Raw genomic sequence first — 279,604 nt, forward strand, 5'->3', positions numbered from 1 at the left:
GCTCATGAGCTGGGGCCCCAGGGTCCGCCACTGAATTCTGAATTCGGAGTGAGGAGAGGACTGTGACGACCGTGCTGACTGGTGACAGTTGCTGAGACGGGAAGCACCAGGCAGGATCTGGCTAGGGCTGGCGGGCCCCGGGAACGCCCCTCACCAGACCTCAGCGCTCCGCCGGCCAGGAGCAAGGACACAGGAAGTGCCACTGATCCGGGGAGGCCTCCGCATCCTGCTTCCCCCCGCCTTGGCCTTTTCTCCTTCTGGTATCACTTGCCCACAAAGGCTGCCCTATGTGGCCCTTCAAGTGAGTTTTCATAAGTGGGGACGCCAAACAACTAAACCCACGGGCCAGCTGGCGGTGGCAGCGCCGCGTGCGACCGGGCAAGCACACGCCCCCCGCCACGCGGGCCTCGTGAGAGGCGCCATTGTGTTCTCGTTTCAGTGGGCGCAGCGGAGGGTGGGTCAGCCAGCCAGACCTGGCCAAACGTCATTGACAGTTTCTGAGCCTTTAAAAGAAGAGCTTCCCCGAGCCGGTCCCCATTCCAGACCTGCAGCGGCACCATGACCCCTCCAGTAACACTGCTGCCTCTGCTTTTCCTGGGGGCCCTGGCCCAGCAAGGTTCGGACTGGACGTACTCAGGTGAGCCCTCACTCGGGGGCCGCGGGTCCCCTTGTCAGCCTCACCGTGAGGAAGGGAGCACCCCCCCCTTCCCGAGGGCACGGCGAAGCCTGGCATTTCACGGGATGCGAGGCCAGCCACCCACGATGGTGCGTCATGCCCAGGCTGGGGTCTGCCCGTCGCGGGCTCCACGTCTTAGGGGGTTACAGAGGACATACCGGACTTAGGTTTTGAGTAAGGAAAGGAGGAGCTAGCTGTCCCCTCCGCGGGCCCCTGGCGCCCTTGTAGCTCTTTGCTTTAAAACCCTTTCCGCCCGCTCACCGCTCTGGCTGCGAGGCCACCGCTCTTGTGGCCCGTGACAGCGGGTCGCAGCTGCAGGCTCGCAGCGGCACGTGGGGCTGGCGAGCACTTTCGTCCGAGCCACATGCGATACCTGGTCTAAGCAGAACGTCTCGGCTTGCGCAGAACCCGGTGACCTTTACCTAGGCTCCGGGCTGCCATGGCATCGGGTGACTGCCACCGACCCGCTGACGCGCAGGTCCGCATGTCACTGAAACTCGACTTTTCGGATGTGAGATGGGCGTTAAGCGCACGTCACAGCCCACGTGCGAGCCGCAGGCAGGAAGGCCGCGTCGGAAGGCCACGTCTGGGGGGTTCGCACGCAAAGCAGCCCTTCCGTGTGGCAGCGGAGAGAGCTCCTGCCTGCGCCCCTCTTCACCGAGATGCACCGGGGGACGGGAACCGGGGGAACGGGGTCCGTGAGGGTGCTCGCGTCCGCTGGCCGACGCGGGAGCCAGGAGTGCTTGCGGTGTGGGGCCCCTTGGCACAGTCCGCCAGGCCTCGGCCACAGGGGAGGTGTACACTCAGGGTGGCCGTATGTCCTGTCCAGTCAAAGGCAACAGGTTTAGGGACGTCACAGGGAGGCTCAGAAAGTCGGGCTTCAGGGAGCAGGACGGCCGACTCGGGCCGACGGGACCCACACGCGGTGCTGCGGGCCAGACCTGGGCTTGTGCTCACACGCCCGCTGGCCCTGGTGTGAGGGGCAGGAGGAGAGGATGCGGCTGGGACCAGGAGGTGGGGCTCTGGAGCGCCGCAGGGTCCGGGAGAACTTGGGGCGTAGTAGCTACTGCAAGTGCCTTCCGGGGATCCTTCAGGAATCCCCCAAGGCTGGCAGGGGCCTGGCCAAAGCCTTTTGATCCATGAAAAACTGTGCTTGAGACCTTGGCCTTGGTCCTGGCCTCTGCCTCCAAGAAAGAACTGTTTAAGAATTGGTTTGTATATTAAACAGAGACGAGAAGGGCAGAGCTGACTTTCCTATTGGTTGCAAAGCTAAGTAGCTGCATGAGTCCCAGATACAAGCATCTCTCTTAAAACAAGCTGTGCCCCGGGGGAAGGAGAGCTTGGATTCCCTGTCACAGGCGGGAGAGACCAGCACCCACAGCCGTCTGGGGGCCGAGTCGCCCATTATAATGACTTGCTTTCATTAAAGTCGTTTTCGATTAGTAAGAAAGATAAATCTCTTTACTGTGATACACTTTTTTTTAACTTATCATTTGATAAGCTTCGAACCCGATGCTTCCTTTCTTGACCTGAATTTGTAGGTGTAGGTGCCCAGCTGGCCTTTACCATACTGGGAACCAGCTGGAAGGGGCCGGAGCAAGAACACAGGGGGGCGGTCCGGCCGCAGCGGGCGGGGGCTGTGTTACTGTTGGGGGCTGGGAAGGAAAGGAGCTAAACGCCCCTGAGGGCCACACCCAAGGAGCCCCCAGTACATTTGTCAGCTGACAGTCACCCAAAGGGAAAACTAAACCGATACATCAAAGACTTTTATTGCTTTCAGAGCACGTCGTGTTCCCAGAGCCAGCGGTTACGATGGTACAGGTCGGGGTGAGCACACAAGCCCAGACACCAGGGTCGGTGGCTTCGATTCAGATGCCCCTCCTGCCTCCTTCCGAGGCCCCACTTCCGCTTCCCAGACGGCAGACCTCTGGCCTTGAGCCTGGCATCCCGCCTGGCCCCGCTGGGCAGGCCTCCGTCCTGAGTGAGCTGCTCGCAGAGAGTGCTCCCCCGGGCACCCCCTCCAGCTGTGTCCCCTTGGCTCTCTCCTGTCACAGATGGGCCGCTGGATGAAGCGCACTGGTCCCAAGAGTACCCCGCCTGTGCGGGGAAGAGACAGTCGCCCATCAACCTGCAGGCGAGGAAGATACGGTACGTCCGCTTGCGGAAGGGCCTGCTCCTGACTGGCTACCAGGCCCAGGATCGCAAGTTCAACATGACCAACGTTGGCCACACAGGTAAGGGATGAGTCACGGGCTCTAACCAGAGGTGGCTGGGGGAGGAGCCAGAGTTCAGCCTGGGAGCCGGGAGGCCGCCAACGTGACCCTCGACAGGTGTGCGGCCCTGGAAACTCAGAAGCTCTTGCAAAGGTGCCGGTCTCTGTCTCCAGACTCGGTCCCTGACCGGTGCCTCGGTCCCCACCGCCTCTCCAAGCTCGCTCTGACCCTACGGGCGGCGGGAAAGTCTGCCGGCAGGGCCGCGGCGCCGAGAAGCCGCTTGGCCCTTCTGCCTGTTCTCCTCTCTGGCCCTGGTCCGACTTTCTGTTTTCTCTGTTGAGTGATGAGCCCCAAGTACCTGACCTATAGGCCCAGTATTTCCCGAAGGTCTGAAAGAAGCCCTTGTTTTCTGTTCTGTCCTAGAAAGGGGGTGAAAGTCAGACAAGAAAAGCTGGGTCTTGGGGAACCCCACATCAGAAGCCTGGACTGGAAAATGGAAAAATCCATGCTTTATGTTTGCAGAACTTCCTGGAGGTCGGAAGTCTATTGCTCTGGGGTCCCCGACCTGCCCCTCAGCATAGCAAACATATTAGAAAGCACTCACACTTCATGTTACCTTTTTTTTTTTTATTTTGGAAAAAAAATGTTTTTTGCATTTTATTTTATTTTATTATGCGAGTATACAGTACATTGGTTAGCCATTTGGGAAATTTTTTAAAATAAAAATTAGCTTTCGAGATTATTTGGGCACTCTTTACAATTGGCTGTATGTTTTCAGCAAACTCCAAGCACATTCAGGAATTTTACTAAAGAAAAAATAAATAATCTACACGTTTGTAAATCTAATGAAATTTGCATGAATACTAAGTTTAACAATAAGGCCGACATGATATAATTAAAATTAAACATTTATTACTTTCGATTTTGCAAGGTCCTTTTTCATATTTTAGAACCAAAGCTATAAATACATATTTACGTATTTCTGTTTTGTATTATTATACATATTAACAGATTTTATTTGTTTAGAGCAGTTTTGGGTTTGGAGCAAAATCGATTGGAAAGTACAGAAATCTCTCAAATGCCTCCTGCCCACTACACACACGAGTTAGCCCGTTAGGAACATCCCTCATCAGGACGGAACTTGGTTTTTTTATTTTTTTAACCAAGCATGAACCTACGTTGACGCAGTGTCGTCGCCCAGAGTCCATAGTTTCCTTTAGGATTCGCTCTCCTGTGGGTTGGACAAAGGCATGATGAGCCGTGCTCATCGCCGCCATGCAACGTACAGAGTTTTTACCGCCCTAATTGTCCTCCGTGCTCTCTGTGCCCAGCGCCTGGCAACCCCTGATCTTCTTACCGTGTCCATAGTTTCGCCCTTTCCGGAACGTCTCATTAAGCGGACTCAGTGTGCAGTGCGTAACCTTCTCAGAACGGCGACTCTCACTCAGTCATGTGCCTTTAAGATTCCGCCCTGTCTTTTCTTGGCTTCCTAGCTCATTTCTTTTTAGTGCTGGGTGGACCACAGTTTATTTGTCTGTCACCTACCGAAGGACATCTTGGCTGCTTCCAAGTTTTGACAATTATAAATAAGACTGCCGTAAACGTTCACATGCGGATTTTTGTGTGGACATAAATTTTCAACGTCATTGGGTCAAATACCAAGGATGTTGAATCGTGGAGTAAGAGTATGTTTAATTTTATAAGAAACTGTCAAACCATCTTCCAGCGTGGCCGCGCCATTCTGCATTCCCACCGGCAGTGTGTAAGAATTCCCGTTGCTCCACAGCTTCTCCAGCATTTGGTATTGTCCGTGTTCCTGATTTTGGCCATTTTAATCGGTGTGTAGTGGTGTCTCATTGTTGTTTTAGTTTGTATTTCCCTGATGACACATGATGTAGAGCATCTCCTCATACGTTTATTTGCCATCTGTGGATCTTCTTTGATGAGGTGCCCGTAAGGTCTCTGGCCCATTTTCAAATTGGGTTGTTTGTTCTCTGACTGTCGAATTTTAAGAGTGCATTGTATATTCCGGGTAACAGCCCTTTATCACATGTGTGGTTTGCAAATATTTTCTTTAAGTCTGTGGCTTGTCTTCTAATTCTTTCGATACCATCTTTTGCAGAACAGAGTTTTTAATTTTAACACAGTCTATTTTATCAATTGTTTCTTTCATGGATTGTGTCTTTAGTGTAACTAAAAAGGCGTCGCCATACCCAAGGCCATCCAGGTTTCCTCCTATGTCATCTGGTAGCAATTTTATAGTTTTGCACTTTACGCTTAGGCCCCTGTTCCATTTTGAGTTAATTTTGGTGAAGGCCGTATGGTCGGTATCTACATTTATTCTCTCGCATGTGGACGTCCAGTTGTGCCAGCGCCATTTGTGGAAGAGATTGCATTGTGTTGCCTTTGCTCCTTTGTTAGAGATCAGCTGAGTACATTTACAGGGATCTCTTTCTAGGCTCTCTATTCCGTCCCACTGATCTATTTACCAGCACCGCACTGTCTTGATGACTGTAGTTGGGTCGTATCAGGCCTCCGACTTTGTTCTTCTCCTTCAGTATTGTGTTAGCTATTCTGGATCTTTTGCCTCTTTAGAATTCTTTTGTTTGTGTCAACAAAATAACTTGCTGGGATTTTGATTGGGATTGCATTGACTCTACAGATCCAGTTGAGAAGGACCGATATCTTGACAATATTGAGTCTTGCTATCCAGGAACATGGAATGTCTCCATTTATTGAGCTATTTTTGATATCTTTCATCAGAGTTTTATAGTTTTCCTCATATGAATCTTGTGCATATTTTGTTTGGTTTATACCTATGTATTAATTTTTTGGTGGTGCTGATGTAAATGGTACTATGTTTTTAATTTCAAATTCTACTTTATATTTTTACGTGCCCCGTTTTTATTATTAGAGGAACACAAAATTACATTTTAATAAAAAGAAATTGAAAACATACTCAGGTATTGAAACAAGTGACCACAAACGTTTCTAAAGCTTATTCTCAGTTTCTCTATTTTATTGCAGACTAGTATCGGTTGGTGGACTGTTAGTACATGTATTTTTAATTCTCCCAAACATATAAGCTCCAGGAAAACATGAGGTGCCGGGCTTCTAGTGCTCAGTGAGAAACGCACTCCTGTTCTCTGGATAGGTGCCCTCGGCTCCCCTCACTGTGTTGGCTCCCTCGAGAGGAGGGGCCATCTCTCGTTCTGTCCCAGTACCTGGCCCAGAGCCTGGCGCAGGTGAGATGCATTCAAGGAGCCAAGACCCGCATTTGAAAGGATAGGTCCCCAGAGAGGCACTCGGGAGTGACGCAGTCCTGAGCAGGTTTGGATCTTTGACGGCAGCAGCAGCGGGGCTCGTTTCACGGTTTTGTTTTTTTTTTAAACTCTTATTTTGAAATAGTTTTAGACTAGAAAAATTGCAAAACTAGAACAGAGAGTTCCCATATACTTTTCTCCCACTTCCCCTAATATTAACATCTTTCCGCCCTATAACCATACTGCCCTGAAACGACACGATTCGCTATGCCACAGACCTCGTGCAGACTTCATTACTTTCTCATTGACGTTCTTTTTCTGGTCCAGGACCTAACCCGGGGTCCTGCATCACGCTTTCCTTCCTACTCCTCTGTCTCCTCCAGTCGGGGTCAGTTCCTTTCTTTCTTGGATGTTCACGACCTTGATTCCGAGTTGTCACAATCTAGGAGGCTACACGGGGTGAGGGTTTTCACCACACGTGAGGAAGATAGTGACCGCACCTTGGCCTTACAAACAGTGCTCACTCTGGGTGGTAAAAGTCATCACAATAGTCTCAAGAGGCCCTGCTTCCTGTCCTATACTGTGGGCAAATTCTAACGTGGCCAGAGGTGGAGACTGGAATTCTGGTTTCCACACCCATCGGCCGTATCTTCTCAGGTCCTTGACCTGCCCCTTTGTGGTCCTGCCCTTTATGTTCCGGGCGGGAAGGTGTGTGCTTTGGGAGAGGCACCTGCCCAGCCCAGCTTACTCAGTGCCCAGCCCCCATCGTACGCTGTGTGTCGGGTGCCTCTCCTCGTTGGTGATCTTGCTCAAGGCACTCGAAGCCAGTCTGCAGTGCCGGCCTGCTCGGGGGGTAGGCAGGTGCCTAACCGGGAGGCCTGATGGGTCCACGCCAACCTGCAGCATCTCCCGCCCCTCGTCTTCTCTTCTAGTGATGATCAGCCTGCCCTCCTCCATGCACATGGTGGTGCCCGATGGCACCAAGTACATAGCCAAGCAGATGCACTTCCACTGGGGCGGCGCGTCCTCCGAGATGAGCGGCTCTGAGCACACCATCGAAGGGATCAGATACGTGACCGAGGTACCTCGAGGACCCCGACCGGGTCCTCTGTCCTTCAGACCCTACGGTCCCTTTTCCTATTAAAACAACCGAAAAGACTTCGTGCAGTGGTGACAGGCAAGTCGCCATGAAGTCGAGTGTAATTTTCATACCTTTGCAGCTATTCATTGGTCACCGCTCTGTGCCAGGGGTTCAGGCAGGGTCCCCGTCCTCACAGAAGTCATAGCAAAGCAGGAGTTTACAGCTCACCTGATGGGGCAATGTGTCTTTAGTTTCAAGTGGATTTCTATGCGTTAGATTTTCTGGGTTTCCTCTCTTGCTTAGATTTGTCCTTCGGGTGGCCATGGGTTTACAGTGGCCTCCTGGGACAAAACGGCTCATGTCACCACAGAGACCTCAGGAGAGCCCACCAGCTTGTCTGCTTGGAGGGAGGTGGGGTCAGGGAAATGCCCTGGAGTTGCCATTGTCCCAGAGTCCCCCTCGTGCTCTTTCCAGTTGTTTGGAGAACTTTCTTCCAATTTGGAGACCTCACGGCTTAGATGGAGCGCGATGGAGGTGGGAGCTGTTTGTGCGGGACGGTCTGAGGCCTCGGAGGCGGCATCTTCGTTCTCCTCCTTTCCCGAAAACCCGAAGCATTCAAAGTCCACACGAACTGCCCTTGACTGCCCTTTTCTTGCCCCCACAGATGCACATCGTGCACTACAATTCTAAATACAACAGCTTCGATGAAGCCCAATATGCGCCGGATGGCCTGGCAGTGCTGGCGGCCCTCATCGAGGTAGGCCGAAACCACACGCGCAGGCTTGGAGATTGGCATCCACGCTAGGCATTAAACGTAGACGAGGGTCTTCCTTCCTGTCCCTCCTCATTCGTTCCCGAGGTCACAATTCCAGAGAAGGACTATGTAAGTTTCCCAAGAGGTGGAAAGTAAAAGGTGAGATCAACTTGAGAACTGGATGAACCTTAAATATACTCCTCAACCTTCGCCCAGACTCATCAGCAGAGGGTGCACATCTAAAGGGCTTCGGGGGTGGGAGCGTAACCTCTGCTAAAAGTATCGGCTGACCACAAAGCAATGCTGACCCTCGTTTTGGCCCCTAGGAAGCTGGGCTGAAAAATAAAAACAACACTTAAGAACTAAGCAGAGACAGATACACTTAGATGTAGAGAAAGAAAAGGCCATGCGATGATGGAGGCAGAGGTTAGAGCTGCGACCCACAGGACACCAAGGATCGCCGGCAACAGCCAGACGCTAGGAACAGGCAAAGAAAGAGCTTTTCCTGGAGCCTTCAGAGGGAGAATGGCCCTGACGACATCTTCAGTTCAGACTTCTAGCCCCCAGAATTCTGAAAGAAGAAATCTCTGTTGTTTTAAGACAAGCGACAGATAAATTAATAGAGCAGAGCAGAGACATCAGCTGGTACCTGCTGCTTCATCCTACAGATGAAGGGCTGGCAAATGACTAAACGGACAGACACACAGACACACCCAGGGCAAATCTAAAAAATCATAATTCAGGTTTGCTACCATATACTCCCTAAAATGTCCAGTTTTCAACAAAAAGTCGGGCATGCAAAGAAATAGGAAAGCGTGATCCATATTTAGGAGAATAAAAGCAGTCAATAGAAACGGACTCTGAGTGGACTCAGAGTGACTTAGCAGACAGTACTTTGAAACAACTATCATGACTATGGTCAAAGGATTGAAAGAAACTATCTTCAAAGAATTAAAGGAAAATATGATGACAATGATCCACAAAGGGAGCTTCCTTCCTGCCCCTCCTTACATTGAGAGAAATGGAAACTATAAGAATTGCACAGAATAGAAAGGCTAGAGCCGAAAAGTGTAACAAACAAAACGAAAAAATTCTGCTCAAAGCAGATTTGAGGCAACGTAAGAGAGAATCGGTGTATTTCAAGATATATCAAATAAATTATTCAATCTGCAAAACAAAGAAAAAAGACTGAACAAAAATGAACATAGCCTTAGAGACTCGTGGGGACAAGATCACATGACCCAACATATGTGTAATGGGAGTCCCGGAAGGAGAGGAGAGAGAGAAAGTGGCAGAAAAAATGTCGAAGAAACAATGGCCAAAAATTTTCCAAATTTGATGAAAAATGTTAATTTACTGGTTCCAGAAACTCAGCGAACTCCATGTTTGATAAACATCTAGACATATCGAAGTCGAATTGCTAACAGCATCAAGAGACAAAGAATTCATTTTATATACAAAGTGACAGTATGATTCATGGCTGACTTCTCATTAAAAAGTCATCAGAAGGTGGCGGAATGGCTGTCAACCCGGAAGCCTACGTCCAACTAAACCACCTTTCAAAAACGAGGCGAAATAAAGACGTTCCCAGATAGACAAAAACCGAGGAAATTGCTATCGAATCTTTCTTAAGAAATATTTAATGAAATCCTGGCTAAAAGGAGATGACGGCAGGGAGTAACTCAGATCCACAGAAAGAAATGAAGAGTGCCAGAACTGGTGGATAGATGGGTAAATACGAAAAATGGTATACATATTTTTTTTGTTTAAAAAAAATCCATAAGATTGCTTAAAACAATAATAATACCATTATTGAGTTTATACTATATGTAGATGTAATTATATGTCACAAAAATAGAAGAAAAGATAGGGAAGAAAATAGAGCTAGATTAGAGCAAAGTCGCCGATTTTACTAGGATTGAGTTAGTACCAACACAACATCCATTGCAATAGGCTGTATCTTACATCCACTAGAGCAACCACTAAGAAAATAACTAAATGTGGTTAAACAGTACACGACACGTATTTGTTTAACATAAAAGGCGGAACAGAGGAACCAAAGAAAGACTCGGCATGTTTAGAAAACGAATAGCGAATGGCAGTTATGCATCCGAGAAATCTGAGTTCAAACGCAACGGAAGAAGAATTGGATCCACGCCGCTGACTGAAAAGAACCATCGAGAATAGACCGTTTCCACCAAAAGCAACTTCTCTGACTTTCGAAAGGTCGACGAATAGATAAATAAATAGATAGATGGCCAAATAGATAGATAAATAAATTAGAAGTGCCCAGGCAGTGGGCGGAATCGGAGCAGTTTTGCTTTGGACGCCTGCTCTCCTCCTCCCGGCCAGGTCTTGACAGGGTCCCTGGGGATATTTCAACAGTGGCTTTTGGCCACTCCCTGAGTGTGTCACCGGTCACCAAGGAGCTGCCCAAATGCTTCAGATCGTGCCTGCCTGGAAGAGACTGGTGAGCCCAGGCGGCCGGTAGCAGAGAACAGCCAGATTGCCCTCTCGGCACATCTGGGGCATGGAGAGTGGCCTCCTTCTAGCCCCTTTGGCTCTGCCCAATCTCTCCGAACACCAGACAGATGGCTTCATGGGGACAGTGCCAGAGGTCTCGTCCCCAGTTGGCTTAACTGCTCGGTGTTTCTCCTGCAGGTCGACGATTATGCTGAAAACACTTATTTCAGCAACTTTATTTCTCACTTGGAAGACGTCAGGTATCCAGGTAAGGAGGGAAGGAGAATGAGTGTGAGCGTAAGGTGGGGGCAGAAGGTGGGCACGGGAGGGCAGGCGAGGGCGGCGCTGGTTGGGAGGGTGGCCGGTCAGCCCGCTGGGGGAGCGCACCCCTCTGTGCGAGGTGTCCTGTCCCAGCGGCTCCTGCTCTTGGCTCAGGCCTCGAACACCTCCGAGCAACCTGATCATAAACTCTACCTGTCGATTGCCACGATCGGAACTTCAGGATGGTCAGAGCCCCATTAATGAGGGATATCCTCACTTAAGTGACTGTCACCTTTGGCCCCAGCTGGCATGATGATCCTGGTCCCTGGAGAGAGAGATCCTCTTCAGCTTCAAGCTGAGGAGACTCTCAAGAGTGAAGCCCCCATCGTCACGCCTGGACACAAAGACACGGAGGGTCGGGGCCGGTCTCCCTGCCCTCTGCCGAGTTCCCGTCAGAGCGATCGTCCACTCCCATAGCCAGCCCTTGCCCTTGAGCAACACCCGTCTCAGCCTTGAGGCCTTGGCTTTGTGCATCCCACTTTGGCCTCATCGCCCAGACTCCAGCCCCCGACTTCTGTCTTTCCCCGCTTGCCCGTTCTCCTGGCCTCTAATGCATGGGCCTCCACGTTCTCTCCACTGGCCGGGCCTCGTGCCCTTCCTCTCTATTTACTTAGCTCAGGTTACACATGCCCAGCAGCCGTCGTTCTGACACGCCCAGACAAACATCCTCCACGGTCTCACCCCGCAAAGCCCCAAACCGTCTCCCACCTGCTCAGAGCCTGTAGCCAAATGGCTGGATGTGGCTAGACAGAAACACAGACGTCTAACTGGTATTTTTATCCATAGCTATGAATGTCGATAGTAGTAATGCTGCCTGGAAATCCTGAAATACTCCTCCGGGTGTCTGCTTTTCCCCTCTCCAAAATTATTCCTTAACATTTTCCCCTCTTTCCTGAGGCCCCTCTGCCCTGGCCTCAGCTTCTCCCTTGGAGGAAACGCCTTGCTTCCCACTTCATCGAGAAGGAACTCACTCAGCTTCTGAACATGCCTGTGCCTGGCCAAACTCCACGTCCCCTCCGCCGTCACGGTGGAGGAAAAGTCCTCCTCCCTGCGAGCGCCGACGCCGCCCCTTCTCGTCCTCCGGCCTTTTCTCCTGCATCGCTGATTCCTTACTCTTCATTGGATCATTCCGCTCAGCACACAATTCTGCTCTAATACCTCTCCCCTCAACACACAGACAAAAGTATCTCTTGGCCCCATCATTCCCCCTGCTTCCTCCATGTTGCTTTGATAGTCTCATGCTGAGCTCAGGGGCCCAGCAGCACTGATGTGAATGACAAAGCCCTCTGGGGGCAGCGGTGGGTGCAGGTGCTGCGGAGGCGTGGGGCACCCTGCGTCAGTCCCTCTCCAGCCCCCTACCCGTGGCCGAGCTGGGTGCCCAGAGGGCTGGGCAGGAAGAGCTTCGGACCGGATGCCTGAGCCTAGGCCCTCGCTTGGTTCCAATTCTGCCTTTCTCATCTCTGTACCCACTTCTGAATGAGCTCAAACCGAGGAACGCTGTTCTTTCTTTGAGGGCACTTACCCAGAAGCCAGCAGGAGTCATACTTAGTTTGTTTCACTTATCATAAGACGCATCCTCAGCATGACAGTGACAATGATGAGATGCCAGCCACGCGCACAAGTACTTTCCTGTGTGCTGGGTCAACGTATTTTACAAACCCGCCTTCCTGTACCCTCTCGGCAACCCTGCCGATTATGCCCATTTCGCAGATGAAGAAGGAGCCTCAGAGGAGAGAGTGTCTGGCCGGCCACTCAGTGGGAGGGCGCGGTACTCAAGCGGGTCTCTCCCCAAAGTCTTCACTCTCCACCCCTCCCGGGAGGTGGCCAACGGGGGAGATAGTTCCCCATAATCGGCATCCTGTTCTTCTGCTGCAGTCGGCAGAGCTGGATGCGGTGAGGTCCGGACCGAGCTGTTTTCTCGAGGGGCAGCAGCCGTTCCTAACACCTTTTACCTCTTGTTCCTTCCGTTAGGACAAACGACAGTTCTGAAAACCCTTGACCTGGAGGACATACTGCCCCCAAACCTTCACGACCACTACAGCTACAAGGGGTCAATGTCCTCTCCTCCCTGCACCGAGAACGTGTACTGGTTTGTGCTGGCAGAGTCCGTCAAGCTCTCCAAGGCACAGGTAATGCGCGCATGGTGTCGCTTCGCCGAAGTCCCCCCTCTTGACTTCCCGGTTGACGAGAGCACTCCCCCGACTCTCACCTCGCGCGACACCCGGGCTCCTGTGGCGTCTTCCACGTGCGCGGCTGCTGGGCCTCGCCTGTGCTGTCGCGGGCGATCTCACGGGCGCTGTGGCGGGGACGAGCAAACAGGCATCAGGGACCCGAGGAGCCACTGCCGATGTGGCAAAAGGACCGGAACTCCGGGCCGGAGGAGAAGAGTCGCACGGCGAAGTCACACGCCCGTGGAGCGCTGCCCTCGTTGTCCCTCGCGCAGCTCACATTCCGGCTGCACGAACGGACGTGCGCAAGGAGGACGGCTCCACGTTTCGCTCGCTACGTGCTAAAACACCTGTCGCCCCTTGAGGAGATGAGCGGTATCGACCATCTTTCGTCCTCCAGCATAGTATGGGTTCATAACACATTAGTATTTGTTGAGTTAGACAAAGCAGCGGTCCCCAACTCCCCGGCCGCGGACAGGCGTTGGCCTGAGACAGTGGGCGAGCGGCGGGCGAGTGAGCGAAGCTTCGTCTGTGTCTGCAGCCGCCCCCCCCCCCAGCTCCGCCTCAGGCCCTCAGGTCTTAGATTCTCATAGGCGCACCGGTCCCTGGCGCCAAGCAGGTGGGGGTCCACTGAGATAAATGACAAACGGAGTGAGGTTGCAAAGCAAAGCCGACATTTACTTCTGGGTGATATCCTTCTTCAGAAACAAATATTTCTTTTTCTTAAATGTTTCATTTTGCTACTCCAGGAAAAGGTGGAAAGCCCCCTAGTCAAGAACATATACATAGAGAAATGTTCGAACCAAGTTGGAAGTGCCTCCAGATACCTAGCAGAAGCGAATGTAAATTATTTCTGGAAAAATGCACCTTAAATCCAGATATTGAAGAATTTCCACAAGTAAAGTTATCTGAAATTAGCTCAATTTAAAAAAATTACAAAATATACAAGGGAAAAGACACTATGAGTAAACATCAATAGAATCAGACCTATGAAGATTTCAGATAGCGAAATGATCAATTAATATAAAATAAGAATGTTTAATATGTATAAAATGTATAATATGTTTAATTAAACATATTTAGTATATTTAATATGTATAAGAGCTTTACATATGAGAAAAGAATAAATAAAGTATAAAAATTACCAAGTAGACTTGGAAAAAGACCCATATAGAATTTCTAAAAATGAAAAGATAGTGACTGAAATTAACAACTCGGTAAATGAGTTTAATAGCATGTTAGATACAGTTCAAAAAAGAATTGGTAACCTGGAAAACAGAGCTGAGAAAATTATCTAAAATGCAGCACAAAGAGAAAAAGAGATGGAAATATAAAAAGGAAGCAAGGAGACATAGAGAATATAGTGGAAAGGCTCAACAAATGTCTAAGTGAAATTCTGGGGGAACAGAGGGAGCGTAGAGAAGAGGTACAATTTGAGAAATATTGGCTGACAATTTTCCAGAAGAGTTGAAAGATACCCGGTCATATATTCAGTAAGCCCAATGAGTCAATGTAAATTAAAGATAAAAATCCACAGTAAACACATCGCAGTGAAACCGCAAAACATCAAAGACAAAGAAAAGATTTAAAAATCAGCCAGAGGAGAGAAACGAATGATCATGAAAAGAGTACTATTAGACAGAGAGCGGATTCAACACAGCAACAATGAAAGTCAGAACGCAATGGAATCATATTTTCAAAGCACCAAGAGAAATGAATAGTTGATCTAGAATTGTGCACGCAGCAAAAATTTCTTTCAAGGATGTAGACAAAATACAAATATTTTCAGAAAAACGAAAATTGAGCTTGCTACTTGACATATCTCTGTTTACTTCTTTCTTTCCTTTCGGCTCATAGAAAAAGATTGAATGAGAGTTTTGGAAGAATAAATAGAAGAATGAGTGGATGAATAAATGCCTGCTATGAAATGTGCTGTGCCTGGCACATAGCACCCAGAACCCCCACAGCATTTGTGATCTCACAGCCAAATCCAAGATCTAGTTCAATTTCTAATGAAACCTTTGAAAACCACCCGGTGCCTCTCCCTCTCCGTAATTCACTTCATGTTGCCTGCAGGTTTTGAAGCTGGAGAACTCTCTGCTGGACGGCCGCAACAATACCCTCCAGGATAATTACCGCCACACGCAGCCCCTGAATGACAGGGTAGTGGAAGCCAACTTCAATAATCGCCCTAGTCGGCGCAGGTAAGATTGACTCCTATTTATTCTTCAGAATCTGTTGATTCCTGGTTTCTTCTTCTTTCTCTCGGTAAATCCATCTCTTCTGGCAATAGAAAGAGAGGGGAGTCATCTAGCTAGCAGGAGGCTCAGATGGACCAACCTGAACAGGGCTTGGGTGATGGGGATGACACATTTCCCCAGTCCTGGCAGCGATGTCAGTGAGTAGAACAGAGGGGCCGTCGGGGATGGCTGACTATATGATATATTACCTACCTGGTCTTGGCTAAAAATAATAGGAGAAACGAGATGTCGGCATTCGGGAAATAAAAGACGCTCCAATGCTCCTCCAAGAGTGCAGGCTAAAGTTAACCTTACTTAATCCAATTCAAATTAGTTCCTGTACATCTTCACCTTGGTCTGTACTACAATCCCACCTCCAACTCTGGTACATTCCCTCAAGGTGTAGTTAACCAGACCATATGTCCTTTACTACATTTTTGGGGGGATCGAGCTCAAACACCAGGGCACTGGAAGTGAGTATAAGCAGTCCAGCTTCCCCTGGAATTACGAACCCGTTGGGTCAGGTTCCAACTGTGTCCTTAGCTCACCTCATTTCCGTGGTTGCAAAGATGTAAATATTCTGTAATTTTCCCATCTTTATTTTTTGCCTGTTTCTTCGTCAAGTTGTAGTGAACCATAGATATTCCCTGAATTTGGTGTCTTTACAATGTATTTCTATTAACCATTCTTGACACCTGTCCATCCTCTAACACAATAGTATGGCTCATCAATCAATAGTACCCCATCTTTATATGTATTTTTCAAGATTTTTAAGTGTCTCTACATACTCCACCCCCCTCATAACAAGATGAAGGCCCATTGGTGCCTTCTCCCCATCTTTCCTGGTTCATTGATTGCTTTCTCTTGCATCATTTTCTCCTCCAATACAATAATACTAAGAGAGAAAAACGATAATGATCATTTCCCCATATACTATCTATGATATTAACAGTAACAATTTCTTTTTTTCAAAGGGCAAATTGATGATTAAAACAGCGGAAACTATCATCCATGAAAAGGAAGTAAGAAGAGATATGAGTTAGACACACTGATGGAAATCGATTGAAATAGAAATTTAAGGGCTAATTATCCTCCCATCCAATCATGCACGTCGATCTTTCTAAATAATAAACCAGCCTAAACTTCTCCGTAATGTTTAGATCCAATAAATTACTTTGGAAGCTCATCATTTAAGAATGTCTCTTTTCTATTCCTTTGAACCACTTCAAATAACCCTTTCTCGCCCTACCCCAAGGGACCCAGGTGGTGGGACAGAGATCGATCGAGGCGGGAGGTATTTTCAGGACCGAGATGAAGAAAAAAGCAGTATGAATCAGCTTCAAGCATGAGCGAGTACAGGAAGAGATGACCTTCCCCTGAGCCCACGCCCTGCCCTGTGTCTGGAAAATCTCGTGTGTCCAGCTGTGGTTTGATTAACTGAGACAAGGTTGAGACGTACCCAGCAGAAGGGCCATTATTTGTATTGGTCGGTTACATGTGCCCTTCATTGAGGCCCCATCCTTAATCCAGCCTTCACCTGCCTCCTCACCTGTGACGGAGCGCACCCTCATTCTGCTGAATTCCTGGATCGCCCGTCATTCCTACCTTTGCTCTTCCGTGTTGTTATTCAGCATGCACAAAGCACTTTTACATCTGACTTCATCCACCCCGCAAGGTGATTCTCAATGAAGCAGCATCATCCCCAGTTTACAGACAAAGAAACCGAGAGGCAGGAAGGCCAGCTGACTTGCCTGAGATCTCCCAGGCAGTAGACAATAAGGCCAGGGTTTGAATCCTGGTCTTCCGTATCCCAGTTCCGTGAACTACAAAGGCCTTCCTTTTCCCTTATTCAGCAAGCTTTGTAAAGCACCTGCTGCGTGCCAGACATGGGGCTAAGGACTGGGGTATAGAGATGGGTGTAGAGCTCAAGTCCAGCAAGCAGCACAGACATTTAAATAACCAATTGCCCTACCGTGGGGAGAACAACTGTTTAAAACCTCCACAGAGGGGCTGGCGCTTGGCCTGGGTTTGGAAGGCTGTGACGTTCACCTGGTGAGCCAGGTGCGGGAGGGGCGGGGTGCTGCAGGCCGATGGCACCTGTCGATGGGAAGTGAGAGTAGCTTGGAGGGGCAGAAGGCCGGGTTCGAGGCAGCTGGCAGGGGACAAGCGGGGAGAGTGGACGTGGTGGATGAGGCGTCACTGGCACCTTGTGCCACTAAAGGGAATTCCTCCTGTGGGTGACAGGTACCTACTGCAGGGTTCTTAGCTCGGGAATGACATGAAGACACGATAGGATTCACTCTTTTAAAAAGAAATGAGTGTCTATGAGGAACTGGAGATGAAACTGTGACTAATTCAGCTAAGGAGCTCAGCTTCCTGAGGGGTAAGAGATGCTACAAATAAGTAAACGACGATGTAAGCAAACAGGATTACATGTGCCTGCAGGTACTTGAAAACAAAGGAAAAAGAAACCAAAATCAATTATAATGGTTACCTAAAGTGGGCAGGCAGGGGAAAGAGGGAAGGATAGAGCTGGACGGTGGATTTTTCTGGATACACCTTGTTTGGTAGTTTTGGCTTTTGGACCTCGGGTTTTACACAGTTATAAAACAAAATTAAATTTAATAGATTATTTAAAAATCCCTAAACCTTAAGTTAACTTAAAGTATAAAACCGTAGTAAAGCAATTAAACAACTGTACATTGGCATAAACGCAGGAGAATTTTTCCAAGTTATTTTACACACAGTGTATTTATTTTCATACCTAGTGGGGTAGTACCCTAGGGACAAGAAGATCTGCAAAAAGTTCCTAAACAGTACACAGGAATCTTGTTGGGAAGAATACTGACACCGTTGTTACGAAGCTCTGTGTGTGTGTGTGTGTGTGTGCGCGGCGCGCGCATGCGTAATTGCTATATATGCACAAATGATTACGTACGTGTATGTCCTTAGTGGAAACCTGAAAAGGAGATCCAAATATAAAACCCAAACAGCTAAGTAAAAACCCCAGTAATCATAAATTCGAATAGGAAAAATCAGCATGCGTTTATAGCTTCTTTTGCCGCTTTCTAAGAAGCGTGAGTTTCCAGCTCGGTCCACCTGCCAGGTGGAGAGCCAGCAGTGACCCTGTAGCGACGAACCCCGCATGCTGAGACAGGGGTCTCGCGACACTGCTTCCCACTCTGAGGAACCGACGGTCCTTGGAGGAGGTGGCTAATACCGGATCTGGGGCGAGGACATACAAGATGAGCTTGGGATAGCTTTTTTAGGCCAGAAAATAAGAAATCTAGAGTCATGCCTAAAAGACACAGGGACGGTCCTGAAGCGGCTCATGGGACAACTGGAAGACTCACTGCAACAAATTGAAATATATCAAAGATATGGAAATACATGAATTCATAACAGTACTAAAAAAAAGAAAAGAAAACTCATTGGTCAATTTTGGGGCTTGCTAGGGACCTATAAATTGGCAAATTGAGAGAGAGAATCAAGTATTTGTCCTGCCTGTCCTGTTCAAATTGTATTTCAGAGGAATCTCATAGTCGGTTGTATTCATGTCTTGTGGCTGCTGTAGCAAATGACCAAAAACTCTGTGGCTTAGGAAAACAGAAAAGTATTTTTTTCACAGTTCTGGAAACTGTAAGCCTGAAATCAAGGTGTTTTCAGAGCCAAGCTCCCTCCAAAGCCTCTAGGAGAGAATCCTGTCTCGCTCCTTGCAGCTTCTGGTGGCTCCAGGGGTCCTCGGCTTGTGGCCGCATCGCCCCCATTTCGGCTTTCTCCTCTTCTCTCTGATTGTGCCCCTCTGTCTCTAATGTTTTTCCTTGAATTTAGGGCTCACTCAGATAAGCCAGGACAATCTCATCTCAAAATCCTTAAGCACATCTGCAAAGATCCTTTTTCTGCATAAGGTCACATTCACAGTTTCTGGGCAGGCACGCCTTTTGGGGAGGCTGCCATTCAACTCACCGTAGCTGGTGAATGAAAGTTCTCGGAGCAGTTCCAGCTAGTGAATTCGAAAGGGATCACTTGGCAGCCTAAGTGAAATCATGGGCTCAGGCGGTGGTCACTCTTGGTTTCTAACACCAGCGGACGGAAGGTTGATTTGTATGATGGGTGGATTAGGCGGATGACCTGAGGAAATACTGACTGGTTAATATCTCTCCATGTGGCACAAGCTGACATTTTGTGCCTCTCAGAGTACATAGCACAGCGACCGAAGACTAGTTGCGGAAGAAAAATTTGTTGGAACTCAAATCCAATTAAGCTTTTAGCTATAGCGAGAAGTTTTCAGGAAATCTGGGGGCTAGGAGAATGTATTCGCAAAGAAGATATAAGCTCCATGAGGAGTTTTTTTTTTTTCTTTCCACAATATACTCTGGGTGCCAAAGAAGAGTATCCAGCGTATAAAGGTTCTCAATGAAAATGTGCCAAATGAATCCAGGCCATAGAAAGAAATCCAAAAAATCAATATGAAAAGGACTAGCAACCCAAGAGAAAAATCATAAAAAGGAATGAACAGGAGAGGAAGCAGGAATGATAAAAAAAAAAAGATTCAGCCTTGCTAGTAATTGAGGTCATGAATATTAAAAACCACGAGATAACATTTCACGCCCCACATTGGCAACAACTTTAACGTCTGACACCGCCATGTACTGCTGAGGATGCGGCACAGTCTTCGACCACAGCGGGCAGGAGCGTCCGTCAACTCTGACAGCGGCGTGGTTAATGCCTCGGAAAACGGAGCATGCGCAGACCGCGGAACCCAGGACCCTGCACAGGTGCGCCAGAAACAAAAGCAGTCAAGTCGGCGTTACCTGCGATTGAAAAATATGGGACAAGCCTAAATGTCTGTCAACTGGATAATGTAAAATAACCAAACCAAGAAGTAGTAAAGACCTAATGAACTGGAACGGCACGTGTCGACCTGGTGGAAAGTCACGAGCTTGACGCTGAGCGGCAAAAGCTAGTCGCTGGAAAAACGCACAGAGTCATTTAATTTATAAAAAGTCGAACCATAACAATATTTACCTACGTATATAATTTTAAGGTGGCAGAGTGTGTATTAAGGGTGATTCGTAAGACAAAGACCAAATTCGGAATCGTGGTTGCACGCATCGTGAGCGAGGCCGGGAACACAGCCTTCCGCGGAGCCCGTGGTCGCTTACTGCTCGAAGTGGGTGGCAGATACGTGGGTGGCCATTGCTCTGCATTAACCGCCACTTATTCCTTTTAAAATACGAATCCGATCACATCAGTATCCTACGAAAACCCCTCCAATGGCTCCCCATTACGCCGTGAATAAAGTAGGAAGCCCTAGCTGTGGCCCGCATGGCTTGGCCCCGGGCTCCCTCCTGGACGCCGTGGTGCCGCGCTCGCTTCGGCTCACTCAGCGCGGACATACCGCAGGGCCTTTGCGCGTGCTGTTCTCACTGCGCCGCACATAGCACACAGCCCCCTGCTCTTTCTTGCTGTGCTTCCCTATCCGCATCACTGCAAAAGCCACCAGACCACCTTCCACTCTGCCCTAGCTATTGGCAGGGAGCTTGAGATGACCCTGGCTCCCCAGGTAATGCCGCGGTGGGCTGCTTCTTCACCGTTTTTGCCCTAAACTGGGATTCCAGGGCTGGGCCCATCACCCTAGGACTCTAATCAGGGAAGGCTCATGTGCGGATTGAGGGAAGACATCGCAGCATGGCTCGGGAAGGGTGTGCTGTGTAGCGGGGAGGGCCTGTCACCCCAGGCGGAATCACAGTGGTCTCCAGAATCCTCTCCAATGGATCCTAGGCTGGATGAGCCGCGTGCTCACTGCAGCCTCCCCCGGCTCCTGACAAGCAGCCGCCAGCCCAGGGCAGGGGCACGGCCCCGGGTGCAGAGGGTGAGGCTGGCGGGGGCTCTGGGATGAGCCAGGCGGGAATCAGGCTCAGCACTGCCCCGGCCTCCAGGGACATGTTAACTGCAAGGGTCGCTCACATTTACGTTGTGCTTCGAAGCTTACGGGAAGTTCCCACACGCCACATCTCATCTTGAGCCTCGCAGCACTGCCATGAAGTGGGGACTCTGATCCCCAGATTAGAAGTAGGGAAACTGAGGCCCAGAGTTCCTCGGGGATAGAACTGGTGTTTGAGCGCAGGGCCGGGACGCCAAGGGTCCCCACTGCCGTGCGATCCTCCCTTTGGGGTGGGCGGTGCTCCCACCAGTGTGACATAGGGGCTCTAATGGAGTCATTGCCTTAGCATTTACAAAACAGCGATGAGCAGAGAACACCTGAGTTTCTGCCTTGGACAAACCATTGTCCCCTGCACTTGTCACAGACCTGTGAGGACGCCTATTCCAGAACTCACGGCTCACAGCCTCCTTAGCACTAAGAGTGGCTCTCACGGAAGGTGAGGCTTAGGGGTGAGCCTGCGGGAGGCTGCTCTCTGTCGGGGTGCAGGGGACAGCCAGGAAGCCGCTGGTCTGACCAGAATCTTATTCATGCAGTGTCTCCTGAGGCTATAACTCAGCGAGCGCTGTGCCGGCCCGGCTCCCTGCTCCTGGAGGTCATGGTGTGGGTGGCGGAGGCAAGAGCACCTGCTTCCTCAGGTGAGCTGTGAGCGTGTGGGGGTCGGGGACCAGCGAGGGAAGGTGGGGAGGTCAGGGCAGGTGCAGTGGCAGAGCGAGTCAAGGGCCTGAAGCCGGGATTGTCTGTGTAGAGAGGTGTTTGCAGCTGCCCATTACTGGCCACCCTGCCCGCCAGCCCAGCTTGGAGATTTGGCCTGCGCCACTGTCCAGGGGTCCCTGGGGGAGCAGGGGACAGTCATCCTGCTGGAGACCCCTTGGGGACAGCAGAAAGGGAGAGGGAGAGAGTCCCCCTGCTGGGGGGACGAAGAAGACAGGCACCCAGGGAGGTGACCAAGAAGGTTATCGTCTGACCTGCAACACCTGAGGGTAAAAAAAGTTCTATTAAAGTTTTAAAACTCTTTAGTAAATATTAGCCCATTATGTTTGCTCGGCTTGAAGTAGCGAAGAGTCGTAAATTTTATAAATGTCTAACCGTGGAGAAATAGTTTGAAGATGAGGCTGGCATGAAATGTATGTGTGTGTTTGTGTGCGTAAGTGTGTACACCTGTATGTATGTGTGTGTGCATGTATACAAAGAGATCTGGATCATTCCACACTAAGGATTTAAATAATCGTTTTCTGAGTGGCTTAGATTATGACCTTTTCCTCCCTGATGAACAAGCATTGCTTTTGTAATAAGGAGGAAAAAAAATACAAAATGAATATAATCGAACAAAAGAATGAAGGAAAAAGATTTAGAATCTTCTAGCATTTCTAATTTTCGACTTCTTTTGTAGTCCATTGTATTAGTTCTGTTTTAATTTTATTGAAGAGTTGAAGACGACTTCTACAGAAGCTGCAAATACTACGATCGTGTTATTGCTTACTGTTAATTTATGATTCCAACTTTTCACTACTTTAAACAACACAGCCTAAGGCAGAAATCTGGCTAAATTTAGCTTAAAAATGATAAGAAAAAACAGGAACAGCCACAAGGAAACTGAGAAGACTCCAGGTGACATAAAGTTTGGGTCAAGGTTACTTCCCTCAGGTTGGCATTGTGGACACCTTTCTCACCAAATTCTTGAGTTAATTTTGTTTTCCAAAAGTTTTCTCCGATGAGCCTCAGAGGGCCGAGGGCCCAGCCTCTCCTGGTGAGGGCTGGAAGATTCTGCTCTTCAAACAGCCACAAAAACAACTTCATGCCATCAGCAGGAAGAAGGTCACCGGGCTTCCGCCCTCTAAGGGCAAGACCCGGCCTCTAGGGAGCAGAAACTGGGAAGATTCCCTCAGTTGGCCCTGGAACTTCCATGTTCCTATATTGGTTTCCGTGAGTCCATGGTGCTCGAGAAAAGGTTTGAGAAACAAAATACCCCTTAGAAACAGCCTGTTGGCTGTTCCGTGGTGCTCTTGGTAGGTGTTCTTTCACTAGGCCTTCTGTGTTGGTGCCATTTTGTGAAAAACCAAAGCGGAGAAGGTTTTGCAAAGGACAGATTAGAGGCCCGGCAGACGGTGGCGTTTGTCGGGAAGGTGCTGCCCTCCCGTGGTGACTTTGAGGATGGCAGGACCTGTGTCGTGGGACCTCAGATCTAGTCCACCTCTTCCTGCTTTCCATAGAGGTACATGAACGACCTATCAAGGTGCTGCGGTAAGGTACAGACATATCAGGGACAGACGTCACAGCGTGTGCCCCTGGACTGGCCTTTCTCACACAGTAGGGTGTGGGATTGCATCGGGCTGTCGTCCCTTTGCCTCTGTGTCCGCTAGTACACAGCCCTTCCTATCCACCCTCTTGCCACCAGGGGACGGAATCTGACACCCCTTCAGCTGAATGGACAGGCTGGTTATTCAGATGTCCTTCTGGAGCCAGCGGACATCTCGAATGCCAAGGTCACGCAGAGGTGGCCACCAGGACTGGCCCTGGCAACCCTGAACCTCACTCAAGTGGCCACTAGGGGAGCAGATGGCAAGTCCTTCCAGGGACAGCTGCTGTGCAGAGGGGAAGGAGCAGGTGCTGGTGAGAAGCAGAGACCTCTGGGCCTCAGGGGGGTGGGGTCGGCATGGCTGAGGGGGACCGGCGATGACAGCTGGACCAGGTTGTGCTTCCTGCCCTTGGCTTCCTCAGAAAGTCCCACTGGCCTGGGTCGAGTGGAGTTGGTGGCATTTTTGCTCTTCACAGATGCACGCCCCCCAAATAAGGCAGGACACACCTTATTCTTTGAGCCTCAGAGGCCACGGGAGGCTGGAGGGCCGGGTCTTACTAGCGCCGGCTGCAGCCCAGGGAGCCGGGCCACGGCGGGCGACACAGCCCCCGAGCGCGGCCGGACTTCGCCCCGTCCTGTGCTCCCACCACTTCCTCATCGGCCGCAGGGAAGCCTGGGCTGGCCTTAGGAACGGGTCAGCAAGAGACATTTTTCATGTGAATTTTTCGGGATGCAGCCAAGCAGCCTGAACTCCATCAAGGAAGACCCCTGGACTGAGTTTTAGGGGCCCCTGTATATCATCCAAGCGTGTGGCAAACGCCCCAGTGGCTTGCTCCGGATCCCCCCTTCGGCCCTGACCGTAAACGGGCTCCTGTGGGTGGGGGCTGAGTGACAGCCCCGCACCGCTCCAGGGTGGGCTGCGCCGGCTTTGGCCCCGCCTTCAGTGGGGACGTGAGAAAAACTTGCCGATGCATCATCCTCAGAGGCGGACCGAGGTGGGCAAACAGCCATCACTCAGCCCTACGTCCAAAAGGGGCCGCCAGCCCTTGTCAGGAGCAGGACCCGACATCCACGACGTCCACTGGGGGTGGGGGCCGAGGCAGTGCCCCGCCCCCCACACGCAAGAACGAGGGGGTCACGTGACCTGCTCACCCTGCTGCCTCCCTCTGCACCTGGCGCGCTCCGCCTCGCCCTTCAGGAGGCGGAACCCCACCCGTGAGGTGGGGGACACCCGATGCGCACGCAGGAATGAGGGACGGAGGCGCGGCGAGTTCCGCGGAGCCAGATCAGGAAGCCAGGTCCCCCGTTCGGGCCAGGGGTCCTCCCGCCACGTCCCCCCGGTCAGACACTGACCATCAGCGGTTAAAAATCCTTTATGGTCAACAAGCCTCTCTTTGAAAATGAAAACGCTACAGGGAAAGGCCATGTGATATAGTTATTGAAATCCTGGCGTGAATTAAATGGCACAAGCACGAGGGGCCCAATAAATATTTGCGGAGGATAGAGACCCCCGCCTGGAGTGGGCCCCTGGAGGGAACAGGGACACAGCCCCGCCAGGAGAGGGAGGCGGGGAGGAAGCCCGACCCCGCGGGCCGGAGGAAGGTGCGCCCGGGCTCAGAGCACCAGCGGGCCCTCCTCCAGACGGCCGGCTCCACTCACATTGGCTGCGAGTTACAAGAACATAAAAACAAAACAAACGAAACTAACCCTCCCCTCCCCAAAAGAAAGAAAGAAACAAACAAAAAACCACCTAACTAAAAATCCACTGGCACCTCCTGGTGCCCTAGAGGAGAAAACACGAAAGTATTTTGGGGGCGACTGTAGATATTTGAATGTGGCAGGAATATTAGATGATATTTAGGGATTATCTAAAGGTTCTGTATGTAAAACTAAGGTATTATGTAAGAACATGACTTTATTTTTAACATGTAAGCTATTTAGGGGTGAAATGCCATGATGTCTTTATTATTAAATATTTTGGCAAAGAAGGGGAAGAGAGGAAATAGGGGAGATTTTTAAGCTTTTCCTAAAGAACTATGACTGGGACATGTCTAAGAGTTTGAGGAGACTGGACTCTTTCCAGCCCCGAGAATGAGGACGGGACCACGACAGGCTGGAACGGGGACAAGAGGTGGAGCCTGGGCCCCTCAGAGTTGGTCACGTCCCGTCCCCTCTCAAGGAACTGAAAACCATCAGAGCGCTGTCCCCTCTTCATTCCTGTTTCCAGCCCGAGAGACCACAGCGCACGAACCTCGCCCCCCTGGGACCCCGGGGGAGGGCCGGGCGCCAGCGCCCACCAGGCCGCGCAGGTGCAGACTGCCTGCCGCACCCCAGGGAGAATGTTCGGCTCAATGCCTTTTCCACGAGGAGGTCCCGTCTGGACGATGGAATGAAGGCGAGGACGTCGCTGACCAGTGGGGCTCCCCTAGGCTCGTGCCGGGGACGGAAGGCGGCTGAGAGGGCAGCACCTCTCTGGACGTGAACAACACAGCTAGCCGAATGACAAAGAGGCACGTGATCCCTGAGCCTGTCCTGACAGAGGTGCCGAGGTGTCTGGGGCAAATGCAAAGAGGACCAAGGGCCAAGGCCCAAGGAGGAAGGTTTGGGACCACAACAGGAAGGACGTTTCACGGGACGCGGCTGCCCGCGGCAGCGATGGCCAGCACTGAGCGCGCGGCTCCTCCTGCGGCCGCCGTGCCAAGCGCTTTGCGAGGCGACTTCCTTTGGGTCCCAGGTCGCGGATCAGGGCAAGCAGTTCCTCGGGAAGTGGAAGGAACCCGTCTGGTCCTGGAGAAACGGGCCGGGGAGGAGAAAGGTGTGCTGAGAAGCCAGCCGCCGACAGGCACCTGTGGCTTTAATCCCAAAAGTTATCTATGGGAACGAGAACGACACAGACTGACCCCCCGCCAGCAGCGAGGGAGGCGGGGTGTCTACGCAGAGCCTCCATCAGCCCGGGAGCAGGTGGCCGCAGGGCGGTCACTCCCCACCCCTCTGGCCTGGGCTCTGGGATGCCTTCCGGTGGAGGGAGGGCGGGCGGACACGGAGCACGCGGGAGGGTGTCTGCCCACACGTGTGGACACGCTAATGCTCTCAGCAGTCCTACGAGGCCGACACGTGTACTGTTATCAGCCTCATTTACAGACTGGGAAATGAGACGGAGAAGCGGCTTACCGAAGTGCAGAGCCAGGACTCTAAGCCAGACATCCTGGCTCCAGGGTCCGTGCTAAAATGGGCAGTGATGAGTTGCTCGTCCGTGGAGGCATTCAAGTAGAAGCCTGTTCAAACGTTGAACAGGGACTCCTCCTGGGGACAGTGACTGAGAGACTGCCAAGTCCCTTTTTAGAGGAAATTCACCATCTTATGAAGAGGCGGTGGACGTCACTGAAACACTAGTCGGTCAGCCGACCTAAGAAACTGGTCCAGCCGATGGCGATGGCGGGGACAGGTGCTAAAAGAGCCCCTGCTGAGTGGGTGTCACCAGCCCTGAGGCCCCTCCCCTCCCCACGCCGCCCCCTCCCACTCAGCCTCAGGGACGCTCTGGGCTCCCAGGTCGCACAGGACGAGGCTGGCTCCTCCTGCACTCGCTCAGGGTCCCCGTCTGCGAGATGACAGAAGCAGTGAGACCCATCTCTAAGGTTCCTCCGCTGCCCAAGGTCTGTGACGGTGGGTCCGGGCAAGGCGGCCAGGCCGGGGCTTCTGGAACAGCCCGGTCATTCCTGGTAGAGTTCAGAACAGTACAGTCGGAATTACAAAAAGCCTGGATCATGGCACAATTCCAGCAAACGGAATGCTTTCTTCATCCAAGTGCGTGACATACGGCGAATGAATTGTTAATCAAGGATCTAGAAGAGGTTATCGGTCCTGCTATAATGAAGAACTAATTTTCAACTGCCAGTATCTTCTTCCACGTGTGAAAACTGGATTGCTACAGTTCTTTCAAAGTTAGTTTTCCACACACACCCACAAATTGCCAACCTTGGCACATCAAGTTCAAGTGTAACTGTGAATTGCAGAGGGTGGGGTGTGGCAGGATGGAATTCCCCGGTGCCCCGCCCAGGACCTGGGCTCACAACCTTCCAGCGAACCTTGACCCAGACATCCCTCCTTATCTGTGGAGTCGCGTCTTCGAGGCACCTGGGTTCAGGCATCAAGATTAGTGAGCTCCTGTAAGCCAAAGTACAGAGAGCTACTGTTTATTCTCAAAGAGGACACAAGACAGGGCCACATGGAGTGACTCAGTCTGAACCCTAAACCTCAGAACAACAACAATGATGTGGCCACGCAGTGACAGGCTGCAGCCGGCACGCCTTGGAGCCGCGGGTCACCTGACCACGGATGAAGCCCAATCGACAAGCGTTTATTGGACACCTGCTAGAAGTGCTGACAAGGCACTAAGCGAAGTGCCATCAAGAAATTTGATCAATTCTGAGGCAACTATAAGCACAGCATCTGTAGATTGCCTGGTGAATCTTAACAGGTAGCCCCAGAGGGGCACAGGCTCGGGCTAAATTTGGCCTGCAGCTGAACCCCTCTCAGGACTGTGCCACTAGACACCTACTTCACAAATCCACACTAACAAGACTGGGAGACTTAGGGGCTTTGCTTATTAGTACATAGAAATGGACACGGAAAGGCAGCCAAAATGGGAAGACAAAAAAGCAGAAACCATGAGAGAACAGAAGAGAAGTCCAGATATAATAGGGTCAAGTAATTTAACAGATTCAGAGTTCAAAACACTGGTTATAAAGATGCTTAATGAACTTTTGGGAAATGTAGATAAATTCAGTGAAAACTTCAAAAAGGAGATAAAAAACATAAAAATGGAAATGGAAATTATAAAAGGAAACCAGTCTGAAATGAAGAACACATTATCTGAGATGAGAAGTATATTAAATGAAATAATCAAAGGAATAAACAAAGTGAATAAAGAAAAGGATTAAATGACCCATCTAGAGGACGGGAAACCCAATGACGTGCAATCAGAATAGCAAGAAAAAAGATGCCAAGACTATAAAAATAATCTAAGGGGCATTTGAGACACTATTAAGGGTCTAAATATCCATCTGATCGGCGTACCTGAAGAAAATCAAGAAGTTGAACAGTTGTTTGAAGAAATAATGATGGAAAACTTTCCTAACCTGGTGAAGGAAATGGACACAAAACCCCAGGAAGCTCAGAGAATCTCAAAAAACAGGGATCCAAAGAGGCCCACACCAAGATGCATCATGATTCAAATGCCAAAGTTTAAATACAAAGAAAGAATATTAAAAGCAGCAAGAGAAAAGCAGATAGTTAACTATAAGGAAATACCCATAAGACTGGCAGCTGATTTCTCAAAAGAAACTGCAGGACAGAAGGGCTTGGCAAAAAATATTTGACAGGATGAAGACCCAGGATCTACAAGCAAGAATATTTTATCCAGCAAAGCTACCATTTAGAGTTAAAGGACAAATAAAGAGCTTCCCAGACTAAACTAAGCTGAAGGAATTGATCACCACCAAGCCAGTATTACAGGCTGGAGGGACTTCTTTAGGAGGAAAAAACATGTATCAAAAACAAGAATAAAGAATGGTAACAACTACCTTCCTACCAATAAGTACCACGAATGGAGAATTAAATGCTCCAACCAAAAGATAGAATGGCTGAATGAATAAGAAAACAAGACCCCTGCATATGCTTCCTACAAGAGACTCACTTCAAATTAAAAGACACACATGGACTAAAAGGAAGGGGATGGAAAAAGATATTGCCTTGATGGAACTAGAAGGTATTTAAGTCAAAGATAAACACTATATGATTTCACTTACATGCAGAATCTAAGGAATAAAAAGAACAAACTAGTCAAAAACAGACTCATAAATATAGTGCACAGTTTGGTGACCGACAGAGGGGAGGGGGGTTGGGGGGCTGGGAGAAAGGGTGAAGGGTTAAAGAAGCACAAATTAGTAGCTGATGGATGGTCATAGGGATGGGGAGCACGGCATAGGGAACACAGTTAGCATCGTGTTGCCTAGGTGGAGGCTCGGGGGAGGAAGAGAGCAATTGTGGGGATCATTTTATGAACTATATAGATGTCTAACCAATGTGCTGGTACTTGAAACTAATTAGAATAGATAAATGTAATAAAAAAACTTTGATCAAAGGGCGTACCACCTGCATGGAGTTGGTGATGGAGGGACTGCCATCCCTGTGCACGTGACAAGGGAAGAAATCCCAAGAAATCCAGGTACTTGCTTAAGGGCACAACGTCTATGGCAAAATGGGGACTAGACCTCAGGCCACCTGAGTTTCAAGGTCGCATCAACTCCCCACTACATGCATGACCGCCAAGAGACAGTGAATCTAGGTACTCTCCACCCCCATCCCGTGTCCTGATGTTCCTGAAAAGAATGACACCCCACGGAGAAACAACCCTAGTCATCCCCTGCTCACCAGAGGTGGGCATCCAGGGGACTACTTAGGGAGAACAGTGGCTTCTGGAAAGAAGGTGACTTCTGGAAGGAAGACGGGACGGGAACTTCCGGAAGGAAGATGGCAGCCCCCGCGGAGGAAAATGGCGGCAGTCTCCCAGTCCTCTTGTACCTACCTTGTGCGGCATGTTGACCACGGCGATGTTGTAGCCGTACTGGAATGCTGAGCCAAACGCTGCGCTCAGTGTCGCCAAAACCGGCGTGGGCTGGATCTTCTGTGGGAGATACGGTGTACGGTCAGGGTCCCTGGGTGCTGGAGCTTAAGTCCTCCGGAAGTGGGGCCGAGGCTAGGCCGGAAGTAAGGGACCCCAGGCCACGCCCAGAGACGGTGGAGGTGGTGGCTGGCTGGGGAGGCGGCTCAGAGCTGAGGGTAAGGCTCTCTCGGCTCTGAAACGTCTTGGGAGGGCAATGTAAGGAGCGTGATGGCATCGTTTCTTGCTCCTGCATTGCGTTCATTCCTTGAAGATATTATATCTGAGCATCTGAGCATGTGCCTGGCCCTGCATAAGGTAAGGAGGTGCTTTGGAAAAAAGGTCCGCCATCATGCTGCCCTTGTGGAGCTTACATTCTAATAAGAGGAGGCCAAAAAACAACAACCAGAAATGAGAATTCCAGATAACGATGATGCTTTGAGCACAAAAAAGCAGGGTAACGGGTTAGAAGGTTAGAAGTCAGTTAGAAAAGAGGAGTCATGTGTAGTAGGGTGGACAGAGAAGGCCTCTCTGAGGAGGCGCCTTGGAGCTGAGCCCTGCCTGAAATAGCCGGAGCAGCCTGGGAGCAGCCTGGGAGCATCTTGGGGTGGAATGTTCCAGGTGGAGGGAGCAGCAGAGGCCCTGAGCACACATGAAGCTTGTCTTTCACTCAGGACAAGCTCTCAGGAAAACCAAGGCAACTGCACTTCCATGGCTACCACAGCCCCCAAGACAGTTCAGGGGGAATGGCCCGGGAGCCAGTCTGAGGAGGGGATGGCAGAATTGGGGCAAGGTCTGTGGCTCCCGGGACTTCGAGAAACCAGCTGGTTCAGAGTCATGGCCCTGGACCAGCCCCCACTATTCTGCTTGCTTTTAACTGCACCCCTGACCCCCGCACCCACCACCAGCCACCCAACTGCCAACAACCCTCAGACCCCTTCATCAGTGAGCCAGCCTAATAGAGAAGGACAGATGTAGGTTTCAGGCACCTTCGGGGCTGGGGAACAGGACAGGGGTAGGGGTTGGAGGGAGGGTGACCTCTCCAATGTCATCCAGTCTCCCACACTTCATTGGAGCTAGACTCAGCCTCCTTCTTGCATGTCTGAGCTGTGATGCCTGAGAAGGCCGCTTGCCCTCCACTGATCTTCCAGGGCTGGCGACCCCCCAGTAAAGGCAGGGGCAGTTCTGTCCTCTCCTGGCTAGGAACATTTCAGGAGCCTTCCCCTCCCTCCACAGCTCCCCACTCCTGGTGGGAAAGAGACAGTGACAGTGACAATTTTGTAGATTCGGCGCTTACCCCATTCCTGGGTGGGGTGGGCATCTCCATCCTGTTCAGGTGAGAAGTGTGCTCTGCCTCCCAAGTGACACCGGGTCCTGCGTGGCGCTAATCACCTCCCCATAACCGGCTCTCTATCTCCTGGGTCTGTGTGGTCTGTTACTCTTTTGGCCTCTGGACCCTGTCGACTTTCCCCAGGAACACATTTTCCTTGGATGTGCTGATAAGATAAGTTTCCCACACAGCATGGATTTTGTCTTTGCCTCCGCCAAGCCCCAAACCAGAAGCTCCCCAATTGCACCAAGGAGAGGAAAAGACTGCCTGCCATTGGTCCCTAGAAACCCAGAGGGGAGACCCGGAAACCCAGTTGGGCCCGATTGCCTGGATCTAGGAGGCTCTTCCTGTGTTAGCTCTCTGTGCTTCATCTTACGAATTTGGAGTAATGTCCCTTTGGGAGGGAAGAGCAAATGAAATTCTGAATTATTTCTAATTATACTTACCGGTATTAAGTAAGTCAGTAAAATATTGAACAAAGCTACTCATTTCAGAAATATCATTATTGGCGAAAAATAAAGTAGGGAATGATTGAATAAATCATGATAAATCAACTGATTGGAGTGCCAGGCTGCCATTTCAAGGGATAATTATGAAAATTATAAAAGAATGGGGAAACATGTTATGGATATTATGTTAAGTGACCAAAGCAAAGTACGCTGGGGTGCCTGGGTGGAACGCATTGGCATGTGGACGGTAGCGTGGAGACGAGAGCGCTTGGGCCTCATGTCTCCTCCCAGTTTGCTTGTGGCGGTTTAGGTATTCTCTAAAATGCTATGTTTTCTCTGCCGTGCCCTTCACTCCCTCTGAGGCCCGGCTAGCAGAGTGGTTAGGTATTAGGAAAGGAAGACTCCTCGGACTCTGTAGCTCTGTAGCATAAGAATGGGCCCTGGGCTGGGACACTTCCCGACTGAGACAGAAAGAGCCCTCACGGCTCGCGCTGAACTGGTCACCTTGTGAGGGACTGTCTTTCCTTTTTTAGGCTCAGTGTGCTCCTGTGTTCTGATTAAACAGCATGGAGCAGTGACCTTTCGACACGCCCCCACTTTCCGTACTTCGCACCCCGTGAGGGAGGAGTTGGGGTACAGCCACACTGCCCTCCACAGCCGCAGAGTCGGGTGGAGGGGAAGACGTTGCGAGGGGCTGGATTTTGTGCACGTTCTTTCTCTTCTCTTGTTGTAGCGGAAGTAGGTGCTGCACTGCTTGATGCTGGTGTGCAAACTGTCTGTCCTCGGTGACCTTGACTCATGCATTGGTCTCTCCCCTAGGTGGCACTAACCTGCCTGTCAACCTTGGCTGCAGAGCCTGGCCACCCAGTGAACAGTGAAATATTAACATTCGTATTTCTACCAATGGTCTGTTCAAGGCCATCTAGGCTTTCTCTGCCATGCTCCTCAGAATTCTTCCAGCCTCTTCCCATTGCCCAATGCCAAAGCTTCTTCAATAATTTGAGGTGTTTGTCACTGCTCCCCCCAATTCCCAGAACCAAGGTCTGCATGAATTTCCTGTGACTGCTGTAACAAATTACCAAAAACTTAGTGGCTTAAAACAACACACGTTTATTACCTCGTAATTCTGGGGATCGTAAGTGCGACCCAGGTTTCACTGGGCTAACGTCAAGGTGTCAGCAAAGCCGCGTTCCTTTCCGGAGGCCCCAGGGGAGAATCTGTTTCCTTGCCTTTTCCGGCTTCCGGAAGCCACCTGCATGCCTTGCCCACGAGCCCTTCCATAACGAAAATGGCAAGAGTTGCTGCCCTCCTGTTCCTGAAGCCTCTCTCCTGTGGTTAAGTGACATCGGGGTGCAGGGCAATGTAGTGAGGTTTCCATAAAGAAAAATCTATTCAATTCAAAGGGCTGAAATTCTGTGATCGCATTCTTTGTGTATAGTAAAATGCCCTTTTAAAAACTCGCCTGTTTCTCACTATGATAGTAGTTGGGATTTATGTATGTATGTATGTATGTATGTATGTATGTAACGTGTGTATGTATGTTTTAGTGTCTTTGCTTGCGACATTAAAAGTAGGCAGCCCAATGTTAGATCACCCAGTTTTGGCTTGTGAAATCCAGAAATGTGGAAACCACTTGTGAAAGCTGCTTTCCAACCGCCTAATGGGGTTATGGATGTGTCATCCTGGGGGCTGGCAATGTCTCCCCAGTTTTGCTCGTCCCTACAGCAGCTCAGCCTCATGCTGTTCTGCCTTCGCCACTTCCAGTCCTCCCCGCCAAGGCTCATCCATTCAAACAAAACATTCCCCGAGCCTCCGCTGGATGCCAGCCACTGTTCATAGCACAGTGGATACAGCAGTGAACAAATATGGTCTGTAGCTTCTCCTCACCTCCAGCTCTCTCGCTTGCCAGCTGCCCCGACCTTGACTGGCCTTGATCAGCATCCAAGGTACCTCCCACACCCTGACATTTTCCAATTCTCCTGAAGCATCATTTCTCCTTTCTCTTCACTCATCTTTTTAGCCAGTGTGGCCCCTGATGGTCTCCAAACCTTTTCCATTGCATCTTGTATCAGTATTAAAAATTTGAACACAAACCTCCAGTAGATGCATTTGTATTGTTTGTGAGTTATATACATGTACATGTTATGTGACACATTCAAAATGGAACTGTGAAGGGGGGAAGGGGGGAAGGGAAACTAAATGTGGGTTCTAGTGTTTTTCCTCTGCCCTCACCCTAGCCGTCTCCCTCCCACCCTCATTTTCCTCAGACTTGCTCTCCTTGAGGCCGCTGAGTCGTCAAGCCTGATGGATACATCCTTTTCTAGTCCTAGAAAATGGCAGAGCTGGCGGCTCAGTCTTTTTTGGCGGCTCCAGTGTCCCTTGTTTGATAGAGTCCCACCTCCCACCTGTTATCTTCTCAATCTTAGCAAACCTGGGGCTTTAATCTGCTCAGAGATCTTTCGGAAAGGATCTGCTCTTCTCCAGGGCAGCTGGAATGGCTCTAAATGGCGGATCGGATTAGGACACTCTGGCGCTAGTCAGCCAGTGGCTTCCCACCCATTCAGAATAAAATCCCCAATCCCCCCAGGGACCTAGCACATCTCCTTCCTGCCCCCGTCCCTTCCTGCTGCGGCTCCACGGACCCCTCGTCATCCCCGGAACCTTGGCCTAGCCCCGTGTCACTTCATGACACTCGACCCTACTGTTCTGTTGGCCGGGCCCATCCTCCTGTAGATTGTCTCTGCCGCCCCGTTCCTCATTCAGGGGGGCCTTCTTCCGCCCCCCTAGGTGGAGGAGAGAGAGCAGCGCCCCACCTCATGCTGTTCCGTTTCTCTTTATCACACCTCTCACTCCACGACGTGGTTTTCCCCGGTGCCTGGAACACGCCTAGGTGCTCGGCAAATGTGCATAGTTCTCCTCAAATCTATATTCCCGCTCCCCGGGTTCCGGGGCCATGTGGCCAACTTCCGTCTAAGAGAGGAGGCATGTGAGGAATGCAAAGGAAGGGCCTTACAGAAATGACGGACTCGGCTGGTTATAGATTAACCACATCCTGTACATCTCTGAATGGCCTTCTGGAAACTTGTCACACCTACACTAGAAACGATCTGTAAATAGATAGGACTGGTGGTCCAGGAATTCCTTTCCCCTTGCAGCCCGCCCTCCCATCCTGAGTCAAGAGGTGCACATAGAACCTCAGACAAAGGAATCACGCACCCCTTGCATAGACATCACAGGGCTATACGAGCTGTAAGAAATCTAACCAAGGAGAGCTCGTGCTTTGGTGCACTTAAAGCCTCATGCACTCTGCCACATTAAATTCTTCCTCTGACAAAGTTGTCTGAGCATCCAGTTTCTTTCATCGGGTGTCACTTCCTGCAGCACTTCTGGACAACTTCTGTGTGTCCCATGAGCTCTTCCATGTCAACACATCCAAAATCTTTGTTCTCTTCTCCTCAGACCTGCCGCTCAGCTCCCCAAAGCATTCTCCGCTGGCCCCCAGCAGGGCTGCCGTAAGCTGCACCTGAGAGGATCTAACGGTCCCTCTGAATTCTCCCTTGTGGCTGGGCTCGACCACTGTTGGCTCTGCAGGGCCCTCGTTATTTCCTGTCGACTGGTCTCCCTACTCAAGTTCCAACTAGCTTTTCTTACTGCCGTGACACTCTCTGAAACCCAGTGATCACGAAAACTCATTTTGAGGAACAAAGTCAGACTCAGTTTGGCTCGGAAAGACCCACAGGTTATAAGTCGGCCTCCCACGCCTTTCCGGCTTCACCTTCAGACCAAACTATCTGGAGTTCCCCTGAACACCTCTGCGTCTCCGCGCCGACCTCTCACCTGGAACATCCGCCCTTCGCTTTCCTACTGCATCTTCTCCACCTGGAGAAACCCTTGCCGTCTTTCCTAATTGCGCATCTTCCTTCCGTGCAACCATAGCAGGCCCGTACTTTTCTCTTCTTGTCGAGTTTTACTAACCCATGTAAGTACCGGTATCTATAAATATTTCTATAGGTAGCCATCGGTGTCAGTAGTAAGCTGAACATGAGTTCATACCAGTAACTGTCATCTATTAGCGCATGGATCATTCTAGACTCCCTCTCTTGGCTTATCTGTAATTTCCTGCGGCAACAATGAAATGCTTCTCGCCATCTGCCATCCACTTACCTGACTGTTTGATCTCAGCGTACACGTATAGCACAGGTCTTCACTGTGTTTTGCCTGTGGGTTTATTTGTCCTTAAGATCAATGTTCATTCCAAAGCACTTAAAAATAACTAAGTACCTAATACACGCCAGGCATTGATGTAAACACTATAAACACATCATTTAATTCTCATAGCCAGCCATGCGAGACATTTGTGACTAGTGCCATTTTACAGGACAGGAAACTGAGGTCCAAAAAAGTCAAATTAAGTTGCCCAGTTGCGCAATTCCTCAGTGGCAGAGCCAAGGGCGACCTCAGGGAGTAAAGCCCCTGAGTCGTGAACTCCACAGCCTCCCTGTGTACAAGGCGCTGCAGGTAACAAGGGCTGAATTAATAACGCCGGTCTCTTGACTTCTAGACATTACTGCTCCCAGAGTTGAGAGCCTCCATCTTTGGCTGCGTTTGTGTGCCCCGCCCCCCCCCCCATGCACACACACACTGCAGATCCCTGCTGAAGGTCAGGGATGGTTCAACCCCGTCACTGTGCTATTCGTGTTGCGTGTGCCCTCACTGCTCCGAGTTATTTAATTCATCATTCGACTCCCACACGAGCTGCTCCCAGTCCCAACCCCGTCCTGCCTGGCCCCTGGCTTCTGCCCCGCTAGATCCCAGAAAATTTCATTTCTAGCCGGAGGCCTTTCAGGACGTGGTGCCTTCGCTTTCACACCCCGAAGTTTTCTCCACCTTTTTGTACACACCCTCTTCACACACACGGGCCTCTGAGGAAAGCCTCTGGCTCAGCTGTTAATGTGGGGTGCATTCCTCCCTCCCTCCCCATCCTGCCTTCGGGGCCCCTCGATGTTCACCATGTACCTGGAGACACGCAGGGGCTTCCCCAATCTTAAATTTTTAAAAATCACAACTTTGCAATGACCTCATCTCTCGCTTCTCCCCCTACTTTCAAAAAACATTGCCTGACACCGGAGCCCAGACGGCCTGCTAACGGAGCGGGGCATGCCTCCCCCGACCCTGACCTGCTCCCGGAAAAGCAGCGCACCTTGGTGAAAAGTGATCACAATCATTTTATTGAGTATACAGAGGCAATGCCATTGTCCTCTAACAATATAATTTAGGACTAATAATCTGACTCGGTTAAAGTTTCCACAGGGGACTGTTCCCCAGCTTCCTAGACCTCATTACTTATGATATCACACTTCTCAAGAGTGGTGATTCTGGAGGTGGATCTGAGAAGAGAAGAATTCCTCTCCAATCGTGTGCCAGTGGCCCCCAGAAGACCCGGGGGATTGGAGACGAGTTTGTTTCTCTGGCCAAATTTGATTCCTTTCATTTCGTCACCATAGTAATGATTTTTGTTATAAAAGCCGGTGTTACCAGAAGCCACACAATGGCCAACCCAGCATGGTAGAGGGACAGCTGCTCGCTGTGACTCCGGGTTGGTGACGGGTCAGTCTGGAGAAAGACAGCCTGGCTTTGTGAGCTGCACAGCAGCCCGTCAGGAAGTCCCAGCGGGGCCTGCATTCCACCTTGGACTTGTCCAAGTTCTGGATTGTTATAGACAACTATGAGGAAAAAGCCCGAGAGCTCCACACAGAGCTGCTGAACAGGCGCCTCCTCTCAAGTTACTGCTCCAGAGCGGAGGGCGGGAAGTCCGTTAGTTCCTCTTTCTCTGGGTGCACCTCTGACACCTTATTCATCCTGGCAAAAATATGATTGATCTCCATGAATGTCTTGGCCTTGGTCTCGGGGACAATCAGGAAGGTGTAGATGGTGGTGAGCAGACATATCACGGCGAAGATGATGAAGCTGTAAGGCCCGAGGCCCACCTGAGGGAAGGGGAGCCAGGTTCACTTTCTCGAAGAGGTTCTCGCCTTACCGCTTGAGGATTTTGTGACTCCAGGGCCCCCGCGGACACACTTACTTGAATGAAGGGGAAGACCAAGCCCACGGTGAAGTTGGAGAGCCAGTGGACGCTGCCCCCCACCATGAAGGCGGACGACCGGGAGGACTGCAGGAAGACCTCGGTGATGAACAGCGCGGGGATGGGACCTGGGGAGAGGGAGAGGCAGGGCTGTTTTCCCTGAGGGCGGAGCGAGGCCACCCGCGCTCTCTCCCGGAGCTCCTGCTGTGCGCAGGGTGCCCTGGGCCTGTGGCGCAGCAGGGGAGCGACAGCCGCCAGGACTCCTGGCCTTGCGGGGAAGCAGTGTGAGAAGGCCAATAGCAGGAGTTTAGCACAATAAGTGACATCCCGTGTCGTCCCTGAAAGGGGCCCGGGACCACCTGGAAGGCTCTCAGCGCCGGTCCCAGAGGGCGGCGTGTTCCGACCCACACAGGCCGCTTTACCATTTTTTTGCTCTAAGTACGCTCTGCCCAGACCCCGGTGAGAGAGGGAGCTGCGCCTCCCCGGGCCTCTCTGGGGAGCTCGAGCCGATGGTGCAGGACGGGGGGCAGCGCAGGCGCGGAAGCAGCTCCGGGTACATACTGGGCCCAAGGGCGTGTCCGATGACGTAGGAGATGACGCACGCGATGCTGAGGTAAGGCATCCACGATACTGAGTCCTGCGGGCAGAGAACAATCGAATGACGCCCCGCAGAGCGGAGGCGGCCTGGGCCAGGGGCCGTCGGGAACCTCGGTCCCCAGGGGCCAGCCGCTCTGCCGCGTTAGGGAGGGTGGCGCCTGGCTCCTCCTCCAACAGGCGATGCCGCCTGATGCCACTGGAAGATCGGCGGAAAGTGGGCAGTAGGCGAAGGGGGTGGGGGGCGCTCGCGGTCCTCCTCGGTCCCTCCCCGCCTCACCTGCAGAGCCAGAGCGGCTGTCAGCACGCAGCAGGCAGTGAAGCAGATGGAGAAGCCCAGGAGGATGAGCAACCGCCTGCCCAGGAGCTCCACCACGAACACCTGGCGGGAGGGCGAAGGAAGAGCAGCCGGGCTGAGGAGGCCCCGGCCTTGCCTGCGGCCGGCGGTCCAGCCCCGCCTGTGCCCGGAGCTGCCGTCTCGGGGAGCTCGCCGCCGGTCCCACAGGGCCGCTTCTGAAGGGGGCAGCTTGTGAGGACAGCCCGTGCGTCGTGCGCCCCCAGGGGTGTGCCCGCGAGTGGCCAGCGGGCCACGGCCCTGCTCAGTCCAGAGGCCCCACTTGCTCCTGTCACGCCGTGCACCTGGCACAGGGAGTGGCTTCCAGGGTGATGGAGAGCCACAGCACATGGCGGACGCTTTGGGACTGGGACAGGGTGCCAGGGGCCCTCCATCTTCACAGGGCCATCGACTGCCTCCCACAGGAGACAAGCTGCCGCCTGAGCAGTGCCCCGAGGTGACACGCGAAGGGACCGAGGGGTGTGTCGCCACCTTAGATCCAGGCTCCTTGCCTGGGGAGAACCCCCACCCTCAAGATGCCCTCCACCCTCGCCAGTCGACGGGGCTCAGCGCTCCAGGACACTCACGGCCAAGAAGGTCACCACCACGTTGATGGCGCCGGTGCCCACCGTCACGTACTGCACGTCGTGGGTGTTCACCCCCGCACTCACGTAGATCTGGTCTGCGTAGTAGTAGATCTGGAAGGCGACCCCGGAGGCTGGTGGGCTCGGCCAGGCCACAGCTGGGCCCCTGCCCGCGGCTGCCCCTGCCCGCAGCCGCCCCCGCCCGGGCCGCCCCTTACCGCATTCACTCCCGACAGCTGCTGGCCGCCCATGAGGATGATGACGGAGATGAGCTGCCAGCGCAGGGACCTCATCTGGAACAGCTTCACCACGGAGATGAAGCCCGCGGCCTTCTCGGCCTCGTCCTCCTGCCGGATCTCCTCCATCTCCCTGTCCACGTCCTCCCAGCCGCGCAGCCGCTGCAGCGCTGCGGGACGGGAGCAGACGGGCGTCCGAGGGTGGCCGCAGCGTCCCCAGAGCACGGGTGCGGCAGCCCTGTCCCCTTTGCTCCTCCCACAGCGGAGCCTCACCTTTCCTGGCAGATGCCGAGTCTTTCTTCTGAATCAGCAGGTACCTGGGGCTCTCGGGGAAGAAGGGCAGCAGCAGGAGCTGCGCCGCGGCCGGGATCCCAGTCACGCCCAGGAGAATCGTCCAGCCTGCAGGGATGCCCGCGGCTCACACGAGGGCTGGCTCCGGGCCGCCTCTCGGAGAGGCCCACCCCAGCCGAGAGTCCCGCCTCGCGCCCCCTCCGGCCCCCGCGGTGCCCAGCTGGCCACTCTGTCCCATTTCCCCGGCTGGTCGTCTCTGGAGCTGGAACACAGGCTCTGCGGGGACAGGGCCTTTGTCCTTCCCTGTGTCCTCAGCACCTAGGACGGTGCCTCATGAATAGCGCACAGGCAGCAAACACTTACCGAATGGGCGGTGATAAATAACCGCTGCCCGTCTACCAGGTGGACAAAGTGACAAATTGTGAAGCCACCAAGTGCTGATGGGAATGTGGGCAAACGGGAAATCTCCACACTCATCGTGTGGACTTGGGACATCTTTAGAGGACAGTGTGGCAGGAGCAGGTAATGCTGGACACCCTGCCACACTCCGACCCAGCAGTCCTGCCCAGGTATGTGCCCGGGCTGCCACGACACCCAAACTAGAATGGTCGGAGCAGCCCTGAGTCTAGAACGATCCCTGGAAGCAGCGCAAGTGTCCATGGTGATAGAACGAGTCATAAATCACAGCGGGTTCACAAACTGGAATTCTGTACTGCATTGGAAATAAAGCAAGACGTGGGAGGAGCCGATCTCACAAATACGACATCGGGTAAGATGATCTACACAGCTAGTTCCAGTGTACAGATTCTGGAAACGGAAAATCAACTATCTTTGCGGAAGGTGGAGGTGATCACAAGTATGGGCGCCATGGTCCTCGGGGGGCAGGAAAGCGCAAGGCGGCATCCGGGGGGCAGGTGCGGTTCTGGGTCGTGGTCACACAGGTGTTCGATTCCTGCTTGACTGAATGTACGTTTATGTCTCACGCGCTCTGACAAGGAAGTTCAGGCAGCGAATGAGCACTCGGGCTCTTTGAAAGAGCCGCCGATGCCCCGACTCGCCTCCCTTTCTCCTCGGGCTCGCCGTGGGCGAGGACCACGGGCACCCCATGCCAGGCGCGAGTCTAATGGCTGCTCACGTGTTGACTCACTTCTCTGTGACAGCAATGTCACGAGGCAGGTGCCAGGACCAACCCTGTTTCACACATGCGAACGCCGAGGCCTGGAGGCCGTAGGTCCCTGGCCCGGGATCAGTTATTTAGGACCAAAACTGGGATCGAAGCCAGGCACTTTGACCCCCGGCTCTTTGAACCACGTGTTACGTGGACTTCTAGTCAAACTTATTGAGATGAGCCCCTGACAACCAGTGACCTCCCACCGGTCTCTTTCGCCATAGATCCCAAGTACTGAAATGGAAGAGAAATGAACGCCTTCGTTTAGACACCATTGTTTTCCCCTCCGACCCTTCCCCTCGTCCCCTAGCCCCGTCGCTCAAGAAAGCGAGTGCCATGCAGCGTTAAGTTCAGGGGCCGCCCTGCCCGCCACTGCGCAGGCTGGACCATCATCCTCACGGCCTCCTGCTGCCCCTTGATCTGAACCCAGGGCCCGGCCGATCCTGGGTCCCGCTTCCTCACCCAGCGCAGCCCGCAGCACCGACCCTCCAGCCTGGGCCCCCGCCCTCGACCCTACACTGAACCCTCTCGGAGACCTTGAACTGCCAAATCCAGGTGCGGCCAAGTCCCAACCCCCCACTCTTTTGCAGTCTTTGCACTGTGACTGCCACTTCCTTCTAGAGGCTTCTCTGACGTTATTCTCCCTGCCTCCGTCCCTCCCTCGTTCTTCGAACAACTGTCACAGACTGGGAATCGTGCTGGAGAATCTCAGACGACTCAGACTGGGCCCCGCGGGAGGAAGGCTCTCGGTAGAGGGCGGGCGGGGAGAAATGACGTCTACCACGACGTGTGCAGTTCCCTGAACGCGCCTGTCCTCTCCTCCAGCCTCTGCCCACGTCCGGAACACCAGACCTGCCCCCCCCAAGTGCGGGCCGCCCCTGAGGTTCCCGCCCGCACGCCCCAGGCTGGAAGGTGGGAAGGAACGGTGGTTAAACACCGACCTCGGCCTGAGCTGCCTGGGTCTGTGTCCCAGTGAAACCTCGAACGTGTTACCCAATCGCTCTCTGCCTCGGGGTCCACATCTGTAACGTGGGTGTCCTAACGGCACGTGCGTCATAGGGTGGCTTGGAAGATTGAGTGGATTAACACACAAGACCAGGTGCCTGGCCTGCAGCAAGCAACTCTGTGCGTTCTGACTGGTGTTGCTACTGGCGATCTCCCTTCCGAGGTTCGAGACCCAAGACAAGCGAAAGGGAGGTCACGGAGAACAGTGACAGTGATGAGTTCCTGTGCACCTGCTATGTGCCAGACCCTGGGCTCTTCGGGAAGTGGATGAGGCTCTGGAGTCAGGATCTGGGTGACAGGTGTCACCCATAGGGGCCGGGTCGAATGACTCTTTCCTGGTCTGCGGAATGGGGTAACACAGAGCCCCTGTTGCTGGGAGACTCGAGTGAAGTGGTGCTGGGGAAGCTAAGTGCAAAGCCTGGCACACTGGTGGCCGTCACTCCTGTGCCTCAGGCACCTGTATGGACAGGCGCCGTCAGGCCAAGAGAAAGTCAGGCAACGGCACTTCCTGATCACTCAAAGCCACCTCATCCGTGTCGTCAGAAGGACTAGAAAATGTCAGCCAATCCCTCACCACCAACGTGGGGGCGGGGGGCGGTCAGGGCAGGTGGGGGCCTGTAAGGACAGCCAGCCACTTAGAGAGAAAAGACCAGAACACAGAAACGTCCAGCAGAGCAGAGGGAGGGCTGGGGGCCCGGAGGCGGCCCGCGCTTACCTTCCTCATTTGCAAGGAGATTCCGAAGGCCGAAGATCTGGGCCACGAGGATCCCGACGGTGATGAAGAGCTGGGGCACCACTCCCAGGGCCCCTCTCAGGTTCTTCGGGGCCAGCTCCCCTAAGTACATGGGGACGACGTTGGAAGACAGACCTGGGAGGAGGGGACATGGTCAGGAAATGCTCGTCTGGCGCGGACACGCTGTGTCTTCAAATACATCTATTTGAATCACATTAGTTGGGCTGAGACTTTCTCAAAACTGCAGGAGTATGCAAACACCTCTTTGAATTCTTAGTCCTTTAAGGAAAGAGAGAACAGTCTGACCAAAGAAGTTCATGGACAGGAGCCATTGCTTCTTGACTGGTGTCACCTGGGGACACAGGCCAGCCTGCCTTCAGGCCTTCCCTCCTAAGTGGCTTGATCTCAGGGAAGAAAAGCCCAGGTGTGGTCCACACACTCCCCTCCCTCGGTCCTTGCAGGGAATCTGTGAGTGAAAGGCCGAGGACCCCTGCCCACCACGTGACCTTCTGAAACGGCATATTATGTAATAACCCGATGCATAGATACCTTCAAAGACAGTGAAGCACAAGCTATATTTATCAATAAGCATCAAAAACAAGTATGTATCGTGGAATAATTGCTATCTGGGATTTATGTAACGCTTGGAGTACTTCTGAATCCCCGACACTTAAACTTGCAAGTTTTCCCATCTGACTGACAGACATCTGATCCCCTTAAGAAAAGGTGGACTTAATTTTACAGGCTCAGAACTTTTCGACTCCATTCAATCGTCCTCGAAGCCCGATGAGAGGCTGGGAATCTCGGAGGAAGGCGAGGGGCTGTTAGCGGGCCCAGTGTCACACGGCTACCCACGCATCAGGCTGAGGCTCGGGAAGACGGGCGGGGGGGCGGGATCTGAGCGCGAGGCCCCGGCCATAGAAAGACCCAGAGGAAGCAGAGGTGACCCGGAGGTGGGGTGAGTGGAGGTCAGAGCTGCTGGTACCGGGAGGGTATTTAATAACACTGAGACAGGCGGGAACGGAAGGCCACGTGTTCAAACTTCGCATTTCTGCCCAAGGATATCTCTGCTTGGTATTTAAAAGCACCGGGCCAGAGGAAGTGGTAGTGAACATCGCTGTTCGTTAATACAGATTCTTTCCGATGCTCAGAGCAGAAAGGCTCAGTCTTTAGGACAGCCCTTAGGAGCTGGGGGCGGGGCACCCCACAGGTCCAGGGCCCAAAAAGCTGGGGAGGAAGCGGAGCCCCTCGGGTACAGGCCCCACGGTCACCACGCAGGCCCTGGTGGCCGCATCTTATTGGCAAGGACGTCTGACTTTGGCTAAAACAACACTGAAGAGTAAAACATCAGGCGGTTTGTGAAGAGACGCGATTCCCCTCATGTTGGTTGGAAACCGGTCTCTACTCCGTTCTTAAAATAGCCGCAGCCGGCCTGTTCTGACAGCGGGGTCAGAGAAAATGGCTTTTTGAGTTAAAGTTCCTTCAGCAAAAGCGTTCGGCGTTCTCACCAAGAAGGTGACCGAGAGCCAGCCAGCAGAGTCCGAGTCGTATTTATCTCTCACCCCGTCCGTCGGAATCGTTTGTAAGACGTCCGAGGAGCTGGATTACACACTTTCCTGACACATTCAGATGTAGGCGAGAACTCACCGCCCGTGGGTTACGTTTGGGCTGGCGCTCTCCGTACATGACCTAGGGACCTGGGGAGTTTCCGACACCTTTTCGGGGGGGGGGGGTCTGTGAGATCAGAGCTATTTTCGGAGCGGTACCGAGATGTTATTTGCATTCTCATTCTCTCGTCAGCACACAGTGGGGTTTTCTGGAGGCCGCTCACGACCAGCAGAGCACAGAGGCACGTTCGAGAATCGGAGGTCCTCTGTGACGCCAGACACTAAAGAGATCTGCGAAAACGTAAAGCAACGCTGCCTCCTTCACTAAAGGTTTCGCTTTAGAAAATATAGTTATTTTTGTAAAGATATGTAATGGGCTTATTATTGCCGTTTTTAAATGCGTTAATACATTTCTTGGTTGCAATTTCTAATATGGTAAATCTGGATCGGTAGAACCCATATGAGCAACAGCTCTTTGGAGCCCTCAATCATTTTAAGAGCATAAGGCGTCCTGAGGCCCCAAAATTTGAGAACCGCTGACTTCAAATAATGCTTAAGAGCAAAGGTTGAGACTTTGAGCTGTGATCCGGTATCTACTGGACCCTAACGTTTCGCAGTCAGAACCAGCTCTGAATTGTTGGACGCTCGATAGAAAAGTGGCTGTCCCTTTTAGGAGTCATGATTTTGATAAAGCTGAGCGCCCTGCAGGGCAAGCGAAGGCTGGCACAGGGCCAGGGGCCCAGGGGCAGGGACCTGGCCAGGTGCTCTCAGGGAAAGGGACATGGAGGGGGTTTGCCAGGGGGCCCGCCGGTCACTCCCGAAATGGGCTCTGTCTCTCCTCTTCAGGAGTCTCGTTTTCCTCTTTGGTGACGGCCCTGCCGTCCCTCGCCATTCCTCCTAACGCTAGTCTCCCCGACGTCTCCCCCGCTGCCAGTTAACTTCAGCCAAGGGGTTTGCTGGCATGCAGGCAGAGAATCTGTTTGTCCCCGTGTTTGGAAGGAGAAACTGAGAGTGACTCGGCAACTCCAGGGCCCAGTGGGGCGGCCAGGAGAGGCACCTGGGGCGGCATTTCTGGGGGCCGTCGCCCTCGGTGCGCACCCCGCAGGTGGGCGCGTGACCCCAGGTCAGGGCGCCTCCTTACTCTGCGCCCGGCACCTTGCTTGCCCCTGAGCAGCCCCGGGAAATATTGCCTAAAATAAAGCCGACCTGACGGAAGGCCGCAGCAGGGCTCAACCCACGTCTCCAGGCCGAAGCAACTCTGGGGGAGTTTCCTATAAACGCTGGGGTACAAAGTTCAGCCTGAGCAGCGCGGCTTGGCGCGTTTGCAAAGCAGCTCCAGGGCTTACGAGAGCCGAGAGACCTCGGCGGGCCCTGGCCTCCTCCGCGGGTGGGTGTTGAAGGAATGAGTGAAGTGGAAACTGGCAAGGCCTTTGCCAACTGTAAGTTCCCCTATAAAAGTTGAGAGGTCGCTATCATCAACTCCTTCCCGGCAGGGGGGTCGTAAATTAGATTGCTTCTCAAGCCGTTTTGACCTTGACCCACGGTAAAAACCACAGCAATGTGCTTCACATCGCACCCGGCTCTCATGTACATACACAGATAAATAAATGAAACGAAAGTTTCAAAAGATAATCCTTATCTTTACTACGTGTGACCTCGTTTCTTTTGAAAAAGAATGCGAGACTAAACTGACGTCACCTCCCGCTAACTGGTCCCAATCCACAGTTTAGAAAACATGGGATAAAGGACTGGATCAGAAGGACCCTTCGAATCTCAGACTCTGTATTTCAGTTTTTCAAAGAACAGCTTTCTTCCCAGGAAACAAGACAGGGAAGATCTGCCCGTTGTCCGCACGTGACGCCAGCGTAGGGGCCCGAGCGTCATCCCTGGAGGCGGCAGAGGAACAGCTTGGATCTGTGCTGCGGGGCCCCAGGTGGCTTCGCATCCCGGCACCTGTCCTCCCTCCTCCCGGTTTTTCTAAGTCACGGAATGGCAGTGCAGTGTGGCACCGTTTACCTGCACATATTCCCACCAAAAGCCGGGACAGAATTATCATCTCAAACGACTTGGCGACTTCGCTGCATCCCATCAAGATGGCGGGCACGATGGAAAAGATGTTGTTCAGCAGCAAAGTCCCTTTTCTGTAGAGGACAAGATATCAGCTAGTTTGGTCTAAAGATTTGCTCGTTTGCTTGGCGAACATTCACCGCGTGTCTACTTGGGGACGGTGTACAGGAATACAGCAAAAGGTCTTTGCAATCATAAACTAACGAACTAACATGATTTTAGCATAGTCTTGAAACCCAAACCAGGTAAGGGAACTAGAAGAACAGTCTGGGCCAACCTCACTTAACTTAGATGCTAAAGTCCTAAGTGAAATCGTAGCCGATTGAATTCTATGGTGCATACAAAAAGCATTCAACGTTAAAAACACTGTGTTAAAGGTTACACTGGAGAAAAATAACTGGTCCCAATCTACAGTTTAGGAAACACAGGTCCTTCACTCAAGAAGCGTCCTACAGATCTGACCGTGACTCCACTGACGTCCTGCTCCCCGGAGGACCCACAGGGAAGACTAGGAGTTCAATGCTAAGCTCCCGAGAAGACCCGAGGCTCTCAGATGCAGACCAGAGGTTGTGTGTTTCTGTTCTCAGACTCTTTTTGAAAAACACTGGAGAGGAAACAAGATCTGGGTTCTGGCCTTACCTTGACTCCTGAGCTAACTAAATCTGTGGCTGAGAACGGGGACTCGACCCCTCCCGGACTCCCTGTGCTCCTTGGAGAAGGTTGAGAGAGGAACTCTTAGACGCTCCTTAGAACGAGGCTGTCTCTCGCGTCCCAGGAATTGACCTGGGGAGCGGGCTGTCTTAAGGATCTTCTTTAGAATTAAATACAGAATTCCCAACGCTCGTAGAGTTAGGAGCCAAGATAGAAGCTCTGCCCTTGGAATTCGCTATTCGACTCCCAGGAGAGTCGTCCTGGGACCACACGGTTTCACGTGGAAGTACCTGAGAATCTCTGTCATTTCAGAGGTTTATAGGAATTTAAATCGGGATAAATTTTGCATATTACTTGGTCTAGAGATAAAAGAACAAAAAAGGTAGTTTATGCTCGTTGAGGGAGCAGAGTTCAAGAACACTATTCTACGATCTACGATCTTCATAGGAGTCATCTGGTGCTTGACTCTTATAAAGGCAAACAACAACAACAACAATGCCTTTTTTTGGTAAACAAACAAACAAAAAAATGAAAACAAAACACAAAAACTTCAAGGCAAAATTGCTGAGACGGAGAGAGTGAGCCCTGATCTCTGAGGGGGCTCTGGTCTTCCCGTGTCCACTCCAGAGCCTTGGGACCTGCCACCCCCACTTCCGGCCCTAACATCTTGCCTAAATCCCCAGATACTTGGTCAATGTCTAGTGTCTTTAAAATCACATCAGAAAACAGAAATCATCACAGCGGTGATCGCCTACTTTTACGATGGGGGATTTCAGCGTTAGGCCTGATGGCGGTCTACGAGTTTCGCGGAGCTGAAAATTCACCTTCCCTTACCTGCCCAGTTTGTTCACCAAGACGCCGACCATGAGGGATCCGATGAAGCCTCCGAAGGGGAACATGGACACAGAAATAGACCACAGCAGCGTCAAGGAAAAGTCGCTCAGGTACGTGGTGGTTCTGTCGTAGTAGGTCTCATTATAGAACGCTTTCATGACCTGGAAGACAAAGCAGAACAGGACGCTGAAGCCGTGTGACCTGGTTTCGCAGAAGGAGCAACACAAGTTGTCGGGCCAACACGGGGGTCACCTGGGCACAGAGATGCCGACGTTATTGAGTGGGAGAATGGGAGTCAGGACAAGGCTGTATTCACAGCAGCTAGCAGGAGGCACACTGGGGAGGGCGGCGAGGCCGGGGACGGGCGAACCACCCAGATCTTTCTAACAGCGGGAGGAATGACTCCGCGCTCCCAGTCTGTTGGGTGATCCCTGCCCCTCCAGGCTCCTCCATAGATCGCGAGGCTGCAGAAGCTCAGAGGCCAGCCCACTGGGTGTCCAGCCAGGCCTGGGGACCTGGTTCATCCCCATGGCCCTGCACCTGCCAGTCCCCTTGGGCCTGCACTGTGTCTCAAAGGTGTTTCCCTGTCCCTTGGCTTGAGGGCCATCGCGTGCCCTCCTGTGTGCACAGTCCCACCCTGGCAGCCACACCCAGGCCCAGACTGCCCCAAACCCACCTTCCCGGCTTCCCGAGGGCTGCGGCTCACTCAGCACAGTGACTTACCTCAGCAGGGGAGTTAACCACAGCCACGTTGTACCCATACTGGAAGGAAGACCCGAAGGCGGCTATCAGCGTTGCCAGGGCGAGCACAAGTGTCAGCCTCTGCGGGGCGAGGGGTCACGGCTTAGCCAGGGAGCAGCCAGGGTCCCAAATTTACTCCAAAGTCTTGTAGCAAGAATTGGCTAGAACCTGAAGGTCCACAGTCTGTCTGCCACTCGCTGTCCTGAAACCCGCCCGCTTCCCCCGACCACAGCGCTTCGGGCCGGGTAACTCTCTGTGATGGGGGCTGTCCCATAGGCATCGTAGGGACAGACCTTCACCATCTGGGACAACCCAAATGTCTGCAGACATTGCTAAATGACTCCAGCGGTGGGTGGGGCATCGCCCCCAGCTGAGAACCACGTGGGGGGGGGGGACGGGGGACGGGGGGGGGGGGGCCGGTCCGAGAGGCTGTCAGTCACTCCGGCACTCCGCCTGTCGTCTGAATGGCCTTGTGACACGCAAGCAGCAAATGTGCTCAAGCATCGCCTTAAACACAAACTCCTCTAAAAATCAAAGAGGAAAAAAGGTGAAAATTTTTAATTATTTAGGGCCACGGATTAATTTCCGTTCGCCCCTCGACTTTTGCTGCGGCCGGCAGAAGGCACAGTGAGAAACTAATTAAGTGTAGATTTCCGAGGACTCAAAAACACACACATTTCTATGGTAACACCCCCTTTTGACGCATGAGGAAACCGAAAATTCATTTAAAACGATCTTTCACGACAAGAGAGAATTCATTAGCAAAGTAAGGAAAAGCGGGAGAAAAATAAAAGTACAAAGAGCTTTGCTCTGAGAATCTATAGATCCGGGTCTGGGTCCGCCCGCTGCCACTCTCTGGCTTAACTGCCATGATCTTCAGAGTTCCTGCAAGGACGGATTATAAAAGCGTCCAGCCGCGGAGGGAGCCCGCTCACCGGGGCGGGCCTGAGTGCGACTCTCCGACCCGCGGCTTGAGCACCTTCATTCGCGTCCGCCCTGCTGCAGGGGACACGTGCCCCCCCAGTGGCAAGCTGAGGTGCCCCTGTGTTCCTCTAGGCAGTGTCCCATCTCATCTAAAGAGAACCTCTCTAGAGACATAAGTGAGGAGCAGGACCGGTGGAGAAACAGCAGTCACGTGGCCGGGGGGGGGCCCCTGGGGGACAGAAGACTTGGCTAAACCCCGGAGAGCAGGAGCGGACCTGCAAGGAGGCCTGGCCAAGAGCAAAGCCACAGGCAAGACCGCACCTCCTGCTCCCTCCACGAAAGGAATCAACGGGTTAACTGGACAGCAGGTTTCTGGTAAGGAAGAGAAGAGCCTCGGGCAAGGCGGCCTATCTGGCAGCAGCAGGCTCCCAGTCCTCAGCAATCGCCATCCCCTGGGGCGGGCAGGGAACAAAGTGGGTGGGGGCGGGCAACGTGCCCAGGAGGGAGGGCGGGTTCCAAGGCTGCTGCCACATGGCCCTGTATTTTCTAAAGGCAGGGTGTGTGCAAGCAGGCACACACCCCACACCCTGCACCCCGCCTAAGATACAGGACGTGCAGACTTAGCTCACCTCCCCCCACCCGAAGTGCTCCCGATATCCATCCAGCCAGCCAGCCAGCCAGCCATCCAAAGTAGTGAGTTCCCACTGCAAGCCAGGCATTGTTCTAGGTCCTGGGCCCACAGTGCAGATCAAAAAACAAAGATCCCTCTCCTATAGCTGTTCTACTGCTTGATTCTGTGGAAGCAAGGAAGGAAAGAAGGGAGGGGGGAGGAAAAAAGAAAGTGTTGATAAAAATATCCTCTTTTCTATTTCTCTTCCCAGTAAATGATTAACTATAAATGCATCAGGCTTCATTCATACTGCCAGGTGCAACTCCTGACCACTCGTTCTCTGCTTTGATGGGTCCCAAGGTTTGAAGTCCTCGTTAAAGCTCAGCTGGAGAGCTGGCTGGCGCCCCAGGCGCTCGTAGCCCAGACTGGGGGGCGGGTACCTCCAGGCACCACGAACAGACAGAACAGACAGCTCCCTGGCCGCTTTTATGAGATCCCAGTGAAAACGATCAGCCGCACAGAGCACACAATTTGGTTCCTGTGTCTTGGTTTCCTCCTGGGCTCCACAAGCCACAGGCACATTCTGGGAACCCCCAGGAGCCAGGGCTAACCCTTTGTGGAAATAGCAAAGATATTCCGAGTAGGTTCTCACTGGCCTTGCTGGTCCGAACGCCTTCATTCATTAGGGAAATATTTATTGACAACTGACTGTGTTCTGGGGACCACATTAGTCTGGTGAGCAAAGACAGTTGCCCTTAAAAAGATTATGGTCCAAAGGGGAAGACAGGCATTCTAAAAATTACATAACAATTTGATAATTAAACTATAACTACAGTAAGTTCTACAAAGGAAAACCACAGAAGTGGTTAAAAAGGGAAGTCGGGAAAGTGACTGACAGAGAAATGGGGACTTAGGTGAGGGACATGGGTTTGTCAGGGGCAAGAATGCCAGCTTTGAGGACCGCTGAGGAGGTAAAATCAAAGGACTTGGTGCCCCATGAGGAAAATGCGAGTCGAAACTGCAGTGAGATACCACTTCTCACTACCAGCATGGTTAATATTAATAAGACACAAAGTAAGAAGTGTTGGCAAAGATGTAGAGAAAATCGGCACTTTCTTGCATTGCTGGTGAGAATGTAAAATGGGGCAGCCACTCTGGAGAGTCTGGTAGTTTCTCACCAAGTTAAACACGGAGTAACCACATGACCCAGCGATTCCGCTCCTAGCTTTATACCCAAGAGAAATGAAAACACATTCACACATTCCCGGCACTAGTCATAATAGCCAAAAAGTGAGAACAACCCAGATGTCCATCAACTGGTGAACGGAAACACAAAATATGCTCTATCCATACGATGGCATATTATTCACCCGTGAAAAGGAATGAAGCACTGATATGTGTCACAATGTGGACGAACCCCGAAAACGTGCTAAGTGAAAGAAGCCAATCGCAAAAGGCCACCTGTCGCCTGATTACATCCGCGTGAACTGTCCAGGACAGGCAAATCCACGGACACGCAAGATAAATGAGTGGCTGCCTAGGGCTGGGGGAAAAGAGGAGGAAGTGGGGGGAAATGTGGAGTGACTGGAAGTGGGTACAGTTTCTTTCGGGGGGCGATAAAAATGTTCTAAAGTTGACTGTGGTGGTGGTTGCACAATTCTGTGAATATACGTTGAACTACATACTTTAAATGAATCATATGTTATAGTCTCGATAAGTGCACTGAATAGGAAATGGCCTGTGAAAGAAAGCCAGGGCATGAGCTTTTTTCTTTTCTATTTTCCTTCCTTCCTTCCTTCCTTCCTTCCTTCCTTCCTTCCTTCCTTCCTTCCTTCCCTCCTTCCTTCCTTTCTTCCTTCCCTCCTTCCCTCCCTCTCCTTCCCTTCCCTTCCCTTCCTTTCTTCCTTTTTAATTTTTTTTTGATTTGGTACTGGGGGAGAGAAAGAGGCCAACGAGGACATCACAGTCTCCTCCTACCAACTTTAAGATGACAAGTGGCCCAGTGGCCTAGAGACATAAGTGGGAGGGGGCTCTCCTCAGAGGCCAAGGGCAGCTGTGATCCTGGGCTGTGCTTTTGGGAGAAAGAAGAAACCACATGCCTCATGCCCACGGCAAATTGGCTTCCTGTTTTTCATAACGCTGAAAACATTGAGACTTCAGTGAAATAACCATCTTCGGAGCTGGCAACCTGACAAGATGTGATTCAGGACACTGGGAAGGGAGCCCCACCCAAACCTTCTCCCTTAGGAATTCGTCTCCACATTCCATTTCCACCATGAGAGAGACACTCTCCTTGTAAGACTTTCCTTATGGGGAACATCCAGCCAGAAGGTAAATATCCCTGGAATGTGAGTTCTTATGAATTGCCAACACTTTAAGTCACTTTATCATACTACGGAACCCAGCCCCTGGGGTCTACGTGGAAGGGGAGAGAGGAGAGAGAAAGTCGTTAACATCTCAGAGCCCGAGGTGCTCTGTGTTATCGCAGGGGGTGGGGTGGGGGCGGGGCGCGCGCCCTGGCTCTCCAGCTACCGGCTGTGTGGCCTTGGGCCAATCACTGAACTTCTCTGTGTCTCGGTTCCCTCACCTGCGAAACGCAGACAATGACACTACCCTTTTCACAGGACCGAGGTGAAGAATAAACGAGTTCATATGTAAAAAACGCTTACAGCCAGGTTTGCTATCATTATCAATTATTAATGAAGACCCAGAGGGAAAGTTACCTGCTCAACGACACTGAACTAGCTGATGGCAGGGGCAGGCCAAAAACAGCATGTGTTTTCATTTTCCAAGGCTCTCTTTTTTCCTAATGCATTTTCTTTCTTTTCTTTCGGGCCGAGAGTCCTCTTTCCTGGCAGAAAGTCCTTGGTGCACATCAATCAGATTCTTTTCTCTTTACACATGAGGACTCCAAAGGCCAGCGAGGCCAGAGTCACACGGCCACCAGGGGACAGAGAGCCCGCGGGCCGCAGCAGCCCCTGGGAGCCCAGCCCCACTTCCTGCGGCCTTCACCAGCCCTTCCACTTCTCCTCGGCTCCCAAGTCCTCCCTCGGCTTCCATTAACGATTTGCAGACTCTTACAAGTAGTCTGCCAGCGGAATAGTTTTGTTTTGATGTCTCTCAGGACGCCCAGCACGCCCAGCACGTCCAGCACGTGCCTCAGGGGGCAGGGTTTGCCCTCAGGAAGCAGAAAGGGGAAGCCTGGCTCTCCCTGGGCACTGTAAGCTTCCTCTTCTGGAGAATCGAGGGGGCAGATAGCTGCGGTCAGCTGTGTGTAACCATTTTAATTATTTCCTTTCAAAATGTATTACTCATTTTCAGGCACCACCACATAGGGCACGTCCATGCTTCTGAAGCCACGCCTGGCGGGCACGGCTAGGCAGTGCGTTCCTTTTTGGAGAGGAGGCACAGACCAGATCAGAGCCTCCCCTGACCCCCCCAAAACCCCTAAGTTCCTGTTACCTCCTAGTCCCTCTTCTATAAAATAGAGGGAATAACACTTGACTTGTCTGACACTTCCTTAGTTGTGAAAGTCAAACAAGATAATCCAGGTGCAGGTACTTAGAAATCTCTAAACCAACGGTCCCCAACCTTTTCGACACCAGGGACCAGCTCTCCTATGAGAATCTAACGCCTGAGGATCCGAGGCGGGGCTGAGGGCGTGATGCTGGCGCTGGGGAGCGGCTGCAGAAAGAGAAGAGGCTTCCCTCACCCGCCGCTCACCTCCTGCTGTGCGGCCCGGTTCCTCACAGATCCTGGACCTGGTCCACTCTCCCGGGGGTTGGGGACCCCTGCTCTAACGCAGTGATCCTCCTTGGGGCCAGAGTACTACTGACAGCTAGTGAGGAGAGACCAGGAATGCTGCTAAACACCCCGCAGCACACAGCCTGGCCCCGCCACAGCCCTGCTCTAAAGAATGCTCAAGAAGCAAGAACATTTCCGAGGAATGTGCTAGTGCCAGGTGATTTACATGCGTCGTCTCATTTAACTGTTGCAGCAGCACCGGCAGATGGTGCGGTCATTACCCCCATGTCTCAGGCATCACACCAAAATGCAGGCACGGGGCAGTTACGTGATTTGCCCAAACTCACTCTGAATCTACGAGCGACAGAGCATGCTCCCAACCTGCCCACGACGAGGGTCTCACGCCCATAACTGAAGAAATAGTAATTCACACAAATATGTACCTCTTCCCTCATAAATATAAGCAGATGCTGTTGTGATGACTAGAACACAAATTTCTGGAAAGTGTTAATAAATTCATATCATCTTTCTGTCTTTACGCATTTTCCTCCATCAAGGGATTCTATTCTAAAAGGAGAATGGCGGGTTCGGAAAAATCTTGCGTCTCTTAAAAAAAGGGTGTCTCATCATCTAAAATATAGAGGATCTCTGTTACAGATTTAAATTATATTTGAATGCTGCACTATCTTTTCTGAGTCTAAGTACTTTTCATTCTAGCTTTGCTATGTTACTTGCTGAAAAGGTTAATTAAAATACTCTGAAACCAACATCAAAACAAATCAATAAACATCCCGCAAGCAACGTCTAAGGATTTTGTTGCTGGTTTTCGGAATCCCTTCACCTCAATCTCTTTCTTTCTTTTTTTGTTTTGTATGCCCACAGCACCTGGTCTTCCTAGGTGGTCTCCCATCCAAGCACTAACCAGGCCCGACCCTGCTTAGCTTCCGAGATCAGGCGGGATGGGGCCCGTTCAGAGTGGCATGGCCGTAGGCTCAATCCCTTTCAATGAAGGAAATTGGAACAATTTAAACCTTCGAGTCTCTTCGGTTTGGTAACAGGTATTTTTAAAGGCTAGTCCTGTAGAATGATTCCCAAAGAATCTCTAAATCTAAATCTCTCTCACTGTCTCCTCTCTCCAGTCCCCGTAAAAGCCCGGCTGCCGGGTGAACTCCGAGGGGCAGGTAACACAGCTCCTAAGAACTCCCCCTCCGCCCCCTCCACCCCCCCCCGCCCCCCGCCCTGCGCGGGCCCTGGCTGGGGGCCGCTCCATGCCCCCGCCCTGGGCAGCACTTACCCCTTCCCTCTTGACCGGACCTTCTTGCTCCATCTTTGCTCTGGGAAGATGTGCTGCTCACGTCCTTTCAGCCAAAATAACACATGCACTGGATGGAGAGAGAAGACATCCCCACTGCACTTTGGCCGTGCCAAGTAACAACCAATCGCATTTTTACAGCCAGTCTAAGGCAGAATAACCCTTTCGGGCACCCAGAGGCTTGTCATTCTTTCACTTCTTCTTTCAAATTAGATGTCTAGGGTTTAACTCCTAAGCGAGCACCTCCCTCGAGGCTGCAGGCACAGCGCCTTCCTGATGGGGACAGTGTGTGACATTTTCTTGTTGCGAAAGCTCCCCACTGGTCAGGCTTGTGGTGAGTGACAAGAAGGGTTATTTCTGTCACAAACACATGAAAAGCAACAGCTGCCACCGACCCTACATCATACCAGGCACCAGGGGGATAAGAGAGAGGGTCCCCAGAGGCTTCTAAGAAGTCGTCCTGGCCAGGAAACCTGGAGCCGAGTCTCCGCTGGAGAGTCAGCTCTTGCCCAAATGACCGCACACCACTTTCTTGGAGGGTTTCTTATCGTCCTTTTTAAGGAACTCAGAGTGGCCCGCGGGCGCTATTTTCCGTGTAATTACCACTACTGCAGAAACAATAAATACTTCAAATCTTTTTATCTGCAGGGCAAGGAGAGCGAGCCGTGCCTGGCTGCCGGCCTGGGTCCTCCATGCGTGGCCAGGGGGCTGCCAGACTCCCGTGCCAGGCACGTGCTCCCCTGCCACGGGGCGCGTGAGGTCAAGTGGCCAAAGTCCAGAACAAAGTCCCACAAGGTCTGCAGACTTTCATCCTCACAGGACACGGTCCTTGTCTTATTTGCTGAGACACGACTCCGGCAACTTCAGCCGTGTCTTCCCTCGCTTCGCCTTCAAGTAAACACATACCTGGGGAGGCGCTGGGTGGCGGGCGCTGTCCCTGGCCTCAGCCGCAAGCCCGGGGAGTGTGCCCAGGCTCCCCGTGTGGGAGGCTGTGAGGAGGGTGACGGGGAGCGGCCCGCGGGTGTGTGTGTTGGGGGCGTGACCCTGGGTGTGTGTGGGTGTGTGTTGGGGGCGTGGCCCCCGGGGTGTGTGTGTGGGTGTGTGTTGGGGGGCGTGGCCCCCGGGGGGGATGTGTGTGTGAGTTGGGGGGCGTCCCCGTGGCCCCATTCACAAGGGGAGACCGACTATTCCCTCTCACCGACTTTTTTCCTTCGGTGCCGCAGCCCCATTACCACGATTTCCAACTAAAGTTGGCAAGACCAGATGTCTCCAATTCTGTCAGAGTTATGAAAAATTCTCCGAAGAAAAGGCACTTTAGTTGGAAAGAAAAAAGTCAGCTACTGGGAAGGGAAGGATACACGTTGTGCAAAGGAAAGGAAATGTCAAAAGTTTGCAAAAGTCAGGCGCGGGGGAAGGTCAGAGGACCCACTTCGTCGCCTGCGTGCCTTCGGGCCAGCGGGGACCTGATGGCGGGTTCGCGACAGCAGGGGCGACCGCCCGCCCCTGCCTCGACGTCCCCGGCCGGAGCGGGGGGAGGGGACGCTGGCCCGGCCCGCCCGCGGCTGTCGGGGGCGGTGGGGGCCGCAGTACCTGGCTCCTGCCCTGCCCGTCCCAGGACATCGCAGGACAGCCGTGTCGTGCCGTGTCGCGCCGTGTCGTCACCAACGCCTGGGCCGCGGCGGGACCTCGGCGCGAGGAGGGGGCGGCGGGGACGCAGCCATGCCGCCCCCGCCCTTCCGCCCGGCCCCCCAGCCGCCCCCAGCCGCCGAGGCGAGCGTCCCGCCCGCTCGGGCCTGTCCGCGCTGCGTCCTCTTTCGGGCTCAGGACCCTCGACCCCGGGGGGGGGGGGTGCGGGGGGCAGGACGGAGCGGCCACCGGCCCCTCGCCAGGGGCCGCCGTGAGGCCTGGCCGAGCCCGGCGGGCTCCGGGGACCGGGGCTCAGGCTGGGGAACGGCTGGGGCAGCGGCCCGCGGGTCGGGCTGTCCCCATCCGGGGTCTTCCTGCGCGACCCCGGCTCTCCCACTGCGAGTGGTCCTCTTGCTTCTCTGAACTTTCATTTACTTACCGCCCGCGTGAGCTGGGGACTGGCGTCCTGCTGCCGGGCCGCGCCCTCCCCACCCTCCCCTGTCTCTGTACAGCGGGCTCCAGCAGGGAACCTGCCAACTGAAACCTATTTTTGCCTTAGGGTTTTAAATGACAATGATAAACAACGGCGATTGGCCCAGGAACTTTTTGTGTAATAGCACAGAGCAGGCGCCGGCATGTCACATGTTAAATATTTCCAAGAAACGTTTCTGTTTTGACAGGACTTCTGAGGAGAGGGACCATGAATCACTCTGAAAGTCGCAGGGCTACGTGGATGCTCGCGGGGCCACGTGGGTGCTCACACGGCCTTCCTGGCGCTGGCCTCTCCACCTTCCACACGGCTGGAGTCACCGCAGAGAGATCAGAGCAGGAGTTTACCATTGAGGGAGAAAAGGATCCGAAGCGAATTTTCCCCTTCCTCAGAGGGCCTTGCGTTAGACTCGCCGAGACTCCTTGCTGGCCAAGGATTCTGACATGAGCGTTTAGGTCCCAGACCTTCATCCGTAAATCATTATGACTATTTATTAATATTTATTACATTATAAAATGTAGGTACGTTAGCACACGTTTTCTGAGCCCTACTGCCGCACGACAAGGGGGTACAACAGAGAGCAAAAATGACCATTTTTGCCTTGGCCTCGTGCAGCTTAGTCCCTAGTCGAGGAAACAGAATTTAGTCAAATAAACACATCGTCGAATTTATAATGATAGGAGGGCTCTAAAGATGGGGGTTGGGAGCGTCCCTAAAAAAGTGAGCTTGATTCCAGACGGGAAGGAAGGATGAAAAGAGCTCGCCCAGGCAAAGAGGCACGGCGACGGGGCGGCGGGGAGCCTTCGGGACGGGGAGCTGGACACGCCAAGGCCCTGTGGCAGAGGGGGTGTCATCCCTTCAAGAGGTTGCAGGTCAGTGTGGCTCAGGAGCCCTGAACAGAGAGGGAGAGAGGAGGGGGAGGGAGGTGGGGAGGTGGGCAGGGCTGGGCCCGGATTAGGGCTCGTCGGCCATGTTAGTAAGGAGCTTGATTTTTGTCCTAGCAGCAGAGAGAAGGCACTAAGAGTTATGGAGAGTGATTGGATTTGTGTTTTAAAACGTTCGCTCTGCCTGGAGGGCACGCACGAGAGACCAGTGGATTAGGAGGAAAGGAAAGGGAGTAGGTATTTCTCTGCCACACAGCAGATGAAAGATGATGGTGATCTAGACCAGCATGTGAAGAGACTAGAGAAGTAAATACACTTGAGAGATATTTAGGTTGTAAAACTGACGAACCTGGTAATGGACAGGATGAGGAGAGGGGACAGAAGAGAATTTCTACATTACTGTTGGAATAAAACAAAAAAACTATGAACTTCTTGAAAGCGAAGCTTTTCAGAATTTAAAAAAAAAAAAAGTTTATGTAGGGAAATTTAACCAGGCCATAAAATATTGAATTAGCACACACAATGGGCTGCAAATCCCTGGCCTGTTCTAAAACAGACGGCGATACCAAACTCCAGGTTACTGCTGGTCTTACCTCTGCTAGGAATGTTTGGGGATTTTGAAGTTTTGCCATGGCCTCTGTCATAGACTTCTGTGGCTCTCCCGACCCATCCTCAGGTTCATTCACTCAGTCCCTCTTTATTGGGAGCAGAATTTGAGCAGGACCTACAACTGCCCGAAATAAAAACTACGCCTCCCCATTGCCCTTGAGTTGGCACAGACAAATGACACATTTCCGTCTCATGCAGCGTACGCAAAGGTGCCCTGTGAAAGCTTCCAGGAGCCTTGCTCTCTCCTTTGTCCCTTCTTCCATCCTGCTCCTTGGAATGTGGGTGCCACCAGCTCGGACCATGAGGTTGAGGCCACATGGGGCCAGGGCAACAAGATGGAAGGAGCTCGGGTCCGTCACCCTGTGGAATTCTGGCACCTGGCCACCTGCCTGGACTTCCATTTCATTCCCTGTCACTTGCAGTTGAACCTAATTCTCGCTGATACAACCATCGAAGTTTGCCCGAGAGTCTGTTAAGACAGAGAACAGGAAGGAACTCTAACCCTTGAAGAATCTGTGAACACGTTTTCATATACTACTATGGCTCACATCAGATTTTCAATTTTGAGGAAACGGCTCTCCACTGGAAGTGAACGGCCTAGACCCGTGTCTTAAAGGAGAAAGCGTGAATCCCTGAGCCGATGGGCAAGTATCAGTGGAGGTTTACCGGGGCTGCTGTTTTCAGCAGAAAGCATTTGCCTTTGTTTACATTCTAATTAAAACGTTGCACGGGATCGAAGTGGTCTGCCCCAACCTTACTTTTTCCTTAAGCTCTGTTATTTTTAAGTGCCACATGGTAGAAATACGGGGAGCTTTAGGAACACACGTATCGCATTAGAGCAGAAATGCCCGTGTGTACTTCGGAAGGCACAAAATGAAGCTGATAGCGAGGTGTGGGGTGTCTGTACCTTGCTGGATAGGAGGGAGGGAGGAAATGGAGCTCCGGGTCATCCTCATGCCAGGGTTAGATAAGGAAGCCGTGACTAACAGGTCCTGGCGGGGATCCACGTACAGCCCTCCCTGGGGAGGTGGCGGGTGTGTGTGGGGGTGGGGTCCAGCTGGTTACACGAGACTTCCCAAGTCCAATCCCAGTGCCCAGGCAGGCCTACCATACCCCACCAGGCCTGACACCTGACTGTCAGAACCCAAGTGTTCATGCCATGTGGGTAGAAGGAGGATGGAGAAAAAGTGACTGACCCCAGTTAACCTTCTTGCTTCATAGGCCAATTCTGTGCTCTGCCACTCCGGAATCCAGCCCAAGATCCTGTCACATGCCCCCGAAGCAGCAAGGCTGCTGAACACACTCTGACACACCTGGTGAGTAAACCTGAGAAACACTGCAAGATTCTTATGCTTTCTTAACAAGAATAGAATTTGACCTTGCTTATCAGAATGCATCTGCACAAAAGGGCACGACTCCCGGGAATCATGGACAAAGAGCATGAAAGCCAGGGCTTCGCGAGGCTCCTCAGGGACCCGAGTGGCTTCTCTTGGTTATACATTGCTCTGGGTGACAACTCTTTTCTTTTTCTAACTGTGGTAAAAAAAACCACACACACACATAACAAAATTGACCATTTTTAAGTGAACAGTTCAGCAGCATTAAGTATATTCACATCATGTGATCGATGCCCAGAACTTTCTCATCTTGCAGAACTAAGGCCCATTTCTCCCCTATCAACTGGCAACCTCCATTCTACTTTTTGTTTCTATGAATTTGACTAATCCAGGGAATGTAGTATCTGTCTTTTTATGACTGACATTTCACTTAGCATAATGTCCTCGAGTTTCATCCACGTTGTAGGCAAGGACATGGAGAGATTGGACGGAACCCTTGTGCTTTTCCGATGGCAACGCAGAATGGTGCGGCTGCCGTGGAAAGCGCGTTTGGTTCCTCAAAAAGTTAAACACGAAATCACTACATGACCCAGCAATTCTGTGCCGGGACGTACACCCCGAAGAATTAAAACAACCATTCAAACGAACACATGGGTGCGTATGTTCAGAGCAGCACTAGTCACAACAGCCAGAAGGTGGAAAGAGCCCACATGTCCCTCAGCGGATGAATGGATAAACGAATTGTGACATGTGCACACGATGGATTGTGCAGCTACAAAAAGGATAAAGCACTGATACCTGCTACACCATCCTCCAAAGCATTATGCTAAGGGAAAGAAGCGAGGCACACAAAGGTCACACCGTACGAGTCTATCTCTGCAAGAAACCCAGAAAGGAGACAGAAAGCGCATCGGTGGTTCACCAGCCAGGGCGGTGGGGGCGGGTGGCGGCCACTGGTGGGGCGGGGAGGGAGAGCGACTGCTCAACGGGTATAGGTTCTCCTTCGGTGGTGACACAAATGTTTTGGAACTAGATGGAGTCGGTGGTTCTACGACGTGGCGAATGTACTAAATGCCACTGGAACTGTGAACTTTGAAAAGGTAATGTTATCTATGTGACTCTCGCCTTAATAAAAGAAAGGAAATCGACACCAAAATACCCTGAAACGCCGCGCGGCTGCGTGTCTGCTTCCAACTCAGCGTTTCGTGACCTCGCGTTAATAGCATTAAAAGATTAAGTTTCCGAAACAGGTAAAAATGATACCTTCTGTACAAAAAAAAAAAAAAAAAAAAAAAAACAAAAACGAGCGTGTTAAAGATTTTATTTAACTCGTTATCGAGGGGTCCAAGGCAGATGTTATAACTGATTCAAAAGCCAGTCTGCAGAGCGGACATCTATAGCCCAGGGAGATTGACGTGAGTTTACAAACGGATCTGAACTGGGAGCGAAGTCAACTGAACCTCCCCAGATGAAATTCGCTTGCATGTCTATAGATAAACATTTTTGCATTAGCATCAGTCATCTGTAATTTACATAACTGGAAACTCAGAGGCAGTAGAGGGCAGAGGCCTGGACGAGCAGAACTGTGCTGCAGGCCACACGCGGTTTCCACGCCTTGCCCTACAGTCATTGGAAATTGGCCTCAGAGGGAGCATTGCAGATGTCAGCAAAGGCTGGAGCCCCAACGCCCCCTTCTTTCCTCCCCCTTCTGGCCCTCGTGGTACATTCCCCGCACCCCCACGGCACCTGGCACTCCCCGCCGCCCCTGGACAGGGTAGCGCACTGGGATTTCCAACTTGGGATCCCGAGGACCATGTTATGAAGATAACCTGCCCGGGGCTCCGCAGGGGCCGCCCAGACAGGAGCGCCAACCCACGCTCTTCAGGTCCCCGGGACTGGGGTTCCTCCAGGCCTCCGGTCTGTGGACCGGCAGCAGCCACATTGCCTGGGACCTCGTTGGAAATGCAGATTCTCAGGCCCCACCCCTGACCTGCTCTTTCGGAACCTGCATTTTAACCAGAAGCCCAAGTGCTTCCAGCTCTCCCGAAAAGTCTGAGCAGCACTGCTCTTTGCCTTTCCCGAATGCGGCATCAAGGACTCCTCCCAGGACACCCAGCAGAGCAGGCAGACTCACCCCCCCCCCGCCCCCACCCAGGCACGTCCCCAGGCCTCTCCTCCCAGCTCATGCGGCCAGGCACGTCCCCAGGCCTCTCCTCCCAGCTCATGCGGGAACTGGTTGGCTAACCTCAGGAAGCACTCAGCACTCGCCTCTCACCATCTGCTTCTCCCCTGGGGTGGTGGGGTGAGAGGCAGGCAGAAGACGAATGCCGGCTGCAGGGAGGTCTTCTCTGCTGGTGCGGGAGGAGCTCCCCCTGCAGCAGGGCCGGGCAAATCCAGGTATTCATTGTCTAGGAGAAGCAAAGCTCCAGGAAGGATTAGAGGGAGGGAGGGTCTGCTTCCTCATCTGGTATTCTGATCAGGAGACATTCCCAATATGCTTGCTAAACAGAGACTGCCCAACAAGAATTAAAGACCGTCTGCTGAGGCTGGGCCTGGGGCCACTGGAAACAGGGGAGGAACCAGCTCTGTGGGGCAGGGAGCTGAATCATCAGTGTCACTTAGATCAAGAAAGGCTAACCTAATACTGGCCGCTAGGGTTTACATAACTCCGAGTTGTACTAAGCACCTGGTCTCATATCAGTCTCGTTATCCCCATTTTAGATAAAACCAAGGCTAAGAGAGCTCACAATTATTTGCCCGGAGTGACATAATTCTAAATGGCGGAGCCTCATTACCCACAAACCTGGTTCTTGGGCTTATCTCTTTCTCCCGATATCTTTCCTCGGACGAGCCTGTCTGCCACACGTGGCTTGATGGAGTCGTGGCTGCCTCCAGCAACATGCCTTTGCTCTTCTCGGGAGATTCTGGCCCAGAAAGATACAAGTGTCAAGTAACTTTATTGTTCATGCTGAGAACGTCCTGGAAACACTTGTAAACCAAACTTAATTTCAAACTGTAGTAAAGAATGAAAAAAGCATTTATTTGAGCAAAAAGAGCTAGCTACAGCCCAGGAGACACGGACTCAGGTAGCATCTCGAACTGTGTTGCTCTGAGACAAAGGGGCGGCCATCTTTTACAGAGAAAGTTCCCACCCTAGTTCCCAAATTTATGGAAACGAGGCTTCCAAAGTGTGCAGTTCTGATTGGTCGACTAAGATGCAAATGAGGATATAACGCGGAGAGTTCCGATTGGATGAGGTGGGTCTCTCAGTCCATTGGTCAGAAGATTAAACCAGGGCTTCCTGCATCAGACGACTTAAGTGAGCAGGGCATGGTGTGGGAAGCCGAGAGTTCAGGCTGTGGTTCTTCCCGGTGCACAGAGTGCGTGAGAAGCCCCTTTAGCAAATGGCCACGAGACTCATTAATAAAATTTGGGCTCTTGGTTGACCATGGGGAGTCCATCTCAGCAGATAAATTCCTTCTCTGGGTTTGTACACTCAACAGCTCTTTACTAGAAAGCATCAAGTGACATTTCACACTCAAGACTCTGATCTGTGAAAAAAAAAAAAAAAAAACCCACAAAATTCAACAGAGTAAATGTGAAAATTGAATTAGCTTTATTAAGTGATTCATGAATCGGGCAGCATCTAGCAACTAGAAGGGCATTCCAAGGACTGCACAAAATGGAACTATTTTTACAGGAAGTAGAGTGGGGCGAGGGCACTGTTGATAAAAGTAAAGGATTATTTTGGGGGCCAGGACATCATGGCGGAAGGGAACAGGAAGGGTTTTTATCATGTAGGTTACCTCTTCTTTCTATGGGGTATGGAGAAGGCCCACGTGACATGACTTTACTGGAGCTGGACCAGAAAATTCTAGACGAGTTGATTAAGATTATGTTTCTGGGAGAGGCTGAAACTGCAATTAGATCAGTTTTAAGTTTACAGCAAAACTGAGGGCAAGGTACAGGGATTTCCCATGAACCCCCCACCCCGCCCCACACATGGCCTCTCCCATCATCAACATCCCCCATAAGGGTGGTACATTTGTCACGTAGGACGAAGCTACGCTGACACATCTGTTAAACAGAAACACTTCCACGGCTGAAAGCTTTTCTAAAAGAAAGGGTTTACTGAGCCATGGGCGAGCCAGAAAAAGACCTGGTCCTGGGGCACGCGATCCAACCTCCCAGCAGCAGGGCCGAAGAGCAAAGGCAGGTGTGTCCGCTGCCCTGGAGTTGGCAGGCTCTTCTCTACATTATGTTTTGGGGAAGAAAGATGTAAGCTGCTTTGAAAGAATTTACAGTGGCTACAAATAATGGGCGGGGGAGTGGAGTGGGGGCCAGTTCTATGATAGGTGCACAGTCTGGAAATCTGTAAGGAAGAAATATTTACTACTTTTGATTGGTTACAGAGAGTAGTCCTAAGAGTTCATGAATGTGCAGAATGCAGTGGTGTCGAGTGATTGGCTACCAGATGCCTGGAGGTTGACGCAAAACTTCAACATACATTCAGGAATGTGAGGGGGTCGGTCTTTCGCTGGCTGGCGCGCAGCCGTTAACCGGTCAACTACCCTTTATCTCTTTTGCCGCTATAACTTGGAACAGCGCAGGATTTTTCTGTTGTTAATCATCACCACCCAGAGTCCACGGTTTACATTAGGGTTCACCCTTAGTGCTAGATGCTCTCTGGGTTTGGACAAATGTGCTTTGACAAGTAGCCAGCGTTATAGTATCATAGAAAACGGTTTCGCTGCCCTAAAAATCCCCTATACTTTAACCCCTGGCAACCACTAATGTTTTTACTGCGTGCATAGTTTTGCCTTTTCCAGAACGTCAGGTAGTTGGAACCATAAAGCATACAGCATTTTCAGGTTAGCCTTCACTTAGTCACATGCATTTAAGGTTCCTCCATGTCTTTTCATGAGTTGATAGTTCATTTCCGTTGTCTGGATGGACCACAGTTTATTCATCCATTCATCTACTCAAGGACAACTTGACTGCTTCTAAGTTTTGGCAATTATGAATAAAGCTGCTACAAACATCCATGTGCAGGTTTTTGTGTGGACATAGTTTTCGAGTTTAGGTAAATATGAAGCAGTGTGTTCGCTGGATCGTAGAGTAAGAGCATACTTAGTTTTGTAAGAAACGGTCAGACCATCTTCCAAAGCGGCAGGACCACTGTGCATCCCTGCCAGCAAAGGGTGAATCCTGCTGCCCCGTGTCCTCGCCAGAATTCGGTGTCTCGCTGTTGCTTTAACTCGTAGAGCATTTTTCCCCCTATTTTATTGAGAAATAATTGATGTCTATCATTGTGTAAGTTTAAGGTGTGTAGTGTGATGGTTCGATTTACATATATTGTGAAGTAATCACCACAAAAGGTTTAGCTCATCTCACATAGATACACCGATGTGTCTTTTGTCAAAATTTTCTTCCAGTCTGTGGCTTGTCTTCTCCTTCTCTTGAAAATGTATTTTTGAACTTCAGAATATCCAGAAAGTGGAACAAATAAACAAGCAGTACTTTTGGGGAGCAAAGTTCCCAGGATGTAGCAGTTAAAGAAACAGCGCGGAGGCGGGGCCGCAGGGGCTTCGCACGAAGCCCGGCTCTATCCTTGCCCACTGGGAAGCCTGCGGCCCACATCGCGGTGGGTCACGGCGCTCTATGATAAGAGGATGCAGGAAGGACGACAGGGTCAAAGGCTGAGCGCTGAGTGCGTGAGTGTCGCGCTCGTGAGGGTTTAGCCCTGAGCTGTGGGTCCTGGGGACAGGACTAGGACCTGTTGATCCTCATACGGGACAGGGCTGGGAATCTGTATTCTAAAGCCCCCAATCGCCACACCTGTGATCCCATCAGGCAAACTCGGGAGAAGCTGTTCAGGCAGGGCGGCCACTTAACTAGACTACCTCTGCCCACAGAGAAGGCTCTGGAGAGGCCCCCACAGCACAGGATGGTCTCAGCCACCTCACCTCACCTCCCCGCATCACGGACGATCAAGTTATCAAACGTGCAAAAGGAAAAAGTTATTCTTTTATTTGATTTAAAATAGCAGGACTTTGGCCCTAACTTAGACGGTCAGGGTTTTCGTTACAATTTTGCACGTGCAGGAAACCCTCACGCGAAGTTATTGCGCCACCACGGGACCTTTGTGAAACCATTTTTTTCCCTAGTCATGGACATATGAGATGCTCTGTTTGCACCCTCGGCCAGAGCCAAATAATAATCTTTATTAAAAAACAAAACCAAACAAACAAGAACAATTCAGAAGCACAAAGAGGCAGAAAGTACCTGGTAAACCTGATTAAGACAGCAAGGGCCGGAGAGGGCTCTGAGCTGAGGACACGCTGTAATGAGCCCGTAGCACCTGTCCGGGCTGAGGTCACACTGAGGGATGAGGGCGGGCAGACATTAACGGCACGGACACGGGAGGACGTGTGAGAGGGACACGCCACCGCCTCGCTCTGATCAGAAGCAAGGGCCCCTCCTGGGCCTGCAGGATGTGACTTCATTCCCACCCAGCTCAGAACCCCACCCCAGCCCGCCAGATGGATCTAAGAGGCAAAGTTGCTGTTTTCTTTCCAGGCTGGGCCCTGGCCTTAGGCCCAGGCACTGGGACAAGCCCCTCTCCCGCCCACTCTCCTTCCCACAGGCTCTCTCGGCGTCCACCCCTGGCAATAACACATTCACCCAGCTGCAGAAGCGGGCTGGGCCACGAGATGAAAATCCCCGGGTGTGACCGTTGGGAGGTTCTTACCCAGCAGACAGATGGCACAGCACTGACTGGCCTCTAACAAGCGGAATGAGACTGAGGGAGCCCTGGGCACCCCTAGAGGCTGTCCTCTGAGCTCCCGGCGCCCTCTGCTGGCCTTTCCTGGCTCCGGCCCGTCTGTGCCAAGGACTCCAGGGCAGGCATTTTTCTAGCATCGTTCCTCCATGGCCCATATTCAACCTCAGCTGTGAATTGTTTGCTTTTTTGAAGCTTCCTGAATGTCTGCTCCACTCCAGAAGCTCACGTGAGGGTCTTGACCAGGTAAGTGCCTGTGACCTGCTGAACCATCTCTAGGGGAACCCAGAAGTCCCCTCACACAGGCCGCTTCTGATAGGAGGCTGCCGTGCTGACACGTGGTTTTCTGTAGGGCAGCCCAGAGCTTTCTTTGACCCCTAAGGGGATGTTCACCTCTCACTTTCATAAAGAAAACTTTTTTTTTTTTAAATAAAGGAAACCAAAAATGAGCATTTTAGACCTAGTTCTGTAGATGACTTCCGAATTCTCTTAAAACAGGACCTGCAGTCTGGTGTGGCCTCGGTTTAATCCAGAACCTTCCCACAGGCTCACGAAAGCATTTCAGGCTTGCAGAGTTCTCGTGGAGCCCGAGGCAGGGCCACCTGCTGGGTCCAGGTGTCCTTTCCCTCTCAGAGGCTCCCCGGGGACCTTCACACGTCCCACTCCCAGCCAATGGCTTCTGTGGCCTCACAGCGAAACTGCTTCCTGAGTAAGAGGCACAGGTCGGTGGGAGGGCCACAGAGGACAGGTGCAGATGCTCATTTGAAATCCTTTTTCTCTTAAATGCAAGGGATCACCCACTGACACCCAGTCCCCCGACCAACTGCCACACCTTCACCTTCAGAGAGGACTCAGTGCTTGGACCATTCGCGAAGCCTCTGGTCCCCTTTCCTATAAAAACTAAAGAGTGAGTAAGCTGGACCCGCTCCCAACTCAGCCCCGTTTCAGTCTTCATAGGAACGGACCCGAGACACCGGGGCATCCGTAGGGCGTCCCCACAGTGGCCTCCTCTCGTCCCTCTTCTAGCCCTAGTACTGAGGGAGCGAAGCTGGGTGTGGAGCGACTGAGGGAGACAGGAGTCTGCATTCGGGCCTGTGCTTGGAACCCAAACTCGATCTGCACCAAGGCCCGGCGACCCATGGCGAGGCCCGGGGAGGTCCCAGGAGGCCGGCCGCCCTGAGCAGCTGGGTTGGGCTGTGCTGCTGGCAGTCCCCACGAAACCCCGAGGCAACCTTCAACCTGGTTAAGGTAACTGCCTCTTCTGTTGCCCAGCAAAGGTCTCCGGGAAGAGCCAGGCGGTGTGGGGAACCTCATCGCCCCTACAAACCGGGAATCCGCTCCATGATATCTCGGTGGGGGTGCCTCTCTTGTACCGCCCCCCCCCATTTTATTTAGGATGGGTACACAGCAGACTTAGTCCTCATGATTTTCTCACAGGTGTGGGTCCCTCAAATTGTAAACAGTGCTGTGTGGTCAAGAAGCCAATGACCACTGGACCACAGGGCGACCTGGCAGTGATCGCGTACTGCCGGCCCTCACACGGACAGACACCCCGAGTGCAGCAGGACGCGGGGTGCAGACGTGCCGCGTGAGGGTCTAGGAGGTAGCCTAGCTGAGGGTGCGGCCGCCCCCGCCCTTGCCACCGGAGTCGAGAGCTTCAAGGGCAGAAGGCTTTCGGGGCTCGGACGTCCCTCCCACTCCCTGTGGCCACCTGTCCAAGGGAGGCTGTGCGCAGGCTCGGAACCAGGACAGGCAGCGCTCAGGTGCTCGGAAGTTCGCGGGGGGTCCAGCCAGGTCCCTGAGAGTCCCCCGTCGAGGAGGTCGTGGCAGGCCTGGGTGGCCAGCCGGCCCGGCTCTCCGCAGCGGGCTGGAGAGGGCGGCAGCAGCAGAGCGCGAGGAGCCGCGTGCGGACCACACGCGTGCAGAGCACGAACATGATGCAGTTGGCGCCTCCTTGAAACGTGTTCCCGATGCCCTGCCGCGGAGCAGAGAGACAGAGGACGCGTGAGCGTCGGGGCGCAAGGCGGCTCGGGAGCGCGGCAGGCCCCAGAAGCGCGTCCTCTGCCCCTCGGGGCTGGTCGGCGAGCACCCCGATGCGGGGGCCTTTGGCAGAGCTCTGGCAGGTCCTCACCTGCAGACCGGTCAGCTCCCCTGGGGCTGCTGCTCCCTCTCCAACGCTCCCTGCCTCGGGCAGGAAGGGAGATGCAAGGCGCCCAGGCCCCGGCCGCCTGGCGCTGGCCGGCGCATCGGGACAGGCCCGCGCTGCGGGGGGAGCGTCTGGGGGCGTGGGGGGGGGCTACTCACGTGCAGAACGACCAGCACCGGTGCCTGCACCGCCGGTGAGCCGCAGAGCGTCAGGACAAACCGCACGGTGCTCCAGACGCGGAGGCAAATGAAGATGAGCGGGATGAGGACCAGCTTCTTATCCACCATGGAGCTGTGGTGCTGGAGCCGGTGCGCCTCGGAGAGGATGGGCCGGTACTCGGAGAGCGCCTCGTGCTGCGCAGGACCAGAGCAGACTGAGTGGGCGTGGCCGCCCCCCCAACGCCCACGGGCCGCCCGCCCCTCCCCCTCCACCCGCAGGGCCGCCCGCCCCACCCCCACCCAACGCCCATGCCCCCCGCGGGCCGCCTGCCTTCCCAGGGACCCAGCCTCCCCGAGCAGAGAAGCAGGGAGGCGTGCGCTGCCTCCCGCCGGCTGCCACCTCCAGCCCGGGGCCTTCCCCGGAACTTCCATCCGCTGCCCGTGCCACACCGCCACACGGGTGTCCAAGCCACAGCTGAACACGCAACGCCCGATCGCCGCCCCCAAGCCCACTGCGCGCTCCCCGCCGCAGCTGACGGACATCTGGGAGTGGTCTTCAAGTCCTCTTTTTGCCACAGCTGACAGCCCATCCAGAGGCAAGTGCTGTGGACTCTGCCTTCAAGGGACCCAGAATCTGGATGTTCCGTTCCCCGCCACCGCCGCCAGCGTGGTCCAAGCGCCATCCCAGCTTCCCCTGACTGGTCTCCCCGTCGCCCTTACCATGCAATACCCTTCCCACCACTGTTATCCTCAGCACGGTCACCCGAACACCTGTCAGATCGAGCCAGTCTTCCACCCAAAGCCCGTGGTGGCGCCCCATCTCACACCTTCCTTACACTGTCCCCCACCCCGAGCTAGCTCTGGCCTCATCCCTACTGCTTCTAGCCACACGGGTCTTCCTACTTTCCCCCAGATGTGCCAGGCACACCCCACCGACGGGCTTCGCGCGAGCCGTTCCCTCCTGCAGAATGCGTCTCCCCACCCACGGACATGGCCCGCCCCCTCACCTCCTCCCGTCTGTGCCCCAGCGTGCCTTCCGGACAAGGCCCGCCCTGACCACCCCGCCCAGCTGCGAAGGCATCCCCTCCCCATGCCGTCCCCAGAGCCAGCTCTGTGCCTCGTCTGTTTTCACAGCCCTCGTCATCCTCCTTCCCAGACATCATCCCCCCTTGTTTATCAGGCGCATTGTTTATGATCACCCGCCCCCTCCGCCCCCTCTGGGCTCCACCCGCAGGAGGGGCTCACAAGAGGGGATCCACCCCAATCCCCTGCCCCCCAAGAAAGAAGTGAGGGCAGCACCAGCTCTGGCTTCCCTGTCCCCAAGGAATGCCTTCAGTGAGAGGAAGGGGGAGGTTCCACTTCCAGATCGAGACTGAATTTGTAAAAACAGCCAAAACTGCTCCTAACAAAAATGCATTTTTGAGCCCGGTCCTGTGTTGGGGACGTGGAAGGCCCATGTGAGGGGAGGAGACGCACACTCTGGCATCTCCGGCACCTGCACCGACTGGCTGTGACTCACCTGCTCAGGGCACCTGGCTCCTCCCCTGGGGCCTTCAGCAGCCCCTTCCTTCTAGAACGGGGCGCAGCTGCGAACCAGCCAGGGCCGCTGGTCTGAACCTCTCCAGAGCAAAGCTTGCTCTGACGCCTTTCTTTTTAGCTCTCCTCCCCGCTAGAGGCAGGGAGTGACTCGCACTCCACCGCCTCCCGCCCGCTGTTCTCCCATTTTTCTGGAAACGCTTTGGGAGCGGAGGACCCTTTCTCACACACCCAGCCAGGCCCCGCCTGCTCAAGACAGAGGCAGCCGGGCAGCCCCAGGGAGGGGTCCCGGGCAGAGCTGGTGGAGCTCTGGGAGTCCTCACTGGGGGGCCTGGACTCCTCCTCGGACAGTGCAAATGAAGAGGGGGTGAGAAGGGCACCCCCACCCAGGCAGGACACCAACTCGAAGGCCCCAGGAAGACAAAGAGGATTCCAGAGCAGCTGGTAGGGCCGGCGGCATCTCTCCAGCTGAGCCAGAAGGGGTGGCAGGGAGGGCGAGAGTCAGTTCAGTTTCCGAGTAAGGAGAGAACCAGAACTCTTGACTCAGATGGGAGTACAGGGTGGGGGTCAGGTGTCACCAACAGCCACAAGGAACATCCCACGAACTCGGAACTGGCTGCTGAGCCAACTGTCTGCCTGGGAAGATGGGGACGTGCCGTGCTGCGATTTCAGCCTTGCAAGCTCCGGGCGCTGCCCCAGCGACCCTGCAGGGCGAGCGCGGAAGTCCGTGTCTGGGGTTTCTTGTGACCCTGTCTTGCCACTCTGGCTGGCTGCTTGCCACGTTTATCTTTAATCTCGGCCACTTGCACTTCCGCCTCTCGAGGGAGGGCAGGACCGCGTCTGAGTTCTCATTAGCAACGCCCACTGCCAACAGCGCTTTTGCATATAGTAGATGCTCAGGAAAAACGTGCTGAGTGAACGGCCGAGCGGACCACCAGACGGGTTGATCCGAGGCTTTTTGGGGCAGCGGTTTGCCTGTGGCTAGGAGGACGCCCACACTTTACACCTGCAGAACCAATAGTTAAAGACAAGGGACAACTGGGCCAGGTTGTCAGAGAAAAACTATCCTTTTCTAGAATTTCCAGCCAGCCCAAGTGGTCAGAAGTCTCCGAGACTCCTGGCCACCTGGCCCAGCCATTGATTTATGCAAAGTCTACCATTTAGGCCCTGATTCTAACCGAGAAGGACGGTGAGGTGAGTTCTTCGCATCACTGACGAGAGACACCATGGCCGCCCCTCCCTGTCCCACTTTTACTTGGAAACTGCTCACCTTTCACCCAGATTCCCCTGGAGGCCGGGCCACCACCGCGGCCTGTCCAGGAGGGGGCAGTAGAGGGCTGTGGCCGAGCACACAGGCTGGGTGCTGGGCGAGCCTGGGGAAGCCCCCACGTCCTCACCCACAAACGTGGGGTCACAGGACGAGGCTGGGCAGTCAGCCGGGCAGACAACCCACGGTGCATGCAGCTCAGTGCAGAGCGAACCCTCCGCCCCTCCGGCCTCTCTGTCCCCTAAGGTGGCCAACCCCAACGCCAGGACGCGGGCGAGCGTGCGTCACGCACCACGGCCACGCAGGCGCTCTGAGCGGGGGCGGGGATGGGGGAGGTGGGGGAGGATGGGGGAGTTGGGGGGGATGGGGGAGGGGGTGGTGGGGGATGGGGGAGGTGGTGGGGGGAGGGGGTGGTAGGGGGGTGGGGAGTGCTTCTCGAGGGCCAGCGCCGGCACCTACCGCCCTGTTTATGTGCTTCCTGATGAGGAGGTAGAGCACCGGCAGCGTGACGTAGGCCAGCAGCTCCCACAGCTTCCCGGTCAGCAGCATCCACAGCACGCGGTCCTCGGCCGCCAGGTCGATCCAGCACCAGCCCACGGACACGTCCGAGGCGTCGTAGCCGATCTTCTTCAGGGTGACCGCTGCCACAGTGATGGCCAGCGGAACCCCCCAGCTGAAGGACGAGGCATAAGCGCCGCCGAGGTCAGGCCCCGCCCAGCCAGCAAGGGCGAAGCGACAGAGGCTCTTCCTTTAGGAGAACCACACTGCCGCCAGCGCCCTGGAGAACAGGGGGCAGGAGACTCTAACCCCCACCCCAGCCTGCTCTGCCGGAGCCCCGCCAAGCCCACCCCGATGCCGCACAGCCAGCCCCCCAGTCGGCCCGGGTGCACGTGCAGGTGGCTTGGGGTTGCCGGGGCAGGGAGTTCCCGGGTCCTGGGTACCTGCAGCAGGATCTGGAAGGGGGCTGCGGCTTTGGGCCTCCTTGCTCTCTGGGGGCATAAAGCCCAGGGCCAAGCCGTTCCTGGGGCAGTGAGGCGCTCAAGATGATTCTAGAGCTTAATTACTAGCCCCCGGGCCCTGAGGCCCCCTCCAGTGTCCCTGCAAAGCATCTTAGATGGGTCAGGGGGTCGCACAGATGCCACCCGGCAGCACAGCAGGGCAGCGGAGGGCTGAGTGCCATGCCATGGGCGGGGTCCACGCCTCGGATTTGCCCCCACCTGGCCTCAGTGCATCAGGTCCGCAAAGCCGGGCTGACAGCAAGGCCTACAGCGCAGTAGTATCAGAGTAAGTCAGTATGGAAATCAATTAGCATGTTAACTAGCATAGTAAGTCCCGTGCGCAGGACAGGGTGTCAGTGCTTACGACCCCCTGCAGTGCGGGCGACAGGAATGAGTGAGGCCCGCGGCTTTCTGCCCCCAGGAACTGGACACCTGGGTCCGTACCCCGGGTCAGTCACCGGGACAACGGGCAATCTCGAAACAGGGCATCGCCATCAGTAAATGTTTGGTTCAGAAGCCGGTTATGTTTCGAGAGCCTCGTGTGAGGAATATCGGCCCTTTCTGGACGTTGAAGAACAAAGACGAGATCAGCCGCTCGTTGCCAGAACGAAGCGAGGAGAAGGGCTGTGTGTCCACAAGTTTCGAAATGCCCCAGGGCAGCGGAGGACGCAGGGAGGGGACGGCGTGACCTGGCGAACGTCACTCCCTGCCTGGGCAGGACTCGCAGTGCAGGACAGCCTCAGAACAGCCTGCCCCTCTCCCCCCTCGCCGGCCTCTGCCACGAGGGGTGTCACCTGCGTCCGCTCCGTGGGCCGTGGGGAGGCAGGAAGTAGCATGTCCTCCCAGAAGTCATGGAGCTGCACGGAAGGGGCAAAACCCCACAAAACTTAAAGGGCTATGAGAAAGGTACCCAGTTATACCCAGTAGGTTGTCCATGTTAAATATTTCTTCTAAGCAAAGTTATTTATCTGATAAGTTCGTGCAGATTAGTGTAAAACTGTTTTGTCGTAAGAAAGGGGTGACCGCTTTAGAACTCATGCCACCCTGAGACTTTAGGACCACACGTCAGAGCTGTGAGATCATGAGGGTGAGGGCCGTGTTGGTTCACTATTCTGTCATCAGGTAGGGGCAAAACTAGGGCTTGCTGAATGGATGGATGGATGGATGAATGAATGAATGAATGAACGAACGAATGAACGAACGAACGAACGAACTTTGAGCCAAGTGACTGAGGCAGCTTTCCCCAACTCACTCCTTCAATATTCACTGCAAGCACGTTATTATTGAAAAGGAAGTAAAAGGCTTTAAAAATGCTCAGACTGCAACCCCGACATTATGTGTCTTGTTTCTCATCACGTTATGGTCTACAGAGCTCCTCCACGGGACTCTGGGAAGGGAAAAGCAGTGTGTGCCGGGACGGTCGCTGCTCCTGTCCCCTTGCTCAGCACCCTGACGGCCCTTCCAGGAGACCTGGGGACCCCACGGTGACGGACTACACTCTGTGACTCTCGGTGTGTGCTCCTAACGCTATGAAGTGATGCATTTCCTCGGTGTTACTGGGAATACTCAGCCCAAGGCTGAGTCCAAAGAGGCAGAGGGCTGCGGAAGGGTTAAGAATGTGGGCTGATCCATTAGAGTCGCTGTTTGAACTTGAGCCCAGGTGGAAGCTACATTGGGGCCAGAAGCCTTTCTGGGAGGTATTTAGGTGGGAGGTGATGAGAAACAGTGAAATCAGGGAGCGGTAAGAATGGAGTGGGAGGGACTGCCCATCATCCAGCAAAGCAGGTGTGACCAGACTCACAGCATGGTCCCAGGTGGCCCTGGTGTGCTGCTAACAGCTAACGACTGGCTCTCTAGAAAAATGTACTCGTATCCACATACAAATTTATTATAAATTTTACTGAAAAGGTGTGAAGCACAATTTACAAGGAATAACACACAAACGTCTTCACTGTAAACTCCTTGTGGCCGACTGAATATCACAGGACATTTTTGTTAATTTTCACTGAACCCCAGTGCCGGCAGCCAGTGTACGGCTGCAACTAGCAAAGGGAGGTAGTTCTGAGACGTGAATGAAATTGGTTGACATTTTCATTTTCCTTAACGAGTGAGAGGAAAGTGAAATAAGGAAGCCGTAAGGGACAAGACGAATGCCCCCGACTTCACTGGTTTGACAGTGACGTGAGCAACTTCTTTGTGGGATCGGGTAATAGTGGAAGAGTGGAGGAGTGTTTCCTCTTTTTTTCCTGCTCCGTGACCCTGCCTCCTCCCGTCACCTCCCCCTGAAACACCAGCTTCCTGCCTGCCCCAGCGTGGCTGCCATCTCCGCTTACATTCAGAGACAAGTGAGACTTTTAAGTTTAATTCTTACTCATTAACATAGTCGCCATCATTTTTTAAAGTCCAGATCAGCGACCTAGCAAACTATGGTCCTCAGGCCACATCCAGCCCAAGGTCTGTTTTTTTTTTTTTTAAATAAAGTTTTATTGCAACACAGCCACACTCATCTGTTTACATACTACCCGTGGTAGGGGTCGGATATTGCAATTGAGATCACACAGCCTGTGAAGCTGAAAAGCCTGCTCACCTCTCCTGTACGCAACCCTGACAGATAATGCTTGACAGTTTCCACGGCGTGAACATCCCCACCACAGGCGTTTCAAGCCTCCGGCCCCGTGGTTGGGAACAGAGCACGGCGGCAGCCTCAGGCGCACGAGCAGAGAAAAACGCAGGAAAACAATTAGCAACGTACTGAGTTTTGAGTATTTGTATGACTTTTGTTTTTTTAAATATGATTTACTTACTTGTAAGTTTGTATAATCTAATTTTTCAAAACGGTTGTATTTAACGATCAGCTCACAAAATGCCCTAAAGTTTAACGATCGGGTCTGGCCACCTGGTTGCACGACATCGGCTGGACAGAGTATGCAAAGGACAAGGAGCTTCAGACGCCCCAGGTTCTGGACCTACAGAGCGAGGAGAAAGCCCGGATTTCTGACAACCTCAGATAAGCCCAGCCATTCCCGGTGTGAACCTGGAAGGCACTCCTTAAAGACGCGTGTGACATAATTCCTGCTGTGCAGAAACGCACACTTCTAGTTTCTGACGGGTACCACCTAGCAGTTTTTAATCCCTCCGCAAAAAGAACTCATCAACCAAAACATGAACAAAACCAAACGGGCGCTGTAGCTTCACAAGAGCACGTGAGAAAAAGACCAAGGGCTTGCGTTGATTTTGACCTAGAAACTTGCGTGGTCAGAGAGGTCACTCTGTGCCCAGATGTGGGCGGTTCAGAACGGCCAGTGAACTGTCCTGACTCCGTGCGGACACCTGCAACCCACATTCTAAACCTGTGAAGTTGGCACCAGAGCCAGGCACGTAAGGAGAAGCTCGGACTTGAGCTGTCTTCAGATGTTTAAAGACACTTGACAAGTTCCTGTCAGTGGAGAAGGGGCCAGAGAATAGGCAGGTGTCCCGCCCAGTCCTAAACCCAATGGAAGCCACAGGGCCACACGCAGGGGAGACTCTAAGGCTGAAGAAAAGCAGGGCTGGGGGTCACCTGGGATGGAGGGAGCCCGAAGACCGCTCTCTGAGCAGAGCCCCCCACTTGGAGGGCCACCTGCAGCTGCTCCCAGTCGGGCCCAGGCCCCAGGTCTCACTGATGTTTGCCTGGAAACTGAGGTCACAGTCTGCGTCAGCTTCCTCTCCCTCAGAGGCTGTCGTGGGCTGAGTCGTGTCCCTCCAACCTCGGTCCACATGCTGGCGTCCTAAGCCCCAGTGCCTGAGGGGTAACTGTATTTGTAGTCAGGGTCTTTAAAGAGGCGATTAAGGTAAAGTGAGGTCACTAGGAGGGATCTAATCCAGTATGACCAGTGTCCTTAAGAGGAGAGGAGGACGCAGACACACCCAGAGGGACTATGGCGTGAGGACACAGGGTCTCGACGGCCATCTACGGCCAAGGAGAGCGGCTCCAGAGGAAACCAGCCCTGCTGACACCCGATCTCATGCTTCCAGCCCCCAAGACTGTGGGAGAACCAATTTCTGTTGTCTAAGCCGCCTTGTGTTTGGCGCTTCGTTAGCAAAGCTCCGGACGCCAACGTGGAGGCCCCTACAAACACCGGGGGACACAGGCTGCGGCAGTGGTCATATCCCAGCCCCTGGGGACCCTACCCCCAGAGATGAAGGGCCGAGCTGGGCGGGGGCCCCTCGGCGAGCTGAGGGGAGGGCAGGCCGAGCAGAGGCACTGGACCCATCACGAGGCGCTCGGCGCGGCTGGGAACCGGCGTCCTTTCTGTTTTCAAGCCTCCCCTAGCGAAGAGGAATGAGAAGAACCACAGGACGAGCCGGGGGGCGAGGGAGCCTCCCCGAGCCCCTGCCATGGGTCAGATGACCGCAGCAGGCATCTGTTCCCAGAAGAACAGCGCTCTGGGCTTCACCCAGCTCCTCCCCAAACCCGCGGTGGGGAACACCCGCGGTGACAGGGAGACGCTTCCCCTTGACGCGCAAATGGGAACACCCTCCCGCAGGCAGGGAGCAAGCCCGCAGCGATGGGCTCCTGCGCGTTTCCATCACTCCAAACCTCACCCTTCCTACAGATCTTTGGGGGGAGGAGGTCGGCTAAGAAGGAAACAAAGGGGTCTTCTCCCCATTCTGTGGGCGGACGGCAGAGCATGGTCTCTGTGACGTGGGGGCTGTGGAAAGCTCTGAATGCTAATGTAACTCAAAAAACCTTTGAAGAGCAAACCGACAGGGCCACAGTGCACCGATTAAGAAGGTTCTGGGGAGCGGGACAGAGCAGGCCCCGGGCAACACCAGTGACAGGGATCACAAGGCCCGCGGCTGCCTGTGGGTTTCTTTCTGGAACAATGGGCACTTGTTAAGTGTGTGGCAGAAAGGAAGGATGTGGGAGAAGCTCAGGGAGTCAGCCGCTGGCCAGTCCACCAGGAGGTCACTCTGCAGCGCTGGCTGCAGGGCGGGGGGAGGGGCGTTCAAAGAAACTTTTAAACTCACCCCCTGGACGACCTTCTGCAGCCCAGGTTCTGCTGGGCACTGCAGAGCCGTCCTGCTCTGTTCAGAGATGCTTCCTGCCCACCTGGGTCCCAGCCCAGGTAAGGACCGGCAGGTCGGACCGGGCCCTAGCGGAAGGGGCAGGGGCAGCCTCTGCTCCCACGGCCCCTGAAGCCGCTGCCCATGGACACACAGACAGTGGGGAGGACCACCACACAGCAGCGCCCTCGGGAAATTTTTTTTGGGGGGGCAACAAACAAAGCCAGTTCAACTCTTGTTATTTTGGGGAGCACAGACCGATGTGGGGTGTTGTCCATGCAGCCACTGCATCCATCCCTCACTGCCTGCTTGGGTTCCTGTCACTGGGCCCCCAACAGCGAGCTAGTTTCCAATTACAGAGCTTAGCGGGCCTTCCCTTTCAGGCCCATGGGTCCCCTTTTCTCTGCATTAGAACTTCCTGCTCCTCAGCAGGGGTGTTCATGGTGAACTTGGGGTGTCATAGACCACTTCCTCTTCCAGAACCCCCAAGCAAACTCAAGAGGGTGGGTGAGCATGTGGGCCAGGGGCATAGGACCTGTCCCTGCCAGAGGTCATGCCCTCACCCACTCCCACCTCAGTGGAGCAGGAAGAGATCTGAGCCTGCTTGAGGCGACCAGCTTGGCCAGGATGCCTGCTTTTGACCTGGCGAGGTGAGGCACCCCCAGCCAGATGGACCTTCCCCCCAGCTCACAGGACTGTGAGCTTGGGCACAGCCGCGGCCCGAGGGTGTGCAGGTAGAGGGACGCTCACTGACCCTGCTCAGGCTTTGCTCAGAAAGAGCCCACCACTTTGGGGGGAGGTACAAACAACAGCTTTTGAAAGACAGGTCACCTTTTGCAGGGGCACAGGGATGGCTTCGGGCCAGCTCGGCTTATCTTATGGGAAGGGAACTGACCCCATCCACAGCAGCTCTAGGCCTGAGCTTCTAGCACTTTCTCAGGTGAGTACTGCAAGCTGATGGCCACAGAGGCATATCCACCTGATTGTAAAATGCGGGCATCCATAGCACGCTTCCTCAACAGCTACGACACAGCAGAGGGACTTCTAATACACCGAAAATTCTCGTGCAACCTTAAAAACGCAACCACCACCAGGAAATTCACTCCAGAAAACTGTCGGACCCAACTGATGCTCAAGTCTTGGGCAAAAGTCTGAGGAGTAACAGGACATTTACCTCAACACGATCTTTATCAATTACAAAAGGAAAAACAGTAAGCGCAGTGGAGAATGGGCAGAGAACACCCAAGTCGAGAGCTCCGAGCTAACGCCCCCAGGGACGGGACCGCTCGAAGCTGCCAGGGAGGAAGCAATGAGAAGAACAGGCTCGTGGGAGCTTCCTGCCCACAGCACAGAATCCGGTCCCCGTGTGAGGAAGCGCCAGGCAGCTCAAGCAGAGGGACATGCTGAAAAATAACGGCCGGTCCGCTTCAAAACCGTTAACGCCATGAAACGCCTAGAGAGATGGGAGAACTCTAGATGGAAGGAGAAGAGCCTGAAGACCAAGCCAACACACCGAGCCCATTTCCCTTTGCCGTTGGGGACGTTATTACCAGACTGACAAATCTCAAAGAAGTCCACGATCAGATAACAGCACTGCTCCCTGATCATTTCCTATTTCTGGAAGGTCTATGTGGTTCCTTAAGATACTGCCCTGGTCTCGTGGAAATACACACTAGTGGATTCAGGGGCTCAGGGCATCTGGTCTGAAACTTACTCTTAAATGGTTCTGGAAAAAATAACTGGAGAGGATAAAGGTAACATGGTAAAATGTTAATAATCGGGAAAATCTGGAAAGTTAAGAACATTGTCAAATTATATCTCAGTTTTCAAAATTATTGTCAAGGCCAAGAGACGAGATGGAGCCATAGAAGGAAGACTGACCTTGGAGTTCTAACCCTGAGCCTCCAGCTGTGTGGCCTGGGGAGGGTCTCACCGACTATGATGGGAGGGACATCAGATTTCCCCCACTGGTGACCAGCGAGCTAAGGTATGGGGCAGCACTTGGCAAGCGCTCAGGAGCCAGACATGGCTCGCGATGGAGCACAGTTTCCCTAAGGGCGGAATCTACGCCGCCCTCGGAGCAGGCGCTTCCGGCAGCCTGAGCGTGGGCAGGCGCCTCTCCCGGTGCCTGCTGCACGGCTGTCCACGGCTGCGTTGTTTTATAGACGGCTTTTGTTACTTCACCTTGTATCATACCATTAAAAAAAAGATGACATGTAGAGTTGACAGCCAGTATTTAATGGCTGCGTAACACTTTCGGTGGGGCCGTCGTCTATAACTGACTGTTCCTCTATTTTGTGGACATTGCGGTGGCTTTCAAACTCGCACAGTGATAAGAGTGCCTCTCAAACTCCTTTGCACACACAGCTTTGCATGCATTTTGGATAATCTCCTTAGACTAGGTCTCTATGAATAGGATTACAGGATCAAGGGGTATGAACCAAATACTTCCCACATGTATATTTTCATTTACATTGCCAATAATAATACAGAAAAATACCAGTTTGACTGGTACTTATTATGTTCGTATTCTGCCTATTTTTGTTTCTTAATGAGGAAATGATACCTTAATGTTATAACTTGTATTGTTTTGAGTATTAATGGGGCTAAACTTTTCCCCATATATGTTTACCAACTGTTTTTACTATTTTGTACGAATGAGGCCTTTGTCCACTTATCAAGATATTTGTATTTAAAAAAAATTCATAAAAACTCTTAACAGAATAGAGATATCAGCCTTTGGTGCTGTCATATTTTAAAATACTTTCCAAGACTAGAAGGTTTGAAGAAGTGGACTGATTTTCAGCTGTCTGAAATGGTTAACAAGTGGATGGGCATCTAGCCTACCTGCGAAGATGAGAGTTCTCACACCAGCAGGTGCTTCAGCAACACTAAACTGCTTCTCCAAAGAAAGATGGTGAGAACTCCTTAGTAAGGTCATTAGCTACACAGCCTGAGAGGACCTAGGTCGATAAATGAACCCGTTGGACAGGTTTTGCCAATTCTCTTAGTCTAGCAATGCATGAGTTAACTTCTGAAAGGGAATAAACTGTCAAAGTCCCTTTCTAGCTTGGACACAGGTATTTTCTTTTCTTCTTTTCTTTTAAGAAGCAGGTGGATCACATTCAACAGACAAGATGAACAATTCACATCTTTTTTAATGGCCAGAAGGGGACACACAGACTTTCGTAGGCCTTCCCTGAACATCACAGAGCCACGCCCCCCCACCCCCCAGAAGTGAACAGAAAGAACTCCCAACTCAGATTTCTCAGGAAAGTCATCTGTTCTATAGGAGCTGTACCAGGTTTACCTTTATCACTTAAAAAAATATATTGTATTCAATATTTTTTAAAAGGAGAGTAAGGGAAGAGATTTTTGCAAAGAAAGTCTTGGGCTCTTCCTCAAGTACGCATGAACTCTGGTGTACACGCTGCCCACACCTACCAGTCTGCCAAGGACTGGGACTCTGAAGGGACACAAAGGTCAGGTGGGAAGCTGGGAGGGGAGGCAGGGGCCACCACGCCTTCTGTGGGTCTCTGCTGCATCCCAGGCTCCATTTGAATGGCTCCCTGCGAATATGACTTGAAGAGCTGAGAAGCAGGCTACTTAGTTTCCCAGGGACCAGGGGGCCTCCATCCAACAGCTCTGGGAAGAGGTCAAGTGACTCCTGCAGGCTCGTGACACCCAGGTGACCTGTCTCTACCAAAGTGCTGACTGTCCTCAGCCTTTGGAAAGCAGCCTTTAACAGACAGGACCTATAATTAGGGCAGCATTTGGTGCCCTTATCTGAGGAGAAAGAGGAAATGTGCCCTATAAGACTCCTGCCTCTGGTTCAACACAGGAAAGCACCAGATGTTTGAATATTGAAATTACATCAGGAAGGGGCCAACTTTTCTCTACAACTGAGGGTTACTCGATTCAATGCTTCAACGCCAGGCCAGGGCAAGGCTTTGGTTTCCCCTTTTCTCAGGGACTCCAGGCAGCTGGTGGCCCTCTTCCAGCCCAGCCTCTGCCACTGACCTCGACCTCAGAGTTGCTCAACTCTGTAAAACCAAGATCATCTAGAACAGAGATAACAAGAGAGAGAGAGACTTGAGGTCTAGAGATGAACAAGGAAAGTCAAGAAGACAGTCTTTTGTAAATTTTACAGCTGAGGCGCTGCCTTTGGCAGAGGGCTGGATGGACTGGCAGGCTGAGTGTGGTTGAATGCACCTACCGTGGTGTGGATGCCGGTGGTGGCACAGGATTGGGAGCTGCCTGGCTCTCCAGCCTGGGACAGCCACCTAACTCACCTCCCAGCCTAGGCAACAGGCACTTCTTGCCAGGTGCAGCAGAGATGCCAGAACACGGTGGAGCAGGAGGTGAAGGGCCCAGAATGCCCTCACCAGCTCTCTGAGAGCCCGTAAGTCCCCAGGGTCAGGAGCTAAGGGCGAGCTCTGGACCTCCACCCTCCACGGGCCTGAGCTGAGGCTCCCACCTCGCTGAGGCTCCAGCCGAGGGCGAGCGCAAAGGGGCGTCCTCTGCGGTGATGCCCAGGACAGGTCCGCCTCTTGGGCAAGCCTGACATCGTCCAGCTGGTTCAGGACTGCCCTGAGGCGTGAGCAGACACTGTCCTCCCGGACGTCCAGCCATGGGTCTGACCAAAAAGTGGGCGCCAGAGAGACACAAGGGCCAAGGGAACAGCAGGCAGGGACCAGGTGGGAGTTGGGGCTGGGGGAGGGCGGGGAGTCAAAGGAAAGCAGCTCTGCGGCCACCCACCTGACGACGTGGAAGGTCCAGAGCAGGTGGCCGGCCCGGGGTCCGCGCGTGGCACGGACGATGCTGAGGTACAAGTAGAGGGCGATGGCCACGGTCCAGAAGAAGGAGCTGGTATTGGCGAAGGTTGAGAGAGCGCCCTGCAGCACGCAGTCCCACGAGGGGCCCGTGAAGTCCTGCAGCACCCCATAGAAGTAGGAGGCGGCCGAGAGCAGGTCCGCCAGCGACAGGAAGAGCAGCAGGCGCCGCGCTCGGCTGCGCAGGTCGGGCCACAGGGCGTGCGTGGCCACCAGCAGCCCCGAGCCGAGCGCGGAGAGCACGCACGACAGCAGCACCACCGCGCGTTCCGACGGCACCAGCTCGGTGGGCGGTGCGGGCGGCGGCATGGCCGGGCGGGGACCGGGCCGGGGCCGGAGCGCGGGCGCCGCGAGGACACAGGTCGAGCCGCCAGCGCGGCCGCCGCTGCCGCCGGTGACTGGGCACCGACGCGCCCGCGACTCTCGTCCCTGACCCTCCCGGCCACCGCGGGACTCCGGCCCGCACCCCGCCCCTGCCTCTCGGGCCGGCTCCATGCCCCGCCCACGCCCTGACACCCCGCCCTGCGCCCTCCGCGCCCCACCCCGTGGCCCCGTCCGGGCCTCGGCTCCGGGCCACGCCCCGGCCGTGGCCCCGCCCCGGCCCCGCCCCCTGCCCCGCCCCCGAGCCTCGCGTTGGCCCGCCCGTCACGCCCTGTGCCCTCCGCTTCATGCCCGTGGCCCCGTCCCGGCCTCGGCTCCGGGCCCCGCCCCGGCCGTGACCCCGCCCCGGCCCCGCCCCCGGCCCCGCCCCTGAGCCTCGCGTTGGCCCGCCTGTCATGCCGCGTACCCTCCGCTTCGCTTCATGACCGTGGCCCCCGCTTCCCGGCCTCGGCTCCGGGCCCCACCCATGCGCCCCACTCCTGCGACCCACACCTCGGCCCCGTGGCCCACACGTCAAGTCCGCGGTCCTTGTCCGGGATCCTGACGCCCTCCCCCACCAAGGGCTTCATCTGCTCTTGCCAGACGGCTAGGACATCTTGTCCGGAGAGCAAAGGGCTTGCATTTGGGGGACTAGTATTATCTTCCTTCCAGCTAGCGTGTGTGCGTGTGCGTGTGCGTGTGTGTGTGTGTGTGTGTGTGTGTGCGTGCGTGTGGGGGGTATGTGTGTACGCGCGCGCGCGTGCGTGTGGGGTGTGAGGAATGAAGGCATTCTTTCCAATGGTAACAAAGCCAACTCTAGATCTGTGATCCTCTTCAAGCAGTGGTACAGAACTGTTCACAGGGCGGTGGCAGTTACTTTGGGAACGGAGTGCTTACAATTTTTCTTTCAGTGAGCACACTATTTTTTTAAATTAGGCTTATTAGGTGTAATTTTTTAAAAAACAGTTCCAATTAAGTGGATTTTTTCTTTTTTCATAATTTCACATTTTAAATTGAGACATAATTTACATACCATAAAATTGGCCCTTTTAAGTGTACAACTCAGTGTTTTTTAGTATATGCACAAGTTTGCATAACCCTTATCATTATCTAATTACACAACTTTTCCATCACCCCCAAAAAGAAACCCAGTTGGGTCATTATCCATTTCTCCCTTCCTGCAACTCTGGGCCACCACTAGTCTATCTTCTGTGTCCATGGATTTGCCTGTTGCCGACAGCTCACCAGGACACAATCAGATAATAGGTGGTCTCTTGTGACTGGCTTCTTTCTTTTTTATTTTCACAATTCTTCTATCGGTAGCATGTATCAGAACTTCATTTCTTTTCAGGGGCAAATAATATTCCATTGTATGGATGTACCACCTCTGCTTTTACATTCATCAGTTGATGGACATTTGGGTTGTTCCCACTTTTTGGCTATTATGAATAACGCTACTATGAGCATTCATTAACAAATTTTCGTGGGGACATATGTTTTCAATTCTCTTGGGCATAAACCTAGGCATGGAATTGCTGGGTCATAAGGTGACGCTATGTTTAATTTTGTGTGAAACTGCCACGCTGTTTTCCAAGGTGGCTCTAGCATTTTATATTACTACAGCAATGTCTGAAGGTTCCAATTTCTCCACATTCTCCTAACACTTGATTATCCACGTTTTTGACTCTAGCCATCCCAGTGGTGTCTCACTGTGGTTTTGATTTTTTTTTTTAATTTTTTGTGTGGTTTGGATTTGCATTTCTTTAATAATGATATGGAACATCTTTTCATGTGCTTATTGGCTATTTGCATATCCTCTAGAGAAATGTCCATTCAATTCCTTTGCCTGTTTTTTATTCTTTAATTGAGTTTGTCATTTTGTTGTTGAAGCGTAAGAGTTCTTTATATGTTCTTGTACTAGAATCTTATCAGATATATAATTTACAGAAGTTTTCTCCCATTCTGTGGGTCGTCTTTTTACTTTTTGGATAATGTACTTTAAAGCATCAAGGTTTTCATCTTGATGTCCAGATCACCTACCTTTTCCCTGTCCTTGCTGTGCTTTGGGCATCACATCTTAGAAACCTTTTGCCTAATCCAAGCTCGTGATCTACACCTGTTCTTTTTCTCGCCAGTACCACGCTGTTTTAATTACTGTAGCATTATAGTAAGTTTTGAAATCAGGAAATCTGAGTCTTCCAACTTTAGTTTTTTTCTCTCTCAATATTGTTTTGGCTGTTTGGAGCCATTTGCAATTCCATACCAATTTGAGGATCAGCTTTTCAATTTCTGCAAAAAAAAAAAAAAAAAGCTCACTGGAATTTTTTCCCTCCTCTTTGATTCCTCCTACCACTTCCAGCCCTGACCTGGGATGTTGCCCTCTCCCCTGAAGAACTGGATCTCTGAAGGTGGGGCATCTCCTCCCACACACCCCCGGGGGCCTGGGGCACCCAGAGCCTGGCACACCCGAGGTATGGTCCATGCCTCCACCTGGGGGTGCAAACCCAGGACCTTCTGCGTGTAAAGCAGACGTGCTAACCACTACACTATGGAGCCACCCTGTCTGCTGGCATTTTTGATAGAGATTGTGCTGTATCTGTATGTAAATTGGGGAAATAATATCTTAATAATATTAAATCTTCTTATCCACGTATATGAGATATTTCCATTTATTTAGGTTGTCCTTAATTTTTCAATGGTGTTTCATAGTTTTCAATTTGCATTAGATTTGATTTTGCATTTGAGTCATAAAAGGCAAAGATTATCATAGGTATAGATTATCTTTTTTAATCTAACTTTAAAAATCATTGCATTATGAAATATACATACTGCAAAATGCCTAAAATACAAATGTATAATTTAATAAATAATTAGAAGGCAAAGACCCATGCAGAGCAATAAATATAACATTACTGGCACACCAGAAGCCTCTCCTCAAACCTCTTTCTTCCTCCTCATTCTCTTGCTTTTTTTAACCATTCATGAGCATCTCTAAAAAAAAAAAAATAGTACTGTTTGCCTGTCACTGAACTGTATATCAATGGAACCGTACTCTACGTTCCCTTTTATGTCTTCTGTTTTTTGCTCAACATTATTTTTGTGGGATTCATCCACATTCTTGCATGAAGTTGCCATTCATTCATTTTCTTTGCTACATAGTATTCCATTGTACAAATAACATGTTCGTCTATTCTACTGTTTTTGGATATTTGGGTTGTTTCCAGGTCTGGGCTATTACACTCCATGCTGAAATGAGCACACATTCTTTCTTAATCAGGAAAATAGTTACTAAAAACAATTCTGCGAGGTTTGAGCAAGCACGTTCGTGGACTTTGCCCTGTGGAGAGCTAATGAGCAGCTGCTTCCCTTCTCAGTCACCTCAGAAGCCACTTGCCTCTTCCTGAGAGGACCCCAGACCATAAACAGACCCCGGCTGAGAGCGCTGTCAGTGAGGACTCTCAGCTTTTTACTGGCGTGAATAGTTTCAAGCTTGGGTTGTGCAACGAGTACTGGGCTTTGGCACGTGGCTGGGCAAGAGCCTGGAATGAACTTTCTCCTCTGGGATCACAGTCATTGAATCTTTAGGGTGTTTGGGAGAAAAGGAGAGACAGGAGAGCTCTCTGACAAGCTCCTCTGTTAGCCAATCAAGCCTCACTCTATCTTTTCTGCTTTATTGTGATGAAAACACATTGTCCGCCTTCCCAGGTGAGTGGCTGGCTATTTTATAGGCAAGTTTGGTCAGGAGATGGTTTGGTTTTCTTTGCACTGGAAAGTGACGGTCAAAGAACTTAGCACACTTTCCACTACTAGGGGAAAATGGGAAAGACACGCAATGATATAGCTTCGCATTGCTCAGGATGAGCTTGAAGCTAACTCTCCACAGTCCTAGTGCACTGATGTTGCTCAATGGGTCCCAGCATTAAGCAGGGGGTAAGAATCCCGACTGCTCAGTTGCCAGGTGATCTTAAGCCACCAAAGGCAGCCAATGACATTTGACTCCCAGGCTGTCAACAGGGTTCCTGTGCTCTGCGTCTCCTGTCCCAAGAGCTGCTAGTCCTTCAGGGGGACATGACCAAGAATAGCAGACGCAGAGAATCCCCCGGCTCCGAGCTGCCGCTGACAGCGCCCATCCCGTATGGAATGCAATGTCCTATCAGCCGCATCTTTTATTTCTGGTCTCTTTGTACCCCCTCACCCTCCTTCTCCTTGGGTGGATTGGTGAAAAAACTCAGATGGATTCTTGTGACCCTGAGTTGTTTCTCTGGCGTCCACGCCAAGCCAGCCGGCAGTTGTCTGCTGCTCCATGTCCAACGTCCAAAGAGGCCACATCCAAGGTCGAGTCGCATTGTTACAGCCTCCTGTGCACCCCACTTATCTGGCCGTAGATCTAGGGCTCAGGCCCAGAGAGGCCCCACAGGCGTAGCCGGTGGCCTGGGAGCAGATCACTCGGGTTTGCTTTTTCCTCTTTCTCTCCCGACCCTGGAAACGGGCACAAGATTCTCCTCCTCTGACAATAGCAAAAGGGGTGACAGTTTGGAGCCTCTAAATCGAAGGCATCCTGAATGATTTTCTGAGCTCAATTCTAACCTGCGTAACAAGCCACATACGTGATTCTTAACCAGAACAGGAGAGGGACTTTCCTCAGGAGGTTGTAGCAGTGTGGGTGGGCCCCTGTCTCATTTCCCGTTTGGAGGTGGGTACAGCGTGTCTTGCCCTTTCCTACCCCGGTATCATGACAAGCAAAGGCCGTGGAAGAGGAACCCCACTTCGTCCTCCCCCACCTCCAGGATCCCCAGAGGAGGCCGCGCAGCCCCTGAGCATGCTCAGGTGATCCTCAGGACGCACAGATGAAAGACCAGGACAAGCCTGGCCGGCCATGTTTCTGAAGTCAGGGGCCTCCTGTTCACGGGGCTCTGTCTGGTGGGCGTCACTTCCTACAGGATAAGCCCTCGGGTCTCAGTGGGATGTATTTAAACTCTTTTCCATCACCTCGAGCCTTTCCCTGCGCCACCCCGAACTCTGAAGGCTTTGCCCCCGGCTTGCTGTGCACAAACCCCAAAGATGCTGGCTCTGACGGGCTCTTACACGGCACTGGCTCCTGGGCTGGCATGGCCCTGCCACTCCCAGCTGCCTGGGTCAATTAAAGAAAAGCTACACCACTGAAGGGAAAGACTATTGTCCTCTGTACCTCCGCTCAGGGACTCACTTTGCAGGTAGGACTGGCTTAAAGGCAGCTGCTGGCACCAGGAAGAGGCCTTATGGAACAGTGGAAGAGCCAGGTTCTGGTCCCGCGCCTCTGTCCCGACCACATGTGGCACCAGAATTCTGAAGGGCCCCCCACTCAAGATCCCTGTCCCCTCGATGTTTAATCGACACTAATCTAGGTGCTGCAGCGAGGGGATTTTTGAAGATGTGATTAAAGGCCTGTTACGGGCCGAATGTTTGTGTCATTCCCCACTCCCTCCCCGCCTCACCCAATCTATATGTGTCGAAGCCCTTCCCTTCACTGTGAAGGCTTAGGAGGCGGGGCCTTTGGAAAGTCTTGGGGTTAGATGAGGTCATGAGGATGAGGCCCTTATGATGGGACTGATGCCTTCACAAGAAGAAGAAGAGACACCAGAGCTCCCTCTCTCGCTGCCATGTGAGGACACAGTGAGAAGGTGGCTGTCTATAAGCCAGGAAACAGGATCTTTCCGGGAACCTTGACTTTGGATTTCCAGCCTCTAGAGCCGTGAGAAATCAATGTCTGCCCTGGACGCTGGCCAGTCTACAGTATTTTGGTATAGCAGGCAAAGTTGACTAAGTCAGGGCCCTGTCGGTGGACGTTAAGAAACAATGATTAGCCCGGTTGGCCTGGCCCAATCAGGAGAACCCTCTAAAAGCAGAAAGCGTCCTTTGGCCAGCAGTAGAAGAGGAAGTCAGAGAGAACTGAAGAGCAAGGGCGATTCTGTGCTAGGGGGTTTGGCATGAGGACCTGGCCTCTTGTTGCAATAATGTGGGGGCCTGTGAACGTAGGAAGAATATGAGGGTGGCCGGCAGGAGGTGAGAATGACGTGAATCCTTCCAGCCACCTGAAGGAGTGTGGGACCCTGAGCTGAAGGTCCAGATGAGCATGACAGGCTTCTGGGGACTGTGAGATTATAACTGGATGTCGTTTCGTAAGCCGCCGAGTGTGTGAAATAAGCTACACAGCGATAGGAGACTACCACATTCCACTTCGTGGCCTAAAAGGGGCCACTTAACCTTTCCAGGCCTCTAGCGCCTCATCCAGAATATGAGGACAGACGATGCACAAGGTCGCTGTGAATGAAGGGCTTGTCGGGCCGGGCCTTGGACTCTTTCTGGCCAGAAGACCGAAAATCGCTAAGTATGTCACCTTGAGCAAGTTACTTCTCTTAGTCTCGGTTTCCTCATCTCTAAAACGGAGCCGACAGCAGTTATTTCCTTGATAGTCGAGTAGTAGCTGGGCACGTGGCCACCCAGCCATAGACTGCATTTCCCAGAGCCTCTTGTGGCTAAGTATGGCCATGCGCCTAAGGCCTCACTGAGGAAACGTGAGTGAGGTACATGGGCTGCCTCCAGGGCCTTACGCATGCCCTCCAGCTCCTGCCCCTTCCAGTGCCTGGAAGACTGAAGCCACACGGCTTCAACGTCCTGACAAGGAACACGACCCGTGGGATGGTGGAGAAAGAAGACAGAAAGGCCCCAGGCCCCTGAATGGCGGGTCACGCTGAATCACCCACTAACATGGCATGCTTGCCTTTGGGGGTGGACATGGAGAACATTCTGAGATGTCCTAAATTATATTACAGCAGGCCAGAAGGGAGAAGGACAAGAAGGGTTAGTCAGTTAAAAACTGCTGACAGCTAACAAGATCGCTCACATTCCTGAGTGCACCTTGGAATGTTTAATTAACTTCCAGGTGATTATTTCCATGATTATCTGAAAGAGAATAGCCAGGCGCCATCGAAGCCCAGAAGCCTCCCCTCCTTGTTTACACATGAATTTTCGGGACTGTGCCTACCACGGATCCGAAGAAGCAAACACTCCTTTTCATGGGCTCTGCACCTGTCCCCGAACTAACCCCGCTCCAGCTTCTCCCACCCCGTTTATCTGAATCCAGTGTAAATTCTTCGAAACAACTCGCGCCGTTCTCTCCCAACCTGATGTGTAAAAACGCCTGCCGACTTCAGGATGTGGGACATGCTGCTTTTTCTACCTGGCGCTGCTACCGGTGGCTTCAACGTCGTGCCCCAGGGCCTGGTCCCTTTTTTCTTGCTTGCGATGGCCCAATAAACCCTTTCTATTAAAAAGACGTTCAGCCATGGAGGTTAAAATTTTCTTTAATGCAGTCGTGTGAGGGACAAATACACATCTGTTTCCTTGGTGCCATTGGATATCGGGGCTCTTTGTTACAGCCACCTGGTCTCCACCTTAACCAGCATAAGCGCCTAAATTGGTCTGAGGGTCCCTGCGAAGACTTGGAGGTGCCACGTAAGCAGCAGCCCGGGGGTCGCTTTTCGCCCAGGGTTTCCATTTGTAAAATGGAGCTATTCTTCAATTGTCAAGTGGTTTGTTAGCGCTTATAAACAAACGCAGTCACGAGCCCCACAGTGATGTTACGGGGAACGATGGGACCGCACATGCAATGGCGGTCCCATAGGATGATAATGGAGCTGAGACATTCCCGGGGACCAGTGAGTCACGGCTGACGCACAAGGCGTCGTCCACACGTCTGCCTTGCAGCCGGTCGTGCAAGAGCATAGCATATGCAATTACATGCAGTCCATAACGCTCGGCGGTGACAATAAACGACTATGCTACTGAGGCATGTGTTTGCTACACTGCGTCTTTAGTCATTATTTTAGAGGGCGCTCTTCCTACTTATTAAAAAAAAAAGTGTGCCGTCAGGCGCTACGCCATGTTAGACGGCAGCAGCCTCGCGCATCTTGTGTTTACTGTCTGTCTGGATTGCATCATTTCTCCTGGGCTTGATTTAATCTCGTGTTTTATATGTTTAGCGTAGCCTAAGTGTACACCGTTTGTAAAGTGGCCTGTAATCGTGGCCAGTCACATCCCAGGCCTGCAGAGTCACTCCCCACTCACTCGCTCACCCAGAGCAACTTCTGGTCCTGGCAGCTCCATTCATGGTGGGTGCCCTCCTCAATGTGCCATTTTAAATCTTTTATGCCATATTTTTACTTTTCTATGTTTAGATGTGATTAGATACACACGCACCATTATGTTACAGTTGCCGCAGTGACGAGGGGTTTGGGGCATGAGTCACTGTGACCACAGAGGTGTCTTTAAGCAATGGCTCTTTTATTTTTTCTTGTGGTAAAATATATATATATATAACATGAGAAATTCCATTTTGACTGTTCTTCAGAATATGATTCAGTGGTATTCACAAGATTGCGTAACTATCACCACTATTTCCAAAAATTTTCATCACTCCCAACAGAAACTCTGTACGCTAAGCCGTAACGTCCATTGCCTCCTCTCCGGCCCCTGCGACCACTGCTCCACCTCTGTCTCTGTGGACTTGCCTGTTCTGGACGTCCGACATTGCCGGGACCAGACAATGGGTAGCCTTTTGTGTCTGGCTCAGTTCACTTACCATAATGTCTTCAGCATGAACAGCACCTCATTTCCTGTTATGGCCAACTAACATTCCACTGTATGGATATTTTGCTCATCCATTCATCTGCTGATAGACACCTGTGTCGTCTCCACCTTGTGGCTACTGTGACTAAGCGGTGACTCCTAACAGAGGCTGGGAGAGGAAGTAAAAGGCATGGGCACCCTCTTTCCCAGAAGCCATTAGAATCTTGCAGAGGATGTAAAATTTCTTCTGCATTATAAAAACGGACCCAGGGCTAAACTAGGTTGACAATGCTAGCTTTAAAGCAACTGAAATTAAAAGAAAACTTTCAGCGAGAAGAATTATATGTCAATTACGCAGGAACCATTGTTATATATCACATAACATATTTGATAGGAACATGTGACCGAAATTCTGAGTGTGCAGCATTTATTCTCTGTGTCGTTTATCATCGGTTTCTCTGTAGAACTCACTCTTGGTAAAGACGGGGACCCGGTCTGCACGGCGCACGGTGCCTGTCACACAGCAGGCCTTTGACCAATGTTTGTGAGACGAAGGATGGGCGTAAGGAGCAGCCAGACGACAGCCCCCGGAGCCCCTCTGCGGGCAGCACAGTGGGCCCCGGCTGCCCCCTAAGGCAGGGCTCTTACCTGCGGGCCAGTTACCCAGAGGGCAACCAGGTGTATCTATCTGTTCCCGCCAACTTCCCACGGGAATCTAGCAGTTCCTTTCCTTACGACGGTGAGCGACAAGTCCTGGAGTTCTTTTTGGCGGCACCTGCGACTCTGTCAACGACAGTCACCGCAGACACCTGCCTGTCACGTTGCAGGCTCCTCACGGTGTCACCCACGCTCAGCACTGCGTTCACACGCGGGCGTTGTTACGCCGGCTGCTGCTGGGACCTATTTAACGTGTCAGTAAGGAGCACACGGACTACTCTAGAACAAACTGGGTTTTACCCCGTTTCGGTAATTACGGTAGACGGTAATGTTCTGCTTGGTCAATTCCCCTTTATCCGTGGGATCCACAGTCTTCGCCAGACTGGCAGAGGGGTCCGTGGCATAACCGAGGTTAAGGACCTGCTCCCAGGGCTTGCCTTGCTTTCCCCTCCGCAGGCATTCCTGCCACGCACCCTGTCCGGATCTCAGATTCACACCCCGACTCCCCGGAGGTCACGACCCGCGCGTGCGCAGTGCCACCCGCTCACCACCAGGAGGCGCTGCTCCCCCCAGGTCAGAGGAAGCTGGGGGCCAGCTCAGGGCTTCCTACCCCCCACGTCTTCCTCCTGGCATCAGAACCTCCTGGGAGCTTTCTCCTCTTCTATCTCTCTTTCCTTTCAAACTTTGTTACAGAAAAAAAGAAAAAGAAAAAGAAAGAAAGCGCATGAACCTCCAGGTAGCCAGCGGCCAGCTTCGGTGATGACGGCCCCCCACCGGTCGCGTTTTATCTGCGCCCTGCCTGGGGACCCTTCTAAGCGCCCAGATGCCTGGGCGCCACCCCAGCCCGGGGAATCGGAGTCTTGCGGCTCGCAGAGCTCGCAGACCTTTGGGAACCGCCACGATGAACCTGGCACTGCCTCTGGCCCCCGTCGGGTGACCCAGCACTCGTCTCCAGACATCACTCCCGGCTCTCAGGACCCTGACCTCTGACCCCTGCCTGCCTGAAGGTCTTTTCCCGTCGCTGACCCAAACCGGCCTGCTCACTCACTTCCTCTTGCTCAGGCCGTCGGGACTTGGGGAGCAGCCGGCTCCCGCCCTCCGGACAGTCACGCTTCCTGTGTCTCTCCAAAGCTGGCGTGAAGCAGCCCCGCCTCGCGCCCTTGGGCAACCACCCGCAGCCCGAGCTTCACGGGGCCTCTTCCTCCGCCGGGCCGCAAACCCCGGAGTAGGCCATTTCTCGGCTTTTCAGACTGGGAAGACGTGGTCAAGCTAGCAACACTTGAAGTGTCCAGAAAACTCCCTGCGGTGGGCTGAATTGTGACCCCCCCCCCCCCCCGCAAAAACAAAATAGAAAAATTCATATGTTGACATCCTGACCCCCAGTACCTCAAAAGGTGACTGTATTTGGAGACAGGGTCTGTCAAGAAGTAATGAAGTTAAAACGAGGTCACTAGGCTGGGCCCTGTTCCAACCTGACTGGGGTCCCTGTAGACGGGGGAAACTTGGACATAGACAAGTAGAGAGATGACTAAGTGAGGACCCAGGGCGAAGGTGGCCGCCCCCACGCCAAGGAGAGAGAGCCTCGGACGGCACCTCGATCTCCGACTTTCGGCCTCGAGCACTGTGAGGACACAAGTTTGTGCGGTCTGCCCCCCAATGCACACAGCGCCCAACGCCAGCAGAACCCCTTCCTGAATTCTGATGAACCACAATCTCCGAGGACCGCCAGAGGCAGCCGCGCAGGGGAGAGCCGGTTCTCCGCGCGGGTCCCCTGGCAGCCCTGGGCTGGGCCGGAGGGACGAGTCTGGCCCCACTCACCCCGACCTTCCGGGTTAGTTGGCTGCCATCTTTTTGCAGGAGGCAGACACACCCTGATCCCATACCAGGTCACCAGTTTTGGTGGTGACCTGCAGCCCAAAGGCCTATCTACCGGAGGCTGCTAGGCAGAAGCAGCTGCACGAGTCACAGGGCCCCAGGTGCCGGGCCCTCGATCAAAAACCATCACACATTCCAGCTGGGCAGCAGCCCCAGCGCAAGCTCCGCTAGGCACAGAACCCCGCTAAGCGCCGAAGGGGCTGCATGCCCCGTGCAGCCGGCCCTGCTGTGAGGGAGCAGCGGGGGAGGGGCCACACGGCCAGGGTCCGAGGCACGGTCACTTCGCCGGAAGCCACAGACTTATAACGGGGCCTTGAATCGGCCCCCTGCCCCCTCCGAGCGGAGTCTCGTGGAAGCTTCCAGACCGTGACATGGGGGAGTCGGTTTCTGTGCCGTTCCCACATTGCGAACACTTGCATCTCTTCCTTCTTTCTCATCTGGATTTTATGTTTCAGGAGTGACTCTTGATAAGAAAAAGACAACCCTGCAAAGTTACTTGTTTAGAGACAGGATGGTCTGCGATGTCTGTGTGTATGAAAATCAGACGAAGGCATGATGTTTTGCTGTGGAATCGATACCACAGGAGGGATCCTGGGGGCAGGGGGTGTGGTTCCAGGCCGAACGACCGCGACAGAAACACCTTGGCTGCAGAGCGCTAAGGGAAAAGGGGCCGCAGAGAGCCCATGTTCTCCCCCTCCATGGGAGGTGCTTGTGAGGTTGGAGCAGATGGACGCTGGTGAACTCAACCGAAAAGACACCTGTGGGAGAATAAGGCAGCTGCTAGGATGGCGGGGACACCGAGGCGAGGACGGGAACCCCGAGCACGGGGGACCCAGGTGGCCAGAGCGACGGGATCCCAATCTGAAGGCATGCAGTGGGACCAGTGAACGTCAAGCAGCTTCACGAACTGCGCCCCAGGTCACGGTGAGTCACGCTGGCCAGAGGAGGGCAGCGCCTTGTTGGAAGCCCTCATACAGCATCTGGGGGGTGAGTGCGGCCCCCACGGACCTGGCAGGTGCTGCTAGGAGGCACCTAAGACACCCACCCGATGCCCACTAGTCCTTGGGCACCATGGTAGCAATGCACAAATGTCTGCAAGGCACGGACCGCGTGCTGAATGAGTACTTTTGTTTTACCAACTTTAACTGCTGGTCCTGAGGAGAGCCCCAGAAGCATGTCAAAGGCCACTTCCTTTTTTTCTTTTTTTTTCCCTTAAACACGTAACAGCTACAATTTATGATTATTTTGTACATTTGCAAGCACAAGCTTTGAAAACAGAAAAGTAAGAATTGGGGTTTAACTATTCCAGGGAATCACAATCTAATTGCCTCAGTTCTCATCTGTGTCTCAGTTTCTGATCTGGAAAATGGGACTGTTATTACAATGAGCTCTCCCTCATGTAAGATTTGGAGAAGGGGGAATTCAGGGCTCCTAAGTTTTAAGAGTTCTGTAGGGTTCCCTCTGCCATCCAGCCGAACACGGGGGCAAAATGATCCAGAGCCTGTTTGTCAAGAGACCTTAATTACTGACCCGCCTCAGAGGCATGGTGTGATGCTTCATCTAAAGAAAGTGCATTTTTTAAGGGCATTGGGTGCCTGGATGTGTTCAAATATAAAGACACACACACACTTGTTTTTAATAACCTTTTTATTTTGGAATGATTTCCGTTTCTTTTGATGTTAACATCTTACATAGCCAAAGACACATTTGTCAAAACTAACAAATTAACGTTGATACATTACTTTTAACTAAACTAAAGATCTTTTTGGGTTTTACCAGTTTTTCTACTCATGTCTTTTTTCTGTTCCAGGATCCAATCTTGGATACCACACAGCATTTAGTCAAATATAAATAAATACATGTTTTAACTTTTTACTTTAAAATATAGATTTACAGGAAATTGCAAAAAAAAAAAAAAAAAAAGGGAAAGAAAAAGAAAGAAGTAGAGAGAGAGCCCGTGCACCTTGCACTCAGTTTCCCCCGTGCTAACATCTTGTGTAACTACAGAATAATACCGAAACCGGAAACCGACAGTATAATCTGCAGAGCTTGTTAAATATACATGCAAATATATATACATACATATATATATATATATTTTTTTTTTTTTTAGGCGAGGCAACCCTTGGTTGACTTCACAGATTGAAAGGACCTTGTCAGTTTACAATCTCTTATTTTTTATCTTTTACGCTTACAGCACCTTGTCTTCCTAGGTGGTCTCCCACCCAAGTACTAACCAGGCCCAACCCTGCTTAGCTTCCGAGATCAGATGGGATCGGGCTTGTTCAGGATGGCATGGCCGCAGACCATATATAAATTTTAATCAAATATTTTAAAACCCCACTTTGCCTCTCAGTCAAGAAGATTAAATACTTTCCCCCAGAACATAAAATTTGCATCTAGCTCCATCTGCCTTCAAACTCAAATCCAACCCTGAAGTTCTTGATCCCTCTCTTTAACCCATCGGCTACTGACTAACATGCCCAAACATCCCTTAAAAGCAGAACTGCACTCTGCCAAGGGTCTGGATAGCCTCAAAGTACTGGACCTTGAACTTCCCCAATTCATGGCCGTGTGTGTGTGTGTGTGTGTGTGTGTGTGTGTGTGTGTGTGGTGGGGAGGAGCCCCACTTTGTCTCAGTTCAATCTCTAACCTCATTCCCATGGACCCAACACTGCTTTTTTCCTGTCTCCTAGGAGTTCTAGAAAGATAAAGAGCTACATATGTATCCAAGTACATTTCTTCTACTCCCGTCAGATCTAAAGATGACAGAATGTATCCTATATATCTGCTCCAACGATGACAGAAGTAAATTAAATTGCCACAAAGACATCGGTTTCATCAAAGACCGGAACTGAAGCAGACCGGAACTGTTCCTGTCGTCTTGTTATCCAGGATGGTCTACAGGTGAACTCTACCTGAGAAGGGCCATCTTCTTGTTTCTATGGCATCATGAGAAGCAAAGAGAAACAGGAAAAGAGATTACTTGCAATTGATTTTACCTGAACTCAAAGTAATAGTTCATTTAGATCATAATCCTAGAGTGTGGTCCCTTTAATTTAAAAGTTCAGGACCCTGAATCAACTGGTGGTTGGGAGTAGGCAGACATTCTGCTGTCTGAAACTGGGAAAAATGTAAAGACTTCGGCTCAGAAGTCATCCCAAATGCTGCCTGGGTCAAAGCTCCCGTGAGGGATGGGGAGGGTTGGTCAGCCACTGCCATGGGCATTCCAGGCATTCCTCGGCCCCACTTCGGCCCACACCCGGCTCCAGGCCTGGGCGTGGTCACTCCAATGTGCATTGCTAAGGGACCCTCTCTGCCCTGGAGCTTTAAGAAGAAATAGAACAATTCCCACAGGAATCCCATTTGCACAAGAGGGCCTGCCGGCCTGCTTTGCTCCCCAGCCGTGACTAGCTTAGCCTGCAGGAGGGCCTCACAGTTGGAGTGTGCCAAGGCCAAGGTCAGACTCCGAATCCCCGAAAACTGCTCCCAGGGCCCTTCTGACTTTCACAGCGTGGTCGAAATGGAAACAGGCTCCTGTCCCCTCTGTGGCTGGGACTCACTGAGATGGAAAAGACAGAGCAAAGGACGGGGTCCGGCAGGTAGGCAGGAACACAGGAGGTGCCCTGGTCAGTGGCTGGATGGGGGCAGCGGGGGCGTGCAGAGGCTGGGGGGAGGGCCGTCACAGCAGGTGCCGTCCTTGGCCTTCATCACGGTATTGGAGGCCCCTTCACCTCACCAACGCTGGAGGCTTGATTTAGTCGGCGGGGTCAGAGAAGGAAGCCAGAGCACTAAACTGTGGCCTCGCCTCCTGGAGTCAGATGAATTTCCGTAAGCGCTGGACAGGACCACGGGGCCCGAGAACCGGAGTGCACGTGGCTCAGGGCCAGCGGCACTGGGTGCCGGCAGGACAAAGGCGAGGACCGAGGCAGGCTCGGGGAGCTCTGCCGCAGCTCAGGGCCTGCTAATGGGTGTGCCTGGTGGTCCAAGACCTGGAGAAGCCACCACTCTCTGCCTTAGCGGTCCATCCTCTGGTTGCCATGGCAATCCAGGGGGCCTCACAGTTCACGGGACCGAAGCTGGCATCTGCAGGTGGAGCTGGTGGGACGCAGAGAACTGACCTCTTGTCGTCCGCGATCCCTGGGAGGAACCATCCTCATGCTTGGAGGAGCCAAAACCACCATCATCTTCTGGTTCCCGGCACCTCCGGGGCCCAGCTTCAGCTGAAAGGAAGGAAACACTCTCCCCAAGGCAGACACATCGCCCCGTGCGCACACGAGCGCCTCCTTCTCATGCAATGACTGCGTCTGGAGTTCATCTTAAGGGGAGAAGGGGAATGGAGGAGAGTTGGCTTTCAAGTCACTCTGCAAAGCAGGTCCACAGGGCAGCGACGGCACCTGGGCCCACGTCCCAGGGCACGAGCCAGTGGCCCGAGTACCCACTCTCCGCCCAGACCGCTCTGCGTGGGTTCGAACCGTGTCCCCCTCCCCCTGAAGCGCGCCCTTAGCTGCCTTCGCTCACCGTGCTTGTTTTGCGAGACGGGAATTACGGACTCTCGCTCACGAGAGAAGGCTTAGAACAGGGCTTCTCACGTGGTCACTGCTCCATAAGCGCGGGCTACTGTCACCTCTCCGTGCACACCCCGCCCCGCCGTAAGCCGCCCAGGCTGCCTTTTTCCTCCGACACCCGTGGGCGGTGCTCCAGGGCCCCACGCTCGCTCCCGCAGCGGCTCCGCGGTCCAACCCGGCGGAGTGGCGGCATCCGGGGCCTCGCGCCGGCTCCTCCCCTCGGGCCCCACAACGTGCAGCACTTCTAGGGCAGTATACTTGCTGATTGCTTCCTTCACTATTGCTCACAACAACCAGCTAAGACACTGCCAAAGAAACACTCACAGCTGGCCCTGGAGGCGTCTCGGGGGGCAGGCCTGTCCCGCCTCTCCTGGGACCTGTGGGTAAGAAGGAAATCTGGGGAGGAAGAGAGGATGGAGGAGAGACCGGCAGCGGGTCCCCACCGGGTTGGCCCACCCTGGGCTGACAAGGAGGAGAAAACAAGTCAGCACGTCCCTGGAAGAGAAGAAGTGAGAAGGTGACAGTCATTTAAACGTCCACGTGTCTACGTGGAAAGGAAGCAATAGAATAAAGAGCCCCGACTGCTCCCCTATCCCGGGCACCCTCAGAGAGTGCACCGGTCAGAGTCCTGCCAGAGAAACAGAACCGGAAGGAGACAGAGATTCATTCACGGCAACGGCTCGTGACTTGGGGCTGCGAGGTCAGCCGGGCAGGCTGGAAACTCAGGCAGGAGCTGACGCTGCGGGGCACAGGTGGCTCTCCTTCTTCCCCAGGGCGACCCCAGCTTTGCCTTCAAGGCCTTCAACTGATTGGACGAGGCCCACCCACGTGGCGGAGCATCATCTTTATACTTGAAGTGCAATATCTGCAAACCGCCTTCACAGTGGCACCTAGATTTGTGTTTGGCTGAACACTAGGCACCTCAGCCTGGCCAAGTGGACACCGCAAACTGACCCCCACAGAGGCTACTTGTGGATCTAGAGACTGACTGCTTCGGAGGCTGACCACTGATGGGAAATTCCCTCTCCCAGGCAGGGCTGTTTTCGGGAGGGTCAGTGTGGTCTCTGCCTCAGCACAGGAGGTCCCAGACCCTGAGTTCCAGGCAGCGTGGTCTGAGCCAGCGGCTCGAGAGGCCTTCCGTCACTCAGCAGGACTCAGGATAGCAGAGCACCTTTATCAAGCCAGAACGCTGGTTCTCAGCCTCGCGGTGCTACAAATCACCTGGCAGCTTAGAAAATGCAGACCCCTCCCCACCCCCAGTTCCATGCCGGGGCCTCTGACCCCGCAGGTCTACAGTGGGGCTTCCGCAGGCGCTTTCTGCGGTGGCCCTGTCCTCAAGCGCAGGGACAAGCAGAAAGGGGCCCGACCCGAGGCCGGGCTGGCCCAGGGGGAGAACCCGCGAACACGGAACACCGAGCAGACGAGCCCAGGCAGAGACAGGCGCGCGGGAACGAGGCAGCAGCGACGTGTGCTCACGGCTGCGTCCCCCGCAGTGGCGCCGCCGCCGCACACGCAGAAGGGTCTGTGCATTCCCCAGGGATGGGGCGCATCCTGCACCCCCGCCGAGGTCTCGCGCAAGCACCAGCAGGGTGTGGGAAGGACGAAGACCAGGGACATGGCGGGTCCTCGATCCAGCCCGCCCTCCACTCAGAAACAGTTCCGAAGGAAAAGACGGCTCAGAAAAGCAAGGCCGGATGCACCTTCTGCCGCCAAGCAGAACACAGGTGAAGGTGGCCGCAGGTGAAGGCTGTCCCCCAAACAGAGACAACACTCCCTGAGGCCAGAGAGGCGAGGCCCCGACCTCACGCAAAGACAAATGACCACTCAGCACGTGACATCTGACCATGTTCCCTGAAACACGAAACGCGCCAAGTCAGGCTGCCCTGGAAAGTCCAACCTGCGTCAGAGCGGGGAGGTTTCGATCTGAACGTCTGCTCGTTTCTGTGAGGCGGGCGACTTCTGCGGCCACGCGGAGGCGTGAGGGCCCGGAGCTGGGATCAGAGCCCCCCACTTCTCACAGGGCCCAGGAGCCCCAGGCCCGACGCGTCCTGCTGCAGAGCCGACGCTGCTGGTCCCGGGAACCGGGGAGGAGGACGCGAGAGGAGCAGAAGTCACTGTCGCTGGGGGAGCCCAAAGTTCCTAGCGCTTAAGTGTTACACACTAACGAAAAGGCGGCTTCGGGTAACCAGGCTCTTAGACGCTGTGACTGCTGGGAAGGCAGGGGCCGCCTCCAGCCGGGAGATGCGCAGGGCGCTCGGGAAGCCCCACGTCCCGCCTTCGGAAAGCACGAATGTTCCCTGCGTGCACCACTGCCTACCGACCGAACGCCTACGATGTGCCGACACCAAGCTGGGTGCTGAGGACCCGACGGGGAGGACGGCAGACATCCTGGGCCTTGGGGGATCCAGAGAGAGAGAGAGAGAGAGATGGGCAGGAACTCACGGACATGCGGAATCATGGCTGTGAGCCGCGCTGACCCATGAGACGCGGCGGCTCCGAAGTGCACGGCCCGACGGAAGGAGCCCGGCAGCTGCCGAGAACCAGTCCCGGTTTTGCATCGCAGACGCCCCGCCAGGCATCACAGCAGCCCGTGGGTGCTGAACGCCGGCCGCAGAAGTCCTCTCGCATTTCACCATGACCGTCGAAAGCTGGAAGGACTTACTCTGCCCTGGCATCAATCTCATCCGGAAAACCTGGCCCCAGGATGGTGACGGTGGCTCAGAGGAGCTTCTGAGACCCGTCCAGATCTGTAGGTAACTTCCGTCCAGGTTGGTACCACGGCAGACAGAAACCTGCCTTCGGAATGGAGGTCCCAAGGATGGCGCCCAAAAAGACTTGGCTTGGGTGTTTTCAGCCTCGAAAATTACATCAGGTCCATGTCTGCTGAAATCAGCGTCCCCTGAGCCGCAGCCACCACTCACACACCCCGCAAGTTTCAGGGGCCACCTGTGCCAACCTGAAGAAAAGAAAAAACTCCAGCGAGTTCTCGGTAGGCGAGGTTGGTGCATGCCTGTCCCTCTGCTGATCCCACAGTGTCCCTGGGCAAATGGCAGCCACGCTTGCTGGCTCTTGGGCACTGCCAGCCAGAGCCTGTTGCCTCGGGCGTTTGCGGAGTTGGAAAACTTGTTCATCTAACGCTTCTCAACATTTAGAGCTCTTATGCTTTCTTTTTCTAATTCTTAGGGATGGAGCCTTGAGCAGCCAACTCTGGGAGGCAGCAGGTTCATTAAGAGGGAGAAACCCCACCAGCCTGGGTGCTTAAGAAAGCCTCCCGGGGCTCAGAGGCAATACCGTGACCGTCTGAAATGGCCCTTGCCTTAAGAGGGGTGTGTGTGTGTGTGTACACACACAAAGAACAGACAACATGAGAACAGGAAAATAAAAAAATAAAAAGAATTTTAAAATTAAAGAATTGAGTATTATAAGAGAGTTATTGTATCACCCGTAAGTCAGTTATAAATATGAATGTTTCAATTTTCTGGTGCAGCAGATGCTGTTGGCTGCCTACCCCAAATCCATGTACCTCTCCTCCACTCACAGGCCCCGAAGTGGTTCAGGTAGAGCACCCCCTCTCCGCGGTCACGGGCCTCGTGGGTTCCACTTCGGTAACCCCGTCCCTCCCGGCGATCGGCTGGGGCTGGCCGCAGGGCATGATTCTGGCCAATGAGATGTGTGGGAAAGTCAGCAGGGGCTGGGGAAAGGTTCCCTCACTCACGGTGAGAGACCCCAGGAGGAGCTGGGCGGGGGGCTCGCGGCGACGAAGCCAGCAGGCAGAGGACACAGAGCAGGAACGTGGAGAGGAGGTAACGCCTGGACGTGGCCGAGCCACTGGACGTAAACTGTCACAGCGTTTATGCTCTGATTATTTAAGTCGTTTTGAGTGGAGATCCCTTCTACTTGCAGAGAAAAGAATCCTAACTGATATATCACGTAATCTAAGCAACTTGGGCACCACCAATTACCTTGAAACTTTCTTTAAAAAGCAAACCATTTAACAGAAAACAAGGTCTCTGTCACGGCAGAAACAGCTCCCCTGTCCTCTCCCTGCAAAGCGCACTGTGCAAGGGGACTTCCAGGCCGCGGTGGCACCTGCCGGCGGCCTTTCACTTCCGGGTCGGCATCCGGTGATGGCAGCAGACAGGAGAGCACAGGCTGCCGACAGCATCGCAGACGCTTTCGACAAGGTCAGAGGGGCCAGGACCAGTCCTCGTGTCGGGCGAAGGGGTCCTGGGTCGGTTCTTCGGCCTTGCACCCCGTCCCTTCCCGTTCTCAGGCCGGAAATGCCCGGGACGACGGGTCAGGGAGTCCTCGCGGGCGAAGGATCGGGAGTGGAGACGCTGGAGCCCGGCTTTCGCAAGTCGCGTCTTCTCAACAGGAAAGGCGATTTCAGAACCTCAAACAGTTTCACAACGAAGCCCGGCCCGAGGGGCTGTAACGTCGATCTGTGTTTTGGAAGAAGCCCGGCAACCCCATGCGTCTCTGAGTAGGGACCGAGGGTGCTGCCTGCTCAGGGAGAAGGCGAACAGCGCCCCGACCACGGCAAAGCCTTCCACGGGCTCGCCATGTTCAGTTACCAAAAAAAAAAAAAAAAAGCCTCACTCTCTGGACCTCGCCTTCCCAATTAGCCATTAGGCATCTAGGCCCTGTAGGAAACTTGCTTTTCAGAACCAAAGACCAGACAACCAGAAAGGGTTCTCTAACGTCAAGGCCAAGTTTCCTACACAAAACACCACAAGTTCTCCAGAAAAACTCATTATTTCCCGAAGGCCTGCTTCTCCAGTTCTAAGTGCCGTGCCCCGAAGTCCATGGCCAAAGAAACCGGCAGAAAAAATGAAAAGGTGAGTTACCTGCTCCGTGGGGTGAGGGAGGGCAAGGCGTGGACCCCAGCCGTGGTCTTGCGGCTGGCTCCACCTGTCCGACCTGTCGGCCTTGCTGCCACCTCCGGGCCTGGCATGGCTGCGGGGACAGGGCTCGCTGCCAGGCCCACTCACCTATGGACAGGTGCCAGCTCACAGGTCCCTTCCCCTCTCTTCCCACCCCGTGACCGGCCCGCCCCGCCCTTCCCAGCCCCAGAGAACCAGACCCTGGAACTTCGCTCCTGAGTCATGTGGACTCTACACTTTCAGCTGGTGGAGAGAGAGGCCAAAAGGGAGGAAGCGGGCGGGAGCGGGGGAGGGAAAACCCGGCCCCCGGCCCCACCAACGGTCCCCTCGGCGATGGTCGGGAGGTGTGGCCGGGGAGGACCGGGAGCAGAGGCGAGGCCGGCAGGGTGACATCCGGGTCCCATCCAGGGCTGCTCTCTCCCTGGGTGGCTGTCTGGGAGGCAGCTCTGCTCCAGCAGTCAGCCGACTGGCCCTGCGGACACTGGGATCCGGAAGGCTCAGAGCCTGGCCAGGTGCCGGCGTCGGCGCAGGTAAAAGCAGGGAGAACAGCCACAGGGAGTAAAGGGGAGTCCCCGGGGCCCCCGAAGCTGCTCTGAGCACGGAGACACCCCCCCATCCTCTTGTCCTTGGCCCTTCGATAAGATCGCTGAGCACCTGGGGTCCTGTCTGTCGTGTGAGCCGAGGTCCTGTCTGGATGCTGACGGGCACAGCTCGTGGGGCTGGTGGCAGTGGGCCCAGCAGCACCGCCGCCTTCTCCTGCCAGCCAGGACCCACAGTCCTCAGCAGCCACATCCAGCTCGTCTTCCCTTTTCGCTCTCCAGCCCCGATGCCCGTCGAGCAGTAGGTTGTGAGCCTGGGAGCTCATAGCTGTCTGAGGGCAAGGTCACTGACGGGCCTGGCGGGTGGCCGGGCAGGCTGGGCCCTCCCACCCTCTGTGCAGGTTCGATCCTCTGCTTCGGAGGTGGCCCATTAAGCTGAGCCACTGGGAGCCACTGGGAGCCACTGCAGAACAGAAAGAGCGACCCTGGAGGGGAGCCATGGGCACCCCGAGATCTTTTGATACCTGGGGTTTCTGCGTGCGAGGCAGATGCTGAGACCTACACTCCCTACGAGAAAACCAGAGCCCGCTTCCCGAAGGAGACAGTGAAGCATGGGCGGCGGTTCCGACCACCCCACCCTCTGCCTCCGGTTACAGCCTCGCTCACGTAGGTGCTCACCTAGGCGGGAAGAAGGCCGCCTGGGACAGGCGTGGCCTCTGACCTCAGGGTTGAGTCAGTCGCTTTGTGAAGCCCCATCTCCAGGCCAGCGGCTCTCTCTGTGTGACCCCGGAGGGGCCGGCAAACAGCCTGGGTATCGCTCGGGGAGCCCGAAGCACAGCAGCGGGGGTATGACCGACCTCGGGAGGGTCCACCCTGCGCCCTGACTCCTCCTCCCGGCCCCCAAACAGCCAGTCTGCTGCCCTCCTCCCCCGCCAGTCCCAGGTCAGAGGCCAGTCCCCAAGCCCCGGCCGACTCCAGCCGGCCCCGGCCCTTAGATCACCAGCTGGTCACCAGGCTAAGACCGAAACTAAGGGGAGAAAAACGCTGGGCGCTTCCAGAAAACTGAACTGCACAGGCCTCACGACAAAGTCGTCAGCAGGGGCTCTGCCCGCCCTTTAAATTAATTACTGAGGGATGCGTTCGCCAGGCGGAGCCAAAAGAGAAGTGGAGGGCTCCTGCCTCCGGTTTAGTGGGCAAGAATCCTTTGAATTTCCGTACGAAGTCCCATGATAAGTCATCTGGGATCCCCCAAAGTGGGGAGGCGGCTTGTGGTCAGAGCTGGGTGAGTCAAACAAACAAATGAGCCGATGAGGTCAGCTTGCTGGCGACAGAACAAAGGAAACCACCCGGGGCTCGCGATGTGGAAGCGGCGGCCCCTGAAAACCCGCTTCTGAACCCCGAATCCAGGTGCTTCTCAGTAAGGGGTGATCTCGTCCCTCAGGGGACACTCGGCAATGTCCGGAGACATTTCTGGTTGTCACGGCTGGGGCTGGCGGGATGGGGTGCTACTGGCACCCAGTGGGTAGAGGCCAGGGGTGCTGCCGAACATCTCACCATGCACAGGTCAGCCCCCTGCCGCGGACGACCACTCCGCCCCAATGTCAACGCTGCCACTGAGGAACGGTCATAATACAATGAAAAAATATTTTCTGATCTTTAAAAGTCCTGGGCTAATGGTCACCTTTAGTCACGGGACATGCCCCTCAGTCCAGAGGGACACTGGTGGGGACATCTCTTTCTTACCTGCGGTGAGGCCAGGTGAGAACGGGGTCGGTAGCTTTGGAGGGGCCTCTGGGAACAGACCCCCGCCGCTTGGGGGAGCTGCCCGGGGTTCACGTCCTCAGAACTTAGCCCCCCGCTGTCAGCTTTGAAGACAGTGATGGCGCCCTCACCCTCGCGGCAGGCACCTCACCTGCAGCAGGTGCTTCCAGGCGGCAGTGACCTTTCACATACTTTGTCTCGCCTGAATAAATGAAAGCCTCGCCCATAAAAGCGGTCCTTCTGCGTTCCTGACCTGCCAGACCAGTGGAACACAGAGGTGTCACGTCCAAGTGCGCGGGGCGGGGGGGGGGGGAGGTGATGGGGAAGGGAGAGCACATGTCCGCCTACACGTCACACGCAGGCCAGGAGGCTGAGAGGTGACCCAGCCCCCCAACACCCCGACTGCCAGAGACACGCTGAGCGTAGGGGCCACCCGAGGAGCAGGCCTCCTGGCGCCCGAGGCCCTGGAAACATAAGGGCACCTTCCACTCCTGAGCTTTCCCTGGCCTGCCACGAGGCTCAGCAAACAGTCCACAGAGACCAGGGCGGGCTGGCTGGAGGGGAAGGAAACGTGCCCGGGGCCCGCAGTGGCCGCCGCCGCCGGGCTGTCAGGGACGGCGGGGTGGGGGGTGGGTGGGATGGGGGGGTGGGCCCCGCCCGGGGGTGGGCCCTGCCCGCCAGCTTCATCCACCTCTGGGTTGTTCGGGTGTTGTTACTAATTTTATAATTTTAAAAGGACGTTTAAAAAAAAGCAGGAATGAGGACAGAATATGTCGTACCCACACGCACTGTCCTGGGAACACAGCTCACCTGCCCAGGAAACTCACGGTGCAGTCCGGCACGGGCTGCGGATCAGGGTTCCCAGACCCCCACGACTGCCCCAGCGAGACTCTGCAGAGGCCGGAGAGAAAGGGCGGAGGCGGTGGGACAGAGAGCCCCCCTCTCCAGCTAACCCCGGGGAACCAGAGAGACCAGCCCCGCACCAGGCCAGGCGCCCACGCGGGAGAGAGGCCGCGGGCACGACATCCCCTTGTCTCCTGCCCACAGCCTCGAGCAGGCGAGGGTCCCCTCAGACCGTGACAAGGTGAACCCGAAGTTCACGATAAGGAAGAAAGTCGTGTGCGGCTAAAATGCACCCCACCACTCCTGCCCAGCCTGCAATCAGAACGAGGCACAGCCTCCCAGAGCTGCCGTGCCGGCCACCGCTGCGCCCCACTTCCCAACCCTCAGAACCCCCGATCCGGTTTGCCAAGCCTGATGCTCGGGGCTGTCGCTGCTACTAAAAACTTACTTCTCTCCCCGATGAGAGCTCCAGGCTCCCCTCCGCTGGCTCTGCTGCCCATGGCCTGCCGAAACACTCACACGGAAGTGTCCCCAAGACCTTCCGCCTCCCCACGTTCCCCTGTCCTACCAGAGGAGCCCAGACACTCAGAGACAGGGCTGCAGCTGGCTGGACAGGGGCTGACCTGGAGCCGAGCTGGGACACCTCACATGCTCTGACATTGTCACGGCATCTGCTGTCACTAACCTCAACTGCGAGAGTAGAAATGCCACGTTTGGCTATAACAACATTGCAACGTTTGGCCATAATAATGTTACATTTTAACGATACAGTGCATACTGTAAACCGCTGTAAAGAAAAAACGGTTAAGCTGGTAAAATGACAATCACCTCTGTGCGGCAGAGGGGCTGCCCCACGCAACAGGGCAGCGGCTGCCGGCAGCCCAGCCTGGGGGCCTGGCATCCGAGAAGGCTGCCAGCTCTGGGGGTGGCGAACCGGTGATCTGGGTCACAGGATGGAAGAGAGTGAAAGAGGCAGAGAAGCCAAGCAGGCTGAGCACAGGAGACTGCACTGGGCGGCGCCCTGATGGGGGGCCTCCTTCCTGCCCTCCCGAGGGAAGGGCCCGAGGAAGCACATGGGGACCCACTGCCCGAACGTGGTCGGTCAGCTCCAGCCTGGCCCGAGAGAAATTACAAAGGAAGAACGAATGTCTGTGGACCCTCAAGTGCTGTCCCTTCTGCTCCTGCCCCCACGTCCTCTCCACCGACACAGTCAAGTATGCGACACCTTTAGACTTTGCCCGACTCTGGTTCACGGAGCAAACCTGCCCTCAGAAACACGCCAGCCACCCGGACACGCACACTGGTCGGCTGAGCGGGAGCCTCGTCCTGTTCGGGGGATTTTTGCATTTGCGGGTAGAGTCGATTTGCTGTCTGGCTTAAGCCAAAAGAATGAAGCTCTAATTTTTAATTTTCAGCCACAAACCAGCTCGTTGAAGGAGACAGGGTAGGCGTGGCCGTGGGAGATTTTTCTGGGATCACAGACCAGGGCCTTCTGCCCACTCAGATGCTGGCGCTCCTGCTTCTGGGCCTTGGGCATCCTCCGGGCCATGGTCAGACCTCCCTTCCTGGGAGAAGCACGCTACACCCCGGCTGTGGGCTCCCAGCGCCCACCTCGAGCACCGCCCATCAGCCCGTCACTTGTCCCTCACCTCACCAGACACAGGGCGAGCTTCCTGTCTGTATGCTCAGCACCTGGCACAGGAGCAGCACATGGCGGATGAAGGTCTGTTGAAGGAGAAAAGATGGATGGAAGGCAGAAGGGAGGCAGGCAGGGCCGCCGGCTAGCTCGCCTTCAGAGTCGGAACTCCAGGCTCACACCCGCCGATAGTCTAGTCGCCTGGCTCAGTGGCGGGGGTACCGTCTGTGCGAAAGGATGTACAGCGCAGGTGAGGCCGCAGGTGGGAAAGGGTTTAAAAAACTGCAAATGTAAGAATCTACGCTTGTAGTTTAGACTGTCTCTGAGCACACCTCACTTCTAAGTTAACAGTGATCGGGGCTTTTCACAAGTTCGTTTGTAAGCTGGGTGCGTGGAACAGGGCATACCACACCCCAACGTAACCGTAAGGTCCCCTGCCCGTGCTCAGAGCAGACCTGAGACACCCGGAAACACCTCGCTTCATCCTGCATCTTGGCACCCCGCGCGGTGGTGGGCCGGGGGTGGGGGTACCCGGACACGTGGTCAATGAGTGAAAGGATGAATACGGCGGTGCAGCAGCAATACCAGGCGGCCCCACTATGCGCCAGGCACTGTTCTAAAGCCTTTAGCTGCATCACTGAAAAACAACCCCTCCCCCAAAGGCTATCGGCGTCAAACCCCCAAAACCTACGAATGTGACCGTACTTGGAAAAACGTGTTTTTGCAGATGTGATTAAGACTCTTGAGCTGAGATTATCCTGGACCATGTGGGTGTGCCCCGAATCCAGCGACAAGTGTCCCTCAGGAGATCCGAGAGACAGAAGAGACAGACGCAGAGAAGGTGACGTGAGGACGGGGCAGAGACCGGCGCGAGGCAGCCCTGAGCCCGGGGGCGTCGGGGGGTGCCGGGGCGGCCACGAGCGGCCAGCGGAGGCCGGGAAGGGTGCTCCCCCCAGCCACCCGGTTTGTGGTGATATGTTATAGCAGCCGCAGGAAACTAATAAACTCCTGGAGTCACCAATTTACTCAAACGACTGCCACAAGAAGGGAGAGTGGGGTTTGGGGGGGGCGGTCCTTGAGGAGGGGAGAAGTAAGAATGAGGCCTGTGCGCAGCCTGACTCCCTCGTTCCTGTCCTTCCTCAGGACGTACCGTGACCCCCAATATCGTATTCTGAGAATATTCTCATATTCTGCTCATCCCGACTCTCCTCGGATAAACACATCACCCCAACTTCATAGTTAGCTGTAATTCGCAGCAAATGACATGACTAATAACGAAAAGCAACAAATCAAAGCAATGCTGTGTTTTCGAATGACACCTTTTCTGTGACACCGGGTGGGGCAGGCTCGCCCGTGAGATCACTGATTGATCGACTCGTCCCTGACACACAGTGCTAACCTGACATCGGGCTGGGGGGTCTCTGACCCTACAGTAATTGAGAAGCAGCAACTCAAAAGGCAGGAAGAGGTTTGCTGACATCAGATTCACTGACGGAACCAAGGCGAGACCGGGAAGGGGGGGCACGAGGGAAGGACCGGCTGTGCTGTCAGACACACCCCCGACACTGCGAGGCCCCGCGCTCTGAGGCCCGGGCCTTCGGGCCCCCGTTCCTCACCACCCGGCACAGCCCCGAACAGCCATGAGCGGTCGGAGTGATCACATGACTCAGCAGGGACCGGTAAATCGTGTTCGGTCTTTTTCAGGCCGCATACTGTTTCCATGTGTGCCGGGCCCCTCAGTGAACTCCAGGGTGGTCCCCCTCCCAGGGGAACGAAGCCGCCCGTGTCCCAAGCCGAGGGCGTCCCACCCGCTCATCTCTGTTTACTCTGCCCTGATGCGGTAGGGGGTGTGGCCACCTCTGTGTCAGCGCAGGGCTCGAAACACAGAAGGAGCGGACCTCGCGTGCCCGACGTGGGCACGACCGGGTAAAGGAATAGATTAAAAAGATGGACGAATGTGAGAGTTCTGATCAAACGTGTGAAGTCCTCACTGGGCTCTCCCTCCTCTCTCTGCCGACTCCGCCTCGAGCTTCTCTTCCATAAGCTGCTAGGACCGTTTAACCATGGAAACAGCCATGACAGCATCAGCGCCCCGGAGGGCAGGTCCTTGCAATCCAGGGGATCAGGACAAAAATGTAAGAAATGCTGTGTCCTTCATTTTTTTTTTTTTTAAGTTTAAACCGTTGACATGACAAGACACTACAAAGATAAAAGGGCCGCAAACAGAATTAGAAACTGCGGTGGGCGGACCCTACAGTGGCCCAGATGGTGGTGGCCTCCCAGAGTGCACGCCCTCCTGTAGTCCCCTCCCCTCGAGAGTGGGCGGGACCTGTCTTGCTCTAACCCACAGGATACGGTGACGAAGGCTGATGTCACTCGCGCTACAGCAGTTCTCCAAGTGCCTTCGCACCGTTCCGGTCCCCGTGTGGCACCCTGCAGTCCTCCTCCATCACGGCTGTGGCAGACTGACGCGGAGTCACACTACGCACCTTTGAGCCCTGGCTCTGCCACGGCCACACTTGTGGCTGGCCATGTGACCCCCTGGGCCTCAGTTTCCTCACATATAATATGGACAGGGCGGTAGCTTCCTCGCAGCGCTGTTACAAGGATTAAATAAGGTAACAGCCCTATCCCACGGTGACCGCTCGGTCAATGTTTGCTATTTACGTGTTATTCATTTACCTTCTGTCGGCCTAGCTGGACCGTTGAAGCCGTGTGGGCAGCGACGGTCTGTCTCGCCACCCTGTTCCGCAGCCTTGACCCTGACAAGGATGGAGAAGTATTTGTCAACAGATGACCTGTCTCATGAGATTCCCCTAGCAACTCTGTGGGGTAGGGAGCACAGGAATTATTTATTCCGAGATAAGAAAACGGGTCGAGATATGTTAAATTCTTGCCCAGGAAGTGAGGGGTAAACAAGGACCATCTCACTCACAGTGTTCTTTAGACTTCTCCACTGCCTTAAATAACAACTTCTACCAAAGTCATTTTGGCATATATTTAAGGATAAACGTAAGAGTTAGCCTCCAGTACAGTAAGTAATTAGGTGTCAAAGGCAACGACTCACGTAAATGAGCAGAATTAGTACACAGTCAAAGCTCCTGTTTCTGGAAGCATTAGGGAGAAGGTACGATTCTCTGGGAATGAGAGGCGGGGAAGTGTTTGCTCTCTTTTTTTTAATTCGGTGTGGAATGCTGTGGTTTATGAGTGGCTCCAAGGGAATGAAAGTTTTGAAGTAGTTTGGGGTTAAATGGCTTTCGAGGGGACAGGACAATCCTCGGCGGGTGCCAAAGTGGGGGTTCTGGAGCGCCGTTGGTCCCCGCTGCAGACTCAGTCTGGAATATAACTTTGGGCCTGTCCCGCCTCCTCTGCTGCCTCAAGGCTCTGCCCAGATCGGGGAGGTGGGCAGTCGGGGCAGAGAGCTGGCTGGGTGGTGCCCAGAAAATCTAAATTCAACACAGCCCCGCCCCCCGCTCCCCCCACCCCCCCACCATCCAAGCTGTTCCTCACAAGGTTATCAAGAATGCTTGCCTGTCTCTGAGGCTGGAGGTGAGGGTTTTGAGCTTGGGTTTGGACGGATAACTCCGAGAACCAGCCCCTGGAGGAGGAGCTGTACTGCTCAGTGGCGGACCACAGGGTCCAGGATTTTAAGCTTGCTTCCCCCGCTCGCTGGCGGTGGGCTTCAGAATAAAGGGGGTTATAGTGGCAGCGGTCATGTCCACTTTCAAGCCCACTTTAATTCATTCTGGTGTGAGATGATGTGACAGCCTCAGCACATGTTTGACGTCAGGGTAAGGAATCGATATGGCTCAAGTCAGCTAACACCCGTCCCCCCATAGGGACACCTCTGCCCATGAGGCCTGGAGGAGGGGGAGGGCGGGGCGGAGGTTCCATGACTAGATTGGTAGACAGGGGCTCCATGCGTGGGAGCCCTGCCCCCCACCATGCACTGGGGTCAGTTGCCAGCTGCCCATGGGGGCATAGGGGACAGGGTGACCCTCTTTTGCATCAGCCCAAGGCATTTCACTACATTTACATATCTGCAATATTAGTTAACAACAAGGACACAAAAAGAAAGCAACAGTTTTTAGGAAGTGAAAGGGAGGGATGTTTGCAATGCAAACATCGGACAAACAAAAAGCTCCAGAAGCCTCACCAGATCATACCAGCGGGGGAGGGGAAGGCTCTCCGGAGTTAAAGCATTAAACACCTGTGAAAGCCAGGCTTTCTCCCCGACGATGCCTGGGAGCTGCCGCCGCAGCCTGCTCCACACTTTATGTGCATTTTCTAATTTATTTTATACGCTGACTCTATGAAGTGGGTCCTAACGCGAGCCCAGTTTTACAGATGACGACCCAAACCCGGGAAGGTGAGTCACAGCTGCAGAGTCATGCAGCTTGTGACAGAGACGGATCCTTGACTCGATGCCAAGTGCTCAGTGGATGCCGAGGGCCCCAGTGGGGAACTGAGGTGCCTTTGAATGGAGAAAAAAAGGTCCCCGCTCACCGATGGGCCCTGGCAGCTAGCAGCCTATCGCCTACAGCCAGGCCCAAATGGGAGGGGACAGCCCACCGGCCTTCGACCTTTGTTCCTAAGGACTCTTCAGTCACTCAAGGTGAGATTTACAGGGGCCCCTGCCAGCCCTCCCTGACTGACCACACACGAGGGGCCCCGCATCACACACCCTAAAAGAAAAAGATGCCATTTCTGTCGGTGCTGGAGCCAGTCCTCTCTTCCTCACAGTGTGATGGGAACAGGTGTTCCTGCCCGCCGCATCCTAACACGACAGATGCTGCGACCCCTCGGGGGAGGGGTCAAACCCGGCAAGCACCGCTGGGGAGCTGGGGTGCCACTGCGCCTGCGTCGCCCCCTAAGGAGGCGAGTCCCCGGCCGCCCGGCCCCACAGAGAACGTACCGCCACGAGCCACCCCGGGGCTGCTTAACTCTCCAGGGTGGCTGGCAGGGGTGGGCCTGGTTTGCTTGGGGTCACCCAATATCTGAGAGGGTGAAGGGCAGGGAATGGACATGGGGCCTCCAGGGCAGCCTCTCTCACTGTCTCCCCACTGTCCCTGCCCTCTGGCCCCTAGCGGGGCTCGGCCATTCCCCTCTGCCAACTCCCCCTTCACAAAAACCCTCCACCAGGCTGACTCCACCCGGAACGGACTGCTAAACAGGCCTCGCACGTTCCACATTTCGCTCATAATGCCATTCCCTTCGATGCAGCTTCCCTTCCTCTCCGGCGGTGCCAGAGTCCTGGCTGCCCTCCCAGGCTCAGAGCAAATCCCACTTCCCACGAAATGTCCTGCCTCTCCCCAGCACCGGGAGCCCCTGAGATCCAGGACACTTACTATATTGTTACATCCCCCAGTTGGCCATTAGACACTCAGCACTGCCCAGCAGTCCTGCATTTCATGCACGCATGCATCCGCCCATGCATCCGCCCATGCATCCGCCCATCCATCCATCCGGCCATCCATCCATCCACCCGACCAATATTGAGCAGGCACCTGCCATGTGCCAGGCGCTGTTCTGTCACGTCCCTTGTCCATTCTCTCTCCCATTCTCCAAGATGACTATTTCCCACCTTCTGCTCCACCACCCACCCCCTCGGCAATCTCACCAGGTCCGGCGGAATCAGACACCATCTTAGGCACAGGGACCCCCTGCCCTGGCCTCTCTCCTACACTCCGAGTTCCAACACCCAATACCATCTCCACTGGGGAGTCTACCAGGCAATGTGTTAGCCGGATCGGAACTCCAGCTCCCCCATAAAACGATGCAGCCTGCTCCTCCCAGCTCTCCCCCTCTCAGTACATGATTCACCCATCTATGCAAGCCACAGGCTCTGCAGGCATCTTTGTCTCTCTCTCTCTCTCTCTTTTTTTTTTTTTTGCCCCCTCCCCCAAGTCCATCCAGCAGCAAACTGTTGGCTCAACCTCCAAAGCCTACCGCCTGTATCGTCTCCACGCTGCAGTTCCAGTCCAGGCCGCTGTGGCTTCTAGCTGGACCGAGAAACAGCCTCCAGAGGGTCCCCCTGCCGCCCCTCTGAGCTCTGGGCATTCTCCACGCGCCAACCACGGCGATCATTCTAAAACCTAAGATCACGAGAGGTGCAGCTCGAAACCCTGCAAAGGCCACCGCACACTGAGCGGAACTTTCGATGCTAAGTTCTCAGGGCCGACAAAGTGCCCTGGCCCCTGCCTGACTCCCTGCTGCCCGGCACCCTCAGCAAACCTCTCATGTGCACCAAACGCAGGTATGCGTTTGCTGGTCTTTCTGCCTGAAAGTCCTCCCCTCCCCTTAGTGAGATAGCCCGCCCCCCCCATCAAAATAACCCTCCCTCCCTGGCACGCCTCCCCCTCTTACCCCTTTACAGCACTTCCCACAACCTAACATTGTCTGACGTATTATTTTGTTCATTTATCACCTATTTTCTCCACCAGAAGACCAGCTTCACAAAAGCAAGGAGGTGCCTGTTTGGTTCACTGGTGTATTCTCAACGCTGAAACCACGCCGGCACAGTAAGGATCCAATACATATTTGTCAAATGATTGAATGAATGAGTCCTATCTAGTTATTTTCTTATTAGATATGATCTGATCGCCTCGAACCCGAGGCTGAGCAGCCCGTAACCAGAGGCAGCATCCTGTTCATTCTGTCATCTTCTCACCCCTCCTAGTCCAGGGGCCGGTTACAAGGGCAGGTTCAGGGCTGCGAAGGGCAGTCAGGTGACTCGATCAATGGGAAGTGCTGCCTGGCCCGCACTGATGGGAAGGACCTGGAGGCAGGTCTAGGTTTAGCATTATCGATTTGCAACGTGTGCCAAGGGCATGGGGTGAGGAGTAAAAGTACAGCCCAGGGACCCTTGAGGCCAGAGAGAAAGCTGACTGGCAGGGCAGAGCAGGCCAGTCCTGACCGGTTTTCAGGTTTGGGAATCTCAGGAGATAGGTCACTAACCCATAGGGCAGCCAGGGGCCCTGCCGATGCTGCCCCATCAGCTCTCAGTCCCCGTGGACAGCTTCTCAAAGGGAGTGCTGGCAAGTACGGGAGCCTCCCTGCCTGCTCAGCCCACCAGCTGGGCCACTGTGCACAGGGCTTGTGGCTCATGCAGGACACAGGTTCAGAAGAACAGCCATTTTTTCCCAGAGCTCTCAGACCTGGGGGCAGAAGTGGGACTGGCCCCACGTCACTTACAGCAGCCATCCTGCTCTCTTGACGTGACTCTCAGCATCTGCTGAGAGCCCCACAGGCACTTTTCCAGGAAGCCCAGCTACTCCTTGCTGCGGGAGGCCAGCGCGGAGGCGCCAGGAGGGCCCGGGCGCTGGGCTTTCCGGGCGGCCATGCGGGCGCCTTGCTCGCTGCACCCCACCAGGCACAGAAACAGTGGACGCACCAGAGCGCGTGCTCCATACCTGCTCCCTGGCCACATCCGCCTCACTTGAAGGAGGGGGTCTTCGCCACTGCCGCCTGCTCATGCCGGCCACGAGCCTGGACGAGGAGCAGCGCCCTCCCTCGGTCTCCACCCTGACCTGCAGCTCCCAGGCGGGACAGTGCTCCAGCCAGCGGAAGTGGGGAGGGGCGGGTCGCTCTCCTGTTCACCTTGGGGACAGGAAAACTGAAACCCCTTCCTGTGCCTCTTTAAAAGACAAGTTGGCGGACTTGCAATCTTCAAGCACCCCACTTTAGTGACCCAAGCACTGTGCACATTCCCTGTGATTTTTCGCAGCCGCTTTGGGGAGCTGCTCTCAAGGCCCCCATTCTCGGGAGGTCTAGGTGTTTGCTCCGGTCCCACATGGGTGAGCAGCGGCAGTAAAACCAGGGCCCCATCCCCGCTCCTAGACCAGTGGGCTCTCCTCACCCAACGACGGAGAGTGAGGAAGAAAGAAATATCCAGCCCCGCAAAACCCAGGAAAGGAATCCTTTCCGGAGACTAGAAAATCAAAGAGCATTTTGTTGCCTCTTGGAAATTCTTCCCTTTACGATTCGGAGGCCACACACTCCAACGGGGTTTCCATTATTATTATTATATTATTATTATTATTAATTATTATTATTAAAGTCCTCGCTCTAGCTCCGGCCTCCTCCTCCAGGAACTTCCGCGCCGACCAAGCACACAAGCGTTTACCTGCGCTCGCCCTTGGACGCGGCGAGCGGGTCGCGCGGGCCTCCAGCCGCCTGCTCCCCGGGGCTCCGCGGCGAGGCTCCCGCGATGCCCGGCCCTGCGCGGTCGCCGAGGGACGAGCCCGGCTCTGAACAAGCCCAGGCAAGCCCAGGCGGAGCCCGCTGCTGGGTCCTCCCTCCTGCGCGCGCCGCCCGGCCCCGGGGCGGGAGACTCGTCCCTGCTGCCCGAGCTCTCGGGAGTGGGTGCGCCGCACACGGACCGGGCGCCGACACCGCCTCCACCTGGAAAGGGACGGGGCCCGGGCGGGGGACGGGGGACGGGGAACGGCGGCGCGAGCCCGGGCGGGGGCGGGGCGGGGGGCGCTGCGGGCGCCGGGTCCCGTCGGGGGATGGGGCGCGCGCTCGGCCTGGGGGCAGGCGCCCCGCGCGCGGGCCAGCCCCGGGCCCCTCGGCTGCGCTCCCCTGGCCTCCGCCCGCTGCGGGGTCCGCGGACAGGCCTCCCGGGGCCGATGTCGCGGGCTCCGCAGACATCGCGACCCTTCCGGGGGTCACTCGCCGGGTGAGGGAGGCGTCCCGGGTCTGGACCTGTCGTCCCTGCGACATGGCAAGTCCGGGGAGCTGGAACGTCCCACGCAGCCCCGGACTCCAAGAGCCGGGAAAGGACTTCTAGGGCTAGGAACTGGTGCCCCGCCCCTACGCACCGCGCCCCCAAGTTCCGGCGCTGTGGGCCACTGGGGTGACAAGACTCGGCGCGTCCCGGGGCGCAGGAGGCGGCGGGGGCCACGGGAGGGGATCGGCTCGTCTGGGTGCCGGGCGCAGCCCCCAACCCACCATCCGTAAAGGTTCCCCGAGACACGAACGCGGACGCAGGCCCCGAGTTCCAGCGCCGCGGGGAGGCGCCGGGGCGGACCGCGCGGTGCGCGCCCCTGATTTCTCGCGTTCCCACACGGCCCTGCGCGTGGGCCGGACGCCCTCGGGGTCGGAGGAATGGCCATGAAGAGCCCCTCCGCTGTGGGGAAGGGGCTCCCCGGCCCCTGGCCAGCATGGATCCCACCCGGTAAGACAAGGTCCCGACCTCAGGGCCCTTGCTGGGACAAGCTGCCCCAGGGCCCGCCACGCCCAGGTTGAAGGGGACGGGAGTCCCCCGGGCCTCCCTCTGCCCTGGAGGTTGTTGCAGGACAGAAATCGCTTCCCCCGAAGCAAACCCTCCTGATAGACTCACTCTCTGCCAAAATTGCTTCTCTCCGCGGGGTGCAGCCTCGCGCAGAGACACACTGAAGGGCGCCGGTGTCCTTGGCCTCAGGAGGCGGCGGCTCCCCGAAGCAAGCGCGGGAGGCCCATGGGGACTCCTGGTCCCGCACCGGGAGAAAATAGCCCTGTTGTGGGGCAGGGAGGGGACCTGCTGGGTGTGTGGCACGTTTGGGCACCCTGGAGGGAGCAGGTGGAGGCCAGGCGTGAGCCACCCCATTGAGGGCTGAGGATCGGAGGCTCACAGGGCTGAGTCTGAGTGGGGTCTGTGTCTCCCAGGCTTTTCCAGGGATTCTAGGACAGAAAAGGAGAGAGCCCAGGAGCCAGCGAGAAGGCAGGGGTGCTGGCGGATGGCTGCAGGTTGGCCTACCTTTCCCGGTACCAGCAGTGCAGGGCAAGGCCCCACATATCCTCCAAGACTCCAGGGTTAAAGGAGGCAGCGCACGGTGATGGAAGGGAAAGGGGGTTCTAACCCTGACACGCCGTGTGACCTCGGCGATAATAGTAACGGCTAACTTACTCTGTGTGCCCAGTGTGCCAGGGGTCATCCTGCACGCCCCCCGCCCCCAAGCTAATCTCATCCATTCTCAAAACAGTTCTGAGAGACAGGGACTAGCACCGACCCATTTACACGCGAGGAAGCCGAGGACCAGGAAGGGACAATCTGAAAGGAGAGCGGGGTGGAACCAGGACCCAAGTCCATCCCTTCTGGACCCCGAGCTTTGCTCCTTAAGCCCCTGCCATCCTGCCTTAATTTAGCAAATAGCATAGCCTCAGCAAGCCTTGGTGTGTACCCACGGTATCGATTCAATGAATGTTGTGGAATGAATGAATGAATGAATGAATGAGCGAGCGAAATCCCGCCCCTCTGGGCAAGGGGAAGGACTGTGCACGTGCATCCCGCGGCTCATCCGAAGGACCTCTGGAGGCCCCTCCGGAGGCCCCGAGGAGCGTTATTCGTTGCCTGCTGCATGCATGCGACACCTGCCCAAACGCGTCCCCATCGGGGAGCCTCTGCCCTCGCCGGCCCATTCGTGTTTTCCTCCTTTCAGAGCCACCAGAATGCCTTGACCTGGGCAGCAAACGAATGAACGAAGACGCTTCGCAGGCACCCGTCCCCGGCAACCAGGGAAGCGAAGTAACCAGATTCCTACCCGCTTTCCTATCCGCAGAGGCCAAAACACAGCCAGGCCTCTTTTTTTTTTTTTGCCAAGGCCTCTTTTTCTATACACCAAAATCCGTCTCACTTCTCTCCAGCCCCGCCCCCCCCAGACACAAGGACACTAAGTCCATCTGCATTTCCTCTAGGACCCATCGAGCACCTGGATATATACACGCAGCCCTAACTTGCAAGCAAAGGGGGGCTATGGAGAAAGGGGGGCTATGCAAGTAGTATCAGTGAACTTCACCTTGCACCCCACACACCTGTCCCCGGACGCAGCTGAAAAACAGGGCTCGCCAAGTCCTGCAGTCTTGCTCCCCAGTCAGCCTGGGGATTAATCTTGTCCAAAAATGTGAGTTAAAAAAGGATAATGAAGTCCTGGGATCAGATCATGGTGAATATACTAAAACTCACTAAATCGTACCCTTTTTAAGTGGTGAAATTATGGTGTGGAAGGTATATCCCGGCAGGAAAAAAAGGAGCCACCATTCTTGCTCACTGACTAAAGGGATGTGGCATGAACCCAGCAGGTCCCCAAAAGCCTAATCTGGTGGTAGGTAAAGGAGGGTCGAGCATCCTTTTGGTGGCGGCCAGGTTTCCCCTAACTGTGGCCGCCACAAGGGCAGCCTCTTATTAAGCCGGGAGACAGGACGACAGGGACACAGGGCCCCAGACTGGAGCCTAAAGAAGAAGAGAGGGGTCCATGGGGAGGGGCTTTCTTCATCGTAATATCAGAGGATCACTTGATGGGGTGATGGTGGGCCAGGTGTGTGCGTGTGTGTGTGTGTGTGTGTGTGTGTGTAGCATGTGGCAGTGCTCGGGGAAGCCCACCTGGCACTTACAAAGCACTGTGTCACCAAGCACAATTTTCAAGGCCCCATCTCTGAATAAGGAAGCACAGCTTGACTTGCCGGGTTGGTGAAGAAATCACCCCCAGATTAAAAATAACATGAATGTAAGAAGTCAGAACGCTATACAAAGGGAAGGATTGCTTTGAACTGCCTACTCATCGCTGTGCTGACTGGGCGTTTTAGCTAAACATAGCTTTATGGTTCTGTTTATTTTCCCGAAGTCGCTCTTTGGCTTACGCATCAAATCAACCTTTTCCCTAATTGAGGACAGAGAGGATCAACTTATTCCTAGGAGATGTTTATCTACGGATCGACTGATTGATGGATAGATATTCAGTATGTACACATAGCATATATAATTTAGCTACCATTTATCAAGCCTATATTATATACATTATGTACTGTTACATGTTCTGCAGACTTGATCTCATTTGATGATCCTCCATGAACCTTCTGGTATGATGCCCATTTAGCAGGCGATAAATAGTCTCAAAGAGGCTTCAGTCTACGTCCTCGTCTAAAGCCGCAGAGCTTATAAGTGACAGACCTGGGATTTGGGCCTCTGCAGAATCCCAAAGGCAGGGCAGTTAGCCTCAGAACACAGAGGGGAACCCCTCCACCCTTATTGGAATGAAAACTCCCCAACCGTGAGTCCAGAGAGATGAGACTTGCCCAGATCTGTTTGCTGCCTGCAGCTTTTGTAAATACATGTAACTAGTACCTCCCATTTCTCAGCTCAAAGAGGAAAATAGGACCAGTTTCCTTTTAATATCCAAACTGACAATGGCCCCAGCTCATATCCTAAAGATCGTGGGCGGCAGCAGCTCAACCCCAAGGCTCCTGTCCTGGGTACCGCCCCCACTGCCCCTTCAGAGGACACCTGAGGTGGTCAGGTGGCTGGCTGGTCTGCTGTTTTCCCAGGTGCAGTTGGGAAACCCATGACCCTTGATGGCACAGCTGTTTCCTCATAGGACGCTTGCCGACCCACACATTGGATCATTCGACGAACACATTAGGGGGTCTCTCTTGGCCAGGCTTGGGCCCCAGTGCTGTGCTTTGTTTAAGCCTCATAATAACCTTAAGCTTTTATTGCCCCATCTTACAGATGAAGAAACTGAAGCAGACAGGTTAGGTAACTTGTCCAAGGTCATGCTGCTAGTGAGTAGCAGAGCTGGGATATGAGCCTGGGTGGTCTGTCTCCAGAGTCTGCTGTCAGCCTCCATGGATGCTACGGCGGCCCCCTGGGTATGGGGGCGCTCAGGTCACCTCCTTCTCTAGGAGTTCCTAGTCCCTGGGGTTGGCTTCAGATGACTCGATCCTCAGACACCTCGTCCTTCCTGTCAGCTGACCTCACTGGGGCCACCCCAGTTCATTCCAGATAGTTCAAAGGTCTGCGATGCCACTCTGTCCCCAAGGCTTATCGGCCCCATTGCAAGTTTCCAAATACCTTCTCGACAATCTTCACGCTCCACTGTGGGGGGTGGGGGGCACAGCTCTACCTGGCCACGGCCCTTCCTCAGTCTTGCCCTGTCCCCAGAACCCAGCGTCAAAGGGACCCTTGAGTGATTCTTCCCAGGGTCAAGAAGGACTACTTCGAGACTGCGTTATGACCCCATTGCCGGAAACAGAGGCGGGCCACGACTTTTCTCTCGTTAAATAAAAAGTTACGTTCTGCCTCACTAGGGGTACCCCACATAAAATACATGATAATGCGTATATTATATAATCTACATGATGCATGTCATATTATGCATTATATATACTTCATTTTACATATATAATCTATTGCTCCGGATTGATGGTTCTTAACCTCTTTTGGGTCACATAATCCTGGGAGAATCTGATGCCAGCTATTAACCCTTTCCAAGAAACCTCCAACAACTCACATCACACAAAATTTTACTCACAATTTGACTGCCTCTTCCCTCGCCCCCACTCCCAACAAATTTAAAAGGTTAAAATCAGCAGCGCTAATGGTGGGAAAGTCCAGTGTCTTTGCTGTCCCTTACGGTAACCACTGGCCACATGTGATCACTGGAATTTATTAGTTAAATAAAATGTAGGAGTCAGTTCCTTCTTCGTTGTGGTAATGCGTGTGGCTAGTGGCTACCGTACCGGACAACGCAGCTCCAAAGTCTATCCCGAGTGAGGCCAGAGCAGGCCTCACACGCCGCCTCGCTGTCACTGAGGGGCCTTATGAGAAAGAACCCTAGGACGCGGCTCCCCGCACACTGTGCTCACTCTAAGACAGAAGTCCTCAACCCCGGACTATGGATGGGTACCAGTCCTCGGCCTGTTAGGAACCAGGCCGCACAGCAGGAGGTGAGCAGCGGGCAAGTGAGCGAAGCTTCATCTGTATCTGCAGCCGCTCCCCAGCGCCAGCATCACCGCCTCAGCTCCGCCTCAGATCCTCAGGCCTTAGATTCTCATAGGCGCACCAGTCGCTGGTGCCAAAAAGGTGGGGGACCGGTGGGCTAAGACACTGTTCAGTACATGAAGCATAACAGGTATGGATAGGGGAGCCTCCACGACAATCCACTTTTGGTGCCCTGGATCCCCAAATGCAACACAGTAAAGAGACTCCTCTTTGGTCACCAAATTGTGCTTTAAATTAGTTGAGGACCGAAGGTCTTTCGATGTCAAGCTAGCCAGTGCGCTTTGACTATAATGCCGTAGCCTGACTATGTGCACACGGATGGTATTTGAAAGGGAGTAGTGTGACTGAGTTTGGGCGAAATATTTTGAAAGGTCGGATGGGTCACTTGTCCTGGGCAGCCCGGTGCTGAATGCCTGGCTGCTCTCAGTAGGATCAGAACTAGATGGGTGGGTCCCTTTGACTCGTGGCCTGGAGGCCGTCTCTCCGCAATCACTGGAGACAAGAGGACAGACAGGCCCACTGGTCCTGCAGCTGCCCTGGCTGGGGCCCATGGCAGAAGGGGTGGGCCTCTCTGAGTCCCCACCCACACAGTCCAGCGAGCCTGAGTCTGACAGATCTCCCTTTCCCACCCCCTAGGTCTAGGGAGGCAGCCGCAGAAGCTTGCTTTTGTTGTCCTCCTTCCTCGTCAGGGTCACCGATGACCTCCCTGCCGCTAAACCCAATGGTCAGTTCCAAGTCCCCGTTTTGCTTGACCCATCAGCATCACTAGACACAGCTGGTCTCTCCCTGATATCTGAAACGCTTCTCCCTCCCCTTTGGAGTGTTGGGTACCACTCTTCCTTGGTTCTCGCCTGTTTCGCCGACCACGCTCTCTTGGTCTCTGCTGGTTCCTCCTCCAGCCCCCACTGTCTTTGTGTTGACCCCCAGGGGTCGGTCCGCCTACACCCCCTGAGTGATTTCATCTCGCCTCATGGCTTGATGACTCCAACGTTAATATCTGTGGCCACAATCTCTCAGCCAACCTCCAGACGCTGAGAGCCAATTGCCAATTCGAAGCTTCACAGATGTGTAACAGGAATCTGAACACGTGATATATCCCCAACTAAAGTCCTGATTGCACCCCACTCCCCGACTGCTCCTCCGAAGTCTCCCCTTCTCCAGACACAGCAACCCCTTCCTTCTGGTGCTCTGGCCAAAACCCTCGCAGTCCCTCCTTGACCTCTGTCTCTCTTCCCCGACATCCAGTCCATCAGCATAGCCTGCTGGCTCCACCTTCGAAACGCAGCTGGAATCTAGACCCTTCCCAGAGTCTTCTCATCGCATCCATGGCTTCCGCGCTTGTCCAAGCCACTACCACTCTCTGACCTTGTCGAAGCCTAACGGGGTTCACTTGGTCCCCAAAGTCAGTCCTCAACATGGCATCAAAGAGCAATCTATTTAGAATGAGGTCTGATCACATCGCTCCTCTGCTCGAAACCCTCCAGTGGCCCCTCACCTCACTCAGAGTCGAAGCCAAAGTCTCTTCTGCGGCCCGAAGGGCTCAAACGAACCAGCCCCCCGCTGGCTCGCACCCTCATTTCTCTCCACTCTCCCCTGCTGACTCTGTTCCCGCCGCTTCAGCCTGGCCGCTCTTGGAATGCACCGAGAAGTCCTCTCCCCATCCCTGAGAACCAGACTAGGGCACAGGGGGACAGCATTCACTGTCTTTCATCTCCACCACCACCATTACCACCAGGCAGTGAGAACCAGGGGCTGTAACAACGAAGCCCGGTTCCATCCTGGGCCCCCGGGGAGACGTTGGAGGGAATGGTACTAAGGGAGATCTTAGGCCCAGGATTACAATACCCGTTTCTAACAGCCAAAGAAACAACAATTCTCTCCTAATTCGGCAAATATTAACAGAAGCACATTATTTCTGATAACCACGGATAACCACGTTATTCTATTGATCAATCAGAAAGAACGAAAAGGAAAAGTAACCCCGCGTCGGCAGGAAGTGTGAATGGTTCTGCAGGAGAGAGGATCTTCCGCTGAAGGGCGGGTCGAAGACAATTCCACGTGTGGGCCTTGAGGTCGCAGGGCGGGCAGAGCCGTGGAAGTGCTGAGGGCAGGTGGGACCCTTGTGAAACAGGGCGGGTGTTGAAGAGACATGGTCCCGGGGGGAACGGCCGCCTGCCCATAGCGTCCCCTCTAAAGGACGGCCAAGGTCAACAGAGAACGCCAGAAAGAGAGGCACCCGGATCCCAGACACAGAAATGTTCCAGGGACGCAGACCGCAGGGACGACTCTCGCGAATGACACCAGCCACCATCCTCAGCGGAACCCCTGTTCTCTACCCGGCCACGCCAACACTCATCTTCAGCCTTTTGGGCAGATACTACCAAGCTATATATTTGTAGACTTCGCCCCTTTCACTGTCGTTAGCCACGGACCGGCATCGCCCACGTATTTCTATACGTAGGAAGAACGCTTAGCACAGCCCTCAGAAAACCGAGCAAGCACCCATCGGGTTCCCGCCCAGAAGAGGTAAAGGGCACTCACAGGACTCCTCGGCTGGAGCCGTGTCTGTCCTACGTGCCTGGAAGGGTCGCCTTGGGAGAGCAGCCGCTTTTGGCCTCCAGAGACCTAGAGAAGCAAAGAGGCAAAGCAGTTATGCAAACCAAACCTATTCCAGGGCCAGGTGAGCAGGGAGGTGACCTACAGGTACCTGGCAGTCTGCTCAGGTATCCTTCCCAGCCTTCTCCCCGCACGGCGATTTTGCCGTTAGGAACCTGTCCTTTGAGTTAAGGCATTGCATTCCCCCAGGAGATGCCAGACAGAGCTTGTCCCTTTGTACACAGGGTATCCCCAACAGAGTGTGCAAACTCCCAAGGTAGGAGGGTCAGGTCGGACACAACGCAAACATGGCGTCGGGCCGCCGGGCTGAGCGGAAGTGCTGTATGTACAGGCTCCTCGGTGACCTGGGGTCCCTGTGGGGAAGCTCGGGAGGTCGGTGGTTGAAGGCAGCGGGCGAGCATCAAAGACAAGCTGGGCTCAGTGCACAGTTTTATCACGAGCCTGCCCTACCTCTCCCCTCCTGTTGTGAAGAAAACCCAAATTTGTACTTTTGGAATAAAACCACTTATGCCTGGTCCTCTGTTGTGAAACGAGCACATTTATGACACAGAAGGTCTCCCAGACCTTGAACGGACGCTTTTTGACATTCAGGCCACAAGGCAAGGTGACATTCAGGCCACAAGGCAAGGTGACCTTCAGACCACAAGGGGCGTTGCCTTGCACGTGGCAGGACCTTTCAGAGGACGAGAGACACCCGAACCAATGCCACATCTTAGGGGACCTGGGGATTTACAAAATGAGGACATGTCAGAACAGGGTTAGAGACAGGCACATTTGCGCTTTTAAAACAGAATTCTTTCAGCATGTGTGCCCACGCACAAACCCAAATACGAGAGAATTGGGCTACTTACGAGAAACGACATTAAAAAACCTGAAGGCCTTTTGTGCACGCAAAGCTCAGGCCGAAAGCCTCACCCCCGGCAGATGGGCATCTTGAGAAAGCGAGTGACAGGCCCTGCAGTATGAGCCTGAGGACCAAGACTGGACAGGTCAAGTAGCCGGGCTTCTGAGCTCAAGTGTTCTAGCGCACTGGCAAACGTCTGCGCGTCCACACTTGGCCAGGTTCCAGGAGGGAGGAGGGAAAGACAGAACTGGAACTGTCGTCTCTGTCGCTGAGGGGTGACCTCTGTCCCTTGGCGCTTTAATACCCTGTTGTCACACAGTGAAATGCTGTTGAGTTTAAAGGCAGGGCCCTACCTTAGACTATTTGACCCGGTTCTGATGTCACTGGGTGCCCAATTAATATTCGTTGGGTTGAACCAAATGATCAGGAAGGTGCTATCAAGAATTCTTTGGGAGATATAATAATTTTTCAGTGCCAGAGAGTCAAAAAGCTATGTGTGGCCTATTGGTCCCATTTGAGGAGGCCCTAGTCATATCTCTCAGTTAACTTTATCCACCCCTGTCAGGTCGACCTAAACACCACCTACATCTTAACAAGGGGTCTGGCAGGTCTCCTGCTCTGTGGCAATGACTCCCACAAGCGCGTGCTGTGTACACATGAACACGACACGGCCTAACCTGGAGAATTCAGAAATTAGCACCTGGGTATGCTAACATCTAACCTATAAGCCATATTTTACCGTAGAGAAGAGAGGCAATCTCTTCATGACGTAGGCACATGGGCTGTCTTTTAGATAATCACAGTAATCTGTCTCCAAGGAGCCGAAGGTCGGGAGCAGGCGGCATGTTAGGTTCTGGGGTATTGAGACTGGTTTTACCCGTAACACCGAATTGGTGAAAGAGAGAACTCAGTGGGCACAAAAGCGAGTTGAGACTCTGACTAGAAACCCCCAAACAAGGACAAAAACAGAGCATCAAGGGAGAGGCTGATGGGGAAAGAACGAGACCAAACTCTGCGGCCGACCCCCACGAACTGCCGTCTGGGTTTGCTGCTGTTGTCCTGCTACGTTTCCCCAGCCAGGAGTGGGCACGAGACCCAAGCCGAAACCCGCGGGCAGCCCGGAGACCTTGCAAATGCACCAGGGCGCTCAGTCAGTGTAGCGTTGCCGGTGGGCTGTTTCATCTGCCCTTTGCCACCCATCGAAGATGGCCAGCCTTCCTGGGAATGCTGCTAAGTGTCGTAAGACGACAGATGTGCAGGCGACTACCCCCGCCAGTTCTAAGAAACGATAACGGCAAAAGCCACGGCACCCCTTTCGGCATGTTCCGCCAGCGCTTTGTGAGAGTCCCAGATGACGTGTGGGATGACCTGGGGCGGAGAGGCTTCTAAGGGGAATTTCTGTGTTTATTAGTCAAAACAGAATCCCGATAAGCTCTTCCTGCCTGAATGCATGGGATCATACAAAACTGAACACCCGCTTCCAAACCCACCTTGCCCTGCAGTGACCAGCTGGGTCTCCTTCCCACGTCCTCGGAAGCCCTCTGCTGGAAGAAGCCTGAATTACAACGCTACCGTCCTGACGGAGCCACCAGGCTCAAGCGGCACAATCTCCCAGAATCGAAAGGGAGGGACTGTAAGAGAAGCCTCCTGCTCCCTGCCGCCTGGGAACCGTAAAGGGCAGGCGCTCAGTTCCCAGAGCAGCGCGGCCGGGGTCCTGTAAGTTCTGTCCACAGTTCTCAGGACCCCGGGTCTGTGTCACCTCTTGGTCCCCAATTTCCTTACCTTGTCCTATTTCACCCGAGTCAGGGTGCCTGATGGGTCCAGCACTGACGGCTTCCTCCTCGTCCCACGTGCCAGGTCGGTCCACGGCCCAGGGACTCCCAGGTCTGCCCTGAGCTGCCCAGGTCCTTGGGCAAACTGGTGTCGTCTTCGGACCTCACTGTCCTTCTCTCTGAGCGCGAGGCTGGAGCCCGATGATTCCTCAGCTTCTGTCCTTCGTGGGTCCGAAGTTCACGTGCAGGAGAGGGGAGACGGGCTCTGCTCCTTCGTCAGAGCTGCAGAGGATGCGAACGGCTGGGACGCTGCTGACTCTGCCCCGGGGCGAAAAGGAACAGTGGTCGGCGGGCCAGTGCGTGGGTCGGGGTCTGGCCCTGGGGCCCTAGGGTGCCCGCGGCATGCGCACACCTTTGCCTGCTGTCCCTTCCCCGACCCCCCGAGGTCCTGGGACTCCTCGTCTTCGGGATTCTGGGCGCTGCGGCCTTACCAGGGGAGCAGCACCAGAGTCCCGTGACCCGCTGACGACCAGGCCCACCACTCGTTCTCCTGGCCCTCACGTCTTCCTTATACATTTGTCCCTGCAGGAGCTATGGGGCTGGCCAGCTGGCACTGCCCAGAGGGTCCAGGGCTGGAGAGCCGCCTATCCCCACGCCCTTGGACAGAAGACGGGCAGCCGCAGTGCTGTGTCTGTCCGGGCTCAGCGAAAGGGCTCCCGGTGCCAGTTCTGGGGCAGCCACAGGCCTGGGCAAGCCCAGGAGACTGATGACATCAGCTCTGAGCGGGGTCCCTGCCATCTCCACCCCTTCTCCCACTTCCGTGGCCATCCCAGGGCAGGCTCCGAGGGGAGGGAGCCTCCGAGGGGCAGACACTCCCGCGACTGGGGGCAAGAGGCAGCCACTCAGCCTCCCCTAGAAGTCCAGGGTCCCAGACAGCGGGAGGCGCAGGTCTCTAAGCTGTCACAGCCCTGAACAGCTCCAGGAGGGCAGGCTCACGTGCACAGCGTGAAATCACTTCCCATCCAGCCGGGAGACGAGGCTTTTGCCAGGAACAGGCCCCTGGGGACAAGTGGGACAGCATATTCCCGACACTGGCATAAAGGAAGACCTACTCCAAAGGCTGCTATTCTGGGCCGAAGGTGCGGTCTGGATGCCCTGGGACTGTCCTCTGCCCCCGGGCCCTGGCTCCTGCCACCTAAGGCCCTCACATCATTCAGGAGGGTCAGCAGCTACAGGACCCCTCACTCCCCACAACACACACACACACACACATTTGCTGACTCCGCATCCCTCTGCAGTGGGGCCCGACTCCCTCCATCCCTGACTCCATGACACCCGGAAAAGCTGTCTCCCTACCCTCCTTGACTCGTCTCCACGGGCTGTCTCAGCCATCCTCGGGGGAGAATTCTAGAACAATGTCCAAGGAGGTCCCTCCGCCCTACCCAGGGGGGTGCCCGAGACGCGAGCCCCTTCCTCACCCGCCAGCTGGAAAGGCGGCCTCGCGTTGCAAGCGGGCGGCCGTCCGGGTTGCGGAGTCGGAGGGCCGCAGCTCGGCCCCGGACGTGGCCCCCTCCACCCATCGCAAAGTCCGTGCCGCCTAAGCCAGGGGCTGGACGTCCGCTCTTCCACGGAGGTCTCCGCAGGTCACGCCGCACACCTGGGGGGCGCCGAAGCACCTGCGGGGACGACCGCCGCGGAGCGCAAGGCCCCGGCTGCCCGGCACTCCCGGGGGCGGGCCGCCTGCGGCCCGGGCGCTCGGCCCTGGCCGCGTCACCCAGGAAGGGTGGCGGAGATGAAAGCGGAGCCTCGCTCCCTGCACCAGTCGGGGGCTGGGTCGGGTCTCGTGCTGGCTGTGGCAGCCGCTGGGAGGGGCCGCTGGACAGGCCCAAGCGAGGGTGCGGGGGTACAGGGGTGTGAGGGTGTGGGGGTGCAGGGGTGCGGGGGTGTAGGGGTGTAGGGGTGTGGGGGTGCAGGGGTGTGGGGGTGCCGGGTGCGGGGGGTGTAGGGGTGCAGGGGTGCGGGGGTGCAGGGGTGCGGGGGTGCCGGGTGCGGGGGTGTAGGGGTGCGGGGGTGCGGGGGGGGTGCAGGGGTGCGGGGGTGCCGGGTGCGGGGGCGTGGGGGTGCCGGGTGCGGGGGTGCAGGGGTGCAGGGGTGCCGGGTGCGGGGGTGCAGGGGTGCAGGGGGTGCGGGGGGGGGTGCTGGGGTGCAGGGCCTCCGCACCATCAGACGCTGCGGCCCCGCAGCAGCCGGCGCTGCTGACTTGGCGGGGGCCCGGCCGGGGGGGGGGGGGGAGGGCGGGGGAAGGCCTGCAGCGGCCCAGGCCCCCACTCTCTGCGCAAGGAGACCCAGAGGCCCAGCAGCGAGGGCTGCACCGGCCACGGCCGGGGCAGCTGACCGGGTGGGAGAGGAGAGAGCTGGAGAAGCCCTGAGTCAGCATGGTGCATTGCGAGGAGTCCCTGGGCCAAGACACACAGGCCCTGGACCGGCCCCCTCCAGGCACAGCCCCCGCCCAACTCAGGGACCCGCTCCAGCCTCGTTTTCCCCCTCAGCAGTGACTGGACTATAACCCTCCCTGCCCTGAGTCCTCTGGGGGATGCAAAGGCAGAGAATTCTTCTTAAAGACCAGCCAGGGCCCACATCACCCCCTAAATGTTCCTGTGGGGTCACGTTCAGGCCGTGGGGATCTGACCCCCAGGGCTGGTAGGGGGAGAGTCTTGCCCTGACGCCCGCCCTCCCGCAGCCCCACAACTAATGAGTCCTACATGGGGCGCCTGGGCTTTGTGATGGTCATCACCAGTCACGCTGGATTCTCTCCCCGACGAAACCTGGGAAAGGCGGCACCTCACGGGCCGGGACCAGCTGCCCCCTCGCCAGCACCTCAGCAGCCGGCCTCCCTGTTTTGCCCCAGAGATGAGGGCACCCGGGGACCAGCAGGAGCTGAGCCCCTCCCCCGCTCGTCTGTCCCTGGGGGTCTGGCGTCACCCTGGCTGCTTTGACCCTGACTGCCTTGATGTGGTCACTTTGGCCCGGACAGTGCCACCTGGGGGAAGGAGGCCTCTCACAATGAAAGGCCTGCAGAGTCCCCCACTTAGCTCAGACCCGCAGCGCGTGTAGGTCATCGGTGAGCCCCAGCAGGGTCAGACCTCCCACAGGGGACCAGGCATTAGTGGGCCCAGGAGGCTAAGGGCCAACAGCAGCACTGGCTTTGTAGGCATTGACAAGAGGCTTATCTCTCGGCTGGTTCCAGATATAAAGGGATTAATTCCAGGTATAAAGGATGCTCTTTTGTCATCCAGGCTGGGCAGGGAGGCACCCGATGGGGGAGGAGTTAGCTTGGGCATCCTCTTGCTCCCCAGGGTGGAGAGGCCACTGACACCTCTATCCCATTGATGAGGAAAAACTCATCATTTGTCCAAAGGGCACATCCTAGCGGCTTCCGGGGGTGGGGTGGGGGGCAAGTTCTGACTGATGCACAAACGAGGCTCCATCTTCAGCCCCGCACAATGCCGACCTCAAAAGACCCCAGTGTGTAGGATCCCAGCGACTCATCTGGGTGCACTGGGCTCGAATGTTTCATATTTCAGGACGTTCGTCTAGAAATATAAGGTTGCTGCGTATCACTCAAGGGGTTCTGCAAACACACAGATGGCGAGCAGAGGCCAAAGATGGCTTTAAATATACAGGGAATGTGTAAGAAGTGAGTAGAGCCAGCCGGAGGACTATGAGGGACAGAATGGGGGTTTCAGAAGTAGAGACGTAGAAGGCGCTCCTGGTCTGGGGGAGGGGGGCTGCCCCCACCTGCAGAGTGCTTTTCCAGTCCACGTAATCATGTGATCTAAGGCCTGCACCAAGTCTGAGGGTGCGTTTCCCCAAAGACCTAGGGCTTGGTCTGGTCGGAGCACCTCTCGTGCCCCGGGGAGCTGCCTTGCTCGGGGGCAGGCGGGGTTTTCTGCGGATGAGCCTTCAAGCCTGGCTCCTGCCTACGGCGAGACCCTCAGCGCAAGGCAGGAGCCCTCGGACATCATGACACATTGCCAGCCTCGGTCCGCTTGCTGTTTCTGGGGCTTGCCTGGGTAATTTACACCTGAGCGATCAGAGATGATTTATTGTGAGACTTAAAGTTTAAAAAAAAAAAAAAATCCCCCAAAACCCCAAACTACCTTTTCACTTTAGGAGGAATTTCAAGGAGCTCAGCCCTTCCAGCACCTGAGACCACCTGGGCAGATGCCACTGCTGGTCCCACAGGACGTCGCCCCTGGGACAGACCCTGGTCCAGCACCGCAGGTCTGGGGATGCCACCCCAGCAGTGCCAGCCTCAGAGCTCCTCCCACCGGCCCCTACTGAAGCAGCAACTGGCTCCGTGCCTGTCCTTTGACTGGATGGGGAGGAATCTGGCCCCCAGAGACCAGAGCTCAGGAGCCTGGAGCTGCTCGTGCATGTCCCCAGAAAGAGCCGCTGCCGCGGTGTGCTCGCCGCGCCTTCTGTGCAGTCTCCAGCTAGATGAGTCTCTTACGGAGCCCCCCACAAGTGCCTGGCACCCCGCGCATCATCATTCACCGCCTCCTGCTAACACAGAAGGGAACTCAGCCCTTCTCAAAGGCTGCAGCCTCCTTCCCTGCGGTCGCAAGTCATTGTTTTGAGTTTCCCTCCAAAGCTCATCTCAGTAAACCCGAAAGACGAAAAAGCTCCACCCCCGATTAATAAGGCAGTGAAGGCTGCATCTGTGTCCCCAGGGTACCAGCCAGGCTGGCGAGATCACAGTAGAGATCCACCGGATTCTCCAGCCCGATTCCACACGGCTCCGAGAGCCAGTCAGCCAGACGCAAACGCACGCACCCAGGCAAGGACTCGGCTTGAACTCGTCCGTAAGTCTGTGGGGTCCCCGGCCCCAAGCTGGTGGGAGGGAAGCCAACCCAAAGTAAGGTCCTGATGGCGCTTTGAATTTTGCCGGGGGCTGAGTGCTCCCCAGTCCGAGGGACCCAACAGGCCGACCCACGGGGTGTCCCTTCCTCCTGCTCCCTCCTCCCGCCGCAAGTGCTGCTGCTGCTGCTGCTGCTGGTCTGCAGTCACTTGAAGGAGAAAGATTTCGCAGTACGGCATTCTTAAAGCTGCAGTGTCCAAATTCTCCTTCAAATCCCCGGTGTCACGGACGCCCGCTCACTTACCGGGGTCCTTCGCAGAGGGTGGGTGGGCAAGGAGATGGAGGACAAGGGGCTTGGAGAAGCCCGGCGGGTGGCTCAGGCTCCAGCAAGGGTGAAGAGCAGAGGCTGCCTGCAACGTGGTAGCCTCTGCGGCTAACCAGGTTGCTGGGACCGCAGCAGGACCGCAATGGAGGAGAACTATTTTTTATTTGTATTTTTTAAATCAGAAAACCCCCACTGAAAATTTCCTCCACAAACTTATACTCGTGTGGCTCAACTAAAAACACAAGGTGCAAGCCAACATGAGAAAGAAACCCATCTGAGGATAACAACAATCTGATCAGCATTTTAAAATTATTTTGGAAAAATTGTCTCCTGTGAGCAACTGACTCAGCTCTCCCCACACTGTGCGGCTGGAAAGCCAGGCGGGGAAGGACCTGGGTGAAGTTCACGGCGCCCCGAGTTCCTGCGAAGTGCAGGGAGCCGGCTGCGCCTTCCCCGCAGGGGAAGCTTCTTAAAACCCCAAGGAAAAGGGATCTTTCCGCCGGCTGCCCTGAGGAGTGCATAAAATGAACGGATCCAGCCTCCAGAAACCCAAACACCCATCCCTGAAAGTTACCTTTCTCCTCTGCTCAGCGGCGGTCCTGCCCGGATGCCGGCAAGTTGCAGACGACTGCTGGGGAGGGAGGACCCGAAATAAGAAGTGTCAGCTGGGGCCCTGCACCGAAATGATGCTGGGACTCGGCGCTGCAGGCGGGCGGCGGGGATGGTCTCTCCTCCCCGCCCCCCCCCCCCCCCCCCCCCCCCCCGCCGGCTCAACTTAAACCTCTGACACTGCAAGATGCCCGCTCCTACTGAGACACCGCTCCCAAGGACCTCCTCCTCCCTCCCCACACTTCCTCACTAGCAGGTCCACGGCTTTGCTCCACCCCCCGCATCGGTTCACCTAAGATGCTTTTCTTGCAAAAAAAAAAAAAAAAAAAAAAAAAGGAGACCTGGACTGCAGAATTCTTAATTCCTTCCTTTCTGAGACCACATTTTTGGAGAAGGTGCGACTTGTTCAGAAGTTTGAGAATGACAGCCTGATGATGCCCAGGAAGGGACAGAGGCGATGAGTGACCGTCAAGTCCACACCACACTTCAGAGGGAGAGGTAGACTCAGGGTGAAGAGGATAGGAAAATTCCTCTCCGTCTGCCGGCGAATTTGCGACAGCTGGGGAAATCTCCCTCTTTTTTTTTTTGCTTTCCTTCAAGAAAACCCCATTGACAAAATGCGCCCGCATACGAGACAGCCACAAAGTGTAAATTTTATCCCGACGTCGTCTATGAGTCTTAAAGTTTTCGTTCTGCCTCCGTACGAGTTAATATCGCTTGAGACCGAGACAGGAATTTCACTGGGGAAATTCCAGGAGACAGAAGCACTTTAAATGCAGATCCGGTTAAAATAGTGCATCCTAATATAATCACGAGAAATAATGCAGTATAGATAAACCGAGAAATAGAGGAGAGCAGTGGAGTAGTCCCAGATTTTGGATTTGATATGAACTGGGAGCCTGAGAAAAGACAAAAAAGGAGAGAGAGTGTGTGTGTGTGTGGGGGGGCCGGGGGGCAACGAAGACTCCTAAATAAATGGTTCGGAAGGAGCAATCGCATCAATTCCATGTACATCTCATTACCGAAGTGAGACTGCTATGTGACTTGTTTCCAGACAGACCGGGAGGAAGGGCTCTGCTGCCTGCGTCCTGTCTGGGACAGGCGCGGCCAGCTGCTGCAGTGCACCACGGCCAGCGCGGCCCCCGCGCTGCGCCCGCCGCCCGCGCCCGCCGGCCTCACGCGGGCGTTGGCAGACAGGTGAGGCCTGGCTGCACGGCCGTGCCCGCAGGCAGAGCCAAGGCCGGCTCCGGGCAGGCTGCCGGCGTTCCCTTCGTCCGCGCTGCACGATGCGGGGGGTGGCCACAGACCCGTGGAGTGTCACAGTGGAAGGGACCTCAGAGGGCGTGCGGCCCAATGCCTCCATTTCTCAGACAGGAAAACTGAGACCCCAGAAATGGCAGGGGCTGCACCTGGCCAGGGAGAAACAGCCAGATTTAGCATTTGGGTCTTCGGATTCTTTGTCCTGCGATCTCTCTGTACTTGTCATCGCCCCTGCTAGATGAGCCATCTGCCTCTGCCACGTCCTCACGTGACCTTGAGGATGACCTCTCTGCTCTGCCATTTAGTTTTTCGTCCATAGATGATACGCAGACTTAGGCTGAGAAATTTCAACTGTTTGAACACAGGAAAAATGCCAAGCAGGGTTCTCGTCGGCAGAGGCAAGAGCACACACGAGGCTCAGCCCCTCCAACGCGGGGACCCGGGCTCGCGCGCTGGCCGCTTTGAACAACAGAAGCTTTAGGGCCCACCCTAATCCGGCACGATCTCATCTCAAGATTCTTAGTTACATCTGCAAAGACCCTTTTTCCAAACAAGGTCACAGATTCCAGACGCACCTTTTGGGGTGGTGGGGTGGGGGTGAGGGGGCAACCCTTCCACCCACCGCATTGTCCAATGAAAGTTTTCAGTTGAAAGCCAGCAGCAATGGAATGCGATGGCCGCCCATCTCGGCTAAACCTCCGCGGGCTGTGACACGGCCCCTGTGGGTAGACGTTGCTAGCTGCGTCCTCCTTCTCAGTGCTTTGCTTGCGTTGGCTTCTTAAATTCTTACAACGACCCTTTGAGGCAGGTACTGCGTTATCGCCTCCGTTTTACAGTCAAGGAAGCTAAGGCACGGAGAGGTTTCGGTCCCACGGCCACTGAGGGGCAGCATGCAGGCCATCTGGCCCTGGGACTCGGGCTCTTCACCGTGCTTCCGCTCCACGGTGCTGGGCCAGCAGATTCTCCTCCCTCTCAGCTTGACAGCATTGATTTTTCTATCCAACCCACATCTCCGACTTGCTTGTCCTACAGATATTTCTTGGGCCCGTTTTTGACGTGTGCTCTGTGCTGACCTAACCGGTGTCGTCCTTTAAACACGCTGGAGGGAATCAGGAGAGTTAGTTGTGCAGATGAGGGCGCAAGGGCACCCCGAGAGTGAGGAGAGATCTCAGTGCACATCCAACTTTGTCGCCAGTGATGAACGAAACACCTGCTGGTCGATCGCGGGCACGAAGCCAGCACCCATTTTTAAATCAGTGAGAAAGCAGCAACTTAGGAACCACGATGGTCTTTTGCAACCGCTCCCGTTTGGGGCCCTTGCGTTTTAGCTGCTTTTCCCAGGCCATTTGAACAAATCTGGTGCTTCTTTCTCTTTTCTACGAAAACAAGTGCTCACACGTTAGATGTCTTCTTAGTCCTAAAAGCCTCGTAGCTTTGGCATACAAATGACCCTGGACTTAGACCTTGACACATCCTGCTGCAAGCCTAGCCCCTCCTGGCCTCACCTAGCCCCTCCTGGCCTCACCTCATGGATCCCCCCCCGACCCCCCGCCGCCCCACGCCAGGGCGGAAGGCAGATACCGTGCCAGTGTTTTTTTCACTGGTGGCCTTTCGTGGGGTTCATCCGCAATAATTGCACTGTCTCTTACATTCAGTAGCAGCTGTAGAAAACTAGGTTAGACCGAGGGAAAGTGTTCCGTCTGGAAGTTGTTCTCAAATATTACTCTCGAGTCGGGCTCAGGATCAGACAGAGATCCTCAGGGAAGGGCCAGGGGATAAGCTCTAGATGGCCATCTGACTCAGTCCCTGACCTTTAGACAGCAAAACATCTGGGTCGGGACGGAGAATGTTCACTACATCGTGGTGGCTTTTCTTTCCGGATGAGTAAATCCTCCTGTGATGAATTCCATGTGTTTGGCGTTTTCTCTACCAACACAAAACCGCCGTCGCCAGGGAGGGGTCCAAGGGGGCAGGCTTTCGTCCTCAACGGAAGTGAAAGGCTTGTCCTGCCTTGAATCTCCTGCATCATTTACGCGGATAACTGCATCGTGCTGAGTTCATCCTGCTTTGAGCAGTGCCGTGTGAGGGCACAGCGATGACAAAGCCAAATGCATTTTATAATTAGTAAGAACCTTTCCACCCAAAACAGTCACATTGTTTCTTGTTCCTGCTTTTTCATCCTTGGCTGCGGGATGGCAATCTCCTACCCTCTCAATCTGCCTTTCAGTATATTAAAACAGAACCATAAATACTCAGATATCAGATCTGCCAGCGTACACACGCACCCTGTGGGGTTTCTCCCTTGTTTGTTAAAAAAATGTTTATCGGCGCCTACTATGTGCAGAGCCCTGGAGAGATTCAAATTCCTTCCGCACTGGAATAGAGGTGAGCTTACACCCCATAGATCATTCTTGTGTCTCTGTAGAATGCTGGAGGTTCATGGGCTTAGGCTGAGATTCTTCCCGAGGGTGTCGGTCTGTGTTTAACAGGCGAACGAAGACACTAACTGCAAAGGGATGACAGAGGCACCTTCAGGTACCGGCTGCCAGGTGAAAAGTATTTTCAGCGCAAGGAAACCTGCCTGGGGTCCTTGAAATGGCCACCTTGGCTGGTGCCGCATCTCTGGGTCTGTGCCCCGATGCCCCCCTATCAGAACCCTTCCTGTCTTCAGAATGGCACCGCCTCCTCACTCTTTCGTTGGCTTGAGTTCTCTCCTGAGCAGGTATGTTAGCACCTGAGGTTGCATGCTTATCTGTTGGTTTGTTATTATTTGTCTCCCTGTGGTACGGCACAACTTCCCACAGAGCGGAGAAGTTGGCTGTTTTGTTCACTGCTGCATCCCCATGCCTGGCACCAGCACACAGTAGGGCTCCGTAAATATTTTAAAGTGAGTGAATGAATGAATGAATGAATGAACAAATGTATCTCCTTTTTTTTTTCTTTTGGCGCTCAGTGGAGTCCTTCCTCAACTGCAGGCAAACCTATGCCCTCCACCGCTTAGGGACCTTAATTTCCCCCCTAAGTGATGGCTGGCTTCCCACGGCCCACAGGACAGCTCCATAGATCTGTCTCTAAGTCGTGGAAGCCATACCTGCCGTTTCCGGCAGGTCAGGTAGGGGGAGGGGCTGGCTGAGCAGGCACCCTCTGCACTGTGCGCCCTTCAGAGACGCCCCGCACCTCAGAATGCAATGCAAACACCTTCCCAAGGCCCAGAGGGCCATGGGGTCCGGCCTTGCTCCCGCCCCACAGCTCTCTCCTGGCCACTCTTTGCTTCCTGCTCAGCCCCAGCAGCAGTGGCCTCCTTGGGGTCTTCGAAATGTCCCTTGCAGCTCCCTCTCCCTGTAAGGCCCTCCCCCCACCCCGCACCTCCGCCAAGAGCACCTTTTAGCTGGTCCCTGGAGCAGCTCTTGTCTCCTGGTCCCTCCCCCGTTTCCAGACAGTCCCCGGAGCCCGGCATTCGCGCCGCCTGCCACTCTGCGGTTCATCCACTTAGGTGTCTGTCTGCTCTCAGGAGGCTGGCAGCGTTGGTCACTGAACTCCCTGTGCCCGCACAAGGACCCCACCCACATCGACAAAGGCAACCACGGGGACACCTATCGTGGAAGGGGACGCGTGACCGCTGCCGGGCGCTCGGTGTCCGCGGCCTCTGTTTTCATACCCGTATGAATGCGCTCGGGTCACCGTCACAAAGGACCACAGATGAGGTGGCGCAAACAACAGGAATTTGTTTCCTCTTTCCTCGCAGTTCGGGGGCTGGAAGTCCGAGACCAAGGTGTCTCCAGGGCCGGGTTCTCCTGAGGCCTCTCCGCTTGTCTCCTCTGCCCCCTGCGACCCCACGCAGTCGCCCCTCTGCGTGCATCTGGTTCCTACCTCCTGTTCTCATAAGGACACCAGTCCTAGTGGATTAGGACCCCCCTAGTGACCTCGTTTTAACGTAATCACGTCTTTAAAGGCCCTGTCTCCAAATACGGTCACATTCTGAGGTCCTGGGGCTTAGGGTTTCAGCATATGAATTTAGGGGGACACCTGAGAACACCCGCGCCACCCCGGCAGTCCTCAGCCGACTTGCGTGCACCCTCCCGGTGGCCTCTGACTTCAGCCCCGCCCCTCGGCGCCCCGTGTGCTCACATTTTACTCATGGAGTTTTCCCCTTGGATCCTTGTCTCCCCAGCTGCATCGTCCCTTATGGCCCTCGCACGGCTCCGCCCTGCGTGCCGAGTGCTCGCTGAGGGGCCCGCGCAGCCCCCCAACCCTCCCCGCCCCCCCCCAGTTCCCACGCTGACGCTCACGCAGCCCACCAGGCAACTCAACTGCCTGTGTGTGGCTTAGGGGGGACTCCGAGCTCCAACATGGGACGAGTTGCTCGAGGTGGCAGAGCTGACGGGGGGCGGGAGGGGGGGTCCGATGTGACACCCAGACTTCCAGCCTCAGGACGCGCGCGCTAACACGGTGGTTGCCCACAGAATCCCAGGGCACGTCGCCCAGGGGGCGGGGACAGGCGCCCGGAGCAACGGGCAGCGCGACCGTAGGCTGACAGCCGAAGAAGAAACGTTCTGAAGAGCAGGGTAAGAGCAAGACGCACGGCTGCCGGAGTCCAGCTCACCTGCGGGCCAGAGCCGCGCCTACCTCAATCCCGCCCCCCACCCCCACCCCCACCCCCACATCTCTGTACACCTGGTCACACGTAACGGCAGGAAAAGAGGCCGTTCAGTTAGGACTAGAGGAGTTAGCAAAGAAAAATACAGGGCTCCCAGTCGAATTTGAATTTCAGATCAACGACAAATTACTTATTAGGATCGGTATGTCCCATGCAATATTCAATACATGCTTTTACTAAAAAATTAGTTGTTGCGTCTCTGAAATTCAAATTTCCTGGGTGTCCCATATTTTTTTTTCTAGCATCCCTGTGTTCATTACATGCTTGGTTTAAAAAGGCAAGAGAGTATGAGTGTATTCCAGAGGGATTGCCTTCTAAAAGGGGCAAAAATAAAGGCTTGGTGCTTAAGCGATGCTTTAAAACGGATGGAACAGGTGAGAACTATGTAAGTGCCATAAGCTATAAATAGACTCGAACAAAATAGACGTTTCTCTTTCACACAGAGAGAAAATTCCAGAGGCCGAAGGTCCCGGGACGCCCTGGCGGCTCCACAGTATCACCAGGGACCTGGGGCCCCTCTCGCTTTCTCTTCTGTCGTTCTTCGCATGCGCATTCCAGTCCCATAGCGGCCTCACGAACTAAGGGAGTTGCTGGAGCCCCAGCTGTCACGCCACCCTTCCAGGCAAGAAGCGAGGCGCGAACGAAGGAGGAATACGAGAAGCGCACGTGCCCACCATGCAGCCGCGTCTCATAAATTCCGGCAACTTTCGCTTACGTCTCATTGACCGGAACCTAGTCACGTGGCCATATGTTGCTGCGAGAGATGCTCGGAAACGTAGTGTTATAACTGTGTGCGCTGCCGCGTTGAATAAAATCGAGAGTCGGTTAACAGAAGGGGAAGCAAATAGACTCAGTAGAACGCTGCGCTGTCTTTCCCGGGGTGTTAGAACACCTGGCTTTTTCTACGGGAGGAGGTTAAGGGCTCACTTTTTACAATAGAGGCAATTTTAATGTGCCTCCTGTTTTGTTTTATAGATTTCACTTGTTGCAGTTCTAAGCCACCAAGGGCACAATTTAATATAATAGAAGAGTAATAAAATAAAGCAGCAGATTGATTTTTTTTTTACATCTAAGATCTAATTAAAAAGAACATTTTAAAGGAGAAGAGTAAACTCCTTGAAGAATAAATTCCTGGTCTCTGCGGGGCTCCCCACTTCCTCCTTAGATTGTCACTCAGTTCCAGCCCCGCCTACATCCTGTGTGCCAGGTGCGGTTCAGGACCAGGGGTGAAACGGCGGAGGGGTGGCCGCCAAGGGGTGCTCGCTCGTGGAGGTGACCGGTGTGTGTGGCATGGCCTGAGTTGGTGCCCGAGTCCCCTCCTGATCAGGATGGGTGAGGAGGAGACTGCATTACCAAGGATGGGAGGCACTGGAGAAACTCTTCAGATCCCTGACAAAACTCGGCTGACACAGGAGGATTCGGGGTCACTGACGCTCCCTCCGTGGGGCCACAAAGACCTTCACGAGCTGGCAAAGCGCTCACCAGTGACTCGTGTTTGGGGACAATTGTCTGGGCCTCCTGGAGTGACTCAGTGGTTCCCATGGGTCCCTTGAGTTCTGCTGAGAATATTTCTCCTTTTAGATGTAGTATCAAACTCTTAAAAGATGAAAAGAAAACCCTTCCTTCCTTCACCCTCGATCTTTTTTAAATGAGATGTTCAAATGGGGCGTGGACTCTGTCCGGTGTAAGCCTGTCTTTAGAGGCCACCATTCCCGATCTTAAGGTGCGGTGTGAACGACGGGACAAACAGGCCAAGGAAGGGTTAAGTGACCATTTCTCATCCACTAGCTCAGTAACTACTTGAGATGAAGGAAAGAATGTGGCCCAGGGTCAGTGTCTTGTGAGCCTCGTCCCAGTCCCACGTAGTAGAAGTGGCGGGGCTTGCTTCCCCTTACCTCCCTCTGACTGAAAGGACGTTTAAGGAGAGAATTCAGCAGGCAGGCACATGCCCCCCGGAGCCAGGGACACAATGGCCTGGGGTGCAGACCCCACCAGGGAAACCTAAAGGTCGGGAGGGGCCGGCTGGCTAAAGTGGCTCCTGGCAGTGACATTTGCTCCCTGATAGTCAGTCCCAGCTGGGAGCCTCTGGGGACCAGGTGTGGCTCTGGGAGAGTCTTAGATCTTCCCAGCAGACAGCCTGGAGGGGGAAGGACACCTGGACCAACTCATCTCCAGGGGCTAAGGGTGGAATTAAAAATAGCCAAGGACCAGCCAGAGAGGTGTTTTCACTCGAACGGAAAGAACAGCAGGTGTGGCCTCTTCCCTGCTGAAGGAGAGGCCAAAGTGTCTGTCCCTCCTGCGGTAAGCTTTAAGGAAGCGGAGCGGCCAGCCCAACGCCGCCCAGTCCAGGTACACCTCACCTGCGCCCTTCTTGTGTCTTCTTCCTGCCCCACCGCAATCCTGGAGACGGCTAGCAAGAGAGGGGTGCACCGGCAGAAAAGCCATGGGGCTGGGGCAGGGAGCAGCTCGCTGTAACGTTGGGGCTTTGACGATCACGCGGGACTAGACTTTTGAAATCCTGGCTGGAGAGAGAGGTCAGGGGAGTCAGATTCCACCCCAGGGTGGAGAGAGCACATTCCGGCAGGTCTGCACCAGCAGTGGGAAAAGGTGAAGCTGGTTTTTTCTGCACCCAGTGAGTCCCGTTCGTCCACCAGCCACACACACGAAAGCTTTAAAAATATGTCAGGGTTAATTTCTCAACTGCGGGGAGGCGCGATTGACACATGCCTTAATTAGGGTTCCATTTACGCTTCCCCTCTCACCTCTAAATACCTGTCTCTGTGCAGCTAGTTCTTAGGGCTGCACTCATTAGCGCTCTGTTTGTAATTCAGATTTCTTCAAGTCCCCCGGGAGCCTTGCTCTAACGTTACCCAACGTCCTGGAACTCAACACAGGTAGACTCATTTGGGGGCCTCATCTATGCGGTGCTTAATTCTAAAAGAGTCAGGGAGACATCATTGTCGCATTTCCCAGTTGCACGGATTCTGGGAACAGAGTGTTTCAGAGACCTCGGCCCGTGTTTATAGTCATACGCCTTTTATTTTGGAACAGGGACTCATGTTCTCACCATTCTCGTACACCGGACTGGTCCGCAAGGCAAGGAGTCTGACGTACGCTAACAAACACACGGCTAGTTACCCCTCACGATAGCCGGACGAGTGTGGTTGAGGCATCGAGATGGCTATGGGAGAAGTGGGGACAAGATCTGGACCTTCGCGGAGGTTTTTGCTGCCTGGACATTGGCTGCTGTCACAGCTCTGACAAGGCGTCAGCCTCGGGGGTAAGCCTCTGTACGTGCCCCCTCTCCATGCAAAGGTAAAGAACGACTGGCTCGTCCTAACCCCAGGGTGCAGGGGAGACAGGCAGCCATTCTGGGTCAGATGACACTACGTGAGCCACACTCCTCCCAGCTGCTCACCCACGGATGCTGCCCTGATGTGACTTCTCTTTCCTTTTTAGCGATTTTTTTTTTATTGTCATAAAGTACATATAATGTAAAATCTACCACTTTAATCATTTTTAAACGTTCAATGCTGAGTACCCATCACCGCGTCCATCTCCAGAACTTTGTCCATCTTTCCATCAGAAGCTCCGTCCCCACCGATCCCGATCTCCCTTTCCCCCTCCCCCTGCCCCGGCGCCCCCCATTCTACTTTCTGTCTCTCTGAATGTGCCCACCTTAGGTACCGTATCCCATGTAAACGGAATCATGTAACATTTGGCCTGTAGCGTCTGGCTTCTTAGCACAGTGCTTTCGAGGTTCGCCCGTGTGGTTGCATGCTTCAGAATTTCCTTTCCTTTCGATGGCTGAGTACTATTTCATTGTGCAGATAGACTACTTTTCGTTTATCTGTTGACTGATACTTGTTTTGTTTTGTTTTTCATCTTTTGACTGGGGCGAATAATGCTGCTGTGAAGGCTGGTATCTGAGCCCCAGCTTTCAGTTCTTTGGGGCATAAACCTAGAAATGGAATTGCTGGGTCACGTAGGAATTCTACATTTAACTTTTTGAAGAACTGCGAAACCATTTTCCACAGCAGCTACACTGTTTTATATTCCCGGCCAACACACGCCTTCTCTCTCTTTTTTTTTTTTTTGTTTGATTATAGCCCTCCCGGTGGGTGTGAAGTGGTGTGTCATTGTGGTTTTGATTTGCCTTTTCCTAATGCCTAACAATGTTGAGCATCTTTTCATGTGCTTATTAGCCATGTGTATAGCTTCTTTGGGAAAAAAAATTGTCTTATTCAAGTCCTTTGCCCATTTTCGAATTTCCTTGTTTGTGTTTTGTTGTCGTTGAGTTGTAGGAGTTCTTTATATATTATAGATATTAATCCTTTATCGAATATGTGGTTTTCAGATATTTTCTCCAGTTCCGTGGGTTGTCTTTTCACTCTCTTGGTCCTGTGATGCATAACCGAATATGACTTTTGCATATATAAATAAATAACTGACCTGACAAAAATATGTCAAGTGGCAACTACGCTATATTAATTAATTCACTCATTTAACCACCGGGCATGTATTATGGAGAGTCTTGTGCTGAGTACCAGGGAAGGGTTTATGTTCTCAAGATATAGTAGCCACCAGACAGCTCATCCTCAAAGCGTCTATATTCTAGTTGACAAGACACCCAAATCAGAGAGGCTGAATAACCATAACAATGGATGTTTGCAGGTGCCCTATGATCATTTCAAATGTGTGAATTCCAGTTGATGGGACCAGGATGCTCCAGCACCAGGGCTGGTGGGTCTGGGAAACTCACATACTTCCTTTGCCACCTGCCCCAAACCACACAGTCAAATTCCTCACGGGCAATAAATATTTCCATTCTCACGGTGGATGCCATGTGACATCTAAATTAGCAAGAACTCGAGAATATTAACTTTAGGTGCTATAACAACCACAGCTCACCTAGCCCCTTACCGGGTCAGGGTCGTGTTCTCGGGAGAGAGCGTCTTTGCAGTTTGGGGACAGTCTTTCCTTTCATGGAGGCTGCATCATCAAATCACAGAAAATGTTTTCACTGAGCAGTTATTTTATGCTATAGGTTCTGTTTTCTTGATCTTAATCTTACAGTAATAATAGTTAATAATAACAGTTATTTACTGTTCTATATAATTGAAGTTAATGAAATTAGATCTTACAAGACAAAAAAAGTTAAAAGGCAAGTATTTACGTGGTCAAGAGTCTTTATTTTTTAAAAGCTTCACCTTAAATGCCTGTGAAGAGATTTTCCTAACACGGATAAGATGGAGTTATAGAAGCGGCAGATTCCTGGGCCACGGCGGCAGAGGCCCTCCGCGCAGCAGCGTCCTGGGCCTTGGGCAGGTCAGAGCCAGTCGGAAATCGGGGTTCCTGAACTGAACGTGAGTCCACGGGGGGATCCTGATTTCCGAACGGTTAGTATGACTTGTGTATTACATGCTGCTCTTCAGAAACGTTTCTGTTATTTAAGGCAAGGTCTTTCATTTGCCAACTCTCCCTCCTTGAAGCTGGGCTCCCCCACGAGGGCGTGAGTTCCCCGAGGGTAGCCATGCCTCCTGGCCGCCCGAGACTTGCTTCGAGAGTGAGGGGACCCGCTCGCTCACTTAGCCACAAGCCTAGGCCGTGTCCTCGATTCTTCCCCCTCCCTCGTCGCCTACATCCAACCTGTGAGCAAACCCCCGTCGATTTCCGTCCCGAGCCTCTCCCTGCAGAGTGCAGGCGCCTCCTGTGCATTAACCATGTGTTCCTCCTGCTTGACACCTGGAGCCTGGCTGACCCTGCAGCACATGCTGCGCCCAGGGCCGGCCACTTCCTAGAGACAGTAAGTGATTGGCCCTGGGGTGCACATACAAGCCACCCCATCCAGAACCCACACACCAGCCAACCACCCCTTCTATGGGGTTCTCACACTCAGGGCCACTGTCCCCTGCCCTAATCTCCCAGGGCAGGGACCAGACAGTTAGGGGCAGCCCTGGGCCCCAGAGCTGAAGCCGTTCCAACCGGCCAGTCCCGAGCCCGCGCACCCTGCCTCGCCTGTCCCTTCCCGCGAAAACCACAACGAAGGCCCTCAGCGTGTCCCCAGCTCCTCCTACCCTCTGACCAGCCCTGCTGCTTCCTGTGTGGCCGTGTGGGTGGCGTGGCCTGCCACACCCCTTAGGGGCTGCCACAAACTGTGTCTGCGATGGCAGTCATCTCCCGGTCAGTCGCCCTGGCCATCCCTGGACGATAATGACATTTATATTGTCAAACACCCTGGAGTTGAGCCCCTTGCCTGTCTGGACCCTTCGAGAACCCCCCACCCACTCGGCATGCCTCTCCTCTCGGCCCTTAGCCCGGGAGCCCTGGCATATTTTCGAAATGAAAACTGATTGTGTGTCTCTCTTTCATTAATATTCCCCAGAGCCTTTGACTACACATCCCTCGCGACGTCCCCCAAGGCCCCGTGTGTCTGGCAGCTGCTACGACCCGTTCTTGGGCCACCTCTTGCTCCGTGCTCCAGCCACACGGGCACCCTTTCAACCCCTCAGAGACACCACGCTATTCCTGCCTCGGGGCCTTTGCACGTGCTGTTCCCTCTGCCGGAACACTCTTCCCCCAGCTTGGCATGATTGGCCTCCCTCCCCCGCTCCGGTCTCAGTCAAATGCCACCCCTTGGAGAGGCCTTCCTTAATCATACAGGCCAACATCCTATTCCTTGACCCTGTTTTATTGTCTTCGTCACACTTGTCACTCTGTAATCCTCTTTTGTCTGTTCACAGTCCATCTCCCCAGATGCACCTGCACTTGGAGTAGAATGGAAGCTCCTTGGAAACAAGGGCCCATTCGCAGCTACGTCGCCTATGTCTGCGGAGCCTGGCTTGCAGCACTGTGGGAGTGAACGCGGGGTCCCTTACCTGTGTTTCCAAGGCTGCAGCGGGGAGGAGTGGCAGGGCCTGGCGAGTGCAGAGCTGTCCCCCGCTGTGGCCCTGCAGCCATTGAGGGAGGAGCTGCTGGCTCCCCAGAGGCTCCCCAACTCCTGGCCCAGACCTGCAGCGTCAGGGCTGGGAGAGGCAGACAGGGACCGCTTCCTGGAGAAGCCAAGGGGAAGCCAGCTTGTGTCTCGTGAGGTCCTGCTGACCATCACATTTCTTCTGCAAGGGTGCCCTGTCCTTCCCCAGACCCCAGGCTCATCTGTCGCCTGCTCCAGAAGCTGGGCTGTCCCCAGGCTGCGTCTCCACTTGGCCCGAAGCTGCGATGCAGGTTTTGCTGGTGCAGAGACGGCTGGGGAGGCTGCCAGCACTTTCATCCTTCCATTTCATCTGCCAGCCAAGAGCTCCCCCCTGCTTTTGCCTCTTCAAGCTTCAGGCAAGAGACGTTGACCTTGAGAGCAGGTGCCTCTTGCTTCATTACCCAGGGTCCCCTGTCCTGGTTCGCATTCAGGTCAGCAGCTGCCCGGACTTCTCTCCTTTTCCGCGACCCCCGCCCTCAGGCAGCCTTGAAACAAAACCTGGGATCTTCCCCTCTGAGATCTGGCTCAGGCGGCGCCGGCGCTGCTACGTCTCCCCTTGTCCCCAAGGGCACCGATGCACCTCTTCAGACTGTGGCGAAGTGGCCACTTGGAGAAAACATTCCCAGAGTCACTCGCGGCCATGTGAGAGGGAACGGGACTGCAGCCCCTGACCGTGGTGGCCCCGGCTCCTCACCTTGCACCACGTCCATCTGACAAACATTTTTGAGGGTCTATTATTCGCCAGACATTGGTCAGCTGGGGTCTGTCTCATGGGATGGGGGGAGGACTTCGGTCACTTCAGCGTTGCAGAGCTATCCAGGCAGATGACTATGTGACAGTTCAACTAAGCATCCTGGGACAACTGGATATTTACATGTAAGAGAATGAAGTTGGACCCACTACCTCTCAAAGGTGAACTACAACTGCATCAAAAGTCTAAACGTAAGAGCGAAAACGACTGAACTCTCGGAAGAAAACACAAGCGTAAATTTTCGTGACATTGAATTAGGCAAAGCCTTTTTAGCTGGGACACCAAAAATACAAGCAACAGAAGAAAAAATAGATGAAATGGACATCGACAGAATCAAAAACTGTTATGCTTCGAAGGGCACCGTCAAGAAAGTGAAAAGACAGCCCACGGAATGGGAGAAAATTTTTGCCAACCGTATATCTGGGAAGAGACTTGCATCTAGAATACATAAGGAATTCTAACAAGTCAATAATAAAAGGATGAGCCAACTGATCAGGGATCTTAGTCCAAAATCGCCAGGAACCGAATTTTGCCAACACCCAACTGAGCAAGAAAAGGGCTCTCCAGAAAGGAACACAGCCCTGCAATTCTTCAGTTTTAGCCCAGTAAGGATTGTGGGAGACTTCTGACCTACAGGGCTGTAGGATAATGCAATTGTGTTATTTAAGTCAGGGGTCCCCAACCCCTGGGCTGTGGACTGGTACCGGTCCGTGGCCTGTTAGGAACCAGGCCGCACAGCAGGAGGTAAGCGCGAGCAAGTGAAGCGTCATCTGCATCTGCAGCCGCTCCCCAGCGTCAGCATCACCGCCTCGGCTCCCCTCGGACCATCAGGCATTAGATTCGCACTGGAGCACCGGTCCCCGGTGCCACAAAGGTCGAAGCCTGCTGGTTTAAGCCACAATTGTGACAGCAGCAATAGAAAACCAATGGAATAGCGACTTTATGTAGACTTTACGAAGCCAGTCTTAAACAGAGTGCTGAGCTTTCTCATGGCTGGAGAGGGAAAGATCTGCTCGCAGCTGAAAATCCGCGACACCTGCTCTCCCCCTCTCGGCTCCCTGCGAAAAGCAGACCGAAGAAGCCGAGCTGACATAGTGAGTGGCGCCCGAAAATAGAAACTGCAACGTGATTTTATTTCTAACGCCACAGACATGTCTTGTGAGTCATTCATCACTGTGGGTCTCACTTTCCATGTCTGTGAAGCAGGCTGCGTTGCCCCTGACTTCTGCCTACCCTGCAGTTTGGGAAGACGGAAAAAACGGCTCAGAGCGAGAGCTCCTGGTGGTCCTCGACAGACGCAGCGCAGGTCGCAGGACCCCCGGGGGGCAGAGCTCCTGACTCTGGCTTCCTTCAGAGGGTTTCGGGCACACCAGGTCCCTAGTGACAAGGCCTGTGGTATCTGCCGTTGGCTCAGAAATGAGAAAAGCTTCAGGCCAGCAACTGTGCCGAAGCCAAACGCCAGGCCCAAACGGACAAGGAAGGTCCTAGCGTTTTGTTTTTCGGGGGGCCAGACTCTCACACCTGGATGAGACCCAACTGTCTGTGTGATGGAAAGAAAGCAAAGCAATGGTCCAGATAAGACGAGAAGGCAGAGTCGGGAAGAGACTGAGGTGAGCATGAAGGCGAGAGAGGACAGAAAAAATGGAAACGCCTCAGTGACGTGTGGGAGAAGAAACAACATCGGGGGTGGGGGGAGCAGTCGTGACTCCCTGGGACCCTCCTCACACCCCAGCCCACCAACAGCTGAGTGAGCACAGACATTTTCTTGGTAAGCTGGTTACAACTGACCGGCTTTGGGATATTTTTAAAGATTGCCTTCAAGGTACCTGAAGATCACCCTTGTGGTGGCCTAGAGATCTGGGCAGCGTCCCCTCTGCTCACCTCAGCCTCGGGGCACCCGCTTTCTCCCACCTGTGCCTCCCTTGGCCACAGCTGACATGGTTGTGTGGGTGCGCGGTGCACCCAGGGTTACGGAACCTGGGACGGGCTCCCAGACAGGAGTCCTGGCATCACCCTGTCCGGTCGGGCTGGCCACTGCCCAGACCCGTCCTGCCCACTCGCAGTCGTGGGGGCCAGGCTGGTGGGCACCTGGCTCCTGGACCCTCTGCACAGGTCGCACATAGGACGGCTCGAATCCTCCTCAGTTCCGGTAGCCCACTATAGGCCCCCAGATGGCTCTGGCCTTGGCGACAGTGAGGCCCAGTCCCCTCGGGTCCCCAGCCTTCCCAGAACCCTCTTGCCCAACTTCCTGTGTGGCAATCACGCCTGCTACCACCACTCGGTCTTGCTGGCCACTGCCAAGTTCCCTCTGCTAGTTCCCGACCCTCTACTGTGCTGCAGCCTTCAAGAAACAAAGAGCTGCTGCAAGCTTTTTCCCTCGGGTTCAGAATCCCCTCTCTTGGCTGGCCCAGCGTTCTTCAGCGGAGATGGCCGTGCATTCTCCTGTATCTGGGGTGGGAGGAAGGCGGGTCTAGAGAAGGGCCTGAGTAGGGATGGGTGATGTACACCCAGCGAGTCGTCCTGGGTGGTCCGGCTGGCCAGCGCAGCACTTGTCTCTGCCGTGATTAAGCTGAGGTCACTTGGGGTCTGCTGAGGAGCAGGAAGGAGCTGCTGTGTCTCTAGCAGCTGGGGCCCCACTGGGGGCACTGACAGCACTGTAGGGCTGGGACAGAAGCCGCGTGAGGTCGCCATGGTGAGAGGCGGAGGCTGCATGATAAGAGTGAGTGGGGCAGAGGACCCACCCCCCATCCACTGAGTGCTGAGAGAGGCAGCTGACCGGGTCATGTCACTGATACGCCTCACTGTCACCCCACGGACAGGGCCGATTCCCACTTACTAGCTTGCTCATAAAGCCACTCGGGTGCCAGCTCCCATTTACCGAGTATGTGTCACAGGCCACATAACCCCTGAAGTGGGTACTCGCATTGTCCCCACGGAACAGATGAAGAAACCGAGTCTCAGGTCACTGTCTTCAAGGTCACACAGGTGGCAGCAGAGACTGGAAGCCATGTGGTGGCGGCATGGCCATCGCGTGCCCTCCAACACCTAAATCACTGCCTCTGGACACTGAAAATGCGAGGCACCAAGATGCTCTTTCTATGGACGGAGAAGAACGAGGCCTGGCGCGGTCAGGCGGCCTGTCCCAGGGCCCCTAGCTCGTGCTGGACCCTGGGGAGAAGCCAGCAACCAGGCCCAGACGTCCGGCACGGCATGACCACTTCCCTCGGACACTCCTGTGTCTCGGAAGGCAGTCCCTACGATGCACGACAGAACCCAGGGCAGGACAGCAGGGCTGCGGGTGGGAGGGGGGACAAGCCACTGGCCCGCCCATTTCGCTCCGAAGTCCCGCGGATCCACAGGACCCAAGGCATCTTTCGCGAGGCTCCGCCTCCTCCAGCACCCCGGACCCGCAGCCCCGAGCCAGGGGGCGTGGCCTGGCCCGCGCCTCCGCCTCCGCCGCGCGCCCCGGGCTCGGCCGCCCTGCGCGCGCGCTCCCCTCGCCGGGGGACCGTCCGTGCGCGCGCCGGGGCCGCCGCGCTCCTGGGCCGGGAGAGGGCGGCGAGCGGGGCTCGGCCTGGCGCCCTGCCCGCTCGCCAGCTACGCAGGCGACACCCGAGCGCGCGTCGGGCGCGGGCCCGCGTGACGCGCACCTGTCGGGGCGCGCCGCGCCCGCGGGAGAGGATGCGCGGGGCCCCGGCCCGAGCCGGGCCCGCAGCGCCGCGCTCCCCGCGCCGCCGCCGCCGCTTCCCGGAGAAGCCGCCGGCTCCGACGGGCCAGACGAAGTAAGCTGCCTTCCCCGCTTTCTCTTCGGCCCCTCCGGCCGCAGGCGTCCCTTACGCCCGGACGCCGGGTGCGCGCGCGCGCGCGCGGGCCCGAACCGCAGATCGGTGGGCCGCGCCGCCTGCCCGGGAGGCGGGACACGCGCGGCCGTGAGCTCCCAGGGCACGCTGTCGGGAAGAGTCACCCTTGCCACCATTCGCCCGCCTGCCGCCGCTCCGAACTGGGCGGGGCCAGAGCTTGCCCGAATTCCCCGCCCACTCTCCTTCGGCAAAATCAACTAGCTTGCTTGCTGTCCCTGTCCCCCGCGGCGGATTCCTGGGCGTAGGTTCTGTTCCGGGGCAGTTCGGCAAGAGGCAGCCAGGCCCCTGCGAGGCTGGTCTAGAGGGCCCAGCGGCGTCCCTTACCAGCCCTTGTACTCCAACGAGGGCAGGGACTCCGTGCTTTTTTTTTTTCTGCGATCCGCTTGACCTTTGCCATTAACCCTCAGGTTTCAATCAGCCTTCCCAGTACACCGATCCGATCAATAGTTTTCCAGAAGTAAAGCTACCCAGAGCTCTGAAAACCAGCTCGCTCAAACCTGAAAGGTTTGCCAGAAATAAGAACTTCCGGAAAAGTCAGAACTCTGGATAAGGCAGAATTCCTCCCCCCGCCGCCCCCTCCTCCCCAGGCCCATGGCTCATGAAAGGTAGCAGAAGAGAGAAAACTGGCGTGGAGTGGACATATTTTTAGTTATGTTCTGCGTTTTCTGCAGTGATAGATGGCTGATAGAATTTTTGACCTTATGAGGCTGATTTTTGGGTAAGTTTTGGGAGCACTTGAGATAAAAATGCTCAGAGCTCATTTTGCAGACAGCGTGTGTATGTGTGCGTGCGTGCGTGCGTGTGTGTGTGTGTGTGTGTGTGTGTGTGTGTGTAACTGTTTCTTTGAGGTACCTGACTGCTCAACAATTAACCACTCTAGGCAAATATTTAAGTCATGTGTATCCAAAGACTGGAGTTTACTACTTTCCTTTTACAGTCAGATGGTTTTAGGTTGTTTAAAAGGGAAACGGTTACATCTGTGGGCAAAGAGAGGAAAACCAAGAGGCACTCAGGACATCTGTGGCCCTGCCACTTCTCACTTTATTGATGGACTTTCAACAAGACAGATGTCATTGCTGGTTGCCACACTTCACCTACAGTCTGTCACCAGGCCCTCACTGGGGCGGAGCAGGAAGTCTGGTTTTGCTTTTTGCTACCCAGAGTTGGGAGCCAGGTGGCTGTTGGTCTAGGGGGGCCCTCACCGCCATCGCCTCCCAGAGTATTTTCACAGCCATGATCTGGATTTTCTCCACCAGGGATTAAAAGGATGTGGGCGATCCCTATTATACAGCTGGAGAAAAGGTCCTGAGCAGTTAACCAAAAGGCCTAGGGCTTCAGAGTTAGAGGCTTACTCTCCTGCGTCCTTTGGGCTAGATTATAAACCCCTCAAGGGCTGAGGTGGGGATTTTTTTTAGCCATCCCAGCATCATATCTCTTTGATTTTCCATCTCTTTGATTTTTCATCACTGTGGCAGGAAGGTCAGGAAGCTGCCGATGAGCTCGCTGGTCCTTGGCAATTCTTCTTCTGTTGTGGGGTGGTTAATTGGTTTTGCAGCAGTTCCAAGAAGCTAGCGAGAAAAGTCCCTTTACTCACGATGCTATTGGTTTCATAATGATTGAAGCTAACATTTCTTGGGTGCTTACTGTATGGCAAGCATCGTTCCAAATGCTGAGTATGGATTGTCTCATTTTGTGTGCTTCTTATCAACTTATTTCCCCACTCTGTGGTCGAGGTGCAGAGAGGTCAAACAATTTGTTTAAGGTCACACAGCTACCGTGCGGCAGAGCAAGGCTTGGCACCTAAAATTCACACACCTAACGAGTTCTCCAGAAACTGCCCACCCATCTCGGCCTTCCAGGCTTTAACAGAGCAACTCAGGCTTAAACAATGTTTTCGTGACGTCAGGAGGAAGGAGTGTGAATCACTGTTAGGCAAAGTGGACCGAGGCCCTGCATGGCAGTTAGTGTCGGGGCAAGGTGACCTCAGGGAGCGGCCTCGGCGGCTTCTGCGAGGGAAAGAGCCTGTTTGCTGGAACCACCGTGGCTCCATTCTGCTGGGGGAGCAGAACCCCTGTCCACGCGGAAGCAGCGTGATGCGTCTTGCCCTTCGGGGTTGCGGTCACACCTTTTACAGGTAGGAAGAAGGTGAGCGCTAGAGCCTGTCTACCTGTATTCAGATCCCGTCACCGTCAGTGAGTCGTTTTACCTCTCTTCGCCTTCGTTTCCTCTCTGCTCATTCTGATAAGGGGGACGGCACTAGTACCCGCCTTAGAGATTGCGTTATGGCGCACGTCAGGCTCTTAGCCTTGCCTTTGACATATACTTAAATACTCTAGAAATAGCTGTTTCATTAATACTATCGTTACAAGGGGCGAGCTGCTGCTAATGTGTGCTGTGTCACGGCGCTTGAAGTCACCGCGAGAGAGTTGTTTCTTTGTGCCATCATCCCAGCGCAGAGAGCTCAGACACAGGTGACAGCGGTCTTGTGCAAATGGGACTTACTTGTTCGTTCAGCAGATATTTATAGTGCATCGTCTGTGTGCCAGGCCCTATTTTGGGTTCCGCGGTGAACAGAACACAAAACCCCTCGTTGGCACTGGCATTCTTGAGGAGAGGGGCGACAGACAAGAAACAAAATAAATATCACATACAGTATGCTAGAAAGTCATACGTACTAAGGAGAGAAATAAAGCAGTGGACGAGACGCGGGTGAGGGGGTCACAGTCTTACGTGGTCGGCTGAGAAAGCCTCGCCGAGAAGGTGACATTTCAGCCAAGAATCGCAGTTAGTGAGAGGGTGAAGCATGTGGACATCCGCGGGGGACAGCGGGTCGGACAGCGCAAACAGCACGTACAAAGGCCCTGAGGCACGAGTGCCTGGAGCCTGTGGAGGGCAGAGACGGGGGAGAAGAGATCAAAGAGGCAACATGCGGGAGGCCAGCACGCGTCGGGCCCTGCAGGCCACCGGACAGAAGAACGACATGATCCGACCGCGGCTATAACAAGATCCCTGTGACTGCCGTGTTCAGGCAAAGAAAAGCGGGAGGCCCGTTGGGTGGTTCCATCAGGAACCCAGGCAGAGACCACGGCGGCCGGGACCGCGGCCGAGTGGCAGGCGGTGGTGAGAAGCGGGTGCACGCACGTAAATCTTGAAGGTGGAAACCGTGGGATGTGCTGGCAGGTCAGATGACCCCAAGATTTCTGGCCTGAGCACCTAGGAGAGTTTCCTTTCACTGGGAACGGAGGAATCTGCACTTGGAGCACGTTTGGAGATAAGTCAGATCAATTCTGAACAGGGAGTCTTGTGGGCATCCAGTTAATGGTGTCAGAGTGGGAGCTGAGTGAATGAGGAGTTTAAGTCCTTACTGGAAATTAAGACTCAGCCTGAAGGCAGTTGTGTGCTGGTAAATATTTAACAACTGACTCAACTGGGGGTATGGGGGTGGGGCTGGGGGTGGGGGAGCCTAGTTTGTAGCATTAGCTGTGTAAATACTCCAGTGCTGGCCAGTTTCAAACACACGCTTACAGAATATCTTCACCTCACAGACACAATAGATGTAAATAATGTCAAGAGCACAGATAATAGTAAAATGTAGTAAAATAACCAGGAAGTCATGAGTTTGGAGTATTTATTACCTTTGGTTTTTATATCAGTTATTAATGGTGATAAATTTGTATAATTCAGTTATTAATGGCTATGTTTAACAACCGGCTTGAAAAATTCCTGAAAAATTAGCAGCTGAATCTTGTGTGCAGGTACCAGGTGGTTCCAGGACACCATTGGGCTCATTGGGACCCAAGATCGGTACCTAAAGAGGTGAAGGGAATAGGATTCTCTGGGATTAGGGAGGAAAATGGGCCCCGGAGCTGATCTTGCTGCTCTTGTCCCCAGTCTAACCCTGAGGAGAGGCAAGGCAGATGGCAGGCCGTTGATGAGGGTTTGTCTTGCCCTGCACAGGTATGTGTGGCCCAGGTGGGCTCCAAGGTGCAGGGAAGACTACCGGAAAAACACTTGCCTCGGCATTCTAGGAGGGGCCGGCACGCCCCCTCGTACTTGAGCTGAAAACGATCTTTAGTTCGAATGCTCCTTTCACTCCCACACATTCTTTTAAAAATTCCGGACTCATGGGCTGTGATGTGAAGCACAGCTCCCTCCTCCCTGGAGCAGGGCGGCCACTGCCACTGACCTTTACCTCCAGCCGCTCTCCTGCCCTGGGGCTGCTGGGAACAGAGGCGGGGAGCTACTTCCTCCTGGGGTTTACCAGAAATCGCCCTGCCCCGCCCCCCGCCACCCCCGAGCACCAGCCGAGCCGGGTCCATGCTGGACGCGGGCAGGCACGGCTGCGTGAGTACCCTCACAGCTGCCTCTTGTCCTTGGGCAGCAAAGAAGACTGGAACCCCACTTCTGATCCAGACCCTCTGGCAGGCCAGTGTTCACAGTTCTGGGGATGTTAGCAGAGCTATACTTTAAAAGGTGAGTCCCCCAGGGTGCCTCGTAGGAACCCCTCAGTCTGGAGTTGGGGCAGTGAGGGGTGCCTGGACGGGGGGCCCGTGCCCATCAGCCCCGCTGCTGCGATGAGCCTGTCCGAAGGACGTCCATTGCACCTGCCTGGAGGATGCCCCTGCGGCACCACCACACTGCGTCGTGTAGCATGTTTTTGGCAAGTGTCTTGTGTAATAATTGTTAAATGAAATCGCATCCTCCACGCACTTGAGCTATAGCCCAACCTCTAAATGACACTCAGTTCTCAGCTCATTGCTTCCTATTTTAGTCCTGGGCTTCCCGGCCGTGCTGCATTGCTGTAAAGCTCTAAGCACTTCACTGTCCTTCCAGAAAGATGGCCGGCCTCCCTCCGATAATAGATGAGCATCTCCTGTCCTTGGACAACACAGGCCTTTGGGGCAGTGAAGTCTGGTGTTGATCCTTGAGCTCAGTCTCTTCATTTCGCAGATGAGGAAACTGAGGCCCGGCCAGGGTCAGTGGCTCGTTCGAGGTTACGTGGACGAGAATCACCACGCATTCCAATTCCCCGCCTAGGACCGTTCGTCTTGTCCCAGAGCTGCGCAAACTCGTCGCTAAGGGTTTTTTTTATTAATTACTTCAAAGCAGAAGAGAGCCCTGGCAGGACCGGCGGCTGGAGTGCCACGTGCACGCATTTGGGCTCACCCTCCGTCTGTCGTTTCGGAAGGTTTATTCCGCATCCCGTGGCTCTCAGAGCAGGCGAGGGGGCGGGAGGACGTGCTTCAGAGACAAGCAGAGCCTCGCCGCACGAGAGGGGCCCCGGCCCCAGGGGGTGCAGGGCAGCCATCTGGTTCCCCAGGTTTCAGATGAGGAAAAGTGGACGCAAACGGACCGGGTGACTCAATTAGGTCATGCGGCCGGGAGGGGGCCTTGAGCCCAGGTCGTCTGACCCAGATGCCACGTTCTGTTTGCACAGCGACCGAGGCTCAGGTTTCGTGACGTGACACTTGGCCTCGCCGGCAGCTCCCTCGTCTGTAAGGTGGGCGCCATTGCAGACCCTCCTTCAGGAGCCGGTTTTGAGGAAAGAGGGAGACAGCGCGTGTCAGTCTGCACACGTGCACCCCGCACCCCGTGGCGCGTCGGGCTCTCGGGAGTTAGCCGCCGGTTTGGGCAGGGGGATGGGCAGATCTACACCATTCGAGGCTGTTTCGAAATGCCCGCGTTTGGACCTGCTGAACAGAGAGTCCACGGCCTTGGCGGAGGCAGCAGGAGGCAGGCGCGTGTGTTTGGGCTCTGACGCCCCCTTCGACGAGAGCCGCAGCTCTGGCCTCAGTGCCCGGCGTTCCAGAGTCAGCCCCTCGGGCCCCTCCCCAGACCCTCTGCATCAGGATCTGTGCTTGGAAAAAGCTCTCCCGGAGATTCAGATGCACATTAAAGTTTGAGAAATACCGTTAAGGTTAGAAACGTGCTAGTAAGACACACACACACACACACGTACCAGATCCGGAACTACGGAGCAAGCCACCCTGCCGCAATGACTGATCTCTCTGATCTGTACTCGTTTAAAGGAGTGCTGGGAACGCAAGCAAGAGGGAAGGGAGGCTGACCCGGGAGCCGGGAGCAGGGCTGGTCAGCGGGGCCTGTGGCCGGGCCTCTGAGTCAGAGCAGGAGTAAACGGAGGGCTGGGGGTTGGTTCGGGCCAGGCAGCTGGGCGTGCGTGTGCGTGTGGCACGGCCTCCTGCAGTCCTCCGGGGTGGGGTGGCCCTCAGGGCTTTCTCGCCTGCCCATCCGGGCGGGCGCTCCGAGCTCCTGGAGCGCCTCTCCTCCTACCAGGCGCCCGGAGCCCCAGCCGGACACCCCGGCCGGGATCTCGGTTCTGCCGCGTGCCAGCTGGCGCCTCCTTACCCCCCCAGGCTGCTCCCTGGGCTTCAGATTTCTCACTGCCGCTGCCTGCACTGACCTTGCAGCGTTTCCTCTGCTCTAGACCCGGGCGGTTGAGAAAGAAACGCTTGAAGGGCCAGGGACAAGAACTGGGAGGCAGGCGGGGAAAGCAGGACGGGCGTGCGGTCACTGCGGAGTTGGGCCCGAGGGCACATGAAGGATGCGGGGGAGGGAACGGCCGGGAGGCCACGCACGGGGCCCCTCGGTCCTCCAGCGAAGGCTCCGTAAGGGCAATGCCCGGTGTCCCGTAGGTCCCGATACAAACACCGCTGTTGGGTCCTCTTCTTGGTTCGCCTACTAACTGGTGCCGCCTCGGGGTGGATCTCGAGAGAGAGGAGGATGAGACAAAGGGGGAAGCGGAGGACGGACGGGGCCTGACGCCAGAGCCAGGAGGCAGACCTGGTCCCTCTGCGTGGGGGATGTTGCAGGGCCGTGGGCATGTCAGCCGGCCAGGTCGGCGGGGCCTGTGTAAGTCCCTGCTGTTTCTCTAGACCTCAGCTCTCTCTGTGGAACCAGATTACTGCCGCATGTTGAGGGTTTTGTTAATCCTCTACCTGCCAATTAACAGGTGCTGCTCAGTGATCTCAGCGCCTTCACTGCTGCCCCAGGCCGGGCCCCATCCCCCCATCTCTTTCTGAGAGCCACATGGCTGGCCAGGGTTACTGTTCTCCTCTCTTCCTCCACCTTTCCCCCAAGCACTGGCCTTGCTGGGAAATTGGAGAACTGGGGAGAGCCGAGGAGTAAGAATCAAGCACATTAAGCCTTGCAGCCTCGGTCAGAACAGAAGGCCAGAGACAGCCGATTTGCAGGTGCGTTTGCGCAGGTGCGAAGCCTCTCGCCTTTCGGACACGTCAGCTGCGTCAGATCAGGCTGAAAACCAGCCCAGATGTTGGGTCCGCCTTGGGGAGGCCGCAGCATGCAAGTGCTGTGTGGTCAGCTCAGGAGCCAGGGAGCCTGGTGCCCGCCCCGCACCCCCGATTTCTCCCCCGGGACCTTCACCTCCCTGAGCCTCAGCTGTTTTGTGTGCAGTAGGGCCGCTGTACGAGTACCCTCGGGGTTCCGGTCCACCTTCGGTCGGAGCTAACACAGACACCCCATCAAGTTCAGTGTTCACGGCTCTGATTAACAGCCCGTGGTGACAGCTGCCACTCATTTGGTGCTTCGTAGGTGGTAGGCACCATCCTAAGCACATTGTAAACATCAACTCATCCTTATAATGGCCCTGTGCCGTAGACAGCAGCGTTACTCCCATTTCAGATGAGGAAACCGAGGTACAGAGGGCTGTTACAATTGTCCAAGCTACGGGGCTGAGCCGGGATCCGAACTCGGTCAGTCGGTGCCAGAGTCTGTGTCTTCAATAACGGTGCTGTAGCAATCGCGAGCTGTCATTTTGTGCTTGGGGCCCAGCGGACCCGGGAGAAGCAAGGAGAGACGTGAGGGGAGGTGAGCGTACCCTCTCACAGTGCCGGCGCCATTCCTGAGCCGCCCCGACGGCCCGGGCCGCCTGTGCTCAGGCGCGACGCCGGCCTGGGCTGTGCAGCGGACGGCCCCAACCCCGCGGCAAGCCCCGTGGGCCTCCCTTGTGGCTTGTGCCGCCTTCCCGCGCTCCTGCAGCAAAATGGGCCACCTCCCCGGGCATAGTCCTTGTTTACAAAGCAGGCTCCCTGCCCCCCGCCACCCCCCCGGCTTCTTGGCACAGAAGCAAGCTGCCGAGGAGGGCGGGGGAGCTGTGGGACTGTAATGTCTTCCTGAGAAACAGTGTGGTTGTTTCTTGCCAGGCAGGAAGTGTTTGATAGCCCAGAAGCGTGTTTACCCCCCACATCACAGCCAGCTGAACCATGCCCAATCCTTCCTTGTTCCTTGTCTGTCTTTCCCAGGCACCCCAGGCACCCGGGCTTCTGGAAGATGCTCGCCGTGGCAACGTGCGTGGCCCTTCTGGGCTGCCTGCAGGCCCAGGAGCTCCAGGGCCACGTCTCCATAATCCTGCTGGGAGCAACTGGGGACCTGGCCAGAAAATACTTATGGCAGGGACTGTTCCAGCTGTACCTGGACGAGGCGGGGAAGGGCCACAGTTTCAGCTTCCACGGGGCCGCTCTGACGACCACCAAGCAGGGCCAAGAGATCATGGCCAAGGTCCTGGAGTCCCTGTCCTGCCCCGAGGATGTGGCCCCCGGCCGCTGTGCTGAGCTGAAGGACCAGTTCCAGGGGCTGAGCCGGTACCGCCAGCTGAAGACGCCCGAGGACTACGCAGCTCTGAGCGAGGACGTCGAGGCCCTGGTGCGGCACGAGGGCCGCCGGGAGGCGGGCCGGCTCTTCTACTTCTCCGTGCCGCCCTTCGCCTACGCCGACATCGCCCGCAGCATCAACAGCAGCTGCCGCCCCGGCCCGGGCGCCTGGCTGCGGGTCGTCCTCGAGAAACCCTTCGGCCACGACCACCGCTCAGCCCAGCAGCTGGCCACGGAGCTGGGGAGTTTTTTCCAGGAGGAGGAGATGTACCGGGTGGACCATTACCTGGGCAAGCAGGTGAGCTTCAGCTCGGAGCCTGCCGGGATTGGCGTGAGCTGGGCCTAGGCAGACAGGTAGACCCCCGCTCGCTGTGGCGTCAGGCCTGAGGGCACGTGCAATCCGAGCTCCTGTGGCCGCTTCGAGGGCGGGCACGAGGCGCGAGGGAGGAGCACGGCCGTGAGATGTCGCGACAGGACCACGTGGCCCTTGTCCACCTGCCCAGCCGCTCGGGCCCTCGTGGGTCCCGTCCTTGTTTCCCAGCCTGGGTCTCTCCGCCTTGTCCTGCATCCCCTCCGGAGACGGCCGCAAGGCCCTCGGGTCTGGACCCGGCTTCCGTTTGGGTAGCCGTGGGAATCAGAATGAACCGCCCTGTTCCGCGTCCCTCTGCCTTTTCTTCTGTATCTTTTTCTGCCCGAGGTCTGCGTTGAGCCCGAAGGCTGGTAACGAGATCTTAACACCGAGCAGGGGCCCAGGCTCCGCACTGCGCAGCCAGGCCCTGGGTCAGAGCCATGGCTCTCTACCCGCCGTTTGGAGCCACAGTACTCCCAAAGAGCGGTCCTTAGACCAGAGCCTGTCCTGGTGAGGTTTTCACTGGTTCACGGGGAAAACGAAAAAAAAAAAAAAAATTGAATGTTTTTAATTTGAAGCTTTTCTTGCTTCGTTTTGGTGTTGTAATATCTTTTATTAAAAGTCAATGGTAATAGATGATAAATCAGCTTAGATATTTTCCTTCTTGACAAAAGAAAAAGCTGGTAACCCTGCAGGGTCCCTTAAAAGCTCTGAGTCCTTCCAGGGCTGCGAAGCCTTGCCGTCCGGGGGCCGTGGCCCCAGGGAACACCTTCTCTGGGCGTCTCCTCGGAGTGGGGCCCGTCTCGGGGTGGGGCCCGTCTCGGGGTGGGGCCTCCCCGTGAGGCCTGAGGGCCTGAGGAGAGCCCGCAGCACCGCCTGTCTCCTCCCTGCCAGGCCGTGGCTCAGATCCTGCCTTTCCGAGACCAGAACCGCAAGGCCTTGGACGGCCTCTGGAACCGGCACCACGTGGAGCGCGTGGAGATCATCATGAAAGAGACGGTGGATGCAGAAGGTGCGTGAGCTGAGTGGGCACCCTGCGCCCCCTCGCCTGGCCCGGGCGCCCCGCCTCGCCTCGCCCTCCCCCTGCCCTGAACCCCGCAAGGCCTGTGCAGGAGGGGCTGCAGGTCAGCCCAGCCCCCGGGGCTGCCCAGGGAGGGCTCTGCTGGTGTGGGGCCCCCCTCCCGGGCACGTGCTCAACCCCAGGTGCCTGCAGGCCAACCCGACCTCTCGGCTGCCCTCAGGGCCCCCCGCGGTCTAGTTCAGTAAACTTGGCTCAGGCGCCGAAACAGCCCGCACAGCGGGAACTGCTAGACCTTAGCCTGCGTGTCACGCGAGTGTGACGAGCGTGACGGAGACTGTGAGGCCGCGTGGGGTCCGTCAGACTTCCATGCTCGCACAGGGGCATCCTCTGCCCAGACGGCTTCTCCTCGCTTCCGATCACTCCCGTCCTCGGTCCTCGGCTCAGTGTCGCTTGCCTGGGGGGGCGCCTCTGCTGAGCCTCTTGACAAGGCCTCCTGCCCTTCGACCAGGGCGCCAGGGGTTCCCGTCTCGTACCTGTCCAGTCTGCCCCCAGCGGACGGTGGCGTCCAGGCTGTCTCTGCTCTGACCCCCAGCACACGCCTCAGAAGGGCTGAGTAGATGCCAGAGGAACAGTGTTGACCTGGGAGTCGAGAGGGCGTCTTAGGCCTGCTCCCGCCTTCCCCTGGGGCACCTCGGCACATCGCTCACGTATCTGCGAGATGAGCGCGTTGTGTAGATGATGGCAGCTGAGGCCCCTTTGAGCTCTGGCATCCGTGATTTCATCAGGTGTTTGTTTGTTCGTTTGTTTTTGAGCATCGACTGCATATGTTCAAAGCATCAGTTCTTACCCACATTAATTAAAGCTATTCTTGTTGTACCGGAATGGGGCGGGTGCCGACAGATGAGGTTGGCCGGCGTGCCCAGGGTCACACGGTGGGTCCTGGGGCAGGCGGTCTGGCTCCAGCACCAGGCTCTGCACCGGACATCCAGCTTGCCCTGCACCTGCTTCTGCAGCCAGGACCGGAGGGCCCCCCATGGTGTGTGCCAGAGGCGGAGGGGGACCCCAGCCCAGGCCCCTGGGGTCTGGGGACCGGGGATCCACCTCTCTCCCTTTTTCTTTTTCTTTCTCTTCCCCTCGGTTCCTCTCTTCCCCTTTCTCTCCCTTCATCTTTGGATGTATATTTGGCGCCAGAAGCTCTGTGCTGATGCCCAGAGGCATGAGACGCAGCCTCTGTCCCCTGATACCTCGCAGCTTCACTGGGGCAGAGGGTACATGGGGACAGACCTGAAGCGAAGGATGCAGGCAGGCGGCGCCCTGGGAGGCAGGCGGGGCGGGAGGCGGGCTGGGGGTGCTGCCGTCCTTGAGAGGAGCTGGGTCCTCCAGTCTGGAACCCTGTCAGAAGAGTCCTATCCCCACACCGGGGCTGGGCCTTCGAGGGTCTCGGGAGCCTCCCCGGCCCTCCCAGATTTCCCCTGAGTCCTTAGCAAGGGCTCAGGCCATGAGTCCCTCCTGTGCCTGAGTGCGGCCGCATGAGAGTGGCCCTCGCCTTTGCTTCAGGCCTGGCACCGAGAGCGTGAGGCAGAGCAGACGGTGCCGCTGCCACACCTGCTGTGGGGGCGGGCACCTCGCTCCACCGGACACGGCCCGTCACCGGCAGGGCTGGCCCGGGACGCCTCCCTCCCCACCCCGTCCCTCTCCCCGTTTCCGGCAGCTCCTTCGTCTGTCCACCCTGGGTTGGAAAGAGCCGTGATATCTGTGGGTACCAGCTGGCCCCATCGCCTTGTTTCTTCCGGCCCTCTGCACCCCGTTTCCTCTGGTATCTGGTGCCGTTGTGGGCTCCTTCACAGCATCCCTGTGCAGCCTGGGGCTAGGTGAAGTGCAGCAAAGGGACTTTTAGATTTTGGAGAAAGGCAATCAGAAGGCAGGATGGAGAGGCAGCGGCCTGGGCAGGTCTTCATCCTGGGGCAGGGGCTGGGGGTGGGGCGGGGGTGTCTCAGAAGTCCCAGGGGAGGGCACTGTGGGACCAAAGCACAGGCCCAGCTGTCTGTGGGGTGCGGTTCTGAGGGGCGGGTCTCAATGCTGCTCGCTCAGGTGTGCACTGTGCCTTCAGCCCAGAGGCAGAGAGAGACGCAGGGCAGGCCAGGCGGCCGGGGACCCCCTGGCCCCAAGGGGCTCGCAGCCAGTAAGGGTGCAGCCGGGGGGCTGGCTCAGCCTACTGCCCCGTCGGGGGTGACCAGCAGGACTGCAGCTGTCCTGGGGTCGGGTCTCCCTGGCCAGCCTGCTTACTTGCCCGTTGCGTATTCAGGCCCAGAGCAGTGTGTAACTGGATGACTTCCCGCTTATCCCCACAGCATGTGGGGCCTTGGACGTGGGTGTGCACTTCCCCCCATCCCCCCAACCAGAAGGACAAGGCTTCGTCACTTCCCAAGGAAGGGGCCCAAGCAGTGACCCCTGCTGTCCCGTCCGTGTTCGGCTTTGGAGCCCGTCCCTCGGGGGGCACTGCTGTGGACTCCAGTTCCGGCTGGAGAGAGAGGACAGGAGCTGTGGACCCTGCAGCCACCCCCCCCCCCACCGTGGCCAGCTGGCCCTGTGCCCAGCACCTCAGGGCCCCGCTTGCCTTCTCCCCGGTTGGGGTGGGAAGCAGGCAGGACTGGCCTCCTGCTAGAGGTCGCTGTGCCCGCTGCAGTGGCACCGAGGTGGCCAGGAAGGTCCCGAGGCAAGATGCAGAGCCCAGCATTCCGACTGTTCAGCCCAAGGGCCACAGCCGGCCTCCCCCGCCAGCCAGCCCCTCCCCCGGGCCGGCAGGTGCTGCCCCCAGCAGTCCCCTCTGATTCTTTCACAGGGAGGCACTAGGGTGACCTGGTCCCTGGCAGCAGCCAGGCCCGCCACCCCGAGTGCTGGAAGGGGCAGGGGCTGCAAGCCGGGCACAGGAAACGGAGCTTTCCTGGTCCCAGCTACCGCAGGCTCTGAGAAGGGGCCCTGGGAGCTGCAAGGTCGTTAGCATGTCCCCCACGGCACTCAGCCGTCCCAGTGGGCGGAGGCCGCTTCCCCAGCCCCCTCCCTCCACGGCTGTGTGAGTGCTGGTTTGCTCCGTTTCTGCCGCAGCCTCTGGCCCAGAGGAGTTTGCTGCAGAGTCAAGGCTGCTGCATAGACAGGAGCAAGAGACAGGGACATGGGAGGAGGAAAGGAAGAGGCAGTCCTTCCTCCGGCCCGGCCCCAGCTCCCCCTCAGTCTCGTCTGGACGTCCCCTGGGGAGTCCCCACCCAGTGAGCCCCTGAGAGTCACAGGAACCGGGGCGCCCAGGCTGGGGTCTCCCGAAATGGCACCACGGGCCGTACAAAGAGTGACCTTGGCTGGGCCACTTAGCTCCTGGGAGATGACCCCTGCTGGCCCTGGTCGTGGCCGCTGGGAAAAGTTCTCTCGAAAGGAGGGCCGAGTGACCAACAGACTGAAGTTCGGCTTGGAGGGCCCCTGCGCCAACATGGGGGGAGGGGCATGATGCAGGCTCACTTCTGCGGGCCGGAGGGACCGGCCAGTGCCTCTCTCCAAGGGGGTCCTCCCAGGTGCACACCAGCTGTCCTGCCCTCAGCAGGTGTGCCAGCAGGGCTGGGAGCTCGCTCAGCAAGGCGGCCCCCTCGCTGCCCGCAGGGCAGGGCTGTGGCAAGGTGAGCTCAGGGCCCAGGGCAGCTGCCAGGCTCCCTGACCAGAGCCAGCCAGCCCGCAGCACCCCCCCCCTTCTCCTTTTTATTTTTAGTGGTCCCGGAAGGTATCGGTAGGCACCACAGCTGGCTTTTTTTTTCTTTTTCTTTTTTTTTTAAATCTGTGTTTTTGCTGGAGGCAAGTGAGGGGGGCGTTTGGTCCCAGTTCTGTAGGCTGCGGTTTCCGGTACCATCTCTATTACATGAAGACAGTAACCCCGGTCACTCACTCAGGGTTGTTTTGAGGATTAAATCGGATAATGTACACGGAAATCCTCCACACATGGAAACGCTGTTCCCTTCCGAGATGCCAAGGACAGGAAGCGGCTGTGGGCTCCGCCACCCTGGGCTCCACGGACACCTGCGGCCTGTGCTGGGTTATATAGAACCCCGCAGCTGGTCCGCGATGGTCTTTTGTGACCATTTGTCACCAAACATCACCTGTCTCTTTCTCTCTCACTCGTAGATGTAAATTTTCATGTATTGATGATCCGCACAACATATACCTTGCAGTAACGCTATAGCGCTGTATTTCTGTTCAGTTCTGTTGGCAGCACTAAATATGAATTGTTCTATTATTAGGCATTTTGGTCGCTTCCAGTTTTTGCTATTTTAAATAGTACTTTGTGAGCTTTCTTAAAAAGCACGATACAATTCACAGGCCCCTTTGAAGTGTACAGTTCAGGAGTTTTTGATACAGTCACACATTTGTGCAACCACTATCTAATTCTGGAACCTTTACAAGTATTAAAATGTGTTTTTCCTTTCAGCGGTACTTCTGAAATGGAATTACCAGGCCAGAGGGCAAAGGCCACGCGACAGCCGTTACTGCATCTCGCTGGGCCTCTTTTGCCTCCGTGGCACGATCCCCATGAGGTTTCGCGGGGCAGCGCGACTGAGCGGGTCTCCCCTGCTTGCGATCGCCGACGAGCTCGGGACCAAGACCGGCTGCAGGCCAAGTGAACGCAGGAGGCCTTTCTTCCAGTCGTTCCTCCTGATGGTGCTTTTTGTCTCTATCCTTGTTCAGACGTTGATGGCGTTTGACCCTCAGCTTTCAGCCTAGGAGAGAATGCTAAGCGTCAGTATAGATCATTTACAAACAAACAAACAAACAAACAGTCCACAATAACTGGTAATAACTAGGAAAACAAAAACAAAAACAAAGTTCTCATTGGGTATCATCAGGAGGGCTAGCCCCTGCCCTGAGCTTGGCTACATGGCCTCCTGCCGGGAGGTGCCTGGCTCAGTTCTGGTCACTGCACTTAAGCTCTGAAAAGTAGCAGAGGGAGGATCAAAGTCCACAAATCTGTGGGCTGAGCTAAACACGGTGCACCCCCTGAAGCTTGAAATTAAGGAATAAAGGAAGCTCTCTTTTACACAGCGGGCAGTAAACCTAAGAAATGCATTCTCCCCACGGACTGAGTGCGGATAAAAATAGGAAAAGAGCCTCTTTGGGATTCGCTAAACTAATGAATAGTAAAGCAGATAACAGGGCTTTTAAGGACTCCGCTTTGTCCTCACCATCGAAACTTTACCTGTTCTCAAGGCTCTAGCTATGCTCTTTATGCTCTGATGTCCGCTGTGATTCATTGATTCCGAGACGCAGTGTTCTCATATTTGAACCGCTCCGAAGCCGGGCTTCCCATTGATGGGGCGACACAGTCGAACGGGCAGGCGGTTTCTTCCTCAGTGGTTATAGAACAGCGATGCGTTTACCACTGATTCGATGAAGCCCAGTACAGCTCCAGCCTTCATCGCCTCTCCAAGCCCCACCTCACCCCTCCCGCTACCTTTTCGATATTATCATCGGATGTCACATCTCCACTTCACGTGCCGAAGATTTAGAACTGAAATCGTAAGCGCATTGCTCTCGCGAAATGCCAGCTCCTGTTTCTGACTTCTTTATTTCTAGATGAGTTGCCCACCTGGCAGTCCCTGTAACAACAAAAATTCTAGCCAGTGTTTGTCAGGGCTGCCCGTGTGCCAGGCACTGTTCCAAGCCCCGTATGTGTGTTAACTCATTAATCCTCACAGCAGCCCTACAAGGAGGTACTGTGACAATTCCCCTGTTATACATGTGATAGAGTCACTCACTCACCTGGGGTCTCAGGGCTAAGGGATGGCAGGCAGAGCAGGTACCCAGGCAGCCTGGCTCCGGAAACCACACCCCAGATCACGACTGGGAACTGCCTTTCTCCCGCCCAGCCCCCCACCACGCAGTTTTCACCCACCCACTGAATGCGGTCTCTGCATTTCACGGTTGCTTCGATCTGGCCCTCGTCACTTCCTTTGACTCTAGCAAATGGCACATGCTGCCTGGTTGGTCCCGTGATGCAGCCCCTCCCAGAGGCAGCGTAATCTTCCCTCAGCACCTCTTTCACGTCTCCGAATTCCCTGCTCTCACACCTTAAAAAAAGGGGGGGGGGTTATTGAGACACAATCACATATCATCACACAATTAATTCACCCATGTAAAGAATACAATTCTGCGAGTTGTGTATCCATCACCACAACTGATTTTAAAATATTTGCATCATCCCCAAAAGGGGCCCTGTGCCCCTTAGCGGCAGCCTCTAATTCCGCCCTCCCCCAAGCCGTTCATCTACTTCCTGTCTCTATGGATGTGCCTCTTCTGGACGTTTTATGTAAATGGAACCATATGATTGGTGGCCTTTTGCGTTCGGCTTATTTCATTTAGCCTGATGTTCTCAAGGTTCATCCAGTTATAGTGTCAGGGATATATCCCTTTTCATGGCCGAGTACTATTCCATTCCAGAGACAGACCGCATTTTATCCATCGGTTGATGCACATCTGGTTGGTTGCTCTCTTTTGGCCACTGTGAATCACGTGGCTCTGAGTGGCCGTGTTTTCGTTTCTCTCTGGTGCACGGGGGAGTGGAACCGCCGTCAACGCTGCTGAACTGATCGAGGTCACGAACTTTTAAGAGCCCCTCGGACTCCTCCGTCTAGTTTCCAAGGCTCTTTTCCATCTGTTCTGGATTTCTGCCCTTCAGAATCCAGGCCTCCTGTCCGCCCCCTCCCAGAGCCTGAGCAGCCAAGCTCGGTCCGGCTTTAGGGTTTTCGCTCTCAGGATGCTCTCGCCCTTGCTGTGTGTAGGGCTGGCTCTTCCGGTCTGAGAGGGGCCTTCCCGTGACTCTTTGTGACACTCTGGGTCTATCGTTTCTCGGTTGACTTACTTTGTTCTCCTTCCCATCTACTCTCCCTGTGAGCGGAGGGCAGGGACCTGTCTGAGGCCTCAGTACCGGCACATTGCGTGGCATGTGGGTGGCAGCCGTCAGCCCTGTTGAATGGCGGGACGCAGAAACAGAGACTGGGAAGTCCCAGCTCAGTCGGTGGCCCGCAGGCCCCAGAGCCCCAGCCCTCCTGCAGTGCTGCTGCGTGCTCAGCGCCGCCCCTGCCGGCTGGAGCGCAGGCCGGACCCTCTGCTGGGACCGGAGCCCCCTCGCCCTTGGGAGGCCCCTGGGGGGCGGGGGGCTCAGAGCCGCCCTCCCTCCTGCTGTTGCCTCCCCCCCCCCACCTTGCTCCTCCTAAATCATTTGTGTCGGCCAGCCGTCTGCACTGGGGAATGAGGATGCAGACAGGCTGCGCGGGGTGGGGGGCTCCGTGCACCCCCGGGGAAGCTGGACGTGGTGCCCGCCCTTCACGCCGCCCTCCCCTCCCCCTCCTCCCGCTCAGGTCGCACCAGCTTCTACGAGGAGTACGGCGTCATCCGCGACGTGCTGCAGAACCACCTGACGGAGGTGCTCACCCTGGTGGCCATGGAGCTGCCCTACAACGCGAGCAGCGCGGAGGCCGTGCTGCAGCACAAGCTCCAGGCCTTCCGGGCGCTGCGGGGCCTCCGGAGCGCCAGCGCCGTGCTGGGCCAGTACCGGGCTTACGGCGCGCAGGTGCGCAGAGAGCTGCACAAGCCCGACAGCTTCCACAGCCTGACGCCGACCTTCGCAGGTGGGCGCCCCGCCGGGCCTGGGCTGCGGCTGCCCCGCCCCCGCCCCCGCCCGGGCGAGACGCTCGCCTGCCTCTCCGGCCCTCCACCAGCTTAGAGCAGCAGGTCGCCCACTGGCGCTCTCTAGGTGACAGACACACACCCTCGGGCGGTCTCAGGCCAGCCCACGGCGGCAGGTCCTTCCGGACTCGCCAGGAGGCTCAGGCCCGGCTCCCACCCTCGTGGAGATTATGTCCAGCTCCCCGGTGAGGCTCCAAGCCTGCCGGGCCATAGCCCGAGGCACCTCCAGCTGGCAAGCACCACGCGGTCAGGCAGGTGCCCCCCAGAGCATCCTCTGGACCGCTCCGCAGGCTCAGAGCTTCCTGGGAGAGGGCTGGCTCCCGGAGACTGCAGATTGTAACCGCACGGCGAGAGCAGCAGCTGTCCATCGGGCACCTCCTTCGTGCCCGGCGCTTGACATCTGTCATCTCATTTAGCCCTCATGCACACACCCACGGGGCAGGTATGGCGATCACCCCCTTTTACAGGGGCGGACGCGTGAGGCTCAGTGACATTGCAGAAACTTGCCCAGGTTGGGCAGAGATGGTTCATGGGAGACCAGGCTAGGAACTCGAGTCAGGAGAGCACTCTGCGTCTGGCCCTTCCCCCATCTCCCATCCCCCACACCAGCGGGCTCCTGGCCTGCGCACCACTGCCGGTCTGGCCCAGCTGCAGGCACGTCCTGGGGCCCCCCACAGCAACCAGGCTCTCCCCGCCTCACCCCCCACCGTGACACTTCCCTTAGAGGCTCCGGGCGGGAGACTCACAGCCCGGCTCTCCTTGGGGGGGGGGGGGAACTGTCACTCTAAGAGAGGGGGGTGTCCGAGATGGCCCCAGGGCTCCTTTTCCAGCACTGCTGGGAGAGAAGGTGATGGAAGGGCTGAAGGGTGGGGTGCGGATAGCAAGGCCGGGGCGTTCCGAGGCCGCGGGGCGCCCAGAGGATGGGCTCAGAGAGGAGGGCTGACCGGCAGGGAGGTAGGAAGGGGGAGGAAGACACGGGCCGGGAGGGCCCCGGGGCCTGCGCTGGGGGGTCACCTCTGCTGTCCCCCTGTCGTCCCAGGCATCCTCGTTCACGTGGACAACCTTCGCTGGGAGGGCGTCCCCTTCATCCTGATGTCCGGCAAGGCCTTGGATGAGAGAGTGGGCTACGTTCGGATCCTGTTCAAGAACCGGGCGTTTTGTGCCCAGAGCCAGAAGGACTGGGTCACGGCCCGGAGCCCGTGCCTGCCTCAGCAGGTCATCTTCTACATCGGCCACGGCGAGCTGGGCGCCCCCGCCGTGCTGGTCAGCCGGAGCCTGTTCAAGCCCACCCTGCCCTCCAAGAGCTGGAAGGAGGTGGGGGGCCGGCCAGGGCTCCGCCTCTTCGGCCGCCCTCTGTCCGATTACTACGCCTACAGCCCCGTGAGGGAGCAGGACGCCTACGCCACCCTCATATCGCACATCTTCCACGGCCGAAAGGGCTCCTTCGTCACCACGGAGACCCTGCTGGCCTCCTGGGCCTTCTGGACGCCCTTGCTGGACAGCCTGTCCCGTGAGGTCCCCCGCGTCTACCCAGGAGGGGCCGAGAACGGACACCTGTTGGACTTCGAGTTCACAGGCAGCCAGCTGGCCTTCTGCCAGCAGCAGGTGGCGCAGCTGGTGCGGGGCCCAGGTTCGGCTCCGATGCCCAGGGACTTCCAGGTTCTCAGGGCCACGTACCGAGAGAGCCCGCTGGTGGCTGCCTGGCCCGAGGAGCTGATTGCCAAGCTGGCCAGCGACATTGAGGCCGCAGCGGTGCAGGCGGTACGGCGCTTCGGCCAGTTCCACCTGGCGCTCTCGGGCGGCTCGAGCCCCATAGTCCTGTTCCAGCAGCTGGCCACGGGGCACTACGGCTTCCCCTGGGCCCGCACGCACCTGTGGCTGGTGGACGAGCGCTGCGTCCCGCTCTGGGATCCCGAGTCCAACTTCCAGGGCCTGCAGACCCACCTGCTGCAGCACGTCAGGGTCCCCCACTACAACGTCCACCCCATGCCCGTGCACCTGCACCAGCGGCTGTGCGCCGAGCAGGACCAGGGCGCCCAGGCCTACGCCGAGCAGATCTCAGCCCTGGTGACCAACGGCAGCTTCGACCTGGTGCTGCTGGGGATGGGCCCCGACGGGCACACGGCCTCGCTCTTCCCGCAGTCGCCTGCGGGCCTGGACGGCGAGCAGCTGGTGGTGCTGACCGAGAGCCCCTCCAAGCCACACCATCGCATGAGCCTCAGCCTGCCCCTCATCAACCGGGCCAGGAAGGTGGCGGTCCTGGTCATGGGCAGGTTGAAGCGCGAGATCACCATGCTGGTGAGCCGCGTGGGCCACGAGCCCAAGAAGTGGCCCATCTCCGGGGTCCTGCCTGGTTCCGGCCAGCTGGTTTGGTACATGGACTATGAGGCGTTTCTGGGCTGATGGTGCCTCTGTCCTCTGCTCACTCCGATGCCGTCCCTCACCTGTCCTCGCCCCTCTCCTCCCACTCCTGCCCGAGTGCCCTGGCTCTCTGGAATCTGACGCTTGGAGAGGCCCCGTCCCACTCCCTTTGACAGTCCCCGCCCAGTTGTGGTGGACAGACGCAGAAACAAGGAAGAAATGGAGTCTCTGCTCGTGAACGCTTCAAATCCAAGTCGGGAGAGAGACATCCACCTAAAAAAAAAGGACCCACAGCAGTTACACATTAATATCAACCAGCACAAAACAAGGCAGCATGAAAGCCCCCAACTTGAGAAGGAGGAATGAAATGGCATGAGCTAATCAGGGGAGACATCCTGGAGGAGGCGGTCCTTGAACCGGTTCCTGTGGAGAAGAGCACGGGCGGTAGAGAGAAGGGAGCACCGGCCTTTGAGCAGGTGCAGGGCCCGTGGGAAGCAGGGCGCTGGGGGCTGTCCAGGTGCTCGGGCCTCTGGAGCCCCTCCTTCCTGTCTGCCTCCTTTTCCTGAGCCTCCGAGGTCAGCCTGCTGACCTGTCCTCTGCGTCGCTGCCTCCACCTGGTCTGTGCTCTGGTTCCTTTCGCCTAGGTCCCTGCTGTGGAGGGGTCTTCCCATCCCTTCTCTGTTCCTTGGCCGGCTGTCCTTCGGACTCTCCATTCATAGGCAGACAGAGGATGAGGACAGTAACGCGCCAGCAAGTGCGAGGATGTTACCGTCACGGTTCCGGAAATCTCGCGACTGCTGTTTGGAGCGCCTGTCCTCAGTGGATGAGCTCGGCATAGGGAGGCACTGGTTCCCAGCCCCTCAGGGAAGACCCCTCCCCACGCCTTCACCAGCCAGCCTCTCCGTGAGACGCACTGGACATAATCGGGCTTTTCCAGCGACCCCCTGTTTAAGGGGATCCCTTACACTCAGGGGACTTCCCGGTGGGTGTTTCCACGCTCAGCGTCCCCTCTTGTTTTGCCAGGAAAGATCCAGTCAAATCTTTTCTCTGACGGTGACAGCTCATTTGGGAGGCGCGGTATGATGTCCAGCGATCTAGACCACCCGGATGCTCCGACCTGACCAGAGCAAAGCCAGGCCTCCTTGCGGGGGCGGCCTCAGCTCACAGGCCGCAGGGGCTGCGCAGGACCTCCTGGGGGACTCGGCAGATCCACAGCACCCGGGGACGGGGGGCAGGCTGTGACCCGGCCGCCTGTCCCGTACTCCCTCTGGGCAGCACCTCTCACTTCGCCACCAACGCACTGCCGAAGACCTGGGGCGGCAATCAGTAGCTTCTCCTTAAGAACGGGCGGGATGCGCCACTGGTGAGAAGCGTGAGCCAGCACTGCCTGTTCTTCTGAAACCCCCAAGGTCGGGGTGTGAGGGAGGGAGGGTGCTCTGAAATGCTTTTTAAAAAACCAGAAATCTCAGGACAGATTTCTCATTTCAGTTTCCCACATAGCCACGCCCACCAGCTCTGACCCTAAAGGAATAAGATGGATTTTTCCGCGTCACTTCACGGGGGGCAGATCCATGCCCGACGTCGGGCAGATCCGAAGTGTCAGGCCCCGCACGGGGCTTCCCGACGTCGCTGTCTCTGCCGCCTGCCGCTCGTTTACACTTCCTTCAAGGCCGCGGACCGAACGGAACTCTTTGCTTTCATGTGAAATGGCTGCCCGAGCCAGGGGCTCTCCCTGCGAAAAGGCACTCTGGTGACAATCCTGCTTCCCCCGGCCTCCAACGACCTGGTCCAGGGAAGACATCTCTCTCTGCGCAGAGAGGGCCAGGCCTGGCAGGACAGAACCACCGCGCCGGGTGCGGAAGTCGCCTCCCTTTCTGGGGGATCCGCGTTTTAACTTGCTCGCGAGTGGACGGTCGCAGGTGGCTGCAGTTCCGATGCCGCCTCTGGCCACGGGGGGGCGCTCTCGCACCACCCCTGCCTTGGGACCCCACCGTGTTGCCTTTGCCTGTGGGAGCCGCCTCCCCCGGGGCCTTGGCCTGAGCGCCCCACCAGCTGTTCTCCGCGAACTTCTTCCTCTGCGGTTGCAACATCGGATCGAAGGGGACCTCCACAGGCCCGGGTCTCGTTCCAGGACAGAGGGTGAGCTAGCCGGCTCCTGATGTCACTATTTCTGAATAATAGTGAGTCACTGCGGGCCTGAGCCTGGAATGTCCTGTTCTTAGAGGAGTGCCTTGCACCAGAACGCGCCCCTTCTCTGTGGAGAGTGTGCACATGGGGGTAGGGGAGGGGGCAAAAAATACCAAAGGCTTCCCTTCCAGGAGCAAGTGCTGTCTTAAAGTCACGGCGGAAAGGCCAGCGGGAGACGGCGCCCGCAGGCCCGCTCACGCCCACACCCCTTCCCCTTTTCCCCACTGCCCGGTGCCAGGAAGGAGAGATTCTCAGGGGCCGGCCACCGAGGCTGGGGCTTTCCAAGTGTTCTGGACCGTAATCCACAGCGAGAAACACATTTCCCATCACGAGACATGCAGAGACCTGTCTCAGGCACAAGTGTCCTGAAGGAATGTCTCCCCTGAGAACGTGGGGTACCTTCTAGTTTCTAGTTTTCATTTTTAAAAAAACGTGGCTTTTAATCTGCTGAATCGAGGTGGATACATAGGTTTTAAAAATGCCGCTGGGATCCAGCTTTACCCTGTTCCATCAGCCGAGGACCCCGAGTCTTGAGAGGGAGCGCGGGTGCCCGGCTCCCACAGGGACGCCAGTGAGCACGTTGGGACCGGAACCTTGGCTTTCCGATCCCGCAGCCCTGCACTAACAGCTCCACCAGCACAGGGAGCCTGCCGGGGCCCAGCGTGCTGCTTTGCCCGCCCCCGGGATGGGATGCTCCTCGCACGGTGAGGCCTTCTCCGTTGCAGGGGGCGGGGGGGGGGGAGGGCAGAGGAGGCTGAAGAAGCTCTGATCGGAAGCCGGAGCTGCGGGAGCAGTTTCGATGTCGGGATCGATAAGGACCCGGCCGGACACTGCGCACTTCACACGAGGTGGCCTTGATTCTCAGCAACGCTGTGGGGCAGGTGGAGGGATCCTCGCTCACTGATGATTTTGGAACTGAACCTGAAGTTGTCCACTGACAACAGGCCAGGCATGGGACCCGGGTCTTCGGGAGTCCAGATGGGTGTCCCCAGCCCCCCTTCCCCCACCATGGTGCCACCTCCTTCCCAGGAGCCCCTGGGTGCTCAGTGCAAGGAGGGGGGGGGTTACTCTCAGTCCTGTAGAAGGCAGGAGGGCCCCTCCTTCGGGAGGCTTTGTCAACTTCTTCGCATTTCCAGACTGAGCATTATCACCATCAGCTGTCGGGAAGGACCGGGGTGAGGGGGGCGGGGACTTTCCAGGCTGTTGTAAGCTGGATTCCGATTTCGATCTGGGAGCGTGTTTTCTGCTAACCACAAGTTAAAACAGTCTCGTCTTGTTGATCCCCCTGCTCCCTGCTCCTCCGCAGACAGTGCTCCCTCTCCCCCCTCACCCTGGGGTCCCCAGTGTAGCAGCATAGCCACAGCCTTCTGCCAGCGGACTGGTCCTCCAGAGCACTCCCTCGAGGGGTGTCATTCCAGAAAGCACAGGCTGGGAGCTCCCTCCTCTCCCAGGAAGAGAGCCCGGGAAGGGAGCCTGGGACAGTGTGACAGAGAAAGGGGAGAGCGTCCAGAAAATCTTAAGGGACAGTTTTCTACAAGTTGGTTTTCATAAAAAAAAAATAAAAAAATAATTTTTTTTCTTTCAACGAAAACACATGCAGCCTCAGGGAAGCAGCCTCTGCCTCAGCCTTGCCCGGCTCATTTTCATCGCAAGCACACAGGGCCTTGCGGACCTCAGCTCACCAGCACGGAGGATGCCTGGCAGTGGTCGGTGTCAGAAAATGCATGAGTCACGGCAAAGGCCGGTGGCGACATGGCGAGGTGGGCATGGCGGCAGGCCAGCGCAGTTGGCACCCACCCGCCCCACAAAGGACAGGCCGCAGAGGGGCGGGGGCTTTGAGAGGGCTTCTGCCTCCCAACGTCCCCGGGCCACGTGGCCCAGGAGGGCCGCCTGCCTGCCCTGCCGCTGCTCTGCGGGGGCCACAGACCTCAGGCCGCAGCCGTGCAGGGGGCGCCAGAGGTGCTGCTGGCTTTGCTCAGGTGACGTTTCCGTGAGGAACGGGGCCCTTCAGCCTAATCAGCGTCTGGCAGCTGACCAGAGCCCGAGAGCCAGGACAGCACTGGCTAGGAGCTGCCCTGTCGGCCCACCGGGCCCTCGGGGTCTCAGCCCGGACGCTGGAGCTGAGTGCGGGTCCATTCCCCAGCGTCCTGCCCTGCGGGCCGGTGCTGCCCGGTGCCATCTGTGCCGTGTCCGCCGCCCACCTTCGTTGCTGGCCGGGAGGGTGGGAGTTGCTGCGGGTGTGGTTTCCTGCCGCGTCTACCTGTGGGGTCCCTGTGGGAAGTGCAGAGCCCGTGTCCCGTGTCGATCGGCCTCCCCACCCAGCGCGTCTTCCACGGAGGAGCTGCCGGTGGAAGCCCCCATCGGCGGGCGACCTGGGGAGATGTGCAGATGTCAGCAGGTGACCTGGGAAGATGTGCGACGTCTTCCGGAAACACCCGGGGACCCTTCTCCAAGGGCGCCCGGCTGCGCCTCTGTCCGCAGGTGGAGCTGGGGCGTGAGTGAGGGTTCCTGCACCCTCAGCTGAGCAAGGTCCCTACGCTAGGGGCTGCGCGAGAAAGCAGCAGGTGGCAGAGGCATTTCAGAAATTGGGGGGCGGGGGCAGCGACCCTGTCAACGAAGCCCCCTTTCCAGGCTCTTCGGGGAGTGCATCTGTCTGCGGGATGGCTGAAACCCTTGCCTTGCTCTGGGTGCCTTAAAGGAAGTCTCTGCATCTTCCCCGTCATTTTTCACCTGCTTCACGGAGTAGATCCGAATGGGAGTGGAGGTGGAGGTGGTAGGAACAGAACGACATAAACTCGTCGGCGCGGGTCCTTAGGGGCGGCACCCCACGGAGGTGTAGAAGGGCAGATCGCGAGACGTCCTGCGGCGCGTTAGAGGAAGGGGCGCTGGGCCGCCTGGTACCCACGGGCCCGGTCTGCGTCCACGTCGCCGTGCGACCTGGTCCGTCCACTCCTCCCGGCCCTGCACTGAGCCGCGGGAGGAGAGCGGCCGCCAGCGGGGCCTCCGCCGGCCCGAGGGCTGTCACGGCCGTGCCTTGTCTCCAGCTGGGAGGGCCCCGTGGAGCACCGCGCCTAGAGGCCGTTGCCGCAGGAGAGCGTGCGGTTCCATCACATCGCATCCGGTGCCCTCTGTCCCGTGCGTGGAAGCTCGGCGCTGGCCTTCCGTCGGGAGAAGAGAGGTGGAGAAACTCCCTTCTCGGGGACCGAGGGCATGCACACCCCCTCCGCCCCGCGGCAGGGATGTGCCGCGGAAACTGCCCCTGGTTTTCATGGAAGTGCTAAGCGCTCAAAGACGCCGCAGACAGCGAGACACAGTCGGAGTTTCTAAAATGACTGTTTGTATGTCGAATGCAACTTTTTTTAAACAATAAAGTTATTTCGCCAAGATCGGCGCCTTCGTCCCCTCTCTGGGAGATGGGGTGTGGCGGGCTGCGGATGGCGTCATCGTGCTGCGTGATCTCGGGCGAGGGGCCGGTAGAGCGAGTCCCGGGAAGAGGACCTCGTCACGTACCCACTGCGGGTCCGGCTCGTCTGGGCAGACCGGCCGCCTGCCATCGCGTGAGGGTCCACGGGCCTCCTGGGAGACACAGCGGCGGGCGCGATGACCCACCTCAGAGATCCCCAGCAGCCTGAGAACAGGTGGCCCCCGACCTTCCTGGCAGCCCCGGGGATGGGGAGGATGTCGCCCGAAGGGCGTGCCCTGCGGCGTCCGAGAGGGAGACACCCCGGGGAGTGTCCGGCAGCAGCGGTGCCAGGGGCCGCGGTCGGTCTTCTCATGGCCTGTGCCTGCTTCTCACCTCCGGCCGGTGCCGTGTCCCCAGGAATATGAGGGCTGCGGGGCAGTCGAGCAGAATCGCAGAGCCCCTGGGGGTCCAGGGGCCAGAGCACCATGCATATCCAGAGGTAGCGGGAGCCCCAGGGACCAGGAGGCACAGGTGACAGATGCGCGGCCAGGCCCGTGGCCACTGGCGGCTGCGGGCCCCGTCCTTGATCGTGCCTCGGCCTGGGAAGCACTCGGGGAGTGTCCCTCATAGGAGAGGTCGCCGGGGGGCTGGGGCGAATCGGTGCTGGTTTATCTGTGGCGATGGCCAATGGCCGTGCCGTCCTGGTAGAAGCGTAGCTAGGGGGCCCACTGCCTCCCAAGACTGGACACTGTGAGGGCCACCTGATGACCGTGCAGGCTGCGCCGGAGGGTCACTCATACCTGTTCCCCCTTCGGGGAGCCTCCCTGTACTTTGTGTGTGTGTGTGTGGGAAGGTGTCCTGGTCAGTTAGGACATCCAGTACCCACAGCTGCAGTAATTGGTTTGGGGGGCCTGCGGCCCAAGCCAGTCAGAGCAGAGTGGATCCGAGGTTATGGGCGGAGGCGACTCCATTCCTCTGGTCTCAAACCCGAGGGCCTGTCAACCTGGAGCCACCAGCAGCAATTTCAGCCCCACCGGGAGCCTGAAACGAGGCCACGTGCAGAGACCAGAGCCCAAGGATAGCGCGGGCTGGAGCCTGGAGCCATCCCCGGGCCCAGGTTCTGCCTGCCGACCGTGCAGGCGCTGGAACTGGTTAAAACCGAGCCGTGGTTCGGGACAGAACACTCAGGAGGTGCTGGAGCCGGGGGCGAGGCTGGGCGTGTCGGAAGCCCCGCACTGACCCCCCTCAGAAGCACGCATCTCTCGGCTGGGGCCGGGGTGTCCCGAGTCTCATGTGGTGACTCCAGCGCTGGTCCAGCACCGCACGGCTCCGGCTGCGTCCTTACTGCGTCATTTGCTCCATTTTCCCGATTGATCGGAGTTTTGAAAATCAGGGACAGATACAAAGGGGGGGGGGTCGTGAAAATAATAAAAGGAGTCCTTGGCGGGCAGGCTTGGGGACCGCCGGCCTAAACGTCTTCTCCAGTGTCCGCCACCAGGTCTGCAGGCACACAGCCAGAGCCCTGGACGGGGCGGGCTTGCCTCCCCAGCTGCCAGCGGAAGGGGGCAGGCGGGGACAGTGTGCCGTGTGCTGCTGGATGCCCTCTGTTCTCCCCGACGCCCTCGCCTGCGCGGCCGGGGACGGAGACGCAGAGACTCTCCACATGCCTTACTCAGGTTTGTGTTTCTGGGCCTGAGCGCCGTGCCCTGCGGAAAACGTGTGAGAGAATGACCGAAGGGCAGTAATGACAGCGAGGCAAGCACAGTCTGCCCTGGGGATCGTCCGGTGACATCGGCCACAGGTCACCTGGACACCTGCCGTGCCCCCTCCTCCCGAAGGAGGCTCTGAGCAGGGCCGTTAACTGGGCAACGCAGGGAGGCCACCCCAGCAGGGACCGGGGTGGGGGCGAGTCACAGAGAGAGGCTCTGGGGGGTCTGCTAGCCGCACCCGAGGAGGTGGCCGCACAGGGCCCCAGCCCCAGTCCCTGGGCGAGGGGGAGACGCCGGGAGCCTGGAGCGCGAGGCTTCCGCGGGTGCGGTCAGCTGAGCTGCTCTGAGCCGGGGCGGATGGGACAGGCCGCTCGGGCGGAGGACCAGGCGGCCGCGGAGCCCGGCCTTGGTCATCGTCTCTGGGGGAGGCCGCACCTCCTGCGTGCGCAGCGGGCCAGGCGGGGGGCTGGCCCAGCCACGTCGGGGGCCAGCACTCTGGTCACTAGCGGGACAGGGGTCCCGACAGAGGAAGGCAAGGGCTGAAGCCCACGCCCGGCTGCTTTCCTGCTCGCTGTGGGTGGAGAGCAAGGCCAGCTCAGGGCTGCCTGCAGGCCGCCAGCAGGTGTGGGCAGCCGGAGGGCAGCCCGTGCTGACCGGCCCCGCCTCCCTCGCCTGCTGCCCTGACGTTTCCTCGGCCCCTTCCTGTCTCCCGTCCCAAGCCCCCAGCTTGTGGAAACCGTTATCATATTTTTTGTCTGAAGAAGCATCATTAGAAATAAAAATCGTAAAGCTCATGCTACCAGTTGGGCCCTCCCTGCTGTGCCATAAGCTCTTAAATAATTATTGTATCGCGGTATAATCGACATGCATTGTTTTCAGGTATGCGGCGTAATGATTAGATATTGGCGTGCACTGTGACACGATCACCACACGAGGTCGAGTCGCCATCCATCACCTTGCACCGTTGTGAAACTTCTTTTCCTTTTTTTTCTCGCGAATGAGCACATTTAAGATTTACTCTTAGCAACTCACAAACATGCAGCACAGAATCACTCGCTAGCCACCTGTATCTTCATAATGCGGCGTATCATTCCCTGTGACTTATTTTGTTTTATAGCTGGAACTTTGCACCTTTTAACCCTCCAAGCCTGCCTGTCGTCCCCTTTGGCGACCGCCGATCTGTTCTCTGTATCTACGAGCTTGTCTTTTTGCTCTTTAGATTCCGCACGCACAGCCCACCTTCCTTCGCTCAGCATGACGCCCGCGAGCCCCCTCCCCACCCTCCAAGGGCAGGGTTTCCTTTTCGATGGCCGAATAGTGTTCTGTCGCGGATATGCACGCACCGGCGCTCCCCCTTCTCTGCGGGCCAACCCCGGTCTGAAAATATTAAATGGAAAATTCCAGAAAGAAACGCTTCGTAAGTCTTAAGCGGGGCGCCGTGCTGAGTGACGTGACGAACTCCCCCGCCGGCCTTGCCGCCTCCCTCGTGGGGCGCGAGTCATTGCTTTGTCCACACCGTGCCACATCCACGCTGCGGACGCCACCGTCCCCTCGATCACAGTGCTTGGCTTCAGGTCACCCCTCTTTTGCTTGATAACGAAAGCTCAAGGCAGTGATGGTGGCCGTCCGGAGACGCCAGAGAAGCCGAACGATGCTTCCGACACGGCGCCCATACGTTTCGGTGCTTCCGTGGTCTCGGGCATCCACTGGAGGACTTTGGATGAGGGGGGGCGGCGGTACCACCGCTTCTTTATCCATTCGCCTGTCGACGGAGACCCAGGTTGCCTCCGTATCTTGGCTGTTGGTCAGTACTGCTACGTCGAACACGGGGGCGCATGGGTCTCTTTGAATTAGTATTTTCGTTTTCTTCGGATACATACCCAGAGGTGGAGTTGCTGGATCATATGATAGCTCCATTTTCTTTCTTTCTTTCTTTCTTTCTTTCTTTCTTTCTTTCTTTCTTTCTTTCTTTCTTTTCTTTCTTTCTTTCTTTCTTCTTTCTTTCTTTCTTTCTTTCTTTCTTCTTTCTAGTGGCTGCACCAATTCACATTCCCACCAACAGTGCACAAGTGTTCCCTTTTCTCCCGCATCCTCACCGACCCTTGTGACTTCCCGTCTCGGCCATGGCCCTTCTGACAGATGCGAGGCGACGTCTCGCTGCGGTTTTAACGTGCGTGTTCCAGGCGATCGGTGACGCTGAGCATCTTTTCATGCGCCTGTTGGCCGTCTTCGGGTCTTCTTTGGGGAAAACGTCTGTTCAGGTCCTCGGCCCGTTTTTTAACTGGATTCTTTTTACTGTTAAGTTGCGTGAATTCTCTCTATAGTTTGGACATTAACCGCTTGTCCGATACGCGACTTGCAAATGCGTTATCCCGTTCGGTGGGTGGTTGCCTCTCCGTTCCGTGGATGGTTTCCTTTGCTGCGCGGAAGCTTCTTAAACGGATTTAATCCCACTTATTTATTTTTGCCGTTGTTGGCTTTGCGTTTGGCGTCAGACCCAAGAAATCGTTGCCGAAATCAATGTCATGAACCTGTTTCCCCCCGGGAGATTTTATGGTTTCAAGTCTCCGTTCTGAGTTCATTTTAGTGTGTGGGATAAAATAGGAGACCAGTTTTATTCTTTTGCATGCGGCTGTTCAGTTTACTGTGCTATCCCCATTGTGTTAGTCTTGCCCTTTTCGTCATAAATTAATCGACCATACATGTTTGCTTCTTGGGCCCCTATTTTGTTCCATTGATCTATGGGCCTGTTTTTATGCCACTGTCACACCAAACTGATCGCTGCGGCTTCGTACTACGGGTTGGAATCAGGGACCGTGATACCCCCGGCTTCGTTATTCTTTCCTGCGAATGCTTTTATTTTTTTAACTGAAAAAAAAAGAGAGAGAAAAATATGGGAAGCCACAAAGACAGAAATACTAATCTGTGCCAATTAATCACTTTAAGATCTTTTAATATTACGTTTTTAAGAAAAAAATGGTTTTGTAAAAATAATGCATTCTTGTTATAAGTGAATTCAAAAAAAGTACCAAAAAGCACACGAATTAGGTGAACATCTTTCAAGATATAGATACAAATAGAAGAGAGAGAGAGAGATTTTTTAAAAATGGATCCTTCTCTTGAAGCTCATTTTAATTTTAATAGTGCATTAATAATTTTATTTGCACCTGAAGGAATTGCTGAACTTTAAATAACAATTTGTCATACAAATAATATTTCCCGAAAGATCTCTTTAATGTTAGAAATGTATACAGACATCAGGAGGCTAGAGTCCTTAGTGTTTTTTTGTTTTTTTTTTTAAACACGATTTTTGTGAAAACCAAGTGGGAATATTGACTTTGGCAGGTGTAGGTGTCGGCTCCCACCTGGCTTCCCTCCACCTGCCCCCAACTCTGAGTTTGGGGAGGTGTTACTTTTGTCTTGTTATCGTTCAGGGTCTACGCTGGCTTCTCTCCTGTCGGCTCTCTGCCCGTTCGATTTTGCCTCCTGTGGGCTCCTCGCCGGGCTGCCTCCCACTTCCCCCGATGCCCACACACGCCTTCTCCTGGGGGGGAAGATGGAGAGTCAACTGCCACCTCTCTGTCTCTCGCGTGCGCATGCTGCCTCTCGGTGCCTCTCGCGTCGAGGCCGGGGCTCCGCTGGGTGCTGGAGGCTTCCGTCCGTCCACCTGCACTGGGGGTGGGCAGGCGGACCATACAGCCCTGCACAGCCCAGCCTCAGGGGGCCAGGCCTGGATCCTGAACAGGCGCTGGTTCAGGGTCATCTCTGTTCCAGTCCAGGAGACCCACAGGGGTCCTCATGGAGCTCCTACCCCTTGTTCCCTTGAATCCTCCATCTCTCCTTGATCTGGGGTTTATCCATTTACCTCCGAGAAGTCTCTCATCCCAAAGGGAGAGTTTAGAAGACATAGGAGAAGCCCGGAAAAGCAATCGAACGGGAGAGGGAGGAGCGCAGCATGGGTCGGCCCGGGTCACAGGCTGTGTAGGAAGAACGCCACCCACTCACCGTGAAAAGCCGCCGTGGGCTGCGGGCCAGGGTGCCAGGCCCGGACATCCCCTCTCAAGACTTCCCGAGCTCCTGGTTCTGCACTTTGGATTTCCAAGCCCCTGGGTTTCCAAGCCGCGTGTCGCTTTGTCCCTGACTTTTGGCCGTCACTTGGTATTTTCACCGGGACGCCTTTGGTCGACGGAAACCCAACTCAAACCAGATCTGAAAGAAACAACCGGGGTGGGGGGGGGTGCGTCTGCAGCTCCGCCGGACTCGAGAGCGTCAGGCGGCGCCCCCAGGAAGCCGAGCTCCGCTCCCCTTTCAGAAGGGTTGTGAGATTTATCAAACCAATCCGCAGGGCACCCAGTTAAATCTGAGTCTCAGATAAAAAATCAAAACACGATTGAAGCGGAAGTCTGTCCCGCGCAACACTGAGGACCCTCTTACACGAAGGCATCATTGGTTGTTTATTTGAAATTCAGATTTACCTGAGCGTCCCGCGTCTAGTCTGGTGACCTTACTGTGTGTCGCTGGCCCCATTCCTGCCTCGTGCAGATAGCAAGGGAGTGTAGATGCCGCAGCCCACGGCCTGTGCATGGCCCAGGAAGCCGGATGAGGAGAGGGCGTCGGGCTCATGGCTCTGCCGGGGACACCTTGGGAGGACTCCGTTGGGTCCGGCGTGGGTCGCTGTGGTAGCAGCATCGGGAGGGGCCTGGAGAGCCCTCTTGCCGCCCATCCTCCCCAAGAGCCTCCCCTCCCCCTCCAATTCCTGGCTATGAACAGTTGAGATGTTCCCAGCCTTTGTCAAGAGTGGTGTCCACGCAGCTTCGAGACAAATGCTCCCTTTGCGAATTAGATTCCTACCGCGGAGCCCCTCCTCCTGGGGTTGGCGCGAGGGGCGGTTGTCTGTCCCTGGGGTATTGCACCAACTCAGTGGGTCTCTCCCCAAAGCAGAAGATGCTGGCTCCGGACCCGCGTGGGTCCACCACGCAAGTCAAACACACGTACTGAGAGCTTCGGCCTTTTCACGCAGTGCCTACCGGTCCTCAGAAAGCACGGCGGTCTCGTTAATAGAAATAACACGTTTAGCAGTTGTTATTCCATGTTCTGGAGAAGGGAACATCCTCCCAAAAGTTTTTCCAATCACCGAGTTATCCCAGAAGCAAGTCCTCCCCCAAGAATCCCAAGGCGAGAGTAGTGTTTACAACCAGCGTTTCGCAGGCCGTCTGCTCCGACGCCCACCCGGGTGAGCGAGCGAAGTTAGAGAGAGACGCGAGTGGACCCGCCCACGAAGTGACTTCGCGCTCTCAAAAATAAACCCGGACTGTAGTGCTTTCCTTGGCTCCCCCACAGCAAACTGCTAAAATTACTCTCAGCGCCTCAAAAAGAATCCAAGGCCTCCGCCGCCTCTCTGTCCTTAGCCACGTCTGAGTCCCTGCAAATATCCTGACTTAACGTGTGGCCCTGGAGGGCATTCGCGGTATCCTGAAGTGCCGTGTAAGGACCGGGCCGGTGCCCCCTGCCCAACTCTTGAATTTGAGCCACGTTCCGGGCCTGCTGGAGCAAGCCTGAGCAGCTGTGGCCGCTGCCCCCTCCCCTGGTCACCGGAAGCAGGAAGCCCCTTGGGCTGGGGCCTCAGGTGAGGCGGAAGCCGCCGTGGGCCGGGGTCTGGCTGCAGCCCCCTCTCTGAGGCCGTGTGTGCGCAGGCTGCCCCTGGACACCACTGTCCTCCGCCCTCACTTTGGGTGGCGTCTTGGTGGAGAGTTTCCTGAGAAAGACTGCTCCCGGGCCTCGCGGCTGGCTTTCTCATCCCCGGACAGGGCTCCGCTGTTGCCGTTCCCTCCGCCCTCTGTCCTCCCCGCGGCAGCCTCCTTCCCGCCCCCGCCACAGGCCCCGAATTCCCTGAGCAGCTCCCTTCAGGGATGTCCTCTGCCCAGCAGACCGGCCCCTGGGCCTCTCCCCGGGGGCCGCCTGTTCAGGACCCTGGGCCTGGAGGAGGGTGTTTGTGTGGCAGTGGGGAGTGTGGCACTTTGCTGCAGGAAGGAGCCCAACGTGTGTCCCCGAGGGTCCCCCAGGTCTAGAGCAGCTGAACGGCAGGTGCCCGGGGGGGGGGACCCCGGGGCCCGCCCGCTGCCTGGGAGGCGAGCGGACACATCCGTGCTCAGGTGACCTCGGTGCACCCGGCTTTACGATGACCTCAGCCGTCCATCCCAACACGTGCTCGTCCGTGTCTGAGCTGGAGGGGGAGGAGGCCCACCACAGGCCCCGAGCCCCGGGGCCCAGAGTCTGCTGTTGGGGGGGGGGGGGGGTGGGCGGCGACCGTGGCCTCGAACTTCCCGGTGCCCCCTTCCTCCCTCCCTGGTGACTGTGCCCAGCCCCGGCCGTGAGGAGGGCAGCTGTCATTGGGACCCCTCCCTGGACACGGAGAGCTCCGGCAGACAGAGTGACATGGCAGGGCTTGCTCCTCTCCCCACCCTGCCCCTGCCCCGCCCTGGGCCCCAGGAGGCTGGTCCGCGTGATGCTCCTGCAGCTGCCTGGGCCGGTCCATCCGTGGGACCAGATGAGGTGGGTCATTTACCACCCCGGGTGTGAAGGATCCGCCTGGGCCGGCCGCTCAGCCCTCTCCTCTGCCCGCGCTTTGTCCCTGCGCCCTGTCTCTGAGCACTTGCATGCCTGCCTCCCCCAGCCGGAGCCCCCCGAGGGGAGGCAGGCTCCATTCCGGACCTTTACTGTTGTTCCTGTGTTCTTCCCGGCTGCCCTGGGAGACAGAGGTGACCCCCCACACACACACGCGCGCGCACATGCACACACACAGACGCACACACGCTCACACGCGCGCGCGCGCGCACACACACACGCGCACGCGCACACATGCAGAACGGCCCGGAGCACCGGCCCTGCTGGGCGCAGAGACACAGGTTGACAGTCCTGCAGATGGCCCTGGCTTCAGGCATCTGCTGCAGAGTGTCTCCCAGATGCGACTTCCAGACAGAGCTCAACCCACTCCTGGTACGTGCCAGCTACCTGGGTGGTCTGGCATCAGAATGAAATGCAGAGGCCGGAAGGAGCCCGGGTTCAAACTGCCACCAATTTCCTGATCGTTCCTTCTGGAGCTCCAGGCAAACCCACTGGTTGAGTGGGGGAAAAAACAGACCCCTCGCTTAAAACCAGATGTCGGCATCTGTCCTGAGCCAGCCCAGGGAGACGAAAGCCCCTGCCCCCCACTCCTCCCCCGGTTACCCTGCAGACGGGGTCAGCCACCACCGTCCACACAGCCCACAAGGGAGAGCCTGGGCAGAGGAAGCAACGTCCTAGCTAAACTGGGTTTTGACTTTTTTTTTTGTTTTTTTGGGTTTTTGGTGTTTTTTTTTTTTTCTTTAAATAGAAAGGAAATTCAGCTCACTCCATCCTGGTCCTCCTCCTTCTGGGTTCCGAGTGGGCACCTTGGGGACCTCACCCAGGCTCAGCCTCCCAACACAGAGTGGCTGCAGCGCCCACGGGGATGGAGCAAGGACGGTGTGGGGGAGGGAGGGGGCGCTCCCTCCCTCCCGGGGGAGGCGGGGAGGGGCCGACTGGCATTTGGCCGACCCGGGATCGCAGAGCACCACTCGTCCAGGCACACCGGGCATCTCTGTGGCACGTGGAAAGCAGAAGACGAGGGTGACCAGACAACCCATTGAGTGAGAAGGGGGGCTTATGGCCTCGCCTTCCCCTACATCTTCCACTGGCCTGTGCCGACAGTGGGCAGCGGCTGGGGCAGGAGCTGTCCCTCTGGGTCGGGTGCCAGAGCTTTAAGCTCTGCCTGGGATGAGAGGCTACTGCGCCTGACGGCCCTGCTCCCACATCTTGGTGGCCGGCTTCCTGTGGATCTTCAGGCACATGGGGCGCAGCTCATCCAGGGTTCCTGCAACAGGGGACTAGCTTGGCCTGAGCCACCATCATGCAACAGAACCGGAGAGACACCCTGCGCCCTGACGGGAGCTGTCCCCAAGACAGATCGTTAAGGGGAGAGAAGCAAGAGAGGACCCCCCTGTGTGGCGTGTGGCATGTGGTGTGCGGCCCCGTGTCAGGGAGCACAGACCAGCTTTGGCAAGACACAGGAAGCTGGCCAGAGGGTTGCCTCTGCGGAGGACACTGGGGACCCTCTGGTACTGTCCGAAGCTCCTTTTCTTGATTTGATTTTTTTTTTTTTCATTTTGGACATCGCCTTAATATCTAACACCTGAGACGCAACACAGACTGATGGTTAAGGTGCTGACTTTAAACCAGATTCCCTGGCTTCGAGTCCAGGCTCTGCCTCTCACTAGTGGTACTGAACGCATTATTTATGACTCTTTCCCGTAAAAACCGTGATCCTACTCTCCTTCCCCCCTTCGCCTCTCCTCCCCGCATGACTGCCCGACGCCAGCAGATAGCCTTCTGACTCCCCGTAATACCCGACAGGAAGTTCCTCTACTTGGTGCAGATTTTTCACGATTTACTGATGGTTCTTATTTAAAAGGTGAAAATGGTAAACACTGTGCTGGTTACGCAATTGTAACTCCTTTTGAAGTCATCGAGTCAACACCCCTACCCCGGGTTACTTCTACGGAACAGGTTTGTACAGACCAGAGTTCGTTCTGTCTGTCTGTCTGTCTGTCTGTCTCTCTCTCTCTCTCTCTCTCAAACCAATAGTCACTAGGTTTCCAGTACTGCTTTTCCTTTTCTGGGATCAATCGTTGGGTACTTCCAGTCAATGTTTCAGGTTGTCATCTCGGGGAGCACTCTGTTGGACCATGACAGAGGTCGTTGGCTCCTCTGGGGGCAGCGTTTTTGATATAAACACCAGCGAGGCAAAAACGAAAACATTTACACAGAAAGCTGGTTTGCGTCTGGGGTCGCCCGGGACTTTGTGATGCTGTGGAAACAGTGAGATTTTCTTACCTCTAATGGGGAAACGATGTTAAATGGCTCTTGTATCCAAAATGCGTTAGACACCGTATTCTTGCCAGCCGCCTGAGCTATCATTACGATCCCTGGACACTCCAAACTTGACTCTCTAGGGGCCAAAGGAAACCACCTCACTGGTATCTCCATCAAAATAACTATTGGTTAGATTCAAGAGAGAGAGAGAGCTCTGATTTGGCCAAATAACAAACAAGACCTACCAGAGATTCTAGGATTCCCACGCCTTACCACTGTGCATGCATTAAACTGTTGGTCTACTGACAAATGATGGCTTTTATGAACCAATATTGGCGGGGAAATATTAACAAGGCGGGAAAAGTGCCCCACCTCGCTTATCCCACTTGCCCAAAACACAGCCCAGGGAGAGCTGTTCGCACTTTAATTTGCCTGATAAGCCCTCGGGATTTGGCAAACGGATGTCATACAGCTCCCCCCATCTCAGGGATGTAAATACGTTTTAGCCATGGTCTGTATGTGTTCTCACTGGACTGAAAAAGGAGGTGCCTGTGCGATGAGCCCACGTCCCCTGCGGCACATGGACGAAGGCCTCTGGAGAAGGAGAAACCCAGTCGCAAACAATTAGGGAACAAATGTGCTGGCGACAACCGTCTTCTGATCTGTACGGCTGGTTACCTTCAGTCCAGGCGTCTGGTTTAGAACCACCATACAGACTAAGCTTGTTGAGGTTTCTACTTTTGCCCTGTGTACATGTCGTTGAGCTCTGTGCCTGCTGCTTGTCGAATGTGGCCTCGAGCGGTTCCCGGTCTGGGCGCCTTCCCTTTGGGGTGGCACGCAACACCCAGGAAAGCTCTTTCCTGGCACTTTTGGAAAACCTTCCCCATCATAAAATACAACAATCCTAGTACCTACCTCGTAGGAGGGGTGTATGAGAGCATATATGGAAAACACAGAACACAGTGTACAGGAAGCATTCAATAAACGTTAGCTTTTACCGGAGGAGCCGGGGGTGAGGGGGAGATCGAAGAGGGTAAAGGGAATCAAATATATGGTGCTGGAAGGAGACCAGACTCTGGGCGGTGAGCACACCATGCAACATACAGAGGTCATATTATAGAAGTGTACACTTAAAACATATAATTTTATTAACCAATTTCAGACCAACAAATTGAATTAAAATATTGAAAAGTTTGCTTTAAAATTATATATTGTCTAAAATTATACACACATGTATATAATCATTCTATAGGTTTGGATGTGTTAATTTTTTGTTCTTCCAACCTGATCTGCCCTGGAGAGAAATATTCAGGACTTCCTAGAGGAGAAAAAAGCCCACCCAGAAGCGTCATCACGAATTCCCAGCCCGAATGTGCCGGGCTTTGTGCAAAAGGGTGGAAGGGCCGATACTGCGGGCTCTTGGAGATATTTTTCCAAGAGTGAGGCAGAGTGAGAGTTAATCCATCCTCACTCTCCATACTGACCCCTCGTGGGGTCAAGGCTAACTTTAGAAGTGCCCAGTACAGAATGTGGCATATGGCTGACTCCCAGGACATGCTTACTGAATTAAGGAGGCAGCTGACCTCCTGGCTGGGGAAATGGTGCATCCTGAAATGAAGACGAAGCAGAGAGGCTAGACCTGTGAGTTTGGACTCAGTTTCAAAGTATCTCTGTAGCAACAAAATATGGTGGGGTACAGGAAAGAGAAATGAGTCCCTAACTACTGGCGGTCTCTGATCCGTCATTTGACACACAAGGCTGACCTTTCTAGAATCTTTATATAGAAAGGGTCTTAAAGTTTGAACTGAGGCCACTAAATACAGGTCCCTGTCTAAAGAAAAATAGGCCATAGAGCCGATCTATATAAAATGATTCTTCCTTATCACTCGTTACTACTTGAAATGATCTCACTTACTATTTATTGCCCATCTCTTCCACTTAAATGGAAATTCTCTAAATTCAGGGGCCTGGCCCATTTCGTTTATTACTCACTCTGTAGCATGCAGATAGTGCTGTTCAATATTTATTCACTCAATTCCTCAACAGAAAATAAGTAGATAATAAATACTGAAGGACCAAATGAGTCGATACTTGGAGGAGTGCTTTGCTGTATTATTTTAGTGGCGTTTTACTATAATACTGAAGATGTCCCGTGGGGGCGGGGCGGGGAAAGACACTGAAAGACTTGAAAACGTCTGCCAAATAGCTAAGACAGGCATCGGGGTCACAGCCTGCTCGCTTTTATTTCCCTGGAAGTGTTTTTGAAGAACTTTGCAATAGTTATCGTCACAGCCCTAGGTCATCTCATTATTAATGTCCCCTCGAGGTTATGGTAACTTTCCTGAAGCCTGATTATCACCCAGTGTCTTATTTAAAGCCTCGGAAACTTTGCATTACCCCCTCTTGATTCTGGTAACAGTGTCTGATAGAGCTACACTGCAATATCACATTTTGCCAGCAGGTGTCACTGTCTAATATGTGATCTTGTGTGAAACAGAAGTTTACGGCCCAGAGTCTACGAAATGAATCAAATGTACTAATTCACGAATGCCATAAGGTCAAAGTTCTGTAAGATTAGGTCCAATCTGCTTCAGTTTCACACCATCAGATAAGTACATCGTATGTTTGGGATGCAAATGGGCGTAAGTTTTATGAATACGCTTCAGTGTTCTTTCCGTTTGGGTGGGTCCTGCCCCTCTTCTGTGGACCCCATGCTTTTCATGAAACCTCTTTTCATTATTGTCAGTAATAATGTCTAAAATATGTCTACCACCTCAAAATTCCTCCAAACCTTCTGATTTCATTCTAACACTCTCCCCTGCACACTTTATGCTCAATTAGTGTTCATTGAGTGATTGCCCCCACCCCAAATTCTGGGAAACTATTCTGCAGATGAAAAAGCTGAGTCTCAGAGAGGTTAAGTAACGTGCTTGAGGTCTCACAGCTGGTGAATGGCCGCGCTGGGGCGCGTAGCTTGTCTAGGACCCAGTCCCTTGCCTGTTCTCTCCAGTCAGCGAGGGACACAGAGAAGGTAGGGCCCTCATGCTTATGGGGCGGTTACATTCTAGGGGCCCAGAGGGCGTCCAGCATATCACTGCACAGACTTTTCATCATCAGGAAAAGCAGCCAATGCTCATTTGCTATCTAATAAGTTCTCCCTGTCACTTTCCCGAGACAGATTAGAGACATGAGCAAATTGTACTGACGCCAGTGATGAAATGTGTGTGTGGAGGTGGATGCGGGGGGGTGGTGGGGGGAGTTTGGGGGTGGAGGTTGTACCACCAGAAGCCCGGAGCCACCCACCTCCCTATTCACCCTTGGGGAACACAGATATTTGGTTTAATACTTGAGTCAGTCTTCAAATTCCTGGGTGGTGTTTATCAGCTGATGTCACGGTTTTGCAAGATGATGTATCTTTTTTAACAAACAATAGTATCAGCACTGATATGATGAGCATACACCCCTTTCACACAAGTTGGCCTCCACGACTGCTCGGCACTGCTCCAGGACGTAACCCGGTTTCTGCTCCATGACCAGCTTCCCAGCATCATCTGCCCCCTGGCTCTTGGAGGAGAGGAAGGCTCACTCCCCAGGATTTCTCTGGAAAATTTAGGTCAGCAGGATCTAATTACCTGAGTAGATCAGAGCTGAGATTTCAAGATTAATGCTGCAGGAAGGTGGGGCAGGAATGCTGACTTCTAATTAGGAACTGTGAGGGGCCTCCACATCAAAGGTGGGGCCCCTGCCCTCAAATGACCAGATCCTGCCACTTGAATTGCATGCATGCCATCTGCCCCGGTCTCCCCTGGAAAGTGTCCTCCAGGATAAAAGGCAAGGTCACCCTTCAAGAGGACAGCACCCGGCGAGGGATGCGTACTCTCTATGTGACGCGTCAACCAAGGCTACTCCTCCATGGGAGAGAAAGGAAGTACAGAGGTGGCTGTGCTTTCTCAGGACTACACTCTAGGGTATACCAGTAGCCCGGAAAGATCCTCTGTCACCTCCATGCTTTCACAGTTCTCCCCAGCACCGTAACATCTTGGAGCAAGGAACAGATCTCAGATTGCACGGTGGCCGAAAGGAGCCATGTACTCTTTGAAACTCCAAGCTCCCCTGGGTCGCTGGCAGGGGGGTCCGCCTGACTAGCCGCTTCGCCATTCCTAGACAGTCTGACCTGGGAGTGTCAAATGATTGGCCAGAATGGCCACTCAGGCCCACCCTGCCCATGGCAGCCTGTTGAGCCTGTGTTTTTAACATTCAAAACAAACCTAGAATGATTTTCAGCCCAGTGAAGGGAGGAGGCACTGAATTTTGGAAGCTATTAGAGTCCAGCTGGGCTCTAAGTTCTGCTAGGGCTGAGCCTCTGGGCACTTACCTCATCCTCAACTCTGCAATGAGTCTGGCCCTTACAGGTTCTGGCAAAGATGAAACCACATTATTTATAACAGCTTCTCCAATAATGCTAATTCCACATTCCCTTCGATGGACGCCGCACACAGTGAGCGGTGGAGGACTGTAAGCCTCTGTTCTTAAATCAGCTATCTCTTTCAAAGCTTCCCACTTCTATAGTGCCAGCGGCTGCTGTGTTGAGGGCAGGGGGAGAAGTCGTCAGAGGTGGGAATCTTCCAGGCCATCGTCCGATCATTCATTCATTCATTCAACAATCATCCGTGGAGTGCGGCCTGCTATACACCTGGAACCACCAGGCACTGGGATGCCGAGGTACCTGGGCCCTGCCTAGGGTCTGAGAGTCTTGCGACCTCGGTCCCTGTGGGTGCCGCAACGGAAACGCGCGCGTGCGTGGAGGGGGGCTCTAGCAGGGCGGGAGAGGCCCTGGACTCTCTGCCAGCCCAGGAACTCCTCTCCTGTGCCCTAGAATTACGGAACTTTAAGCTGCTGGGAATTTCAGATGAGGCAAGCAAGGCCTTGCTCCAAGGTTATTGCAATAACCCCCACCGTCCCCAGAGATCGTAAAAATTATTATTAGTAAGCCACCCTCCCCCGCGGGGGTCCTGGCACTGCCTCGGCCCTTCGGGTGTTGCAACGCCGGCCTCCGGCCCAGCGGAGGCCGCCCGGCGTTGCCCAAAGACGCCTCAGAATGAACCGGCGCTTGGGCGCCGCCCCGCACGCTCGCACGGACGCGGCCTCGCGCGCCCCGGCGGCCTCCGGGTGGGGCCGGGATAGGGCGGCTGCAGGGCGCGGCGGAGCGGGCGCTGGGCACGTGGGGCGCTGCCCCGCGCCCTGGCTGCCGGGCGCCAGGAGCGCGGGGCCCGCTGGCGTCGCGGCCGCACACAGCTGTCCATTGCACCGAGCCCGGGGGCGGGGCCAGGCAGGGGCGGGGCGGGGCGAGGCGGGGCCGGGAGGGGCGGGGCCAGGCCGGGAGGGGCGGGGCTTTAGGGGGCGGGGAGAGGGCGGGGCCCGGCCGAAGCCAGGGCGGGGGCGGGGCCATGCCGGGGCCGGGGCAGGGAGGGGCGGGGATAGGCTGGGCCGGCCCCGCCCCCGGCGCTTTTCTCGTTTTTCACTTTAAAGCCTTGGGTCGCTTTTCCTTCTTTCCCCAGAAGTCGCGCTCGGGCAGCCCGCGCGCTCGCAGCAGGAACCAGGCTCCAGGCGCTGGCGCCGGGGCCGCGGGGAGGAGGCGACTTCGCTCCCTGCGGCGGGCGCGGCCCGGGCGCCCTGCGCCTCTCGGCCCCGGAGAGCAGGCGGCGGCGGCGGCGGCCTCCCCGGCGCGGTAGGCAGGGCCGGGAGCGGGGACCGGGTGGCCGCGGGGGTCGCGGTACTTGGGGTCCGAGTGGGTGGGCGCGGGGCCGGGCGCCGGGGACCCTGTGGGCGTCCCGACTGGGGACCGCAGGGGACGCGGGGAGTGCAGCGCCCCCGCGGTGGCTCCGGGGAGCCCTCTTCGCGCCGCGGGTCCCGGGAGAAGGGGGCCGGGCGCCGCCCAGCGCCGCTGCCGGTGCTGCAGCTGCGGGCGCGGGCGGGTCGCCGCGGTCCTGCGTCCCACCTGCGGACGCGAGCCGGGGCGGGCGGCCGCCGCTGCTCCTGGGGTGCAGCCTCGGCGGCTGCAGACCCGGGGAAAGGGCCTGGGGTGCGCGGCGACGCACGCCAACTTCGAGGTGCCCGGGTGCCCCATAGCCCCCGCGACCGTCCCCGCGACCCAGGCGGGGGTGCCGACTTGCCCCCCTCCCCGCTCCGCGAAGTTAGTTTCGCTTTTCCCGCTGGTCGGGGCCAGCATCTTCGGGGCGGCCGGACTGGACCCCTCGGGGCTCCCGCGCCAGGCCCGCAGCGCTTCCCCGCGGGAGCCCGCGGGGCGACACCCTGGCGGCGCCACCCTCCCCGCCGCCCCGGAGCAGCTGCGGCTTCTCCCGGCAACCAGCGGAGAGTCGCGTGTTATGTCAGGAAATTGATTAACAGTGACCAACCAGGGCAGCCTGTGTCCGTCGGTGTAACTGTGGGATGGGTCACCCCGCTCCCAGGTGTGTGTGGGGACTTACTTACTTGGTAATTGTCCTGTTCAAGTTCAAGGCAATGGCTCCTCTGGATGCTAAGGCCTGCTTGGCCGGCGGCGGGAGAGTGCAAGGTGTGCGTGTGTGTGTGTGTGTGTGTGTGTGGTATGTTGTCTGTGTGACTGTGTCCGTCTGTGAGCCCACCTGTGTGGGCGTGCCTATGTGTGGATAAGTGTGTAAATGTGTGTATCTATGTGTGAGTGTATCTGAGCTGTGACTGTTTCTCTGTGTGCCTCTGTGAGTGCATGCTTGTCTCTGAGTGCATCTGTGTGTGTGTGTCTGTGAGTGTGTGTTTCAGAGTGAATCTTTGTGTGTCTCTGCATCTACGTGAGTGTGTCTGAGTGTTTTTAAAGTGCATCTGTGTGAGCGCACGCCTGTGTGGAGTGAACGTGTGTCTGTGAGTGAGTGCGTGTGCCGTCCGTGGCCACTTGGCAGGGGGGCCGCTGGCTCCTAACTTCAGTCTCTTGCTCCTCGAGTGGGCCGTGCTGGACCCCGTGCCCTGGATGTGGGGCGCCCTGCTGGTGCCAGCCGAGGACGGTGCTGGCGCTCTCCCTCCCTCCCTTTTTTTTCTGAGGATGAACTGTATGGTTTGGGGGTGAGTTGGCAGGGGCTGCTTCCTGAGTGAGTAATATTTAATTAAACACTCCAGCCGGTAGCATCAGAAACTGGTCATGAGCTGAGTTTTAACAGGTGTTGATGGTAAAAAAGCGCCATCCTGGTGACTAAGGTTTGGTGTCCCTGGAAGAATTCTCTCCTGTGGTAGGAGAGGGAAGGGAGCCCAGACCTCATCCCTGGTTGTTGGGTGTGAGAACAGTCGGCAAGGAAGGGGGCGGGCTGCCCCCCCCACCCCTCCCGTCCAGTCCCTTCCACGCTGGGTGGCAGGAAGTGCTGGATGAGGCATGAGGGGCATCGGGAGGCTTCTCCCCCTTGAGGAACGGAGCAGCGCGGGAAGCCCTGTCTCATTTACAGAATATCTATCTAGGCAGCTCTTCCTTTCCCAGCAGAGGCCCAGAGAGGGTGGCTGACTTGCCCAGATTGCACAGCCAGGGCCGTGGACCGAATGTGCAGAATCCTTGCTGTTGTCGTGGGTTCCTGTCCCCAGTGCTGAGGTCATGGGCCAGGCACTCCATGTCTCCCCAGCTGTAGAGTGATGGGCTGGATTAGATCATTTTAAGCACTTCCCTTGTTCTCATACTGCTTTTTCTTCTGCAGGGAGCATTTTACCCAGTAGATGGAGAGAGAGAGAGAGGAAGGGAGGGAGGGAGGGAGGGAGAGAGAGAAAGAGAGAGAGAGAGAGAGAGGACAGGAGGGACGGAGGGAAAGAGCATGCACATGGAAGGTGTGGAGCGGCCTAATGCACTAACTTTACACATCTTCATTTCTGTCCCAGGGCAGCACAGAGATGATAAGAGGGCGGCACATTGGCTGCAGGGGCTCTGACGGCCATGGGCAGGGACAGACCTGGCTTCAGGGAGCCTGAGGCTCTGAGGAGAATCCGTGTGTTCTGGGGTTCCATACTCTTAGGAAGGAGGGGTCCTACCGGGGGCTGCTGGTGATGTCACTTTGGAGCTGGGAGAGGCTGCGTTCCTTGGGCTTCTCCAGCAAGGCTGAGACCACCCTTCAGTGGGCTCCCCACAGCTGCCTTGTGAAACTCCAACGCCCCCTGGGGAATCAGCACAGATGTTTAATTTCTCCAGCAAAAAAAAGGTGGAGGCCAGCTGGTGGAGGCCAGCGCTGTCCCCTGCTCACCAAGGACGGTGCTGTGCTCCTCCTCCAGGGCAGGCAGAGACACCTGCTGATGGATTTTCACATTGAGCCAAACCTCCGATCCTTACAGTGTTCATGAGTCTACTCTAAGAATTTCACATCACTTCTTCCCAAGAAATAGGGTGTGGCTGCTGAGCGTGTATCAGTTTATCTTTTTGTTCCTGAAAATTTTGAGAATGAGCATCTTTACCAGACAAAAGCGCAGGGCAGGTATAGGTGTGCCTCAGCCTGCAGAGGGATACATAATCCTGTCCTTCCTCCTCACGCCTGACTGACAAAATCCAGACTTAAAGGGACTTTTTTTTGGACTTCCAGCTGAGTGCTCTCGCTTTCCCCAGTTATCCGATAGCATCCATTCTGATGTAAGCGTAGAAGTTCCACTCATAGGCAGGCGCCAGGCACTGTGCTGTTAAGCACTTCATGGATAAAGCCTTGTTGGAGGAGGAGAATGGTGATAATTCTGATGATGATGATGTTATAGTGTGTGCTGGTACCAGGCTCTGATCTGAGTCCTTGACGCATTAACCCTTGTCCTCTTCCCAAGAACCCTGGGCAGCAGGCAGCTTCTCCCGCCATCCAGCTTCTGCTGAGGCTGGAATGGCCACGTGACTTGGCCAAGGTCTCGCCACTACTGAGTGGCGGAGTAAAACTCTCACTCCGATTCTGCCACCCAAACTCTTAACCGGCGCCGTATACCCCCTCCATCGCCTTAGCCTTTTCTCCAGGGAGCATACAATTTTTTAAATGAAATTATTATTATGGAAAACTTCGAACATGTACCCAAGTTGAGAGAAGAGCACAAGGTCCCCTCACCAGCCTCAAGTGTCAGCACACATGTGCGTACACACCCGCACACGCACACACGTTCACACTGGATTATCCCACAGCCAACCTCAGAGGTGGGCCGTGACTCCCCTGGATGGCGAGGCAGGGTAAGCATACCCTTCCCGCCATGGAGCGGAGAGTAACTTCCTGGCCGTGACCAGGGAAAGGCAGCTCATTGGGGGTTTATCTTGTCCCTGACTCCTCACCTGAGAGCCTTTGAAAGCTTCTTACTTGTTTTGTTTTAAAAGTTCTGTTCGTTGCCCAATATGAGACATAACTGGGTCCACCAGTCACGAGACAAACCACGCCAACAGCAGGTTCAGGGCCCTGGGCCTCTCAGGAGGGAACTCTTTAAGGCACAACCCGGCTTTGTCCCCCAGGGAGGCCGGGCCTTGTGCAATGCAGACATGGGGATTTGAGTCAGGGCTGGACCGCAGGGGATGTGGAAACGGTTTGTCACAAGCTCTGGACCCGATCGACCTAAACCCAAGCTTAATCGTCCTGAATTCATGCGGGCTATGGGCGAAGAAGTGTGGGAGCCTCTGCCACCCCCAGGAGCATCTGCCGCCCACAGGCACCCCTGGGAAAATGCGGGATGCAGTGGGTGATCTGGGCCGCACCAGCTGTGGCAGACTGCTTGTGGCCACGCACCGCGGCCAGATCTGCTCTCGGGCGTCTGGTTGTTCAGAATGTTTCCTTGGGTCGCGTTGCATCTGTTTCCTGCCGGTCGGGACAGAGGCCGGCAGCGTCTTCGAGGTGGGATCCGCAGGTTTGGGAACCAGCTGGACGTGGGCGTGAAGAGGGGGGAAGGACCGCAGATGTCCGTGAGGTTCTCCGCTAGTTGGGGGTCATAGCGGATGATGACACCATAGTGAGGGGTCGGGACAGGGGGCCCGGAAGGGCCTTGAACCCGTCCCACGTGGAAATGGTTCATGCAGTGTGTCTAGATGGCAGCTAGACCTGGGGCTCGAGAGAGAGAGAGCTGGGCTGGAGGCAGACACTTTGGAGCCTTCATTCTAAGGAGCTCGAGGCCATCGACAGGAGAGTGCGTGGCAGGAGACGAGGCGTGCCCAGGGCATGTTGTCCTCACGAGTGCTCCTGCCAGGGCCCACCTGCTGCGGGAGACTACACGTATGGTGAGGCCGGCATGCCCCGGGGCCTCCCTGGGGGGCAGGAGGGTGCCCAAGAGCCATCTGGAAAGGCTCTCTGGTTCTGGGGTTTTATATTTCTCTCTCTCTTTTTTAAATCATGGTAAAATACACATAACATCAAATTTACCATCTTAACCATTTTTAAGTGTGATCACATGGTCGTGCAATCATCCGTCTCCGGAACTCTCTTCACCCCGAAAGACTGAAACTCTTAACACCCTTTCCCCTCTCTCTGGCCCCTGGCAAGCACCGTTCATTCTACTTGCTGTCTCTGTGAGTTGGACCGCTCGAGGTCCCTCAGATGAGTGGACTCCTCGGGATTGTCCTTCCGTGACTGGCTTGTCTCACTGAGCACAACGCCCTCAAGATTCGGCCATGTTGCCACGCTGCGGCACGGGTCAGTGTCCTTCCTTTTGAAGGCTGAGCGACAGTCCATTGTGTGGACCTGCCACATTTTGTTTCTCCATTCCTGCATCGGTGGACACTTGCTCTCTGGTTTTTTATTGCACTCCCTGAGTTACAGGCTCCAGGGAGAGGCCTCGTCATGTGCTTTTGGGGTGCTCATGGGCATGAAAGGGAACTTCTTGGGATCCTGCCCTGCCCAGCTTCACACTGTGATCACTGCTGCTCCGGCCGCTTGGAGATGAGCTGCGGCTGCTTGTGGGTCAGGGAAGCAGGGTCTCAGGGAAAGGAGCCGAGGACTGTGGCTTCACGTGGCCCCCGAGCCCCAGGGCTGCTGTCGGGGTGAGAAGAGAGGCCCCTCCAGCCACAGTCCAGCCTCATTGCCAGGTGAACACACCTGTTGTCCACGTCCTCACTTCCCCTGCACTTCTGGGTCTTTCCGGCAGCCCCCAGAGGTCACTGCCCTAGCCGTCTGCACTCAGCACTTTTTGGTCTGCACCCCCTCCTGCTTCTGCTGAGCCTCCACAGACCCTCCCCCAACCCCTCCACCCTTCCCCTCACCCCTCTCTGTCCACCCCCCTCTCACACAGGTGTCCCCCCTTTCAGCTCCTGTGGCAGAAGCCCTGCCCTCTACGTTTCATGCTGACAAGTCCAGCACCTTCCTCCCTGATGGGCTGCAAGCCCTCCTCAGCTTTTAAAAGCCGAGCTCCTCCCGTCTCCCCTCCTCCCAGACCTGCTTGCTCCTGTAGTGTTCTCTGCGCCAGAAGCCCGGCCTCCACCCCCACCCAGTGACCCAAGCCAGACACACGCTCACCCCCTCGAGGCGCCAGGGGCAGCTGGCTGTTGTCCCACAGGACTGTGGGCTCCAGGGAGCAGGACCGGGACACGTGGATCTTGTTCCTCACTGCGTGCCCTGTATGTGATGCACACAGCAGGTTCCTACCGGATACCCAATGGGCAAGCGAGTGCAGGCCGGGCCGGCGACTTGGTGGCTCTGAGCAGGGCTTGCAGACATCGAGACCTGGGCTCGGAGGCAGCGCTGGCACTTCCTGGCTGGGTGGCCTGGTTACAAGCCTCCCTTCCTAGCCTCGGCCCGCCCGACCTACCGCGCGGCCTGACCGTCCGCTCGCGGGCGGCTGCGAGGTTTCAGGGAGGTGATGTGCATCAGTGCCGGGCCAGTGGCCGGCCTACGGCAGGGCCGGCGGGTGTGGTGTCGGCCCTCAGACTCCCCCTTGCAGGGCCTGAGTGCCGGGTGTTCATTTCACAGACCAGAATCTCCCCCGTGACCCCATGCAAGGTCAGGAAGTCCAGCGTGAGCCTCCTCCTGTGAGCTGTTACTGGGCTACTTGTCATTCGCTCGTTCATTCAGACGTTTATGGAGCGCCTATTGTATGCATCCGATCTGCTGGGGCCGGGGATGCAGAAGATGGAGAGGGGGTCTCGCCCCCTCTCTGTCTAGCGGGAGAGATAGGCCTGTGTCCCGGGGTGGCGGTGCCCAGGGCGTTATGGGGGTGGTGATAGGGAGAAGGCAGGGGGAGCGAGGTGGGTGGGCGCTCCTGGTGGAGGGGTGGCATGTGGAAGGTGAGCACGGGCTAGTGTGTGGCTGGCGCGGGGCTGAGTGAGGCCACGGGCAAGAGGAGGCCAGTGGATGGGCCTACGGAGAGGGCAGGGGACATGGGGAGCGCCCCTGCGGGGTGAGCTCTGACCCGGACACCTCGGGGCAGTGGCTGAGGGCCTCTGGGGCGGCCACTCGTTCCCGCAGACTGTCTTCTCCTTCTGAGCCGTGGTCCCTGGGCCTTTCCCGTGGCGGAGGCTGCTTCCTGCAGCAGTCGCTCAATGCATCCTCACGATAAGAGCCAGGTTTAGACCCCGGAGAGCATGCTGGCCACAGCAGAGTCGGGGCGTGTGCGTGAGGGCGAACCCGTTCTCTGGCAGGATTTAGACGTTATGGGGCTGCGGAGAAACAGAAGTGGCCCCGGGTTTGTGGGGAAATGATGGCGCCCCAGCAGAAATGGGATCGGCGGCTCAGTGGAGACTCAGCTCCAGGAGGCCTCCTAACACTCCCAGTATGCCGACGTGCCCTGCGACACTGGCTAATGAGTGTGGTGTTCTTAACACTGGAGGTGAAGTCTGTAATGTAAAATGAACCATTTCAAGCGAGCGATTCAGAGGCGTTTAGTACCGTCAGGCTCCACGCCTGCGGATTCAACCAACCACGGACTGAAAAGATTGGAAAAACGGCTGTGTCGTTGCTGACGAGTCCTGCGTAGTCGGGCCGGCAGCGGTTCCGTCTGCCCTGACCACGCCCAGGCCTATTTTCCTCGTCATTATTCCCTGAGCAGTGCGGCATGGCAGCTAGTCACACGGCATTTACACGGTACGAGGCGTTGCACACAGTGCGGAGATGAGCTGGAGTGTGCGGGAGTGTGCAGGAGCGTGCGTGGGTCACGTGCCAGCACCGTGCGTGGATTTGGGAACCAGTCCCCTGCAGATACAGAGCGACAACTGAACATTCACAACCACCTGGTTCCAAAACGTTTTCATCACCCCGAGAGGGGACCCTGGAAGCCCCAGACACGCTCAGCAGCCACTCCGCTCGCTCCCTTCCCCGGCCCCGGGCAGCCACCAACCCGCTTTCCGTCTCGGTGGGTTTGCCTGCTCTGGGCATTTCTTACGAATGTCGCTGTGAGCTGCCGCGCGTGGCTTCTGGCTACTTGCGCTTGGCGTGACGGGTCGCAGTGTTTCCCGGGAGGATGCTGGATTTCCCTTCCTGCCCAGTGGGGGGCTGCTTGCACGTGGGAAGAGCTTGTCTGAAACACTCACCCGGGACTGCAGCCGCCTGCCTCTCTGTCCACCGCCACAGAAGACCCAGCCCTGTCCTCTTGCAGTCAGTGGTCTTTTCCGTTGTTTTTCATTTTTTCCAGCAATCTTTTAAAAATGCGCACATGGTATTGTCAGCTCCCTTTTTGAAGCCCATCAACAGTAACCATTGCTCTTAGGGTACATTTCCAAATCCGTGAGGTGGCCGTCAGGGCATGGCCTTGTCCCAGGCTTGCTTTGTGCGGGACCCTCCCACCCCATCTCTAGCAAGGATGCCACAGGCGTCCCCGCATGGACCAGCTCTGAGGTCGGGGGTCCGTACCTGGTGGAGCTGCATCTCCCCCGGGCCCTGCGGGAGTGAGGACTGTTTGCAGGATTATCTCTGACGGTCTTATTGGCCCGTCATGTTCTCTTCTCTTTTCCCCTCAGTATTTTCTGAGACCTGCCAGGCCCTGCAGTGGGGGGACCATCTCTGGCTCATTTGAGCGATGGCTGATGCTTCCTGCCGGTCTCTGGGGTGGTGTCACTGTGACCGGTGTTGAGCAGCAGTCATGCCATTTGCTCTCGTCCGCCCTCGCCTGGGTCCTGGCAGGGGAGTGCCCTGGAGCCATGGTGCCATGACTGCAGGCCGGGGGACAGTTGGTACGAAGGAGACTGGTGAGTTGTCCCAGGCGCGGGAGAAGACCTGAGCTGTCCCCACCTGAGGGGACATGGTCCCTGAGTCGTCGGAGCCCCCTGACAGCTCTTTCCTCCCTTTTCCTTTCCAGTCTCGGGCTAATGTTTAGCTTAGGGTGACGACTCCCTCTGCTCTGAGTGTGATTCTGCCAGGAACAGGCTTAACCGCTATTGAATGCCTACGGCGTGCCAGGCACTGTCCTCGCCGCTGACGGTGGGCCTCTGATCCTGCCGACTACCCTCGAGTCGGTCGTTGCCTCCCCATTGACGGAGGAGGAACGTGCGCTCCGGAGGCATTTTCTCAGTGGCCGGAGGTGACGCGAAGTTGGCCTGATCCCACAGCCTGTGTCCTTTCCACTGTGGCCGTCGAACACGCCAGCACCCTTCTGAGCGCTTGCTGTTTACCAGGCGTGGCACTGGAGGTGCGTGAAGCCGCCTAGGCCCTTGGGAATCTGCGATGGAGCAGATGCAGGCTACGGGTGTGTGCAGGAAGCAGCAGCTCACAGCCAGGTGTGCTGGGCGGGCACGGAGGGCCTCGTGTGACCCCAGGGAGCCTCATGGGACCCTGAGATTAAACGTGGGGTTCAGAGGATGGTGGTTTCTGTGTGGAGCAGGGACCTCGTGGCAGGTTCTTGGGGTGCCTAGGGGATTTCTAGGGGATGAGCCCCTGGATAGATCCGGAAGACCTGGGAATCACAGCCTTGCTCTGAGGGGTTACGCTTCTCCGAAGGTCGTCTCAGTTTGAGGATGTTTAAGGAGCTGTAATGAGAACGGTTGCCTGGTGTTTGTGGAAAAACCATCCTAAGCTGCCACGCAGGTGTGAAGTGTGTTCTAATTATGTATAAATTATGACCTGAAGATTATACATAAACGTCAGGATCCCTTTACAAAAACTTCCCGTCTTCGGAGAGATGGGATGTTCGAAAAGACGGGGTTTCCGCCTCTCCTTCCCGCTCCGTCCACTCGGGCCGACGGTGCACGGTTTTGTATGAACAACTCCCTTGCTGCCCCCGTCCGGCGCCCTCCAAGGGCCCCAGAAAGCCCGTCCTCCTCACCACCATGTCACACTGGGGGGTGTCTAGACAGCTCAGGGCAGAGGTTTTTGGCTTTTTTCTTTTTTTTTTTTTTAATTCCTTCATCGTTGTGCCAATACTCCGTGAATGCCCGCTCTGTCTGGGCCGTCACGGTGCCTGCGCTGAGACGCCCAGACAGCGGCGACCCAGGAGGCCACGTCTGAGCAGAGTCCTGGAGCACGGCTGGGCCCCCACCCCCACCCCAGGGGGTGTCTCGCCACCACGGAGGTTTTGCTTTGCTGTGGTGTTTACGTGTGTGTGTGTGTGTGTGTGTGTGTGTGCGTGTGTTTTAATGGAAAATTTTGAGCACATGCAAGAGCGGAGACGGGTGTGATGAGCCCCCCATCTTCGTCACCCCGCACGACGGGTACCACCCACCAGTCGTCTAGGTAATGCCTCCTTTCTGGAAAGATCAGGCTCAGGGATGACATCGAAGTCCCAGGATGGGTCTGTGGGGCTCTCGTGCTTTGGGGGTTTAAAACTGTAGTCTGGTCCCCTGGTCAGCTCCGACCAGGAGCGCCGAGCTTCCCGGGAATGGCGGCTTGCCAAGCTGGGCCGGGCGCCGTCCCAGTCCTTGGGAAAAACAGGCATGGAGCTGCTACGTCCCCTGGTCCCCACTTTCCCATGAGCCTCAGGGCTGTCACCCCAGAGTGACAGAGGAAAGCAGGCCATCCGAAGCCAAGCACTCCAACTTTGATTTTTTTTCTTTTTTAATTCGAGCAGGGGTAGGGTTCTGTACAAGGCTTAATTTCGAGGGAAAATCATTTAAACTGCTGAAAATAAGTTTGGGGACTCCTCTCCTAGAGGCAGACTGGGGGCTCATCTTCTCACATGCCCTCCTGCCTCTGCGCTCTCCCCAAAACACTTCGGTAACTGGCAGGAATCAAGGTCAAAACCAAGGCAAACTAGCAGCCCGGGGGTGGTTCTGCTGCAGCTTCGGAGATCCAGGTGTGACCCGGCTTTACCCACCAGGTTTAGGGGTTCGGGGTGTGATCTCTGTTTTCTTCCTGGCAAGGTGGGTTTGGAGCATCCATGGGGAATTTTCTGCTAGTGCCGATAAAATAGCTGTTTTTAGACAAAGTAGGGAAATGGACTCGTGTCCTCTCCTGAAGCCAGCGTGTCCGGAGGCACTGAGACAGGGCAGCTCTCTCGATGACGATGACTAGCGTCTGTGCTGGAGTAACCGCCTCCCCTGCATTGTTTACAAGACAAAGCAGGCAGCGCCCGACCCCCCTGGATGCTGGAGCAGGCGGAGGATGTCTCCTCAAGGCTCAGAGCGCACACAGCAGGAGCTGAGGCAGGTTCCTTTCCGGCAGTTTCGTCAAGGTGTGATTCACATGTCGCCCACTGCACATGGCCCCTTGGATGGTCTGTAGTAACTGTACCGGTCCGGCAGCCGGCATCGCCATCCTGGAATTCGTTTCTTCCGGGCACTTAAGCATCCTGTGCCGTGCGGCAGGTACCAGGGCCGGCCCAGCGGCTTCCCCCGTCCCGGAAGTGCTGGTAGCGACCCAGGCGAGTGGAGCTTCTTGGTGAGCAGCTCACGAGCTGCATCTCATGAGGACTGGACTGTCCTGTGCCTTGTCACCACACTGAAGCAGCATGGCTTGGGGAAGCACTTGTCAAGGCCGCCCAAGTGGAGGGTGTAAGGGTGAGGTGACCCGTGACAGCACGTGCCGATTGCCCAAAGCCCGGCCCGAGGCCGTTGGGCCCGCGGCATGGCCCGCCTCCTCCTCCTGGCCTCGACCCGTCGCTTAGCTCGCGGTGCGCCAGGCGCTTTCCACTCGTCGGCTTATCTGCCGCTCCCAGGAGCCCTGGCGAGTGGCGTTTATTATGCCTATTTTACGGGTGGGAAAACTAAAGCTCGAAGTGAAGGAACTGGTCCGGGATCGGACCGCCCGGAAGTCGAGCTGGGCGCAGACCCGGCCGGTGCTCCGAATCACTGCCCCCCGCACGGCCTCTGGCTGCGACGAGGCTCCCGACCCGGGGCGGCCCAGGCGTGGGTCTCTGGGACACTGCACGGTGTCGGTTCCGTGGCACAGGCCGGCCTCGGCGCTGCGGGCGTGTGACCCTCCTGTGTCTCGGTGGCCGGCCCCCAGCGGGCGCTCAGCGGAGGTCGACGGAACGAAGGAAGTGTCACCGGAGAGAAGCGGAGGGTCTGCGGCTTGCAGTTCTCCTTTCGGGCGTGACCAAGGCAACTCGAAAATGCCCACCGACGTCCACTTGACATTCCCAGCATCTCTGCTGGGCTGTGAGTAGTTCCGGCCACGTGCTTCCCCGGGTCCCCCCCCCCAATTAAGGAAAACAGCCAGCCGGGGGAGCTGGGGCTCCCCATTCTGTGAGCAGCCGGGACCCTCCCAAGGGGCCCGCCCGTCAGCATCGGGACTCTCACTTACACCTTCTGCGTGTCCGGCACGGGGGCCCAGAGAGGGAAGCCCTGTCCCCGTTCGTAAGGAAAGGGCGAGGAGGGGAAGCCGCAGGGCAGGACCCCGGCTCGCGCTGCTGCCCTCCGTCCCGTAAATCACGTGAAGAACGTCGGAACACTGCCGTCTCGCCGCGGCGTCTCCCGGCCTCGCCCCGGGCGAAGGGCTTCTCGCCTCGGCCTGTTTTCCTCCAAGAAAAAGCAGCGTTAAGCGTGGGACGTTCATTACCTTCCCAAGGGACACTTGCTGTGGGTCTTTCAAATGAAAAGTGCCTAATATCATGCTCCCGCATAAGAGCGGGGTTTTAAACTGGGCCGCAAGCTCAGATGCGCCCAGGGGCCGGGAAGGAGGTGCCAGTGGGCCGCTGGCGGGGAGCCACAGGGCAGGGGGAGGACTGCAGGGCAGGGGGAGGACTGCGGCAAAGCGGGCGTGCGTGTCCGCTGGCAGCGCGGGCCTCTCACCCCGGGGTGGGGTCCAGTGCTCCGTGGCGTCCATGTCCTGTTCCCCCTAGGAGAAGCCAGGAGTCCAGATTTTTTACAATGTTGACAAATAACTTAGTGGCTTCTTCGTTTGTTTGTTTTAAAAGAACCAGCACAGAATAAAATGTCTGTGCCTTCCCCGTACAGACGAGAAGGGCAAGGCCGAGGAGCCCACGGCGTCACATAGCTTGGGACTCGGCGCTAGGACTAGACCTGACCTGCTGGCGCCTGGCCTGGCCCACTGCCCACCTCGCCACGCTGTGTGCTGGGGACGGCAGCAGGGCTGGGCACCAACAGCCCATCCCTGGAGGGACAGAGCCGTAGCACGGTGTCACCCACCCGTCTCGGCTCCCCTGCGAAAGTCAGCATTATGGCTGCCCGTTGGGTGCCCGGCACCAAGCGCTTCGTGTAGGTGTCTCTGGCGATCCTGACGAGGCGTCCGGTAACCTCTGGTAACCCCGCCTCCTAGACGAGAAAGCCGAGACTCAGAGAGGTTCGGCCCGCTGCACGGGGCGGGATCTGAACGCGGGTGGAGATCCCTGAGGCAGGGCGAGTGTCCGTGGGGCGTCGTGATGGACATGCGCATTTCACCCTCGGCCTGGTGCGGGCGGGCCGGCCCTCGGGACGACCGGTGCCCTCCCGCCCTGACCCACGCCCAGGGGATCACCTGCAGCATGGCAGGGAGGCCGGGGCCACCCCGCTCTCCTCCTGGATGGGGCCCTCGAGAGCATGGCCGCTCCACCTGCAGAGACTCTGCTCCTCTGCTCACAGTTCGCTGACTAATTCTCTTTGCAAACGGTTCAGTTTCACTTGATTGAGTTTCCAGTAACTACGTGGGTGGATTTGTTTCATTTAAGGGGAAAACAAAACATGGAGGGGGTTTTCTTTCCCAAGACGAGGTCCCGCCAGTTACGGGCTTTGGTGCGTGCGGCTCCGGGCATCCCAGCCCCGCTCTGCAGGCAGCTGGCCTCTTAGCAGGCAGGCTCCGAGGTGGAAATCGCTTAGTCATTTACAGGCGGGGACCAGGTGCGGGAGGTCAGGGAGGTGCGGCAGCTCCCAGGTCCTGCAGTGGGCACCGTGGCCCTGAGCTCTTCCCTGCTCAGCCCTGCCTAGCTCGGTGGGGGAGGAGGAGCTCTGGGAAGAGGAAGGCGCCCTGCGAGACGGCCAGCCTCACCCTCCCTGGGCTCACTCACCTCCCAAGGGACCTGGTCTGGGACGGAGACACTTCCCCACTGGCTGGGCTGCCCGCTTCAGGTGAGTCGGAGACGGGGGTGGGGTGGGGGTGCTGATACATGTTAGACTCTGCTGGGGAGGGGATGAGAGGCAGCCGCAGGGGACGGGGAGGGGCGTGTGTGTGTGTGTGTGTGTGTGTGTGTGTGTGTGTGAGATCTCACACAGGCTCCACCAGGTCATGTCAGCATGCTGCTTTGGGTGGGTGCTGTCCGAGCAGGGCAGATTCTGATGTTGGCGCTGGGCAGGGTCCTGCAGCCGCCGTGAGGCATGACCACATTAGCGGCCAGACGGTTGTGGCAAAGGGGCTGACGGACAGAGGGGGCCCCCTAGGGGGCCAGGGGCAGTCTCCACCAACAGGCCTGGGAGTGTGTGGGTGTCTTGGAGCCTGCGTGCACCGCACTGCCTCAGAGCCCAGCTGGTGGTGTGTTTCGTGACTTCTCTGGAAGAGGCCACCCCGGAAGCCATGTTTAGTCTCGGCACGGCAGCTGGAGCGGTTATGGGCCTGGCTGGGGAGGTGGACGGAGGTGGCTGGGGTCTTGCTCTGATGCTCTCCATCCCTGTGACCTGGGCCTCGGTATCCCGTCTGCGAAATGGGGGTGGGTAAGACTACCTCACGCATGGAATGACTTGGCGTGTGAACTGCGGTCCCTCCCATAACTGGGACCCAAGGCTGAGACGGAGGCGGGGCCTCACCTCCCACGCGCCCGCCTGCTCCAAGGAGGGAGCATGCCTTAGAATTTATAGTCCTTAATCCTGGCCTTTGAGAGCTCATTTCCCATGCTTTCTGGAAGGGAAGAGGGCAACTATACAGTTAACTCCCAAACGACGTCATTTTAGGCCGAGGGGAGTAGAAGCAAGGAGAGACGATCGGAGTTCTGGAGGATTTCGATGAGGATCAGGGTTTACTCTCAGCAGGTGAATCCGGGAAGGCTTCCTGAAAGAAGTGACATTGAAGCTGGACCTCGGGATGCATAAGAACTGGAGGGGAGGGGGAGTAGGACAGAGATCTGTCACTGCAAAACTGCGTAGACGGTACCTGGTGTGTGGGAAGCACTTAGTAAAGATCATCATAAAAATCAGCGTGACTCCGGGATTATCAGTTTAGGTATCTGGCACTAGGGTGTGCGCGCGCATGTGTGTGTGTGTGTGTGTATGAGATTGAGAGAGAGAGAAAGAGAGAGAGAGAGATTTTGAGGCCGCCAGGTGGGAAAAGACTCTTTCAGTTGTATGCGGCTGGTCTCCTGCAGTGAGGGGACCTGTTTAGTTTTTTCCCACCCTGCAGTCCTGGGCGGTGCTTCTCATTCTTCTTTGACCTTCCATTTATTCCATGTGTTTGCAAGGGCCTCTGTGTGCCTCGCCGTGTCCTGCTCTGGTGGCCTCATGGGGCACGCAGACAGGAAATGAGGGCACAGGCGGGCGCCTAAGGGGAGTCCCAGCCCCCGTCACTGCTAGATTGGGTTTGTAAGCCTGTGCCCTCCTGGAACTTCCTGGTGCCCTGGCTGGGCACGAGAGTCCGAGCAGCGTCCCCCCGGGAGTCGGGGAAGTGGGGTGCACAGTCAGGCTCTGTGGCGGGCCGGGCGGGGACCACAGGAAGCAGCCGTGTCCACTCTCCCTTTCTGGGCAGGTTGGAGACACAAGGCATTTGTTCTGGGATGCTTCGGCCCGGGGGAGGGACGGCATTTCCTGTGGCCTGGCGAGGGAGGGGCCGTGGGGTCTGGGCTGACAGTGGCCGAGGGGCGAAGGTGGGCCTGGGCACCCAGAGACCTGGGACGCACGCCCGGCTCCTCGGCGGCCTGCGAGGAGCCACGGTGTAGCCGCCCGCATGCCGGTCTGTGCTGGCCCTGCTGTCCGTGCTCTGGCCTCTGCCTCTCTGCCCCCTCTCCCTGGTGGCATGGGCCCTGCCGGAGGCCCAGCGTCCCCAGGTGCTGGGGGCCTGGGTGGCAGGGAACGGGGGCCGCATCCCGTGCCCATGCTCGTCTTTGTCTCCAAGGCCACCCCTGCCTCCTCGCAGGCTTCGAGCGTTCCGGGAAGACCATGAGTTTTAATTTTGACCTGGATCCCAGACAATGACTTGGCGTCTTGGAGCCTCAGTTTCCTCATCTGTAAAGCTGGACGTGAGACGCGTCTTGCAGGGACAGGAGTTGAGGCTGGCGGAGGGATGAGGGCAGACCTGGGGGCCCGGCTGCTGCACCGCCTCCTCAGACCCGGGGCCACTGCCGTTCCCCTCCGACGTCGAGGCGAGGGGGGCTGTCTCGGGTCAGCGGCTTGGCGAGGCGTAGCTGACCTTGAGTGGGGGGAGGCTTTCCCATGCAACAGCCCCTGTGTCCACCCAGAGCGGGGAGTGGGGACCCAGAGGGGAAGTTGGATTGGGGTGGCAGGGGTGATGGATGGACTTCACGTGGCTTTGAAGTGGCTGGTGTGGTGTGGGTCGGGAAGGGGTGCCGTTGTTGGGGCCGCCCCGCAAAGGGTGCAGCTTCAAAGCACTCTCCGGGCCGGTGGTTGGAGACAGGGCGGCCCACTTCGAGTGAGCTCTTCAGTCCACATCCGCTGGTCTTTAGGTGGGAAGCTGCTTCCCCACCCTTCCTGTCCCCAAACAGCCAGCCCCAGACCTCCTGGGAGAACCGTGGACGTTCCTCAGAAGGGAGGAGGGGAATGTCCCTCCTTTCAAGCCCATAGGGTTCAGCGACTTCTTTTGTGGCAGCCAGACTTCCCTGCTCAGGACAGGGCCAGAGTCCCCTGCCTAGGACTGGAGACATCCAGGTCAGTGTCTGTTTTTCACTGTTTCTGGGTACCCCCTCCCCAGCTTTGGTTTCTCTTTGCCTCCCTCTGAAATTTGCATAGCAGAACTTCCTTCTGCAGATATTTGCTGAGCGCCCACTGTGTGCCAGCCTCGTTCTGAGCCAGGGGGTTGCAGCAGGAACTAGACAGGCCGGGGGTGACAATGAACCATTGTTGTCTTTTGGCAGGACTGCCCTCCGTGTGGCAGGTGTGTCTCCGTCTTTCTCCCTGCGACACCTCCTCTCTCCCTACGCCAGCCAGACGGCTTTAACCTCTCACCTCTCCCGTAACCGCTCACCTCTCCCTCCCCAGTCCGGGGCACATGCGGGGTGTCCCTGCCCCCGTTCGATTGGGAGGTCCTGGAGAGAGCCCTACTGCCGGGGTGTGTTACGCACAGTGGGTCTGCTCAGGGCTCCTAATGTGTTCCTTCCTACTCGGGGGAGGCGTGCACCCACCCCCATCTTTTGGCAAGTAGTTCAGGCCCCGGAGCAGGAGAGACGGACTCACCAGGGCACGTCGCTGCGGGGGGCTGGCGACGCGGAGCTGGGGCTGGTCCCCCTGCTCAGTGCCCAGCGTTGCAGGGGATCCAGGAGGCTCTGTGGGAGTCCAGGTGTGTGCGTGTGTGTATGTGAGAGAGGTGGCAGTCGCTGAAAGAGCCTCCAGGGCAGAGACCTTGGTGATTACCGTCAGGTCCTTGTGCCCGCCAAGCACAGTGTCTGGGACTCGCTCAGTGGGAACTGGTTGAATGAATGAATGAATGAACGAGTGAGTGAGTGAGGTAGCCAATCTCTTCATTGACAGTAGGAAAATTAGCATCTTTGATCCAATCCGCTCATACGCTGCGGTCCCCGAGCCTAGGACAGTGCCTGCCGCACAGTGGGACTGAGTCGGCCTGTTGATTTTCAGCCATCGCCTCATCCCGATTTTAGGCCTGACCGCACCGCCAGGCGGCTGCCCCCTACTCCGGCTGATCGGGACCTCCCTTTTGAAGGTGGCCTGGAGGTTGGGCTCCGTGTTCCCTGTTTCCTTGTGGGGGGGCTTTTTGTTGAAGTCACTGGTGCTTAAGAGGCCACACCTCCCGTTGTGGCCAGTTTTAATGAGCTGGGATTAGGAGAAAGGTTGGGGTGACCCAGAGGGGTCACCCCCAGGCTCCAGGGGAAGAATTTTCTGAACCCTTTTAAGATAAGCATCTTGGTTCTCCCTCGGCTCCAATCCCACCTCTGAACTCCTGAGTGTCCGACCCGCTCCCCAGGCCAAGGCAGTGGGACTGGCTGGCTGAAAAAGGCAACAGTGTAATCACCAGGTGCTGGAAATAGTCCTGTTTCCCTTTGAACCCTCTCCTCCTGTGGCTCCCTCCCCCGCGAGCTGACCAAAGCTCTTAAACCTTAGTTTAGTCTGCAGAGCCATCCCAGGCGGGGGGCCTTAAACATCTGCATTCCTTGGGCTCAGCCAGTTCTTTTGAGGGTTGAGTTTCTGGGTTAGTGTTGCGTGGAGGGCAAAGCCAGCACTCTTTACAAAGAAAGCGTGTGTTTGTGTGTGGTGGAACTCCAGATGTCCCCATGGCCCTGGGTGGCCTGCGAGCACCAGGGCTCGTTCTCGGGAGAGAGCAGACCCTGTGCCAGTGTGCCTGCACCTGCCCCGACCTGTTCGTCCTCACCTTGGTAGCTGCCAAAGAGGTGTTTGAGCAGCCCAGCTCTTCAGACCTTTAGTGAACACCTACTATTCAGCCAAACACGGGTAAGAAAGCCGTTCCAGAAGCTCGTGAACCAGCGACACGGGCAGCTCGTTAATCCCGTATCTCATCGCGTCTAAGACCCACGGAGAGGGAGGGTCACGGTTTTGTAACAAGCTGTCCCGTTTGTGGCTGTCACGTGCCGTTGACTCCGGGACCAGCCTGACTGCAAGGACATCACACGTTACAATGTGAATCTTGCTGAGTTATGGGAGGCGGGGCGGTTGGCATCGGACCGGCTGGGGCATTGCCGCGTGCGCGGGAGAGGTTTGTTCAGCTGCGGCAGGGTGTCTAGGGGGCAGTTAAGGGGCAGAGTGGGGCTGGGGAGCACAAGTTCAGTGCCAGCGGATGCCGCTGACCGAGTGCCCGCCGCAGGCAGCCCCCGTCTGGGCTCTGACTGTTCACGTGCCCACCATGGCCTCTCGCCCTGGGGCGGCAGCCGCGACATGTCTGTCTGTCATACAGACGGGCAGAGGCTGTCCCAGGTAACGCACTGCTGGGAACAGCACCAGACAGGGGTTTCAACACTCGCGCTTTCTAAGCTCCGATCCCGAAAGGGTCTCAACCGGCTGTTTATTAACGACTTCAGTCTCTGGGACTTAGTCAGCCCCGGGGGCCCGAGCTCCTTCTCCTCTGTCCCGAACCCATCTCTGTAGCTTCTCTTCAACAAGAGCTCGGTGTGTACCAAGCACTGGGATGTGTGCGCACTAGCCTCATCTCACACTCAAACTGTCCCTGCGGGACAGAGATTAGTGTCCTCGTTTTGCACATGGAGAAACTGAGACTCAGGAAGATCTCAGGTCATAGCCGGGGAAAGGTCAGAGCTGGAATTCGAACCCAGGGCCATCAGCTCCAAAGCCCTCACCTTGAGAATGGGTGCCTATGAATATGGCCCAGGGTGATGAGTGTTCCTCAGCCTTACAAGAGTCAGCGTAACTGCTGGGGACAGATGTGGTTACGGGTCCCATGCGGAAGACTGGGGAGGCCAGGGCCGCCTCTGGTTCCACCAAAGCTGGAAATTGGCAGAATTTTCTGGAGCATCAGCAGAACCGCTGCAAGGTAGCAGGTGGCAGTGCATGCCCGGTCCTGCTCCAGCCGCCCTGACGGTCCCCGGGAGGCTGAGGCGCAGTGTTGGGGGGGAGGCCGCCATGGGGGGAGCCCTGTGCTGGACCATCAGACACCTCAGCCTCCACCCCAGCCCCCCCTCCTTTGTTGTCTGGCTGTGTCAGACGTCTGGCCTTGCAGGGAGGTTCCTGAACGGGCCTTGGGAAGAGGTCACTCCCTTCCCGTGCCGCCGGCGCTGACCCACATGTGACCTTCCCTGTGGTGACAGTGTCTGGCCGTCACTCTTTGATGCTGGCTGTGGAGGGGCAGTGAGTGTCTGGGAGCGGAGTGGCCACCCTTCCCCTGCTCTGGCCTTCGAGGACCGGGCCTCCCTGGCAGCGCCTGCCCGGTGCTCCTGCTGGCTGCCCTTCCTCCCTTCTGCCATCTTAGAACCAGGGAAGCCACACTCTCGACCCTCCATCTGAGCATCTGACCTTTTCTGCTCCATGGGACACACTGATGCCTGCTGGGCCAGAGCCGAGGGGACTGGCGGCTGGACTTGGCCCCTCTCCGGCTCCCCAACCCCTCTGCGTGGGGCCCGTCTTCCACAGAGTCACTGGGGGTTTTCCATTCCTCCCCCTGTCTGGCTTAGGGAGCTGTCCCTCGGGTCTGTTGGCGGCAATCACAGAAGATGCTGTGGAGCCCAGATGCCAAGGCTGATCCTGAAGGTCCAGGCCGGGACACCGCGCGTGCCCAGAAGCCAGGGCTGGGGCACGTTGCGCCTCGCCCGGGCCGGAGCCCTGTCTGTGATGGAGGGCTGAATCAGGGCTCAATCTTTAGCCTTCATGGAATCCGGCCATGTACAAAGCAGAGTGGGAGAGTGCCAGACCCGTCCTCCGCCAAGGAGGTGGCTTCTTCCTCACGCCTGGCTGCCCGGTGTCTTCGGGTACAGGAGCCCATGCTGGGCAGGGTCTGGGGAAGTGGCCTTTGCAGACCCTTCAGGCCTCCTGGGCCTCAGGGAAACCACGCCGCGCCCACCCCCACCCCCCGACATCCCGCGGTGGGGCTTCCAGGACCCTGCGGGAGGTTTCTGCTGCGATGCTCACAGGCGGCAGGGGCCGTGCCGCACGTGGCCGTGGGACCTTGGGACCACGGGACCGTGGGCCTCTTCCCTCCCTCCCTCTCAGACCCTCCCTCTGGAGGCCTCTGGGAAGTTCGGGGGGACTTCTCCTAGAGGAGGGAGAACCAGGATACAGACCCCAAATTGGGGGTCGCATGCAGGCTGTGCACCAGCTCCCGTGGCCACCTGGAATCGAGCTTTGGTTCCTTTCTGGGGCATCCTGGTTCCTCCATCTGGTCACATTTCCTGTTTTTCTTTTTTTTTTGTCCCATTTCTTTTTTCTTAAATTTTTTAAGCCGTATCTTTTTCGCGTGCCAAAGTAGGGGACCAGATCCCTGATGAATGCGCACACGTTCCCTTGATGCGTGTGATGCTGCACGGGCTGGCGTGGGCTCCAGGCAGGCCGCACTTGGCCCTTCTTGCCCCCGCAGGCGGGCGCATAGTAGGGCTCACAACGTTCCGCTGCATCGGTGAATTGTGGCTTAACGTAGCTGTCATTACGTAGCTGTCATCACCTCCTCTACCGCAGGTTCCACTGTGATTCCATCACTTGACGTGTAGTAGGTCCTCTGCCTTCGGTGGGGAATGTGGGTTGCATTCGGTGCTGGGTGCATGTCCCCTGCTGTCCTCTGTGGCATCCCTTTGCATCCAGCCTCCGAAAGGCCAGCCGGAGAGGCATGGGTCCTAGACGCTGTGTACCCAACAAGGCCAGCCAGTGCGGATAGGGCAAAGTCAAGACAAAGGCCTGGTTGTGCCCTCGGAGAAACCCCAAACCTGGATTTCCCTGTGGCCGAACCTGCCAGCACCCAGCCCACCTCGTTTCCATAAAGGGAACTTTGTGTGTGGCTCCTGGCGGAAGCAGGAGGCACCCAGACTCTCCCTGGGAACGGGCCTGTCTGCCTCAGAGCCATAGCTCGCTGCAATGATAACTCCTGTGACTCCCGACCTCTCAGATAGAGCTGACACCAGGCCAGACGGTCGTGTTTGAGACAAGTCTGCTCTCCGTGTCTGGGGGCCGGCATTGTCCAATCCAAACCAGACACATTGTTTCTTGGAAAACCGAGTGGGTGGGGGCGGCAGGGGCAGGGCTGTTATGGGAGGCACCTCGTGATCGGGTCCGTGCCGGGCAGGCAGTGGGAGGGTGGCGGGAGCCCTGTCTGGAAGCACAGCCCCCCGCCAGCTGCCGCCCCCTGAATGGAGGGCTTGTGTGGACACTCCAAGCTGGGACCCAAGGGCTCAGCAAGGAGCGGCTGATGGAGCCGCCTCTGCCCCCACTGCTGACTCGGGGTTTTCCAGGAAAGAGCGGCCAGCACCGGCGGAGGGAAGGGCTGGCTCCCCCCGCTCTCTGGGTACTGGCCGGCCCCACACACTCGGGGCAGCTGGGGATGCGTGGGAGTATGCTCCCGCCACGCTTGAGGACTGAGTTTTCAAAAACGGGGGGCCTGGAGGGCAGAGCTGGGGCCGGGGAGGAGGGTTCCAGAGCAGGCGGGGGGCCAGCAGAGGGACGCCTGGGCACCATTCAGGAAGGCGGTGGGGGAGGCCAGGCCTGAGGCCCGGCTTCTAGGGGGCGAGCATTTCCGTGGAGGGTGGCGGTGTGGGAGGCGGCTTCATGGGGTGGAAAGAGCCCCTCACTTCTTCAGCAGGTGTTCATTGAGTACCTACTAGGTGCCAGACACTGTTCCAGGCCCCTCATGGAGCACGTGTTCTTGTAGGGGACAGGTCTTCAGCAGATGACCAAGTGGACAGCATGGAAAGTGCCACGGAGGAGCGCTGAGTAGGGTGCTGGGGACAGAGAACAGTTGCCATTTAAAGTGTGGTGGCTGGGAAAAGTGAGACGGCAACTTTTGAGCAGAGGCCTGATGCAGGTGAGGTTCTAGCCCTTGGGCGCCCAGGCCCAGTGTGCCTGGTACCAGGCAGAGGGCTGGGGAAGTGCAAAGGTCCTGGGGCAGGAGGTTGGCATGTGCTGGGAATGGCCACAAGGCCAGTCAGGCAGGACAGAGTGGGGGAGGGGAGAGGATCAGGCCCGTACAGGAGGCCGGGCCGTGAGGGCCTGTGGGCCACTGTGTGACACCTGCTTTTCACCGAGTGGAACCATCGGGAAGTCTGGGCAGAGAGGTTCAGTGCTGGGCCGGGAGGGCCAGCAAGGTGCTGAGGGCGAGCAAGGGCTGCCCACGGCCCGGGGCTGGGTTCTGGGCAGGCCGAAGGTAGGACCGGCGGGGTTCGCTCCTGGGCGGGCCTACGTGCCCGATGCACGTGGATGGAGCATGCCCCCCTGAGGCAGGGTGCGCCCTCCTCCCTCAGTAGCTGTTTATCTGGCGCCTACTGTGCGCCAGGCTCAGGGCTGGGTGCAAGAGCAACCTGGCCCCTGCCTTCCAGGGGGTGACACAGGTCAGAAGATGAGCGGTCACAGCATGTCTCCCCGCGGACCGAGGGGCGGGGCTTTGCTGAGGCTCAGGCGAGTGAGCGGACAGCACAGCACACGCGGGCATTGAGAGGACGCGCAGGCATCCGAATGACGCTGGGGAGCGGTCAGGAAGGCTGCCCCGAAGAAACCTGAGTCTGGGTCAAAGTTTTCACGGCAAAAAGGCTGATCAGAAAGTCAGGACATTCCACGGAAGAAACAGCACGAGCAAAAGAGTGAGGCCTTTAAAAAGCTTGGCTATGAATCAGGTAGGACTTTTCCAGTTGTTAGGGACAGAAAACCTAGTCCGAACAACCTCAGACAAAAAGGGGCTGGCTTGCTGGGCTGTAAGCGGCCAAAAAGTCAAGGGGCTTCAGGCATGGCTGGCTCCAGAGGCTCCAACCTTGGCATTGGCAATCACCCGTCTGTCTGAGCATCTGCTTTTCTTCTTTCTGGCCTCATTCTCAGAAGGTCATTCAAGCAGACGTCCCCAGGTTGCCTCTGACTGGCCGGCACACTCACTGCCACAGGCGTGGGAGGTGCCTTGACGCAGTGGACCCCCGGAGCTGGGGCTGAGTGAGACCACAGTCCAGGGGTGGGGAGAGGGCATCCTCTGAGCCAGAACGAGGGGCATCGGCAGAGCGAGAGGTGCCAGGTGCCCACCCTAACAACTGTGTGTGTTGCCGTCCCCTGGTTTTGTGTGTCCTGGCAGGGAGGGTGGCGGTTGGTAGGAAGGGGGTGCGGAACCAGGTCATAAAACAGGTTTCCATGTAAGAGTTTGACCAATGTTCCTGAGGAGGCCCGTGCCTGGCACACAGTAGGCTGTCAGTAGGCTTGCCGAGGTGACCTGTACATTTCACGGACGGCCACCAGATGAGTGTGGGCAGGCAGCATCGGATGAGCGTTGAAGAGGGTTCTGTGAGCCGGGCTGGAGGCCGGTGGCGGGGGTCAGGGGAGCCTTCGGTCAGGATCCCAAGAGGGCTCAGCACAGGGCCTGGCACCGGGGCCCTCCCATCCTGCTTCCTTCCTTCTCATGCTCCTCGACGCCCCTCTTCGTACGGACCCGTCTGGACACATCTGGGTGGCGGACCGAAGCCTGTCATTAGCCTCACCCCGGCATCCTCTCAGCCCGACTTATCCAGAGAGCTGTTTCGTTCACTCCCCTCTTTTTGCTGCCGGCTGAGGTCTGGCAGAGGAGCAGGGTGTGTTTTCTAGAAGGAGCCCGTCGCCTGGGGAGGCCGCCTTTTCACTCGGGCGGCCCCGCTTCCCGCGGTCGAACTGTTTTTTTTTCTCTGTGAAAACTTGAGGGAGCATGAATTTGGGTCCCCTCATCTGCCCTGACTCATGCCAGGAGCAGAGGAGATGCTACAGGAAGTCTGGGGTCCATGAGGCCAGAGTAACCTGCACCCCCGGGCTCCATGTGTCCCCCAGGCACGTGGCTGGGCCGGCCGCCTGCATTGGAGGGGTCGGGCGGAATGTTCTCCGTGGGGCTGAATTTGTTCTCCCCTTTGTTGGTCGGCTGGGCCTTGGGTGCTCATGAGATGTTTTGGGTGATGAAGCATCACCCCAAGGGACCGCCAGAGGAGGCCCGGGTTAGTGCTGGCACTGCTCATGTCACTTTTCTGAGCCTGTCTCCCTCACCCGTGCCTGGGGGCCGCCAGACTTTATCTCGTGGAAGTACTCAGAGCTGCCTGAAGTGCCCACAGAAAGTCAGCGGTGGTGTCCGAGTGGTCACCCCAAACCACCTCCTGAACAGTGGCTGAAGGCCACTGAAGGCCGAGAGGGTGAGATGGCACCTCGCTCCCCCCTGGGGGTCACTGACTGCCCGTGGCCCAGCGTTCTTCCTGGAGCATGCGCTGCCTGGGAGGGTAGGAGGGAGGGCCAGAGGGAGGGCCAGAGGGCCCAGCGCAGGAACTGGGAGGCGGTCTGAGAACCCCTCGAAGGGGGCCACTGGGCAGGGGCACCCCGGCTCGCCAGCCCCATTGTCTCCGTCCTCCGTCCCACTCGGCTCGCATAAGCGGTCAAGCCGACCGTCCAAGGGGCTTTCCTCGTTACTGCACTTTTAACCTGTGTTGGTTTAATTTGAAAGATGTCTTTCTTGCCTCTGAGTCAAAACACAGAAATCCCCTTGCATGGCGGTGGTAAACACCACCTCTGGGGAGAAGATGGTACCTCCTCTGGGGGGTCCCTAATCCTTCCCTTCCTGCCTACAGCCAGGTGGGTGAGGCTCCTGGGTCCCGAGACCCCACCTCCCTCACCTGGGGGGGGGGTCTTCTGGGGCAGCTCAGGGTGGGGCGTCAGGACCCCTGAGGGTGGCCGCCCTTAAGACCGCCCTCCAGGGTGTGGGATGAAATTCATAGCTTTATTTTGATTTTTATCTCCTTCTGTTTAATTTCTATTTTTGTGTGTGTGTGTGTGTTTCATAATGTACATCGTCTGTTGATACAGAGGCATATGAGTGTAATTTATGCATAAAATAGGTCTTTTGGGGGATATGTGCTTAAAAGTTTGCTAAGTGGGTGCATAACCCCAAAAGGCTGCTAGTTGTGTAAATGAGGCTGTGGTTGGTGAAGGGAGGGGACGTCGCTGGGGGTCCAGGGAAGGTGGAGGGTGGGGGGACAGTGAGGTGCAGGGGGAAGGAGGGCGTGGGTGTGGGGTGGGCAGATAGCTGTTTTTGGCACTCCCCAGTGCTTTGGGCACTATGTGTCATCAGGTGCATGTGGACACGGGGCCCTAGGCCTGGTGGAAGAGGGTCTGGGAGGCGTTTTGGGGAGAGGTTAGACCCCTGTTTCTTCAGTGGTCAACACCATTTCCTAAGGTTTACAACAAAGGGTCAGCTAACGACAGGGCCAGAGAGTAAATATTTAGGCTTTGTGGAGCACACGACCTCTGTTGCAAACACCTGACTCTGCTGTTGTAGCAAGGGAGGGGGAATGCCGGGGACAGTGTGTGAACAAAAGGTCAGGGCTGTACACCAGTAAAACTTTACAAAAACAGGCCGTGGGCCATGTTGGCTTATGGGTCATCTTCGCCGACCCCTGGTCTAGAACCAGAGGACGGGCCCCACGGGGCTCAGAGCCAGCCAGGATTACCCACCAAGAAGCAAGCCCCTGACCTTGGGCTCATGAGTCGTCAGTCAGACCTGCACTTAGGGTGCCTGGGGGCACAGTGTGGACCCCACAGAGCGTTTTCACGGCTGGAGCAGGTCAGCAGCCCCTTACGTCACAGCGTAGGGCACCAGACTCTGCAGCACACCTTCGTATCTCCTTAAGAGCCAGGTCCGCAGGAAGCCACGGCCCTGCTCGTCACAGAATCACGCCGAGCAGCAGAGCCGAGAGTCCGAGGCCCTCCAAACTAGCGTCCCTTGGGATGTTGCGGGACGATGTGCTGCTCGAAGAAGAATGTCCCCTTCTCTTCAAGTGTGGGAGCCACTGGAGTTAAGCAAAACCTGCCAAGCTTCTTCTGTCCTGCAGGACTTCTCAGAGCCTTTACGATGCTAATGGGTTTTGTGACTCTCCGGGAGGGGATGTGTTTCCCCAAACTCAGGTGCTGTCAGGTGCTTAAGAATCTGTACTTGGAGGAAGAGCTGATCTCTTTGGACGCTCTGTTTTCTAGACATGCAGACCGAATGCCCAGAGAAGCTGACTGTCATGCTCAAGGACCCAGAGGCTGCTGACAGCGTCAGGATAATCGCTGAGTTCCTCCTTCCTGACTTGGCAGACCCGCACTTATGCTGCTCCCGCCCCAATCTTGTCCCGATAGGGAGTCACAGGCAGGGGTGTCGCGGACTGTGCTTCTGGTCACATTAAGGGTGCCCCTTTCGTCCCAGGACCCTTTCATCCTTTTCCTCCAACTCGGTTTCTCAGCCACGGCTCTGTGGACATTCTGGCGGAATGATTTTTTGAGGTGGGGGCTGTCCTTTTACTGTAGGGCATTTAGCAGCATCTGGGCCTTCACCCATTAGATGCCAGTAGCACCCCACCCTCATTTAGGACCACCTAAAATGTCCCCAGGCCTGAGCAAATGTCCCTTGGGGGTAAAATCCACGGGCAGAGAACCATGGCTCTATCTTCAGCCGACAGGTGTGCAGCCTGCATTTGCTGGAATTGGCTGGTGAAGGGTAGAAAGGTTTCCCCTAGCCCTGGCGGAGTGTAGGAGCGATCCCCGGGGGACACGGGGTTGGGGGGAAAGCAGTTTGCTGGAAGACTCCTGAAGGTATGAAATAGGACGCGGGCGGTTCGGTTCTGTGTTAGGGCCAGGTGCCCTCAGCTGAGGCGTTCGGGGCAGAGGACGCAGTGGGGAGTGAGGTGAAGGCGAGATCTGAATGGACCGGGTGTGTGTGTCACGGGGCAGAGGCCTTCACACCAGGGCAGGAGGAGAGTGACCTTGCAGGCGTGGCGTGGCGTGGCGTGGCGTGACGTGGCGTGGCGTGGCATGGGGTGGGCTTCCGGAAAGGGGCGGGACTTCCGGAAAGGGGTGGAGCTTCCGGAAAGGCAATGCGGGGGACGGGGGCGGAGCAGGTGCAGCGGCACCTGGGGTGCAGAGTGTTCCGGAAGGTGAGCCCAACAACCGACCGGAAGTCGGTGCCGGAGACCGGGAGCCCTCCAAGGCGTCGGCCGGCCGTGGCGGGGCAGCGGGGAGCACTGAGGGCTTGGGGGCAGACGTGTGCGGTGGGAGGGATGTGGGGGAAATTCTGTGGGTCGTGTCGCTTCACAGACGTTTCATTCTTGAAACTTTGATGCTAGGAAGCTTTTGGAGTCTTTTCCGGGACCAATTCCCAGAGGCCAGGGATGAAAATTCCCCTGGGCGATAGACAGCTGGTTTAGAGTGGCCCCCGTTTGTGCAGAGAGGAAGAGAAGCTGGACGGTCTGCCCAGGTCTCATGCCACCGTGCTAGGTGCACAGGGTGTCCTTTGTCACCGAAGTTAAACAACCGTGGAGTCTAAGTTAAGGCAGGAGGCAAACACTGAGGTTTTGTCTCAAAGTCCAACGTGAGGTCTTGGAAAGGAGAGGGACTTCACTCTTGTGGTTGCTTAGTTAGTTAGTTAGTTAGTTAGTTAGTTAGTTAGTTAAGGTGATGTAGATCTTACAGGGGGTTCCAGAAGGTCTGCATGGTTCTGTGGTGACGGCCTTCCAGCTAGGTGGGTGGGACGGACTAGTGTGGGCATATATGTGAGCCTAACTAGAGGACGGAAGTAGCTGTTAGTGTTGGAGAAAGCCTTTTTCGGTGACAAAGTGGGCAGAGGTCAGTGTGAGAACAGCTTTTAGTGCCCGTCTCAGAAGTTTAGACTCCTCTGATGGGCAGGAGGAAGCCACTGACGGCGTCAGAGCAGAAACGTCACGGGGGAAATCTTGCACGTTTAAAGGAGAATGCATGCACACGTTGTGGGGACTTTTTTCACAAGATGCTCCCAAGAGACGCACTCGATCTGAATCAGCAATGTTAACAGCTGTCAGTTCTGCGTGGAAAAAAAGTGGGGTTTGCTGCTCTCAGCCTTTGTGCTCTTCTATAGGTAATTTTTTCCACAGTGAAAACAGCTTTATTGTTCTTCCTGATTATAGTACACGTGCACTGTGAAGAAACTGAATTATGCGTGATTTGTGAATACGAGGAAGTACAGATCACGTGCAGTCCTGGGGTGCCTATATTGGCATTCTGACACTTGACCACGTGATGCTGATAACGTGCATATGTTCATAGCATCACGGGCACACTTTTGGGGGTCTATTTTGTGTTTGCCCAAGGCCCTTCCTCCTTCCTTTCCCCACTCCCCACTCCCATTCCAAAGCGATGTTAACCTAGAGCGTGTCTTTCTGTCCTTTTTTTTTTTTTTTTGATTGTGGTCACACAGAGAACAAAATCTACCATCTGCCTCAGTCATTTTGAACTGCTGTGACAGAACACCATAGACAAGGTGGCTTCAACAGGAAACACTGATTTCTCACAGTTCCGAAGTCTGAAAGTCCAAGATCAAGGTGCTGACAGCTCCGGTGTCTGGTGAGAGCCCACTTCCTGGTTTGCGTCTCATTGGAGATCACATGGCAGAGAGGGAGAGAGAGAGCATCTCTCTCGCGTTTCTTCCTGTAAGGCCACTAATCCCGTTTATGAGGGCTCCCCAAGGCCCCATCGCCTCACACGGTCACGTTGGGGGTCAGGGTTTTTGGGAGGACATGAACGTTCTGCTCGTAACGCCGTCCTCACCATTTCTAAGCGCGCAGCTCGGTACTGGTGAGTACCGTCCGTCACGATGCCGGGCAGCCATCGCCACCACCTGTCTCCCTAACGCTTTTCGTCTTGTAAAACCGAAACTCTGTCCCCGTTGAAATGTAACTCTCCATTCCTCCGCCTGTGCCCAGCCCCTGGCAACCACCATCCTACTTTCTGTCCCTACGAATCTGATCGTTCTTGGCACCTCACACAAGCGGAACCGTACAGTGTCTGTCTTTTTGCGACTGGCTTTTTTCACTTAGCATGATGTCGTCGAGGTTTATCCACGCCGTATGTGGCATGTGTCTGCATGTCCTTCCTTTTTAAGGCTGTATAATATTCCACTGCATCTACCACGTTTTGTCCGTCCATCCATCCATCGATGGACACGTACGTGGGTGGCTTCCACCTTTTGGCTGTCGTGACCAAATATGTTTGGGACCCCGCTTTTAAATCTTTGGGGGCGATACCCAGAAGTGGAATTTCCAGATCCTGCGATAATTCTATTTTCACTTTTCTAAGGATCGCGGCGCTGCTTTTCCACAGCCGCCGCACCCTTCCGCGTCCCCACCAGCGGTGCACGAGGGGGCAGTTTCTCCACATCCTCACCAACACCTGTTCCTTTCTAGTTTTTTAGCATAAACCTTTTACTGAAGGTCGATGCACCCCAGATGGTCCCATGCCTGCCTGCCTCCCCAGACACACGTGTGTATGCATCTTCGGGGACAGCGTTGTTTCATTTAAAACGGGCTCGCCTCCCCTGTCCCGCCCCGCTCTTCCCGCTGAACACATGTGGCTCTCTACCTTGTTTTCTAAATTGCCGTGGAGTGCTTCACGGCGCAGGTGTGCCAGAGCTGTCCACCTGATCAGTCTTCCGCCGATGGCAACACTTTTAATTCGCAGTGGCTGAAAGCGGCCGCGACTCCGTACTACGCACCTGTGCAGACATCCTCAGTGCACGCGCTTCCGTTCCCGTGGGCCCAAGCCCCAGGAGTGGAGTTGCTGGGTTGCTTGCCAGTGTGTTTCCCCAACCTGCACCCACTCAGATACCAGCCGTGGGGGCGCATGCTTCCTCCCCTGCCCACCAGCTGTAGGCCTGACCTCTGAACCGACTGTGTGGAAATCCGGGGGATGCAAGCGATAGCCCGTGATTACTGGATCTTGTGTTTCTCTGTTTCCCGGGGAGGTGGGCCATCTTTTTGTTTATTTGCTTTGCTTCTGAATTGCCTGTTCAAGTCCCTTGGCCATGGGACTATTGGGCAATAAAAGAACCAGAGCAAATGTGATAAACTGTTGATAGCTATTCATTTTAGGTGTTGAAAATATGAGTCACTTGTGTGCATTTCTGAGTTGGTGTTTTTTCATTTTAAATACTATCTAAATGAGAGTGTCTTAGGAAGATTGATTGGGGTCAGAGGGATGCTGGGGGCAGGGAGGCCAGTTTGGAGACTTTGGCAGTGATAATGACTTGAACAGTGAGAAGGGGGACAGATTTGGGCAATCATAGGTCATTTATACCATTTAGTGATAACGTGAGAATCCAAGAAGAGAAGAATCCAGGAAGATGAGGGGTTTGAATCTGGGTGACTGACCAGGAGGATGACGCAGAGTTTGCAGAGACGTAGAGCCCGGGAGGGGGCTGCATTTGAGTCTCTGTGGGGGGTTGTGTGTGAGTGGGGGCAGGGTTTCTATAAGAATGATGCTGTTTGGTGGCTATGTCAAGTTCAAGGGAAGATGCTCCCTGGAGGCACGAGAGCAGAGGAGCCCATGGAGGGAGGGTCCCACAAGACCGTCCGTGTTTAAGGGGCAGGAGAAAGAACTGGCAAAGGAGCTGGGGTGGGAGCCTTGGAGAGCAACCAGTAAACCATCATGGAGAACAGTGTTTCAAGGTCAAGGACGTGGTCAGGATTGTCAAACTCAGTTGGGAGGTAGAGTAGATGCTTTTTTAGGCTGCTCAATTTATCGATGAGGCAGTTATGACCTTGGAAGAGCACTTGCCTAGAGTGGTTTGGGCCTGAAGCCGGCTTGCTGGGCTCTGCAGCCTGAGCGTGTGGAGGGTGACGGAGGCCACAGGAAGTGTGGGCGGCTGCAGGAGAGGGCGTCGGGTCCACGGGGCGGTCTTGGCACCTGGGGCTCCGTGGCACTCCGCCTTGGTTTCAGAGCTCTTCACCGGCGAGTGTGGGTGGAGCTGCCCCCGTGCGCCATCCTAGGCACCAGTCACCTCCGCTGTTCAAGATGGGCCTGGCAGGTTCATGGCCGTGGGGGACTCCACCAGAAGCTGCCTTTTTCCTGAGAACCTCGAGGATCTCAGTGTACCCTGTGCAGCGTCTCTTCCCGGAGCAGCCCCGAGGGACCCATAGAGACATGAGTCATTTCCTGGACAGCAACCTGTCCCAGCTTCTTAGCCATTTTGGGCTCGGCCTTTCAAAAATGTATCTTCTTTTTCAAGTCCACTTCTATTTCCTGCCAGGTCTGTCTCCTTGTCAGGTTTGCAAAGCACCTGCAGGACGAAATAGCAGGCGCGGAGCCCAGCAGGTGACCCGGAAGCGGCCTACGAATAGTCAAGGCTCCTCTTTCTTATTCCAAATGAGCGGAAGGGAGGTTGGCAAAGAGCCCATTAGTCAAGTCGGTGGTGACCTTCTCCCTCTGCTCAGGCCGACCACCCTCTCCAGCCCGGCTCCCGGGGAAACAGCCCCCCGTGTGGACGGCCCGGGCTGTTGGCCGGCTTAGAGATGCAGACGGGGCATGGCCAGGGACGGCTGGCCACACGCCTCAGCATCGCTTAGCACCTGTCCCAGCGACATCCGGGTAGAGGGACCCCTCTTTCATCACTTTGTTTTTCTGTGCCTCCGGTTTTTCTTCCTTATTTTCCTATAAAACTGAGCATTTTCCAATTGTGCTTAAAATATACGTGAAGCTTACGATTTTAACCATCGCGAAGAGTACGGTTCAGTGGCATGAGGCACACTCACGCTGTCGTGCAGCCGCCGCCACCGTCCGCCTCCAGAACACTTTCGTCTTCCCAGACCGACACTCGGTCGCCACGAAGCACACACTCCCCACCCCAGGTCCCTTCCACTGCTGAAGGTGCCACCCGTGAGTGGAATCATGCACTCTTTGTCCTTTTGTGCCTGGCTTATTTCACTGAGCACGACGTCCTCCAGGTTCAGCCATGTGTCAGAGTTTCCTTTTTGAAGGCTGAGTAATATTCCATTGTATGGATACACCACATAGCGCGTATCCATTCATCTGTTGTTGGACACCTGGGCGGCTCCCACCTTTCGGCGACTCTGAGCAATGCTGTGCCGTTGGAGACCCCACCTCTAATTTTCTTGCATAAATACCTAGAAGTGGGATTGCTGGATCGTATGGTAGTTCTGTGTTTAAACTTTTTGAGGATTTGCCACCATATCCACCATCGCAGCCGCACCGCCTTACAAAAGGCAGCATTTCCGTTGGGTGACCCGTGTGCTTTTCAGGAGGGTGGTGGCCCTCTGATTCTGCGGTCAGTGGCTGGAAAATGATTTTTGGAGTTGAGATCTGACCACCTGAGCATCACATCACAGTCATAATGACAGCCACCGCCTAACGCATCAATAACTCATAAAGGGCAAGGTGCCCCAACGTGTCCCAGCGTAGCGAGGGTCACGTAAGCATCCGGTGTTGTCTGGGGACCCCCATGTGTTGGGACGTGTTGGCCTCTGTGTCTGTTCATCATGGCCTGTGAGTCTCTCGCATGCTTGCAGAGTAGGTGTTTATTATCCTCGTTTTCATGGGTGAAAAATTAGCAACGGGCTCTCATGCTGTTGGCTCAAAGTGGGGTTGGTTGGGTTGTCAACACACTTCTCATTTTCTGCGTACCTAAAGGGAATTGTTAAATTCTTTCCTCCTGGTTCGTAACCTACTCCCCAAAGAGAAAGAACGAGAGAAGAAAGGAAGGAAGGAAGGAAGGAAGGAAGGAAGGAAGGAAGGAAGGAAGGAAGGAAGGAAAAAGTTTTCCATGTTTTCTGACAGCATTCAAGACAGTGTTCGGAGGAGACAGGCAGAGGCCACCCCCTTGACCAACCCCATCGGTCGCTATGTTCCTTGGGGCCACTGCCTGTCACGGCGCTTTTCAATGGGCAGTGCGAGGGTAGCTGCTCCGTGGACAGAAAGGACATTAGCTTTCCATTTGGAGAATGGAAACCCAGGGGGCTAATGAACTTGGGGAGGAGGCTCTCTGATCTGTCACCTCCCCAGCTGGTCCCCGTGCCTAAGTCCTGACACCTTGTCATAGCATTCAAGGCCCTTGTCATCTGGCTCCAGACCGTCTCTCTGTCTCTGTCTCTCTGTCTGTCTCTCTCTGTTTCTGTCTCTCTCTCTCTGTCTCTCTGTCTCTCTGTCTGTCTGTCTGTCTCTCTCTCTTTCTCTCTCTCTCATAAATGCCTTTGGCATTCTAATCACTCGCCCACCCTCCAGTTCCCAACGCCCCTCCCCAGCTCTGGTGGCAGGTGTCTGCCCCGCCTGCTTCTTCCTTTGGCTCACCCCTCTCATTGCCATCTCAGCCCCTGGTCAGGACCCCTCGAAGGGCACATCCCCACGCGTCCCACCCATCCACCCACACCCTGCCCGGCCCCCCTCCACCCGTCCCAGACCCCCACCCCCACCCTGCAAGCCCCCGGTCTCGCATCCTGTTTCTGCTCTAACTCTCCAATGGCCTTCATTCCTCCTGGGAGGCCGTGGCACCCGGTGGCCTCAGAGTCCCCACCCAGCCCAGGCTGTGGGGCAGGCTGTCGCGTCTGCTGAACAGATCACTTGTGGTTTAAAAAAAAAAAAAAAAAAAAAAACAAGGCTGTGTCAAGAGGCTTTTTACTCTTTCCCGATGATTTACATTTTTCCTTCACCGGGCGAGGAGAAAGACCGCAAGGAGAAAGCCAGTGTATGGACTGTTAAACAGAAAACACCGCCGAGTGACTTCTTCCCCAGCCGGGCTCCTGTCCGGTATATGCGGCAAGGGTTACCTTGCCCAGGTGGGGAGTCCTCGAAGGGAGGAAGGGGAAGGGGGGCTCCAGGGAGGGTCTGGCGTCTTAGCCCAGTGACCCTTGGCCCCTCTGTTCCCCCTCCGAGATCGAGATCGTGGTCCACACCCGAAAGTCTGAAAGAGACGACGCCCCCATTGAGTCAAATTCGAGGCGGGTGGGGGCCTTTCTGGTAGTTCCTGTCTGGTCGTCCTTAAAACACTCCATTTTCGCTCCCAGTGCGTCACAGCCTGAGACTCTAACTCCCCGTATCAGCGTCCACTGCTCAGAGCCCCCTGAAGAACAGCGCTCTGTGCCTGGGGCAGGGCGAGGGCCCAGAGTTGGCTCTGATTCCCAGGGGAGCCAGGCCTTCACCTCCAAAGGAACAGATTTTTTTCTTTTTTTTTTGAAAAGGAGACCCCTGCAGGTGCCGCTCCCCAGCGGATGCCTCGCAGCTCTGGAGCCGCTGGGCTGCCTGCTCAGTGAGGCTGTCGCCTTTCTTAAACTTCAAGACCTCCCCAGTCTGGGGACAGGAAGGCGTCTGTGGGCAAACGGGGCGCGGCCGGCATGTGTGCCGCACCTCCTGCCCTGCTCCGCAGCTCCGGCCATGAGAGCCGAACCCCCCCACACCCCCGCCTGTCTCAGGGCAGGGTCCCCCGCTCCGCAGCCGTCCTGTGGGCAGCTCCCACTCTGAGCTTCATCTGCGCCCTCCTGAGGGGGCGCTCGGGCCACTCGGGGCCCCAGCCGACATTTGCGGAGGCTGCGGGGCCTCCACCCTCCTGCTCGCATTCTGCCTGCTTCCTCTGCAGCCGCGTTCTCTGTCTCTCTCCGTCTCTGTCCCCAACGCCCGTGAGGCCCATGGAGCCGGGGTGGGCTCTTCTAGCCCGAGACCAGCATGACTTCAGTAACCCTGGGGAGAAGTAACCTGTGTGCCTTGTGGGGGGAGGCGGGGTAATTCAAGAGGGCGGGATGGGTGTCCCGGTGGCTCCCCCTGTTTGTTGGACCTGCTGCTACATTTCCCTCCCAGCTCAGCAGTTGGTCCCCCGAGAGGTCTGGGATGGGGTAGGGATGCGGCCCTCGGCAGTGAGGGAGCGGGGGGCTGAATCAGTGTCCAGAAGACATGAAGGGCTCAGCTTTAAACCCACAGTCGGGGAGGGGCAGAAAAGCTCCTCCTGTGTGTGCCCCTCCCCCACCCGGGGGACAGGGTGACCTGGGAGCCAAGGCCCCAGCCGTGGGGTGCTCCTGCGTGGGAGAGACCCTGCTTTCGGGGTGGTGGGGGGGAGGTGCACAGCGGCCTGGGGGTTCCAGCCGGGAATGAGTGCTCAGGCTGTGCCTGGAGCCCCCTGAGGACAGCCCTGCAGGGCAGGCCGCCCACCAGCCCCCACGGGTGCCTGATGAGCACGTGATCACTTGCCGATGACAAGCCGCATGGGGACAAGAAAGCCGGGCCTTGCTGGACGGGGGCTAAGGGAACGGTGGTGTCTGGAGTCTGCGCTGCAGGCCGCGTGGGGTCTGTGGGGACGGCACCTCCACCCCCGCCGGGCGGGGCCCACCCATGTTCTGGGAACTCAGCTTCGCTTGGGGTCTGGGGAGACCGAGGTGACAGCCACACCACGTCTGGGCCCCGCTGCTGCGCCGGCCCGGCCTGTGCCGTCACTTCCAGCCGGGCTGTTCTGGGTTTCCCCGAGTCGGGGGGCGGGAGGGTCCCTGGGTTTCGGGGTGGCACAGCAGCGGGCCGAGAATGGTTGCAAGTGGCCTCGCGTCGGGCCGCAGCCGCCCTCCTGGAGGGCTTTGAAAAACCGGCCATTACCTTGTAATCTCCCCAGGGCGAGGAGCCAGGGCAGGGAGAAGCAGGAGCCGCTCCAGGGTTTGCTTTGCCTTCTGTGTTCCCCCGGCCAGCGGTAACCAAGGGCCGCTTCCCCTTGGTGACGGCGGAGCTCACTCCGGCCAGGGCTGACCAGCCCCAGCCAGGGAGGCCCGGCCACCGGCAGGGAGGGCGCCCGGCTCCTGCGGTGCCGGGTGCTGCCTCCACCCCTCTCGCTCCCCGCCGTTTGAGGACCCCGGGCTCCCCTCCCGTACCTTCCCCAGGCACTGGCCCGGAACATTCTGGAATGTGAATCCTCCCGTGGGTGTCTTGGAGACCGTGATTTTGGGCAGGGCTGTGGACCTCAGCCACAAGGCTACTTGGGGCCATGAGTGACCTTCGTTCTAGATTCTGGCGAGACCCAGGGTCCTGAGGTAACTAGGGAGGGAGATTGGGCGGGGGGGACGGGGAGAGAAGGAGCCTCGGCCATGGACCAGGGAAGGTGCCGTGGCCAAGAGGGCCAGATCTTGGATGGACGGGGTCCGGTCGGGCGGGGTCGTTCGCAGGGAAAGGAATGGCGTGATGACCGGTGTGGCCACAGGGACGCATGAGGCTTCCTGGCAGTGGGAAGCCTGGCTCGGCTTGCTGGCAAATCGGGCTGTTTGGAGGAGCAGAGAGAGCTGAGGATGGCTTCTGAGAGGCTGCCGCTGGGCAGAGGGGCGCCCCACCAATGTGAGCAGCGGAGGGACCCAGATGTGGTGTGGCCGTCACCTCGGTCTCCCCAGACCCCAAGCGACCAAGGCCTTCTAGAAGGTCTGGGCCAGGGAAGCGACAGCCTTTTTAGTCGCCCACTCTTGCGGGTCTGGCGGGAGGACAGGGCTCTGATGGGTTCTGCCCGTGACTCCTGTTGACCTTGTTGGCGTCCAGGTTTGGTCCGTTAGGAGTCGGTTATGTTTCAGGGATGGACGCTCCTGTCTGCACGTTTCCTCCAGGCCTCCACCTTGGCGAGGTCTCAGGCCACAGCCCCCCACCCACCTGGCTACAGTGCCATTCCGAGGCAGTCAGCTGGGGAGCGGCCTGAGACTCTGTGTTTCCAATAAGCTCCCAGGCGCTGCCCGAGCTGGGTCCGGGGCCACCCTGGGCATAACTGGGTGCAGGGCACGCAGGGTGACTGACCGCTCCTCAGGGAAGGAGTCGGATCACTCTGTATGCAGGATCTCACTCGCGTCTGGTTTTCAGTTCTGGGGCCTGGAGAGGGCGTGCTGTCAATCAAGAGAGGTGGGGCCTGTGGGTGGGGGTCTGGGACACGGCATGTGGGGGCCGCCTGAGCTCCGCTGTCCGGCTTTCACACGGATCCCTTCCATCAGCCCAGCTGCCGATACGATTAGGGCTTGGTGATTCATTGCAGCGAGTTTCAAGGGAAGGCGTCGTGTTACGAAAACGCAGGTCCCAGCGGCTTGTTTTGCTGGCAGATCTGCTGCCTCAGCAGAAAAGAGGCGCTTCTGATACGGGAACAGAAATTTGGGACCGCGTTAGAAACAGTGCATGTGCCTGGAGGGAGAGGACCCGAGGCCCCCTTCCAGCTACGGAAACGCCCCGCCAGGGCCGGCCGCAGCACGCGGGGGCTGGGAGGGGTCCCCACACCTGGGCCGCGGTCCGGGCCGCCGTGACGTCGAGGAGTGGGAGCCACGTCCTCCGCTCCCCGTTTCGCCTGTGAAGGTAGCATGGTTTCGTTTTATGGAAAGTCCCACTCGCGGAGGAAACGTGTTTGTGAACACGGTCGTCGGAGGCAGCAGGGCAGCTCTGCGCAGGCGAGCCCGAGAAAGGTGCGTTGGGGGCCCCCACGTGGGCCTAGGACGGGAGGCGGGCCCGGTCTGGCCCCAGTGGCCAATCCTGGGCTGGCTTACGTTTCCCGAGTGGACCTGACAAGCTTGCCGGACAAGCAGGTGCCCTCACTCTTCCTTCTTTCCCCCTCGGCCCTGGTTGTCACCTCGGGCTGACCCGTCAAATGGATATTGGGCCAGTTTCTCTTATTTCCACTTCCTTCTTCCTTTCGTGGTCTCCAAGGTGACAAGTGGGACAGTCTCACCCCGGGTCCAACCAACTTTCTCGAGAAACTTCTCTGGACACGTATGTCCCCCCCCCCATCCAGTTTCCAGCCGTGTCCCCGCGCCAGCAAAGACGTCCCTCGCCACTTGCTGCCACCGCCTGCTTTGTCCTCGCCACGCGGCTTCATGTTCCTTTGACACTTAACTGCACGTTTGTTTGTTCAAAGCTCGCTCATCGAATCGAGCGCCCGTTGTGTTCCAGGCACTGCTCTGGGCATCGGCGCTACCACGGCGAACACGACAGATAAAAACCGCTGCCCCGGGAGCTTGCCTTAACCGTTCCAATGATTGAAGTCTGTCTCCCCCCGCTAGTCGGCGGCTCCGTGAGAGCGGCGAGTCCTACCCGTGTCATGTAACAGGTGCCTAATAAATATTCGTGGAGTGAATTCCAGCCCTGAGGCACCGGATTGGGGCTTGGGTGTTTTCCAAACGGTCCTCAGGTGAGCATTTGCAGACCACTGCCGAGGTCCGATCGCTTCTGCAGGTGACGGCCCTGCCAATTTCGGCCGTTCTCACTGGTTTCCGCCGAGGGAAGCCGCCTGGCCTGCTGGCAGCGTAGGCAGGCACGAGCCTACTTTGCTGAACGCCCCCCGAGTGTGGGCCCCGGTTTTGAGTCAACAAGCTACTCGGGGACCAAGGAACAAAGAAGGGGTCTTAGGAAGCCCATCAGGGCTTAACAGGTGCTTGTGGGGTGGGTGAGTAAACTGCAGATTTATTAGGCACCTGGTACATGCACACAGGCCTTGAGCATGCTTATTTTGGGCCACTTTCCATGTTTTACGTGCATGACCCTGGTCAGAAGGGGCCGTGGGAGTTGGTGGCACCTGGGTCAGTCCAGGTCTGTGAGTGACAATCTTGGTGACAACACGGAAGCGCAGCCCAACAGGACAGGTTTCCCTGTGGCAGCAAGTCCAGTCAAGCTGTGCGTGAGCCTGGCCGCAGCCCCGCGCTGTGGCGTGGTAGCCGGCGGGCACCGCCACCGCGGGCGCGGGGAGCGAGCGGGGCCTGCGGGCGGCGAGGGCTTCGCCAAGCAGGGCCTTTGCCAATGTGGGGCGGCCTCGGGCTGTTGACCCGCCGCGTGAAGAAGCAGGACCTGGGAACTCTAGCATGCCTCCCCCGCCGCCTCCCCCGCCTGCTCCCGGAGTGGGGAGTGTGCGGCCCAGTGCGCCACGTGACATCGCTTCTTCCGCGTCCTCGCCCTAGCTAGGGACGCGGTGCGGTGCTTCGTGCGCGCTGTGCGCGTAGCGGGAGCAGGCGCGGAGACGCAGGCGCGCATTCCAGAGTCCTCCAGGGGAACAAGATCCACAGGTGCCGTCTCAAGGCGGCGGGGTTGCCAAACCACAGCGCTGCACTTTTTCTTCTGGAGGGAAGGGGAGCGGTGGGGGTGGGGAGCGGAGAGCTGGGTTGCAGCAGCTCAGCTCCGGAAGGTTCACTCCCCACATATGAACATCGTTAGCCCTGTCCCTGCCTGTAACCCTGGCCCGCAGCCCGCCCCGCCCGCCAGGTCTCAGCAAGCCCTGTGCTGCTCTCTGCTCTGCAGCCCCTCCCCCCTCCTCCACCCTCCACCCCCACCCCCGCCGGCCAGGTGGATTTGGAGAGGTGGACATTTTTCATCCATGTATGATTTTTTATTTGTTGAGGTGAAATTCACATAATATAACATGAACCTTTTAAAAGAGTACAATTCAATGGCATTTAGTGCGCTCATGACCACCACCTCTGTCGAGTTCCAAAAGGTTTTTATTGCCCCTCCCCCCAAGAGGGACAACCCTGTTCGCAGTCAGTCATTCGCCATGGCCCCCCGTCTGGCTCCTGGCAACTACCAGTCTGCGTCCCGTCTCCATGGCTTTACCAATTCTGGTTATTTCATATAAATGGGATCCTACAATGTGTGACCTTCCATACTGGGCGGCTTTCACTCAGCTTAAAGTATTGGAGGTCCACTCACGTGTGGCTGTATCAGTCCTTTCTTCCTTTTTTATGGCCGAATAATATTGTGTTGCACGTATATTCCACAGTTCATTCATCCACCATCCCCTGAAGGACGTTTAGGTTCCTCCGTTTATGTTTTTTGCAACAATAATGAAAACAATAGTAAGGACATTTGAAAGAAAGGGAAACCCGTGAGCTCATCACTCTAAACACAAAGACATTGTCATTTTTCTGGGTTCCTTTTCATGTCTTTTCCCACGTGCACCTGTGTAATTTTTTTTTCTGGATTTTACTCTCAAGGCAAATACGGTTGGGTCCTTCTTTACACGTTGTGAACCTTTTTCCTTGCCTCTGCTACAGCGCTGCTTCCAGCTAGCACCTTCGATGGCCGTGTAATACTCCACAGAGGCACCGGCCAGGGAGGCCACTTCCTGCCTCCTTGCCTTGTCCCCCGTGTGGCCAGCCGGCACCTTGAGAACCTGGCACCCAGAAGCTGCCCCTTGCCTGGACGTTGGGGACCGATGTCCTTGCCACCCTTGGTCTTGCTAGGGCCCCTCCCTCGTGCAGTTGCCAGCCCAGGTGTTCAGGACTTTCCAGGTTGACAGGATCGGAGGAGAAAGGCCAGCAGCAGAGAAGAGGAAGTTCCTGCAGGCTTTTGTGGCTTCGACAGTATGTTTAAGTCCTTTTTGCACCAGCTGGCCTGTGGGGACCAGGGGTTTACCTCTCCCTTGGCATCCTGTGAGTTCCTGAAACCCCACACAGGGAGTGGTGGTTAGGTTGCACTAGGAGACAGTGCCCAGTTCCTTTTAGAAGCCTTTCCAAGGTCATTGGCTGTGGTCCATTCCAAGCCCAGCTGAGAAGCCTTCAGTCCGACTAGCCGTGCAGAAGCTCTCAAGTGCCGTTGGTCTGCCGCGGTCAGTTTGAGCATCAAGAATCAGGTTGCTTCGACAGTTGATTTCTTTCCCCTAAAAATGGTCAGTGAGGTTGGAGGCAGGAAGCTGAAGTCCAGGATTTTGAGGATAATGAGACAAGAGGTGACCGTGAACTGCATGAAAAGAAACTGCTCTAGGGCCGTCCTGCTATGGAGAAATTGTTAATGCCCCCCACATGACCATCATGACAGTCGAGCTACCTAGATGTCCATCTGTGTCGGAAAGTTACAAAAATCATGATAATGGCATATTGCGCAGCCCCTAACATACAATTGAGGTAGGTGCTAACATGTGATGACCTGGGACAAGCAAGCGAGAATATTTCGTGTGCTATAAGTGGACTGTCTCCGTACCTGTATTTGTAGACGCACCAGAGTGGAAAGGGAGATGCTTACTTTATACTTTACACATTTCTGGATTGAGGTTTTAATGAGCAGGTATAGCATTCGAAATACTTCGAATCAAGGTAGAGGAGAAGTTTTAAAAATTGTGGTTATCAGGCCAGGCCTGGCAATTCTTTTAATACGATTTGAGATCCCAGATGTTGATATAGAGGTCCCTTTAAACCAGTAATGTCCTAATCCCCTGGAGGGCTCGTTGGAATGTGGCTGCTGGGCCCTACCCCAGGCTTCTGATTTAGTGGGTTGGGTTGGGGCCGGAGCATGTGCAACAGCTGATACTGATCTGCTGGTCTGGGGACCCCACTTTGAAAACCTCTCCTGTGAACCTAGTTATAAGAGAATGTCCCCCCCCCCCCACGGCCTCTTTCCCCTGCAGAAAGCTCATGTGACTTCTCTCTACCCCTGCTCTGGATCTCAGGGGTTATTTAATTTGGGGTTTTGGGGGTTGTGCATCCACTGGCAGCTTTGCTGGAGCTGCGGCCTCATGCTGGGCTCCCCGCCTCTGCACAATCTCCCCTGCTTGGCTGAAGGATGCCTGCAGGTCTCACCACTCCCAAGACGCCCCTCCAGGGTGGGCTCCTTGAGCCGCCCTGTGAGGTTTAACCCGCGCCTGCCTGGGCCTTCGAGGTTCCGTCTTTCTAGGTGTCCCGTAGTGTATTGAGCACCTGTTGTGTGTGTTCCGTGCTGCGGTGAGCACTTTGGCAACCTGATTCCACGGGGAAGCCATCAGTGCCGCCCTTCCGCCTCCTCTGACACCCACGGGTGGTCTGAGAGCGTCGCCTGGGTCTGCCAGGGGATGAGTGGACCGGGCCCCCCTAACTCTCGCACCTCTGGGAGTGGATCCTCCCAAGGCCTGTATCTCTCCCTTATCTCTCTCCCACTCCCCCTCCCTAGAGGGACATGGGGTGACCTAACGGACCATTCTCGGAGCTGACCTTTCCCAATTAGCACCTCCCCTTGGAAGAACCCAGAGTGTCACCTGCTTGTGCTCAGACCTCCAGGCCCTGAAGCCTGGGCTGGGTCAGACTTCGTTTCTGGGGGGCCTCCCTGAGAGGGGCAAGTGGTGGACAGGCCTCCTCTCAGGCCATCCGGCTCTGGAGTGTGCGCCGGGCCCCTGAGAGCGTCGTGTATCCCCATGGAGGCTTCTCTGGGGACCCACCTCTGGGTCCCAGGGCCAGAGTGAGCTTGCTGGGGCCACCCAGTCTGCTGGGGCAGGGTGTGGGATGGGGTTGCAGGCTTCTGCCCCCAGCCAGGTAGGCGGAGGAGGGACCAGCATCCCTGAGCCTTTCCCCTTAGGCTCCCCTGGGCTCTCCCCGTGGAGGTGGCCATGGCACCGCCTTGCCTTCCCCCCTCTTCCTGTGGGGCGCCCCAGCTCCTACGCGGGCCCGTTCGGTGGATGCCCAACCCCAGGCGAGGTGACGTTGGGGGTCCACAACCTAGACTTCAGTAGCACTGCCCCTCGAAGGCGCATCTGCCACCGTCTCGATACACTTTCAGGAAGGTTACTGTGTGTCATCGTGTGTCGCTCAGGCCCCGCCAAGGGCAGGCCTTGTCTAGGTGGAGCCCAGGCTGTCACTGTCACGACTCTGACCGGGCTGCCGCGGGACTCTGTTTTAACTGTTAGTCTCTGTATGAATGTAACGCCGGCCCCCAGGGCCAGGCTCCGCTGACTCGCGCCCTTTCTGAAAGTGCCGTGAGTAATCTGGGTCCTTCTGTGGGTGTTTACGGCAGGTGCATTTTTTGGTCTTTTGAGGTCAGAGGCTAGAGCTCTGGACCGTGTGGGATTTTCTCTCCAAAATCACTTGTTCGAACTTTCCAGAAGGGTCCGTCGATTCTAGGGGCAGAGACTTTCTTTCGTATACCTGCTTGAGCGAGAACACAGCTCTCCTGGGCTTTCCCCAGCGTCTCTCTCCTCAAGTGGGCAGGGAGGGTGGCGTTCTCCCTGCCGCTGGTGGCACCTTTGCCAGGAGCTCCGTGGCCAGGCTTGCAGAGGGCAGGCCCTGAGCGCTCCCACACCAAAGCGTGTTGGCAAACCCCGGCTCACAGGAGCCCGGACCCACGACCAGCAGGCAGAGCTGGGGAGCCACTCCGCATCCTGCCATAAGATCAGACCGCCTGGGGCCTGCGTCTCTTGCAAAATCCTGGGCTGCAGCCACCGACTGACTACGTGTGAGGCGGGGAGGCAGAGGGAGGGAGCTCATTTGATCATCAGGTGAAAGGAGGCTTTATAAATAGGTCACCTTGTTCCACAACCTGAATTTCATTCTCTCCCCCTCTTGGGTCAAAACAATGATTTTACTGTTCGGGGGGTCGGTCGGAGGCCCTGAGGGGGAAATGACTCCTCTGTGTGTCCCCTACCCCTATCCCAACCCTTTATCACCCGTCACCTTGGCTGTGTCTCCAACACAGAGTCCTGCTGGTTCACCGAACTTTCTCTTAAACAATGAAACAAGAGAGTAATTTTGTAACTTCGACAAGGACACAAAAGTAACTTTTAGTAATGGCGGAGCTCCAAGGCAAATCCATCCCAAGGTAGAACTGCAGAGCTGTGGCTTTCATCGAAGGGACAGCGTGGGAGTCCGGGCAGATGCTGAGGCTGCTGTCCCATCTGAGCCCAGCGTGGACATTCTTGCCCCTCCTGGCACCACCTCCATGCCAGGTCCTTGCTGAAGGCAGATGGCTGTACGGCCACCGTGGCTCTGTTTCAAGTTTTGGGACAGAACTCTTGTTCATTTCTTGTTTGAGGCCAGCGGAGACAGAGAGCTACCCCAGTTCTACCTGGTAAATGAAACTGTATGATTCAGAAAGAGTGTAATCAGACGTCTTAGGAGAAATCATGGGGTCCCCCTTTGGGTGGTCCCCGAGCTCGAGCTGGGAATTTTGTCCCTGTGTTTTAAATGCCTTCCCGTGGACTGCGGATTCTCGCTGTGTATCTTGGCGGGTAAATTAAACGTGTATCCTGTGCTCGCTTTAAAGAAGTGACACACATGGAGAGCCTTTGGAAATTGCTTTGGGGACAACACGTAGTGCGTAAAGTCAACATTTTTCAGCCCTTTACTCTTTTTCATGTGCTTAAAGATCATTTTCATTGCAAAAGTAATGCGTGCATTTTTTAAAAAAGGTTTCAATTCAGAAAGTGTTGAAAGTGAGCCTGTCCCTCTCTCCTCCCGCCCTGCTCTCCTGGACGATCCCCTGTGAAAGGTTTGGTGTTTTTTCTTCTGGACCTCACCCTGCGCCTACAAACAGACAGACGCACAGAGAATCTCTTTAAATGCTGTTCGTACAGAAATGCGATTGTGCTGTGCGCATTGTTCTCCAGTTTGCTTTTTGAAATATAACAGCATCGCGTTTCATTTTACGTCAAGTCAGCACATCTCGGGGCTGCCTCCTGGCTGGGGTTCATGGCTCGTGAGCGTCTTTGCCCACGTGTCCCTGCCGGGCCTGCGGGGTTTTGCAGACCCCAGAAGAGCGGCGGGTGGGCGCTCGCTGGGTGCTTGACCCCGGCATGGCACCTGCAAGCGGAGAAGCGTGTCGCAGTTTGGGGTCTGCCTGTGTGTCTCGGACACACGCCCACACCTGTGTGGCCTTCTCCCCACATCCTCTCGTTTCCCTCGGCCTCTTCTTTAACCCCGCTCGTCCCACGTGGTTTTTCCCCTCTCCCTGGCGGTGCCTCTGCCAGCATCACTTTCCTCCATGACTGGCACAGTGAAAGGAGTGGGCGTATCGAGCGGGCGTTCTCACCCAAGGGTGCCCGGGAGACGCGGCTATGGGTGTGCCCATTCCCGCCCCCTTCAGAGAGAGTCGCCACCTTAGGTCATCAGAGGCCCAGCCCAGGTCTGGGTCCCCCGCACAGTGAGCTGCAGGGGTGCTTCCGACCCCTCCCCGCCCTCTGGGGCTCAGCCTGGGCTTCATTCCCTGCGTATGGACCAGTTCCGGGCCTGCCTGCCCCTCCACCTGCGGGGGGGACAGGGGATCCCGCTGGTGGAGCCCAGGAAACTCGAGGGAAGACGGCGTGTGAGGTTCTGCTCTTCCAGGGCTGTGGCCCCTGGCAGAGGGTCCATGATGGGACCACTGGTCCCCGGGCCCCGAACCGAGATCACCTCAGTTGGCTTCTGCATCAGCATTGAGGGAGGGGCCTTTGGGACACTCGTGCACTTAGAGCACCAGGGTCTACCTGGAATTCCATCATGGGCAAGCGGCTCTGGTGGCTGCGGGGACACTGGGTGGGAGGCTTTTGCCCAGTAGAGGGTCTGAGAGGCATCCCGTTTTGCAGCGAACCCTGAACTGGGTTTTGACTCAGCTAGGTGACACATGTGTGGCATTGCTGGGGGTGGGTGGGGGTTACTTATAGGATGGAAGGGGTCCAACCAGGTCAAACCGTAGGGCTTAGCAGAGTCTGTCCTGGTGGCAGAAGTCCCTCCCCCTTTGCCCCGGGGCTTTTGATCTCATTCACTCCATTGTTAGTAAATGCAAAATCTGGAAGGCTTTCCAAGCTTCTAGAGGGTGTGCCTGTGAGTGCCTGTGAGTGCCTGTGTGTGTGTGTGTGTGTGTGTGTGCGCACGCGCGCGCACTCGCATGCACACACTCCTCTCCCTCGGTGTCTCTCTCCAAGGTAAATGAGCCAGCATGTGGGGCCAGTGTGTGCAGCACAGGTGTGCCTGCCCCGGGGCTGATTCCTGTTCCCTTCCGCCGTGGGGCCCCTGCCCGCTCCCCCGGGGCCTCCGGCATCTGAGTGGGACACCCACAACCATGCGCTTGTCCTGAGTACCGGGGACAGGTCCTCCCCTCTTGGTCCCCGTGCAGTGCTTTGCCAGGGTGGCACGTGGTAGGTGACCCGGAGGAGGGACCTCACTGACCTGTGGCGGCGGGGGGGGGGGGGGGGGGGGGTCGGGCAGAGAGGGAAGCGGAGCACGAGGAGGGAGGCCTTGAAAGCACAGCCGGCCTCCGCGTCCCCACCGCGTCCCCCTCGCGGGCCTGGGGTCAGCGAGAAGGCGCGCGGCTCGCCTGCCCCCGTGGGGGCGGGGCCGCCCACGTGGCACTTCCTGGGCGGCGCCGAGTCGCTTCCACCGCACGCAAGCCCACGCAGACGCAGACGCAGACGCAGGCTCTGCACTTAGATCTCCGCTGCGGCGATGTGACTCACGCACTCCCGCGGTGGCCCGTAAAGAGTGTCCTTCCCCTTGTACGCTTCCCGCCCCGCCCTTGCATGGCTATTTTTTTTCCTTCATCCCTTTTTGATCTTTAATCTGATTTTACCTGTAGAAAAATATCGCTAGAAGCTCCCAGCCCAGAATGACGGCCGTCTGCCCACTACCCGCCGAATAGCCCTGTAGTCAGCACGCCTTTGCACATGTTAAGCACATGTGTGTGGGGGGGGAGTGCCTGTATGTATTCATATGTACACACGCGTTCTCACTCCTAGTGAAAATACTCATCCTGCTGCATGTGAGGACATGGACAGTACCCACCGGAGCCCCGGCTCCTGCTGGCTTTCTCCCTTCTCCACCCCTTCTCCAGGCCGACATTGGTCTTTGGGAAGCACCAGGTGCTGGAACCCCTGTTTGTGACAGCCCGTCCTGCAGCCCCAGGGACCGAGGACAGTGGGAGCAGTGTCATTTGGGGGATCAGGGGTTGGCAGGGCCGGAGAAGTACAAACCAGGAGTTTGTTCAGCTGGAGGGGTGACCTGAGGCTGCCGTGCGGAGGAAACGGCAGGCCCGACCTTGGGGACACTGTAGCTAATGCGTGATGTGCTTTCCTTTCCGGGAAGGAGAACCCCCCGCCGAGGGAGTGACGGAGCCGCCGTCCCGGGCACTGCCCGGACTTGCATGCCTCTGTCCCGCCCGTTAGCCCGGATGCCGCGGCTGCCAGCGCCTGACGTGTGCGCACACGTGTGTGCGTGCGTGCGCATGCGTGCGCGTGCCTGCGTGTGACTGGTGGGTAGGGGTGGCGGCAGCTGGGCCAGCTCTATCTCTTGCTTCTCCCGTCCCAGCCCTGCAGGCAATATTCGGACACGCCCTTCACACTCTTGGTGGCTTTGCTTTTTCTGGGTGGGGACGAGGGCTGGGTTCTCCCACTTTGTGGAGATTCACCAAGGACTTGCTGAGCCATCCCAGGCCCCGACCCTCCTGGGGCAACTCTAGGCCCCACAAGGCCTGGGCGTCTGCATTTGCCCTTTGATGGCAGGAAAGGAGGCTGTCCCCAGAGCCAGGGCCTGTCCTACTCCTCTCGTTTCTCCCCTGAAGTTTGGGACCCGCTGGGGACTCCCTCTTTGGCCTGGTGTTAATAGGAGCTACACAGGCTAAACCCGTACCTCTGTCGCTCGGCTTCTGTGGGCAATGTGACCCCCTCCCTACCGTCACCTCCCAGCTCCATGTCCAGGTGTTTGGGTGGCAATGTCAGCAGTTGCATGGGTTCAGAACAGGGGTCAGCAAACCAAAACTCCTGGACCAAACCCGGCCCCTTACAGAACAAGTTTGCCAACCTCTGGCTTAGCAGGGACCTTAAACTTGATCTGTTGTGGCTGAACGTTCCAAGCGCTTAGATTTTGGCCCAAGGACAGCGTCCACCTGTAGAACCAGGCGCAGTGACCAAGAAGATGGGTAAACAATGATCTTTGTTTAGCGTATGAAACATGGTCTCGAAAATAAAAATAAAAGCAAACACGAAAGCAAACAGCCCAGTTGTACCACGTCCTCTCTGGAACACAGTCTCAGTGGAGTCCTAGCTCGGAAAAGCTAAGGGCAAGTCCGAGGGGGCGGCCCCAGCAGTCTTCTGGTGTGTGAGTTTCCCCAGGATCCGAAGCCCCAGGAGCACTGCAGGGCCAGCGAAGGAAGGCAGAGTGGGGAGGAGCCTGGGGTGAGTGCCCTGCGGGCGGCCGTCCCTGAGAAGGGGCTAGCGGAGCGCCTGGGCCTCACGGAGAAGGGCGGAGCGCATTTAAAACCCGGCGGAAGGAGGAGGGTGGCTGGGTGGTGGCCAGATGGCTTCAGTGGCCTCGCCTGGCAAGGAGACGGCTAGATGTGGACAGCAGGGAGGTGACGAGGAGGAAGCGTTGGCTTTCACTGCGGCCTGGACGCAGGGTGGACACCGGCAGGCGACGGGCGAGCCGAGAGTGGCCTTGGAGTTGCCATGGTGATTAACCACCTGGGAGGTGATTTTAGATGGCAGGATGTCCCAGAAGCCAAGAGCGGGTGGCCCGTGTGCCCCAGCTAGGCCCCGGGGAGCCCCTGTGCAGGAGTCACCCCTGTGATGCTGCAGGCACCTCGACCTGCCCTCCCCAACCTCTTCCCCCCTGGGGCTCCTTCTGCTCAAGCTCACGTGGTCCAGGTGCCAGAAAGGGCCCTCCCTCTCGGGTGGTCCGCGGCACACGGGCCCGGTCGGGGAGCAGCTCAGCACGAGGGCCGTTCACGTGGCTTTGCTTGACAGCCAGACTCAGAGGCAGTGGAATCTCAGAGCAGGAAGAGCTCATGGAGCCGACCTGGACAGACAGACGGCCCACCCCTGTGCGGTTTCATGGCCTCTTCTGATCGCCCGTTCTGAGGCTGGGTGGGCCTCGCTGCCCCGGGTCCCCTTCCCACATCCGTCGTACGTCGTCCTGCTGAAGCCGTCGGAGCACACCGTCCTGTGCTGCAGAGACGATGTGCCGGGAGCACCCTTAGTCTAGCTCAGGTTGGCCGACTGTGAACCGGCCTGTTCTTGTAAATAAAGTTTTGTTGGCACTCAGCCATGCTCATTTATTTATGCACTGCCTGTGTCTGCTTTCGAGCCAAAAGGCAGAGCCACAAAGCCTGACACTGTTACTATCTGACCTGTACAGAAAAAGCTTGCTGCTCCCTCCCCAGCTCAAGTAAGGGTTGTGCGTGTGCGTGCGTGCGTGTAGGCCCAGTACACTGGCCTGAGAGCTCCAGCCCTCTCTCCCTTCTTCCCGCCCCTTCCCCCTCCTCCACCTCTGACCTATCCACCCCTCCCCCCCCACCCACTCCATTACGGTTCTTCTCCATCCTGCCCACCTCTCCAAGCATTTTATGTTGGTGTGTTGGAAAGACTTGTCCCCACCACCTTCCCCTCCCCCAGCCCCTCCGTCCTGCCCAGTGCCCCCCCCCCCACTCTACTTCCAGCCTCCTCCTCGCTTTTCCCGCCTGTTCCCATGGGTGGGATGGGGGTGGGACCTTCCACGCCTTGAGATTCCCAAAGAGAGTCCTTCCCGCTGTGACGATACAGCCGGAGCTGGCCTGTGTCCCCATCGGGTCCTGCCGAGGGGGGCGAGGGGTATCCAGACAGACGGATCTGGGTGCTTCTGACTTTGAGACCTGCCTTGGACCAGCCTTCCCCCGGCTCAGAAATCTGCCTGAGTGGAGGTTGGGGAGGCGGAAACGGGAGGCCACAGTGGACTGGCCAGTTCTGTCGTTCCCGGACCACAAGGCTCTCCCTGCCCCGCGCCACCCAGCCACCAGGCCCCGAAGTCGTGGGGTACCCCTCAGCAGGGCCACAGGGGAGGCCTGGAGGCGTCAGTGGCTCTCAGGAGTCCATGGGATTGCCCTGGGTGGTCCAGGCTGTGAGGTCACGATACCCACAGAACTTTCCTGGACCAGAGCGGGTCCCCTGCTGTATGGGGACACATCGGCTCTGTCCCGGCTTTGCAAACGTTTGACACAAGGGGTCCCAGCCTGTCTTGGAAGGAACGACTGTGCCTCGGGGAGTGAGGGTGATAAATGTGACCTGGCTGCTGAGATAAGGGGGTCTAGGGCCAAGTGTGTCATGTGGGAACATTCCTTCTGCCCAGAGCCAGCCTCCAGGGGGCCTGAAGACTCTGTCTCGTGGGGTCTCTTCCCAGGGGAGGGAGGAGAGGGGGGCAGCTCCGGGTCAGCTGGGAGACCGGGGAGGCACCACCCTCTGCGCATCCCTCCCTCCTGCTGGCCCTGGGCCCCCGCGGGGAGGACAGCTTTCCCTGTGGCCGGCCCTGCCCTCATCCGGCAGTCTGCCCTCGCCTCCTCGGTGGGAAATGGTTATGCCAGTTCCGGGGCGGGGGGTCCTGCAGCCCCCACGCGCTGCACCTCTTCATCGTGGGCACCTCAGTGCTCCTTAGAGCAGGTGACCTGCGTGCCACTCCCAGCAGCCGGGCACTGACGGCCTCTGGCCCAGGCCCCTCTGCAGACTCTTACTAAGGCCTCTTTAGACAGGGCCGGCCTTCCGCCTTGTCTGGACGGTCCGAGGACCCCATTCCCACGCCGGGGAGTCCCTTCTGCAGGCCAGCGAGCAAGGCCCGGGACATCACGGCGGCCTGTCATTTCTCCTTGCCCAGGGTGGGCGCCGAGGACAGAAATGGCAGGGGTGGTCTGAGCCCTGTCAGCCCCCCACTCCGGCCCCCTCCTCCCTAGCTGCAGCCCCCGGTGCTGCCGTGGAGAGGACGGCACGGGTGCCGGGAACCCTCTTTACCCCGGGCCCCATCCTCCCGTCCAGGATCTGAGAGATGGCGAAGCCAGCGCGGGGGGGCGGGGTGTCTCAGAGTCAGACTTCCTCCCCAGATGGGCTGCTGGTTCGCGAGGAGCCAAACGCTGGCTTCCGGTTGAAGGAGAAAGAGGTGGCTGGCTGTCCAAGTGTTGGTCTGGGCTTACCTGGGGATGGAGGTGACTGTCTCCATGCCCACCTGAGTCAAGGCCAGCCCAGCGGCCTGGAGGAGTGTTGCTGGCCGCACCAATCCGGGCAGATGTGGGATGTGGGATCTATTGGGGAGGCTGCTGCCCTCTCAGGGACCACCGAGCCCGGCCTTCCGGCCGAGCGCGCTCCCAGACATCCCAGACATCGGGTGAAACTCGTGGCCTGAGTGGCTGGTTGGAGGCGGCCTTGCGGAGAGAGGGGGAGGAGCTGGGCGTGGGCACCTCAGACGGCTCTGCTGCCTGGCGGGGCTTCACCTTCCCTCCGAGCAGGGGGTGCGGGAAGTCAGCCCCCCCTTGCTTTGACCAGGGAAGATGCCCCCTGCATGGGCCGATTTCAGGATTCATGCCAACTTGGCTCCTGCCCCGGGAAACCACAGCTGGGTATCTGGTGCACCCGACACAGTGCATGAGATTTAACGCCCGGCCCCGAAGCCCCCCTCTCCCTGTGGACGGCCGGGCGGGCAGCCTCTCCCTTATGACAGTGCGGCCCTGGGGACAGAGCAGGGCCTCCTTCTGTGCCAAGGCTCCGGCCTCCCCTGTGGCAGGTGTGGCGGGAGCCCAGAGGCCAGGCTGCGGGGACGCGTCTGCGGTCAGCCTGTCCCAGCAAACCTGGCGCTCCTCGTGAGCGCCCTCCCTGCCCCCCGCGCTCCTGCTCACCCGCCTCCTGTTTTTCTTTCCGTCCATCAGGCAGTTCTGACCGCTTCGCCACGTGCAGAGGCCACCCGGCCACCTTCCTTCCGAGTCCCGCCTGGGCCCGACGGGAGAGCTGCAAAAGAGGACCCGCGATTGATGCCTTAGCCTCGGGAGCCGGTGGCTGACAGGGGAGGCGAACATGGGTCAGAAGGTCACCGGAGGGATCAAGACAGTGGACATGCGGGACCCCACGTACCGGCCCCTGAAGCAGGAGCTCCAGGGCCTGGACTACTGCAAGCCCACGCGCCTGGACCTGCTGCTGGACATGCCCCCCGTGCCCTACGACGTCCAGCTGCTGCACTCCTGGAACAACAACGACCGCTCGCTCAACGTCTTCGTGAAGGAGGACGACAAGCTGATCTTCCACCGGCACCCGGTGGCCCAGAGCACGGACGCCATCCGGGGCAAGGTCGGCTACACGCGGGGGCTGCACGTGTGGCAGATCACGTGGGCCATGCGGCAGCGGGGCACGCACGCCGTGGTGGGCGTGGCGACCGCCGACGCCCCGCTGCACTCCGTGGGCTACACCACCCTCGTGGGCAACAACCACGAGTCCTGGGGCTGGGACCTGGGGCGCAACCGGCTCTACCACGACGGCAAAAACCAGCCGAGCAAGACGTACCCGGCTTTTCTGGAGCCGGACGAGACGTTCATTGTCCCCGACTCCTTCCTGGTGGCCCTGGACATGGACGATGGGACCCTGAGCTTCATCGTGGACGGACAGTACATGGGAGTGGCGTTTCGAGGACTCAAGGGCAAAAAACTGTATCCGGTCGTGAGCGCCGTCTGGGGCCACTGCGAGATCCGCATGCGCTACCTGAACGGGCTCGACCGTAAGTGTCCTCTGCGCGGTCCACGGCGGCACGGTCCCCAGGCTCCCTGCGTCCCTGGGGTCCTGGCTGCGCCTGGCCAGGAGTTCACACAGCCACTGGGATTAAAATGTCTTCGAGTAGACGCCCCAGTATATTCGGATCCCCGGGGCAGACGCTGGCCTGCCTCTGGCTGAATCAGTTCCGGCCGGAGTCTGGGAGCCCCGCACGGTGGATGACCGAGGGGTGGACGGATGGGTGGAGAGATGGGTGTCCGGTGGGCAGGTGGTGAATGAATGAATGAACGAACGGAGGGATGGGCTTTGGGAGGAGATGCGCTTTGTTTCTGGGTGACCTGCCGTCAGCTTTGCTCTGCGGTTGCCCACATCGTAGCACAGCAGCCAGGGTGTCGCCGAGCTGGGGGTGGCGGCCTTGGGGGTGCTGGGTCCTCTCGCATAACTGAAAGCCGGCACCCTCCTTCAGTCATCAGACAGGTGTAGGGTTTCTCTCTGGGTGCCGGAGGCCTCTGAGTGGCCTCGTCTGGGACACGGTTCCCTGAAAGGGCCTTGTGCGTCCTGGTGTCGGGAGGCCTTGGGAGAGAAGCGGGTTGGAAGCAGGCTGGCTCAGAAGCAGTGCCCACCTGTCCCTAGGTGAGAAGCGGTGGCCTCTCTCAGCCCGAGGGTGAAAACAGCGTTCATGGGATGGCACCCTCTGGGTTCGGGAACCGGAGGGCTTGGTGGCTGCCTGGCCGGGAGCCCGTGCTGGGGGGAGGTCCTGGCGCTCTGCGGCCGTCCGCCCCGTGTTTGGCCCTCACTCTTTGGCAGGTCCTTTCTACCATCTGCAAATTCCACCTTGAAAAGGTGCTGGGCCAGAAGGCTTCACCCACCGATATGCTGACCACCTTTGTGGGGCAGCTTTGGCCTGGCACCCCTAGATATAACCCTCCCCACCAAAGGCCAGACTGTGGGTGAGGCCCCTGCTGGGGTTCAGGAGCACAGATGCTCACCCCAGATCTTGCAGTTCCCAAGCCTTCAGGGTCAAGGGGAGCGGGGAACGTGCGTGGCAGTGGGTTGTTGAGAACCACCCCGTGAGCCGGACCCTGGATGGAGCCTGGGAATGCCCGTGGCCTGAGCCCACCTCGGACACTCAGTGAACGATGAGGGTCCCCTCCCTCCCCGTCAGACATCGCTTCTCGCCTTCCCCAGGCCTGGTCAGACACGGGTGGGCCCCGCTCTGCACGGCGCTGGCTTTGGGGTTCCAGAAGGGAGGACCGTGAGGGCAGTCAGCACCCTCAGCCACACATGCGGAGGGCGGAGGAGGCGCCAGGTGTGGAGCCGCCGGCCTCAGCCTGCCTGCTCACACCCGGGTTCTACATGAAGCGGGCATCTCGCGTCCTGGACGGGTCACTCTGGCCGCTGTATGGAAATGGACAGTTAGGGAAGAGTGGTCACCAGGAGGCCAGTGAGGGGCTATGACAGCTGTCCAGCGGAGAGGTGATGGGGGCCAGGGCCAGGTGGGGAAGTCAGACGTGAGGTGCTCACTCAGCACATCCTGGTGACTCTGCACGTCTAGAGACGGGGTCTGGGACCGTGGTCAGTGGGGGCGTCACCCAGGGCTGGACGGTGTTTTAGAGTCGTGTCCCTTGGACTGAGGCCGAGCCCCAGGGTGCGTCAGTGCTTAGAGGTCAGGTGGGCGAGGGGAAGAGGAGGCAGCGTGGCCGTGGGGCCCGAGGGGACAGTGATGTCCTGCACACCAGGCCAGGAAAGGACTTCGAGAAGGACAGAGGGATGGCAGGTCGAGTGTGCTGATGGCCAAGGATGGTCCATCAGCTCTGGCGACCAGGCGATCCCTGGCGACCGTGACGACAGTTGTCTGGGTGGGGCGGGATCAGAAGTCTGACGGGGCGGCTGGTGTAGACGGGAGCAGGAAGGGTGGTGTGTTTGCTTCCTGGGGCTGCCGGAGCAAATGACCACCAGCGGGGCGGCTCAAAACGACAGCAGTGTGTCCTCTCACGACCGCCGGAAGCCTGGCCGCGAGGCTCTGGCAGGCGCGGCTCCGTCTGAGGGCTCCGGGGTGGGGGGGAGGGCGCCCCGTGCTGCCGCCTGCCCCCCGCTGGCTGCCGGCAGTCCTCGGCTTGCAGACATTCTCCACCTCCATCGTCACATGGACTTCTCTGCGTCTTGCTCTTCTTACAAGGACACCAGCCGTTGGACTCAGGGCCACCCTACTGTGGGACGATCTCATCTTAACTAATTACATCTGTGACCCTGTTGGAACTAGGATCCCATTCTGAGGTTCCAGATGGTCCTCAGTTGGGGGGGTAGGGGCACCATTCTACCCTCCACAGATGTGGAGACGGTGACTATAGACCATTCCCGCAAGACCTGCCGCTCCTCCTGACAATGCCTAGCAGGGAGACAAATCTGCCCAGTGGTTCAGGTGGTGGGGTGCCCGCCAGGCGAGGTCAAAGGGGGCCTAAGTCCTCTGCCCAGGATGGTTCGCTTTACCTTCCAAGGCAGCTGAGGAAAGGGGAAGGTCACAGCGAGACCAGGTGTGGGGTCCGCCCAGGGAGCCAGGCGTAGCAGGCGGGAACTCTGTCCAGGTCTGGCTAGATACACCTTTTGCACGTCAGGCCTGGGCTGGGCTGTGCTCTCATGGTCTTGGAGGTGGTTCTGATCCATGACTGCTCCCGGGGACATCTGGGAAGCCGACTGCACCCTTCTTCCCCACCCCACCCGACCCTGGCCACCAGGTCCTGACTACAACAGAGAACAGCTGTGCGCAGAGCCAGTGAGCCAAGGTCACCCGGCCTGGGCGCCCTCCCTGGGTGCTGAGCGGGCGTTTTGTTCTCCCAGCCCCCCCTCCCCTGCACGCCAGGCGGACCCTCCCCATCAGAGTCCCTTCCCTGTATGGGTCCAGAGGCCGGGAGTTATCAGTGTGTCCCTGTGCGACCTCCCCCACATCCGGCCAGCTATGACCACAGGCCACCTGTTCCGACTCCTCCCTGGCCTTGAGACCTGGGGCTGAGGCTGCACCCCGAGGGGCTGCTGCGTCACCCCGACGTTTCCTGGGGTGGAGGGAGGGAATGGCCGTCGCCGTGGGGATAAGGTGCCCCGCTTGTACCCCAGGCCTGCCTGCCGCTCTCCCCGGAGATGCAGAAGGAAGAGGCCTATTTTCAGGCAGCAGACAGGCCCTCACCCAAGGGCGAGTCGGTGACCCGTGGGTCCTCTCAGCCCTCACCGGGAGCAGGCATCTCCACTAAGGAAGCATTTTCCCTGCCGTCTGGAATGTTCAAGTTCTCCTTTTTATGGCTCCCAGATAAGTTTGGTGCAGTTCTCACTATTGTGAGTTCAAGAAAGGCTCAGTCAGTTCTTTTCCTCGGGAGCCTTTCAGCTTGGTGACCTCCTCCTGTGTCTGTCCAGGGCGCCTCACCTGAGGATGGCGCCTTCCCGCACCTCCATTCCGGCCAGGCTCTGGGGCAGAGGGGCCGCTCGAGGGGAGGGGGTTGTACAAGACCCCATGCCCCATAAAAGGCTGGTCATACAGGGACAACAGACTCTCAGAGTTGGGGGACAGGGGACCAAGGGTGTCCGCGTTGCCAAGCCAGGTGTTAGGCGTCCCTCCCCGGTTGGCAAAGACAAGGGGTTGGAGTTTTGCTGCTTTTTCGTAAGAAATGCTTAATGTAAAGGGAACGGCACACGAATCCCGGGGTGGCCGCCCACCCCACGACCCTCCAGAGTCTGTCCACGGAGCATCGGCACCGCCAGCAGCTGGCAGGAGTAAGCAGGAGGCCGGTCACAGAAGTGGTGACGGCGAGGGTGGGGACGTCACCGAATCCGGGGCACTTCCTGCTGCGAGACACGGGTCCTTCCCTCACAGACCCGACGTTCCTTCTTCGTTCAGCTCACGAACCGGACACGGCGCTGGGCTCTGGGGCCTGAGTCGGGCCGCAGTCCCGCAGAGAGCTCCGCAGGCCACGGGCCGGGGTGCCGGAGCGTGCATGTTCAAAGAGGCCAGGCGATCGATCGTTTCTTCTAGAAAAGCCGGAGCTGGCCCACAGACTGGACCAGTCCCTCAACCTTCCGCTCCCATGAATGCACCTGATTCACTTCCTGATTCCTGCTCTTCACTCTGGCTCCACCCACCCCCTCATTCATATAAACTATGTAAACGAGCTTGAGGTGGGGTGGGGGGGCCCTCAGCTTCCTGGAGATGGCAGAGCGGCCTGGCCGGAGTCATCCACAAGCCGCCTTCTCTGTGTGGGAACCTCCTCCGTGGAATTTCAGGGGGCACCTAGCTTGGCAGATGGAATGGGATACACAGCCTGCAGCCCCCAGTCAGAAGTAATGAGGTGGGGAGAGGCCTCCTTGGGTCCTGCGAGCGACCGACCAAAACTCGTGGGCCAGACGTTTTCCACGGCACAGCGCCCGCCTCCGTCCTGGGCCCGGCGCGTGCGGCCTGCCGAGCCTTCGATGTGCAGTCAGACCACGTCCCGTGCATGGCCATGTGGCTCCCACAAGATCGGCGGGAGGGAACATGTCCGTGCACTCGGGGCCCCCCGGGAATCGGCCCCCACACAAGGTGCCTGGGGGACTGGTCGTATTTTCGGCTCGTCGCGCGTAGCCACAGCTGTCAGCCGCCAGTCCTGCAGCCCTTCTGGGAAGTTCTTACGTGTCCTAAGGACACGTCCCTTCTGGCTGCACGAACCCTCCCTAGCTCGGTTATCCAGTGTGGTCCAAAGACGGTCAGGCAGAGGCGGCTCCGCCACGCCACACGGCTGCCCTCCACGGGGGTGCAGAGGTGGCCACTCTGGGTCAACCGCACAGTGTTGCCGGAGCTGCCTCTTCGTGTTGGCGTAGAAAGAGCCGGACCTTAGAATTTAACGGACCCAGGTGTATGTCCACATCCTGGCCCTCAGCTCTCAGACCTCGGACCCCGACTCCCACCTCCCCAAGCCCGTTTCCCCATCCGTAGGTTGAGGGCCACAGTCCCCGCCAGGCGCGGGAGAGGTGCTCCACCAGCCACAGCTGCTAGCCGGGCTGCGACTTGAGCACCGAAATGGGGGCACCGGACCCCAGCAGGTCTCTGCCGTTTAGAAACGTTTCTTCAGGAGGGTGTCCGTGAGTCGACCCGAAACCCGTCGGGCCGAGGGGGCCGGATGGCAGCGCCCTCGCAGCCCACCCTCCGCAGTTCGCCAGGCTCTCCGGATGCTTCCTCACAGCCTCCAGCCCCCAGGGGAAACCCCCTCCGCCTCCCGGGGGGGCCGAGCCACATCCTCAAGGGAGGAGGGGCTGTGGGAATGGAAGAGAGTCCCTGAGTGGAGGAGAGGAAGCAGGGCGCCCCCCGCGTCCCCCACCCCGGTCCCACAGAAGGGCCGTCGCCTTCAGGAGCTCAGCTGGACGGGACTTCGGGGTGTATCTGGTCTGACTTCTCACCTTATAGATGGGGAAACTGAGGCCCAGGCAGATCTGCTGTGCAGGGTGGAAGTGAGGAGCCAGACCTGGCGTCACCCCAGGCGGGACGCTTCCTGGGCGGGGGGCGGGGGGGGGGGAACCCCGGCCGTGCGAGCAGGCAACGGGAGAGATGCGCCCGGTGCCAGAACTTTCCGCGGAAGGCGCTGTCCTCGTCCACCCCTTCTCCCATGACGGGAGCAGTCGGTCGTTCGCATTCTTTTAAAGCCTGAAATTTTACTACTAAGTGCGCCGTCAAGCCTGAGATTTGTCCTTTAAAAAAAGCAATGACAGGTGTGTCGAGATAGACTCCGCGTGCCATGCGACTCAAGACTTAGCGTCCGACTCAGCGGCCTCTGCCGCAGTCACGGCCGTGCAGCCGTCACGACGACTGAGTCAGAAGAAAGTCGCCCTCCGCACTCCCCCGGCACCCCAGCTGCAGGGTCGCGCCTTCGATAACTGAGTTTTCTAATGTCATGTTTCATATCCTGAGACACAGTCATGAGTAGGATTGGTGGAACGGAGTCTCAAGGGAAATGCCGGGGTTCTTCTCAGTTTTGGGGTCTGACCTTTGTTTCGCTCACGAAAGGCTTTTGGAGTCAGAGGGAGGCCGTGGGCGAAGCCACAGATCCGCTCACACCTGCTCCTTCCACGTCCGGAACAGCGCGGGGTGACCCTGAGCGGCTCTAGGTGTGCTCACCTGTACCTGGTTTTAGGGAAGGGGGCAAGGAGACGCCTACCCCGGGAGGCAGGGTGAGCTGGGCCTCCGGGCCGTGGAGGGAAAGACGGCAAGACTCCTGGAACCGGGCGTTTATCTGAGATGCGGCTGCACGGAGCAGGGAGACGGGGCGCGGGACCGCGGCGGGCACCAAGACACAGGTGCCCCGCAGGCTGCGGCGAGAAGCCCCCCTCAAACCAGGTGCCGGGGCGTCCCCGCCGTGAGCTGGGCCCAGACTGCGCGGACCCGGATCCCAGTCCGTGACCCTGCACGTCAGGCACCCCCTCCGCGCCCCCTCCGCTGTAAAATACAGATGAGAACCTGCAAGCCGTTGAGTTAACACAGAATGATCTCTCTGGAACCTCGCGTGGGCTCCGCCTCAGGGTGCCTGCTGGGGCGAGCTGGCTCCGTGTGCCCCAGGCGACACTTGCTGAAGGCTGCAGCTCGCCCCGCGGGTGAGAGCAGGGACAGCTCCGTCTCTCCCAGCAGCGCGACCCTGGGTGTGCTGTGGACCCTCCATCTGTGAGTTTCCTCGTCTGGGGAACGGGGATGATGACGGTGGTCTCCGCCTGTGACTACGAACTCTCAGTCCACCGCGAGGGTTAAATAAATGCGTTAGCGTTGGCAGGGGGCTTATGCAGGTGCCTGGCCCATCCATTCGTAATTCATTTAGAATGCATAAGGGTTTAATTCTCGACGACCTGCGTATGAAAACCAGTATTGATGACGCCTTCGCCGCTGTGAGTACTGTTTGCGGTGGACCCATCCAGAGCCGTGCTAACCTGGTTCTCTCTCTCTCTCTCTCTCTCTCTCTCTCCCTCCCCCGTGTCCGCAGCCGAGCCCCTGCCGCTCATGGACCTCTGCCGCCGCTCCGTGCGCCTGGCCCTGGGGAAGGAGCGGCTGGGCGAGATCCACACGCTGCCGCTGCCCGCCTCCCTCAAGGCCTACCTCCTCTACCAGTGACCGACGCACTGCCCAGGACGGCCAGCGCCACACCACCCCGCGCCCCGGGCCGCGGGAGGCGGGCCCTGCTCCCCTCCGCGGCTGCCGTGCGGGACACCCACGGGACGGCCCTGGACGCCGGCTCCTCCGTCCCCCTTCGCGACATCGGCGGGAGTGTCCCGCATGCCACATCGCCGGCCCTCCTCGGGGAAAGACGCGGAATAAACTCTTAGGACACGCGGCGCTGAGCTGCGACCTGCTCGGCCCCCACAGCTGCCGGGCCGGGCCGCGGCACCCCGGGCCGATACCAGGGGTGCTGCTACGAGGTGCTCGGACGAGGAGCCGGAGCCGCGCCTCGGAGACGAAGCTCAGGACGCCGGAAACGCACCGCGGGCGCCAAGGCGGGAGCCGGGCGCGCGGACACCCAGCAGCGGTCCCCGCGGCCGGCGCCCCCGTCCCCCATATTTATTCTTTTAACAATAACAAAAGCCATTTATTTATTCCGTTTGGAGAGGGGCCCTGCCCCGGTCGCCTCTCTGGAGGGTTCCGCCGCTCTCCGTTCCCCAGCGTGCGTGCCTCCCCTGTCCTCACCGGGCCGTGTCTGGTGTGCGCCCCCACGCGGGCACGGCTGTCTTCGTTTGGGTCCTGCGACCCCCCAGTGTTTCCTGGGGGATGTGCTCCCAGCTCCCGAGCAGGCCCCTCAGGGAGCGCTAGCCTCACGGGGAGAGCGTGGGGGGGCTCGCGGCTCCGCGGCTGTGGGAGCCCCCGCGTCTCCACGTCCTTACTTACACTTGGGCTCATCCATCTTTGCACACGGTTTTATTTCTTCCGTCTTCCATGGGTTTTCAGGTGTGGGTTTGGTCTTGCTTTTGGCTCCGTAACTGACATTTCCCACGTGCCTCTTCAGAAGCTCCGGCTCTCCAGGGGACCACATATCAAGGCAGAAAGATGAGTGGGTGTCTGCCCCCTGCCAAGCCAAGGGCAGGGCTGGCGGGGGGAGACCAGAGCGAAGTCCACGTGGGTCTCCACTTAGCGCCCAGTGCATCGCCACCCCCCAGAGCCAGAGGGGCAGGGCAGGGTGGGGCGGGGCAGGGCGGCGAGCGGGCGAGGGGGGACGCCCCCTCCCTGCCACGGCTCCCCCACGTAGCAGACCCCTGCTCCCTGCCACCACGTCTGCCATTTCTTTATCTTTGAGTCAACTTTCTCTCGGAGTCTGACTTCAGTTCATTTCTGTACAGGTACAATAGATGACTTTATTTGTTTAAAATGTTTAATATATATGCATATATATTTGTCCGTAAGAATTATGTTTTAAACAGCTGCTGTAGGGTACCTTTAAAAAAAAAAAAAGTCTTCCAATGGAGTATATTTTTGAAAGCGCAAAAGCAGTGCCAAGACTCGGTGAGGAATGTAAATTACCCCCTTATTATTGCGAGGGGTGTGTGTGTGTGTGTGTGTGTGTGTGTGTGTGTGTGTGTGTGTCAGGCGGGGGACCTTACCTGGAAGATTTTGGTGGATTTTCCTCACTCCTGTTTCAGGGTGGGTCACGTTCCGATGAATGTTGCACACGAGATGAGAGAGTCTCACTTACAGTTCCGGCCTCTTTGCCTTGACCCAGCGCCTTCCGAAGACGCTGGATGACTCACCGGGCTCCTTCGTCATTCTCTGCGCCTCCTGCGCCCCCAGGTCCCCAGACCCTCCCCCCCCCCACTCTCTTTTCCTCTCAGCCCAGAGCCCTGTGGCCTGTACAGTTTTGAAACTCCCATTCTATTTTATGATGGTTGATAATAGTCAGTAACCTAATAAAGGAAAGTTTATTAAAATACAAAGCCACTCGGAGTTCCTCTTTGTGCCTTGGCGGAAGGGAAAGAGGCTTGGCCGACCCCTCCTGGGTCCAGCCAGCTCTACTGCCCATGGTCTTCAGCAGACAATGAGGTGATCCCCCTGGCCCTTTGGCAAAGGGTGCCAGCCGAGCCCCCGCTGAGGAGGTGGCTCCTGCAGGGCTGACCCTAGAATGTCCTCATCCCTTCTCACAAGTCGACGAGCCTGCAGCCCAGACTGAGGGACTTGCTGACCTCGTAGAAAGGGTTCTGCACATCACTGAGAGCCTCGGGCTGGTTGGTGTGTCATAAAGCTGGAGCTGACAGTGGGCTTTCGGGAGCAGGCCGTGAGCCCACGTGGGTGTCCCTGGAGTCGAGGCTCTGGGCGCTCGGCGGAAGGAGCTGGTCCTTCACTCATCTTTGTATCCCCAGTGCTAAGCACAGGGATGCCGATGAGTCTTTGCCAGCTGCCATGGGCAGGGTCCCCGCACCCGCCCACCCCCAGCAGAGAAGACAGGAAATTCTGCTTATTTAGAGGCTTGGTGAGTGATACAGAGAACAGTCAAGAAATTTACTAGACATAATCACATGTCATGACTCGTTTCCAAAGAATTCACGAGAGTTCATTCAGCTCCCCGTGGGCATTTTTAATTCCGAAGGCACCGAGGGGTCTGGTGGTGCTGGGAAAACGGCCCTGGACCGAGGTGCCAAGACTCCTGGGACCCAAGTCCCATGTCACTTTCTCCGGGAGGTTCCTGGCCAGCCTTCCTCAGGCCACCTGCATCAACATCACCTGGGAGGCGTTTGCTAAAATGCATGTTTTGGGGCCCTGCCTGCGATGGACTGAATCAACATTTCTGGGGCCAGACTCAGGAATTTGCTGTTTTCTCAAACTCCCCGAGTGACTTTGCCTAAGAGAGTCTGAAGACCACGGTGACTGTGTCAGCTCTTTCTCTCGAAAAGTTGCTGGGTAAAGGGAAATTCTTTCGGTGTGTTGGTGGGTTGGCCCGGCGACAAGCCCATGGCCGCCTGAGTCAGACCTGGGTTCAAGTGCTGGCTCTGGCCCTCGCTAGCTGTGTGATCTCGGACGAGCCTCCGAAAGCGGCAGCCATTCTCATGCCCACCTCCTGGGAGGGTAGCAAGAGTGAAACGAGGCTTGGGAACAGGCCGGCATCCCAGCGAGCGCGCAAACAGAGGCTTTGAAAGCTCGGGCTCTTCTTTCTGTTCTGGAAGATGGCAGTTCCCGGACTGAAACCGGCCTTTGAGAATGTACCACATGTTCCTAAACCAACTTCCTGATAAATGTCCCTTCTTCTGGGGCACAGTCCCCAAAGATGACGGTGGGTGTTGGGAAAGCGACCCCTCGATGTGTCCCCCAGACGCGGTCGGAGGAAAGGGGCAGTCTGAGGCTATTTTTAGGATGGAGTTCACGGTTGGGTTTGCTTTGAAGGGGGCGGCAGGGGGAGGAATGGGGTCAGGCGGCGAGGGTGGAGGGGTGTCGGAAGCACAGGGAGAATAACGGCTTTTGTGCGGCCGGGAGACTTCTGGGGGAGCAGGGTTTCGTGTTGAAGGGAGCGGTCTTCATAAAACCATCTCGCAGACCAGCCATGTGGTTGCAATTAATACCCTGCCTTCAAGCAGGTAGCAGGCTCTCGGGCTTGGCTGTAGATGGGAAGGGCCCACCCCCCTCCTGCACACGGCTTCCCCCCCCACCCCCCCTTCCTCCCGCTCCTCCTCGGTGAGATCAGGAATGTGGGCTTTACTGAACCATAAAGTATGCCGGGGGAGCCGGGGAGGGGGCCGAAGACAGAGCAATTAGTTCATGCTCCAGTCCAGACACCCAAGCATGGTTGGAGTCCAGCTGCAAGGAATATTTGAAATAAATGAGCTGCCCGGGGGCCAGGCGTTTGCTGTGTTTTTGTACGGGGCCATGGCAACCAGGGAGGAAGTCATGAGCTAGGGGCTGGGCTCTAGAATCAACAGATGATGTTCTGGCCCAGCGAGCCCAGAGGAAGCCGCTCACAGCTCTCCCGGGGCTTCTCAAGGCTCAGCTGCTGGCGGGCGGGACCGGCCGGACCGTCCTCCCAGTGTCCTCAGCGAGATCCTGTCCCGGCTTCGGACCTCTGTGTCCTCCACGGGGCTCTGGGTTTTTTTTTTTTTTCCTTTTCTTCTTTTTCTTTTTTTTTCTTCTTCTTCTTCTTTTCCTTTTTTTTCCCCGAGGCTGGAGAACAGCTGCTGTTGCTGTCACCGGTCCGATAATGACTTTCTTGGGCAAAGAGAATGTTCCGGGAGGAAAAGCCCAGGCAGAGGGCGGCTGGCTGGATGGATGGTGGCACTGACCTTGCCCCGGGTCTGTCTTCCCACCCAGCCCAGCTGCGGCCTCTTCCAGGTCTGCTGTGTAGGCAGAAAAGGCAAAGGTCTCATCTGCCCCTGCCTGGCTCGTCCGGGTCTGGGCCTTTCCGCCATCCCTAAGAACATGTGTTATAGAAACACAGGTAACAAGACCTAGTTTGGGGGCCTGAACTTGAACTTCACAAGTACCTCCTGCCTCTGAGTCACCAGAAGACTTTGGGAGCAAAGCAAAATCCCAAAAGCCCTGATGTGGTGGTGGACCCGGGAATGTGCATCTGACACCAGTGGCTGGTGCATCTGACACGTCGCCCCAGGGGTCCCTGGAGCCCCGGAATTACATGCAGAGTTGTACCTATGCAGACCCCTGCCCATTCCCCGGGGATGGGGATGCAGGGCCTGTAGCTCAGAGGAGCTTGGAGACCACTAGCGTGGGAACCAGATCTGCCCACGCTGGGTTTCAGAGCACGTGCAAAGGCCTGGAGAGCTAGGGCTACAAGACCAGCCTCTTCCCAGACACTGGAGCACTTGTCTTAGAGGAACGAGCGAGGCCTTCCCCGAGGGGGCGTGCAGGAGTGGAGGTGGGGGGACTTCAGCCTTGGGCTCTTCCCTGAGCTTCGGTCTCCCCAAGGACGCAAGCCCTGGGAAGCTCGGCCGGGAGCTGGGAGACACCACGCAGGGCTCGGACCCACTTCCCAGGCACGGCCCAGCGGGCCGTCCCCTCGGAGCGGCTCGCAGGACCTGACCAGGGCCGTGTGTGTCCCCAGGCGCGTCCGTCCTGTCCCCATTGTCCCTCCCACCCGCACCCCGAGTCTCACCTCTGGGAAGGTTTTGCACCCGGAACACATTCGCGAAGTGCCCTTCCAACGACCTCTGTTAAGCGGAGCCGCCGTGGGGAACAGACCGCAGCCGGGAAGCAGAGAGCTCGCGCTTCCGCTACGTCCCCTACGCTGAGGCCGCCTGCCTGGGAGAAGCGCCTGGACACCGGCCTCACTTACTGCCCAGGACGGTGACTCCGCACGGGGGTCTCAGGAGCCTTGCTGTCCCCCCCAACCCCGTGAAATGGGAGTTACCCTCCGCTCCCCGGGGCCCCCTGAGATGCCATATGCTTAAGGCCGGGCACGCCAGGGTGCATGGTTCAAGGAGTTCCTGCCTCGCCTTTTTCCAACTGACTTTTTTTAAAATTGAGGTGAAACACAGAATATTTCACAGCGTACCCTTCAGCAGCGTTTCGTGCGCTCACGGTGTTGGGTAATCGCCACCTCTACCATGTCCCTTAGCGGTCACTCCCCCTTTCCCCGTCCGCCCCTGGGCAGCCACTCGTCTGCCTTCGGACCCTGCGGATTTGCCTGGACGGTTCACGTAAGTGGATCATACGCTACCCGACCCTTTGCATCTGGCTCCTTTTACTTCCAATTAGCTCTTCGTTCCCTGACACCCTCCCCCGGGGCTATTTCCTCCCCGTGGGGTTGCCGTGAGCCTCTGCACATGGTCATGGTCGGCAAAAGCCAGCCTGATTCCTCCCATTCCGCCTGGGGCGCCCGGAGATGCTCTGAAGGTTACCTAAGCCACCTGGTAGGTGAACCAGCCTTTCCTTAGAGGGCGCCTTGCAGGCAGAGCACCTGGGCCCTGCAGCCTCTGACCCTCTGGAGAGACGCAAGGTCGTTTTTCTGCAGAGCGTGGAGCCACGAGGGGCTGTGTGAGGCGCTGCCCGGTCTCTCAGAGCCCCCCACCCCCGTGCCCACATGGCGTTAGTTTCCTGTGGCTGCCGCGATCATCACTGCACGCCGGGTGGCTCGATACGACACACGTTCATGTTCTTACGGTTCTGAAGCCCAGACTCAAGCTGCGGACAGAGCCACGCTCCATGCAGAGGCTCTCGCGAGGGACCCCTCCCGCCTCCCCCAGGTTCCGGTGGCTCCACGTGCTCCTCGGCGTGTGGCCACATCGCTCCAGCCTCTGCTTCCGCCGTCACGTGGCCTGCTCCCCTCGTGTCCCCCTGGCTGTCTTATCAGGACACTTGTCACGGGGTTAGGGCCCACCTGGCTTATTCAGGATGAGATCATCTCGAGATCCTCAACTCAGTGGCATCTGCTGAGGCCCTTTTTCCAAATAAGTTCACGTCCGTGGGTTCCGGGGACGTATCCGTCTGAGCGCCACCATTCGACCCTCTCCACACGTCTTTAGGACAGGCGTCACCCCAGTGCCCACGCCTAGGACGACCCAGAAATAATGCGGGTGGGAAACCGCCCAGTGCCAGGCCTGTTATGGGCACCGCCAGAAAGACGAGGGGTCCCCACATCATCGCCTCCCTCCCGCCCGCCCCGGCCCCGATGGCCGGCCCCACGAGGGCAGAGCTGGCTGTTCTTCCACAGAGTGGGTGCCTGGGCCACGCGTGGGAGCCACAGGGCCAGGCTCAGGCCAGCGGCGTGCGGGGAGAACCTGAAACGTGTCAGTGGACAGAGAACTAGGACTCTGGGTGTCCCTCTGGCCAGCGACCGCGAGCGGGCCCCGGGGCCTGGGAAGGCAGCAGGCACTGCTCAGCGGTCATCGAAATCGGGCTGAGCCAGGAGCATGCTGTCGCAAGCACCAAGGTCCCCGTGGAGCCTCGGTGCCCAGACGTCCCCTCCGCCGTTCTCCGGGATGGAGGGAGGTAGCTCGCATCCCTGTGGCTTCTCCAGCAGGGCCCACTCCGGACTGGTCGGACCAACAAGGAAATGGAATGCGAACCCCGGGCTATTTAAAGAGCGAGAGGGGCTGGAGGCGCGGCTGGGCCCGGGCCAGGCAGGGTGCCTCAGGCCGGCGCTGGCTCCTCCGTGCACATGGTTTGATTTACTGGAGGGCCGCGAGCGACTCCAGCTTCAGACAGAGAACTATTTGAAGCCGCTGCCAGATGTTGTGTCTGAGTTGGGCTTTTACAACTTGCTTACTGGTTAGCAGCCTGCCTCCCGCTGGAGTTCAGCTCGCCCCAGCGGGATCGGGGCCCTGGCGCCGGCCCACGGGCCTTTGCTCAGCGTCCTTGCCGCCCGAGCCTGTCCTCCGGGCGGGAGCCCAATTTCCAGAGCATCCAGCCCTCCTGGGGTGGCAGCGTGGCCCCGACTTCGGGGCGTCCTGCAGACACCCTCGGTCTGCGAAACGTTCTGGTTGCTGGGCCTTCTGGGACAGGCGGGGGTCTAAACAAGCCCCGGGACCTCACGCACAGCTTCTCAGCGAGGCGCCCATTGGAGCGGGCCCTGCGTGCCCGGGTTGTCCCCCACAAGGCAAGGACACGAACCTCTCCCTTTCTGCTCTGCAATTCCATCCTGGGGCTATCCACTTATTTCATTTTGGCCACCTGATGCCAGCCTCTTTAAATGGAGCATGGAAGGCCACAGGGGACCAGGGCCGAGACCAGTTTATCCAGGGCATTCTGGAAGGTTCCCAAAGCTCTGGAAATCCTAGCGAACCAGGGAATTTCCAGGGAGGTACCAGCAGGACCAAACTTTGGACCGAGGCCACGGTGTCCAGCCAGAGGCCAACCCCGTCGAGCGAGTGGCAACATCCCCTATGTGAGACGGTTGGGGTTCACAAAACTCGGGGTGTTCCTCAGCCCCCTCCCCCGCTGAGCAGGCCCGTGACTATGAGAAGCGTGTGAACGGAGCATTCGCTTCCTGAGGCCACTCAGAATGACTTAGACGTTTGCTCTGGAACTAGTGGGTGACGAGGAAGCCGCCGGGGTGGGGGGCGGGGCGGGCGGGGCGCCCGGAGGGAGGGGGCCGCGTGCTGCGTCTGGTCGCGTGTGAGAGCACGCTGGTGTCCGTCCAGGATCCCGGACGCGCCGACGTGGACAGAGTGTTCAGTCCCCTCCTGAAAACACCAGAAACGCTTTGTCCACCGGGCAGGAAAACACCCTCCGCGCTCTGGCTCGCGATCAGGCTCTGAGACGCTGGGAGGGCCAGGCTGGGAGGAGCAGGGCCTGGACGCCGGGGGGGGGGGGGGGGGGGGGCCCTTGGGGCCTGGGGACCGGGCGGGCCAGGGCTGCAAGGGGAGACCCCCGCCCCCCGCCGGCCCTTCCGGCAGCTGCGAGGGACCCGACTTTTCTGCACACCAGTCCCCGGCCCCCGCTCCCCTTTTTACTTCCGAATCTTCCAGAGAACCAGAAAGACAGAGAGCACAGCAGGGCGCCCTCGTCCGGAGCCCCTGGGGTGCGGTGGTGGGGTTTGGGAAGCTCCCTGGGCAGTTCACTGCAGCCTGCAAAGAGGCCCAGGCGAAGGCGTGGGGAGGGGGATTTGGACTTAGAGCATCAGCCACTGACCCTGTGACTGAGGACACTGCCTCTGGGAGCCTCAGTTGCCTCTTCTGTAAAATGGGGGTAATGATATCTCCCGGACAAGCTCGCGGTGTTGCAAAGATCAAACGAGGTCTGCTTGTGAGGCAACACCTTGAAACGTTGCAAAGCCCGCACGCATGCCCAAGGTCTCATTATTATAATGTCTATTTGTGGGAAAATGGGGAAGATAAGCATCTGGGAGAGGCCTGCCCCTCCCTCGAGGCCTGTGGCTTCTCTTCACGCATCCCGCAGCCATCCCCGGAAGCTGGGGACCCCCTCCGGGTACCTCCCACCCCTAGCTCCCCAGAAGGATGAGCCGAGGATGAGCTGAGGCAGCAGCTCAGCCCCGACACCCTGTGGAGGACAGGCCCTGGAGCTCATCCTGGCCACCCGTGAGGGAGACAAGCAACCTTTTCCTATAGGAGGCCCCGTGGGAGTGAAGAGAATAGGTTTCGCAGCCTCCACTGTCCCATTTGGCAAACACATCTTGACCCCTGGTCTGTGCCAGACACATGGGAACACCATGGATTCAGAAAACCAAGCTTCTGAGCACGGGGCTCAGAGGGCGGCCACAGACCGACAGACCTGGGAGGCAGGATGCAGCAGGTGGTGACGGACTGTGCCTCTGGAAACCCCAGGCGATCCGGGCGGGTTTGAAAGGGTGGATAGGAGTTTTCCAGGGGGAGGGAACTGAGCCCACTTGTGTAGATTCCTCTGTAGAGCAGGGAGGATTGTGAGACCTGCCTCACGGAGCGGCTTCCTGCAAGGTGCTGGGGACGGTATCTGGCACAGAGAGCGAGTGCCATTTAAAGGCTGGTGCACACAGAGATGCGGCCGCTAGTGACGAGGGCCATGCCGCCCAAGCGCACGGCCGCCCCGCCTCCCACGGGCGGCCTTTGAGGGGGACTTAAACTCAGAGCGGGAGGCGTCCGTCCGTCCTGCTGCGTGCAGACGCCCTTCCTGCTCCGGCAGCTCCTGGGCCAGGCCCTGGCTCCGAACTCCCTGGGGTGCTCCAGCGTCCGAACCTACCGCAGCCCTCACTCCTGAGGGGAGTCTGGGCCTGCCTGCGCGGCTCCCTGAGCCCCACCCTCGGGTGTCTGCTTTGTCTGGGAACAGTCACGTGGCTGCTTGGCGCCCACTCAGCACAGCGCAGAGGGTGCTGGGGTGGGCCCCTTCTGACCTACCCCTCGGGTATCCCGAGGGTGTCAGCTCAGTGGTGCTGCTGCTGTTCCGTACGACGTGGTTGCGGGTACAGGGTCTCAGCACCCTGTGGTAAATCAAGGCTGCAGACAGGCAGGCTGGGGGCTGGGGCTGGCGAGCGACGAGGCTGGCAGCGAGGAAGCTCAGCCGGGGTGCCCCCCTCTCCCTGCAGGGCACTGGCACCCCCTTAACTAAGAGGATGATAAGATCGCATCATTTGGGAGTCTCCAAAATTTCACTCCAGGACGTGAGTCTGTATTTTCATGCCCGCCTCTCCCCATGTCCTTCTGGAAGCGTCTTGAAGACAAGACCTGAATCTCTGTCTGGATGTCTACTTGCTCAATCCGTATCTGTGGGCTGTTGGGCAGATGAATGGATGAATGAATGAATGAATGAATGAATAAGGTGGCAAACATGTGCCGGAACACGTGTCTCCTTGACCGGTCTGCGGAGTCCGGCTGTCCTATGAAACCCAGGTAGCTGGGGTGACCGGCAGTGGCTTCCATGCAGAGGGCAGCCGGGGAGAGGCTGGCTGGGTGCTTGGTTGCCCTAGGGAGGTCAAGGTTTCCACAGAACGTTTCCACGAAACGCGCGGGTAAGCCGGCAGCTCCTGGTCCTGGCTCCAGGACCTCAGCTGCTCCAGAAGGATGTTCCAGGCAAGGTGGCAGCTCCCGCGTTCCCTCCTGCCGCCCCGGTGCTGGGGGAGAGACCGCGTCTCCACGGAGGGGCAACGGCAGGCCGTGCCGACATCCCCGTGGCCACGGCACTCCTTGTTTTCTCTGAAAACATCCCGTGTCCAAAACAAACAAGGACGACTGACCTAGCCGGGTTACCTTGGTCCTCCCGGGCCAATGTTGTTCCCAGCTTATTTTTATGAGCTGTTTAATCTGCACGCTGTCTTCTGTTCTCAATAAATGGGACTGTGCATTCCAGGATGGCCTCGAATGATAACACCAGCTGTCTAGACAGAGGCCAGCCCACTGACAGTATCATAAATAAAAATAGCTTTGTGTTCCAGTCTCTCGCCAGGGCCCGGGGAGGGGTGAGCAGACTCCCCGCGGGCAGGCTGGGACAGAGCTCCCCTGTCTCCCCACCGGCCACCGCCCCTGCCCCCAGACCCAGCCCCACACTTGGGGACCCACGAGCCTGCACTTGGGAGGGAGGAAGGAAGCTGGGCGTTCCTGGTGGGGCTCGCGGGGCCCCAGCAAAGCACCCTCCCCCTCCTTGGCACTTCCCCCTCCACGTGGCCTGTAGTGGCTGCTGCAGTGGTGGACACCCAGGTGGCCTGTGGGGGTTTCGACTTCGAACTCCAAGGTCAACGCTCCAGCCCATGGTTCCTGGGCTCAAGACCGGGCTGGGAAGCTACAGACCCAAGCCCAGAACCACTTGGGGTTAAACCGAGAAGAAAGGGGGCTCTCTCCACCCAGTACAGACCCCAGAGCTGTCCAGAGTACAGAGCTCTGCTCAGCCCAGGAAGTCGAGGCACACGATCAGGATTTTCAGCGGCTTACCCGCGCATTTCGTCATCAGCCTGCCCTGCGGGTCACTCACCTCTCCCACATTCATTCACATGTTTGGCTTTCGCTGGTCCCATGTGCCTCCCGCCGGCCCTCGAGGAGCCCGGTGAGTGTGGGGATTGGTCCGAGAGCAGCAGGCCGACAGAAGGACCTTGGGGTGTCCCTGGTACAGCTGCACACGTGTGCTCGCAGGGAGCTCACAGGGGCCTCCCTCAGTGCGTCCGGGCCAGGCCATGGAAAGGGGCCCACGCCGGCTCCCCACAAGCACAGCCCCCAAGCCTCGCATTAGTCCACACGCTCTCACAGGGGAGGCGCCCTTGTGCAGTCCACAACCTGAACGCCTGGACAAGGCAGCCCTCTGCCACCGCCCCTCCACAGGCCCAGCGCAAGACGAAATCTCGGGAACAGAAAAGACTCCTCCTGGTCAAATGAAGACTCCTTGGCCCGTGGGGTCTTTATTTTGGCCTCCAGTTTTGTCTGGGGGCATCCCGGGGGTCAGTGGGTAAGTGGAAGACGGAGATTTCTGCAGGATCAAGAGGCAGAGGCTTCGAGAGGGACCCTGGCCACGGAGGGCTGCGTGTTAAGAGCTCACCTTGTGAATTGGGTGGAGTCTACTTTCCTTACAGGGACCTGGGGCCTTGACTTATCCTTCAGACTCCTCGTCCCATGCTCTAGCCCATCCTGGAGGGAAGCCCTCCTCCTCCTCCTCGCCCCCCTGCGGGACTCGCTGACTTCCCTAAGTCCTGCCCCTCCATCCACACAGGGCAGCGCCCCTGGGAGCCTGGGAGCAGAGACAGAGGGAAATGGGGGCCACAGGGAGGATGGGCCGGGCCAGTGCCATGGGATGCGTGCACCTGGGCCCTCGCCCGGCTTCCCAGGGCAACGGCCAGGGCCATGCGGGGTCTTTTCTGTGGAGTCTCTGCCAACTGATGGGATCCAAATGCCAAGCAGCTCCGCCCTGGGGACGGGCCACCCCCTCGCCCCTCTGGCTGCGGACTCTGAGCCCTGCGGGGGGTCAGCTCGGACAGGCAGCCCTGACAGGCAGCCCTGACAGTCTCCGTCTTCAGGAAAGCGACTCAGCTCCTGAGAGGTTTTCCCTCCTCCCCTCCCCCTCCCCTCACACCCACGGCCTGCATACAGCAAGAAGATTTCTGTGCCAACCATGTGACAGTAATGACAACGTTATAAGGGGCGGGGAAGGGAGGGGCTTCCTGTTGCCCCCAGTCACTCCCACCTCAGTCACAGACTCTCCCTCACCTGACTCGGAGCCGCCCGCAGGCCTCGTCCTTCCCCAGGCAGAGGAAGGGGGACAGGGAAGCTCCGGGGTGAGGCGAGAAGTCACCCACCCCGCTGCCGGACGACAGACAAGTCTCACACTTACTAAGAGGCGGTGGGTTGGGGATGTGGCCCTCTGGGGCAAACGAAAGCAAGGGAGGTGACAGGCCGTCATGCTTACTCTGCACCTGGGGGGGGCCAGGGCGAGGGTGCCCCTCGCCAGGGGACGGATGGAGAAGACGACGTCCCCGCCAGCGGCTCCAGGGGGAGGATGCCAAGAACCACAGTGAGCGAGCCACACATCCTGTGTCTTGCTCCCCGCCCCCCCCCCCCCCCCCCCGCCAATCCAGCTCACAAGAGGAGTTAAAACGGCAGGAGGGAAGCGTGGAAGGGAAGCCTCCAATTTTAAAGTTGAAAGTGACTGAAAACCGGTGAATCCAGGGCCGGGCAGGGACGGTTCGACGGAGCACAGCCGAGGGCCAGCGACGAAGGCCCCTCCTGGCTGTTCAATAATGAAGCGGCTACGGACGAAGCCCACAACTTAGGGACCAGGCCCCGGGCGGGGTGCTGGAAGGTTCTGCCTCGGTTAGCTCTCGAGCACTTGCATGAGGCTGGCTGTTTGTCCTCATTTGACAGAGGAGGAAACTGAGGCACCGACGGAGACCGCTTTGCCTAAAAGTGTGAGTCACAGCCACGAGGAGGCAGGGCCTGGGTCCCGATAGAGACTGCTCTGATTCTGAGCCGGCCTGCCCCCCCCCAACCCCCGCCTCCCCGTGTCCCACGCCGCCTGGCACTGAGCTGGTACAAAACATGTTTACTCAATGCACGACCCAGAGAAAACAGAACCCTCCCTGCCTGGCTCCCGAGTCACATGGCACCCATCAGTCTCTCCACAAACATTTACTGAGGATGCTGAGGGCGGCAAGGACAGCATGGGACCGGCAGCCCGTCCTCTATGGCTGGGCGCAGGGGACCAGAGAGGGCGCAGAGGGCACAGGGGAACCCAAGACCCACCGCAGGGCACGACCCCGCCGCCAGGCCCGGGGTTGAGCCTTGGAGGCTGGGATCCTGGATTCGGTGACGGGGCGCTTGTCTGTGGGCCTGGGCGACCTTTTCACATCCAAAGGACCGGCCCCCTTCTTATAGCAAAGGAAACCGAGGCCCAGAGGGTGACGGGGCTGGTCCAAGGTCGCATGGCTAGGGCGTGGCAGGCAGGGCTCTGGCCTGCTCAAGGCCTACGTCGGAGCCTTTGTGGGCGGCAGTGGAGACAACAGGCCCACGGGCGGCCCCGTCCCTCAGGAGGTCTGTGGTGTCGAAGTCCTGGGACCAGGCAAGGTGGCCATCTGCACGCAGCACCCAAGTGCTTGACCCCCTCTCCCGACGGACGGCCCACTGCCGCGTTCCCAGACCTCTGGCCAGGCAGGACCCCGCGCCGAGGGGAGGGAGGCCCCAGTCCCGCATCCGCCTGCGCCCGCTGCTCCCCGGCAGCTGCAGGTGACTGACAAACCTCCACACCCTCTTCCCCACTGCCCCGGAGCCAGCGGCCCCTGCCCTGCTCCAGAAGTCTCAGCGGGAACCTGAGTACCCCCGTGGAGCCGTCTGCCCAGCACGGGGCCCGATGTCTTCCCTGGGACTTCTGCAGCCACCGCTGAGCAAACGCTCCGTTTCTCCTGGGAACCTGCAGCTGGGAGCATGAGAGCCGGCTGGGCGCCGGCGGGGGGACGCGGAGCGGAGGCGGGAGGGCGCGCGCCCACCGCCCGGGCGCCCGCACGTGCCCCCCTGCTGCCGAGGCCACGTGGAGCGGGATTTCCATCTCCTGCAGCGACAGGAGTCTGGAGCCATCCATGAGGGCAGGCCCTGCTCTGCCCATGTCCCCACACCCCAAAGGACCCCTCTCAGAGGCAGAGCAGGCTTGTCCTGGGGTCCCGACGGGAGGGGGCCGTCGCCCACGGCAGGGTAGCCCAGCGGTCGGAAGCAGGGGTCTGAGGGCAGACCTCTGTGTGACAGCTCAGCAGGGCTCTGGGCAAGTCCCCAAGCCCCGTCAAGCCTGTCTCTTGGTTCACGTAGGAACGACACGAACTGCGGGTGGCAGTCGGGGCGAAGTGCTCGGTGTGGTGCCGGTGGCCGGACCCCCCCTCGCGCCAGCAGGAAACAGACACCCTCAGGGTCATTCAAGGAGGGCGCGCGTACAAGGCGGGGTGCAGGGGAAGCTCCGGGAGGAAAGAAGGTGGGTCAGGGTGCTGGTGGGAGGCGGGACGCAAGCCCGGGAACGAGAGCGAGGCGTTCAGAGCCGGACGCGTGGAGGGGAGCAGAGAGTGACCTCCGCTCAGGGGTCATGACCGGCCCGCGAGGCCTTCGTAGTGCGTTTTGAACAGTACCTGCCGAGGTTCACGTCCACCTGGAAGCGCAGAACGCAACCTTGTTTAATTGGTTACGGCCTCGAGATGCAGCACCTGGGATTTAGGGTGGGGCCTAATTTGTAACTGACGACTTTGTGGGAAGAAGAGAGGATGGGGAAGATGGCTGAAGACGGGGGAAGCGTTGGGGGTGACGCCGCCACCAGCCGGGGCGCCCCCGGAGCTGGCGGGGGCGGGGGGAGTCTCCCCAAGAGCCTTCGGGGTCGGGGGCCCCGCCGCGGCCTTGACTTAATGACCTCCTGACCTGTGAGAGAACAAACGCCTGTGGCCTTAAGCCACCTGTCTGCGAGGTTTGTTAGGGCAGCTCCAGGAAACTAACGAAGGCCCTGGAGGGAGAGACTCGGGGAAGGAACACCCTGTCCCGCCTCTTCCCGCCGGCTGTGGGGCTCCCCAATCAGACTGTGGGGGGGCAGCGGAGTTCCCGGTGGTCCGCCGACACAGGGCAGCCCGCGAGGTGGGAAGCAGGAGAGGGCGGAGGCCGCGTCTGGAGGGGCAAATCGAAGATCTGCGACAGTAGTTATTATGACAGTGACATCCCACCCGGATCCCGAAGGGAGAGCCGTGGCTCTCTGTCCCCAGGGATGTGGAAACTGGAGCGTCGGAGGAACTTGGTAGACCCCAGCCCCCCGCGGGGCACAGGGCGCCTGCTCCCAGTCTCCGATGTGACGATTATAACAGTGACATGTGTGCTCTCTGCCCCTTATTACACGGGCACTTCCGGAGAGCCACCGCGAGCTTTCTTTCCCGCGCCCCCAGGCCCTCTGTTCTAGACCTTCGCGGAATAACACGTCGGAAAAGAGGGTGTCCGTCTGCAGGAGGGCGTCCAGGGGAATCGAGGTAGGGGCTCCCTGGGGAGGGTGGTTCTCTGTTTTCTTCCAGGCAATACAGTGATCCGTGCAAGGCGTTCAAGCAGGGAGCACCCTTGGGTTTTCACAGAAAGCCTCAAAAAAATTTTTTTCAAGGATGAGCGCCATGCTTTATTAACTGCCGCCAACAAGCACTAAAATGATAAGGCGGGCCCAGGGTGGCCGGCAGTTCCCACACTGCTGGCTCTAACTGCAGCCCTTTCTCTACCGCCCGAGAAAATGGACCTCAGTATAAACGGCAGAGAGTGACGTTATTATGGGACTCTGAGCTGCAAGTGACAGTAACCCGCCTCAAATGGAGGATCTAGCGGTTCACATGTCAAAACTTCAGGGGGAGTTTGCTCAGGGCCTGACCGGGGTCGGGAGGCACCTGGGGCCCCGCTCCCTCCCGGCAGGTCCTCGCCCTGCAGGGAACAGATGGCCGCCAGCCGCTCCAGGCTTACGTGCGTCCTCAGCCACCTCAGTGGAAAGAGTGATTGTCTCTTCCCCACAGTTTCAGCAGAAGTCCCAGAAAAGAGCCTTGTTGACTCCGGGCCACCTGCCTCGCAGCCCAGGAGATGCGCTGTTCTGTTTTTATTTTCCGGTCATCTGCTCTCCCCCTGGGCTGGGAGGGAGGGGGCGGGGGCAGCTCTACCCAAACATGAGGCAGGACCCAGAACGGGGAGCAGAGGTTCCCAGAGGAAGGTCTGGGATCTGCCAGCAGGGGACGGGGAAAAGAAGGCAGGACGGAGCCGGCAGGCCTCGCAGGGGTGTCTGTGTCCAGGGGCCGCTGTAACAGACTGCCACAAACCGGCTTCACACCGCGTGGACCTATTATCTTACAGCTCTGGAGCCCGAGTCCTAAACTCGGGGCGCCAGAGCTGTGTTCCTTCTGGAGGTTCCCGGAAAGAATCCCTTTCCTTGCCTTTTCTAGCGTCTACAGGCTGCCTTCGTTCCTTGGCTCGTGGCCCCTTCCTCCAAATCACCTCTCTGTCTCTGTCTGTCTCTCTGTCTCTGTCTCGCTCAATCTCTCTCTCTCTCTCTCCTGCTCCCCCTCAAGCTGCCATGCGAAATCCCATTGGCTGCGTGACTTAACCAACAGACGCTAATTTTTCACAGTTGTGGAGGCTGGGAAGTCCAAGATCAAGGCGCTGGTGGATTTAATTCCTGCGGAAAATCCTCCTCCTGGCTTATAGATGGGTGGCCGGCTTCTCGTTTTCTTCACGTGGCCTTTTCTCAGTGTGTGCACAGGGGGAGGGACACAGAGAGAGACAGAGACAGAGACAGAGACAGAGAGACAGAGAGAGGAAGAGCACACACATGTAACCTCTCTAATGTCTCTTCTCGGATCGACGGCAACCCCATCTGATCAGGGCCCCACCTTGTGACCTCTACATTGGGTTCCCAGACCCAATTCTACCATTGGCGGTGGGGTGGTTTTCCCTCAGACGGCAACAAACAGGGTATCTGAGAACTCGACCCAGTTTTGACGTCATGTACCAGGAGATAGCATCATGTCATGTACTAGGAGATAGCATCATTTCCACAGGTAAAGACTCAGCCCTACGAGACTGCCCTCCCCTCCCCCCACACACTCCAGACCCCAGCCGTAACGCAGCCCACCTGTGCTTCTGACCAACCGGCTACACTCTGGAGGTTCCGCGACCCCCTCCGACTCAGAATGCCAGTTGCAAGCCCAGGTCGACACCTGTACACGTATCCAGCTGGCTATGAATCAGATGTTCCCCACGACTGCCTCCTTGCGATCGGTTAATTTGCAAGAATGACTCACAGAACTCGGAGAACCATGTCGCTTACTAGATCGCTGGTTTATTGTTAAAGAATGTCACTTAGGAGCAGCCAGACGGAAGAGAGGCACCGGGCAAGGTGTGTGGGAAGGCAAGGCGCTCAGAGTTTGCATGCCTCTCCGGCTGGCCACGCTGCCCACATCTCGACAGGTTCACCAGACTGGGAGATCTCTAAAGCCCTGTCCTCTGAGGTCTTACGGAGGCCTCATTGCATAAGCGTGATTGATTAAATCACTGGCCATCGGCAAAGGATCCATCTCTGGGCCCCTCTCCCACCCCCAGGGGTCAGGAGTGGGACTGAAAGCTCCAACCCTCTGATCACGCGGTTGGTTTCTTTGGCAACCAGCCCCCATCCTCCGGTGCCTTCTAAAAGTTACCTCATTAAACACAACAAAAGACACCTTTTTTTTACTCGCAATACTTAGAAAATTCCAAGAGTTCTGGGAGCTAAGAGCCAGAAATTCTGGAGGAAGACCAAATAGACATGAGAACTATATCTTGGTCATCTGAATGACCAGATACGTATTTCTTGTAAATCACAACATTGTTCCTCACTTAACCTTATTCACTTCCTTAGAGGCTCCATCCCCAAATACAGCCAAACTGGGAAGGAGGGGGGTGTGGTTTACAGGGACTTCAACGTATCAATATCAGGGAGACTAAAACGTCATTCCATAACTGTCTCCTTCTGACTCTCCTGTCTCTCTCTGGTAAGGGCCCTTGAGGTGGTCCTGGGCCCTCCTGGATAATTCAGGATAACCACTCATCTCAAAATCCTTAACCTGGTCCTGTCTGTAGAGTCCCCTTTGCCATACAAGGCACCACAGTCATAGGTTCTGGGATTAGGACATAGACATCTCTGGGAAGCCATTATTAGGGGACCACGTCCCTTACGAGGATCTGCCTTATATCCATCCTAAGGTACTTACGTCCAAGACCTAACTCTTACCAGTGGCAAGTTATTCAGATCTGCCTAAAAGAACCATCTAGCCTGTTGAGCATGGTGGCCTGACCTCTGACCTATGCGAATGAAGCCCACGCTCCACGGAGGGAGGAGCAGGGGCCCGGCAGCTGGTGAAAGCCAGGGGAATCTCTGTCCTGGCATGGCATTGTCCCCATGCCAGGAAGTGAAGAAGACGGTAAAACCAGGGAGAAGCATCCGTCAAGACACTTTCCCAGATTCACCTACGTGGGCTCTTAGGGAAGAATTCCAAGACCCAATAAAGAGCTTTACATTTTTAATGAAAAAGGAGAAGAAGAAAAGGAAACGGTCCACGAGAAGAGAGGAGAAGAGGGTCCCGAGAGTCGCCCTGCCCTGAGTTGGCACCTGTGGGATTGACTCACACACCCAGCAGCGTCCTGACGGCCTCTGCTCGGCTCGCTGGAGGCCTAGTGATGGCGTTTGTCGACAAGGGACCGGGCCCCGCCGGACGTGTCCTGGGAGCGGAGGAGGAAGAAAAGGACAGTGTTGCCCAAGAGAGCGTCCCGCAGTGGCGGGTGCCCTGAGGCCTCGTGCTCGCTTCTGCCCACCTCCAGGGCCCCTCCATGAAAGCCTAGGGCCCCACCCCCGAATCCTGCCAAACAGGACTCCAGGAGGCCGGGGCCTCCTGCAAACTCAGACCTCAGACGCAGTCACCAGGCTCGGGTCGGACCCCGGCTGTTTCTGTCCTCCAGGAGGCATAGGGCTGGGGGCTGGAGACTGCTTCCTGGTCCCTGCAGCCTTGTCCCCTGCGACGCGTTCCAGGGCCCGGATCCTCCATCCAGGCCTCCGTGACACAGCAACTGTGGAGAGACCTACCCGACGCGTCAGCTCAGCCGGCGAGGCTGAGCGGCAGCCCCCGCTCAGGGCACGTGAGCCGGGCCACTGCGGCGGCCGCTCGGTTGGCACCGGGCCCCTGGCCAGGGCCAGCTGGCCACGCCCTGGGACAAACCAGGCTTTTCCTGAGTGGAAGCAGGGTTCAGATCCCATGTACTCTGCAGGACCGAGGAACTCGCAGGCCATCCGGGTCCCACAGAAAAGGTGGGGAATTCTGGCTGGCGGCCGGGGAGGTTATGGAAGAGGATGCTGAGACGCTTCCAGGCGGCTCCTCCACCCTCCTGAGTCACACGGGAACGTTGCAGGCCAGGAGGCAGGTGGCCGGGGGGAGGGCCAGGACCTTTTCCTAGGATCACCAGTGGGGACAGGACAGGGGGCCTGGAGCCAGCGAGGGAAGAGGCTGGGAGGGGGCCGCAGCTGCAGCCCGGGCCCAGACACCGCTTCCTCTCCTCCACCCCGCCCTCCTTTCCAGGGACCTGGCCCACTGAAGACCTCATTCTCTGGACTCGCTGTCGGTCCCACCCACAAGGATGCCCCCCCCCCCCATTTCTAGCTGAGGCCAGGACTTCCCAGGCCTGGACTCACACCCTTCCCCCTCTCTGTCCCCAGCACCCAGCACCAAGCCAGGCATACAGCTGGTGCTTGATAAGTGACAGTTTCCTCTCCTCCTTAGCATCAGGACGCAGTCTCTGCCTTGGCCCTGCAGGGTCACTCATAGAGTAGTCACCGGCCAGCAGGAGCTGGGTCGCATGCCTCCGGGACAGGTGCCCGAGGAGCAGCCAGGATGGTACATACGGAGGGGACGAGGCCCGCCCCACCCCACCCCGCCCCGCCCCGTCCCAGGGAGGTGCTGATGTGGACCGTGCCTGAGCCTGCAACCTGGGGCCCCCCCAAACCCCGCTCCTGGGGAGCATCCTGCTGTCACGTTGATTGACGGCTGCCTTTGGGCACCATCCTTGTCGGCCGCTCGGTGCTTTGAACAAGCAGAGCCACGTGTCGCCAGCGCCCGGGCCGGCGGCTCAGCCCGCCTGCCGGGGGAGGCCCAGGTGGGGAGCCCTGTGAAGTCCCCGTCTCAGCTGACGGCACCCCCCCACACCCCCGTGGCCTCCCACCGGGGAAGCCCGCTGCCTCTGGTGCGGACAAGCGGGCCCAGAGCAGCCATCTTCCCAGAAAACACGCAGCCGGCCGCAGCCCCGCCGGAAGCCACCGTACACCGTACACCGTTGTCGGGGGCTGGGACCATGGCCCTCTGCAAACCGGCTCGGGCTTTAGATGAAGAAGGGGAGCCAGGAGAGCGCGGGGTGACGAGCCAGCCTGGGCAGGACCCAGGGGAGGAAGCTCAGTGCCCGCTGCTCCCTCACGCCCAGGGACTAGAGGTCGGACAGCTGGAGTCAGAGATTTCAAGTTGGGTCCTCTGCCATCCCAACCACGGGGACTTTCTCCAAGTGGAAACCTCCGCCTCGGCTTGAACAGAGGTTGGCTGAGGAGCTGGGATCTGCCTGGTCCACCCGGCTGCAGAGGGTGACGGCCAGGCCAGGCCAGCCTCCGGGGGCCGCGGGGAGGAGGAGTCTGGCTTCGATGTCTCTGGCCCCTGAAGGAGAGGGGTGAGCTCCTTCCTGCTGGAGCCAGGTGACCCGACAGGGTTCTATGCCAACGGCTGAGCCTCCTCGCCAGCCACCCAACAAGTATCCCCGAAGCGCTCTCTGCACCATGCCCTGGGTGGGTGCTGAGATGCAAGAAAGGCAGAACTCAGTCCCTCCCCCAGAGGAATTCCTGGGCAGACAGCTCAAATCATGGCAGCCCGGTATGTCTGTCTACACAGGCGCCTGCAGCCCGGAGAAGCAGCCTGCGAGCTACTTGGGATGGGACCCCAGGCTGGGCCTTGCCAGGTGGGGAGCGGGCTGGGGCAGATTGGGGTGGGGGGCCTCACTCCTTCGACAGTCCCTTCCCAGTGCCCACGGCACGCCGGGCCCCAGGAGGTGTGAGCTAGTGGTGGGCCCTGAACCACGGAGCTGCGGCCGCACCTGCGGGGCCCGCGGCACGGGGAAGTGACGGCCTGCACGGCTCCTGCAGGCGGCATCCCTGGAGAGCGCACAGGAAAGACTGTGCAAGTTTTACGGCCACTGAAGTCAGCTCGGGCCTGGGGAGGGCGCCGGCCAAGCCGGCCGGTTCTAATTAAAGGATTGGGCTCCTTGCAGCGGCCTCGGGGCCGGGGGCGACGCCAGGTTTGCAGAGGCCAGCACTGTTTTGCACAGTGTCTCCCAGCAACAGCGGCCACTCTGACGGGGGGGGGGGGCACCCCCGGTGTGGGTGAGAGCTGCAGCCAGCCTGGCCAAATGGCCTGCGAGTAGCCAGGCCTGGACCCCTCGCCGGGGCTGGAGCTGGGTCTCCACTTGTGTCCCCTTGAGGGGCTGCCCCCTCCCGGGCTGACCTCAGGGAGCACAGATTCCTAATGGGCTGAGGGAAGACGGCCCTCCCCCAGCCCAGGGCAACGCTGCCAGGACCCAGAGGGAGCGAGGGCAGGGCCTGATTCGGGGTTTCATCTCACTGCCTTGGGCGAGCATTCTGCCACCACATCCGCACACACACAGTAGGTGTTCAAAAAAAAAAAATGGACAAAAAACTGGAACCCAGTATCTAGACAAAGCCTAGCACCCAGTCAATGCTCAACAAATGTGGACTAAATAACCAAATTCAGGGCTCAGAACTCGGCCTGGCATGCAGTAGGCGCTCGATAGGTGTCGAACGAATGAAAGAATGAAGTCCCCCTTCAGCACGGTGCAGCAAGCTGCAGAAGCAGGTGCCCTGTGGTGTCCATCCCGTATCCACGGTGCCCGAGCCTGCTGGGGGCGGGGGTGCCAGAGGGACAGGGCAGGCGGCTGCTCAGACAGCGCGAGTCTGGCCTTGGAGAGCTATTCCCGGCAGTTCCTCTGATTCACAGCTGTCCCAGAACAGTCATGGCTGTGTCAATAAATATTGGTGACTCTGAATGACCTCTCCGTCTCGCAGGGCTGGTCGGGCCTTCCTGCCCCTCCAAAGACGCGGTCCGGGCCATTGTTATTCTAGCCAGCGTGAAAACCCTTGCCAGTGAGAAAGGGCCCTGGAAACCGAGTGACCCCATGAGCCGATAATCCAGGAAGCATTCGCCGGGTCCCATTTTCGCTTACCCAGTACTACCCGGACCTCCTGGGAATTCCTGAACCCGGGCGCGGAGGATTGGGTGGCGCTGGGAGGCTGAGACTCAGAAAGAGCCCAAAAGATGCTCGACTCCGACCCCGCCCTTCCTCCCACACCCCTGCCTGTGCGTCCCTGGCCTCCCTTCGTGCCAGCCAAGGACAGTGTCACCTCTCAGACGGGCATGGCACGCGAGGCAGGCGAGCCGGCCTTGCCATCTTCACGGCCATCGCTTTCTGGGCTTAGACGGAGGGAGAGTCCAAAGCATTTCCTCGACGGCGCCATCTTCACGGGGCGACAGATTTCGCCGTGAAGGGGAGCGCACAGGGGTGTGTCGGCTCCTCGGTCGGTTCGACTTCAAAAAGACATCGAGGGGTGCTTTCCATATGCCAGGAGCTCCGGGGAGCTGGGGGGCGCCACGAAGCCCGAGACAGGCTCAGTCGTGCCCTCAGAGAGCTGCAGGCCAGAGGCAGAGCAGACCGTGTGGGAAGCAGCCCCCGCCCGCCCCCCGACCCCCCAGGATTGGTTTGGGTGCCGCCTAAGGGATCAGGAAGACGAAATGGACATGCGCCCGGACTCCGTGTGGAATCCGTGGTTGGATTCGGAATTAAAGCAAAATTCAGAAACAATGAAAACGTCTACCAGAACGCCACTTTTTTTTTTTTTTTTTTCTGAATTGGAAAACAGTGTCTGAATCCTGGAAAAATGTTTCCTCAACTGTTTTTGCATTAGTCACAATGCAATGGCCAGAGACACAACTCACTTCCAAGGACGGCAGCTAACTTCAGGGACTAGAGGAGAATTAAACTATGCGTTGCATGTTATATAACATTTCTGCGCCGAAGTGAAATTCCTGGGTATGAAACTGGAATTTTGGTCATGCGGGAGACTGTCCTCGATCTCCGAGGACGCTTGTTCAACGGTTCGGGAGCGAAGCGTCATCTTGTCTGCGACTGACTCAGATGATCAGGTGTTCGCCAAGGAGGCCGGCACCTGTGGGCGGCGCGGGACGGAGCTCCGCGAGGCGGGAAGACGGCCCGCAGGGCACAGGGCAGCCTGGCAGAGGCGCACGCGCGGGGACGGCCGCGTGAGGACAGGCCGGGGGCCAGGGGGCCTGCGGAGGCTGCGGCGGTGACCGCTCGGCCTGCGGTGATGGCGGATGGTGGCGGGACTGGAGGGGCGGCGGGTGCGGAGAGACTCGGCAGATACTTGGGAGGTAGAATTCGCAAGGCTCGTAAGTGAGAAGAGGGTCCGGGGAACTCAGGGTTTGTGACATGACCCCCAGGAGAATGGAGGTGCCACTGTCAGAGGCAGGGCCCTAGGGGGAAAGGTCAGGAGCTCGGCTGCAGGCGTCCGAGTTTGGGGCTTGTGGAGCGTCTTAGAGTCCCAAGGGTTTGAAACTGCCTCTGCTCAAATAACCGTGAAACCAAAACTCTGACCCCAGTAATGCCAGACGGACAGGCCGGACACGGCAGGACGGACAGAGGGACATTGGAACAGAAACCGTGTGGCCGTCTAGCTCGCGTTAGTTTTCCCAGGTCCCTCTCCATCGGCGCGGAGGGCTGGCGGGCTGGGATCACGACGTCCTCGCCTTCACAGGGCCCTCAACGTGAGCCAGGGTCCCGAGATGCCACCCGTATGCCGTTGCCGATCAGATGCGGTCTGATTTCCCAGAACTTGGTAGAAACAAAGCCACCCGGGACCCTCGCGTGAGTGCGGGCTCAGCTCACCCTTCTCGGCAGCTGGCCCACCCGGAGGGACGGCTGGAGAGAGAGGGCACCGGCCCAGGGGCCAGCTCAGGTAGGCTCAGGTGGCCTAGAGTTGCAAACGTTGCAAGGGGTACGCTTGGGCTGAAAAGTGATTTGACGTCTCTCTGGAACTCAGATGTAACTGGGCATCCTATTGTTACTCCCTAAACCTGGCAGGGGCGCCGAGCGGGGTGGGGTGTCTAGCAGGAGAGGACACGGGAAAGGGAGTCGGATGAAATGCTGCGGGAGACTCACCTTTGGGCTCACCTACTGGCAGGTCGGTCCTGCTGAGGGGACTTCCTTTCGGCATCTGCCGGGTGGGGCGGGGGGTCCTCGCAGGGGCCGGACCCCTCGCCTGGCTTATCCTTCCAGAAGTGATGCTCGTGCAGACTTTCAGACACCTGAGACCCTGTCCTTCCCTCCCTCCAGAAGTTCAGGGGTGAGTTTCCTGTCTCCTGAGAGCTTTCACCCAATCAGCATTTGCTTCCGAACTTTGCTAATTAAACAGTGACATGTGAGCCTCTGTGACACGTCCTCCTGGTCAAGCTCTGCTCGGGCTATCGCGCTCCCCGCCACACAGATTCCAGCCCGGCTCTCGCACTCAGGGTCGCTCCCTTCCACCTCAGACCCTCTCTCTTCACCCTTGCCCTTCTCCTGGGAGCCCTCCCCAACGCCCCAGGCCCGTCCAGTGGCACCCCGTACATCCTCTGTAGTAGCACTTACTGATTGCGATGTGCCTGGCTTCCCGGCCTGGAAATCCTCTCCTGAAACACAGACGCATGCACACACACACACAAAATCCCCATCTCAGAGAATTTCCACACCCGCCCACCCCAAGCCCATTTACAGACCCCCCAGGTTGATGTCTCAATCCCCTAGTTACTTCACTGTCCCCCACGAGACTACAAGCTTAATGAAGGCCTGTCCGCCACTGCGGAGAAAGCCTGGAACATAGTATTTATCAATAAGTTATCAGTACAGACAAAAATAATCGATGAATACTTATCAAGAAGATAAATGAGCCTTATAAAGATGCTTTTCGAATGGTGTTGAAGGAATGAAAGAATCAGCATGAATGACCCGATGCCTAAAATTCTGCCCTCTAGGCTGGACTCACTCTGTGTGTGACCCGAGGTCCCCTCCACTGCCACCCGTAAGAGGCCATCTAGCCCACATCCTGCTCAATTTGGGTTAACCTGGGGCTTCCGGACCACCTCCCAGTCTGGGTGGGCACTGGAAACACCCAGACCAGATGCTCCCCGCTTAGGCTCTCGAATGCCTCACTGGTACCCAGGACACAGCCTATGTGTGCCACGTAGCGCCAAGGATGCCCACCCAAGGCATCATCAAGGGCAGGGAGATAGGCTCTCGAGGCCATGATCATAAGAACCAGCCGTCACCTCAGCTCGACACGCACACCACCTTCCCATACGGCTCCAGCTGCAGGGCTGTTGGCTGAGCTGCCATTGTAGGATGCTGTCTCTGTGTTAAGAAACTTCACATTCTGTGCTATGCTGGTAAATGTTTAACAGCCAGCTCTCTGGGAGGACGTGTCCACATAAACGCATGTACGTACGTTTACTACAAATAAATATTTGATTGCTATCCAACTCAGCGGGGAAAAAAAAGCTCGTCATTGAGGAGTGAGCATCCTTCTGAACGAAGGTTGATTGACATTTCCATTTATATTAATGAGTAAGGAAAAGTGAGAACAATGAAAATGTCTACTAGAACGTCACTTTTTTTCTTCTTCTTTTTTTCTGAATTGGAAAACAGCGTTTGAATACTGGAAGCATGTTTCCTCAACTTTTTTTTTTTTTTTTTTTGCATTAGTCACAAGGTAATGGCCAGAGACACAACTCACTTTCAAGTTTAATCTGCACCATTAATATTTCCTCCGTCTCTTTCTTCCACCTAGACAATCCACAAAACAATAACGCGAACCCCGACTAACAGTGCTTGCCAATTTCCGCGGTGTAAGCCATTCCATCACGGCTGAGTTCCAGCTACCAGTGCGCCCTCACCGAACGCGATGTGGAGAAGAGATGGGTAGCAGGCGCCATGGTGCGGTATTTCCACCACGTGGACCCAGGAGACAGACGACCTTACGAGCACAGATGATAGTAAAGTGTAGTAATTAGAAAGTAACGAGCTCTGAGTATTTATTAGCTTTGCTTTTAATGTAATTTACTTAGTTGTAAGTTTGTAGAATTTAATTGCTAATGATGGCTATGTTTAACGACCGGCTCACAAAATTCCTGAAAATCGAACCTGCGACTCTCACGAGCTGGTACGAGGCGGTTCCAACGTTCCCGTGGATGCCCGTCTCGTTCCCCTACGCCCTGTAGGATGGGTTTTACAACCCCTGTCATAAGCCAGAAGCTGAGGCTCGGAGGCCACAGGGCCGAGGCTGACGTCTGATGCCGGGATGATCGTAGATCTGCGCCAGTCTCCTGAGCTGGGCTGAGGTGAGAAAGAACCAAACCACAGGCGTGTTTTGGGGGGCTTGTTGCTGTGTCACCAGTCAGTGAACACACGTCTCCCAGCCTGGTGTGGCCTCCAGGCATTGCGCCCCAGTGCGTAGAATCCGCCAGAACAAAGTTACGATGGGAAGCCTTCAGAAGGAGACAATGTGGCGGCAGATAACCCTTGGCCAGGCACCAGCCTATCGTGATACGGGAAAGAGCCAGCCAGCCACGTCTAGAGGAAGGGCCAAATCCCGGTAACCCGAATGCTAAAACTCTCCAGCCAGAAGTAATTCAAAATGTGGGTGTCGTGTGGTAAGGGTGTCGTGTCGTCTGGGCATTGGAGGACTTTTAGCAGCATCCCTGGCCTCTGCCCATTAGATGCCAGGAGCAGCCCTTCCCACCCCCAGCTGTGGCT

General features: G+C 56.7%; 4 protein-coding genes, 3 long non-coding RNA genes and 2 pseudogenes across 23 annotated transcripts; 3 read left to right on the top strand and 6 right to left on the bottom strand.

The window, feature by feature from the left end:
- The first annotated feature begins 222 nt into the window (after positions 1-222).
- CA6 (carbonic anhydrase 6) lies at positions 223-16,373 on the top strand. Of its 2 annotated transcripts, XM_016163570.2 has the most exons (8): positions 223-637; positions 2,731-2,910; positions 7,085-7,233; positions 7,898-7,990; positions 10,649-10,718; positions 12,743-12,900; positions 15,016-15,143; positions 16,154-16,373. In XM_016163570.2, exons 1-8 carry the CDS (start codon positions 559-561, stop codon positions 16,161-16,163), a joined length of 867 nt encoding a protein of 288 aa, XP_016019056.2. In that variant the 5' UTR covers positions 223-558; the 3' UTR covers positions 16,164-16,373. The 2 variants fall into 2 exon arrangements, with proteins under 2 accessions (XP_016019056.2, XP_036074710.1); XM_036218817.1 differs by lacking the exon at positions 16,154-16,373 and having other exon boundaries at positions 15,016-15,147.
- A 20,690-nt stretch (positions 16,374-37,063) lies between these two features.
- LOC107520166 (solute carrier family 2, facilitated glucose transporter member 5) lies at positions 37,064-83,499 on the bottom strand. 5 transcript variants are annotated; one of them, XM_036228322.1, is made up of 13 exons: positions 83,016-83,499; positions 72,673-72,886; positions 48,772-48,870; positions 48,049-48,209; positions 46,513-46,637; positions 42,872-43,024; positions 39,966-40,091; positions 39,675-39,862; positions 39,460-39,570; positions 38,819-38,920; positions 38,506-38,581; positions 37,945-38,072; positions 37,064-37,849 (listed from the first exon to the last, which is right to left on the bottom strand). In XM_036228322.1, exons 1-13 carry the CDS (start codon positions 83,396-83,398, stop codon positions 37,646-37,648), a joined length of 2,070 nt encoding a protein of 689 aa, XP_036084215.1. In that variant the 5' UTR covers positions 83,399-83,499; the 3' UTR covers positions 37,064-37,645. The 5 variants fall into 5 exon arrangements, with proteins under 5 accessions (XP_036084215.1, XP_036084211.1, XP_016019100.1 ...); XM_036228318.1 differs by lacking the exons at positions 72,673-72,886; positions 83,016-83,499 and adding exons at positions 55,362-55,449; positions 57,445-57,463; XM_016163614.2 differs by lacking the exons at positions 72,673-72,886; positions 83,016-83,499 and adding exons at positions 55,362-55,449; positions 56,286-56,410.
- On the bottom strand, positions 54,941-55,059 carry LOC118606576 (annotated as a pseudogene).
- On the bottom strand, positions 63,345-65,682 carry LOC118609310. The gene is made up of 2 exons (XR_004953247.1): positions 64,485-65,682; positions 63,345-64,242 (listed from the first exon to the last, which is right to left on the bottom strand). It is a non-coding gene; the product is annotated as an uncharacterized LOC118609310 (long non-coding RNA).
- A 13,277-nt stretch (positions 83,500-96,776) lies between the features above and the next one.
- On the bottom strand, positions 96,777-96,895 carry LOC118605037 (annotated as a pseudogene).
- Positions 96,896-98,025: 1,130 nt separating this feature from the next.
- Positions 98,026-117,019, bottom strand: LOC118609313. Of its 3 annotated transcripts, none has more exons than XR_004953250.1 (2): positions 116,944-117,019; positions 98,026-105,041 (listed from the first exon to the last, which is right to left on the bottom strand). It is a non-coding gene; the product is annotated as an uncharacterized LOC118609313 (long non-coding RNA). The 3 variants fall into 3 exon arrangements; XR_004953248.1 differs by lacking the exon at positions 116,944-117,019 and adding an exon at positions 106,322-106,952; XR_004953249.1 differs by lacking the exon at positions 116,944-117,019 and adding an exon at positions 105,257-105,925.
- Positions 117,020-124,399: 7,380 nt separating this feature from the next.
- Positions 124,400-133,664, bottom strand: LOC107520167. Its single transcript, XR_001599263.2, has 3 exons — positions 133,570-133,664; positions 127,820-128,127; positions 124,400-125,202 (listed from the first exon to the last, which is right to left on the bottom strand). It is a non-coding gene; the product is annotated as an uncharacterized LOC107520167 (long non-coding RNA).
- Positions 133,665-150,781: 17,117 nt separating this feature from the next.
- H6PD (hexose-6-phosphate dehydrogenase/glucose 1-dehydrogenase) lies at positions 150,782-176,756 on the top strand. Of its 6 annotated transcripts, XM_036228334.1 has the most exons (6): positions 154,697-155,578; positions 158,765-158,950; positions 159,385-160,030; positions 160,976-161,093; positions 168,497-168,766; positions 169,864-176,756. In XM_036228334.1, the coding sequence occupies exons 3-6, from the start codon at positions 159,413-159,415 to the stop codon at positions 171,225-171,227; spliced, it is 2,370 nt and encodes a 789-aa protein (XP_036084227.1). In that variant the 5' UTR covers positions 154,697-155,578; positions 158,765-158,950; positions 159,385-159,412; the 3' UTR covers positions 171,228-176,756. The 6 variants fall into 6 exon arrangements, with proteins under 6 accessions (XP_016019098.2, XP_016019095.2, XP_036084225.1 ...); XM_016163612.2 differs by lacking the exons at positions 154,697-155,578; positions 158,765-158,950 and adding an exon at positions 150,782-151,027; XM_016163609.2 differs by lacking the exons at positions 154,697-155,578; positions 158,765-158,950 and adding an exon at positions 151,349-151,823.
- A 16,157-nt stretch (positions 176,757-192,913) lies between these two features.
- Positions 192,914-254,266, top strand: SPSB1 (splA/ryanodine receptor domain and SOCS box containing 1). 5 transcript variants are annotated; one of them, XM_036228339.1, is made up of 4 exons: positions 193,083-193,101; positions 221,648-221,793; positions 244,519-245,357; positions 252,337-254,266. In XM_036228339.1, exons 3-4 carry the CDS (start codon positions 244,664-244,666, stop codon positions 252,462-252,464), a joined length of 822 nt encoding a protein of 273 aa, XP_036084232.1. In that variant the 5' UTR covers positions 193,083-193,101; positions 221,648-221,793; positions 244,519-244,663; the 3' UTR covers positions 252,465-254,266. The 5 variants fall into 5 exon arrangements, with proteins under 5 accessions (XP_036084238.1, XP_036084232.1, XP_016019088.1 ...); XM_016163600.2 differs by lacking the exon at positions 193,083-193,101 and adding an exon at positions 206,614-206,742; XM_016163601.2 differs by lacking the exon at positions 193,083-193,101 and adding an exon at positions 214,995-215,260.
- The last annotated feature ends 25,338 nt before the right edge of the window (positions 254,267-279,604 follow it).

The sequence above is a fragment of the Rousettus aegyptiacus genome, unplaced genomic scaffold (genome assembly GCF_014176215.1).
Source record: "Rousettus aegyptiacus isolate mRouAeg1 unplaced genomic scaffold, mRouAeg1.p scaffold_m13_p_1, whole genome shotgun sequence".
NCBI classification, from domain to species: domain Eukaryota; kingdom Metazoa; phylum Chordata; class Mammalia; order Chiroptera; family Pteropodidae; genus Rousettus; species Rousettus aegyptiacus.

Coding starts and splice junctions, on each gene's coding strand:
- CA6 (XM_016163570.2), top strand. CDS start 559: ATGACCCCTCCAGTAACACTGCTGCCTCTGCTTTTCCTGGGGGCCCTG. Junction 10,719..12,742: donor GGAAGACGTCAGGTATCCAG/GTAAGGAGGGAA, acceptor TCCTTCCGTTAG/GACAAACGACAGTTCTGAAA. Junction 12,901..15,015: donor TCAAGCTCTCCAAGGCACAG/GTAATGCGCGCA, acceptor TGTTGCCTGCAG/GTTTTGAAGCTGGAGAACTC.
- LOC107520166 (XM_036228322.1), bottom strand. CDS start 83,398: ATGCCGCCGCCCGCACCGCCCACCGAGCTGGTGCCGTCGGAACGCGCG. Junction 39,863..39,965: donor CTCGGCATCTGCCAGGAAAG/GTGAGGCTCCGC, acceptor CCCGTCCCGCAG/CGCTGCAGCGGCTGCGCGGC. Junction 38,921..39,459: donor TGGTGGTGACCTTCTTGGCC/GTGAGTGTCCTG, acceptor CCCTCCCGCCAG/GTGTTCGTGGTGGAGCTCCT.
- H6PD (XM_016163612.2), top strand. CDS start 150,927: ATGCGCGGGGCCCCGGCCCGAGCCGGGCCCGCAGCGCCGCGCTCCCCG. Junction 160,031..160,975: donor ACCATTACCTGGGCAAGCAG/GTGAGCTTCAGC, acceptor CCTCCCTGCCAG/GCCGTGGCTCAGATCCTGCC. Junction 161,094..168,496: donor AGAGACGGTGGATGCAGAAG/GTGCGTGAGCTG, acceptor CCTCCCGCTCAG/GTCGCACCAGCTTCTACGAG.
- SPSB1 (XM_036228345.1), top strand. CDS start 244,664: ATGGGTCAGAAGGTCACCGGAGGGATCAAGACAGTGGACATGCGGGAC. Junction 245,358..252,336: donor CTACCTGAACGGGCTCGACC/GTAAGTGTCCTC, acceptor CCGTGTCCGCAG/CCGAGCCCCTGCCGCTCATG.